The sequence below is a fragment of the Lepisma saccharinum genome, chromosome 1 (genome assembly GCF_977018435.1).
Source record: "Lepisma saccharinum chromosome 1, izLepSacc3.1, whole genome shotgun sequence".
In the NCBI taxonomy this organism is placed as follows: Eukaryota; Metazoa; Arthropoda; class Insecta; order Zygentoma; family Lepismatidae; genus Lepisma; species Lepisma saccharinum.
This window is the reverse complement of record NC_139229.1, coordinates 82,208,792-82,485,019: the sequence shown is the minus strand read 5'-3', so window position 1 is coordinate 82,485,019 and position 276,228 is coordinate 82,208,792. Positions and strand designations below refer to the sequence as shown.

The 276,228-nt window shown below is 38.2% G+C and overlaps 3 protein-coding genes across 7 annotated transcripts; 2 read left to right on the top strand and 1 right to left on the bottom strand.

Annotated features, from left to right (window-relative positions):
- Positions 1-59,017: 59,017 nt before the first annotated feature.
- On the top strand, positions 59,018-70,105 carry LOC145997109 (cytochrome P450 4C1-like). The gene is made up of 10 exons (XM_083133736.1): positions 59,018-59,108; positions 61,001-61,186; positions 62,238-62,307; positions 62,896-63,022; positions 63,627-63,705; positions 64,112-64,218; positions 64,498-64,566; positions 66,127-66,295; positions 67,673-67,852; positions 69,517-70,105. Exons 2-10 carry the CDS (start codon positions 61,069-61,071, stop codon positions 69,708-69,710), a joined length of 1,113 nt encoding a protein of 370 aa, XP_082989862.1. The 5' UTR covers positions 59,018-59,108; positions 61,001-61,068; the 3' UTR covers positions 69,711-70,105.
- Positions 70,106-77,610: 7,505 nt separating this feature from the next.
- LOC145984037 (uncharacterized) lies at positions 77,611-182,619 on the bottom strand. The gene is made up of 25 exons (XM_083117378.1): positions 182,312-182,619; positions 180,204-180,418; positions 176,873-176,979; positions 176,477-176,567; positions 175,024-175,209; positions 166,462-166,531; positions 166,109-166,235; positions 164,974-165,043; positions 163,593-163,702; positions 160,552-160,620; positions 143,595-143,763; positions 140,641-140,820; positions 116,274-116,438; positions 112,303-112,560; positions 106,870-106,976; positions 103,917-104,007; positions 102,330-102,509; positions 101,285-101,357; positions 100,346-100,472; positions 99,916-99,988; positions 99,344-99,453; positions 82,362-82,430; positions 81,318-81,486; positions 79,661-79,840; positions 77,611-78,017 (listed from the first exon to the last, which is right to left on the bottom strand). The coding sequence occupies exons 1-25, from the start codon at positions 182,617-182,619 to the stop codon at positions 77,857-77,859; spliced, it is 3,465 nt and encodes a 1,154-aa protein (XP_082973504.1). The 3' UTR covers positions 77,611-77,856.
- LOC145997070 (cytochrome P450 4C1-like) lies at positions 117,993-273,090 on the top strand. 5 transcript variants are annotated; one of them, XM_083133705.1, is made up of 13 exons: positions 117,993-118,246; positions 234,777-234,970; positions 235,558-235,664; positions 236,943-237,033; positions 239,894-240,079; positions 244,892-244,961; positions 251,249-251,375; positions 254,189-254,267; positions 254,877-254,986; positions 261,454-261,522; positions 264,186-264,354; positions 267,081-267,260; positions 272,145-273,090. In XM_083133705.1, exons 2-13 carry the CDS (start codon positions 234,793-234,795, stop codon positions 272,315-272,317), a joined length of 1,539 nt encoding a protein of 512 aa, XP_082989831.1. In that variant the 5' UTR covers positions 117,993-118,246; positions 234,777-234,792; the 3' UTR covers positions 272,318-273,090. The 5 variants fall into 5 exon arrangements, with proteins under 5 accessions (XP_082989831.1, XP_082989846.1, XP_082989824.1 ...); XM_083133720.1 differs by lacking the exon at positions 117,993-118,246 and adding an exon at positions 123,862-124,000; XM_083133698.1 differs by lacking the exon at positions 117,993-118,246 and adding an exon at positions 200,461-200,748.
- The last annotated feature ends 3,138 nt before the right edge of the window (positions 273,091-276,228 follow it).

Here is a 276,228-nt window from a genome sequence, read left to right as displayed (position 1 = left end):
CCTAGAAACCCCCCTCTAAATACGGCCATGAATAAGACCCAATAATTTTTTTTTTCAGAATGACTTATTTATCATGATTTTTGCTCTTTTTAGAAGACACTCATATCATAGAGTACCCTTTTCACGCAACACGCCCTGGAACCTTTATTGTTGCACGGTATCGAGACTGGCGCCTGGGTATAGCTGCGCCGCATATTAACCCATCTGGTATATATAGAAAAATGTATAAACATAATAAAAATGGTAATAAAATAATAATTTATTAAAGTTTTTATAATTATTATTTTATTTTTATAACTTCCTTTCAACTTTATATCAACGTCTAATTCATAGTTATTTTGTTCGAGTAAGTGAATAATAATTTGTCATGACTTTCGTGACTGTGGGGATAAAGGAACTGAAGAGGACATTTTCAGGGATTTGAACCCACGAGTCTCTAGTTTCTTCCGCTATCTAGGCCATTAAAGAAAATCTGCGAGGGGTCCGGAGATCAATTCTTGACGGGGGAGCATAACTTTGAATTGTAAGCCATGTAACATCTTCCGTGCATAAAGTGAATTTAGAATAAACTTTAAACAGAAACGCATCAACCGAAATATTATGTACAGGGAGGTTATTTCAGTCGTTCACCGCCAGCGTGATGGCCGGTCGGCGGACTCTTCATGCAACAGGTCCCGGCAAATTGCGTTCAGGAAGTCCGTAACAGAAACCGCTTGTTTTGTAATGTTTCCACTTTTCACAATTACAGTTACAATTACAATTGAAATAAGCACGTACCTTGTCGCAAGGATGCTGTGTGTGTGTGTGTGGAAAAGGTGTCCTCCCAAATACAAATATTTCTGGCACCTTATTTCTGACAGAAAATCTTAGATTAGTCATCGCTACTTTATCCTCAGTTGTCGCGACAGCGCCGGCAGCTTATCGGGGGTTGGGTGAGTTGTCTGTCAGCCGCGAGAGGGCGCTTCATACTGCACGTGTCGGCAGTGATGCCAACCCTAGGGACATGTCCCTAAGCATAGGGACTTTTCACTAAATTTCGCCCGCGTAGGAACGCAGGGACAGATTTTGCCAAATGAGGGAAAACGTAGGTACTTTTTTCAATCTTGGTAAATGACATTTTATGAATTAGTTTATCTGGATACTTTAGCGAAGAGGAGAAAAAAGAACTAACTAACAAATCTCCATGAGAATTTTGGAACATGTTATCGGTTACCAAAAACTTTCAAGGCAAGTTCCTTTTTGAAAACATTTCCACTCTCGCGAAAATAGTGCTAACATTGCCACATTCTAAAGCGGAAACGGAAAGAATATTTTCAATGTTAAGTGATACAAAAACAAAAAAGGGAAATAAAATGGGACCAGAATTGTTAAAGACTGCAGGAAATACAGCATCACCAACCAACATCTATCTCTGCACAGCAGCAGCATGTATGACTTCAAATAACATAATCAACAGTAAACGACTCAACGTTATTCATTAGGGGTGTGCGGGATCCTTTACTTTAAAAAGTCGTTAATTCTCGACGTTTTCTGCCTTGTAAGTTTCTGGAACTTATCGAAAATTGTAAGTTTTTATTCTAGAAATGCAAAAACAATCACTTAAAGTGAAAATGACTTGTAAAATTCGAGATTTCCAGTGCTTCGGGAAATTTCGAACATTTCCCGTCCCGAAAATTTTCCGACTTGGTCGGGAAATTGCAAATTTTTCAGTCCCGAATGTCGGGATTTAAAAAAATTACCGTCCCGATCCCGTCCCCACCCAAAACATTCTGTCCCGCACACCCCTATTATTCATTAAGGCAAGAATTTACAATACCGGACCCTTCTGTAATTTCTATGCTACGTCTTATACTCACGAAATAATTAGTCGTGATAATTTATCTCAAGTTAACATGTTGGGGTGAGGGGGAAAAAATGTTAATTAACGTGTAAAAGTTGTAAAATAAGCATTTCAATTCTCGCAATGATTCTCCGTATACAAGTATGGTAGCCATATTTGTTGATATGAACAAATTACAATTAGTTACGCTGTCTACAGCGTTGCCACACTGTTGATTTCATACTTGGAGAGCATGGATTGTGTAAGAATAGCGGAAGAGAACAGTAAAAAAGTTGTTAATGTTATACAGATTGTTAGGTGGAGTGTGCAGGAGGGCTAATTAATAAACTTATTCATTTCAGTATATTGCCCAAAGAACATGCTTACATGTGACAGCGACAATCACGATGTAGAAGAACTGATTTGATTACAGGTAAATTTGGCAACATTACATCAATCATAAAATTGCAGGATACGAAAATGGCGTCTTCGATGATGTTAAAGTGCTACGAAAAAAATATTTTTTATCGGTTCGTAATCACAATTACCGCAAAACCATTCAGGAATAGCCCCACTGAGCATTCTCCGTAAGGTTAGGTTAAGTTAGGTTAGGCAAGGCAAACATAGTTAAAATTTGGGCTCGAAAAACGGGTAGCCCAACAAACCATTGACGGATAGCCCCACGAACCATTCAGGTACAAAAAAGGTAAAGTGTTCCCCTGTGCATAGCACCACGCCATGAAGGCGTATAGGGGGTGTGAGGGTAACGCCCCACACTTTCTTGATCCGGTCGTGAGTGGGGGTGATGTGATCAGCATCACGCCCCTGACCGCCTTTACCCCCCAGGGTTTCCCCCAGGTACCCATGTTATTCGACGCTGGGTAGGCGCCGGGGCCGCTTCCAGGTACGGTTAGGTCAAGTTAGGATAGGCAAATGTAAATTCGCTCCTTCATTAATTGTGGAAGCACCGAGCAGAAAGATTTGGTAAGTAAATGTGTATATTTTATCTTCTGTTTTGCATGCTCATGAGGTGATAATTTTTTTAGTCGCTTTACTTGGCGTAGGGACATTTGGTCAGTTGTAGGGACATTGCCGAAAAATGGTTAGCAACACTGTCGTCTACCAGACGTAGTGAGTGTACCGTACCCTCATGTTCACTTCTGTTTGCGTTTATCAGTTACGCGTGTTTTTTTATACTGTGTTATTGCTAGTGCTAGTGCTTTATTGTGTGTTAATTGTTATTCATTCATTAGTTATGTCGTTAAACAAATATAGTCTTGAACAGAGAGTTTTTATGTACGATAATTACGTGAAAACGAATTCTTGCAGAAAAGTGGTCAGGGAATTACGATAGACAGGATCTCTTGAACCTAAGAAACGTGTTGTATTGCTGTTAAAGGAGGTCATTTTCAACATCTCTTATAACACAGGAGGTTAGTGATCATCATTATTATTACTTTTAAATATCATTTTACGCTTTCGGTTTGCTTTATGCGCCGGGATGCTGTCTTCCCTTTCTGACAACTGACGATAAAGTAGCGATGTCTAATCTAAGATTTTCTGTCAGAAATAAGGTGCCAGAAATATTTGTATTTGGGAGGACACCTTTTCCACACACACACACACAGCATCCTTGCGACAAGGTACGTGCTTATTTCAATTGTAATTGTAACTGTAATTGTGAAAAGTGGAAACATTACAAAACAAGCGGTTTCTGTTACGGACTTCCTGAACGCAATTTGCCGGGACCTGTTGCATGAAGAGTCCGCCGACCGGCCGTCACGCTGGCGGTGAACGACTGAAATAACCTCCCTGTACATAATATTTCGGTTGATGCGTTTCTGTTTAAAGTTTATTCTAAATTCACTTTATGCACGGAAGATGTTACATGGCTTACAATTCAAAGTTATGCTCCCCCGTCAAGAATCCTCACTCTGAATTCTGCATTCTGATGTTCTGATTGAACTCTGTGATTTGAGACAATTTTTATAATCCTCAAATTCAAGATCTTTTTCCACAGTTACTTTGCCAATACCCTTGGCTTTTTTGGCAACAGCGCCACTACATGTTTCAAAAGTGTACATCTTGGCCCTTAACCCAGCAAATTTCACAATAACATCACCAAGTGTCTCATCTTTTAACTTGCCAGGCACCTTTTTGTTGTGGTGGTGTTGAATTATTGTATGTTCACTGGTATCAAAGTATTGAAACAATGCAGGCTGTGCAATATCTTGATAAACATCTTCTGTTTGAATATCAAGAATAAAACTATCTGTGTCCATGTACATCAGTTTTACACGATCACCATAAAAAGGTTTCAGCACATCATAATACAATATTAACATATGTAATTTGGCCAATTCCAATATCGCAGCCCCTACATAAATAGGTTTATCAAACTTAATCTTTGTTTTTTTCATGTTGAAAAGTGCCATATTCTCATCATAAATTCTTCTATAATTGAAGTTTGGCTTTGCAACCAATTTTTTGCTCAGGCTGGGGTCAGTAATTAATTTAACATCGGTATGTTTTCTGACATTTTCAATAGTTTTGCCATACACTGAATTCACCATCAATTTAAACAAGCCCTTATCAAATTGGCTCTTTGCAGATGTTCGAAGCTCTGTGTTTGTATCAATGTATGGTTTCAACCATTCTGAGTGCCTGAACCTTAAGACTTTGCCAACTTTGGTCACTTGAACACCATGTTTCATCAGGAACTGGAGGTTTTTGTAATATATGACATAATCCTGTTTCGGCTCCAGGGTCATCATGAGCTTCTTCTGTTTGGAGCCAGGTGAGCACTGAACCTCGGGAATTGGGGGCAGATCAGAAAATTTATTGTGCAAATCATCAGGAATTGTCAGATCAACCTCTAAGAAGAGGCCATAGTCACTGTCATCAAAATCCTGAAGATCTTCAATATTGAAATCTTCAACCCATTCAAGCCCTGCATATGGCAGTTTTTGCATCATGGCATGACCATAGAGGCTGTTGGCATCTACATACACTATATAATTTGATGGCCGTGCTGGATCATAATTGGGAATATGCTTGTTATTTGCTCTGGCATATCTCTGGGGACATTGCACCATCCCTCCTCTTATACCTTTCTCCATAAACAGATACTTATTTTGATCTTGGATCAGATTCAATAGCTTTTTGGTGTTGAAAAACATTGCGGCCCATGCTAGGCCCGGGGCACTGAAAAAATATATTGGATCCAGTCTATAATTTTGCATGGAAGATTTTCTGAATGCCTGCAGTATATCAGCTAAGAGGGTCACATCAAGTTTCAAATATGCCTTGTGATAATCACCAAATGTCTGGCATTTTAAATTGTTCCACATCAATTGGGCATGGCGATAATCTTCATCAGTGATTCCAGATCCTCTGATTTTGCTGTAAAACTCTTGTTGTGGTGGCAGAGAACACTCATCAAATTTAGAAAAATCTGTAACATAGTCATATGGATATACACCCTTCCGCCTAATTAATTTCAGGTCCTGATTTGGAAACAAGGCACTTGTGATTTTGAATTGATCATCAGATAATTGATTTGCCAGTGTAGGCAGGCCAGCAGATAAAATTCTGTAGGAATCAAGACATCTTATGTGAATAGGAACACCATTAACTTTAATTATTTTGCTAATAGATATATATTTCTCATCATTTTCAGCTAAAATATTTAAATTCTGCTTGTCAAACCCCTCGTACCTGATCAGATGATGGAAATCATAATTGGATGCTCCATGGCAAAATATAGGGACAAATCTTGGTCTCTTGATCTGAATATTGCAGCTATTACACAGGGCCATTAAGAATTTTCCATCTGTATGAGAATGGTGTTTCACCTTGATATTTGTATCTGAAAATTCAGAATCACATACCGGGCATTTTTCTGCATTGTTGAAATCTTCAATCTGTTTCTCTGTTAAAGGCAACATAGGTTTTGATTTTAATAAGATGTTAGATGCTATGTCACGGCACTCATTTTCTATTCTATGTGCAAATATTTTGATGGCATCTGGTCCCATGTATGAGCGCGGCTCACTAGCTACACCATCCTGTACAATCACATAACAAAAACTGGAAGGTTCATGTAGCTGGTATGGTGTACTTGAAGATTCTTCAGGATCTGGATTGCAGAATGCAAAAGGTTTGAGGTTCGATTCAAAATCACAGACAATATATGCTGGGTATTCCAACAAGGCTTCAAACTTTTTGAATTTGCAATTTTCACTTGGATTGGGCATCACCATATGAACAGGTTTATGATTGCCACAGTATTTCAGATGCTCAATTAACTTGTTTTTGGCAATTTCTGCACTCTCTTCCCGAACCCCCTTCACCATTTTTTGACCATCAAATACAGTTAAACATCTTCTGCACAACTTGAATATTTTTTTATATTTGTCTAGTTGTGTTCTCACTAAAGCTTGAAGATTATGTATCAGAGTGTAATGATATGTGTCATCCCCTTCAATTAAGAGCAAATCAATCGGAACAGCAGATTCATCATCAAGTGTACTGATTCTGAGAGGTTCTATCAAGCAATTGCCAGTGGAACAAATAAATACATTAATAGATAATTGTTTACCGTTGATATCCCTGGCTTTTTTTTCAAATTTATCAATATTCTGAACAGACATTGGATATTCTAAACCCTCCATTGCATCGTCAAAATCGTGCTCATGTTGTTTGTAATAAGTTATTCTCTCAGGATGCCTTGAAACTGGAAACAAAACAGCTAATATACACCACAAAAAGCATTTCTGGTCGGTATTTTCTATATTAACCACGGCTCTTCTGTTTTTAATATTATCAGGTAATGGCAAATATGTAGATCCTTGTAATGGGCTGAATTCAGAAATATTAACATATAACTTGTGTGGAGAGCCACATAGGCTCCATCCAGACTCTTTTGCCGCAAATTCAGAGTGTTTAATATTCAATTGATCCATCAACCTGCTTATTATTTTATCTAAATTTGCATTTGAATATACCGGTACAGTTTCTGTTATGTGGGGCTGTGTAAATTTTGTGCCATTTGGTTTCTTATATTGTGCAAACAATTTGAGGGACAGCTTATAAGAGCCATTTTGTGCATTAAAAATTGCCTGCAGATCAGAATTTATACTGTTCAAAAAATTCTGAATACCACATCTTGGCTCTGATACAAACCGATAATCCCTAAGTTGGGCATTAAAACTGCTATGGATAGGTGCATAGCGTGGCTGCTTTGCTGCTCTGGCATTAAGAGGTGCTTCGTGCTTTCTTTTCAGACCAGATGTGGATGGTTGTGCTGATAACTGTACAGAGCAAGTATCTTTGTGTTTATATGTGAAATATTCCATGCTATATTTTCTATTGCATTTGGGGCAAATTTTTGTGGGAGTTCTGTATTTGTCTGGATTACAAATCTTTTGGTGTCTGGCCCAATTAGAGCTAAATATATTTTTATTGCACTGATTGCAATATTTTTGATTCGGCATTTTTGTTGTTGTTTATTATATACAATTTCCTGGGTTTCAATTCAAAACTTTATACTGAATCAGTTGGGTTCAGCACTGTGCTTTGTGTGTGTGTGTGTGTGTGTGTGTGTGTGTGTGTGTGTGTGTGTGTGTGTGTGTATGTGTGTTAATATTTTTGGCTTTGGTATTTATATAAAATTTCCTGGGTTTTAAATCTAATGTCTATGCTTATTATGACAGGTTGTAAAGCCAATAGCTTACAAGTGGAAAAAGAGAATAAATATTCATTCACACTGACTCTAAATATGAGTGGATTACAACAAATATCAGATTTTATATTGTTCAATATGAATATTTAAACCGTAAGTATGAGAAACACTGTATCAACACATCTATTCTCCTCAGTCACTCTTACAATACTGGCTGATGCAATACTCGGGAATTTCTGTAAGTACTGGCGCTGAGGAGAAACATGCAAAGCAAAAATCAATACTACCGTCTCGGGAATTGCACACACTGACACAGAGGTGAAACATGCAAACATATAATATAAGAAATGAGAGTGTCACGGAGCAATTCTAGAAGAATTGCATTGTTTTAATATTGGATAAACAATTGAACCTGGTTTCCAACCAGAAGTAAATATGTGTGTGTGGGTATGGGTTTTTGGCTTAATTTCAGGTATAGCCAAAAAATATCAATTTTTGACAAGTTTATAGACAAAAATCTGGCTGATGCAATTTTTGTAAGTATAAACAAATCAATCTGAGGGGAGCTCTTCCTTTCACAGAAAATTCCCGAGGGCATTTTTACAAAAATCTTGGATTAGGCGGGGTTCCACACTAGAGCAAAAAGCTCATATGATCATGTTGAGCCTGTTTTAAGTATAGCCAAACCTGCTTGAGGGGAGCTCTTCCTTTCTCGGGTTTATCCCACCGTAAATACAACTACTCCGTACTTGAAGCGTTACGAAAGCAGACGGGACTTAGTTTGAACCAGAAGAAATCTAAAATCCTACCCCTAGGGTGTAACCCCACTCTGTGGACTGAATCTGTATCTATACCCATTGTTGATAAAGTGACAATTTTGGGAATAAACTTCACTACGACCATCACAGAGACTGTCTCCAGAACTTTTACAACTATTCTCCCAAAAATCCAGGCAGTGTTGAACATGAATCGTTATAGACAATTATCCTTACGCTCTAGAATACAGTATGTGAACATGTTTGCATTATCGAAGTTGTGGTAGGCTGCGCAAGTTTTGCCTGTTACTGCGAAAGACGCGACGCAAGTACGAAAGATGATAACGCGCTTCATATGGCATGCACATTTGTTTCATGTCGCACATGAAACGTTATGCCTCCCAGCAAGTAAAGGAGGACTGAACTTGCGCCAAGTGGAGAGACAAGCCTCAGCCTTGTTTCTACAACGGAACATTGAGTTGCTACTGCAATACCCTGATAGTTTAACAGCAAGATTACTACATACTCTGATAGATGAAGTGGAACTGCGAACACCCATTTATCCAGGGAAGATCCCTTCCCACTACAACTATTTGAGGACAACTCTTGTCGAGTTTTGCTATCTCCTCATCGGTTCACCTCATATGGATGTCGATGGCATGACAGTGAAATTTTTCTATAACCAATTGACTTGCAGGTTACACCACCAGCCACGAATTGTGCTTCTCCGAACTAATGTAGTGTGGTCAAACGTATGGAGAAATATATCTGCCTCTGATCTTTCTAACCGCGTTCGATCTTTGTGGTACCTAGTAGTTCACGATTCCATTGCGACTGGTGCTCGAAAGTGGCGATACCAAATGACTGACAGTGCTGTATGTTCCAATTGTCATCAAGCTGAAGACACTTTACGACATCGCCTCGTAACATGTCCCGCAACGGTAGATCAATGGAAGTATTTGTGTAAATGCCTTGGTACTATATGTAGAACATCGCCCGATACATTTACTGTAGATCATTTACTGTTACCAGACTTTGTGTTCTTCCCTCTTACTAAAGTAAGAGCGGTCCAGTTTTTAGTAGCTCAATATATTTATTATATTTTAGGACATAATTCAGTGTCAATGCAAATTTCGCTGCAATATCACTACAGTGAGCATTATTACCAGATGGACCAAGCCAACCGCAAAACACTCTATGCAAATTTTTTGCAGGCCCTTTTCTTGTAAATACACCTAATTATGTAATATAGATCTGATATATGTGTAATGTTATCATAGGATCATGTAAGTAGTCCCTACTGCATAAAATAAAGAATATTAAAAAAGAAAAAAAAAGTCGATAACGCGTCTGACTAATTAAAAAAAAAAAAAAGCGGGTTAAGGCGTTCACTCGTCTTGAGATCAGGGACCTGTAACGTAACGCAATTCATTGGTATTTGTCACCGTTCCGCGTTATTTCCGTACCGGGTACCGCGTACCGGCCCAAGTGCTGTGGACCGTTCCAAGGAAAATACCAGAACCTCTTGGTAAGGCGAACAGTAACGCTTCTGCTATACCGTTCCGTTCGTACCCAAGAGTGCTTCGGGGACGACAGCTTTGGGTACACAGAGTGGAACGTTAAAATACCCGTACCAGAAAGCATGGAACTTGTTCCTTATCTGAATGCCGGTTCCGTTACGGTACGTACCTCTCCTTAGAATCATACCGGTACAAATTCATGATGGGTATATCTGAACTTTAGGATCGGGTACAATTGTAACAAAACCTATTTTCAGCAAATCAAATGGGTATTGAATGGATCAGAAAATATATGTCACGTAACTCTTCATTTTAAAACTTTCATTGTTGAATTCTTGAAAAATCGATAAGAACTAATATTAATTGAGGTTGTAGGCAATAAAATATGAATTGTATATATATAAATAAATATGGAATCGTGAGATTTGTTATTAATAATGTTACTTTTATATAACCAATACACGTAATATTGGGTGCAAGGTGAACATATTTAAAAAAAATATTTTCAAGCAAGATATTGAAAGTTCGACATGATGATAGTTTATGTAATTAGAATATTACCAACTAATAATACATGTGGAAAAAAGGGAAAGTTAATGTACGCCATATTGAGTAATGTTACCATCTAAGTTACAGATCTGAAATTCGGGTTGACCTGCCATTGCCAATCAAAATTATTTTGGTAAAACTGGAAATTAGACGCCATATTGAAAAATGTCACTTCTTAAGATAGAGAAGTGAAATTCGGTTTGGTGGTAGATCTTGCTAATTAGTGCATGTTAAATCAACATGATTGTGGAAAACCAGAAGTTGATGGACGCCATATTGAAAAATGTTACTTCTTAAGATATAGAAGTGAAATTCGGTTTGACGGTAGCTTATGTGAATTAGAGCATGGCAAATTGACATGATTGTGGAAAACCGGAAGTTCATGGACGCCATATTGAAAAACGTTACTTCTTAAGATATAGAAGAGACATTCGATTTGGTGGTAGATCTTCCTAATTAGTGCATGTTAAATCAACATGAATGTGGAAAACCGGAAGTTGATGGACGCCATATTGAAATATGTTACTTCTTAAGAAAGAGACATGAAATTCGGTTTGACGGTAGCATATGCTAATTCGTGTATGGCAAATCAACATGATTGTGGAAAACCGGAAGTTGGTGGACGCCATATTGAAAAATGTTACTTCTTATGATAGAGAAGTGAAATTCGGTTTGGTGGTAGATCTTGCTAATTAGTGCATGTTAAATCAACATGATTGTGGAAAACCGGAAGTTGATGGACGCCATATTGAAAAATGTTACTTCTTAAGATATAGAAGTGAAATTCGGTTTGACGGTAGCTTATGTGAATTAGAGCATGGCAAATTGACATGATTGTGGACAACCGGAAGTTGATGGATGCCATATTGAAAAATGTTGCTTCTTAAGATAGAGAAGTGAAATTCGGTTTGAGGGTAGCATATGCTAATTAGAGTATGACAATTCAACATGATTGTGGAAAACCGGAAGTTGGTGGACGCCATATTGAAAAACGTTACTTCCTAAGATAGAGAAGTGAAACTCGGTTTGACGGTAGCTTATGCTAATTAGAGTATGGCAAATCAAAATGATTCTGGAGAACCAAAAATTTGATGGACGCCATATTGAAAAATGTTATTTCTTAAGATAGAGAAGTGAAATTCGGTTTGATGGTAGCTTATGCTAATTCGAGCATGAAAAATCAACATGATTGTGGAAAACCGGAAGTTGATGGACGCCATATTGAAAAGTGTTACTTTTTAAGATAGAGAAGTGAAACTCGGCTTGGTGGTAGCTTATGGTAATTAGAACATGGCAAATCAACATGATTGTGGAAAACCGGAAATTGATGGACGCCATATTGAAAAGTGTTACTTTTTAAGATAGAGAAGCGAAACTCGGTTTGAGGGTAGCACATGCTAATTAAAGCATGGCAAATCAACATGATTGTGGAAAACCGGAAGTTGGTGGACGCCATATTGAAACATGTTATTTCTTAAGATTTACGAGTGAAATTCGGCTTGACGGTAGCTTATGCTAATTAGAGTATGGCAAATCAACATGATTCCGGAAAACCTGAAGTTGATGGACGCCATATTGAAAAGTGTTACTTTTTAAGATAGAAAATTGAAACTCGGGTTGGTGGTAACTTATGGGATTTAGAGCATGACAAATCAACATGATTGTGGAAAACCGGAAGGTGGTGGACGCTATATTGAAAAATGTTATTTCTTAAGATTTACGAGTGAAATTCGGTTTAATGGTAACTTATGGGAATTAGAGCATGATAAATCAACATGATTGTGGAAAACCGGAAGTTGGTGGACGCCATATTGAAAAATGTTACTTTTTAAGATAGAGAAGTGATATTCGGTTTGACGGTAGCTTATGGAAATTAGAGCATGTCAAATCAACATGATTGTTGAAAACCTGAGGTTGGTGGATGCCATATTTAAAAATGTTATTTCGTCAGATAGAGAACTGAAATTCGGTTTGGTGATATTATGGATATTACTGCATTGGAAATCAACATGATTATGGAAAATCGGAAGTTATCGGAAAATTTTACTTTAATATTCCTCTTTTCCTTTGGTCATTGCTTATTATAATTAGAACATTGTAAAATTTATATGATATTATAAAACCGGAAATCGATGGAGGGCATAATGAAAAATGCATTTTATTTAGATGAAGAAGTGAAATTCGGTTAGTTTATTGAGCTTGGTAATTCGAACGTGGACAATGCATATGCTGTTTTAAAACTGGAAGTTGATGGACGCCATCTTGAAAAGGAAATACTTTTGAGTGTCTATTTAGTCTTTATTTATTAAAAATTAAATATGAATGAAATTAATTATACATTTCTTCAACTTTTAACAATCGCGTCGACGATGATGAGTGATGATTAGATGAAATTCATGAATGTGAATTGACACTCACATAGAACACCTATGTCAAACCTGGGACTCTAACCCGGCACTTCGTCAACTATAGCACTTTTACATTGATTGATAATAGTAGCCCTACATGTACAAATTGACATTTATATTTTACATCTAATCTCACACTTTTACTCGTTCCAATCGAGAAGTTCAAGTTACAATTCAATGCTTTGTGACGTGTTAAAAATTTGGTGCTTACTTGTGTGTCACAAAGTGAGCATTATTATAAGTTAATTATTGGAGTTACAACAAAAAATAAATAATTTTCTATACTACTGGTGATATTTGTTCCAATGAATTTACGACACTAGTTTTGACTATTTGAAGTGCGAATATGTAAATCACTTGCAAGAACACGTGACTGATTATTTTATGTAATTAGGAAGGCTGATGATTACATGAAATTGAAGAAGGGATATGTTAAGTGAGATCGTTATCCGGCGGCTTAACGAGCACTTTCTTTCACATTTATAAAGCATATGTTAGCATGATGCTTACGCTAATTGAAGACTTATTACAGAAAATAATGAATAAACTTAGAGTTTGCCCTTGCACATGCATTCCACATTTGCACATGTATGACTTGACGATCCACTTCGTACGGTTGTCTCTTTGCACACTCCGAGGTTTCTTTGTTTAAATCCGAACACTGCCGATATGGGACGTTAAGAACAAATCATACGTCCTGTACAGGACAGATAGCTTAACAGAGTTGTCACTTGTCTGAGGAATGTCAGTTGTGCTGCTGTAGTGAAAATGGAACAGCCTTATACTAACGAGGGGTACGTACATATGGATTTCATATATGGTAAGGCTAAAGGCAATGCAAGGTAGGCTGCACGCTTGTACCAAGAAGCTTACCCTAATCGACCTTTTCATATCTGTCAATAATTGAATAAGACGTTAAATCTTCTACCAGGGTTTAAATCTTTTAAAAAATATAAAGTTATAGCTCTTCTCGGTAGATGAGTTAGTAGATTAATGCTATGGTGTGTTTGAGACCTGGTGGACCATGCGTTTTTCACTAAAATTTCCACACAGTACACACACACACACACACATACACACACATAATATTGGAATGTTAAAGATGACACAGAAGTAATAATTAAGATTCTTTCATCAGGTGGGTTTATTCGAATGATGTATATATATTTTTTGACTAAAATTCGCATTCAAATATTTTAAAAATAACACATGTTCATTTCAAAATAAAGAGCCACACATGAAGAGAAATGACATAGATTTATTGCATTGGTTTGTATGTACACATGTGCATTTCACAAACATAAATAAACTTATATCTAAGATTAAGGAATAATCCCGAACGGAGTTATGTGAAGTAAAAATAAATTACACAAATACATAGTATTCAAACACAACTATAGTTTAATATTGGAAATACCATTTTCAGACATTACAGATGCTACTTATGTTGTCCATATGGGAAGTTTAGCAGGAATCATCTGCTGACAGAATGGACGAACTCTCTGACATGGCCAGAAACAAATCATCTGGGGCAATTTCACACTTCTTAAGGTACTCTGCATTATTACGTATAACAAGCACATCGTCGACCATGTCTGGAGCCATATTATATCTTAATGGTGACAAAACATATCTTAGTGATGAAAACAGACGTTCCACACTTGCCAGAACGACAGTTGCCATGGCAGTCAACTCAGGTTGTAGATAACGTTGGCTCTCCCAGTATTGCAGTACATTACATTTTCTACTCATCCGTTTCGTTTGATGATAATATTGTTGCAACAAAGACAATATCCTGTTGTTCTTAGGTTCAACAAGTCTCTCAGCATCTCTTGCTTTCAAATATTCCGACACTGCGTCGTCATCATCATTGTCATCATTTTCATCATTGGTGTTTGTTTGATTTCCATCAATTGAACTCTGTAAAATTTCTTTGGGGTACGTTCGTAACTTTAATGCCTCCAGACGAGCCCACACCTTCACGAGGTATTCTTTGGCGCACTGCTGCTGCTCGGTTGAGAGAACTGAGAAATACCTAGGATCTAAATAAATAGCTCCAAGAAATCCAGGGTACTGAAGAAGGGGTGGTAGTTTCTCCTCGCCTTTTCTATTGACGCGCCTATTTTCTCTTTCTTCCATATTCTCCTTTAGGTTCTTAGCTAACTCTGAATCAAGTGAAGCAATTTTCAACTTACATTCAAGCCATATTCCATATATGTCGCTCAAAACCATTTTCTCTTCCTGGAGACATTTGGTGGCAACTTTAGCTGGCTCGAGAGCAGCATTGCACTATCAAGAGCATCCCACTGCTCACTGGTCAGGGCTAGTTCTTTCCGCCTACCAACCTCATTCTCCTTGTCGCTTCCCTCCTGCTCATTCTCATTCTCGTAATCTACGATGAAATCCTTCAAGCGACGTATGGACTGCATCATATCATATGTAGAACTCCATCGAGTAACTACATCAAGTACGGGAAGAGTTAAAGAATTTTTCTTTAATCTTCTATGGATACTTGGTGTTCTGAAGTTACGAGCCACCGTCCGTACCTCATCCAGTAGCTCTTTCAAGCCAGGTGTATTCTTAATTGCGTGATCAACTGCGAGCTGTAAGGTATGTGCTGCGCATCGAATACTTTGAAGCCTGAAATCCCCACAATCAATTTCAAAATATGGAAACCACTCTTCAATTAGGTTTTCTGCAGCCACTTCCTGGACGTCCTGAAGTAATTCAGCAGCTTTAAGCATATTTGCTCCTGTGTCAGATGTAAGGGTTAGTACATTCTCCACATGGATGTTGTATTCTTGTAGGATATCCATAAGTTCTGTCTTTATATTTTTGCCCGTATGTCTTGTAGTCATCTCCTTCACAGCAAGAGTGCAAAGTTCTAACATACCCCTGTTGATATATTGAACATTTACACCAAGAAAAGTTCGGCTACCCTTCGTTGTGGCATCTATCTTCACAGAAATTAGCCTCCCTTGTAGATCTTTGGATATGGCACTCCGAACCTTTTTACTATATGAAGGTATTAAGTTGGTGATGCTGGCTGAGCTCACAACAAACCTGAAAGTATAAGGAAGTCATTATTCAATCTAATAAAGATGTTATAAGAAATTTTTTAACAATAATTTCACTTGACCATTATTACAAAATAAAGGGCTCGTTAGTACACCCCAAGATTTATTAAATTGTTTCCTCATATACACTATAAAAAGTTGACTGGAAAAATTATGGTCTAAAACCGTCAACTTCTGCTACCAAATACCATACAAATAAACCTAACTATTTTTAAAGTAGGAACTTTTATTACAAAATTAATGCAAATAAGGGGATTTTAGTAGTCCAGTTTTTAGAATATATATTGACACTGTACACAACGGCAATTAATAATCAATATCTATCTTTATGCAAGATCTAATGTTAAAACTTGAACTTGAAAGTGTTTCTTATATGTCTCAATGCTATATACAAAAAGTGTTTGTATGTTTAATATTCCAGGCGGTTACCGACACCGTCTATACTTCTCATTTTAGCCATAGTACAGAGAAGTGATAACACGAATGTGCATGCGCTCAAGAAAAACAAGTTGTGTTTTGTAAGTATTACGGTAACTTCCAACAGTGTATCCAAATATAATAGTCGGGAAATCAGATGTGAAATGAAGAAAGAAAAAAAAATTAAACACAATGGTGACAATAGTACCATCAGAATAATTTTTTGTTGTTATATTATGTAATTGATGATATACTACATCTTTGTATCTTAAGGTAACTTGACATGCCATATTGAGTGGGCAGGATTTGATATTATATTATATTGAATATAGCAAGTTGAACATTTGATCAATACCTAATGGTGTTATCACAGCTTCTTGAACACTATGGGCACTTAAGATTTGTGCATCTTTTGAAAATTTGGTAAATGCACAAGGTAAAGTTAGTCAATATTATAACCGAATTATCTAACGAAGTCCCCTACACCATCTCTCTTATATGCTTACCCTGCTTACAATGGTCTCTGATAGGTTGTGAGCTGTTGCTCTTAATTTATTGCAATCTCGTATGTAGTTCGAGATGAAACCTATAATATGTATACTTTTCGTCAAAGGTCTACAAATAATCAACTTTTAGTACTTCTATAGTACGAAGATCAGTGCAGGTTCTTAGTATTCTCGCCTGTCTTTAACCTTTGCTTTCAGGCTACCATCTTCTATTCAAAAACCTTTTTTAAGTTTAAAGCATCTACAATAATCACCACTGGAAGTACAGTTTCACATGAGATTTTAATTACTAGACGCTGTCAATTACAAGGCAGCTACTTTGATGTGCATTAAATAGTCGGTTATAAACATTTTGAAATTACGAAACTTGAAGCTGGTCTCTGATTGCCTACAATTCTTTCCATGCATTTGTGCCATTTTCTAAAAAAGCCATCTGTACGTCAGCAAGTATATTATACAAGTTGGCCGATACACGATAAATCGAACATCCAAATGATGTTAGTAGAAATTTACACAGAATATTTTCAAATAATTTGATGATGACTTATCATTGAATCTACTTTTGTGCACATGTAAGATATATCAAAAATAATATTATGATATTAAACCACTAAAACAGTTGTTATTAAAAATAATATTGCTAAGATAAATCCCTATCATGGCACTACGTATGTACTACAAGGACATTAAAGTAAGTTTTAATGGTCTTCCTTTTCTTCCCTTTCCAGTTATTTTTTTTATCTTGGATCAATCTCGACGATGCGGATGGTACCGGACTGATGAAATGGACAATTTCAGAAACGCTATGTTATCCCTATACCTTACCAATGGTTCGAATCTGAGATCTGGTTTCTGGCTTCGTAGCATGCTACGTTGCCCGACCACTCCACCCCGGAAGATAGCAATAATAATCTGGCTGACATTCACATTCACTACATTTGTCATTTTTCTACTTCATTGTATTCATGTTAACTACTTTTTAACCAAATATATATGTAACATGATATAACAAAATTTAAATTTTAAATGGTCAATTACTTCTCAATGTTCCCCAGAGCCAAGTGCATTCATTATTCCACTGATCAAACAGAGCAAGGAACAAAATTCATGGAAATGAGAGTAATTAACAAATACTTAGATACCATGGAAATTAGACAGTAATTATTAGGTATAAAGTAATCGAATCTGAATTTTATGATAGAAATATAGGCAAATGTAATAAACAGCTGTCTGTCAGGAAACAAAATGTGAATTTTTACGATATCAAAAGACATGTGTGAAAATTTACTAACCTATCTCTTGCTGGCATGGCCTGGATGTAGGGATTAACAATTTCCTGAAATGCCTCATCATCCATCAAGGCAAAGGGTCTTCCATGTTCAGTCACCATTCGAACACAGAGGTTCTTTAGTTTTCCTCCGGTCATCTGTACATCATTCAACCCAATTTTCCTTTTTCTCATCTTCTCGTATGTGTTGAATGTTTCCTTTTCCTTTTCAATTACATCTAGCTTATCTTTGTGGTGACGTTTAATGTGTTTCAGTAAGTTGCCACTGTGCTTCCCCTAAATCAATACATAAATTTACGGACAAATTAGTTTCAAAACAATTCGAGATTTTGCTTTAAATTATTGCATACATCAGGACATGTAGGAAATTGTATTTTCTTATTATTCACTTATTACGTTTCTTATTGTTCAAATTATCTCCTTAACTACTCGCTAAGGAAAAATCGCAGCTATTGCTGACGATATTAAAGGGGCTCAGGTCCGATTACTTCGAATCACGCTTTCATGTCCAATTAGCCCTTTAGAGCATAAAGTAGACTTAAATCAAATTTTACAGAAAAATATTAAATGTCTCATATCGTTAACAATAAAGAGGTAAAATACATACGTTAAATAACCAGAAATACAGATAAATAATTTACGAATCATTCATAAGTTATGAATCATAACATCTCACATCTATTGAATTGAATCCCGGATACTATAAAACGTGTTTGTAATTTACTATCTTTTCGATACAATTTAATCTTAATTTAATATGCCACATTTTTCTATTTATTTTACAATAGATTCCTTTCAGCCCATAGGCGACACCAGAATCTGAAGTCTAGGGGTGTGGATTGGGTCAGAAACTTCCAATGGTTATTAATAACATTATTAGTAGCTTGTTTGCAGTATGGTTACTCTTATGATTACAAGATTGTCTTTTGCATCTTTCATACTATGTGTGTGTGTATTTTCTTGCCAAACACACATAAAATGGCTAATGTTAAAACTTAATGATGATAGTGTACATTCAAAATATAGATTATGAGAGGAGGTGATAACAGAGCAGGAAATAGTTTAACATACACGTAAAAATAAAGCACAAAAGATGAAATTGATCATTACTGCTCTAAAATGAATTGTTTATGGATGGTAGATAATGATTACAGTTTCTTTCTTTAACAAAGGACTGCATTCCACTTTGGACACGTCTACCTCCACCGAAAATAGACAAGTAGATCAGTATTGCAATATGTATTATAATGTACTTGATATTATGTGTTGTTAATTAATAATGATAATAATATTGAGATGGAAATTAGAGATGCTGAAGGAGGTGTGAACAAGCATTTCATGCACCACTCTGGTACCGCCTTCCTTCTTTCCTTCTGCGATACCTGGTTTTCCACCAAACCTTTACTTTTTCTGACTTATCTACATTTACACTGGAGACACCTGGGTTACAAATTAAGCTAATAATGTATACGGGCAGTGAATTAGCACAGTATAATAATATGAAACTGTGCAATAACCTAACAGTAAATTTACAAATACATTTATGCTCGTACACAGTAACGTAGAGTATTGAAAGTATACTAACCGGTATTCGTCTTCTACACTCAAGTATCAAGCATGTTGATTCATCATCAATACTATTGTAATTAAAATACAAATTAACTGGATTCATCATCCTCCTCGCAGAAGGCTTTTCATCAACGCTTTTGGGAGTAGATACGGTAGACATTGTTACACAATTTGCTCCAATTCTACAATATTCTAGTACACTGGCTTCATATTCCAGTCTAACTAATACCAAGGTATATTAATATATTAAGCAGAGGGAGCTAGCCACTCCGGAACTTCCAGCTGATTGGCTAGCATTTTGACGTCATTAGGTGGACGGAAGCAAAATAAATGCAATGCACCATACTTGTGGTGACGTCATCAGCCGACAACTGAGCACGATTGAGTCGAAACAAAATAGTCGCTTGGTTTTGACTTATTCGGTAACATTGCACTTTCCACCGCAAGGGGTAGCTTTTGTGATTGTGTCAGCGGTTATGAAACAAAATTAAAACGTGTATAGTACATTTATGTAAAGATGACACTTAGGAGAATAAGTCTATATATCATACATACCCTACAGAGAATGAGGTAAAGCATAACTGGAGTAAGAAAAACATTCATTTTCAAGGTAAATGTAGATATTCCAGTTCCGAGCACAGCCGAAACCGGTCAGAAGCTCAGCCAATCTCAATTGCAGTCACGCTGACGCTATGGGTGATGGGAAACCATAAGCCTCGCGTGACTGCAGCTGTGATTCCGATTCCGTGTGGGAAACGACCCAAAAACTGGTTCCAGAGGCGGATAACAAAATAAATGGCAGTGCAATCAGTGCGGCAACTAATTTTCTTATTGAAGTGAAGCAGCTTAGTTAGTTTTTGGAATACATTGCGTAAAATTGTTTGTCTTCATAGGCAGTAGGTGAATTGATGGAAACATTTATATGAATTTGTGGAGTGATTTTGTGACTGTTTTCAAATTGTAAAATGCATAATCACTCCTTGTGTAAAAGAAAAAGAAATAAATGTTATAGCATACTGTTTTGTTGCGTAGCAACCAGTTGTAAGAAACGCGTGAAAAGAGATAACAAGAAAGTTTGTGAGTAGTTCGAATCACTTCAAATCAAGCATAAACTAATGTATTCATTTAGTGCAAATAAGTTATTTGAAATAACAAGTATGTTCACCAGAGAACGGTGTTGTGATTTTGAACTATTTATATTACTCTTTATTTCATAATTTGCTGTGAAGTAGAATATTGATTTCCTGAACATAAAGTAAAATGCTCAAGCCTCTACGACACTAGCAATTTGCAGTCACGAAATGGTATTAATTTGGAAAGAAAAGTTAAATAAAATAAATAAATAAATAACATGCATAACACAAGAAGAAACATCGCAATGTGATTCTGGACGTCAATTGTTGAATTGTGTTCTAGAGTTTATTTTTCTATGTTATTAGAATATTAATAGAGAGAGATATTTCGTATCGTGGTGCTTGGAAGCGAGCAGTAGGTAATCAATGCAGCCTTTCGAACCGTAGGGACACAAGCTCGGACTGGACCGTTTTCTCAGGGATATTTTAGACACGAGACAAACGACACAGGATTTCACACCAAAGCAACAAGGATCCCTCGGCCCAAGGCAGCTTTCAGACCGAAGCGACATGCGACACATGTCGCTTGGGAACGGGCCAATCAAGAGCAACCTTTCACACCGTAGGGGCATGACGCGCCACACAGGCCAGCATTCGGTTGGTGAAATCCTCAAGCGATAAGTGTCGCGTGGCGCTTCTCGCTTCGGTGCTAAATCTCCCTAAAGCAAAACACTCATCGCGCATGCGCGAAAAACAAACCGCGGCAACACGTTGCAAGCTATTGAAGTAATGGCCCATTTTGAAGGACATGCAAGTGACAAAGCGACACGTGCAGCTTATCGTGTCGCCTAGATTCGCACAATAGCAGTAAACGCTTGCTAATAGACTGAAGACACCATGTCGCTTGTCACTTCGTTCTGAACTGCCCCTGCGGCGCTTTGCTTCTGAGTACCATTCCTTTAAGGAGCTTTACGACCGACGTAACATGCGGCACGAGAATACGACACATTGAATGGGTACTGAACGTGTCGCTTGCTGAACGGTTTGCTGGACCGTCATGCTCAATGAATGATATTTTACAGTCTGGCAGTGTTACTAGTCACATCAGTCTGAACGTCCCGTGTAGCTTGTCTCATTGGCCTGTATGTTTCCTTACACTCATCTCGATGACACTAAGTGAGTTATCATAATAATAATAATAATAATAATAAACCTTTTTGTGTAATTCATACACAAATATTCAGAGTTACCCAGGGCATTCCATGCGTATATTTTCTCCCGTATTATTAATGAAAGTCACGATAACTGGACGTGGTTGACTGTCCAGAATATCTGTTAGTATCTTCACGACCACTGTACCAAATATTGTAGAAATTATCACAATCATAGAAATGATCCAAGTAAAAGAATCAGACGTTGCAACGAAAACTCCATTTACTTACATTATAAGCTGACGAATTTCTCGTAGACGTGCAGACACCAACGCCTCTAGTGGATATCATAATGCACAGGAACAGCCAGAGAGCGCAGAACAATGCCATTTTCCACACTACCTATTTAAGGCGCTGTACCAGGAGCATTCGCTCTACTCGGAGTGCGTCTAGTATCTGAGCGATGCTCGCCGAGTAAAATTTTCGCTCGTTCAGCAGATAGTTCATTTACTTGACGGTGTGTGCTCATTGATAAAAATATCACAATTGTAGACGTAAAGGTACAGTTGCGCACTAGACAAGAGAATGGTTCTAGTGTAGTGCGAATCTAATATAATTATTACTATTGCTTCTCAAAACAATATCCAGGCTCTTATGAATGAGAACTAAACCGAACATTTTTCACAAAACGTTATTCGAAAATTTATTTTTCACACACTTGCACAACTTTCCAAAACTACGGTGTATTTGAAACAAACAACACTTTCATTTTAAAGGAATCACAAACAGTGGGAAAATGTATTACCTTCTGTTACTTGTACTTTTTCTTAATTACACTATATCGCACCGTTGATCACAAACACTCGAGACAAAAAAACTATATATTCTATGGCTTAAATATCTTAGATGAGCAAGGTTCAAGTTCGCTCAGCGAGCAAGTGAGCAGCGCTCGCCAAGCAACGATTATTTGGCCGTCAAGTAGTTGAGCGATCCCTCGCTGAGGTTAAGATACTTGACGCGTCCTCGATTTCCTACTCTATGAATTCTTTACATATTCCTCTCTCCTCTGTAAGGTATGTGTTATATATAGGAACGCGAAGTTTTCGTTTAAACGATAACACCGAAAAGTTGAGGAAAGCAAAATTAAGTGTATAAAATAGATTTGGGTAGGCAAAGGAGTAAAAATTTCGATGTTTCGAGATCGCGAAATAACTGGAATTATGCCATTTTTCAGAAAAATACAGAATTTTATACTTTAACGCAAAATATGCTATATTAACTGGCGATAACACTTCTTCTGTTCAAAAAGAACTATATATCTAAAGCGCAATTCTGTCATTTGTAGTCTAGCTGGTGATAGTTCGATTCAAAAAAGATTGTCACGCATTATTTATTGCAGTTTGGCGCAGACATATTGACAATATTTAACCTCGTCCTGAAATAGAATTTGCTGGGGGGGGGTTCTACCCAGAAGGGAAATTTTGTAGGAACGGGAAAATTTCCAATAGAAGCACATGTTGTGTTTCGGATGGGGAAGAGGAAGGCATATATGTGTGTTTTCGGTTTTCCAGAATCATGTTGATTTGCCATGCTCTAATTAGCATAAGATACCGTCAAACCGAGTTTCACTTCTCTATCTTAAGAAGTAACGTTTTTCAATATGGCGTCCACCAACTTCCGGTTTTCCACAATCATGTTGAATTGTCATACTCTAATTTCCATAAGCTACGATCAAGCCGAATTTCACTCGTATATCTTAAGAAATAACATTTTTCAATATGGCGTCCATCAACTTTCGGTTTTCCAGAATCATGTTGATTTGCCATTCTCTAATTCCCATAAACTACCATCAAACCGAGTTTCAGTTCTATATCTTAAGAAGTAACATTTTTCAATATGGCGTTCACCAACTTCCGGTTTTCCACAATCATGTTGATTTGCCATGCTTTAATTAGCATAAGCTACCCTCAAACCGAGTTTCACTTCTCTATCTTAAAAAGTAAAACTTTTCAATATGGCGTCCATCAACTTCCGGTTTTCCAGAATCATGTTGATTTGCCATGTTCTAATTACCATAAGCTACCACCAAGCCGAGTTTCACTCCTCTATCTTCAAAAGTAACATTTTTCAATATGGCGTCCATCAACTTCCGGTTTTCCACAATCATGTTGATTTATCGTGCTCTAATTAGCATAAGCTACCGTTGAACCGAGTTTCACTTCTCTATCTTAAAAAGTAACACTTTTCAATATGGCGTCCATCAACTTCCGGTTTTCCAGAATCATGTTGATTTGTCATGCTCTAATTCCCATAAGTTACCATTAAACCGAATTTCACTCTTATATCTTAAGAAATAACATTTTTCAATATGGCGTCCACCAACTTCCGGTTTTCCAGAATCATGTTGATTTGCTATGATCTAATTCCCATAAACTACCATCAAGCCGAATTTCACTCGTATATCTTAAGAAATAACATTTTTCAATATGGCGTCCATCAATTTTTAGACAGTAAACTTAGTTCGGATACGCTCAGTATGTTATGATAGGTACTGTAAGTTTCTGTTACAAATGTTACTCTAATTAGCATAAGCTACCGTCAAGCCGAATTTCACTCGTATATCTTAAGAAATAACGTTTTTCAATATGGCGTCCATCAACTTTCGGTTTTCCAGAATCATGTTGATTTGCCATTCTCTAATTCCCATAAACTACCATCAAACCGAGTTTCAGTTCTATATCTTAAGAAGTAACATTTTTCAATATGGCGTTCACCAACTTCCGGTTTTCCACAATCATGTTGATTTGCCATGCTTTAATTAGCATAAGCTACCCTCAAACCGAGTTTCACTTCTCTATCTTAAAAAGTAAAACTTTTCAATATGGCGTCCATCAACTTCCAGTTTTCCAGAATCATGTTGATTTGCCATGTTCTAATTACCATAAGCTACCACCAAGCCGAGTTTCACTCTATCTTAAAAAGTAACATTTTTCAATATGGCGTCCATCAACTTCCGGTTTTCCACAATCATGTTGATTTTTCATGCTCGAATTAGCATCAGCTACCATCAAACCGAATTTCACTTCTATATCTTAAAAGGTAAAATTTTTCAATATGGCGTCCATCAACTTCCGGTTTTCCAGAATCATGTTGATTTGCCATGCTCTAATTAGCATATGGTACCCTCAAACCGAATTTCACTTCTCTATCTTCAAAAGTAACACTTTTCAATATGGCGTCCATCAACTTCCGGTTTTCCACAATCATGTTGATTTATCGTGCTCTAATTAGCATAAGCTACCGTTGAACCGAGTTTCACTTCTCTATCTTAAAAAGTAACACTTTTCAATATGGCGTCCATCAACTTCCGGTTTTCCAGAATCATGTTGATTTGTCATGCTCTAATTCCCATAAGTTAGCATTAAACCGAATTTCACTCTTATATCTTAAGAAATAACATTTTTCAATATGGCGTCCACCAACTTCCGGTTTTCCAGAATCATGTTGATTTGCTATGATCTAATTCCCATAAACTACCATCAAGCCGAATTTCACTCGTATATCTTAAGAAATAACATTTTTCAATATGGCGTCCATCAATTTTTAGACAGTAAACTTAGTTCGGATACGCTCAGTATGTTATGATAGGTACTGTAAGTTTCTGTTACAAATGTTACTCTAATTAGCATAAGCTACCGTCAAGCCGAATTTCACTCGTATATCTTAAGAAATAACGTTTTTCAATATGGCGTCCATCAACTTTCGGTTTTCCAGAATCATGTTGATTTGCCATTCTCTAATTCCCATAAACTACCATCAAACCGAGTTTCAGTTCTATATCTTAAGAAGTAACATTTTTCAATATGGCGTTCACCAACTTCCGGTTTTCCACAATCATGTTGATTTGCCATGCTTTAATTAGCATAAGCTACCCTCAAACCGAGTTTCACTTCTCTATCTTAAAAAGTAAAACTTTTCAATATGGCGTCCATCAACTTCCGGTTTTCCAGAATCATGTTGATTTGCCATGTTCTAATTACCATAAGCTACCACCAAGCCGAGTTTCACTCCTCTATCTTAAAAAGTAACATTTTTCAATATGGCGTCCATCAACTTCCGGTTTTCCACAATCATGTTGATTTTTCATGCTCGAATTAGCATCAGCTACCATCAAACCGAATTTCACTTCTATATCTTAAAAGGTAAAATTTTTCAATATGGCGTCCATCAACTTCCGGTTTTCCAGAATCATGTTGATTTGCCATGCTCTAATTAGCATATGGTACCCTCAAACCGAATTTCACTTCTCTATCTTCAAAAGTAACACTTTTCAATATGGCGTCCATCAACTTCCGGTTTTCCACAATCATGTTGATTTATCGTGCTCTAATTAGCATAAGCTACCGTTGAACCGAGTTTCACTTCTCTATCTTAAAAAGTAACACTTTTCAATATGGCGTCCATCAACTTCCGGTTTTCCAGAATCATGTTGATTTGTCATGCTCTAATTCCCATAAGTTACCATTAAACCGAATTTCACTCTTATATCTTAAGAAATAACATTTTTCAATATGGCGTCCACCAACTTCCGGTTTTCCAGAATCATGTTGATTTGCTATGATCTAATTCCCATAAACTACCATCAAGCCGAATTTCACTCGTATATCTTAAGAAATAACATTTTTCAATATGGCGTCCATCAATTTTTAGACAGTAAACTTAGTTCGGATACGCTCAGTATGTTATGATAGGTACTGTAAGTTTCTGTTACAAATGTTACCCGCTTCACCCATTTCTATCCACGTACCGGTATTTTAATAACAAGCGCTGGTCATTGTGCTTCAGTACCGGTTACCAACTTGTGGTTCCATTTCGTACCCGGTAGCCACCGTTCAGGTACAGTATGTACGGGTACGATCGTACCCGTTCCATCCGAGACCCGTTCCACTCAGTACCTGAAGCGAATGGGTCGTTGAGTAACGGTACGCCTAATTTACCCAGGTTGTAGGTAGGTCCAATCTGTCCGGTACTGTGTGGAACGCCAATGCCATTGTAACGCATATCGATAGTTCCGTTCGTAACTTGACAGCGTTACAAGTTGGGTTACGTTACAGGTCCCTGCTTGAGATCGTTCGCTGCGGGTCGGCGTAGGTTCGAATCCGGCTCTGGTCGGAATTTATTCGGCCTACGTATAGATCTCCACGCTATAACAGGTGACGGAGGAACAGTGTGGGAGGGAAACCAGCAGTCGGTAGGTAAGCCAAGGCCCTTCAAGGGCTGTAGCGCTGTGGGTTATGTTATATGTTTATGTTAAAAAAGGATATACAGTTATGTTAAGTAGTGATGTAGTGCAGTGTAACGAAGGTGAGCGTTTAATGAGTTCAAATTGCTAAGATTGGTAATTTTATGTCCGTTCCTTCGTAATGACTGTTTTCAATCCCCTCTTACCATGCGTCTAAAACCAATAGTAAATCGCTTATTAACATAAATAAATTGTTATTGCGACGAAGGCCGATTCGATAAGAAACTACTATTTATATAGTGAGTGACAAACAAAAAATTCAAAACCTCATAATGATCGTTAATTCCTCACTGCTTTGTATCTAAAATGTTTGTCTTCTTTGAACAGAAAGTACGAATATCAGATATAACAAACTTTCCGTACTAACTTTGCAATAGGCTACTCGAAACCATCATTACAGACTTAGCTCTATGTAACTTGATTCTGCGCATTCCACATGGCAAGTGACTTCCTCCTATCATCGAAATAACTTCCTCTTACTATTTCCTTTCCTCTCGTGAAATGCTAACTTCTTAGCACGGTGGATAAACTTTACATCCAACGATAAACTCCTGAAAAATTCCTGCCTAGGTGGAGAATCGAACCTACGACCTCCTTCGTGAATATCAAGCACGCTACCTCTTCTCCAGATAGCTCACGCTAAAATTTGCTACCAGTTTGAAGAAACCAATTCACACATAATGTCATATCTATAATTTCCTCATGGCAATTTTCATGAGGAAACGAATTCAGATAAAATCGAGAATCGCTGAAAGGGAAAAATGATGAACATATCTATTGGCGTTTTGTCATATTTTGTAAATTGTGTAAAAATTCCGTGTTTTGAACAAGCAGTCGTTTAGTTACGAAGTATGTTGTTGTTTGTTTAAAGTAGGAACGGGAGAACGAAAAAGAGTAATTTGAACCAGACCCCGTTTGACAAGAAACTTCAGCTTTTTCCAAAGACTGTATGAAAAGAGAGAGGAAATGGATATTGAACGTATGGAATATAAAATATGTTTGAAATTAAAACAATGGAAACCTTGAAAGATAATACTAACGAACTTCAAACTATGAAAAACATATTTTCGTGGTGGAAAACTCCAAGTCATTTTCGAAATATGAACTTGACTTTTTTCTGTATTATAAAGTGGAGTTATGGGACGATACGATTCCTCAGCAAGAGAATTTTAAGTAAGCTACCTCCAACTTTTTCAATGGTCCGGATGTTCATGAAAAATCAACTTTTTTTCTGACCCTTAAAAACAATGCTAAACCTGATATCATGTCCGTTTCCCTTCAGTTAGAGCCGGAAAACACTTTCTATTTTACATTTTGTTTTTTGCATTTTTCGGCCTTTTTTGGTTTTTAGTTTATTTGTCAGTATTTTTAAAAGTTTTTGTTGCATTTTTACTTATTTTTGAGGTTTATTTTTCTCCTCCTCTGTTGTTTCGTGCATTTGAAATGCATTTACTACTAAAACTTACATATTTAGATGTCTTGACATGGTCCTTTAAGCAAATTCACCATGAATCGAAAATACGGTCAATGGAAAAGCATAATATTATTCTTAACTGAAATGTTTGGCAATGGATTAAAATACTTTGTGTGAAGATCTACTTTGAGGTTCTTTATCTGGACACTATTATCGCTTTAATCTGTAGTTTTAAAGTGATATTAGTCACAATATTAAATGCAATTACACTCTGGTGTACGCGAAGCAGAACTGTATTTTCGGATGCTGGCCGACTACAGTATCATAGAAGGCCCACTCTGAAAGGAGATGAATTGGTTGATTTGGTGTTTTAAGTCAACTTTATGCATAGTAAGGCTAATTGGGACTGGACCTACAGTTTAAAGTGGAATCCGAACCGAGTGTATAAAATAACGTGAACCGTGTGGTGTAGGGGGATCGTTTGCTTATGGAATGGAAGGTCATGGGTTCAAACTTACTTCTTTGCAAAATCTTTTTCGGGAAGTAAACGGCTTTGGACGAGAATGCTTATCTACGTTTCTTGGATATTTCCGTTGATATTTATGCGATTTATCTCCAGCATTTCCGGATGCAGAAAGTTGACATGTAAGTTCTTAATATGTGTTAACTTATAACAGCTGAATGAAAGGAAAAGTATTTTCTAAAATCCTGCCAATCACTGAAAGATTAAAAACATTAGTAGAAGCATTACTTGAGGCATGCACAGTGGCGACGATTATGGAGTGTGGAGGGGCAGATGACCCCGCACTATGCTAAACATTATCTACCAAGGAAAGAAACTGTCCTTGCCCTCCCCCCTCCCCCACCTTGCCCCACCAGTTTTGAAACTCAATCGCCACCACTGAACATGCATCGCATAAATATTTACAGTAATATCATATAATATTATATTACGTTATTAGAACACGTCGTACTCGGTAAATAAAAAGGAAAATATAATAAGGAAAGTGTGGGATTTGAACCTACGATGTTTCGATCTTGTCGAAACAGTAAGAAAACGAAAGTGCTGTCATCTAACCAACTACTCCAGGAGACTGCTAACAGAAAGCTCAGTAAAACACGTTAATCTCAGTTGAAGCAACATCGTGCCTGAGTTTCGAACCATTTTTCGCCAAGAAGCAAGGAAAAGACTATTGTTGCCCACGGGACGAGACGGGACAGGCTTTTAAAAATTCGAGACGAGACGAGATTGACCATGTGTCATAAGACAAACGAATATTTTCGAGACGAGACAGCATTTCCAAGAGACTTTGGCCAACACTAGAAAAGACACACTTTGCAGAATCGTGTGGTGTTGTGCAAGGTATATTTACTAAACATTTCGCATGAAATCATCATAAATTTGCCTTCTTGCATTCAAATGTGACCGCAATTCTTTCCAGGTGGATGAGAACCTGTTCAGTGTTTCACAATGCACCCAAATTTCCGTATTTTCAAATTCAGAACGAAGAATCTTGAAATATTTTCAACATTCGTATTTCCACTTAACAATATTTGTCTACTCATATATTTTATTACTGCTTTAGGGTATCTTTAACATAACCCCACAGCTCTACAGCACCTTGGCGGGCCTTGGCTTACCTACCGACTGCTGGTCTCCCTCCCACACTGTTCCGCCGTCAGCTGATATAGCGTGGAGGTCTCAGACCAGTGTTGGGGTGACGGGTGATCAGCCCGACGAACCCCCAGCCGTTGTTGTAGGTCTTCTCGACCGGGTTACGCTCACTCACTCGGAGCTTCCCAATTTCCTCACGATGGTGGGTTGCCGACCAGAGCCGGATTCGAACCTACGCCGTTTCGCAGCGAACGATCTCAAGACGAGTGAACGCCTTAACCCGCTCGACTACGGAGGAGGACTTAGGGTATCTTTACGTTATGGAATGTGAAGGAATGAAAACAATCACAAGAGCGTTTTCATTCAGGAAGAAGAAATGTTGCAAAGTTGGCTACTTTTAGTTGGCTCTGAAGCGCTATGCTGCCAAATTTACGAATTCCGGACTTTGGCATTTTTCAGGGCGGTCAAATAAGATGTTGCGAACTGTACATGCATTAACTGAGGAAGCAGAAGAAAAGGACAAAGACCCCTTTTATGAGCAGCTGGGAAGCATATATATTAAACAGCCAAAACATGATGTTACTCGTATAATATTTCTTGGAGACTTCAACGCCAAGATAGGAAGAGAGGATGTATATAAACCAACTATTGAGAAGCATAGCTTACACGTAAACTGTAATGAAAATGGAGAAAAACTAGTAGATTTTGCTACCAGTAAAAATATGATTGTGTAAAATTTAGCCTCAAAATTTCCCCAATGTGCAACCGATTTAGACGAAATGGGATTCAGCAAAACGGGATATCCCATTTCGCCTAAAATGACGGACAGCTGTCGGATCTGATTGACGAGTACTGATAAGCCATTAGGCGCAATGGAATGCGATCGTCTCCAGTGCAGTGACGCAACCACAGGGGAAGCAGGGGGGCATTGCCCCCCAACTTTGTACGGAAGTCAATACAAGGGGGAGCAAACATGGAAGTAAAAGAAACAAGACTAGCAGAATCTAAGAGTAGCAGGACAATGGGATACTCAAGATGGAATTAGTTTTCACGTATTTATTGCATTTTTCTTCCAGACGGCTAAGGGCACATGCAGGGGGGCACAGAGGGGCAATTGCCCCCTCGATTTCAAATTTTAAACAAATAAAAATACATTTCGTAAAATGTTCTTGCCCGTTTCGCTCACCCTTTTCTTACAGTCTTGTCAAGTTCAGAGCCGTAGCTAGAGGGCGGCGTGAGTGTGTGTGTATGTATACATATAGATATAACGTCTTTGATATTATTATTATTATTATTATTATTATTATTATTATTATTATTAGCACGTTTATCCTGGTACTTGCCCCTCCAAGACAAATATTAGCTGTTGCGTCTCTGCTCGCGTGACTTGATCTCCTTCTCGTTTTCGCGAAGTAAAATAAACTAAATCAATCAATTAATCAATCAATCCTTCTCGTTTCGATTTTTCAAGGCCGTCTCGCAACAAACTCTAACCTTCAACAAACACAGTCTTTCCGAGGAATCACAGCATCGTCACGTGACACTGACAACTTCCACTGCAAGAAGTTTGCTGGTATCAAAGAGGGGTCATAAGGTTAGCTATTATGCACACTGTTCTGTCGGATCAAAATGGCCGTGTGGGTTTACGTTGCAGTTGCGCTGTTCCTGGCCCTTATTCTGGCCCTACGGCCTGCGGTTAGGGCTATTAAGCTGCTTTTCAACGTCGTCCGTTTCCCGGGACCGCCAGCCGCCCCTTTTATTGGACATTTTCTGGATTTTCTGCGCCCTGGAGAAGGTACGTAGTCTGTCCGATTGTCAATTGTTCGACAACAGTGAACGGTGATACATTCACCCTCGACCTTCGATGCGATAATAGAGAATATGTTACAGCATTAGTTATGGCCAGTCTTTCGAAATGTAACGTCACACGTACAAGACGCTAAGAACACGAAACTTGACCCACTGAACCTTCTCACATATGTGTTGTTCGTATGGCAACACGTGGCCTCCTCGATTGCGTAGTGGCAACGTCGTCGGCTTGTAATCAAGGGATCCCGGTTCGATCCCCAGTGCAGGCACATGGTGGTTCGGATCCCACTTTAAAACTGTAGGTCCAGTCCCGCTTAGCCTATATGTGCATAAAGTTGACTTAAACAGCAGCATTCATGTGACAATAATGTTGTCAATATATACTATATATTATTATTATTATTATTATTATTATTATTCTATTTTTCTAAAACTTGACTTCGTTTCAAAATGTTTTTTTGAGGTTTTTATAAAATATTTAAGTGCTGATGTATTTTTTCTGAAATCCTCATTATTTGATCATTTATTAAGGAGAAAAAAATTAAATGTAAGCAAGGATGTCTTGTGCGAAAGGCCTCAAGAGTGACAGACAACACAGATTTAATGAAATTTCAAAGAACTGTAAAATTTAAACCGTTTGAGATACAGTGAAAAAAAATCAGTGGGTTTCTTACAACAATAAGGAAAGGGTGTACACCAACTTTCATCAACATCAGAGACGGAAGGTGACATGACGTCGTTGAAATGACGTGGAATGAGCCTTTAGTTATTTTATTATTTCATTATTTTCCTTATTTAATTTTAATACTTAGTAAGTCTTTCGGGGGACTCCGGACCCCCTGGATCCCCTTTCCCCCAAATACGTCCTTGCAATGTATGTAAACCTTTCTCATTTATCTTAGGCAAAACGTTCCTGGATGTCCTGAGCAGGTTTAGCCAGCAATACCCATTCGTCTTCAGGGTGTGGTTCTCCGTTCAACCTGCCATCATCACCGTGTCACCAGAAGCAGTGGAGGTGAGGGTTCTCTTTTACGAAATCTATCGGTCATTTCCTGTAAGTATACAGCTACGGACAAAGTTAAATAAAAAGTTGAATCTTATCTTCCTTCACAAACTTGATGAGGCGTGTGTCCACCACGTGTCCCTTCGAAGTTGCCAAAGCATTCGAAGTTCAAAGTCATTTTAACCCTATTAGCTTACCCATGCCGTAATCATAATTACCTGGGAGGGGGGGGGTCGTCATTAGAATTCAAGAAACCATTTCTTTCTATAAAATCACTGCTTCCTTTCTTGTTTACATAAATTTCAATATTGATTAATTATAACAATTACAAAAGTCACCATAATTAATAAAAATTAATATCCAATTATTGAATGAGTGTTACACTCAGTTTTAACATTCACTAAAACTCGCAAAAGTTAATTAAATTATTTCGTCAGTGATTATTGTTTCTACAGGTGCAGTTACATATTAATTATAATAATTACAAAAATTGCCTCGCATGACACACATTCAAAGATGGCGCCTGATAGGCTCACCAAGTGCATTTGGCCTCCTATTTACATTACATTTATATCTTTATGAACAAAAGTAACACAGAAATATTGGGAACACCCTAGGAAACAATGTAATTTATTCTCAGTTTCTTATAAAAATTTTCACAGTTGAAACAATTGAAAATCTAGAGGTAATGGGCCTAACTCGGGTCTTGTCCTTGATACCTTGAACGTGTCAACAAATTCTACAGGCAATGCATATTATGATTTTCTCATAAACATTGCCGTTGTTTGTATTCTTTTTGTATATTTTGTCTGGTATTGAACTGATTGTTGTCGTGTTATTTCAAGATATGATTATGTGTACCTCAGCTGACAAACGGTCAGTGGTTATCACTGGTAGCGTGTCTATTCGAGATTCCAGAAACCCTTTGCCCTGTGTCGAATATAACCCTTTGCCCTGTGTCGACTATTTGGTAAGATATGACGTTTTGTAAATAAACTTTGAACTTTAATTTCCCCTAATAATTATATCAATGCTTCATATATTTTCTTTGGGTCATTAACCTGAGAATATTATTATGTACTTTGAACTTATCACAACATTGGTGCACATAAGTAACATAACATAGACCTATCGTATCATTATTCTAACATTTCTCCAGCAATCTCGGTGGCCGAGAGCGTTGGAAGGTAGATTAACGATCTTTGTACCGAAGGTTTCGAGTTAGAATCCCTACCTGGGCATTGATGTTCCTTTCAAAGTGCAAACACTTAAACTTCATCGTTCATATTTATACAGGGTGTATCATAAGTAACAGCGCAAACGGACACAGTTGAAAGTACACGATAATAGAAGCAAAAAAGTCTCAGTTAACATGGGTCTGCAAACGAACCGTTATCGAGATAATTGCGAATGTATGGTTACAAGCCGCCACTGACTTCATTGTTTGTAAACGTCGTCCTAGTTGGTAAAATGCTAATAACGTGTGCGAATGTGTTGTTAGAAGCCGTCATTGATTGCATTTTGTAAACACCATGTGCTTTAGTCCTTGCGCGTTCCGAGGTGTGCTCTTTGTTTACAAAACAGAACATGTCTGAGAGGCAGGGAGTCGTAACGTACCCAATTTGCGTTACACGGTACGTTCCATTTTGTAGGAGGAAGAGTATGGTTCAGCTGCTGGTACCCATGGAACGTAACGAAATGCAATATGTTACAGACTGACGTTACAGAGAACGTAACAAAATGTATTATGGTAGATATTAACGTTATAAAGGAACGGAACGAAATGAGCACATTGGAACATAACGTAATATGCAATATGGTATATACTACCGTTACAAGGATACAAGGAACGTAGTAACGAAATGCATTGTGGTATATACTAGCGTTACAAAAAAACGTAACGAAATGCAACATGGTAGTAAATAACGGTACATAGGAACGTAATGAATGCAATCCTCCGTAACGGAACGAAGTGAAAGGCAATATGGTTAATTAACGTTACATAGGAATGTAACAAAATGTAAACCACTGTAGCGGAACGGAACAAAATGCAGTTGGGTACATACCATCTGCATAAGGAACGTAAATAAATTCAGTATGGTAGATGTTAACGTTACAAGGAAAGAACAATTCACAAATGTTTGCTAGTAACGTTATAGGTGCGTGACAAATATAATCTATTAAACATCAAGGAAGAAAAAGGAATAGCCCAAATCTCTTGCCATTCATTGGAACATTGCGAAAAATAACTCAGTATATTGTGTGGGATTAATGTTTCGTTAAAAATATGGTTGTTTGTAAATTAATGAATTTCCACCAGGGTTGTTAAAGGATCAGGAATTTTAAATCAATTCAATTCAGGTTCAGCAGGGAATATTAGCAAGCATAAATGGATCTGGACCGTAAAGAGCCTTTTTATGTTTAAGGTATTTAAATAAGTTCCAGGAACCTTTTTTCTGGATCAATTGAAATACGGCACAGGGTCCTTCGTTCCGGATCAATTTAAAGACGGTCTAAGTTCCATATTTGAAATGAAACAATACGCAACTTGGACCGAATTTACACTGTGATAGAACAGGTTCCGGTATTGTTGCGGAACCCAATAGAACCCATTAGTTGATGGGTTCGTGGACGTTTAAAAACCCTGATTTGAAAATTACATTTTTGGCTCGAAATTGAATAAACCTTCCATGTAGTGTAGAAATGAGTAGCCATAGGCGTGCGCACGAAGTCCAAAGGGGGGGTTAATGCCCCGCCCTAATCATGGACGTCTGCAGATATTTTCGACGGAGGGAGAAGCGAGGTATTTTTTCATGGGGCATATTACCCCGATAATAGTGTTGCCCCCTCAAGAAACACCACTTGAATTCGAAATTATCGCATTCCTGCATACCCATTATAATAATTAATGTAAATTACTATGACTGGAATCAAATTATACGTGTGAAATATATACTTTTAGCTGACATTCGTTTTCTAAAGGAGAGAGGTGGCCATCCGCACCCCCCTTTCAGATTTCCATGCCCCTATATTATTATACTTTAATCCAGAAATTTAGGGGAGAGGAATTTTATCGCCGGTTATTAAACTATATTATGCTCTTGAAGAAAATGAAGTATTTTTAAGCCAATGAAAGTTCACAAAACAACTACGGCTAAAGAAGGTGCAGTGGCGCAACCACAGGGGGGGGGGGGAGATTGGGCCTCAACCTTGGACGGAAATCAATTCTAAGGGGTAAGGTTGCAAACATTGAACTATGGAAAGAAAGGTTGCAGAATCTAAGAGTTGCAGGACAAAACGATACTAAAGACGGATTTAGTTTTCACGTCTTTCGTGCATTATTTCTTCCAGACGGTCAAGAGCATCTGCAAGGAGGCACAGAAGGGCAATTGCCCCCTTTCGATTTATATCTTTATACAAATGTAAATAAAGTTATATAAAATTGTCTAGCTCGTTTCGCTCGCAATATCTGCTTTTCTTACAGTCTTGTCAATTTCAAACCCTTAGCTATAGTGGAACCATGAGCAAAACAACCTGCGCAGACCCACGACTCCTGTACACCATACTCCCGCTTGTAGGGGAGGGGGAGAGTGGACCATGCTTCCTTATGGCCCGAGGTGGAGGGAAGAAGGGAAAGCTGCGCGGGGACTTTTCGTCCCAAGGTTTTTTTCCTTGTGGTCGATGTATAGGGGACGGCGGCAGTCAGCCCTGGACGCCGAACGATGTAAATAGAAAAAAAAATGTAAAAGAGAATGTCATGGGCCTCCATGATTTTTTTGCGCCATATTAAATCAATATTGTTTTCAGTTTGCAAAAATTTGGATCTAAAAGTTTTCTTGATCGCTTCGCTAGCAATTTATTTTCTGTAATGCATTGTAAATTACCAGAGGGAGAAGTAACAAGAAGTAAGTACGTCAGACTATTACAAACAGTTGAGTCTTAAATGTATGAACAATTGTTTGGGGGAGAAGAAGCGCACACATTTCAGAGGCATATTTTTTGTTGTTTGTTGTGGGGGCGAATGAATTCATTATGTAATGTATTAATATAGGCTATATAAATTGTGTACGTATAATAATAGTGCCATTATTACTACTATTATTAATAGTTTATCCAAGTACTCCCCCCGCAGACAAGAATTTGTGGTTACTCCTCTGAGGGGGTGCATCATTTTCTATGTAATTGAAAACTATCGCGCTTCGTTCTCTGGCAAATTTCTTAAAAATAAAAGTAAGGACATTTTGAACAGGACACTTAATAACATAATGGCGATGTCTTCCATTCCTAACTCCCAGGTGTGGGCAGACGTTGTAACATGCACTTTTAGTGACCATTGATTTCTACCATAAATTGCTACTACTAGATAGTGAACATAGAAGTGCATGTTTGGACACACGCCAGAGATTGTGCTTATGGCAATGGTCATCGTTAGTGCTCGAAAGTTGATGTGTGTGTGTGTGTTCAGTAGACTTTCAGCTATGCAATTGCGGGCGCGCACTTATGTGTGTGTAACAAATTTACTTTGTTTTTATATAGTCTTGTGCAACGTACGCATACTGTACTTTAGCGAGGACAAGAATTTACATGACCCCAACTCAGCCATGCAAAAATTAAACTTTGATAGTTATTGGAGCCCATTTTAATATTACAATTGTGGGTTCAGTATTTTTGAGGTATCGATAAGACATGTGGAACGACTGATTCTAACAAAATGAGTCAAGTTCAAAAGATATGTGGATGCTATTTGTCATCTCCATTTACATTCCATGCTGTTACACGGGATGATTTGGTAGTAGAGTGATTGACTATTCGGTTTCCATTCTTCAAAAACTCATTGTCCAGAACATTAGAAAGTAACATGCTGATTTGGATACACACACAGGCAGACACGTGCGTCCATCAAGGTAATTAATGTACATTAATTTGCATTTGCGTGCGTCTTTTGATAATTTATCAGATGCCATGCAATAATTACTTAGACAAGATAATGACAATGATGTTGCCATTTTTTGATATTTTATTAAGATAATTTTATAACAAGAGAACTAAACTTAACCTTAGGAAGTAGCGTGTTTGAAAAACAAGAATTGATTTTAGGTTACATATTAGGAAGCTAACAGTAACGTCTGTTATTGAGTGGTGTTCCTGAGTAATTTGCTCTAAATGTTACATTTTGAGGTACATTCTAAAATGGCTGTCAAATTTATCATAAAAAATCTAAAAATTTACACTAATCTCTCACAAAGAAATCGATATCATGGGAATTAATACAATAAAAAAAAATTAGGATTTGTTCACCAACCAAGGAATAACAATATTTGCCATATATTCAACTCCCTACAACATCGAAGCTCAATTTTTTTTAAAAAAATGTAAATATACATATATTTAAAGTATGCATTCGTACTGTATAAGCATAAGAATAGAACGGAGGTTCTGAAAAGTATATATTGAAACAGTTTTTAAAATTTTGTTGAATATCTTTATTATTCTCTTAATCATTCCAAGGTAAATTCTAAAACAAGGAAAAAAAAAGACCTTATTACTTAAAAAACTAGAGAAATTTTGTATCTTTCAAAACAAAGCAAATACACTGTCATTTCCTTCAGGTGTCAATTTAAAACTAAACAGAATTCCACAAATTTGACATGAATAAAAATATATTTCATACTCTTGTATAACATCAGTATATCTGTGCAATTTTGTGAACAGGTAAGACAGCTACTCAAAACTAAATGTATTAATTACTAGGAAACATTAAACAAGTACGAGCAAAATTGTTCTTTTAATTAAATTACTTCTTATGGAACCTCTGAAAAGATTTTCTTTGGTTACAGCTACTTATGTATAATGAACTATAAGATCACAAAAAAAATCAAGTAATTATATACATTATTAATCTAGACAGTAATATTCCCCACATTTTCAACATGTTGTACAAGATCTTTCTGTGGTGTATCATTGGATTCCACAAAGTTTGCTACAATGTTTGTAGTCAATTCTGTGCTGCTATTTCTGAGATTGCTTTTTAATGAAGATTTAGTTAGATTTTTTTTCATGAAAATATAATTATTTCTAATAACAAGTATGTCATCAATAATTTCGGTTGCCATATTACACCTGAGTGGGTTTAGTATGAATTTCAGAGATGAAAAGAGTCTCTCGACACTAACTTGTGTTGCAGGAGTAGAGAGAACAATACAAGCCAAAATGTACAATTCGGGACAACTTGATTTTCTAATTTCCCAGAAATTTAGAACATTTTCAGTCCTTTTCAGTCTTCGAGTTGAAACAAAGTAAGTGTCCAATAATGACGCAATATTAAACTTTGGTGCAGATATGGTATTCCGCCGCAATAAATCTTGTTTCTTTAAGTAGTTTGTGACATGGTCACTGTCATCATCTTCAGTGCTGGAATCTTCTTGTTTCTTTACCTCTCCACACACTGATAAGGATTTCATGTGTTCAAGTCTTAACCACAACTTCTGGAGATACACCTTCGCCACATGGATGTTTTCTTCACTTAAAACAGAAAAGTACCTGGGATCCATGTAAATAGAAGCAAGAAATCCTGGATACTCAAATAATGATGGAAGTCTCTCTTCGTTATTGACATATAATGCTTGTTTTTCTCGTTTGTCCATGCCCTCTACTATGTGGCGTGCAAGGTCTGTGTTGATTGTTGATGTTTTAAGGCGACACTCCAGCCATATCCCGTAGAAGTCGCCAAGTAGAAGCTGTTCTTCTTGCAGCCTCTTTGTGGCTACTTTGGCTGGTTCCAGTGACGTCAAAATAGCCTCAATGTATATCCAGTCTTCTTGCTTTATTTTAACTTGCTCTTGATAGTAATCCCCTATGAACTTTTTAAGTGTAAAAAGTGACTGGAGCATATCATTTGTGCTGTTCCATCTTGTCGGGACATCAAGGGATGGTACCGGCAGTGATTCTGCATTCAATTGACGCCGTGCTGTAGGCGATCGTAAGACACGGCATGCTGCTTGACATGTCACAATAATATCCTTAACTTCAGGAATGGAATTGAGAGCATCATTCACGACTAAATGAAGAGTATGCGACGCGCAACGAACGGATTGGAGACGATAATCTTTACTCGTCAATTCCATTTCAATATCTTCATCTTCATAAGTGTCTTGAGAAATATTAGACATCTTTGTTTCTTGATCTTCCCCAATAAGTTTCCCGGCTTTAATCATGTTTGCTCCAGTGTCTGTAGTTAAACTATATATATTCTCCACGGGCACATTATACTTATCCAGAATGTTCAACAATTCGTAACGCAAATTGCTACCTGTTTGAGACACAAATAACTCTTGAACTGACAAAGTACGCAATTGGAGAGCCCCATTTACAACAAACTGGACGTTGACACCAAAGAATGATCGTCCATTTTTCGAAGTAGAATCAACTTTTAGATGTATCAATTTTCCCTCCATTTCGCCGCGTATTGTTTCTCTGATCTGCTGGGCCTGACTGAATAGCATGTTCCGTACACCTTCCTTGTTCACGATAAACCTGCAGAGAATAAAATTTGCTTTAATCCTTAATTGATAAGTTGTTTCTTGATTTTTGAAATTTTCAAGACATTTGTTTCAAACCCAAAATAGAATTAAAATTCTTAAAAATATTTTTCAAATAGTATGAATTAATTATATTATCAAGCTTTCATCAACTAGGCAAATGCTACAAATATGAGAAAGCAGAACACTTTTTTGGTGAAAGTGAAAAAGATTGTTATTTAAAACCATAATAGGTTAACCTCTATCAGTGTGTCTAGAAACTAACGCAGCTTGCATGCAATAAACAGTGTTATTTGATGCAATCAACGCTCTTTAGTAAAGTTTGAACTAATGAGGAAGTTATAACACCACCCTCCCTGGTCACAGCACTGGGCTTTGGCAATAGGTCTTTTTGCTTCATTCAGATATACCTAAGGCTGTGAAAAGGATATATGTGACACCTATATTTTTTTTATTTTCTAAAATATATTAACAATAGTATATAGGGGATATCTAAATAAGTTGTACTGCATGCTCAGTTCCATCCAGCACTGGAAAGCTACAGAATGTTAGCATAACCTGTCTCTAGGCATATGGAGTACAGTGAGTTTGTTTTGTCTCTGCGCAGAGTTAGCACGTGATATGGGACAGATGCCGGCATTTTCGTCCCGTAACGTCTAGCATGCAGACAATTATACAGTATTTATATTACATATTCCGACCTAACCTGTGTTATAAGAGTTTAAAACGAACGCACTGTATATGTAACAACTTTGTAAAATTGAGGAAAATTTGACATAATATTTGAAAACTTTATATTAATTAGTTTTGTTTGAGTGTACAAAAGTGTGTTAAATATCATTTGATGAAAAAATGTGTCTCATACATATCAGTCTTCAGAAAATTACTTTTCCAGACAGTTATACTTAGTTTACTTATTCAAAGAGTAACTGTTGCAGTTGAAATTACTCATGATTATGTCAGTGAGTAACTAGTTTTACAGTTATTTGAAAAACTAACTTAACGTAATTGCATTCCTTCTAAACATTGTAAGGATATACAGAACTCTCTACCTTCATTACATGAGGCTGGATCAATAAAATCAATGTATTTGAAGTAACCTGAAATGAATTTCTAAGGAATTCTAACTAAAGAAGGTAGCTGTAACCGTAGCAGAGTTTCATTTTTGCAATAGATGTAACTTTATGACGTTACTTTTACTATTCTTTAAGACAAATTTTTAACTTTAAAATTTGTAGCGTTGGGGGAAAAAGTTAAATTTGGCAACACTGTTTCAACTATGGGCTCCCGCGTAGCCAAATTATTAGTGATTTAACATTTGGCGCTAGCGGTCCAGGGTTAAATTCCTGGTGGGAGCCCTCCAAAATTTCAGTCCTGCCCAGCTACGCGAGGACAGTAGTTGAGCTAGTTAAGGAGTGGGTTCTGTCTTGAAAGCCAGAAATAGCTGCGATGGACTATGCGCGGACCAAGCGTCATCCTTTGAAAAATCAGCTTAGAGTTGTTGGCATTTGAATAATTAGTCTTGTTTGTATACGTCAAATTGATTTAAGGGCCTTTCTCTTAGAGGGGTAGTTTAGCTTCCAACTATTTCTTTTCTGGACGCTTTTGTTTCCTTTTTTTTTTCGGAATCTCCTACTAAGGCAAGAAAGCTGGGCTTCGTTCCATTTTGAATTTAGGACATCCACGCTTTGTTGCAATTCGTCATTTCTAGTTGCTCATTAAAACTTCAGTGTTTGGTTTAATCTTGATTGTTGTCATAATATTACAATGCGATGACATACCACAGACATAAAATCCAAAATAAAATTTCTTAAATATTTATTTTCTTGTAATTAATGATCATTGGGTGTGTTCAATTTTTCGCAATAAAATATCCAACAGAAAGTAACTGCAAAAGTAAGTTATTCTTTAAATTGAGTAGCTGCACCGAACCTACTTTTTGAACCAAGCAACTGACTCGAGTAACTTTCCGAACACTGATTAAGACTGTCCGTTACTAACAATGAAAATAATTTCATTCGTATACAATGTGAACATACTAAGGAATACATGTAAAGGACAATCTGACGACATTGATGAAAATACGCACCTGTCAGAAGCTGGCATCGCTTCCAAAAGAGGATTCACTATATCTTGAAATGCTTGGTCATTCATCAGTGAAAAAGGACGTCCGTGCTCCGAGATGAGTCGGATGCAAGACTGCCTGAGGATGTCTGCGGTCATCTTTACATTTAGGAGAATATTGGCTTTCGGATTACTAGAGATAGCATTTCTCATTTTCTTCTTCTGCAGAAATGACAGCTTATCTTGATGCCTCCGCTTGATATGTTTCTCTAGGTTACCACTATGATCTCCCTATAAAGAAAATAGTTTTATTCATACTGAAAGAATTAATATCAAAGTAAAATCTATGTGCGAGTTTGTGTATTCGTACAATATACCCATATACGTAAATATATGGAGACCACTAACTGTCATTATATAACAATATGCTTAATGTATGGAGATTAGTCACAAATTGGAATCCCAGCACTTTTTACGCCTGATTAAAATACTATAGAATACCCTACACATAGTGGACCTTCCCCAATATAAAATACGTCGAAATTCTTGAACATGGGGAAAGCTAGACTACAATGCGTGTGGAGAATTTACAGGACAACGAGCTGGAGGCAACTATAGAGGGGGGCGTGGTGATAAGTGACAGAACATGACTAATTTGCGGTATAAGCTCGCCTAACTTCTAGATAAACTCTACAGGTTATAGGGAGAAAGTTGTGCTTATGGATTTTGAGATTTTGGGAAAAATTGAAAGTCAATGATTGGGATATGCATTTGAGTTGATTTAGTATATTTTACTTCGCTTTTCTGCCAATTTTGTCTAATTGCGAAGTTGGGGATGAGTGATATGATGAATGGGCACACTTTTGCTCTTTTTACTATAATAATAGAACAAGTAATTTGATTTTGAATTTTAAAAAAAGGATGCAAAGATTGCTCCAATGCAAGAACAATGTGCGTAAAAACTTTGTTCAGTAAAGCCAATTTGTTCAGGCAAATTTGCTTTGAATTTTTAATGCTTAAGTAATGATAAGTAACTTTTGTCAATTCTAGGTAATTTTGAACATTTATAGTAGTTTTCTGAAGATTTTTTGTAGAGTTTGACATTTTATTAATTGAATATCTTTTACCCTTATTTTTCAAATTTTGTCATGTGATAATGTCCTCTTGCTGACTGAAGTAAACCTAGGACACACTGCTTTCAGTATCTTTCAGTTCTTTCAATGAGAGTATAGAGGAGCTTTTCCATGCTGATTTCGATGCATAAGTATTAATTACTAAGCAAATTATCCACCATCGCGTTTGTTCTGTTTTACCCAATGAGAGTTGCGAATTTGAACAAAGCGCCAGACAAGCAACTGAATCTCTACACAAGCATTTATTTCTCAAACACACGCACGATGCAAGAAAAAAAATTAACAAAAGTAATCTTTGTCAATTTCCCACACGATACTTGTGTATCGTACTGTACACGTCTTTACTAGCAGACAATCATTTTTATTTTAGAATCTCCGTCAAGTGTTTATTGATCATATTACTTCAGCTTTATTCTGAAAAGCCATTGCAACTTTTGTCTTCTGTAACAATACAACATAAAATTATTTTTTAAAAAAAATGATTTTAAATCTCACGTATTTGCCAATTCTGCATTAATCTCACTGCTGCTAACAGTGTGTATTACTCCATTTTCCGAACAAGTTGTAGTAAATTTAAACATTTTACACTTATCCATTAAATTTATCAAAAATTAACTCATCAACTGTTAAGGAATTAATAACAAATGATATATTTTTAAAATTTTATTTTTAGGTCATTAATTGCTTCGCCCTGTTATAAACGCTATTTCCTTGATATTAACCAATTACTGCAATTCAATCCTGGACATATTGGACACCCATTCAGAGGTGTGTGTTTTATAAACTACAACCCACGGAAATCTTTCCTGAACCTGATATTTTGTCTTTCCAGTAAAGTCACAATTTGATCTGAAATATTTTCTTACGTTCAGTTTTGGCCCGCAACGCCATCAATAAAGCATTTGGTTTCTGACGAAATATAATGTATGTACCAAACGTAAAATTTAACTTACCACTCCATCAAATTGATCAATTTAGTCCAATTTTGCATATACGAATTAAAATAATAAATTTTACTAAACAATTCAAGTGATGGAATAAAGGTCCTACTTGGAATGTTAGAATGTAACCATCCTCCGCAATTTTATATGGATATACTAGCTAATGGATAGTAGGAATTTCCCACGATTGCTCTCTCCACGAAAACAGTCCAGTCAAAGTCTGAGCTTCCCCTTGTCTCCTCCACACCCCTGGTCCTACAGGGTTGCCACACATCTTAGCTGCTCAGTCGACACTTCGCGCGTTGTACAGTGGGATCCATGAGTATTACCGTGCAAATTGTCCATCACCATGTTAGTGCATTTTATTTGACCCAATAAGAGCTTCAAGAATTAAAAGAAAACTCAAAACAAGCTGTTGACAACTTCTGCACCAGTATACATAAAAATCCATCGCTTAAAACACATAGGATGTACGAGAAAAATAACGAAAATAGTCGGACAATTTGCCGAGCAATATTAGTGCATCGCACTGTACGTATGCGGTTGATTGCGTCAGCTGAAATTGTTGCTTATTGGTAGAAGAGGCATATATTTTTGGTAAATAATACAAAATTTCGGTACAATTTTCGGGTTCAAATGCGCTAAATAAAATAAAAATTCGTTGTTATAGCGGTGAAAAATCTGATCAAAAGTGGTGTATAAAATGACAAATTGAATATAATCCTAAATTTGATTAAAAAACTGCACTTATTACACAAAATAAGTATATCCCTTATAGTACATTCGTAGCATATCAGTTCTGTTGGAACGCTACGCATTTATGTAGTTACGAGAGTATTAAGTCTATTCTGTATAAAGGGGTCAATTTATGCTTCTCAAATATTTACAGCAGAATTAATCATTTCTCCGTGAATTACCTAACTCAGGATATTTCAAACTTCAGAAAGTATCGCATCGGTAAATAAACTAATTTTGTGTTTAGGAGTATTTCTTATTTTGCAGATCATTTCGTTACGAAACAGGGTAGGAAAATGCACCTCACCTTTCAGAAACATGAAAAATTAACATTACAGCATGTCATTTCACATTTCGTGTTTTCGTCAAAAACGAAATATGGATGTGTCTACTTACTGGCAAGACTAGGTGAGCGGCGTGACCTTGACTGAACTCTTTTCGTGACTTTAGATTTATAAATTAGCAGTTTGCACCTTTTCATTAAGTAGCCTCCTTCCTTTTTTGTCTTATTTCTACAGAGACTAGTTGAATATCTAGTAAAATGACGCGCTGTATTACAATTACTAATAGTATTACAAATTGTACACAAACATCAAAGAATGAAATACATTAGACACGAGTTTTCTGAAAATTTCTTCTTTTTCAAACTTTATACAGACGAAAATCGTGAATGGTAGTGAGCTCGCCCTGTTGAATAGGATGGGATTTCTGAGTGGAATGTTCAATGCAGCATATTGATCAAGATACAACAACTGAATTACGGCGAAGTAGGTTAGAAACCCTGCGTGCTCAAGAGCAGCTTCGATAAGGCACCTGAATTGTCTAGAGCTGAACAAGGAAATGGGCGATCTTTATTTCCCAAGGCCATTCCGCAAAACTAATGCCACAAGAAGTTTCCTGTGTGGATTTGTGAGCATGAAATTGTAGGTTGATGATAGTACTACAAGACGTCAAGTGGATTTTTTCCGTTTCGTTATTTTATATCGCTTTGCTACCTATAGAGTTTGAATAACTAATTAATCATTTGATGAGCAGACAAACACAAAGTAGCCGATCCCGTGGCAAATTAATTAGCGTAATACAATGCGAAGTCTAAAGTCTGATTAGAACCTGGACTAGAAGATATTGTCTTTATACCACTTCCATCATCTATCGCATCCTTTATCATCGCGATTAACAGTGGTAGACGCGAAATAAAAATAGAACCTTTGCAAGGACGTCCGAAAGAGGGGCAAGGGGTGGACGACCCCCCTGGAAAATGAAAGTCAACCAAAAATTATATATATATATATATATATATATATATATATATATATATATATATATATATATATATATATATATATATATATATATATATATATATCACATATAATGTCATTTCAGCTACAATAATATATGTTAATTATTGCATGAACATAACTTCAAATTAAAGTAATGTTTTTTTTTAAAAGACAACACTTATGGTGTAGGACATGCACCTTGTTTCCCCCCCTGGAAAAAACTACCTTGCTTGCCCTTCCCTGAAAAAAAATGCGGGCGTCCATGAACCATTGGTATCTACTTCGGAGTATAAAGCGTTGTTTCTTCAATGTATAGCGCGGAAGTAGACCGCAACAGCCTCTTATTTGACAGGAAATAGCAACACGAGAATAGGGATTCCTCGTATTTTAGATTTTCTCAAACTAATTTCAAGTATGTGGTGGAAATTCCTTCTATATAGTATGCAAATCGAGGTTTGCAGTTTGAATGGGCGTATTCCTTTTCTCGGTTTTTCCTGGAGACGATATTTTCAATTACTTTGAAGCATTTTGTACCATTTTTTATTTTTATAAGCAATTTCATTAATTATACATATGATAGAATGATCTAAACATGAAACTCATTGTCTCTTCCAATGATTAACAGTTTTCCTTGCCTTTCATTACGCTAGGCCTCTCAGTCGCTATCTTTGTTGTGAACCTAGATTAAGTGTGGGGCTTATCCTCTATGCTTTCATCATACAGCATGGCTGTGGGCTACATGCTTGACATCTTAACACAACTCCTTTCAAATATTTCTCGGGAAACGTATTTCACCTATCGTCCTACGGGAATCAGACGAACGTAACTACAAAAATGCGGTTTTCAGTTTTGTTAAAAAAAAAATCCTCTGAAGGGTATTTGAAGTAAATCGACATTTTTCCACTTCTAATTCTTATCTGTAAGACTGAGTCACGTTTAAGAGTCAGACTTTATGCACAGTAAGGCTAATCGGAACTGAACCTACAGTTTATAAAATTGGATCCGAACCACTGTGTGCCTCCACCGGGTATCGAACCCGGGACCCCTGGAATACAAGGCGACGACGCTACCACTGCGACATCGGGGAAGCCGACCTCCACTTCAAGTATCGCTATCACTTTTTAGTAGTCAAGGAGTATTGCATTCATTTCAATTTGGAGTAAGAGTTCAGCATTCACGTAAATCAGCAAACTTTGAGTTTTAGATACAATGTTCAATAACAACTTATATCGTCACGGCCAACAAAATAATGGCCATGAAAAAATTAGTATCAAGACACCATACTAAAATTGCTGCTTGAAGAACACCGTAAAGACTAAAGTCGTTGCCTGCTCCGTGACTGATCAGCTAAGCTGCTATTTGAAACCCTGGCTAAGGTATGGACGTACCATTGAGTTTGTCCCAATATCTATTCAACCTCAACATAGTAAATAACTGAAGAGGTAGGAAAGCTACGTAAAATTGCCGAAATAGGAAATAAAATACTCCTCTACCCCCCACACATGCATATGGAGCCGAGTTTTGAAATGCCGAAGCAACTATTGCCCACGGTCAGACTATATCAGTTGCTTTCAAACGTTAACATGATGAAATGAACGTTTCTATATGCACCTCCATGCAAATAATTTCATAGAATCCCAAATAAAGTTAAATTAATTAATGTATTGAAACTAGGCATTTGAATTTTCCCAAGGCAAACCTGCAGACATGAAAAGATCTGCCCATAGTCTTCAAGCACCTTTAAATACGCTGGCTCATAGCAGAATGTGATGTGTGAGCAAGAGTGCACTCGTGCACAATCCTACGTGTAATTTACAAACGTTAATTATTTTCCATTTCCTTTCGCCTGCATCCTAACATTTTTTTAATCCACGACAATCAGAGCAAAAAGTTTAGTTAGTTTTTTATGATAAGATTGAATTCCTGCAGAAATGAACAGAAAATACTGTGGGACCACAAGGATATAAACCTGAGCAGATTCGCGGCTCGCGTGCACCGTACTCTCGCGTGGAGGAGAGGGGCACAGTAAAGCATGCTTTCTTATGGCCAGAGCTGAATGGAAGAAGGAAAATCTGTGCGTACACTTTTCGGCGTTGTGGTCGCTCTATACGACGTATAACCCCATTGCACTCTAAACTAAGGCTCTCCGACATTTAGACGAGCTGTTTTCAGTTTCCTTTTTCGAGACCACGTTCTCTACGTTGACCCTCACTGGCAGAACAATTGAGAGGAAGAATGTAACTTATAAGATAGAAAACACTTATGATGTTTAAATAGTAATAACACGATCAAGGTGGCTTCGGTCTAGGACGGCTATGAGATTCGACAAGTTAAGATAAGTCCCATCCTGAAATCCTAAATAACGGAATTTACGGCGAGAACTGAAACATTTCAACCTGCCCGAAGATTGCACTTACCGCAACTTTCTTTCCGCAGCCCGGAATAAGACAGTGAGATTCTCGTCGTATGTAATCAAAGGAGAAAAACATGCGAACGGGATTTTTTCTCTTTCTTCCCTTGGATAGCGAAGAACCTTCTCCTTCCATTGTAACCAATCGTAAAAGACCGAGATTCCCATTCACGCTAGTTTTAAGGATCCCAATTTCTTCATCTACCTCCGCTGTAAAATGTAGTTCTAACCTCCTACCCCTCCCTTAAATCGAACCCTGCGAATCTGATTGGCTCCATGTAGAAGCAGCTTGTGGCGTATTTGTACACTGCTGAAAAATGCAGAAGCAGAAATAGTTATTTCCGTGGGTTAAAGCAAGATATATATATATATATATATATATATATATATATATATATATATATATATATATATATATCTTGCTTTAGTATATATATATACTAAAATGACAAAAAGGTAAGTAAAATAACCTAATTCAATTAATCATATACATATACACACCTGAACGATTATCGCCTGCACCATATTACTGAACAAATCCAAAATAAAACTTTATAATCACTCATTCCACTAAATGCCCTTGAGAACTGGAGATAGGTTGTCGTCGTCTTCTTTGTTTGGCACACACCGCCTATTAGCGATTTCTTGCCAGAGGTCCTATTTGGTAGTATTACACTTCTCTTAAGAAAAACACTTGAGGTGTTTTATCAAACTTTCTAGGGTGCACGCAGTGATTCTAATCCATTTCACCAAAAATATACTTTTGTCCCTATGGATTCATGTCTCACCATATGTACGCTTAGATTTATTTATTGATTTATTTATTTCAGATGTTACCCCTAATGAAGTTAAGGAGTTTTCATTTAATGCCCTTGCATTTTCTTTCTTGTGTCCCTCTGCTTTGATACCGAAATGCTCTTTTGTTGTAAAACACACCTACAAATACTTAAAAAAATAATAATTCTAAAACGTATTAGCTAAAAAATACATTTTTCTTGGACTTCTTTATTAGGCACAAATGTGTACACTAAATACATATTCAACAAATACAAAGTGAGATCACTTACCTTTAAGAAGCCGGGTTCGCATCCAGGATAAAACGTTCAATAAATGTTAGTATTAATATCTCCATTTCCTCTCTTCTTTTTCACTTAGAATTCCATCAAATAAACAGGCGTAATCCTGCAATTCCCCATCATTTGACATTTACAATCAGTGAATATGATAACAAAAGTGCTCACATGTCTACAAATGTCTTTATACTTCACTACCTTCGAGACGTTACGTTGTTCACGTCGCAAACAACAGAAAAACGCTTCGCTAAATAGGTAGACTCTCGAATATTTGGCCAGATAAGACGTTTTCATTTTAAGGCATGTCAGACACATTTTAAATGAAGGAACGTTAGAATTTTTTTTAAAAAAATATCTTCGGTATCGTAGATGTGTGATACAAAGTGGAACAATTTTGAAAAAATACAATTTAGTCAGATATTAAATTATGAACGTTGGACTTTACATAGCAGCAACATTAATATTCGGATACACTTAATAAAATAAGGAACAAAGGAAGTAGCTAAAAATGAGTACATAAAAAATATTACGTGGTAGAGTGGCACAGCACGCTACGACGCCAGGGGTTCCGGTTTCGAATCCCGACCTGTGCAGGAGTGTTCTTTGTGATTGTCCCTTCATCAGTTTCACCATTTCGTCGCTCATACTCATCGTTGCTTTCTTAACCGCCAGATTACCATTTCGGATGTACAGACGGGATCAAATGAAATGTACTTCCGTTTTCCTACCAACTCAGAAGCGAGTTGGAAACTCTTCATTGCTCCTGTATAGATAAGAAAGTGGGGGAGGGCAATAGCAGACAAGGCCAGCACGCAAACTTGTTTCCGGCAAAGCGTCTTGTTGGAGTCTTGGCAGTTTGTGGAAGGATTTTGTGTTCCTCCCCCACCCCAACCCCGCCTTTCTCTCTCTCCTTGAGTTTGTGTTTGTGTGTGTGTGTGTGTGTGTGCGCGCGCCGACACCTGTTTCATTTTAAGTTTGACGTATTTTTATTGCATCGACTAATTGCTGTCATGACTGGAAATGAAACAGGTTAGCAATGGAGACATAATGAGGGATCAAAAATACAAAAATTCCGGGCATGAGTACTTAGTAGTAGTAAAGGTAAGGTAAAGTTCGTCGTGCGTATAGAACCGTGCCATGAAGGCACATTTAAGGGTTTGTGGCAGTAGGGTGTCGCATATTCTCGAGTTCGGACATTTTGGAGGTCATATGACCAGCACCACGCTCCAGCCGTCTTTACTCCCCAAGGATGTAGAAGAAACGAGAAAATAAAAATGTTTTACATTCTGCGTATGTGACAAGTAATTTTTTGGATATTGTCTTTGAAGTATCTGTTAACATCCTAACCCGCAATTTTGTTTAAGGATAAAACTGGTTGAAGGCCGCGAGTGTTCCTGAGAAGTAATGAACATATCACAGAACGCGCAATAGTTTAGCTCGCGTTTTTCTGAAAAAAAGAAAGAATGATATACAAATCAATTCTACGAATGCTTACGTCATTGTGACCATGGAGTGCATTTTGCACACTAACGAGGATCTGGCGTCATGACATAAGGTCAGTATAATGGTCTGTGGGGTTTGGACTGTGTCCTATCCATTTACGTTTGTAGTTGTCCTTTCACAAATTTCATCTTAACACACCTTTCATACTTATCTTTGTGATTACCCAAAAGTGGAAGAAAAGCGAAATAAAATAAATAAACACATCGATTATTGTGTCCCTGCGTTTTTCAATCTTTCTTCATGACCGAAAATTTATGTTTCACTGATGTAATGCATCACTTTAATCATGTGAATTATTTTCCGTCATCGTTGTGTGCTTAATCATTCCTTAAAGCATAGACTCTAATGCTGTTGTCCTTAGTGTAATTGATCTTATTGTGTGGAAGTTTTGATGTGGACAAAATAATGGTGAAGAATAAATCTCAATTGATTGTTCGAAATTTAAAATATAATAACTCCGAGGTGACGCATATTAACTGTTCTTAGTTCGATGTCAAAGAACGATTTCTCCTATACATTAAGAAGGATTCCGGCCTCCGTGGTAGAGTGGTTAGCACAGCTTGCTTAAACACCGGCTTTGGCATTGTGTTCATTCGGTGTTCATTGTGAGTGTCCCTTCATTAATTTCATCATTTCATCGACCATCCTCATCGTCGCGTTTAGCCAAAAGTGGCACAAGAAGCGAATTAAAATAAAGCAAATCAATCAATCAATCGATCATAGGGTCTCCGGTTTCATAGAGCAGTATGCAAAGCACTTCGTCATGGATGCCCTCAAAATTCAAATAATAATTTGCAACAGAAAACCTGATATTAGAGTATTTTAATAGTTTAGGCATATTAACAATTCACGTCAACCAACAATAAACAATTTATTGATTGATTTTCTTTTATTATACTTCGCTTTTTGTGCCACTTTTGGCTAATTTGCAAAGATCAAACATTCATGGCCAGGCCAGGATTCGAACCCGGAACCCCTGGTTCTGAGATTTCGGCCTGTGTATGGGGTTGGTGGCCATCCACCGTCGTGAGGAAATTGAGGAGCTACAAATTAGTAGCGTGACGCGGCCATGGAAACCTGCAAAGACTGAAGACCACAGATTAGCTGAAGACTTGTCTTGTTAACCACGCGTCACCCCATAATTCCAACCTCGGCAGGTGGAAGTGAAGCCGGCAGTCGGTAGGTAGGACGTGGCCCTCACGGACCGTTGCGTCACGGGTTATTATTATTATTATTATTATTATCATCATCTTCAATCAAATAAAGCTTTATCGTTATATATTACCGTATTTCATCGCATAATCGTCGCACCCTGTTTTTCAATCCAAAGAGAGAGAGGAGGGGGGGAAGGCAGAACACAAAATCCTTCCACAAACTGCCAAGACTCCAACATAAAGCTTGCTGGAAACAAGTTTCCGTGGTGGCCTTGTCTGCTACTGCCCTCCCCCACTTTCTTATCTATACAGGAGCAATGAAGAGTTTCCAACTCGCTTCTGAGTTGGTAGGAAAACGGAAGTACATTTCATTTTATCCCGTCTGTAAAGCAGTTCCAATGTCTGCTCCAAGTTGCACAGCTGCTTTCAGAGCCCTTGGTTTGAGAAGGGGGTGGGGGTGAGGAAAGGGTCTTGATTTTTCATACCGAAGCTCCTTCATTTCTTTCTCCCATTTATCTTGGTTGAATTTTCTGAGATACGGAATTTACCTCATTTTGCTTTTCATTACGTTTTATTGCGTTACCCACGGTACGCTTACATGTACTTAACATTTTCAATTTCCTTGCACGTACCGACACCCTTTGGTTAGATACGGCAAATATAAAAAGCTGTCGTTCGTCAAATGTTGTTTTTTTGTTTTGTTACCCATTTTTCTCGTACTTCAGTCAGGGATCAATGCAGTTACTCATAACAGATGTAGTCAGGAAGTAGCATGAATTGTTCTTTCCCCGCATTGTAGTTGACCGGTAAAAAACTATGTAACAGTAACAGAAGGCTTTCAAGATTTGTCTGAATATTAAAGTGATCTTTTTTTTCACACCCAAATATAAATAACTAATTTCAGATTTGAAAACGTAACAGGGGTGTAAGGGGTGACCTTCCACGCAGTACATACACCCAATCGTCAAAATCAGTTCCACGTAGTACACCCTGGGCTGCCTTTTGCTGACTAACAAGTCTCTGGCGACTGGCCAGTATAATTCTGTATGTTCTCCTGCTTTTTGTCATGTGTGCTGAGTGCCCCTTTACAGCCTCAGCTTTTAACCTAAGTCAGAATATTTTCATATTTCAGTTATGCGACCTTACAGTTATGTTATTTGTTGTGGTAAGGGGCTGGACCCAGTATAACGTGGCGGGTGCAAAATAGCCTAAGTGCTGAAACACCCAAAATTAAAAAAAAAAAGAAAAACGTAACAGGGAATATAGCTTTAATAAATGCGTATAAATATTTCACAATGGATTATATTTATGTACATGTTGTTAATTGTGAAATATTGTGAAGAAATGAAACAAAATGCTACGTTTCGGTTACTAATGTGAGCCACTGTATATGTAATGTTTTTATTTCATTAACAATGTACAATGGTCAAATACAACTTTGCAGACCTCCGTGGCGGAGCGGTTAGCACATCGCAATACGACGCCACAGGTCCCGAGTTCGTATCCCAGCCTATGCATCATTTTCATTTTTCTTTGTGATGTCCTTTCGTCAATTTTGTAATTTCATCACCCATCCTCGTCTTCGCGATTAGCCAAAAGTGGCAGAAAACCAAAGTTAAATATAACAAATCAAAATCAAACATTACTTGGCATGACAAGAATGGATAGGTTATTTTGAAGCTGCTGTTATTAAAAGCAAATTTTATGTAGCTTTCCTAGACAGAAGTTTCAAACACAGAAACTGATTGATTGGATAACGCCTGTGGATTCCTACTCGAGCAGAAAATGTATATGTTTCCATTTATTACTTACAACAATAGCAGACTGATTTCCCGCTAAATCAAAGAAAACTTGCATTCACAGTTACAAATTGACGTGTTGAATGATTTCTCTCACTCCAATTCTGCTTAATCGAACAGCACACCACAACGTGGGTCATTAAATATTTGCAACTTACTCTCGAGTTCCTCAACTAAAAATAAATTGACTGCGAAACAAGACCTCGTCTGCGATAACTATATACCACGTTATATGAAGAGTATACGCAAGTTGAAATTCCATCATAATAATTTGAATTCTTCTAGTAGCTACAAACATATTTTTTCATACATATTTTCTTAGCAAAATATGAAGTTCCTCACTTCAACAAGGATAACATATACACAGTATTCCACAAGAGTTTTTAGTTCGAGCTAGTCGTAATATGAATATACACGTCACTTCATTACTTAGTTTAAAAAAAGTGCCAGGCAATGTGAATTCGACGGCATGCCTGAAATTATTTGCAGTATCTCATGTATCAAGGGGGCTTTTTAAGTAAAATGAAGGACACATACCACATGCTTGGGTCAATTGAGAGTAGTAGAAACGTAATTATACTGCATGTTGCAACTGAAACAGTATCCTCGAAGCCGAAGTCGTTGAGTGATCCACTCATAAACTCTCTACCAAACATTTCAAGTTCGAGTAGACACCTGGGCATGAGCGTTTTCTTTGGTAACCATCCCTTCATAGATTTAATATGATCATCATTAATGTTCATAGTCGCGATTATCTACAAGTGGCAGAAAAGCGATACAAGAACAATACAAAAGTAGAAGAAACAAAAGAGGATAAAAGGATGAACTTAGTTAATGATAGGAAGTTTTATAAAATTACTGTTTCTTGAAGAATCTTGTCCTTTGTTCCGATTGTATTTCTCAGTCACACGTTGCTCAATGTCCATGTCGACTGTCGTTCTTACATTCTTGAAAATTACTTTAATGTCTGCCTATGCTCTTCTTTCAAACGTGGTAGGCGCTCTGTCTGTTTCTACACCAAAAAGTTTAATTCATCTCCTGTCCAAAAAGGCACGAATTACTGAAAGTAATTTTCAAAATTGTAAGCAGATGAGGGCCCTTGTAAAATACGTGTACTGTCCTTTTATTCGCTTAGTTTTGAGAATCACTCTCCATACAATTGTTGCCTACTTCAGAGTCCAAAGGCCCTGTCTAGCTACAGACCAGTTGCGCAAACGCGGTTTCATTTGTTTCGTACACAAATTCCATCCTTTATACGTATTTTCTACTTGCTAAAAGCAGCGGCGGCTCAAGGGGGAGAGCCGCCGTGCCATGGCACTACCCTCAGAAGAAATGCATACCTAGCCCCTAGCCCAAGTATTGTTAAATTAATACATTGATAGTTTACAGACAATGAGATTCGAATCTTTCAATCGGTCAAGCTGACGTGACGACCGCCCCAACCACAGACTAGATATGAACCGCCCCAACCTCCTCACTGCATCGCCAGCTGTTTCGTATCCTCGGCGAGGCAGCGGTCGGCGCCACCCAAGAGCTGGCCTAACCAAGTTGAAACGCGTGCAGAGGGTTGGTGAAGTCTCAGCGAGTAACCTTTGCACCATAAGCCGGGAAGAAGGTGGCAGGGGGTGGTGTTAGCCAATGGGGTTAGCCCATAAGACACCAGCCGTGCCCGTTTAGCACAGCGAGGGAACTTTCTCAGTGTTGACACCGTTGCCATCTTCAGAGATAAGTCGCTAAATACGACGGATTTGTACGACCCGTTGGGGAAGTAATTCGTGAAAAAGGTACTATCTACTTTTCTGCCAACATTTGGAGAAACGAACCTAGTATTTTTCCGAAGTTAAATGAACATTTTGATAATAGATAGATGCGCCTAGAGGGCCATCCAGACTTTTTAAAAATATAAAAGTAAAAATTCCTTTGGCATTTCGACAATTTCTTTTTACATCAAATGTAGAATATTTTCAACGTCCAGTTGGAATACGTGTGCATGGGGGAGGAGAAGGTGAGAAGATTTGCTTTCCCTTCCTCTTGTAATTGTGTTTTTAGTGAAGTGTCCTGTAGTGTTTAAAGATAGGTTAGTGAGTGAAGATGAATCGTATTAGTGTGTTATTACTTAAACACACTGTTTTCCACGTTACCAAACAAGGATATACATCTTGGCCAGTGGGGCAACCTCAAGGAGGGGGGCCAAGGCATTGCGGAGGTTTTTTTTCTTCGATTTCTTGATCACGTTGACAGTACCCGCCGGCCGCCACTGGCTAAAAGTGCCTTTCATATCGCCTCAGGGCGTTGTCTACTCGGATGCTTCGTGATCGAAGGTCACGTGTACAAAGTTTCAGATTTTCCGATTTGCGTGGTGCTGCTGCTATCAGTTCGGTTCGCCTTCTCAAGGTCGCGCAGCAAGCAATTATTTTTCGTCTTCCGATAGGAAAAAGCTTGCCTCTCGCTTATGTGGACGAACGCGTGGCACGGATGACTTTTTGGCTCGACCATGGTTGGTCCTTTATGTTTCGTCCTTCAGCATTTTAATCTAAGAACGAATCATTCTCATCGAAAAACATGATGTATTTTTTTTTAATTGATGTAACACATGTAAACCGAGAGCGAGAGATAGATAGATAGATAGAAACGTTTTCCTTCAACAAACGTTTGTTTTCCTATTGTATAAAGTGAACGCACATGTTAAAATTCATCTTGCATAGATATTCAAATTAGAACAAATTCACGTAAAGTGATTAAGTATGCAGAAAAGAAATATATTTGTGATAAATACATAGTTAGTCAGTAAATTCCGATAACCAGAATTCTGTCACGCCGAATGAAACGTTTTGTTTTACAATTTAATGTTTTCACTGACATCCAAAACGAAAATACGTATTATAACTTAATGACTTTCAAGGTGTCAAAATATTGTAATGTTACTATGCTGCCGATCACAATTATGAGAACGCTACGGGTCCCGGGTCCGAATCCCGGCCTGGGCGTGGATGTTTGTGAGTGTGCATTCATCAATTTCATATTGTTATCACCAATCTCCATCTTCGAGAATTAGCCAAAAGTGGCAAAAAAAAAGCGAAGTCAAATAAAGCAAATCAAAATCAAACAATTATGAGACTTCTTCGAAAACGCCTTCGATAACGGTATTTGCTATTCGTAACGGATATGTGTATCACTTTTTCGAAACAGACTTTTGTGGAGGAAAAGAACTGTAACGTTACAAAAGTAACGAGCACAATTATACGAGAGACCTATGTTATTCTCTCCGGAACACGGCATCGGACACGGTATTGCACATCGGAACGTCTGTATGATACCAGCTATAAATAACGTTGTTGCTTTGAAAAAAGGAGTGTAACGTTTTTTCAGTAGTGACCTCAATTAAGTTACTGGTTAATTGTAACGTTACTATCACTTTCCACACACACTAAAGTTACTAGTCAATACGTGACGAACCTCTTTCTTACCCTGTAACGTTACTGGTTGCCGGCAATGGATGTAACGTTAAAGTGTCACGTGAAGACCTACTTCTTTAAAGATCAGTTATGGTTCGGTACCGTTATGCACACCTGTAACGTAATGTTCATATACCTGAGGTAACGTTTCTGTTCACGAAAAAAGTTATTCTGTTTCTGGTTGTAACGTAACGGAAACCGTAATTGAAAATACCGTTCCATTTCGTTACGTTACGACTCCCTGCTGAGAGGTGGCGTTGTAATCAAACAGGATGGATACAATCAGTACACAGTCTAATCGTACTGCGGGAGTAACGTCAGTTGTGCTGTACTGCGTAGTGAAAATGGAGCCGTACAGCAACGAAGAGTATGAACACTTTGAACATCTCCTTTAACAGGTACGAGTGTACAGTAATTGTACGATACTAACGTAGTGCTGTATTCCTTGTTAAAGTAAGTACAATGTTCAATAAAAGCAGAGATCTCCAATGACTTTTCTTACTGTATTATTAGCATTTTACCAACTAGGACGACGTTTACAAACAATGAAGTCAGTGGCGGCTTGTAATCACACATTCGCGATTATCTCGAAAACGGCTCGTTTGCAGACCCATGTTTACTGAGACTTTTTTGCTACTATTATCGTGTACTTTCAACTGTGTCAGTATGCGCTATTAATTATGATACACCCTGTAGTAGCGACTCCCACACTTACAAAACACAAATCTTCATGGTTGCGAGTAGCTTCCCCCCGAAAAAAAAAGACTCAAAATAAGAAAACAAATTTAATATTTTTCATCTTTTGGTTCACTTTAAAGACAAATTAGACTTCAATGAAGATATTTTTATGAGATATCGACCAGCCATATTGTCAATAGGTTTCTAAAGATCTCGTATCATTTGTCACGAAGAAAGTCTCAAGATACCCTAATGATAATTATTTTAGCAAAGCATTACTTTCGTAGGTCATCCTGAGCAGCAGCGACCCTGCGCACCTTCCCAAGAGTTTCGCCTACGAGTATTTACAGGACTGGTTGGGTAAAGGGCTCCTCACAAGCACAGGTGAGGGACGTCAGGTAGAAAAACTTCGTTTAGGAAAGCTGTGAAAGTTGGTGAGGTAACACACTATATATACATATTGGAAGACTCTTCCCAGAAAACTTAGAACACTTACCAGAGGTTATGTACAGTCAGGGACTGGATATTACTCGTACAATTAATATAACAGCAGTTCGTTGCAATATTTGAAGATGAAAATCAAAATAAGTGCAAAATACAGTAGTACTGCTTTGACTAAGGTATTGCAAGTAATATAAAACATCAATTATAATTTTAATTTCGAATTTTTAAGAAGGTTGTACTGTACATCTTCTCTATATATGAAAATGTATGTATGTATGTATGTTTGTTGCAGCATAACTCTCGAACGCCTGGAGCAATTTCAACCAAACTTGGTACATATATGACTTACAATCTGGAAAGAAATACTGTGGGGGGTAAGACACCCCGGTACCCTAGGGGTGGGGGTATGAAGGGGTGACATGTAAAAATAATCGAAAACGACCGATATTAGTGTGGAATCCATAGATTTCGGGGTCGCTAAGATGAATAGTGACACTCCCAATGCCGTTCAATTTATTTATTCTTGCTTCTGGAGGTGAAACTAAAATTTTTGTTTATAATCAAGTTTTGAGTTAAATTAATATTATAGTGAATTTGTAAAAGATTTTACTTTATAATTTGTATACTATACTTATACTTTTAAATACCTGTAAATAAAATTAACACTATAGTTAGAATTCATTATTTTCCTGTCTAATAGAAGATTGGGATAAATAAATAACCGGGCAACGCCGGGTAATATCTAGCTAGTTGTAGATAAAATAATAACCCACAGCCCTTGAGAGGGCCTTGGCTTACCTACCGACTGCTGGTCTCCCTCCCACACTGTTCCTCCGTCACCTGTTATAGCGTGGAGATCTTAGACCAGTATTGGGGTGTCGGGTGGTCAGCCCGACAAACCCCCAGCCGTTGTAGGTTTTCTCGACCGGGTTACCGCTCACTCTGTCGGAGCTCCCCAATTTCCTCACGATGGTGGGTTGCCACCGACCGGCCCTATACGTAGGCCGAATAAATTCCGACCAGAGCCGGATTCGAACTTACGCCGTCCCGCAGCGAACGATCTCAAGACGAGTGAACGCCTTAACCCGCTCGACTACGGAGGAGGACTGTAGATAAAATAGCGGAAGTATATTGTCAAAAGTTTGAGAAACTTATATTCATTGCGTACATAAATTAAGTTACAAAAAGATGTGTATATATTATATATAATAAAAATAATACATTTTCTTTGTTAAAGTAGGTGTATTTCGATCTCTAAGGCCGCTGTTACAACATGATGCAAAATAAAGTGTTGTTACAAATACAAAAAATAATATAAAATATAGAAACACTTAAATGTAAACTTAAGCAAAAAAATGTATAATGTTTAATGTGTTAATTTTTAGTAGGCCTACATATATAATTTATATCAGGTATGTATGTAAGAGAGTGTATAGAACAAAAGTAATTCAATGATAATAATAAATATTTTGCAGGTTATTCCAAAATTATATTCTTCATTTAGACCTAATTGGACAGATATCTTACGCAAAATTTGCTCCGGAATACCTATACTAATTTACTGTAACTAATGTTAATTACTCAAGATTACCACTCTAGGCTAGTGCATTAGAAATAAATAAATCTTCTGTTGATGGCGTTGAAGCTATCCCACTCGGTATAAGAAGTTGTTACTCAAGGTTTTCAAGTCTACAGTGGCTTCTTGCGTAGCTCAAATACAACGTTGAACTTCTTAAAAATGTAGTTTTCCAATAATTTATGGAAACTTCGATTTGAATTCTTGTATTCCATTGTTCAAAGGGATTTGCATTTCCTTGCTCCATTATTCCCAGGGTCCAAATGGCACCTCCACAGGAAGATCCTGACGCCGGCTTTCCACTTCAAAATCCTTCACGACTTCATGAGAACCATGGTCAGAAACAGCGACATTCTGGTGGAGAAACTGAGGACCAAAGCGGGGTCGGAAGCTTTCAACATTTCCCCCTTCCTTTCACACTGCGCACTAGACATAATGTGTGGTGGGTATCGGACACAAGCAGTCATCTCGGTGTAACAGTAAAGTTAGATAATTTAGAAAAGCTAGCGAGTTCTTTCTTCACACAGCACATATGAAATTCGGTTGTTATGACGTGTTAATGGCTCAAATCAACCAATTAAAAAATACAATTAAGATTTTTTTTGTCTATTCATTGTACCTATATAGAAGACAAAATCTGCCAAACTTCAGATTTTGGGGGCAGATATTGACTTTCAAAAAAGCAAAAATCCTAAAATTTTGCAACATTTTGAAATCTTTAAACAGCTGTAGATCAAAATCTATATGACCTAAAGAGCTTAAATTGGTGTCATTCTCCTCTGTTTTTAATGAACTTTAATTTGAAATGCAACATGACCGTGGTATTAGAATTTTGTGATTTTTAAACAACTAAAAAAAAGATTGAAAATTTCAAAAACACCACTTTTAATTTATTTTAGTGTATGTTTTAAAGACATCAATTCACCATTTGCTTGCAAAATTTCAGAATGAAACCGCAATAGGTTCCTATAAAAATTATTTTTTTTTATTATAATGTGTTTAAAATTGAGTTTTATGTATTATAAATTTCCTTTATAACTTATTACGGTGATGAATAGAGGTTTTATTTTTTATTGTTCCCTCTGCCTTGCTGGATGAGCACTTTGAACGTTTGACCCAAGACTTTTCCGAACTGTCCGAATTCAAGAACTGTCACGGCTGCAGCAACACAAGTTTTCCATCTGTCCCTATCCTGGGCAAGGTCAATCCAATCTTTTCCATCCTTACCGATTTCCTTTAGGTCCATCTCAACGTTATCTCTTATTTTCGTCTTGACCTTCCTACAGGTCTCTTACCATCAGGTTTTCCAATAATAATCCTGTAAACTCTTCTTTCCTCTCCCATTCGTGCCACGTGGTCTGTCCACCTAAGTCTTCTTCATTTAATTGTCTTCGCGATTACCCTACATGTAGAAAAGCGTCGTTAGCGACGTTAGGTAAAATTAGAAGATGATAACGATTGTTTGATTGACTAGTCTTTCGCTGTGCTTTCAGAAAGTGCCATGGGGACATCCGTGAGTGCTCAGACAGACGGAGAATCCGAGTATGTCTCTGCAGTGTATGAGTAAGTACTTCTCTTAGAACTTGACAACTTTAACTTGGATCAACACATATAGATTATGGCATATTGAATGTAATAAGAATTTGGAACTGACCTGCACTTGTTACTGAACTAAGCACAAGAACCATTGATTAAAATTCCACACTGTTTGTAAATCAAGTTCATTCCTAAAATGTATTATGGTTTTACTTTGATTTTGATTTAAATTGATATCGTTATTAGGCGTCGTTTTTCCGTCACTTTTGGCTAATCGCGATACTGAGGATGAATGGTTGTTTATTGATTCGGTTTATTTCACTTTGCATTTCTGCTACTTTTGGCTAATCGCGAAGATGAGGATGAGTGATATGATGAAATTTATGAAGGGACACTCACAAAGAATATCCATGCCCAGGCCGGGATTCCAGCCCGAGACCCTTGGCGTCGTAGTGCGCTGTGCTAACCACTACGCCACGAAGGTCAGCAATAATGGATTTGCAAATGTAAAACGTTTCAACATTCTATTTTTAGTTCTCCTATATCGCTTACTTTTTCGAGCGTATTTATTGGAATGGATTATTTATTTGCATTTTTATGAAATTACTTTTCCAGGATGAGCAACATTGTCCAGGACCGGATTTTCCAGCCATGGCTATTCTTCTCCTGGATATTCTACCGAAGCTCCCTGGGGAAGAGACAGGGGAAATGCCTGGAAATTCTCCACGGCTTCTCCAAGCAGGTAAGGCAATCAGAGTTCTTACCAACAAGGAAAGGGTAGCAGAAACCGCACGACGAAACGTGACAGAAAAGCTGAGATTAATAAATTTCCTCTCCTTCTACTTTCAGAGTTACAACTACAAAGTTGAATCATAAAAGTGTTCATTTAAAATCATTGACAATATTTGTCTTGCAGAATATATTGAGATTATTGTTAAGGTATTAATTTTGGACATTGAACAATACCATACGTAAAACATTGTAATTCACTCATAGTACTTTGCACAGGAGTAAGAATTGCAAAATGTATTCAGTTGAAACAGAAAACTTTGGCGTAAGACAATTATATTAAAATTCTTGAACGTTATAGCCTATGCTTGAATGAAGGAAAAATAGCTTGAATCATTAAAACACAAAATATAATTTTTATAATTTATGATACTTTTTGGCAGACAATACAGGTAACATAATAGTAAAAATCAAGAGGCAGTGCTCTTCACGAAAACGGTTTATTTTCAGGATAAATTGCAAGTTTTTAACAACGGCGAGTTTCTCCTTACTGTAGCAATGCGTTTCTCTTAGTCATGGTTCATTGACATAAAGTATAGCGTTTCGTTTCATTATAGGTAATAAAGGAAAGGAGGCGGAATATGAAGATTGTTGCGGAACAAAAACAAGAAGCAAGTGACAACGATGTGTCAGGAGGTACGTGCGCCTAACATGCTTGTTTGCTTCCATAACCACGTATATTCAATATGTTATGATGACATTAACTACAAAACCTTTCATAGAGAGCACACATTCGGCCAACTCATAAGAATGACAACAATATGTACACATATGCACATCTCTTTCTCTAAACTGGGTGTACATGCGCTCTCAAATGTCACGCAGTACCACCCTGGACTGCTTTCTTGCCGACTAACGAGGCTCTGGTGCCTGAACCCACAACCAGAATAATCCTCTGTGGTGCATGTCTTGTGGCATGTCCATGTGTGTTCATCTCATCACCTTACATCATCGGCCAAAAACAGCCGAAGTATTTTTTTTTTTAAATACTCATTTAATCAAGAAGATCAATATTCCTCTGTGAACCATTGTCTTTTTCCAGGTAAAAAGCGCTTGGCTTTCCTGGACCTTCTGTTGGATGCCTCTGAGGACGGGGCCCTGCTTTCAGAGGAAGAGATACGGGAGGAGGTCGATACGTTCATGTTTGAGGTACGAAGTGATATTGTATCTAGATACACGATATGATATTTGTTTGTAGGAAAATAATCTTCATTTTCATCACTCATATATGTAGCTCGTCGGACATATAATGGGTGGATAACGATTGACAGAGCAAGGGAAATGAACGAGATTAGTAAACTGAAAACTGATCATTCTAATAACTCTAATAAATAATAAACCTTAACAAAGGGCTAATAGTAATTTATGTAAAACTTGGAGAAGATAAGTATTCTACAATACATTATAATAATACACTCTTCGTTTCAGGGTCACGACACAACCACGTCAGCCATCAACTGGTGCCTCCTTATGCTGGGATGCCACCACGAGATTCAAGTAAGCCAGTTTTAAATAGAGAGCTTTCAGACCGAAGCGACAGTCGACAGGGGACAAGCGACACGGGGGTTTCGCACCGAAGTTACAAGCGACAATGCTGTAAACAAGGATTCACCGCACATATACGCCGCTACCAACAGACCGAGGCAACACGCCATTGAGAAGACGGCCCTCTTTGAGATACACGAAAGCGACACGTGACACGTTGCATTGATTACTAAGGGTTCGCTTCCAAGCGGAACATGTAGGTTTTCGCTTGTCCCGTGTCGCTTTGGTCTGAAAGCTTCCTTACAAAGGTAAGTTTGTATCCTCGCATCGAAGTTAATGAGTCGTATTGATTCTGTTGCTTTTTCCAGGCCGAAATTTATTAAATAGGATTACAAAGTACCACTATGTAATGTAGAAAAATTAGTCCTTCGGAAACACACCAGTTTGTACAGGAAGTGCAAGCAATATTAATATGTAGGCTACTATAGCAGGAGAGGTTCAATCGAGAGTGGAACGGTAACTGCACCTCTGTTGTAAGAAAAAAAAATCTTACTTAAGACATATTTTTTTTGTTTTTTGTTGTTTTGCTTTTCAAGTACAGTATTTTCACTATCATCTGCCAACACCGGCGACATTATTGTAGTTGATAATAACAGATCAAGCAAGCATAGGCGTACGCAGACCCTTCGATTAGGGGGGAGGGGCGGGGGGCAAAAACCTTGATGAAAGTTCAGTCGGAAAAGATAACTCTCATTTCATCTCATTGTTTTAGTTTTATTGTATTGATATATATATATATATATATATATATATATATATATATATATATATATATATATATATATATATATTAAATGCAGCAACATAGAAGTGGCATAACTGACGAATAAAGCATGTGAGACTGTTAATAACAAGAAATTTGCCAGAGAACGAAGTTCAATTACATGTGAAATAATGCACCCCCCAGTTGTTTTAAACTTTCATCGGCTTGAAATTTAATTTTCTTTAAGAGTATAATATCGTTTAATAACGACGATAAGATTCCACTACCCTAAATTCCTAGGTGAAAGTATAATAAATAATATAGGGACATGGACGTCTGGAAGGTTGTCAAGAATGGCCACACCTCGCCCTTAGAAAACGAATGTCAACCTAAAGTATATATTTCACACGTATAATTTCATTTCAGTCACACTCATTTACATTAATTATTATAATGGAGATGCATGAATGTGATAATTTCAAATTCAAAGTGGTGTTCTTTGAGCGGGCAACACTATTATCAGGATAATTTGCCCTATGGAAAAATATCTTTCTTTCCCCTCCGTGGGAAAAAAAATTACCGACGTCCATGATTAGGAGGGCAATTGCCCCCTCCCTATCCCCCGTGCGCACGCCTATGCAAGCAAGTACATTTCGTGGAAAGTAACCGTTACTGAGGTATTGGCAGATGATTAAGTTCAGAAATGGTACTTGGGGCAGCAATTATTACATTCCCGGTCTTTGTACGAATTAACTTGCTTACGTATGTATGTTTGACTACCTGAAGGATAGAGCCTTGCGTCATTACAGGAAAAAGTTGCGGAGGAGTTGTGCAACATTTTTGAGGGTTCCGATCGCCAGACGACGTTCGCAGATCTCTCGAAGATGAAGTACTTGGAGCAGTGCATCAAGGAGACCCTGAGGCTGTACCCCAGCGTCCCTACGATCGCCAGGAAGATACGAGGGGACATCGCGTTTGGTAAGCAGCTTCACTCTCGCAATAAGAGGAGGTTAAATATCCAAATAAATATTTTAAATTGTTCATGTAACTTTGATGTTATTAGGTTGTATAGGAAAGAGGTTCGTGATTGTATTAGAAAGGGGCAGTAATTAATAGTAGTCCTAAGTAAGTTCTCAATTCAGTTTGTAATTGATGATGTTGGATCAAATGATGAAAATAGGCTTGTGATCATTATCAGGTTTTACTCTTTGTAATATTAGATTTTATTGTGTTATAAAAATGTAATGTTTTATTAAATAATAAAAATATATAATAACCCGTGGCGCAACAGCCCGTGAGGGCAAGGACCTACCTACCGAGTGCTGGCCTCACTCCCACGAAAAGTTTTGCTATAAATGTAATAATTAATAATTATAAATAATAAGTAGGTTAATAAAAATGTTAAAAAGAGGATAATTCAATTTAATGGGCATATTTGTGGAATTTAAAAGGATTTTTATAATAGTTTAGGACTGACATTCCTATGTTATAGATAACTTTTTCATCAGAACTAGTTGTTAAATTACTATTTGTTCATTATTTCTTGCACAGGAGTTCAAAGTATTAACTAACTAACTAACTCTCTAGCCTTCCTAAACCCGAAGTTTCTTGCCTATCTTGAGCAAGATCTATATACTCTTTTCCATCCCTACCGATTTCCTTTAGGTCCATCTCAACGTTGTCCCTCCATCTTCGTCTTAGCCTTCCTACAGGTCTCTTACCATCAGGTTTCCCTGTGTACTCCTCTTTCCTCTCCCATTCGTGCCACATGGCCTGCCCACCTAAGTCTTCTTGATTTAATCATTCTAATAATATCTGGACATGAATACAAATGATGCAGTTCTAAATTATGTAACCTTCTCCACTCACCTGTCTCCTCATCCCATTTAGGTCCAAATATTTTCCTAAGGATCTTATTTTCAAATACTCTCAATTTATGTTCCTCTTTCAATGTAAGGTACCAAGTTTCACACCTATAATACTACACGCAAAATTACTGTTTTGTATATTTTAACTTTTAGTTTTTTTAGTTATTAGACGAGAAGACAAAAGTTTATGAAGAGAGAAGTAACATGCATTTCCTGAATTAAGCCTATTTTTTATTTCCACTTTAATATAATTTTAATTTGTAATGAAGTAATAACAAAATATATTTTTTGTATCTAAATTCTCATGTGCTTCATCGCATCGTCTCGTCGTTATAACGTCCGAAGGTAGGAAAGTAATGTAAAAAGATCGAAAATCATTGAAAATAATAATAATAATCGTCTTCATAATTTTTTTCTCAATTTTTGCTCAACAATCTACATCAACCGAGTATCTTGTATAGCACTTTCTCGTTTTCTTTTATTGCAGGGCCATACACTGTTTCCGCCGGAGGGATAATCGCCATTCCGATATTCTGCGTCCATCGTAACTCAGATATCTTTCCAAACCCGGAGGAATTCAACCCTGATCACTTTCTACCCGAGCGGGTCCAAGGTCGACACCCGTATTCCTACATTCCCTTCAGCGCTGGACCAAGGAACTGCATAGGTACAGTCAGATCCATAAATACATTTACACTATTGTCACGAAATTTCACAAATGAGTAAGTCTTAAATCACGCAATTTTCAGTTGATAATGAAGTTTTCGTGTCGGTGATATGTTCAACACATCACTAATATTTAAATCCAAGCCACATCCGTGGTAGCAAATATTGACTTAAGATTTTCCAGTATTTATAATTTACTTCTTCATTCAGATGGAAAATTCTGATGTTGGAGTAACGCAAAAACTGAAGGCCATGTTTTGTAACTTCTGAAGTCACAACAACCAAACAAGAATCCCATGCAATTGAAACACATTTTCACTCAGACACCTTCGAATTTCCGTCACCAGGGAATTTCCTTTGGGTGAACAAAATATCTTCAGATGGATGTTGATTCTGTGGACGCGGGATTCCTCCTCTTTTTCTGACCGTTTTTTTATCTCTCCTATAGCTCTCTTTGTTTCTTTCACTCTCTCTTTCTGTTTTCCCTTTTCTCTCTTTCTTTTCTCATTTACCTCTTTTCCTTTCTCTCTCTCGTTTATCTTTTTTCCGTTTCCTTCCCCCTTTCCTCTCTTTCGCCTTTCCTTTTCTCTCTCGTTTATCTCATTTTCTTTCTTCTTCAGTTATCTTTTTCTATGCTTCCCTCTTTTCTCTCTTTCGCGCTTTCATTTCTTCTTTCTATTTTCTCTTCTACTCTCTTCTCTCGCTCTGTTTGCATTTGTTATTTCTCTTTTCTTCCCCTCTCTTTCTGTGTATTTTGTATTTTATCCCTTTCGCTCTGTATGTGCGTGTACAAACTAACCGTCGTATTAAAATGCTTATTGCCGCTCTTTGAAAACTTCTCTTGCAGACTATTTAAGTGAGTAGAAAGGGGTGGCCTAACATTAGCCTTGTCTACTTCGTTGATTTGGTGCCAAGGAGTATATTTAGTGTCCACACAGTTTGTACTACAATGTGGTGTGTGGTGTATGATCACGTGGTGCGTGCTAACTATACCGCGTTTGTTACAACCTGTCCCGGTTCCCGCGCTAGGCGATCGCTGGCTTCTCTCCGTGCTGGGGAAAGTCAAAGCCAGGCAGCCAATTAAAATACGCAACGTCGGAACAGCGCCTACGTAAGCGCCTCTCTTCTGGCTTCCATTCGCTCCTCGCTGCTCAGCAGACGATTTTTTCCTCGTTTCTCATTGGCACCGAAACTGTCGAGCGATCCTTAGCGCGGGAAACGGGACAGGTTCTACCAAACGCGGTATAATCAAGAACGTTTAAAGCAGCAGACAGACATTTGTTGAATCTTCTGAACTTGAACACCTCTTAACGTCTACTTGGTTGAACGTTATTTCCTTGCACCAGCCTGACACCGGGATACACTTGCACTACACCTATGGTCAAAAAGTGTAGCGAACTAGACGGGGCTACTATTTTACGACGGGCTACAGCCCGCTCGGTGTGGTAATTAAATACTTTATGCGGATTATGCCATGATCTGAAGGAGACGTGCCATTGGGGGATGGACACTCCTGTTAGCCCCGGTGGTAGGTTGTCCTTCCCACTTTTAACGTTTACTTCTTTCTTTAACGAGCTCTTGAAGGGTAACAACCGATTCAAAGTTTACAGCAAGGGTGAACAAAGTGTTTCACGGTGACATATACATTTCCATGCTTCTCTGCAGGTCAAAAGTTCGCCATGATGGAGCTGAAGACCGTGATCTCGAGCGTCCTGAGGAACTTCCGCATGGAGTCTGCGCAGGAGAAGAACCACGTCCAGCTGAACCCGGAACTGGTTCTCCGACCGAAAGGCGGAATTCTCGTCAAGTTGTCGGCAAGAAAGTGGGATCGACTGCATCTTTCTGGTACGGATGAATAATACAATTACGCGACTAAAAATGGTAAAGTGCACACGCTTTCGCGTGAGGGACAAAAGGCAATTTTGAGTTTTTGCGTTCATATATCTATCCCACCGGTTTCTGTGCCGTTGCCAATTTTATGATCATTTTCAGTTAAGTTCTCGTTAGTTAAAATTGTTTCACTTCTACATAAATGCAATTCAAATAATTTTTACGTTAGTTGCTAATTTGCACGAGCCTTCCATGTATTTTGAGTCAAGGGGAAATTCCATAAACACTATTTCCTATAGAATTGCCACTCAATGAGGTTCAAAAAAATTGTATTTCATAAAAGTGTGTTACCTTGGCAAACGTAACAAGAAAAACAGGTGAGTGTTTGAAGTATGATTTTCAGAACTGTACGCACTCTGAAATTTAAAAAAGTTACCAGAAGAAATATCTGTTTTTTTTGTTGTTTTTTTAGTTGTTTTTTTTAGATTTATTTATTGAGCTCAGCAGGTACATATCTAATATAGAGTTCATAAATATAGTGGGCCTCTCCCATGGGGCAGTGGTAGCGTCATTGCCTTGTAATCAATGGTTCCCGGGTTCGATACCCGGTGGAGGCACAAGTGGTTCGGATCCCACTTTAAACTGTAGGTCCAGTCCCGATTAGCCTTACTGTGCATAAAGTCGACTTAAAACAGCAACTCATAAATATAGTAAAGCCTCCCCGATGGCGCAGTGGTAGCGTCGTCGCCTTGTAATCAAGGGGTCCCGGGTTCGATACCCGGTGGAGGCACAAGTGGTTCGGATCCCACTTTAAACTGTAGGTCCAGTCCCGATTAGCCTTACTGTGCATAAAGTGGACTTAAAACAGCAACTCATAAATATAGTAAATATATTTTCCTGTATTTTTCTATGATGTTTCTGTGCCTGCAGCTTCAGCATACGATTTCATCAACGTATTGCATGTTTATAGGTAAGTGTTACGTTCATAGACAAGATATCAATGGTTGATCGAATTAGATTATTTTACGTCACATTTCTTCCTTCTTTGGCTAATCGCGACGATGTGGATGAGTGATGATGTGATAAAATTGATGCAGTTATACTTATAATGAGCACCCGTGCCCGGACCGGTGTTGGAGTGGTAACCACTCCACCACGGGGGTCAAAGCTACATGTCAGTGGTCTAAGGTAAAATGGATTTGTAATACATAGGGCGACATTTTGTCCGATCCTCCTGATTTATTAGGTTTTAGGTTTTCATTTGCATTTTTATGCCAGAAATTCCTGTTTATACAATATTAAGAATGCCTAAAGCTTCATGTTGTTTATGCGTCGGCAGTATTTGTATTTCATATTTAGGGGGATTCTTTTATACACCGACTGAATTTAAGTCTGACAACACTTTATCTTTGAACTTGCTGTTCTTCATTGTTTTATTTGTAACAAAAACCAAAACTGGATGCTGCACGAATTATTTCCTTTTCTAACTACCGTATTTGCCGGGGTATAAGACGCACTTTTACCTTTAAAAATAGGTCTGAAAAACAGGGTGCGTCTTATAAATCGATAGTCAGTTTCCGAAAATTTTGACGTTTTCTTTCTTGCTTCCTTGGCCTTGCAGTGTGTGACGAGGAAGATTAAAATGTTTTCTTTCCTAGTTATATTAGGTAAGTAATTTGTTGAAGTAGACATTCATATTACTTTATATTTGAAATATTGTACATTAATTATAAATTCAGTGATAAAACTTTTTCCTAAAAATGTGTACAAAATAGGAATGCATCCTATACGTCGGCAAATACGGTGATTTATGATGCCATCAGTGGCATCGAATGTATCTTCCCTGTCATTTCCACTTCTTGTATAAACTGAGAAGTATTGTGGGCCACTAAGCGGTCGAATTACGATCTCGCGACTTAAGGATCCCGGGTTCGATTCCTAACTTAAGCATGAGTATTTGATTATGAATGTCCCTTCATCTATTTGATCTAAATGTCATAAATCCTCATTGTTGCGATTAGGCCAGAGAAGAAGGACAAATAAATGTCAAAGAATGCCAAGGTTGAATTAGTTCCACGTAAACAAACATTCCTGTCGGCAAGCGTAACGAATATATACGAATATATATCTACCGAGTCAGTAGGCAAGCAAGCTTATACACTCAACCTTACGCCTTACGAAGAGAGGGGGGGGGGGGGTGCAAGCGTTACGTATCTCACGACCAGAAACTGACTGCTTGTGGCTCTGCGAGATGCAACACCAAATCTGCCATCCCTACACGAAGTTAACTTGAATTGCACTTCTTTATACTTTACAGTAGTAGAAACAACGAATTCAAAATCATAGGTACGACAGCAAATTGGCTACTATATACAGTATATCCTTTGAAAGGTGATTTGCTTTATTTTACTTCGCTTTTTGTACCACTTTTGGCGAATTTGCGAAGATGGGAATGAGTGATGACTTGATTAAATTGATGAATGGACACTAACAAATATCCATATCCGACCGAGCCGGGATTCGAACCCGGAACCCTTGGCGTCGTAGAGCGATGTGCTAACCACTCCGCCACGGGGACCGGTATGTTTCCTTTTCAAAGGTAGTACAGAGATAAACTCATAAGGAACAAAAGAGAAACCAAATACTATATCTAAGTCCCCATACCTAAGTTTAAAACCGTTAATTTCCGCTGCGATCCAACTGCCGTAAAAAAAAATGTCCTGGCCTTTTTAAAAGTAGTAACGGCCATAATATAGCTGCAATAATTATTGTAATTTGAATGATTTAGTCTTAAATAATATATTTATGGCATAACTATTGTGTACCGCTTTTATAAATTGACAGGTAGGCCGTTAAATTTTTAACTGTAAAATATTGCAAATTTTACGGTAACTTCTAACACTGTGCTGTAAAAAACGACCAGGACCGTTTTTAATGGATTAACGTACATTACATAGTTACCCTAATTAATGTAATTTTAATACTTCCGTTTTTTTTAAATAGCTATATATTTATAGTTATTATCTATTTTAATGCATGAAAAACTATTCAGATCTAAATAAAAAAACGGTAGCGTCGCGTTTTTGTAAATTAACAGGCAAATTGTTAACGGCAGGTAAACACAAAACCTCACCCGCCAAGACCTCGTTAGCCTGAAGGAATGTTGATTCCAGGTTGTACTGGGTGGAGATAAGGTACAATTTTGAATGCCGAAAGGCTCAGCGACTACACAGTGTTTCCTTTTCTCCCAAGATAATTCGTCACTTATATATACGTATATAAAAAAGATCAACCCTGGGAAATAGCGTGCAACAGTTGTTGCCAAAGTGTGAGTGAGACATGTAAAATCTCTCTGTATTTGAAATATGCGTTTATTTTTTAACTTTAGGCAAGCAACCTAAGCACACTAACTGAGCGTTGCAAGTATTAGATAGCCGGCACCCGTGGCACATCGCGCTGCAACGCCAGGGGTCCCGGGTTCGAATCCTGGCTTGGGCATGGACGATTGCGTTTAATTTCATCATATCATCACTTATCCCCCATCTTTGCAAATTAGCCAAAAGTGGCACAAGAAGCGAACTAAAATATATCAAAGCAAAGCAAAAGCAAGTGTTAGATAGGCCTACATTCTGACTTGCGCGCCGCGGAAAAATCTTGAAACTAGTGTTGCCCACGGGACGAGACGGGACAGGCTTTTAAAAATTCGAGACGAGACGAGATTGATCATGTGTCCCGAGACAAACGAATATTTTCGAGACGAGACAGCATTTCACAGCATTTCCACGAGACGAGACAGACCAAAGTCTCGTCTCGTGGGCAACACTACTTGAAACACTAAGGGCGTCATGAAATGAAAAGGTTTGGGAACCCCTGGCGTACACAATGAAGTTTTCCCTCCTCCCAATGGTCACAGGCTGCATACAATCGTGCAGGCGCATATGTAATCCAAAGAGCCAGTTCTGATCGAAATTTCATTGCCAAATTGTTGCGTAACGGAACCTGCTACGCATTTTCATCGGCCTAAGGACGAGGGAAAATGCGGAAAAGTAGAAGCAAGGCCAACCAGTTCCCAGTGGCCACAGAAAAGTTTTTTTTAAGAATAATCTCGCCCACCTTCACTTCGTCAGAAGTGTTCAGCACGTCTACAAGCGCCTGGAGAGGTTTACGAACGTTATGCGTGTTGAACACGGTCCTAAAAGCGCCTAAATGTTAGTTATGCATATATTTTGCAACTGTCCCCAGAGGAAGGCAGTTTTGTTGCAATAATTAAAGCAAATCGACATGTTTTGAGTTTTTGTTTTAAGTCCACTTTTATGCGCAGATGGGCTAATCGGAACTGGACTTACAGATTAAAGTGGGATCCGAACCATTATGCCTCCACCGGGTATTCGACCCGGGACCCTTCATTGCAGTCTATGTGTTAACATACAAAAACTCCCTGTGGAGGATCATGGCTCTTATTTGTGTGCTTGTTATTTCGCGTCGCTTCCTCCCACTTTTGGCTAATAACGACGATGATGAAGTTGATGAAAGGATGGATACTCACAAAGAACACCCACGGCACGTTTGGAACCCGTGAACTTCGGTAGCGAGATCGAAAGTCCACCACAGTGGTTCAGATCGCACTTTAAACTGTAGATCTGTTTTTAAAATTACACACCTATTTCTGGTTTTCGTGAAACTATAGCGAAAACTGTCTTATATAAGATGAACATGATTAGAATCTTTCTTAAAGAGAATTGTATTAACTTTAAAATGACACTAACAGAATTAAAATCCGATTAACAGTTTCGGAGTTACTCAACAGTAGAGAAATTAAGGTAGTGTTTTATGGTGGTTATGACAAGCGAAATGGGAGTCTGTGAGGTGTTGGTTTTCAAAGATAAATAAGCTGCATAAAAATTGGGTGTTGGTATCCGGAAGTAAAATACGCGCATTTTTTTTAGTAATTACGTAAAATCAACGGCAAAAATCCTGGAAAAATTATCCAGAAGCCAGAAAAAGGCCAGAATTGAAAATCAAAACAATATTTCCTGGTTTTAAGCGAAGGGAAACTGATTTTTGTCTTGTTTAGCTCTCCCCCTACTCTCTCCTCCCCCAAAACCTTACGTCTCAGCTTTCATTCCTGCTGGCGTTCAGAGACAAGCTACAATAGGCTCTAGCATGAAGAACGAAACAGCTGAGGAGCCTCCCCGATGGCGCAGTTTTAGCGTTGTCGCCTTGTTATCAAGGGGTCCCGGGTTCGATACCCGGTGGAGGCACATAGTGATTCGGGTCCCACTTTAGATTATAGGTCAAGTTCCGATTATCCTATCTGTGCATAAAGTGAACTTGTACTTCGTTACCTATCCTTATAAACTGCGATTTTGATATGTAACCAACATGTTTAAGACTTTAATTTTAGAAATTTGTTTAACCACAACACTTATGCCAAACTTCTTTTCTTTGAGTCACCCTTTTGTCAGGTTTAATAATAAGAAAATAGCGAGGTTCACCTTCCCCGTCACTGTTAACCGAACAGTACATATGAGCGACTGAAAAGGAAAAGACCTTCTGTACTCCCACTAGAAAGGGAAACTTTTGCATGGCTTGTGAATATTAAGTTATTTATAAACATTTTCTGTATTTAGCTCGCAGAGAAATGTTATGATGAAATAATGTCTGGTTTGATGTGGTACTATTGGAAGCAAATATCTGTTATTTGTGATTTCAAGTTCTGAAACAAAATTTTTGTTACACAAAACATCGAAATCTATTATTGTTGTTATTATTTTGGACGTTTTTGCTTTTTTGAGTGTGCATGCAACCGGTTCTTACAAATAAAAATTATGAAAGTAGTACGTATTTCGTGTGCCACTTGCATTTCAACGTAAATACCATGGACGTCCGCAGGATTTTTTCCAGGGAGGGGCAAGAAAGGTATTTTTTCCCAGGTCCAGGTGGAGCAAACAAGGCACATTTTCTCCAAAAAATAGTGTTGTTCCCTAAAAAAACATTGCTTAAATTTGAATTTATGATGTTCATGCAATAATTAACACATATTATTGTGGCTAAAATGAAATTATATGTGTGAAATACATAATTTTTGGTTGACTTTCGTATTCCAGGGGGGCCACGGCCCCCCTTGCCCCCCCTTCCGGACGCCCATGGTAACCACATAACGTAAAATGCATATGCACATTCAACGGCAAAGATAATGATAGGCAAATTATCCACCGCTATTTTCATTACTTTCTTATTCTACATCCTGTGTTGTTTTAAGGAATGAAACTATGTTGCTTCCAAGCAGGCATTGATCTCTGCTTATTGGAATCATTATTTCAATTCATTGTCATCATGTTGTGTAATTCAGACCGAAAGAAAATAGTGGTGGACAATTCGTCTACTGTTTCTTTCGCAGTTGGGTGTACGTATGTACATTTTCCTTATGGCTTTATTTTTTGTGTGATCGACTTTATTTCGTTAGGAGTGATAGATTAAATAGTGTTAATAATTTTACGTTGTTGGGTATAATGCTGATAGTTATTTTCGACTTTTTTGATCTGATTGTTATGGTTCCACGTTCTGTTAAGAGTGCCATGTTTTATGCGTTAACATCTGAGTGTTGTTTTTCTCGCATTTTAATGTGCACACAACGAGTTTTTACAAATTAAAACTATTTTGGTACGAGATAGGTTTTTACTGATCAAATATCTCGGTTATTTTTAGTTTCCACGCACTGAAACAAATTTTGTTACATAAAACTTTGAAATCTAGATTAAAAATTGACGTGATTCTCGAGGAGGTACAACCGGTCAAGGACCTTGATCTTTTAGTTCTGATATATGTAATGTCCAAGGACGTATTTGGGGGGTGCAGGGGGTCCGGATCCTCCCGAAAGAATTACCAAATACTAAAATAAAATCATGAAAATGTTCTTCTCAGCATATCTGTACTCGATTGTACTATAATCGATGATTATTTATTTCCTATGAACTCAGACCGAAAAATAGTATTATACTTGGATCATACTGCTTTGAAGGACAGTACAGAAGAAGATTTATGCACACTACTACTAATGATAGTCCTCCTCCGTAGTCGAGCGGGTTAAGGCGTTTACTCGTCTTGAGATCGTTCGCTGCGGGACGGCGTAGGTTCGAATCCGGCTCTGGTCGGAATTTATTCGGCCTACGTATAGGGCCGGTGGCAACCCACCATCGTGAGGAAATTGGGGAGCTCCGACTGAGTGAGCGTAACCCGGTCGAGAAGACCTACAACAACGGCTGGGGGTTCGTCGGGCTGATCACCCGTCACCCCAATACTGGTCTAAGACCTCCACGCTATAACAGGTGACGGAGGAACTGTGTGGGAGGGAGACCAGCAGTCGGTAGGTAAGCCAAGGCCGTTCAAGGGCTGTAGGTTTAGTTTAGTTTTACTACTAATTATAATTTGCATAAGATATTTATGAGGAACTTCACTTTTCGTCAATTGGATCTAACATTATTTTTTTATTATTTTATAAATATTCAATTCTTTATCTATTTGACATTAATTTCCTTGCATTTATTCAAATTTTGGCGATCTTAAGTACACGGAAGCTAGATAATAAATATATGATGTTATATCTATATTCTTATACCATTATTTACGTATTCGTGTAATAAAAAACAATATTGATAAATTTACATATTTAATTAATATTTAATTTAGTTATAATTTATTTTAATTTAAACATTATTATTATTATTTTGACACTTGGCTCGGATACCCAGAAATATATTTCTAGATACGTGCCTGGTAATGTCATGGAAAAAATACCTCCCCAAAACAGCCTAAATACTAATAGTCCTGTGGGGGAAGTATTTTTATCCATGACTGTACATTTACATATCGCCTTTGTACCTTTCTAAGTTTATCGGGACTTATAGGGAGAAAATAAACACAAAGATGTATTCTTGGATTAAGCTCTTTACATATAAACACTATTTATTAAGATTATTTTTTATTCAAAATTATAACATACAAAATTAGATTAGTGTTAACATAGATTCAGCTACTATCCGCGGTAGCAACGTCAAATACATACAACACCCTTTCCGCTCAAGGGTTACGAAGATACAAAAGGTGAACGAATACACGCACAAATATATTCTGTGGAAAAATACGTACTTATAGAAAATCTTCTGCCATCTCACTTCACTTCCTCTCCTCCACTCGCAGCCGGATGCCATCGTTCGATCTCAGAATCATCTCCGAGACCAGCGTGAGGTCTTCCAGTTTGTCCGAGGCCGACAGCTTGAACCGACGCAGTATGGCCGAAAGGAGGGCCTTTTCCTCCAACATGGCGAACTTCTGGCCTGAAAGAGGATCCCAAACAATATTTAGAAACATGGACGTCCGGAAGGGGGTCTAGGGGGTGCCTACGCGCCCCTGGAAAATGAATGTCCACCTAAAAAGGACACCTTGTCCCAAAAGGTGACAACTTTGACATCATTCAGCACACATTGTAATTGACATAGAGGAATATACTTTGTTGTGGGTGATACACAACCACATAAAGTTTTTCTTCTGAGGTACTGAATAAGATGGCGCACCACCGTACTGGGCCTTAGGCGTGAGAGATATCCTGAACAGGACATTCCCAGCACGTTGGATTGGAAGAGATGGTCCAATTGCCTGGCCTCCTAGATACCCCGACATTACACCCCTGGACTTCATTTTGTGGGGCTATGTCAAAGACACAGTGTACAGAACTCCTGTCACTGATCTCGTTGATTTGTAGGCCAGAATAAGAGCTGTCATTGGCACAGTTGACAGAGCTACAATAGAGAGGGTATGAACAGAGTTGGAATTTAGATTAGATGTTGTATGCGTCGCCAGAGGTGCACATGTTAAAGTGGATTAATACACAATAAAACTCCATGCTTTGGTAAATCAAATGGGGCATGGCATATTTCTTCATGTCAATTGTAAGTTCTGCTGTATGACATCAAAGTTGTAAAGTACCTTTAGGGACACCCTGTAGCATATTTCACATATAATTTCATCTCAGTCTCAGTAATTTATGTTAATTATTATAAGGACATTGAAGGAACATGATAATTTCAGACTGAAGCAGTGTTTTTTGAGCGGTATCACTATTATGGGGGAAAATATGCCTCCTTTGTCCCCCCTGGAAAAAATACCTTGCTTGCTCCTGCCTGGAAAAAATAATGCGAACGTACATTCTTCGAAATCACATTCAGTATTGAATGTCAACGCGTGTTGATGGTATATTTTCTCAGTACTTAAAGGCCTCGGTGATGAGCTTGTGAACCTTACGGAATTTGGACCGTATTTAAATTGGTCCGGAAAAAACGTTCCTGGCCCATGTTTAAAATGATCCGGAAAAAAGGTTCCTGGACCGAATTGAAATAATTTAAACATAAAAAAAGGTTCTTTTAGGTCCAGGACCCATTTAAGCTTGCTGATTTTCTCTCCTGGTCCTGAATTAAATTTATTTAAAATTCCTGGACCTTTAACAACCCTAAAAGAGGCAGAAAAGTGACCCAAAAAAACTGTAACCAGTAAGAAATTATTATTTTGGAATATACTGGAGGAATTTGATACTCAACGCTAAGTGCTTTGGGAGAAGATGACTGGTACAGTGGGATCCATGAGTATTACCGTGCAAATTGTCCATGACGATTTTCGTTAATTTTTCTCTTACATCCTATGTGTTTTTAAGCGATGGATTTTTATGTATGCTGGTGCAGAAGTTGTCAACAGCTTGTTTTGAGTTTTCTTTTAATTCGTGAAGCTCTTATTGGGTCAAATAAAGTGCATGAACATGGTGATGGACAATTTGCACGGTAATACTTTCGCATCCCACTGTACATATCTTAATAATGCTTAACTCTAGTCATCGTTAGTAATTTATCTGTTCCATTTTGAGAACTGATTTCCTAGCATCCGGACGAAGTAAAAACTATTATTTCGCATACGCTATTAAATTCCATACCTATGCAGTTCCTTGGCCCAGCGCTGAAGGGGATGTAGGCGTAAGGGTGGCGCCCCTTCACCCTCTCGGGGAGGAAGTTGTCGGGGTTGAAGTTGTCAGGGTTGGGGTAGATGTCCGGATTCCGGTGAACGTGGTAGATGTGCACTGCCAGGGTCGTTCCAGCAGGTATTGTGTAGTCGCCTGCGAAAGAGGAAAATGAGATTTTTAACTTCAAGAAACATTCTAAAAAATAACTTACTCCATCACTTCGTTGGAAACTTTATTGCCAAGATCATTTCTTGTTGCAAAAGAGAATATTTTGTTTTATCCTTGGTATAGCGAAGTGTCCAATTATACATTGTGTAATGTAAATATTCCTTTGTTTTTTGAGAGCTTCACACACCCCCTGTGTGAACTTCCTGTCTGGCATAATCTGAATATCGGATATCCGTATAAACCAAATATCGAACATCCGGATAATCCAGACAATTCGGATATCCAGATAATTCTGATAATTCAGTTATCAGAAGATCCGATATCCGGATATTTGAAATTCGGATAGAAAATTATCCGTTATCCGGTTATTTGAAATCCCGTTAGACTTACGTCTTTCCATCTGACATTTTTTCATAGGAGTTACTTGACGGGGGCAAGGGAGGGGCACTTGCCCTCCCCAAAATGCAGGTTTATTACAATCTATTGTAAGTTAATGGTACTTTTGTTACCTCCTCGGACCGAAGATGCAAAGTAATATTTATGATTTTACTCAAATTTAACAGTTATTTAGCTATATATATATTCCATTCTCCCTAAAGTTAAGCGTCAAGGTGGATTCTGCCTCCCAAAATATAGGTCTCAAGTTACGTCCATGGATTATGTGGCTGGTTTTCATGTTTCTATACATGAATTTATCACTCCCAAATCATAAGGTAATCCCACGTAATGTTTTATGCTTTCCCAAGCTTACGTTTAAACAGCTGATTGTCGCTGTATCACGCAGCAATATTGGAATTCCCCCCCCCCCCCCCTTGAGAGGAGCTTCGCCAAGACCCAAGGCCAAGACCAATCTGAGCTATGAATAACTGATCGTGGGCCAACTGGCGGCTGACCTGCATAGCTCCATCTGTCCACCAATCGTCTTCGGGGGTGTCCGCCTCGATGAGTGTCAATAATCTCAGTTGAGAAGTAAAAGCTGTAGGGTTAACATCGCTCTTGTGTTACAACGTTGCCAAGTGTACGTCTGTTTTTTTGTGAGTTGTTTATATTAGCTTGTTTGTACAGTGTTTGGGTGTTTTGTGCACTAGTTTTCAGTGCTTTGTGTACTATTTTACAACTTTTGTTCAGTAACGGCGCTGATCAACTCTCTCTCTCTCCCCCGTTTTACAGTACGTTTGGAAGGCACATGGTTCGGATTCCACTTTAAACTGTAGGTCCAGTCCCGATTAGCCTTACTGTGCATAAAGTGGACCTAAAACAGCAAAATCAATTAAACAATCAATTACAGTACGTTTGGCAACATGCTGCGTATCCGACGCTCATTTGTTTCTTCCCGCCAGCAACTTTCGGTGCCATGTGACACGAACATGCCCGATGTCAGTCGAAGAGAAATCAACTGATCGTTGATTGGTTGTTTCCCAGCCGCCAGCTAAAAATGCGAGCAGTATAGCGAGGTGCTTACCGATCTTAAACTCCTCTGTGGCCGTCCTTCCGATGAACGGGACACTGGGGAACATGCGGAGGGTCTCCTTGACGCATCGCTCGAGGTAAGGCATGTTGTTCAAGTCCTGCATCGAGGCTGGTCGGTCGGAATCTCCGAAGATCTCCTTCACTTCTTGGTAGGCTTTCTCCTGAAATCCACCCAGCAAAGAAGAATAAGCTCACGACATAAAGAATATACAAGAATTCATTATATTAAATCAGTATTAATAATAATTTTGTAAATAAACTTGCGTAACGCTCTTGAAAGATCAGAGCCTGCAAAACTGTCTATCATTGGGCAAAGCTTGGCCAGTAATCTATGACAATTTTCACTGTTAGTTAACTCGCAAGACCAGAGTTAGCCACTGTATTATTTCAAACAACCCCACTTTCGCTCGCGATACTGAACTAAAACTGACATTTAAAGCAGTGCTCGAAGTGAGGGGGATTCAGGGGGATGGTATCCTCCAGCTAGCAAAATTCTCACAAAGTATTCCCCAGCTGGCTCATTGCTACCATATTAACCCTCAGCTAACTCCAAAGCGTGTCAAAACATCCTTCCATCTAACACTTTACACTGATTTAAAGTAAGACGATGCCTTAAGTAGAAGTATGCTTCTAGATCTAGTACTGTAGTAGGATTTTTAAAAATTAATATAAAAAAGTTAAAGTTGTGCCCTGTGTCATAAAGACACATAAGCATTGTGGAGGTATGTTATGTTCGTACACATTCTCAATCTTGACCATAATGGAGGTGATGTGGTCAACCTGGGATCAGCCACGCCGGGAATCGAACCCGGGCTCCATTGTTTCTTTGAATATATTTCTTCATTCCATGGCTCACAAATGTACTGCTATTTGAAATGTACGATTGGCATTTTATATCCCAAAGCCTGAAAATTGCATTACAAATATTCGCAATCCATTATTTTTTGGGATATTAATAAAAATTATAGAGGGTTAATTTTACCTAGTAAAATCTCGGAAAACAAGACGAGAGTTCCCAGACTAACAAATGTCTTACCTGAACATCCGGGTTTCTGCCCAGAATATAGAGGGCCCAGCAGAGGGCGGTGGCTGTCGTGTCGTGGCCCTGGAAAGAGGAAGAGAAACACTATACTTGAAGGATGGCGCTTTGTTAACTACTTTCTGGCTCTGTCCGAGAGGTCCATAAAGCAGTCTTGAAGTATGTGGTCTTGTCGGAAGTAACGTCACCTAGTGCAGTTCGAAAGCGCCAAGTAAACGAGCAATCGAGCCCATAGCACGCAGCACGCGAGATTGCAGTCTTCTTTACTAGAGTTCTGCACTCGCTGTTCATTTGTTTGCAATCGTAGAAGACGAAAGCCAACCAAATGTTGGTTGTAGTTTTTCTAATGTGTAAAAATGTAATAATATGAACTCCTTAAAATGCTATGTGATTTCTAGGGTGAAAAACAAGTGTTTAAATTGAGGAAAACCATGTGCTCTTAGTTTTATCTACCGATCGTATTTGGCGCTGCAGTCGAAGTGCAATTCGAAAGATTTCCGCTTCCAGTCCAAGGCTTCACGACTGAACTGCGATAATGTTCTCGAAAAGTGTTCGCTTCAAATACAGTCTTGCACCTTTTGGACATTCATTACTTGAATGAGTGTGACCAAGAATTAGCCTCGATTTATTCAACGCAGTAAAGTAACGCAACAATTGGGATATTGCGATTTGTGCTGCATACTAAACTATCTGAATTAATATTAATACTTTGATTAAGACACTCACTTTAGATGGATATGGTATTGAAATTTTATCAGACAATCTTAACATATCTGCTTAAATTGTTCAATAAAAGAATGAGTTATGAATAAACAAGTATAATTCATAAATTCTGTCAAAGATATTTACGTAAAGAAATACGTATATAGCATTTCAGACTGCACAATGAATGAAAACTTACGCAGGGTGCATCCAAACTCAAGATTAATGTTCTAATCTACATCAAGCATGGTACAAATTCGTGAATATTACTCCATATGAGTTTACATAAGTAGGTGAAACAGGCGATCCTAGAACGGTCCCTCCCCTCTCTCCCCTCCCCCCTTTTTTTCGCGCGCAGTGTTGCCAGCTCCTCACTCGAAAAAATCAGCAAGGTTTTTGTTTTTGGGTATAAGCTAACCTAAAGCAAGGAGGTGGCAATCTTGCTTGAGGTATTTTCTTGCAGTGTTGCCAACTCCTCACTCGAAAAAATCACCAAGGTTTTTGTTTTTGGTCTAAAGTAACCTAAAGCAAGGAGGTGGCAATTTTGCTTGAGGCTTGCGTTACAGTGCATAAAGCAAGGTTGCCAACCCACTGGTACTTTTGCCATAGCCTTTTACAAGAAAAAAAAGAGAGAGGGAAGAGTTAAACAACCGACAGCTTACCCACAGCCTTTTTTGGTGTAACCTAACCTAAAGCAAGGAGCTGGCAACTTTGCTTGTGCAATCAACCCGGTTGACCGCCCTCAAGTAAAAATCAGCGTTGCCAACTCCTCACTCGAAAAAAAATCACCAAGGTTTTTGTTTTTGGGTATAACCTAACCTAAAGCAAGGAGGTGGCAACTTTGCTTGTGCAATCAACCCGGTTGACCGCCCCTCAAGTAAAAAACAGTGTTGCCAACTCCTCACTCGAAAAAAAAATCACCAAGGTTTTTTTTGGTCTAAAGTAACCTAAAGCAAGGAGCTGGCAATTTTGCTTGTGCAATCAACCCGGTTGACCGCCCTCAAGTAAAAATCAGCGTTGCCAACCTGCACATACTAACCAAGGAGAGCCGGCACTGCTGTAAAAGAGAGAGAGAGAGATGGGTGGATGGCAACGCAGTATGTGTGTGCGCGTGTGTGTGTATAATATGTAGCATTATTAACTAGAGTGTGTTGGCAATTTACTTACAACTAAAAAAAAAAAATAGAGATGCCAACGTTGGTGTAAGATGAAGAGAGAGAGAGAGAGAGAGATTTATGGCTGGCAACAGTAACGAGCGAATGCGCCATATCGTAATTTTCCAACTCCGTACATCGTGACCTTTGTAAACCTCTCTCGGGGGAACGATGTGCCACACACACGCGCGCGCGCGCGCCTGTATTGTGGCGCAAACAAACAAATAATAATTGTTGTTTTTTTTTTAGGATACCTGGCTGGCTGGCTGGCTGTCTCGTGCTATAGTGATGAAAAAGATATTGTAACTGATAACTAATGAAATTGACATTGTAACTGATCTGAACTAGTGAAATTCGTATTGTGGCATTGTAACTGATTGTGCTAGTACAAAAAATTTCTTATTTGTGCAAGAAAAGATGTTAAAAACTTGTTAAAACTGCTCTGTGACCCTCTCGCTCTTCACGTCGTAGGCGAAGGACTTCTCTGCAATCAGGATGACACTGCATAGGGTGTCCTCGGGCAAGGCATCGTGGAACTCGCAGACGATCTTGATGTTGGTACGATCGTTGACCACAACCTTCTTCCTCTTAGATGTATTGATGACGAACATCGGCCTGCGGATTTTGAATTCGCTGGGCGTGTAGTACATGTCCACGCTTCCCTCGGTTACGCGTTTGTAAGAGGTGTAAGCTTCGTAAAGTTTTAGATAATCATCTTTGGTCAAGTCGAGGTTGTAATTCTCGCGCGGGAACACTTCGTTGCGTCCATTCTTCAGATAAACATTCTTGATCTTGCAGTCGTCGAACTTGCTGGAATCTTTTTCCTGATTCTTGTCCCTCCCAGTCTGAAAGAGCACCACGACGAAATCTGGCATGTCGAACTGTATGTTGTTGAACTGCGTCGTCACGTCGAATTCCATGTGACTTCCTGCCGCCATCTTCTGCACGCACTGGTAGCCGTGAAAGTGAATTGCCACCTGCGGACTTTTCAAGATCTCCGCTTTGTACTTGAGGGCGTAGTTTGTTTCGTATTCCACCACAGGTATTCTCAATTCCATGCTTTGGATGACGCATTTCGCCGCTTCGGGTAAAGTGTTGGCTATCGGCGTGCCGTCGGCGTTCAAGTTGGTGTATCGCATCAGTGCGTCGTTGTCGTTGGCAGCTCTTCGAAACGTGACGCGCAGTCCTCCCTTCCACATGATCTCCTTGTAGTCGGAGAAGAAACCGGGCAGCAGACGCATGGGAAAGAGCACCGTGTGACTTGTCGTCGATATTTTCGTCCCTGCTTCGAATCCTCCTGCTTGATAGTATGCTGCGTCCGTTTTGGATAATTTCAACGTTCCCACTGCCGTCGACGTGATGCCTGGATAATCGATTCTGTCGATGACGGTGTTGTGTTTCCTAACCTCCACCTGTGAGAACAGGTGAGGCACGAAGTTGTCCACAAGTTTCAAATTTGCAGTGGGCGGAAAGGCTTCTCCGCTTTCCTTCTTCACCACGTCGAATTGAAGGTAGAGGTCTGCTCTGTGAGGATGAATAAACCCATCGCCTACGTCCACGTCGTATTCGATCTCCCTGTTCGCTTCGTTGAGATTGGCGAACGTGCGACGGTTGGGAGGGAAAGATTGCAATTCGTAACTTTCGATTTGCTCCATTTTCACTATGCGTGTTATTTATTATACATTGATCTCCACGATGGCAGTGGTTGTTGCACCTGCGAAATCCACCACGTCTCCTTTCTCGTTCGTCACCACCAACTCTATGTCGTCTATGCGGTTGCGACATACTGGAAAATAGATCGGCGAAGAGGGCGTGTAGATGATCGGTTCCATGAACTCGGAACTTGGTTTGAAAGTGGCTATGATTCCCGTCTGCTTGTGACTTCCTAACAATCCGTCCGAAGATTTCGTGATCATACCTTCGGCCACGTTACAGTGCACGTTCAGAGTCTCTATGGCCAAGAATTTAGGAATGTTGGTTGCCACGTGCTTGATGCCAGCTTCGAGTTTGGTGTCGTTCTCGAAACCTAAAAGTTCTCCTATGGTGCCCAGGTCCACGGTCTCCGTCGCGGATAGGATTTCCACTCTGTGCGTGACCGAATTTTGAGAAAGGTATGTGCCTTTGGGTAATTGAGCTTGCAAAGTGGAAAGATTGTATTGTCCTGGCGTGACGACAATGTGTTCGCTTCCGACGCTAATTTTGTTGTTGTGCTGCGTAACGTTAGGTATAAGGTACATGCTGTAGAATGCACGCAGAGCTATGGATTTAGGATAGACGATGTCGTCGTGCAGCGTGAGTTTCAAGATTGAAGATTCGCTCGTGAGATGGAACACGCCCATCGTGTTTAAGATTCCACAATGCTTTCTGAAAATGTTCCACCGACGGGTTATTTATTTTAGACATGTATGCGAGAACGGAAAGGCATAGGTGGCCGCAGTTAACATCGGTGAAACCCTGGATGCGTTTGTCATTGTAGTAGAGGTTGGCAACACTGAGATACTTCACCAACCCGGCAGGTGGTGTGCCACCGAACGAATCGAAAACAAATGCATTGTTATCGTCAATTTTGAGGTAGCATATCCAATGTGTACCAGGATTTTTGTAACTGTCCAGGTTGACCACGCCATACTCCTTTTTCTTCACAGCAGAGGGTAGAGAATCGGACATGAAAACACCTCTGAAGTTTTTTATTCCCAACGGTTCGATCAGAGATTCAATATCGAAGTTGGACAGGGCTTCTTCTTTTTTTTATATTTCTTCAAAGCATCGAGGTTGCTTTTTTGTTTTTTGGTTATACCTTTCCCCTTCTTCTCCATGGCCAGGTTGTGACGTTTCTGTTCTTCCAATTCCGCCTTGTTCTTCTTCGAGTCGATGACAGTTTTTGCGATGGCGGCACTTCCGCCGGCCAAACTTCCAACGGCTCCCAATGCTGCCAGGATGGCCGGGATGCTGAATATGAAACCTCCGATCTTTTGCTGTTTCCGCGAATGCTGCAATCTTTTCAATTGAGGTGTGCTGAGTAGCAATTTCATTCCGTGTCCTTTCGACAAGCAAGAACGTTTCTTCTCGCGTTGTTTCTTGGTGAGTAACCCATCGAGGGTACCTAGATTTTTTAGATTCGAATATGGTATCTGGTACACGACACCCTTGGGCTTCATGTTGATGCTCTATGTGTTATTTTCACGGTATGTTATTTATATATATATTCTGAGATTTTTTCTTGTGTAGTTTTTTACGGTATGTTATTTATATATTTTCAAGGCCTCGCAGTCGTTACACAAATTCTATTATGTGCATCGTTTTCTTGCCAAGAAGTTCCTTTGTCCCCTTGTACACGATTCGAGTTTTGTTCTCGATTAAAATAGATAGCTTCTCGTCGCATAACATGTTAGCGTATCGATCTGGTAAAAATAGGCTGTATTGTGCGTTGAGCAACAGGCGTACCTTGGGACCATACTGGGTAGAAACGATTGAACCGGAAGTTATCGTGTAAGGTTTGTCGACTTCCAATTCCTGAATTTTTACATACTCGACTGACAAATTTAGCATTTGTTTTAATGCTTGGAGGTCACTTATTTTTTCAGTCGTCATATCGAAGAAGAGAAATTTTCAGTGTGTGTGTTAGAGAAATTTAATTGTTTTTTACGATGTGTGTTATTTATATATACCGAAGATTATTTTTTTTCACGATGTGTGTTATTTATATATCAAGTTTTTTTGACACGTATATATATTATTATTTTTTAACACAGGAAGAAAGTCCGTGCTTCGGAAAACGCGATGATGTGCGTAATGATATCTTCCGTCTCCTGCATAGACTTGTACCAATCATCAGTATACCATCTTCTTCCCTGCCTTGCCTCGTGCAATTCATCTAACCTATCGTTTAATTTCTCCCCTGCAGCCGAAAGCAGAATGTTGAGATCACTGCACCTCAGGCCGCTGATCTCCCGAAGATGGTCCTTGAGAACCATTTCACAAGGGGTGCGAAATTCCGGCGTTGTTCTTGCCATGATTAGAAGTTTATTAACATCTCCGTTTACTACTTTCTTGAATATTTTAGATAGTAGCTCGGGTGGCAAATGAGTTATACGAGACATGTTGTTATTATTATTATTTTTTACTGTATGTTATTTATATACCCCACCCCAATTTTTGTTTCGTGTTCATGGCGATGGTGGTACCCAGTGCGGCGACCCGTTCACCCAGCGATGCGTCTCTGCTCACGAACCTTTCGAAAGCTGCGTGCTCTAACTTTCTGTCTGCTTCGTGACGTGCATCCAGATCCGTCTGCGTGGTGTTGTAGGCAATGTCGTGATCTTTGCATGCTGCGTCCAACGGATTCACACCCTTGTCTCCTCTCTCCAATCTTTTCTCGAGTTTGGTACCCGGTCCGCAGTACTGGTAGCCAGGTAGATGCATCTCGAAAGGTAACTTGTTGATGATGTCGTTCACGAGTCCCTTTCCTTCGGCCACGTTCCAAAATTTCGGAGGCAGCGTGTTGATGATTTTGATCAGGTAACCTATGCCCTTGTCGTCGTTCACGATGAAGTTGGAAAGTTTCGTGCTGATCATGTCCACGATGCCAACCTTCTCGTTGTAGAAATTACGGTTGCCTGCATTCTCTTCGCCGGCTATCACCAACAATCGGTCCACGAGTTTCCTAACGTCGTCCACCCAAACGAATTCTTTGGGTAACGTGTTGTAGCGTTTGACGCCGCTGCCTGTTTTGACCTGGTTCCAAATCGGTTTGATGAGATTCCTGTACTTCTCGCCGCTGCTTGATTTCACCCTATTCTGCGAGGCGTCGTTGTTCTGGTACAAGGCATCCGTCATGATCAGAATTTCCTTGTAACTTTGGTAATCTTCGTCGGTGTAATCTTTCGGCTGCTTTTTGGCGACGAGTTCCCACAGTCCCACCGTACCCGGATACCTGTTCCAACTATCCTTGTCGCCTAAATTGACTTTAATGTCGTTGCCTTCGAAGGTCACCTTCGATTTCCCAATCTTCCACACCACACCGCCGCCTTCGCTGGTTTCCATGCTGGGATACAATCCGAAAACTTCATCCTTGTCGAATTTCCCCGTGCTCAGGTAGTCTCGTGCCAAAGGCCCCAACTCGATTTTATCCGAAGACGACGACGTGCTGCCTATGGCTCGAGGTCGTGTCGGTACTTCCTTCAGTTCGACCGGTGGCGAAGGAATGCTCGAAATGGGCGTGGGTACAGCATAACTTTTAGCTGCGAGCGGTACGAGTTCATTAATCAAATTTTTATTTTGTTCCGTGACACTTTTAATTTCTTTACCTAGACCGCTGATGGCATCGATCACAGGTTGATCCTGACGTTTCTTCTCTTCGTAGAATCCGCGATTCTCGGATTTCCAACCTTTGAAGCGTTTCGCGAGGTAATCGCGAAGCTTGAGATTTTCGTCTTCAATTTTTCGTTTCGTCATGATGTTATTTATACACGTCCTTTCTCACAACGTTGCAACGTTTAGAAAGTCGTTGATTTTGTTTCTGTATTTTCCATCGTTGGGTTTTCTCGTCATGTCGATCGTCACGAATCCGAAATCGTCATCGTTCCAGCAAGTAGAGCAGCCTTCCGAAAATTGATTGTAGTTCATGTCTCCGCCTACGTAGTCATCGTACGCGTGCTTGAGGTTGGTGTGATCTTGACGAAACAAACATATAAAATTAGCGTTGTCGCGTACTAACTGTTTTGGAATTTTGGAAAACGTTTGAGCTAGGTAAAAACAATCCATTCCTTTGTGACGACCTTGCGTGAAAAAGTTGCGAATTTCATTTTGATTTTCCAGGATGGCGTCGTCGAACACAACGACTGAATTTTCACGACAATCGTCGAGTGGTTTTATTTCCGAGGCGAACGTTGCAATGTCCAGACCATCGTACAGTTTCATCAGTTGCTGGTATTTGGATTGCTCCAAACTTTTCGAGAACACGTACAGGTGCCTGTTCTTCCAATCTAACCAATTCGGTGCGAGGAGAAAATTGTCCACGAGCAGTGTCGTTTTCCCACACCCCGAAGGACCTACGATCAGACAGCGGATGCTGTCGGGAAGCAACTTGCCGTTCTTTTTCTTCGTTTGACTTTCCGGATCTGGTAGACGCTTCACCACGTTCCACGTACTCACAAGATCACTTCGTTCGCGTCGATCCAACTTTTTTCCGGAAGTCCCAGCCATTTGACAAACAGTTTGTCACCTTTCCTACGCAATACTTTCTCGATGAGGTACGTGTCGGGGTGTTTTGTTTTAGAGAGTTCCTCTTCGTAAAATCTTCCTTTCAAAATCTCGCCGCTACTATCTTTTATTATATACGTGTGTCGGTTTCCAGGTAAAACTCGAACCACGGTAAAAAGTTCCGTGCTCCAATTTTTTGTGAACCCCTTCTCGAAGGTGCGTTTGAATTTGCTGATCCTCACCCGGTCTCCAATTTTGTATTTAGCTTTTTTTGTCGTGGGAGTGTACTTTGGACAGTAAACTGTAGAAATTAAACGCTGCTCGTCAGACTTGGTAACGTCGGCTGGCTTCATGCCTATCGTTCTGTGTGCCGTGTGATTATAGGTGTCGACGAGTTCCGGCAGGATGTCGACCCATTTGTAATTTCCCCGAAGCGTGAATCGTTTCCACATGTGTGTTTTCAAGGTTCGATTGAATCTTTCCACGATGCTGGCTTTGATGTGACTGAAGCTCGAATAATGTCGAATCTTGTGTTTTTGAATAAATTTTTGGAATACGGCGTTGTAAAATTCTTTACCGTTGTCCGTTTGCAGAAACCGTGGTCGTCTGCCGCCGCTTTCGCGAAAAATTAATTTGAATGCTTCCGTGACGCACGTTCCCGTTTTCGCCTTCAAAGGTAGAGCCCATGCGAATTTCGAAAACGTGTCTATGACGGTGAGGAGGTACTTGTTGCCCTTGTTCAATTTATGTACGTTTTTCAAATTGCCGCTACTCATCTCCACGAGGTCGCTTTGCCAGAGGTCGTCGATGCCCTTGGTTACCACAGCCAAACGTTCGTAGTTACGGCGCGCAGGTTTATGCAATTCTTCGACGATGGCTTGCCTAGACATTTTTTTCTTAGAGATTACGTTTCAAGAGAAGCACAAGCGTGATGGGATTCAAAGAGGGTGGCACTTCGCTCGTGTTTTGAATGATCAGCTTATCGCCGGCACTCACGTCGAAAACGGTGAGATCTTCGTCTTCGTGTATTTCATATATGTTGCGCGTTTCGTTCCAACGTGCCAGAGGAATGTTTCCTGCTTTCTGGACACCACGATTCGATATCAAAGTCATGGTGGGAACGCTAGCTTTTCTACCGTGAGACCAGTACGAAAATTCGTTTATCTGAATCGTGCCATCGAGGAGAAACTTGTAGTATGGATGATAAGGATGCAACATGTACAGTTTGTTACCTTCGACGAACGTGGAGATTCTCTGTTGATTGGGAACGCTGTTGATTTCGATGGCTTGCAGAGAATGCAGTTTAGCGAATTTAGTATCGACGCTAACGAGGTTGCTGTGAAGCTGACCCAGTGTGTTTTGTACGGGCAGCAAATGCTCGACTATGGTATCCGTTACGGTAGAAAACGACGGTTTGATTTTCACTTCCACGTTCAACTGCTTGTAGCTTTCGTTGAGTTCTTGCAACTTGGCACCGAAAGAGGCCAGCGTCGATTCCTGCGTTGATTCCAGCACTCCAACTTGATCTCTGACGTTGACGACGATGTTCTGAAGGTTCTCGACTTGATTCAATTTCGAGCTCTTCTCGGTAAGATCGTTCACGATGCTTCGCATCTCTGTAAACTGCATGTGAAGGTCGGCGACGCTCTGCGAAGTGGGCAGCGTCGACACCAGACTACTAATTTCGTCTCGAATCTCTTCCACGTTCGCCGTTTCCGTTTCCAGTCGTTTCAGCATTCGAGATATGTTTCTTTTCAAAGCGTGCAATTCTTTGGAGGTGGGGAGATTGGCCACTTTACTCTCGAGATCGCTCAACGAGCTTTTGATGTCGTTCGAATCAGATAGTGCCGTCACCGCCGTTTTCAATTTTTCCAAATCTTCGCTCGAAGGTACGCTCGTCCGTAACGATTCCAAGTCACCCTGTATGTTGTCCAGTACGTGATGAAAATGAGCGAGATTGGATTCGACGTTCAAATTTTCTAAATATTCGATCTTCTGCTGAACCGTGCTCAACGTGTCTTGAATGCTCGTCAACGCTCTCGCTTCAGCGTGAATATTTTTAATTTCTTCGTTGATCAATTCCAAGGACGCCTGAAGCGTAGCGATGGTGGTTTGAATATGTTCGAAATCTTGATAGGCCTCCAATTGAATTTTTATGTTCGCGACGCTTTTACCGATGACCTGCAGTTCGTCCGACGATGGTAGGTTCGTCATTGTATCTTCCAAAGTCTGCAACTTGGATTTAATTTCTTCCAACGTGCTGGTGAATTCTTCTTGTAATTTAGAAACAACGACGTGCAAGCGTTCTACATCAATATCGTTCACCACGGTTTGAAGTTCGGAGAAATTCTTTTCTATTGCGGAAGTTCGTTCTTCGATTTCGAGTTTCAATTTTTCCAAATCTTCATTTTTCGATTGAAATTGTTGTAATTTGGCCAAATCATTTTGAAGCGAATCCACGTTCAACTGTATATTTTGAACGCTGTCGTAAGAAGGTACGTCGACATAATTTTTTATCAGCGTTTTCAGTTCGGAATCGATTTTCAGAATGGGGTCGAGACATTGCGTTTGGAGCGTAGCGATTTCCGACTCTAAACTTTTGTTTAAGGTTTCCTGCAAAGCGATCAAATCGGTCCTCAACTTCTTAACACGAACGTCCAACATGAGAATCTCTTCTGCGTGATCTACACGCTTGGTGTTGCCGAAAATGTCGTTAGGCATTTTTGGTTAACGGTTATTTATAATAGGATAGACGATTCGTAATTCTACAAAAAGAGGAATAAGTTTGTCGTAATCTCCGAGGAGTTCCACGTACAGGTAATCTCCTGCGGACACATCGTACGTAATGTTAGAAAGCATCTTGTCGTGCTTGATTCGAAAAATGTTCTTGCCTTTAGAAATTTTGATTTCGCCTGCGTTTTCCGGATTCACGGTGATTTGAAGTTTCCCGTCGATCGGAATTTCGTAAAAATGTAAATTGTTATTAAAAACATAAAACATCTTGCCCACATCATCATCCAATTTCGTCCAAATACTATTAAGATGAACAATCAGTAGACCATTGAGTTTAGTTAACATGGAAGGTAGATCTGTCGTCGTGCGGTGTACAGCCTCCATGTTGGTTTGTTTTCGAAAACCAAAGAGATTCATGCTGGTTATTTAAGAAAAAAAATTGAGAACATATCTAATATAAACAGCACCACAAATAGTAACTTCATCTATGGTAGATCATTTATGGTTTTGGGGTCTAATATAAATAACACCACAAATAGTAACTTCATCCATGGTAGATTATTTATGCTTGGGGGTCTAATATAAATAATTACTACAAATAGTAACTTCATCTATGGTAGATCATTTATGGGTTTCGGGGTCTAATATAAATAACACCACAAAAAAAAAATGTGTGCAATTTAGTAACTTCATTTTTTTTCTTAGCAAAAGAATGGAGAAGAAGGAAGCGAAACGTGCGTGCAACCAATGTGGGATATATATATCTATTTCTAACTTGAGAAGACATCGGAAGGATGTGCATGGCGAAGGATCAAGTAAGAGAGAGCTCGATGTTGACGATCAAGTGCCACGAAAAAAGCAGAAAAGTGCCGGCGAAAGTATTCGTAATATTTTAACCGAGGAGACTTTCCGATCTGAAGAAACAACTGATCTAAACAACTTTTTTCGCTCGGTCAAAAACAAGTTAATTTCATCTATCACCGAAGCTTTGTTGCAATGCTCGTTGAAAATCCACCTCATCGTTTCCGTCATGTATGAAAACGTAAAAAAAGAGCGAGAAACTTTCCATCATTACACTGGTGTAAAGAGCCTCCACGCCGCCGACGTCGATGAGGTGGATGCCATTTGCAACCAGATGTTTGACGCTTTGTTGAACAAGCACGAGACTTTCGAACAACGTGGATCGGGTTGGACACTTTGCGGTTTGCCTCACACTTTAACTTTGAAGGTGGCACGATATAACCCGATGGGAGCATCCAGCTACATCGATTTGCCTCGGGAAATAGCCGCTAAGAAAGCCATCATCAACATTCAAAATGAAGATAACAGATGCTTTTTGTGGTGCATCATTGCCGATCATCACCCAGCCAATAATAACAAACATCGTTTATACCACTACAACAAGCCAGAATATCTCTCAGAATTTGAAAAACCTATGGCTGGTATTAATTACCCCGTAAATCTACGAGACATTAGTAAATTTGAGACACAGTACAAGACAGATAAAAACGAAAGTATAGCAGTACACATCTTCGGATTAGACAAAAACAACACCATCTACGTTCTCAGACATAGCAGCATTAAAAGTAATCGTGTCATCAGATTACTTCTGATCGAAAATGATGATAATTATCATTATTGTCTAATTCAGAATCTTCCAAAATTAACAAGAAGTCAAATTACCACACATCAACATAAAATTCAAGTATGCGACAGATGCTTGAGTATATTCTACGGTCAAGGGAAAAAAAATGCCGATGAAGAACTCCGAGATCATCATGAAATGTGTAGTAAACATCCGGCTACGGCTATCAAAATGCCTTCTCGAGACATGACATTTTCCAACTACAAGGCATTACTCTGGCATCCCGTGGTGATATGCGCCGACTTTGAAAGTTTCCAACTTCCACTCGCCACATGCGAACCGAATCCCAGCATATCGAGCACCACCGAAATTCTACATCACGAAGCCTGCGCTTTTGGATTGATAGTCAACAACACAGACAATCTTATTTTACATCGTGGCAATGATGCTCCACAAATATTCGTTCAAACCTTGAAACGGATGGCCATACAATTCGCTCCTCTACTAAGAAAAGACAAAGCAATAGAGCCTCTTACCCAGGAAGAGAAGGAAGCATACGACCTTGCCTCTCAGTGTGGTGTGTGCGAAAGTAACTTCACCCTCGAAAATATCAAAGTTCGCCACCATAACCATCACACGGGAAAATATGTGGCCGCCCTGTGTAACAACTGTAATCTACAAATCAAGAAACCAAATTTTATTCCAGTATTCATTCACAATTTGGAGGGCTACGACGCCAAAATCTTCATAAAGGAGATGGGATGCGACGCTCAACCCATTAGCGTCATAGCTCGCACCAATGAGAAATTCATTTCATTCAGCAAGAAGGTGGACGTTGGAAATGGCAATCACGTAGAAATTCGCTTCTTGGACTCCTACAACTTTCTGTCTTCCAGTTTGGCGACACTCGCGTCTCAACTCACCGACGATGATTTGATCGCCACCAGGAAATGTTTCGAGGACCAACATTTACCACTGTTGAGACGCAAGGGTGTTTACCCGTACGAATACATGACGGATGCTTCCAAATTCTCAGATACATCGTTACCACCGAGAGAAGTATTCTACAGTCGTCTTAGCGACACCTGTTGCAGCGAAGAGGACTACCGTCATGCTCAGCTCGTGTGGTCTACATTCTCTTGTCAAACCATGGGTGACTATCACGATCTGTATCTGAAGCTGGATGTTACGCTATTGAGCGATCGTTTTCATCTCCATCGCTCGAGAGGAATGGCAGCATATGGTTTGGACCCCGCTTTCAGCTACACCACACCGGGTTATTCTTGGCAGGCGATGTTAAAATCCACGAAGGTGAAGATAGAACTCATCAAGGACGTCAATCAACTTTTGTTTGTCGAAGAGGCAAAACGTGGTGGAATCGTCCAGTGTCCCCTTCGATACGTCAAAGCCAACAATCCATATGTTGCCGATTTCGATGCGGGGAAACCGACAAACTTCTTGGCATACTGGGACATGAACAACCTGTATGGTTATGCCATGTCCGAGCCTCTGCCCATCGGGGAATACGAATGGATGAGCGAGCAGGAACTTCAAGATTGTTTGGAATGGAGCGAAGATCATGAAAATGGATGTTTCCTGAAAGTAGATTTGGAATATCCTGCATCGCTTCATCGAGAACACCATGGATTTGCGATGGCACCTGTGATGGAAACGGCTCGGGAGAAGAAGCTGATGCTCACCTTCAAGAGCAAGGAGAATTATGTGGTGCATTATCGTCTCCTACAATTCTACCTCCAGCATGGATTGGTTTTGAAGCGCGTGCACTCGGGGTTGAAGTTTAGACAGACCAGGTGGCTAGCACCCTATATCGACGGCAACACTCAACGTCGAGCATCAGCTTCTTCTTCCGCAGACAAAGACCTATACAAATTAATGAACAACAGCATCTACGGCAAGAGCATGGAAGATGCGAGGAAAAGAAGAAATATCAACTTGGTCTCCGACCCGAAGAAAATAAACAAGCTCGTCGCTCAGCCCACGTACAAGAACTTCACGATACTGAGCGACACGTTGGTATTGATCGAACGTGCTCTCAGAAACATAACATTCGACAAACCAATCGCCGCGGGAGTCGCAATCCTCGAGTTGTCGAAGCTGGCCATGTACAAGTTTCACTACGACATCATGAAACCACGCTATGGAGAGGCGATCGAGGTGGCGTACACCGACACAGACAGCTTCGTGTACAACATCCACACCGACGATCTATACGAAGATCTGAAAAACATGAGCCAGCATTTCGACTTCTCTAACTATCCGAAAGATCACACTCTCTTCGACGACAGTCAAAAAATGACAATCGGGAAGATGAAGGATGAAGTCAACGGCCGCATCATCACAGAGTTTGCTGGTCTTCGAGCGAAAATGTACGCCATCAAAATTCAGGATGAGAGCGAAATAAAGAAGGCAAAGGGGGTGGGGCGTTCAAGCACAAAAAAACTGACCGTAGAAGATTACAAGTCGTGCTTGTTCGACAAAAAAATCAAACGCATGACCGAACATCGCATCACGAGCACCATCGACCAGTTGCATACATCCGCGATCAACAAAGTGGGGCTTGATCCCCACGACACCAAATTGAGGTTGCTGGACTGCAACATCCATACCCGAGAATGGGGATGGCATGACGAGGAAGAAACCTGCTCGCACCATTAGACTTTCGCATCAAAAAAGTACGTATTATTTCTTGTACCACTTTTTTTTTTAAAAAAAACAATTATTCACACTTATTTTTGCATTCACATTTTTTTTATATTTTTCTATTATTTTTTTTTAAAAAAAAACAATCATTCACACTAATTTTTGCATTCACACTTTTTTTATATTTTTCTATCATATTATGTACACTATTTTGAGGATATTTTTTTTTTATTTCTTTCAGATGCTGCACCCCCTACGGAAACTTTTTCAGTTCTTACACATTCCATTCTTAACCAAAAATTTTTCTTCTCTTCAATCATAAAACACACACATTACACACGGAGGTCCTCTGTAGGGAGTCATGGGGGGGTTTAAAAAAAAACACGTGAAACTCTACAGAGGCACGACTTTGTTAGCCGTGGCCATTAGAACTGCGTTGGGCACCACGCACCCTCGCGAGGTTATAGGGGCCAGGTATCCTAAAAAAAAACAACAATTATTATTTGTTTGTTTGCGCCACAATACAGGCGCGCGCGCGCGCGTGTGTGTGGCACATCGTTCCCCCGAGAGAGGTTTACAAAGGTCACGATGTACGGAGTTGGAAAATTACGATATGGCGCATTCGCTCGTTACTGTTGCCAGCCATAAATCTCTCTCTCTCTCTCTCTCTTCATCTTACACCAACGTTGGCATCTCTATTTTTTTTTTTTTAGTTGTAAGTAAATTGCCAACACACTCTAGTTAATAATGCTACATATTATACACACACACGCGCACACACATACTGCGTTGCCATCCACCCATCTCTCTCTCTCTCTTTTACAGCAGTGCCGGCTCTCCTTGGTTAGTATGTGCAGGTTGGCAACGCTGATTTTTACTTGAGGGCGGTCAACCGGGTTGATTGCACAAGCAAAATTGCCAGCTCCTTGCTTTAGGTTACTTTAGACCAAAAAAAACCTTGGTGATTTTTTTTTCGAGTGAGGAGTTGGCAACACTGTTTTTTACTTGAGGGGCGGTCAACCGGGTTGATTGCACAAGCAAAGTTGCCACCTCCTTGCTTTAGGTTAGGTTATACCCAAAAACAAAAACCTTGGTGATTTTTTTTCGAGTGAGGAGTTGGCAACGCTGATTTTTACTTGAGGGCGGTCAACCGGGTTGATTGCACAAGCAAAGTTGCCAGCTCCTTGCTTTAGGTTAGGTTACACCAAAAAAGGCTGTGGGTAAGCTGTCGGTTGTTTAACTCTTCCCTCTCTCTTTTTTTTCTTGTAAAAGGCTATGGCAAAAGTACCAGTGGGTTGGCAACCTTGCTTTATGCACTGTAACGCAAGCCTCAAGCAAAATTGCCACCTCCTTGCTTTAGGTTACTTTAGACCAAAAACAAAAACCTTGGTGATTTTTTCGAGTGAGGAGTTGGCAACACTGCAAGAAAATACCTCAAGCAAGATTGCCACCTCCTTGCTTTAGGTTAGCTTATACCCAAAAACAAAAACCTTGCTGATTTTTTCGAGTGAGGAGCTGGCAACACTGCGCGCGAAAAAAAGGGGGAGGGGAGAGAGGGGAGGGACCGTTCTAGGATCGCCTGTTTCACCTACTTACATATGTCAGTGGACGATATGAAAGTGACGTAATCAGTATACAACAATCAATACCAAAAATCAGATTTTCTGGATGTCAAAGTTCAACGTAGTAATATCACTTTCAATTAAATTACAAAATCTGTGTTATGCTTTTCATAATCTGTATGTTTAGTAGTGATACACCAATTCACGAACATTGACGCTAGTAATGCATGTAACATCAATATTGTTGCACTTCCTCATCTTCCAAAGTCAACCGGACACGACATTCCTAATTCCTGTCTTCAAATGTGCAGATCAGGTTTTCAATCGTTTTACGAAGCGGTCATCTTTGAATTCCCAAGCAATTTCCAATTGAGCACGTACCTCGAACATGAACGTGTCCACTTCTTCTCTGATGTCCTGGTCAGTGATTCGTTCGTCACCCTCCGACACTTCCAGGAGCAGATCTAGGAACGCCTGTTTCTTCTTCAGCCCTGACAAATCGAATCAAATTATTTGGTAATAGTTACCAAGTCTCAACGAAGTTTCAAAACACATTGACTTGCATATTGACAAAAGAAACTTCAAGCTAATATATCTTATTGGCTTATTTACAATAAGTTTTGATCATGTGCGAACCTTTTTTATACAAATTATATTTCATGTAATTTATCACTTGTTATGCTTTCGTGTACACATTTACTCTAGAAAGGAGGAAGGAGTGTCAAAGAATAGGAACGATAGGTTACATTGTGTTTAATGCTTCGTTTGTGCGAATGTGCGAATGTGTCTAAACTGACAGACACTATACATTTTTGTGTCCAAATAGGCGGTGCCTCCAGGCTAAACATAAATCATATTAGTGTCAGATCTCTCGTGTTGGATCGTAAATATTATAGGTTAAGAATTTTAAATGAATTATGATAAGTTTTACACCAACGAACAAGTGAACATACCTAATAAATCGTCGTTTTCTTCTTCTGGTTTTTGTTTCGTGTTTCTTCTTTCTTCTCTTCTTTCTTGGATTACCTGTAAGAAATGAAACCATTCAATTATGCCTTTCTTTATGCAACATTGGCATGAATTCAAAAGATTTTAATGTTGAGTATAAGGAAGACAATATGAACTAGCTTTATGCTCAATCACAGGCCATCTTTTTTATAAAACATATTTCGTTATTCACATCGTCATTATAATAATTGGAAACCATCCATTTCTGGTGCTTTTAACTATAATTATTTTAACACTACGTTTCGAGGGAGTTTCTTGTCTTAGATGAACAAATTATTTTTTGCCGATGGTGGGGATCGAACTTACGACGGATCTGTGATTTTACTACAAGTTCAAGTCCGTGGAGTAGTGGGTTAGAGAAAAAGAGGGACTTGCCTTGTTTGTGAAGCCATGCAGAGTTTTGAGGTACCTGGCCATTCTCCTGCCAGCAGGCGTGAACTGGAAAATCCAGTCGTTGTGGTACCATGGAGCTCTAAACCTATCGAATACCAAGTGGCCCATCCTGTAATACGAGATTTCAGTTAGAGATACTCGGAATATTTGGAAACATTTTGAATCTCGAACAAACTTAAGAAATAGCTGCCTATCACGTCACGGTTATCATCACTCTTCACTTCCCTCAAGAAGATTCTCCTCAAATTTTTAATTCTGCGCCCACAATCACTTTGCTAGATGCAATCATTTATGACCATTCTTTCTCTTCTCAACGTGCTGCCATTTCAAAGATCTTCCTTCGTGAATTTAGTGCATTTGTTAGTAATAGTATTGTTCTATAATGCTCTTCTAATGTTACCTTGCGACAGAAATTTAGTATTTAGGATGTCATCATGTAGACTGCGGGGGTGTAAAGGGGGTGACCCTTTCCCAAGACACCCAAAGGTCAACCTCCCTTCCATGTAATACATTTTGCGGACTAGCGATGCTCTGGCGTCAGACTAACATCCAGTATAATCTTCTGTGGGGCTCGTGTTGTGTCGTTCCTATGTATTTGTGATTGTCCCCTCATCTACCTGCAGGAACACCACATCCATTAATACAAATATTTACCCATCACGTCCAAGAAACTTCATCACCCACTAGAACTTTCCACAAATTCAATTTGAAATCTAAATTTGCCTTTGCACGTGATTGTTTGCTTGTAAGTCCACTTTGTACACATAAAGGCTAACCAGGAAGGACTGTCCCCTTGAATATAAGGCGACGACGTTACCACTACGCCATCGGAAAGGCCTTACCTTTCCATCCCTGCCTCGTAAAACCTATTTACATCTATCAGATTGAAAATTCCGTTTACTCCTCTGTCTGGGTACTTACTGGAAGATGGCTTCCACATACTCTGAGTTCGTGGAGGACAGCTGAGCGTTGACTTTTGTTCCCATGGCAGTCTCTGCAACACAAAGAATACAAATGAGTGGAATTCAAGAGCTCTGAAGTTTATTAAGCCAACCCGTTAATTCATGTGCGCAATAAAACACTAATAAGATATAAGTTTATTTAACATTAAACATTACTAATAATTTGTTGTTACAAAGATGTGGTTGCAATTAGAATTCCTTTATTTGTAAAATAGTATATTAATGTTTCTCCTTGTATTTCCTTAATATTGTTTTCATTTCGTTGTATTTGGCTTTATTTACATTATTTTTAATTTTGTTAAGTTCTGTTGTCAATATGGTTATTTATATATCTTCGTACGTCGATTACGTTGAGAAATATGTTTAACTTGTATGCTGAGAAGAGTTAGGTGGCAAAACAGCATGTGATGAAGCTTGCTTTATGATCAGATAGAATAATCGGAACAGAACCTAGTGTTTCAGATTCGAATTCCTGCCTGGGTATGGTGTTGTTTGTGAGTGCCCCTTCATCATATCATCACTCATCCTCATCTTCGCGATTAGTCAAAAGTGGCAGAAAAGCTATGTAAAATAACTAAATCAATCAATCAAGAACCTAGAGTTTAAAGTGACATCCGACACATTATGAAATATACTATATTAAAAGGTGACTACGTTAGACACTATCCCGGACGTCCAATTTTATTAATATTATTACATTCTATTTTCTGCAAATTCTTGTATTTTACCAGAACAATTGGAACATTGAAAGTGATACTAAATTAGTGGACAAAAATAATGCTCATATATTCAATTAAATTTTCGCTTTCTGTAGTGGAAATGCTCTCATCCAATAATATTCTCTTGACGAAACGTCTGTTTAAATCCCACACAAATCTTTCATTTAATTCCGGATTAACTTCTTTGCATGCATTTGAACGTGAAGAATGTTTTATATTGCAATTGCAGTTTTGTTTGTCGTGCAAAATGTTGATGACTATACACGAATAAAACCTGTCACTCACCACATATGATGTCCAACGTGCAGGCGCAGACGTAAGGGTAGATGTCGAAGTAGCCTTTGGTCTTCTGGAACCTCTCCACCATGATCTCGGCGTTGGAGTTGTACACGCTCATGAAGTTGTCCAGCATCTTGAAGTGGAAGGTCGGAGTTATCATCTTCCTGCGCAAGTGCCACTTGGATCCTGCAACACACGTTCCAAGTTAAATACCCGTGAAAATCTTTCAGAAAAAAACAACAGACAATTGAGCCTCCCCCCTACTACCCTTTCTTAAATTGTCTGTTAAATTGGCGAAATCCACATGTTACCACTAGGAAAACACAGTGTACATTTTTAATATTCCTGTTTCTAAAAATATATTTTCTAAAATACATTTTAACTAAATATTTGCATCCATGGGACAATTTTTTCAGATAATACATACAGTGTGAATCGATGGCCTGGTGGGGTACCGCACCTCCTTTAAAATTTGAGTGGTTACACTATACCCTTGTACCTCCTCCCCTTGTTTGTGCTTCACTGTACCCAGACAAAACATTGTATTTACATTTCATACCGGGTGGTCCAAAAGTCCCGGAACGGTGACATATCGTGAGAAATACACATCGAATCGGAAATCGAAAAAAATACGTGTTTAATAAGTGAAAGAAAGTTATTCAATGATATCACACTTGATTCCCCATCCCCGCCCCCTCGGGGTTCGGGGGGGGGGGGGCAACTGTGAAATTTTAAATGGAAACCCCCATTTTGTATTGTAGAATCGGAAAGAGGACTTCATTCCGAGTCCAACGAGCTATCAACTATCCTCCTAGCTCAATTAGGAACGGAGAATTGGCGATTAAAAGAAGAAAAAAAGAAAGAAAAAAGTGAAATTTCATGAAACCCCCAAAAAAATTCAAAGGGACGCTCTGCTCCTAATTGAGCTAGAGTGAAAGCGATTGCAGATTCGGAATCTGCAAGTGAAGACCTTTCAATAGAGTATATGGAAGGGGGGGGGCATAAAATCGCCATATCTCCGTTCCTAATTGAGCTAGGAGGATGGTTGATAGCTCGTTGGACTCGGAATGAAGTCCTCTTTTCGATTCTATAATACAAAATGGGGGTTTCCATTTAAAATTTCACAGTTGCCCCCGCCCCCTCCCGCCCCACCCCCAGGGGGCGGAGGTGGGGAATCAAGTGTGATATCATTGAATAGCTTTCTTTCACTTATTAAATACGTATTTTTTCTTTTTTCGATTCGATGTGTATTTCTCACGATATGTGACCGTTCCGGGACTTTTGGACCACATATGCCTACGATATATGAAGTGTCAATTTCAGCCCCCCAAAATTAAGTCCTAGATACGCCGTTAATCTTAATGAATACCATAAGAGCCGACTCGCGTGGCGGAGTGGTTATCGCAACGCCGCCAGGGGTACCGGGTTCGAGTGCCGGCCTGGGCATGGCTGTGACTGTTCCTTTATCAATTCCATCACTCATCCTCATCGTCGCCATTAACCAAAAGTGGCAGAAAAGGGACGGTAAATAACAAAAACCAAATGAAATCAAATACGATATGAATTAAAAGTACGTAAGTAAATAAGCCTCACCTGTGCTTGTTAGAAGACCCGTACCTAGCCATGGATGAAGAAACTTGTAAAGGACTGCTTTGTCCATGTGCTTTGTGCTGTTAAGGACAACCTAACAGGAGAAAAATATGCTTACTTTCTGTACAAAGATGTAACAGACTTATATTCAAGAACTGAAAATGGTATAAATATAGAAACAAATGTATCTTTTTCAAATATTCTTACCGACTTATACTACTGCAGTATAGTAAAATCAACTTTGTCCATCTATTTCCACAGATTATATGTTTTTAACTATTTATTTATTTAGAAGATTTCAGAAAAAATACGTTGAAATTATATCATCCAGAAAAGCAACCAAAAAGAGTTATAAAATGAATCACTGATCATAATAATCTATTAAATCTCAACGGGTTTAAAAAAAAATAAGATAGCCTATATATTTTAGCATTTTAACATTACAAATAAATTTGAAATGAAATATATATATTTAAATGTTTTGAATAGATTTACACCTTTGTACAACACTGTATATTTACTATACATGCATAAAACTGTTGTACAGAGTTAGTTAGCTCCATAGAAGGGACTTAGAATAATATACGCGTAGACTCAATACATAAGTGATAAAATTAGAATAAAATGTAAAAGAATATTTATAAAATTTGCCTACATAATTGTCATGTTTCATTCCTATTTTAAATAACACTGGGGAACAGTGAAATTGAAGCACATTGTTTGAGAGCTAATTTAGGGCAATTTCATGCTGTTGGATAATGATATAATAATATATTTCCTGAATTGGCTCTAATTTATTAAATAAATGCAACTAAACCAAAATGGCGGAAACATAAGACATACATATAAATGAACTTCCAACAACAATTTAATATTTCTTTTTGTGATTACAATCATTATTATAAAAATAAATTTATATAGGCATATGATCATAATAATTCAGAAAATATGTACACAATGAAGTAACAAACTATGTGAAACGTTTTCTATACGATTTCCTGCTGTATTGATTTTTAGGTCAATCCCTCTGTAAGCTCCAATAGTAGTCGGCCATCATGTGTCGATCCCACCGTCCCTGGTACCTTTCTTCCATTAACCTTATATCCTGATGGAACCTTTCTCCCTGTTCTTCACTAAAATCACCAAGGTTCTCAGGGAATCTGTCAATGTGGCTATGTAGAAAATGTATCTTCACACTCATATTAGCTCCCAATTTCTCAAAATTTTTCAACATAATTCCAACTTTATCGCGGTAGTTTTCTGCTCTGTCATTCCCAAAAGGTTTTTGACGACGGACACAAAGCTCAGCCATGCCTCAGATTCGATGTAAGACATGTAAGTTGTAAAATTGGCATCATTTATAAGTGTACGAATTTGTGGTGGTCCGTCAAAGATTCCTGCCTTCAATTTTTCAATCCTTAGTCCTGGAAAAATGTGGCATATATATTTGAAACAATCACCACTTGTATTTAAGGCCTTGACAAACTGTTTTATCAACCCAAGTTTAATATGCAGTGGCGGAAGGATGATTTTGTCCCTATCTATCAGCGGTTCGTGAATGATATTAGCTTTTCCCACTAATATTTTCCCTTGGGGGGGCAAACTTTTATCGTCCAGTGCTTTTCTCTAGCACGACTATGCCATAAACATAGGAAACAGGGATATTTTGTGTACCCACTTTGCTGTCCTAGAAAAAATTCACCATCTTCAAATACACACACGAGCCACTTATGTTGAGCATATTCAATTTTTTTCCAAAACCATTTTTATGTTTTGGTATTCTTCCTTAAGCTTTGTTGAGTGTCCGAAATACTGCCTAGCAATGCTTCATAAGTTGCCTAGCAACATTTTACAAATAAATAAATAAGTTTCTTAATGGGAATTTCAGCCCATTATCAAATTTTGATATTACCGAGAAAAGCGTAGAGTAATTTTACCTCCTACATTTTCCATGGTGTGTTTATTTTTAAAACTGGAGTCAATTCAACTGAACCAATCATAGAATTGGCAATCACAGCTGGTTTGTGTGCTGAAACTGTTATTAAACTTTATGCCACAAAATAAAATCTTTGTTTTTGTTCCCCAGTGTAATCATTACCATGTGTTCAAACTTAAGAACGAAAGCCAAAGAAGGAGATACTAAATAAAAATAAACCTCCTGCAGAAACGTGCAGAAATCAAAACGCCAAAGCCAAAAAGAGGGGTTGGATGGGCCACGGCCCCCAACTTTCAATGAAAAAATCATAAAAATGGGTAGTTTGCCCCTTTTCCCCTGCTATTTTGAGAAGTGGACGCAAACTTTAGTCTTATTTTCAAAGAATGGTCCTTTCCCAACCGAATGAAAGTCATTTCATGTTCCTGGGTGCATTATATTATCGAATATGTGAAACAAACTCCCCATTTTTATGATTTTTTTTTCATTTAAAGTTGGGGGCCGCGGCCCACCCAACCCCTCTGATTAGATTTGGCGATTAGATTTTTGCACGGTTGCATGCCCTGATGTTTTAGCTGAAAAACAACAGTTACCCGAAGTAGATTAGTCAAATAGCCTACGAGTTATAACATTTCTTGTCAAATAAGTGTACGAATTTAAAATTCGCGCCAAAGGCATCGGCGAAACCGGGGTTACTTTTTGACGACCCCTCGGCAGAGTAAAGGTTAAGTTATTTTGTACGTTGAAACAAAAGAGTAGTTATCATATTTCAAAGAAACTGAATCTAAAATGTCAGCTCATAAAATTTGTTGGTTCCATTTCACCTAAAAATCTCTGGGCTTTGCAGAAAGCCTAGCTAGCCTACAATATACGCCCCTGGTATACATGTAGACCTATAGATTTATATGTGTATACATATATGGCAATAAACTCCAGCAGATATAAATCTTAGTTTCATAAAAGTTCAGAATTGTATTTTTTCGTAAGAATGCAGTTAAAGTAAAGCGGTCACGTGAAACTTACCTCCACCGTGTTGGGGTCGAACATGTGGACATGTGCCTCGCTTCCGATCCAGAGTCTGAACACGGGACCAAATTTTTTAGCATACTTGTCAGCGATGCTAAACAACTCTGAAAGAGAAAGAAATTTTTAGGACACGAAACGTAATTTCTAGGTCGCATTCGCAAACAACTGAAGGGTTAATCTATACCAAACGGTAAAAAAAAAAAAAAAAAAATGGTTGCTCGACTATTTTTTTAAAAATTTCATTTCAAACCAGGCATTACTTTTCTAAAACTTTACTTCGTTCGTTTAAAAATGGCGACCATTTTTGGCCTTTGCAGAAGGTTGTGATAATTATGATAACTCAGCTAAGAAAATTGACATAAAGCTGGGGTTAAAAATCTTGTTTAAAGTACATTTCAAGCTACATTTTATGTTCTGTGCAAATGGCTGAAATTTAGGGCCAAGAATGATATTTGTTAGAAGAAAAATCAAGAAGCGCCAGGGTCCCGGGTTCGAATCCCGGCATGGGCATGGATGTTTGCGAATGTCCATTCATCAATTTCATCATATCATCACTCATTCCCATCTTCGCAAATTAGCGAAAAGTGGCACAAAATGCAAAGTAAAATAAAGTAAATCAATCAATCAGAAAAAATCTAGTAGGGAAGTATTGTAATATTAAGAGCTATATATATTTTTAGAGGAAATATATAGCCTACGAAGATCCAAAGTTTTAGCAGAAAATATTTGAGTTCTTTTACTGATTTCGTCTTTGACTAATAGCTCTTTGAAAATGCTCATTTTTCATTTTTTTAAATTTAGGTGGATCTAATAAAAAATTGATATTTACGGCATAAAGAGTACCACGAGAGGTACCTGTAAAAAAATTAAAAATCGATATTTCATGAACAGGCAAAACGTTATTAGTTGCAAACAAATATTTACTTTTAATGAACTATCATGCAATTAAAATTATTTAATTTAATAATTACATCATACGAATGGGATAGTAAGCCTGTGAGAAGCTTATGAATGAAAAGGTGCTACGTTCTAGATATGTCGTTACTACCATTTCTAACCTTCATTTTAAAAGTTGTTAATTTAAGGGGAATTTAATAGGTTAGTCAAAAAGTAAATGCAATGTTTTTATTTTCTTCCGTAGGTTGGCTGTACAGCTTTCTGCGCTCGGAAGCCGTTGCCTTCGCCTGTGGCAGGTTACAGCGTCATCACTTCAGTTCGCTCTGCAGTGTTGCCAAGTAAACATGGCTGCGCCACTGTCCGTGTGCACCACAGAAGAACAGCGTTCTGTAATCCGTTTTTTGTGGTCTGAAGGTGTACCAGGAGCTGAAATCCATAGAAGACTTTCAGCACAATACGGTGATAATGTTTTACCGCTGCGAAGTGTTTACCAGTGGATTGAAACGTTCAAAAGCGGTGAGAACAAGTGTGAAGGACGAGGAAAGAGCAGGTCCTCCAGCCACATCCACTACTGATGACAACATTGAGTAAGTCCGTGAGCTGGTTCTGAATAACCGACGGGTGACTGTTGATGAAGTGGCAAACCATATGCACGTTAGTCATGGTTCTGCATATGAAATTATCGGAGATGAAACATGGATCCATCACTTCGAACCTGAGAGCAAACGCCAGAGCATGGAATGGAAACACCCTGAATCTTCAGTGAAAAAGAAATTCAAGCGTCAACACTCTGCAGGAAAAGTGATGCTCACACTTTTTTGGGACTCAGAAAAGGTAATTATGGAACATTGTGTGGAAAAGGGACAACAATAAACAGTGAACGATACAGTGATATGCTTTCGAACAAGTTGAAGCCTGCAATTCGAAGCAAACGACGAGGTCGATTGTCGGAAGGCATTCTTTTGTTGCATGACAACACGCGTCCCCATACCGCCGCCAACACCGCTCAAACTCTTCAGAATCTGGGCTTCGAGGTGTTAGAGCATCCTGCATACAGTTTTGATCTCGCCCCGTCGGATTACCATCTGTTCGGTCCACTTAAAGATGCTTTAAGAGGCCGTCGATTCGACACAGATCAACAGGTGAAGGAAGCGGTGCATACGTGGCTTGCTGCTCAACCGAAAACCTTTTTTTCTCAGGGTATCGGAAAGCTTGTGGAACGTTGGACCAAGTGCATTGAAGTGCAGGGGGACTATGTTGGAAAATGATATCATTGTAAGTTTTCTATTGTTGCTGTGAAAAATAAAAAAAAATGATTGCATTTACTTTTTGACTGACCTAATACATTCGAACTTTGGTTTTACTCAAGTTATTTTCTGCTTTCATTTGAAAAATTCTGATTTTTTTCTCTAAAGTTAAGGACGGGCTATAGCTCCATCAGCTCGCCACTGCGTACGCCAGTGCCTGCGATCCCTTAACTACAAGGCGACGACGTCAAATAATTAGAAGAGAAAGAGAAAGAATGAGACGAATACTGAAACATAGAAGGAAAGAAATATTATTGTAAAAGATATAATAATAATAATAATAACCCATAGCTCTACAGCCCGATGAGGGCCTTGGCTTAAATACCGACTGCTGGTCTCCCTCCCACACTGTTCCTTCGTCACCTGTTATAGCGTGGAGATCTTAGACCAGTATTGGAGTGTCGGGGGATCAGCCCAACGAGCCCCCAGCCGTTGCAGGTCTTCTCGATCGGGTTACGCTCACTCACTCACTCGGAGCTTCCCAATTTCCTCACGATGGTGGGTTGCCACCGGCCATATACGTAGGCCAAATAAATTCCGACCAGAGCCGGATTCGAACCTACGCGAGAACGCCTTAACCCGCTCGACTACGGAGGAGGACTATTCTAAAAGATAGAGGATAGAAATACAGTTACTCACAATGTTGTTCGTACAGTTGAAGTTTGAGAAGTAAAAAAAAAATACAGTAACCCTTAGTGCATTAGGTATTCTCCCTACAAGTAATTATAAGACACATGGTGATTTACGTATTTACAACCATTTGTTCCCCCACAAACTTAGCAAATCTGAAACTGTCGTTTTTTTTTCTGCTTGTGAATGGCCTTTTCCCTGCTATTCTGCCATGGAATCCATATTTATACAAAACCCGTCGTATGGTCTCGTTGCACATTTGTTTCCATGTTTCTTCATCAATTACTGGACGTAGTTTTGGCACACTCAATCTAGGGTTGTATCTAATATTGTGAATTACTAAACGTTCTTCTCTGGAATTTAGTTTCCTTTCTCTACTTTCGTTGTACATTTTGTGTTGAACCACTGTATCGGAATTTGTTAATGGTATACTGAACTGTGAAGTGCGTTCTGTTCACTAACTGGCCTATTTTCCTCATGGAAAATCCTCTTAAAGCCAGATTTACTATCGCCTCTTTCAAGTCTGCACTCGTTTCCTTTCTCTTCCCCATTTTGGCTCGAAACGACAGACGGAGTGACGAAACATAACAACGAAGCTCTTGTATGGTAACAGTTAAATCTGACCTCGCGTGCACACCTGCTGGGCACACACACACACACCTTCCTGACACTGCAGTGTAGGAACAGAAAAGTGGCGTGACTGTGGCAAGTCTTTGTAACACCTTTGTTGATCGAATGCTATTGATTTTAATGCGCCTCGGCACTCTCTCACATGCTTATGTGTATTAATTACCAACAATAATGACAATATGTTCCACACCATGTGGTAAATTACGGTTAACACTATGATATTTGCCCTGTACTGTAAAGGTAGAGAAAGAGCGGAAGAATTGAGAAAGAAAAAACGAAGGAGAGAGAGAAGGGTAGAGAAAAAGGAAGAAGAAGAAGAAAGAAGAGGGAAAGAAAACCAGAAGAATGCGTGACGTAGAAGGAGAAGAAGAGCAATGGAGAGAGGTAGAAGTAGGAAAGAGAGAGAGAGGTAAAGCGAGTGTAAAGCCTGGTCTACACGTAATATTTTAATCGTTATTCTTGCATGATCATGCCAGACGGGTGAAACAAAACATTACGTGTGCACGGTATGTTTGACGTTTTGCATGAACTGAACGAGGTTTGACGACCGCTCGAAAGACTGATGGCTGGGGCTTTGTTTTCAAACAAAACGGAAGACAAGTCGTTGCATGTAGACACATCTGCCTGATTGGTCAAACTTCGCTTAATTTGCGCCTGGTCTCGTTAATGTTGGATGTGTAACGTCTTGTTTTTTGGTTGTTTTTTTCAATTTGTGGGGTTACTAGCTTTAATAATTTGCAGTACGCAGTGGCGGCGATTAGGCGGGGCGAGGGGGGGCAGTTATCCCCTCAGTTTTTGCATCTTTCATCCTCGCTCTATGCTAAACCTTATCTACGAGGGAAAGTAAACTGTTTTTGTCCCCCCAGTTTTGGCACCTTTCCCCCCTCGTTTTGGAACCCAATCGCCTCCACTTGCAGTAGGTGTCCAGAACCATACGTAAATAATTGACAATCCTCATTCCTGCCGTAATTCACGGAGCAAATTAAATTGTGAGAATTTACCCCAGGCTCGGCTGGACCTGTGACCGACGCGAAGGCAGCTTTCTTCGAATTTCCGTTTCCTTTCGAAAAACCGCTATGATATTCCAAAATAAAATAATTAAAAAATAATCTGCTTAGAATTCCTTCCAGAGCATTCACGTGAAATTTCGTGTGTTCTGCCTTCGCTATTGTCTAGATATTCTCAATAGTTACGTAATCACGAAACCACCATGAGCGATGTAATTATTTTTTTTCCAATCTCACCGCATACACTGAAATTCTATTTATCCATTTTGTATTTCGAACGACTGAAGAAAAGACCAACAGAAAGCATGAATAGTGTAGCCGCGTGTTTTGCATCACTCTTCTCTGTCAAACTTACCTTATCATGCAAGACGACGGCAAAACATTACGTGTGGACCAGCCTTAAGAGCAGCCAAGCCACGAAGCAGAACGATCTCTGGTCACGTAACGGGGAAGGACATATTCAGAAAGGATCAACCAATTGAAAGCAAAAGGGATTACTTCTAATTGTAGTACTTCTGTATTAAATATAATTTAACAAACATTAAAGTTAATTTGATGAGGACTCGCTTGCAATGCACGCATGAAACTGATTATCTAGAATAAAATTGCTGTAAAATAACTTAGTTATTTTTTAAGTAACGATAACTGAGTACCTTTCTCAAATAAGTTACTATAAGAGGAGCTGAGTTACTTTCTCAAATGAGTAACTGTAGCTGAGTTACTTACTCAAATGAGTAACTGTAGCTGAGTTACTTTCTCAAATGAGTAACTTAAACTGAGTTACTTTCTCAAATAACTAACTGTAACGGCAACTTAGTTACTTCCTCAAATTAATAACTATAACTGTAGCTGAGTTACTTTCTCAAATGAGTAACTTTAACTGCAGCTGAGTTACTCTTGGGGGAAAATAACTGTATCTCAGTTCCTTTGGAAAGCTAGCTCCCCACATCCAACCTTACCTTCCCTGTTGGCCAGGAGTAGAGGCAGAGCGTTCCCCAGCAGGGGGAGCGCCCTGGGCCCCGGCAACTGCTCCAGGAAGTACAACACCCGCAGCCTGCTCTTGCCGTTGTGCAGCAATAGCAGCAGCAGCAGCAGCATCAGGGCGCCGAACAACCACGCGAAGGTAACGTCCATCGTGAATGAGCCTGAAATTTCCCGGCCAACTCTAATATTGCCCTTATCTTCGGGGGTTAAAGACACCGCGGCGACCTTCCACACTTTGGAAGAAGAGGCTGATAAACATGCTGTGTCACCCTTTTCCCCGTCTATCCGATTTTAGTGGGAGATAGTCACGTTTCATGACGTGTTATTTCCAGACATCTCTCTCTCTCTCTCTCTCTTTCTCTACGAACCTGGGCGTGGTGATAACACTGTCACATTGTAATCTAGTGATCCTGTGTTCAATCCCCGCATAGTGGTTCGGACACGACTCTAACTGTGCGTCCAGTCCCGATTAGCCTACCTGCGTCCTTGTTTACGCTGCGGATCAGGGTCGTATGGAGTGTGGTCATGATAACTCTTAGAATCTAAAGTTGGATTGATTGATTGATTGAATTGGTGTTTTAAGTCCAGTATATGCACAGTAAGGCTAATTTGGATTGGACCTACAGTTTAAAGCAGGATCCGAACCACTATGTGTCTCTATCGGGTATCGAACACGCGACCCCTTGATTACAAGGCGAAGACGCTACCACTGCACCATTGGTGAGGCCCACGAGGTTGGATATCATAGCACTGAAAGCAACGTCCAATTTGGCATCACAGTTTTTTTTTGTTTTTTTTTGCCGAATCTGCGGAATTAGTTTTGTGTATTTTCATCGGATTTGGTAATACATGCCACATAGAATTTTCAGTAGACACCTGTCAACGAAGCGTGAATTATTACGTTCAGTTCCTTGGAAAAAAAGTAATAACAATCAACTAAGTTTGAAACGGAGCTACTAGAAGCAAGGTCAAGGTTAGTTATATAAAACCCTCACGTGACCATGAGAAAGAAAGTTGTCGGTGTTATGAGTTGCTCCTCATGTGACTGCGACCTGTGACCCAATCTCGTGACTGAACAAGATATGGTTTCCGATTCTGTTCTGTTTCACATATCCAAACGAACCAAAAAGCGACAACAACAACGTATTATCTATCAGCTCTTCATTATCTTGGTTTACGTCACGGCTTATCACACGCTTTTTATTTCATAAGAGTATACAATATTTTCTTCCACTACGTCGCTGGGAGGGTAGGAACAGACGTGTGAACGGATAAGGGAAGGGGTGTGATATTTCAGAAGCATCAATGTTTCACATGTTAAATTATGAAAAATATAGTCCCTACAAAGTAAAATATACAACATTTTCTCAACCTCATTATAAATAGTATTCGTCACATTAACACACGTTTAAATTATATACAGAAAGTCGATAACTAAACCTTTTATGCTGCACCCCATTTAAACCACTCCACATAAAGGTGGTGAAAGTAAAATTGCTCAACGTATTTTCAATATACACCCCTCACAAAAAGTTTGGAATATTATTATATTATGCATTAAGTGATAGGCGCAGCCTTGGAATGCAACAACACATGGTATCTGTCTGCTGAACTTTCATGTGTTTTCGCCGACATATGCCACCGTGCCTATCACCTATTGCCTAATATAACAATGTTCCAAACGTCTTGTGAGGAGTGTAGTTACATTTACTTTCTAATTTAGATGTGTAAATTATTTTTTGGGCCATAATGGCAAATGTACTTGGAAGGAAGCATACCTCAGGGATATTTTGATTTGCTCCTTTGAATTCGATGTTATAGGTTATTCAGCACATATTTTTGTCCATTGCATAATACGGGAATACACCCTTTAACTGAAACATAATTGAGAACAAACTCCTAGCAAAGAAAATCAAATATGTTTGTCAAAAATTTCCTCGCTCAATTTTTAAAACTAATTCATTCATTCACTACTTAAGAAGAACTGAAACTATGCTGTTTCGGAAAATAAAATCTCCTTACTTATTAAAATCTAAGGATGTAAAGGGGAACTAACACACACAAGAAGAAACGCAGGACAACACGACTCCACAGAGGATTATTCTGGCCATGTATCCAGGCACCAGAGCCTCGTTTGCAAAGAGAATGGGGATCTCTTTACTCGTTTGCCTGCAAGAAGCAGTTACTGGAAACTGAGGGTATCTTACCAGAAGGTCGCCTCTTGTCAGAGATAATTTGATGAACAAGATCCAGACGTTTTCATCTATGCATAGGTTGAATTAAGTGATGTTATCCCTCTGTCACATAATTATTGTCCGGTACACTTTTGTTTGTTGTCCCATAATAATTGTCAGATATGCAAACTGTGACATTGGTGTATAGAGAAGAAGAAAATGAAACACGGGAATGAGTCATACAACGTTATTACTCAAGGATCAGTACAAATTGGCTGATCAAGTATCCAAAAGAACATAAATAAAAAGTCACCATTTTGGCATACCGGACTATAATTATGGGACAGAGGGAGTATTTTTTTCTGATACGGAGGTTAGAAAAACCAAACAGTTGACTGACGAAAACCTCCCCCACATCTTCATACTTGGTCAATTTCAACAACTGTTCTTATCACGGCCGAAGATGACAAAGGCGTCACACAACAGGCACTGAATTAAGCTTCATTTCCTGTTGTGACACACAATATTATTTTTACGTTAATCGGCCACTTATGTTTGGCGTATTAATAAATAGAATACATCTTACCTTTGCCTTCATTGTAGCACAGCTTGAAATACCGATTCTGCTAGCAAGCATACGTTTTCGTTGAACACTAAGATATCTTTTACTGTGAACCTTCAAATTCTTTACGAAGTAAAACCAGACAAAACTTTATCACACACCAAACCGTGTGACAGAGAAAGTCACCGGACGGTGATTCCTCCCGGTCCAAGGTTATTCCGCGATTATCGACGTAACACGGACGACCAGGAAAAAACTTAAATATCTTCCCTTTAAAGTTGAATTGCATCACCCACGCATTGGCAAGTATCTAGAAACATTTCGGCGGGGTCCGAAGTGTCTCAGAAATTATAATAATTATGTTTAAATTAAAATAATTAAATTATACTTAAATATTAATTAAAATATGTAAATTTATTAATATTGTAATGTTATTATTACGAATAGGTTTTTCATCTATTTGAGACGGTGTAAGAATAAATATGTAACAGCACGTAGCCTATTTATCACCTAACTAAGATCGTCAAAATTTGTATAAAAACAATGAAATTAATGTCAACTAGATGAATAATTGTATGTACATTGAAAAAGAAAAAAAGATGTTAGATTGTTTACGAAAAGTAAAGTTCCTGATTAATATTTTATGAATTTTATCATAAGGAGTAGAGTAGTGTGCATAATCCTATTTGGTACTGTCCTTCAAACCAGTATGATTCCAACATAATAATCCTTGCCTTCCATTTCAAAGGAAATAAATAACACCGATTATAGTACAACAAATGGTGAACAAGTACTTTTTTAATATTTTATTTAGTACATGGTAAGTCTTTCGGCGGGGAGACGGACCCACTGGATACCTCCCATAAATACGTCCTTGCCCACGCAACTTCCGCTCACTTATGACTGAAAATTCGCCAAGGGTCCCGGGTTCGAATCCCGGCCTGCGCATGGATGTTTGTGAGTGTCCAATCATCAATTTCATCATACGTTGAACTTCATCATCGTATCATCACTCATCTCCATCTTCGCAAATTAGCCAAAAGTGGCACAAAAAGCGAAGTAAAATAAAGCAAATCACTCAATCAATGATTGAAAATCGACGACTATGTCAGAGGATTTTCTTTCTTCTTGGTCCCTCTGTAGATGGTTGTTTCACTGAGAATTCATTTGGGTCAACTTACTTACATACAAAGCAAAGTGTGGCTGATTTAATCGTAGAGTCGGGGTTGGATTTTCAGGTTGATGCCATCGAAAGGTCTGAGAACGAGTTCCCCGACCAGCGGGACGTCCTCAATCTTGTCAACCGCTGTTACTTTGAAGCGCCGCAAGATGGCGGAAAGAACAGCCTTCTCCTCCAGCATTGCAAACTTCTGACCTGCGTAAAGATAAATGAAACATCGTTATAAAAGAGAAAGTCTTGACCCGGATATTTATCTAATAATAATATCATCCTTCGTGCTGAGTACAGCTACAAATCCTAATTTAAAACTACGTCAATTAATACATTATCAGGGCCTCCCCCATGGCGCAGTGGTAGCGTCATTGCCTTGTAATCAAGGGGTCCCGGGATCGATACCCGGTGGAGGCACAAGTGGTTCGGATCCCACTTTAAACTGTAGGTCCAGTCCCGATTAGCCTTACTGTGCATAAAGTGGACTTAAAACACCAACTCAAACCAAACCAATACATTATCAGTTTTAGCCTGTAATTATCGTAGTTCTGGTGCAGATGGTCCCTGGATAGATGTCAAAGATTTTGATGAATTTTTCAAAGAAAAATAAATGCGTATGTTCATTCAGGGGTCCCGGGTTCGAATTCCGACCTGGGTATGAATTTCTTGTGAGTGTCCGTCATCAATTGCATCACATCATTGCTCATCCTCATCTTTGCGATTAGCAGGAAGTGGCAGAAAAGCGTAATGAAATTAACCAAATCAATCAATCACATTTTCATATCGTGATCCAAACAAGGGAGGTTCTTAATTTTATTTTTATCACCAAATATTTAGGCAATTACCTTTCGACAGGGTGGGCCATCGCAATTAATGAATATCATGATAATAATAGCTTAGAATGTTTCGGAATGACGGTTGCTGTAGCCTCTCCCATAGTGTAGTAGCTAAGACTAAGACTGTCGCCTTGCAATCGAGAGTTCCGGGTTCGATTCCTTTGGATTCACATTCGAACTCAGTCCTGTAGATCCTGTGGAGGCACGTGGTGGTTCGGATCCCACTTTAAACTGTAGGTTGAGTGCCGATTAACCTTTCTGTGCATATAGTGGACTTAAAACTAAAGCCCAAACAAGCAAGCACATTTAAATCGCCCATTGAACTGTACGTTCAGTCCGAGTGAGACCATCTGAGCATAAAGTGGACTTGAAAACAACCTACAATGCTCTGAAAATAAAACTGAACTGTCATTCTTTCATTTAGAAGACTAATTCCACCGTTTTTTGTTAACAATATTTTCGATAAACTTTTTTTCTATCAAACTAGAATGTCTTCATACTGTTTTCAGCTTCCTTTAGGAAGTGAGTTGCCTTGTCTGAATCGTGTACCTATATTCTCAACCACGTTTGTCTAATCGCTCGATGAAGGTGATTAAACGGAACTGTCGAAGCAGTCACAAGCATTCCCAGGCCGGGACGTAGACTTGCAACCTTTCTCTGCTGGAAACAAAGTGCTTATTTATTTATTTGCGACTTTGTTCTCATGGCGAAGTTAATGCTCTAATTGCTGGTGTAATTGAAGATTATTCCCCCATGTTTTCCTCCTGTGTTTGTCGCAACGTGAAAATGTATCTAGGGCTTGTAATGTGGGCGTGGTCACTGCTTTGCTGATGTGAGAAGTTCCGTACTTGTAAGCCTTGCGCGTTTGACCTCCAGAGCCCTCTGCTGGTGAGGGTGGAAACTCCAGTCGCTGTTCTGCTTCCACCTACAAAGTTACGACTAGTAGCTCGTGTTGAAGATAAGTACGTTTGATTTAACTTCAATTGCCTTTAAAGTCTCAAAGTTTTATAATGTGTTTGTTTCAACCTGTGTGGCTAATTTTCGAGATGGCATCGTTCCTAACAGATTGTTTAGGTAGACATTTTCTCCCTTATATTTGAACTGTGAAGAAGGAAGATACAGCGCAGCCATTAGAATGGAGTTGAAATGAGCGTTTGAAGTTGCAGAGCTGCTAAGGTAATTATGCTTTTATATAGCCCATATGTGTTTTATTTTCGATCGTACATATAATTGTTATTGGTATGAATGAAGAATATAGATAATGTCTCTAATTACGTTAATATTTGGTATACTAACTAAATTTGGCCTTCTAATCACGAATCTGTTGTTAAAATGCCGCGGGCGCGTGTAAAAATTCACGGGTAGCCCCACGAACTATGCACGGGTAGCCCCACAAACCATTGACGGATAGCCCCAAAAACCATTCACGGATAGCTCCACGAACCATTTCCGGCAAGGCTAGGTTAGGTTAGGCAAGCATAGTTAACATTTTGTTCGTAAAAAAATGCGAAAAAGCTTCTTTTTTTTTAAAAAAAATCAACTTACATCAGCTTTTTTCACAATTTACATACGTGTCCGCGGCATTTTAACAACAGATTCGTGATTAGATGGCCAAATTTAGTTAGTATACCAACTATTAACGAAATTCGAGACATTCTCTATATTCTACATTCGCTCCTTGTTATTATTACTATTTAAATAATGTTCATTTTTCAGAAAGTTTAACGCTCTTACGTAGCATGTGTCTACAAATACAGTATGTTTGGCGAGGTGCCCTCCCAGACTAAGCAAGTGATTCACATATAACACTAATTTGTCATTGATAACTGAAGTGAATATATGGCATAATAATATAAAGTGGGTGCGTGTGTGTTGACCTTCGATCGAAGACAAATATTAAAATGTCGCAGACTTTAGACGAATGGTCATTAAATGTTAAGGTGTCTTACATTATAATAATCGGAACTTGAGCCAACTTCTTTAATTATTAAGTTCCGATTGTTTAATTCCCAACAAATCATGGTACACATGCATTTTTGTTCTCACCAGTGTATAGGGAAAAGATGGAAAATACTTGCAACTACAGTTTGATTTAATGGATCTTTTTGTGAAATCTATTGGGAGTTGTGCTTGAATGAGTGGATTTCATACGTGAGCGTGATTGCAGTATTGATAGCGCTTTTGTTTGCACGTTTTTGTAAGATTTATAAGACCCAAACCTGACCCACCTAACAACGAAAGCATTTACTGACGTAATTTACCGCAACCCACACACGGGAATTAATGGTAGCAGTAGTCCGTATTCAAGACGACAGTAAACAAATCATGTAGAAGTATGGGTAAAAATTTACTATCCTTCGGACACCTATAACTTCTTAGTTCCGTCAATTATTGACATTCGTACTTACGAGTACCTATCTGCTTCGCGGAACATTCCTTAAGGTGTATTGACGTTTTTTTCATCAAAGTAATTGCAGTTTTTCACATTACGAATACTTCTTTCTTGTGGTCTTTTTACTTGCCTGAGACGCAATATGGCGCGTACACCTTCCCACATAATCGCGCGTCGTGCTTGTGTTTTGTCGATTTTCATTCGTTATGCAGTGTTACAACCTTCGGAACCCAAGAAATACCCGTGAACAAAGCTCACCTGATCCAATTATATATATATATATATATATATATATATATATATATATATATGTTTTTCGCATTGTCTTACGAAGACAATTGTAATGTTTTGTGGCGCTATCCGTGAATGGTTTTGGGGGCTATCCGTCCTGGAATCGGTGGGAAATTTAAACTAAAAAATTATTTTCGTTAGAAATTTTTGAGTCCAAATTTCCCACCGATTCCGGGCTCCGCCCCTGGGGTAATTGACCTACCGCCCACAACCGCTAACGCGGCCCCGCCTCCACTCCGGCTCCCCGACTTTCTCTATAGTCTCCCTGTTAAAGGCATGTTAGAAATTGGCCGGAGTCCCCTGCCCCCAAATGAGCCCCAAACTTTTAAATTTGAAGAAATCCGTTTCCAGGATACGGAAAACTTACCTGAATTTCACCACGCATCCACGACACGTCATATTAGGCATATACCCACAGCCCATTCCTTCTAACTAGTAGCTTACATTCACTGCCACATTTTCGACATTCCTTTCTTCACGATCCCGTGTTCAATTAAATTTAAAAAATCCACTGGATCTTCCACACCCGGTACGAATTTCACCACGCATCCACGACACGTCATGTTTCTAACTTTCGTTGCAAACACAGGCAGTTCGAAACACTGGATACCCGATGAACATGAACAAAACACAATCACGACGCGTGATGATGTACGAAGGTGTACGCGCCAAAGGCTATTGTCCGTCGGAGAATTAATTTTCAACAATGAACATGAATTTCCCCTATCATACAATCCCACATCACACAAAACACCTTCCCAATGTTAGACAATACTACAGGAACTTATTACGGTAAGTAGTTTCCTCTGTAGAAATCTGTCCGAACAATAGTAAACAAGTACCCTGCCCCCTCTATCTATAACTTACTACGAGATCCAATTGCAATTTTCAAGTATCAGAACTTTTGAAACAATCTTGCGTCAGAACATTTTTCTGTTCTTTTGGGATTATCTTTATATATTGATTGTCACTAAATTGTTCCTGGTTTCACACAACTTTACTTTACTTTACTTTTTTAAATCACATTTAATGTGATTTAACCGTCCAAAACCGTTTACATCCCGAAAAAGATTTTGCAAAGAAGTAGGTTTGAACCCATAACCTTCCATTCCATAAGGAAACAATCCCTCTACACCACACGGTTCACGTATATTATGCACTCGTTTCGGATCTCACTTTAAACTGTAGGTCCAGTCCCGATTAGCCTTACTATGCATAAAGTTGACTTAAAACACCAAATCAACCAATTCATCTCCTTTCAAAGTGGGCCTTCTATGATACTGTAGTCGGCCAGCATCCGAAAATACAGTTCTGCTTCGCGTATACCAGAGTGTAATTGCATTTAATATTGTGACTAATTTTACTTTAAAACTACAGATTAAAGCAATAATAGTGTCCAGAAAAAGAACCTCAAAGTAGATCTTCACACAAAGTATTTTAATCCATTGCCAAACATTTCAGTTAAGAATAATATTATGCTTTTCCATTGACCGTATTTTCGATTCATGGTGAATTTGCTAAAAGGACCATGTCAAGAAATCTAAAAATGTAAGTTTTACTAGTAAATACATTTAAAATGCACGAAACAACAGGGGAGGAGAAAAATAAACCTCAAAAATAAGTAAAAATGCAACAAAAACTGTTAAAAATATTGACAAATAAACTAAAAGCCAAAAAAGGCCGAAAAATGAAAAATAAAATTTAAAATAGAAAGTGTTTTCCGGCTCTAACTGGAGGGAAACGGACATGATATCAGGTTTAGCATTGTTTCTAAGGGTCAGAAAAAAAGTTGATTTTTCATCAACTTCCGGACCCTAATTAGTAATTATGACCATTGAAAAAGTTGGAGGTAGCTTACTTAAAATTTTCTTGCTGAGGGATCGTATCGTCCCATATCTCCACTTCATAATAAAGAAAAATATCAAGTTCATATTTCGAAAATGACTTTGAGTTTTACACCACGAAAATATGTTTTTCATAGTTTGAAGTTCGTTAGTAATATCTTTCAAGGTTCCATTGTTTTAATTTCACACATATTTTATATTTCATACGTTCCTCTCTCTTTTCATACAGTCTTTGGAAAAAGCTGAAGTTTTTTGTCAAACGGGGTCTGGTTCAAATGACTCCTTTTCGCTCTCCTGTTCCTACTTTAAACAAACAACAAAAGACTTCGTAACTAAACGATTGCTTGTTCAAAACACGGAATTTTTACACAATTTACAAAATATGACAAAACGCCAATAGACATGTTCATCATTTTTCCCTTTCAGCGTTTCTCGATTTCTCGATTTTATCTGAATTAGTTTCCTCGTGAAAATTGCCATGAGGAAATTATAGATATGACATTATGTGTGAATTGGTTTCTTCAAACTGGTAACAAATTTTAATATGAGCTACATGGAGAAGAGGTAGCGTGCTTGATTCTTACGAGGGAGGTCGTAGGTTCGATTCTCCACCTAGGCAGGATTTTTTTCAGGAGTATATCGTTGGGTGTAAAGTTTATCCACCGCGCTAAGAAGTTAACATTGGTCTCTGTATTTCACGAGAGAAAAGGAAATAGTAAGAGAAAGTTACTTCAATGATAGGAGGAAGTCACATGCCACGTGGAATGCGCAGAATCAAGTTACGTAGAGCTAATTCTGTAATGGTGGTTTCATATATTGCAAAGTTAGTGTGGAAAGTTTGTTATATCTGATACTCGTACTTTCTCTTCAAAGAAGACAAACATTTTAGATACGAAGCAGTGAGGAATTAACGATCATTATGAGGTTTTGAATTTTTTGTTTGTCACTCACTATATAAATACTTATTCGTAGTGTCTTATCGAATCGGCCTTCGTCGCAATAACAATTTTTTATGTTAATTAGCGATTTACTATTATTTTTAGACGCATGGTAAGATTGTGGTGAGGGGATTGACAACAGTCATTACGAAGGAACGGACATAAAATTACCAATCTTAGCAATTTGAACTCATTAAACGCTCTCCTTCGTTACAGTACTGCACTACATCACTACTTAACATAACTGTATATATTTTTTAGTATATCGAAATCAAATAATCAATATTATACATGTCAATGAAGAACAAACAATACATAACTTAAATAACATTACATTTTGCATCCTGGATACATATATGTGATTTGTGAATTAATCATGATGTGTGTGTTAACACACAAATCAGCAAACAAGAAAAAAGAAAGAAAGAGAAGAGGGCGGGATTTGAACCCGCGACCTTTCACGCTTGACGAAAAATAAGGATAGCAGCGCCTAACCAATTGCTCTACGTTAACTTAATGACGTTATACTCTTAAAAACATGTTGACTTTTATGAAAACTCCCACCTTCCTGTGTTTCAAGCACATTTTCTCGACAAGTCATGTAAAATATATTTTTGAGAACTCTTCGATATTATGCAAGGTATTGTAAATAAAATGTCGCATAAACTCCTCACAAATTTGCTTCTTTCTGCACAAACTTGATGGCAATTTCCTCCAGGTGGAGAAAAACTCTATTCAGTGTTCCAAACCCCCTAAATTTCAAGTCGAGCAAGCAGAATCGTAAATATCCTTCAAGGTTCTTTTTCGAATTTATTATTTCTGTTTGACTGTGTATTATAATAGCGGTTTATAGTTTCTAAGTTCATTGAAAGTGTTAAATTGAAAACCTATCAACGCAGCGTTTTTCGTCTACTCAAAGTTGGCTACTCTCACCTGGAGCAGAAGTGCAATGTTGCTAAGTTTACGATTTCGGGACTTAGAATTCTTTCGGGGCGGTCAAATAAGATGTTGCGAAGTGTACAAGGTAGAAATGGGCGAAACGCAAACGCTTAAGTCACGTTACCCCTCTCCATGTAGTCCCATTCTATCGCGCGCGTTCCTTCCCTAGGTTGTAGCAACACTTTCCGTCCCTGTTGTGATATCTGCTGGGAACACAGCAGCCTCACGTTACCTCATCGACGGCTCCTATTGGCTGCGGTTCCTGGATCGGATGCCGGAGCAACACGTGACGGGTTTGTTTGAACTCAATGTGACGCCATACTAATATAGTCCATTGCGTTATGTACAGTAACTCTTCGACAAGGCACAAGGGAGTATTTGAACGTGGCCCACGAGAGAAAAACAGCGTTATGATTTATTTCCTGCGATACGGTTTCTACAACCGCAGTGTGACATTCCAGTGTAAACATACTCACGGACATTTTTAGAAGGAAACTTTCAATCGGTTAACCCTGGTCTACGAATTGTAAGTAAATTCAATCCCTGACTGGAATCAGCAAACGTAAATTAGTTCTAGACAGTGTCCTAATCTTTTCATATTTAAAGCATTTCAATTCGGTCCAGGAACCTTTTTCCGCATCAATTTAAATACGCTCCAGGAACCTTTTTTCCGGATGAATTTAAATAGGGTCCAGGAACTTTTCTTCCAGAATGAATTTCAATTCGGTCCAGGAATCTTTTTTTCCGGAAGAATTTAAATTCGGTCCAGGAACGTTTTTTCCCTCATGAATTTAAATACGGTCCAGGAACCTTTTTTCAAGAACAATTAAAATGCGGTCCAGGAACTTTATTCAATGAAACAATATGCAACTTGGACCGAATTTAAATTGTGCGAGAAAAAATGTTCCGGTCCTGCAGCAGAACCCATTAGAATTTATGGGTTCCTGGACCTTGAACAACCCTGCTCTAAACAGATAACTAAGAGTCTTTCCTATTTTGGAGCTTTGTTGACACAGGGAACACAATTGCGCCTCAAGAAAAACGGGCTCCTTATTTTTTGTTAAAAAAAACAACAAAAAAAAACAACATTTTATGTACTTGCTAAAAACTTGTTTCCATGTCGTAAAACTATAGAATGTTCGCCAATGTCATACTAGCAGCTGCAAGACTTAAATGACAGGACATTGGGTAGCAAACAGCACTATGAACCTGACTGTTTCTACTTTAGACTTAGTTCAAATCACGGTGCTGGTGACCGACCCTCTGACCGACCCGTGAGATAGTGGAAAATTTTTGAATTTTATGAGTATGATTCACATGAAATTTTTTTAGGTCGCGGAGTTATGTTGCAGCGAAGTAATAGTTGGTTTGTGTGTTAGCATTTACCGTCATGACACTTACTGTAATTTTAAGTTTTTGTTAGGATTATTAGGCTCAATGCTAAAAAGGAAGTGTGGAAATGCTCCAAGATATGACAAATTCAACCAACGCTTTGTGAGTCACCCAAATTAATTTGAATTGAAGTCCACTTTACGCACATAGGTTAATCGGGATTGGACCTACAGTTTAAAGTGAAATCCAAACCACTGTGCAATGTGCCTCCATAAGATATCGAACCCGAGACCCTTTAACACCCAAATTAAGTTTTGGTCCACCTGCTGGGACTCCATGTAAAATCAAAGAAATTAATTTCGCGGTTAAAGATAAAATGAAAGTGTACAGATAAATATTGTTTAGCCTTTTTCTGATCAGTACTCTTTTAGTGTTTTCCATATTTCCTATTAACATTCTACCCTTAATTATTTTATATTTTTTAATTATTGCTGTCATGCATTTTTTTTTACTGTAATATACAGTATAAACTTCTTTGATTTTAAATCCTTGTTCGCATCACGCAAATACAATGTCAATTTAAAATATAGCAATACAGAAAGTCTGGCGTCGCCACTTCCGACTCTCTCATAATTTATTGAAGATTGTCTTTTATATGTGATAGGTCCCTTAACGGACTCTACTCCGCCAGAATTATGTATTTTTTTTTTAAATCTATAGATTTCGATGTTTTATATAATATAAAAACGTGTTTTCAGTTCTTCGCGTTTGATTGACTTTTTTAAAAAAGTATAAAACATTTCCTTGTAAAATAAATAATTATTGTAAATTTATTGACTTCTGTCATTAATATTTGTGTTTATGAAGCTGTAGGCAACGTCCCGTGTGGTGTTTCTGATTGTTGTGATGCGTGCTATATTAACTTGGGTTGGGTTTCTTCATAAGGTAACAGAGGTACTTTACTTCACCATAACACATTTCCGCGAGCTAAAAACAAGGGAAAACATTCATAAGGAACATAATATTCATAAGCATGCAAAATGTTTCACTTTCTAGCGGGCTACAGAGGATCAAAGGTACGGGATTAGGTTTAATAATGGTTAGAATTTCCACGCAATTTTTTTATTTCTTTGTACATATAACGATATTTAGTTTATTAATAAAATGGTACTTTTCTGTGATACTAGGAATTTGGCGAACACTGATAAAATTTACCGGTAATTTAAGATATCTTCATCTTGAAATATGTTAAACACTAAAAACTGCTGATTAAATCAGGGTGGCTACTCACCGGGAATTCTGCGTGAATTTTTCTCCGTAGACGTGAAAAATTGTAAATCAGTTCTTGTGGAATTTATACATACGCGTACTTAAAAACACCCTGAAACAAGTTTTTCACAGTTAAGCTTTTATTTTTATCAAGGAAGGAAAAGAAAGATGCGTGGAAAATAGAATTCTTTCAATCCGTTTACTTTGTTAGTGTCCTTGTCAGAACAATCTGACAGATTGCAAGATTTGAGTGTCAAATTCCTTTGCAATTAAGTTTTTCGTCGATTAGTATATCCCGTAACGTTGTGACTTGTGTTGGTATATGTATTTCGAGGCTGAGTATGTGAAATTTCAAATGTAAACTCCGCACCTTATTTTTTTTTAAAAAAAATATACCGTTGAATTGAATGAGAATTTTTGGATACATTGAAATCACACGGACCATTTATATTGTTAATATATTTGTGGGGGTTTTGAGAGGCGGTAATATGTAAGGTTGAATAGGGAAATCATCTGCTTGTACCCTTGAATTTTTTGATAGTTTGCCTTGAAAACCGGGAATTATACGTACTTCAATTTTATCATGATTCTAGAGTAGTTAAATAAAAAAAGTCTGAATGTGAGTAGTATGAAAGTATATAATATAAGGACAAAAATTGTACAAAAGAAGAGGTTATTTGATTAAACAGCCCGATTTGCCTACACTTAAAACTATGCCAAGATGCTCTTATTCCCTATTTCTTCAAGTGTGATATGCTCTCAATCCCAAGAATCTTGAATCCTAGTGTAGAAAAGAAGAACCCTCAATAGACAGATTTGCCCACACTTAAAACTATGTCAAGAGGGGGCATATAGCCCAATCGGCCATGTGTGTACATATTTAAATCTAAAGAATTTTGAATTCTACTGTAGAAAAGAAGAACCCCCCTCAGACAGATTTGCCCATGTGTGTAAAAGCTACATCTCTCAGTTTGTTGTCCATAAACTTGTCAAAAATATGCCCCCCTTGATATTGTTTTGACTATACTTAAAACTAGGGCAAAAATGCTTATAAGAGCTTTTGCTTACACAATAATATAATGTAATATATGCTTAAATACTTGTTGCTGTTATGTTAATATGTTACCTGGAATATGCTCAATATTTTAATTGGACACCAGCCTCAACTCATATATCTAGTACTAAGACAATGTAATATGCAGAAATCTTCTAGAATTGCTCTGTGACTCTCTCATTTCTTACATCATAAACATATGATTTTTCACCTATAAGAATAACACTACATATGGTGTCATCAGGAAGTGTATCATGGAATTCACAGATAATTTTAATGTTTGTCCTGTCATTAACCACAACTTGTTTCCTTTTTGAAGTGTTGATGACAAACATGGGTCTCTGTGCTTTGAATTCATCTGTGTGTAATACATGTCAGTATTGCCAGTAGTGACCCTTTTGTATGCTGTAAATGCTTCATATAATTTAAGGAAATCATCCTTGGATATGTCTAAATTATAATTTTCTCTAGGAAACACCTCATTTCTGCCATTTTTAAGATATATGTTCTTGATGTTGCAGTTATCAAATTTACTTGAATTTTTTTCCTGATTATTGTGTCTTCCAGTCTGAAACAGTACCACCACAAAATCTGGCATGTCATATTGTATACTGGAGAATGAATTTGTAGCATCAAACTCATAATAGATACCAGTGGCAGGCTTCTGTACACATTGATAAGTATAAAATTGTAAAGGCACCTGTGGATTTTTTAGGATATCAGCTTTGTATTTAAGAGCATAATTGGCTTCATATTCAACAACTGGAATTCTTAGCTCCATAGTCTGAATAATGCACTTGCCTTCATCAGGTAGGGTATTAGGCAGAGCTTCCCCTGTAGGGTTTAATGTACTGTACCTCATCAAAGCATTATTATCATTGGCAGCTCTTCTAAATGTAATTCTTAAACCACCCTTCCACATAATATCTTTGTAATCTGAGAAGAATCCTGGCAACAGGCGCATGGGGAACAGCACTGTGTGGCTTTTAGATATAATTTTATCACCAGCCTGAAATCCACTTATTTTGTAGTAAGAAGCCTCTGTTTTGGATAATTTTAGTGTGGCCAAAGCTGTGGAGGTAATTCCGGGGTAATCTACTCTGTTTATAACAACACCATGTTTTCTGATCTCAATTTCAGAGAACAGATGTGGCACAAAATTGTCTACCAATCTTAAATTTGAATTTGCCGGATAATCTGTACCATCGAGCTTTACAACATCAAATTTGATGTATAGATCTGCTCTGTGGGGGTGTATAAAGCCATCCCCTACATCAAGATCAACCTCAATCTCTGTGTTGGGTTGATTTAAATTTGCAAATGTCCTCCTGTTTGGGGGGAAGGATTGTAGCTCATAACTCTCAATATTTTCCATTTTTTTGTATGTATTTTTATTTAAATATTAAGTTCTATGATAGCAGTTGTTGTGGCTCCAGCAAAATCAACTAATTCTTCTTTTTCATTAGTGACCATCAACTCAATATAATCTATTCTATTATGGCACACAGGAAAATATAATGTTGGTGATGGAGTGTAGATGATCGGTTCCATAAATTCAGAGTTAGGTTTGAATGTTGCAATGATGCCAGTTTGTTTGTGAGAGCCTATGCCATTTGATTTGGTGATCATATCCTCGGCCACATTACAGTGAATATTTAGTCTCTCTATGGCTAAGAATTTAGGTATATTAATAGCAGTGTGTTTGATGGCTGGTTCAAGTTTTGTGTTGTTCTCAAAGCCTAACAGCTCTCCTATAGTACCCAGATCTACTGTCTCTGTAGCAGATACAATCTCTACTCTGTGACAGAATTTTGAGTTAAAACTATACCTCTGGGTAATTGAGCATTTAGAGTAGATAGATTATATTGCCCTGGAGTGATGACAATTTTTTGATCACCAACTGCAATCTTGTTGTTGTGGTGTGTAATATTAGGGATCAAGTACATGCCATAAAATGCTCTGAGAGCTATTGTTTTGGGATACACTATATCATCATGTAATCTAAGTTTCAATATTGAATTTTGGCTGGTGAGATGGAATACCCCCATGATGTTTTAAATACCACAAGGCCTTTTGAAAATCTTCAATTGATGGTTTATTTATTTGAGACAGATATCTAAGAACAGATAAACACAGATGTCCACAATTAACATCTTTGAAATTTTGGACACGGGCATTATTGTAATAAAGATTAGTTGATTTTAGATATTTTACTAAATTTTCAGGTGGAACACCTCCAAATGAATCAAACACAAATGCCTCATTTTTTAAATATTTAAGATAACAGATCCAGTGTGTGCCCTGATTTTTGTACTTATCCAAATTAACTATGCCACACTCTTTGTTGAGTGGTTGTTCTGGTAAAGAATCAGACATGTACACACCTCTAAAATTTTTGATGCCCAGTGACTTGATTAAAGCTTCAATATCTTGGTTTGTAAGCGGCTCTTGTTTTTTTAAACTTATTCATGGCTCTCTTAACACCTTTGCCTTTTTTCTCCATGGCCAGGTTATGGCGCTTTATTTAATCTAATTCTGCCTTATTTTTCTTGGTATCTATTACTGTTTTTGCTATGGCAGCTGATCCCCCAGCCAAGCTCCCAACAGCCCCCAAAGCTGCTAAGATGGCCGGGATAGTAAATATAAATCCACCCACATGTGATTTTTTTCTAGATTGCTGTAATTTTTTTAATTGGGGGGTGCTAAGCAACAATTTCATACCATTGCCCTTGGCAATACAAGAATTTTTTTTCTTGCGCTGCTTTTTGGTTAAAAGACTATCAATAGTTTTAAGAGATTTAAGACCTGCATAAGGTATCTGATACATAACACCCTTGGTCTTCATCCTAGGTTTATTATATACATATTCACAAACCCCACCCCAGTTTTTGTTTGGTGCTCATAGCTATGGTGGTCCCCAATGCTGCTATTTTTTCACTTAAAGAAGCATCTTTGCTTACAAATCTACCAAATGCAGCCTCTTCTAATTTCTTGTCTGCAACATGTCTCTTGTGAAGATCAGAATGTGTGTTGTATGCTATGTCATGGTCTCTACAAGCAGCATCTAGGGGATTAACACCAGGATCACCTCTGTTTAATCTATGGTCTAGTTTTGTGCCTGGACCACAATACTGATAGCCTGGAATGTGTAGTTCAAATGGCAGCTTGTTTATAATGTCATTAACCAACCCCCGACCCTCAGAGATATTCCAAAATTTAGGTGGTAGAGTATTAATAATTTTTATAAGATATCCAATCCCCTTAGTGTCATTCACTATAAAATTAGACAATTTAGTGCTTATCATGTCCATAATTCCAACCTTTTCATTGTAAAAATTGTGGTTGCCAGCATTTTCCTCCCCAGCTATCACCAGCAACCTATCTACAAGTTTCCTTACATCATCAACCCACACAAATTCTTTAGGCAGGGTTTTGTATTGTTTGATTCCACTACCTGTCTTGATTTGTGACCATATGGGCTTGATTAAGTTGTTGTATTTTGCTCCACTGCTAGATTTAACTCTTTTTGTGTGGGATCATTGTTCTGGTATAGAGCATCTGATTTTATTAATATTTCTTTGTAGTGCTCATAATCTTGATCTGTATAGTTGCCAGGCCTTTTCCTAGTCATCAGTTCCCACAACCCAGGTGTGCCGGGATATTTAACAAAACCACCTTTTTCTCCAAGATGAGATTCTGAATATACAATGAGATCATCTCCCATAAATGTTACTCTGAAATTGCCAATTCTATGTATGATGCTACCATCACGCTCTGTGTCAGCATATAAGCCAAAGACCTCATCTTTGTTGTCTTTAGGTGTGCTTAAATATTTTTGAGCAAGAAGACCCAATTCAATAGGATCCTGAGTAGCTTCAATTCTTCGAGGAGCAACAGGACTAGGTGTATGAATACTAGAAAGTGGGGTGATTGGATAATCTAATATGTTCCTAGCAGCTACAGTTACAAGCTCTGTGATCAAATTTTGATTTTGCTCTGTAACAGTTTTGATATTTTTACCTAATTCACTAATAGCATCAATAATAGGCTGTTCTGTTTGCTTGTGTTGTTCATAGATTCCTCGGTTCTCTGATTTCCATCCCTTAAATCTTTTTACAAGATAATCTCTTAATTTAAGATCATCAATGATTGGCCTTTTCATGGTTATTTATATATGTTTCAATGTCTAGAAAATTGTTGATTTTATTTCTGTATTTGCCACTATTGGGTTTCCTTGTCATATCAATTGTGACAAACCCATAACTGTCCTGGTTCCAGCACCTACTGCAAAACTTAGAAAAATCATTGTAGCTCAAGTCCCCACCTACATATTCATCATGTATGTGTTTGAGGTTGGTATGATCTTGATGAAACACACATATAAAATTGCTGTTGTCTCGGATCAGCTGCTTCGGTATTTTTGAAAAAGTTTGTGCCAGGTAGAAACAATCAATGTTTTTGTGTCGGCCCTGTGTAAAGAAATTTCTAACCTTGTTTTGATATCCAGTATAATGTCATCAAACACAACATCAGAGTTATCAAGACAATCATGGAGTGGCTTAACATCTGATTCAAAAGTGGCTATATCCAGTCCATCATATAGCTTCATCAGCTGTTGATATTTTAATTGTTCTAAGCTCGTAGAGAAAACATACAAGTGCTTGTTTTTCCAGTCTAACCAGTTGGGTGCCAATAAAAAATTATCAATCATTAGTGTAGTTTTACCACAAGCCGATGGCCCAATAATAAGACATCTAATATTATCAGGCAGCAACTTGCCATTTCTCTTAGTCTGCTGTTCAGGTTCTGGCAGCCTTTTTATAACATCCCAGGTGTTTATAGTATCACTTTGTCTGCATCGATCCAGCTGTGTTCTGGGAGTCCTAGCCATTTGACAAGTAACTTGTTGCCTTTTCTGCGGATGATATTTTCTGTGAGATATGTGTCTCGCTGTTTAGTTTTGCTGAGTTCTTCATAGAATCTGCCTTTGAGAATTTCTCCTCGGTGATCTTTTATTATATATGTGTTAAGGGTCCCAGGTTTAACTTGAACCACTGTAAATAATTCAGTGCTCCAGTTTCTTGTAAAGCCTCTTTTGAATAAGTGCTTATATTTGCTGATTCTTACTTGATCACCCACCTTGTATTTGGCTTTTCTTGTTGTTGGCTGGTATCTAGGATAATAAACAGTTCTGATCAATTTTTGCTCATCAGATGAAGTTACTTCAGAGGGTTTCATGTTGATTGTGGAATGGACAGAGTTGTTATATTTATGTAGAAGTTCTGGAAGAATATTAAGCCATTTATAATTACCTTGAAGTGTGAATTGTTTATACATATGATTTTTTAGGGTTTTGTTGAATCTCTCTACAATTGAGGCCTTGAGATCACTGTAACTCGAGTAATGTTGTATTGACTGGCTTTTAATAAATTGTTGGAACACAGAATTATAGAATTCTTTGCCATTATCTGTTTGCAAATAGCGCGGTGATCTTCCACTCTGATTGATGATTGTCCTGAAGGCTTCTGTAACACATGCTCCAGTCTTGGATTTGAGTGGCACAGCCCAGGCAAATTTTGAAAATGTATCTATGACAGTGAGTAGATACTTGTAGCCCTTGTTGATTTTGTCTAAGTTTTTCAGCTGTCCACTTGCCATTTCCACCAAGTCGCACTGCCGTAAATCATTTATGTCTTTTGTAACCACTGGCAGTCTCTTATAATTATGTCTGGCTTGTCTGTGTAATTCATCAACAATAATTTGTCTAGACATAATATGTAAACAAGAATATTGCAACTATGGGGTGTTCAGCAGCTGATACTACAGGATTTTCTAAATACAGTTTGTCTCCTATTTGTATATAAAATTCCAGAGAGCCATCATCTTCAGCATAAGATGTTTCTAATGTATTGGGATCTGTAAAATCCTCTAACTCTACACTGGTGATTTTTTGTTTGTTGTCAGCATTTGTTATTGATAAGGTAGGGTAGTGGTGTGCCTGTGGTTGTAACCAATATTTGATCTTGATTGGTCTAAGTGTGCCCCCAACAAAAAACTGGTAATAAAATTGTGCAGGGGACAGCATATATATTTTGCCTCCTGGTGTAAATGGTGAATCATATTCTTTGTTGGGGATACTGTACAATTCAAGAATTACTGTATGTTTAGGATTCTCGATTATGCCAGTTATTTCTTTTTCTGCTGTAAGCAATCTGCTTATTACAGATTCAAGGTGCTCATTGATAGTCCTAACAACATCATCATGGCCTGGCTTGATCTTTATGTCCACAACAAGTTTCTTGTATTGTTGCACAATTTCTTGTAGCTGGGTATCAAAAACAGACAGAGCATTTGCTTGATTGGATTCCATGGTCCCTAGCTGTTGCTTGATATTAGCTACAATTTGCTGTAAATTTTCAACAACTGCCAATTTTGAATTTTGAGCAGTAAGATCATGGACTTGTCTTCTGATATCCTCAAACAGGGCATGCAGTTCATTAATATGTTGATTAGTTGGTAGAGTGGCTACTGTCTGAGTAAGTTGTTTGATCTCTGTTTGGATATTCTTGATATCTTCTGATTTCAATATGCGATTCACAGCTCTCTTAATATTTTTAAGTTCCTGTGATGTAGGCAGATTTGATAACAGTATTTTGCAAAGATTCAAGTGCCAATTTCACATCATTTAATTCAGAAGCATCAACCACACCACGCATAGCATCTTGGAGCAGGGCTATATCTGCCTGAGTAGGTGTTGATTGTTGTAAAATTTCAAGTTTTGTTTGGATATCATCGATCAAGTGATGAAAATGAGATAGCTCAGATTCAGTGTTGAGGTTTTCAAGTTTTGTGATCTGTTGCTGGACACTGACAAGGGTGTCTACAATACCAGGCAAGCGGGATTCCAGAGATTCTTGTACATTTGTCAAATCACTTTGCACTGCTGCTATTGTACCCTCAAGATGGGTTATGGTACTTTGAATTTTTCCAAAATCTTCATATGTTTCAAGTTGCAGCTTAATGTTGGCAACACTCCGAGTTATTGCACTCAAAGCATCAGAAGATGGCAAGTTGTTCATAAAATTTTCAAGTGTCTCAATTTTTTCTTTAACCTCGGCTATGGCTTTGTTCAGAGGGTCCAGATTAGGTATCTCCAGTGATTGAATCTGTTCTTTTAGAGTGGAAATCACTAGATCAAAATCTTCTTGTGACTTTATGCTTTTGACAATTGTTTGGAGCTGTGTCTGGACATTATTTATCTGCTCTTCCAATTGTTGTTTCAATTGCTCAGAGTTGGTGGCCTGGGTCTTAAATTTGGCTTGAAGAGCTGCTACAGCTTCTTCTAAACTTTGAAAATTATCCAATGTGGCCAAATCAGTATATTTCTGAAGCAATAATTTGAGTTCAGAATCAATTTTAAGGAGAGGGTCCATGCATTGTGATTGCAAATTTGTAATTTCTAGTTGAAGACTGGCATTAAGTGTGGTTTGTAAAGCTTGTAAATCACTTCTTAATTTCTTGACTCTGACATCAAGCATAAGAATCTCATCACTGTGATCTTCATGCCTTGTATGGCCAAATATATCATTAGGCATTTTGTTTTAGTGGTTTTTTATTATTGAATATCTAATTCTTAATTCTATAAAAAAAGGTATAAGCTTGTCATAGGATCCCGGGACCTCAATATATAAGCAGTCACCAGCAGAAACAGTATAAACAGTGCCAGAAATCATGTTTGAGTGCTTAATTCTATAAATATTTTTCCCTATTGAAATCTTGACATTACCCTCGGGGGTTGTAATAAATTGTAATTGACCACCTACAGGTAATTGGTAATGATTTAAATTATTGTTAAATATGTACAATGTTTTACCTGTTTCATCATCAACATGTGTAAGTATGCTGTTCAGATGAATAATTAACAAAGCACTTAGTTTAGATATTATATCAGAAGAGGGTTGTGGTGTTGGCAGGTCCATAATAGCCTGTTTTTTGAACCCAAATAAGTTCATAGGCATGTTTATTTATTTCAAATCATGCTCTGTAATTGGGCATTGATTGCCATTTTTCAAATCACAATGACCCCATGGTAGAGTATGTATGCCACATGACAAAATGCATCTCTTATTATCATGTGGGTCCAGAGCCACTTTTCTTACAATATTTGTAGTCAACAAGTGATCCACACTCTGAATTCTATTTTCTGATGTTCTGATTGTGCTACATGATTTGAGGCAATTTTTGTAATCTTCAAATTCAAGTTCTTTGTCAACAGTTACTCTGCCAATGCCCTTGGCTTTTTTTGCAACAGCACCACTACATGTTTCAAAGCTGTACATCTTGGCCCTTAACCCAGCAAATGCCACAATAACATCACCAAGTGTCTCATCTTTTAACTTGCCAGGCACCTTTTTGTTGTGGGGTTGAATCTTTGTATGTTCACTGGTATCAAAATATTCAAGCAATGCAGGCTGTGACATATCTTTATAAACATCTTCTGTTTGAATATCAAGAATAAAACTATCTGTGTCCATGTACATCAGTTTTACACAATCACCATAAAAAGGCTTCAACACATTATAATAGAGCTCCAGCATGTGTAATTTGGCCAATTCCAATATTACAGCCCCTACATAAATAGGCTTATCAAACTTAATCTTTGTTTTTTCATATTAAAAAGTGCCATATTTTCATCATAAATTCTTCTGTAGTTGAAATTAGGCTTTGCAGTCAATTTTTTGCTCCGGCTGGGGTCAGTAATTATTTTAACATCAATATGTTTTCTGACATTTTCTATTGTTTTACCATACACAGAATTGACCATCAATTTAAACAAAGTTTTATCAAATTGACTCATTGCAGATGTTCGAAGCTCTGTGTTTGTATCAATATATGGTTTCAACCATCTTGAGTGCCTGAACCTCAAAACTTTGCCAATTTTGGTCACTTGAATACCATGTTTCATCAGGAACTGGAGGTTTATGTAATATATGACATAATCCTGTTTTGGCTCTAGAGTCATCATCAATTTCTTCTGTTTAGAGCCAGGTGAGCACTCAACCTCAGGAATTGGGGCAGATCAGAAAATGTGTTGTGTAAATTATCAGGAATTGTCAGATCAACCTCTAAGAACAGGCCATAGTTACTGTCATCAAAATCCTTAAGATCTTCAATATTGAAATCTTCAACCCACTCAAGCCCTGCATATGGCAGGTTATCCATCATAGCATAACCATAGAGGCTGTTGGCATCTACATACAGTATATAATTTGATGGCAGTGCTGGATCATAATCGGGAATATATTTGTTATTTGCTCTGGCATATCTCTCAGAACATTGCACCATGCCCCCTCTTATACATTGTTCCATAAACAGATACATGTCTTGATCTTGGATCAGATCCAATTGCATTTTAGTGTTTAAAAACATTGCAGACCATGCTAGGCCTGGTGCACTGTAAAAATACATTGGATCCAGTTTATAATTTTGCATGGAAGATTTTCTGAATGCCTGCAGTATATCAGCTAAGAGAGCCACATCAAGTTTTAAATAAGCCTTGTGATAATCACCAAATGTCTGGCATTTTAAATTGTTCCACATCAACTGGGCATGGTGATAATCATCATCAGTGATTCCAGATGCTCTGATTTTGCTGTAAAACTCTTGTTGTGGTGGCAAAGAACACTCATCAAATTTAGAAAAACCTGTAACATAATCATATGGATATACACCCTTCCGCCTAATTAATTTCAGGTCCTGATTTGGAAACAAAGCACATGTGATTTTGAATTGATCATCAGATAATTGAGTGGCCATTGTAGCCAGGCTAGCAGACAGAATTCTGTAGGAATCAAGAAATCTTAAGTGAATAGAAACACCATTAACTTTAATTATTTTGCTAATAGCAATATATTTTTCATTATTTTCTGCTAAAATATTTAAATTCTGCTTGTTAAACCCCTCGTACCTGATCAGATGATGGAAATCATAATTGGATGCACCATGGCAAAATATAGGGACAAATTTTGGTCTCTGGATCTTAATATTACAGCTATTACACAGGGCCATTTTGAATTTACCATCTGTATGAGAATGGTGTTTCACCTTGATATTTATATCTGAAAATTCAGAATCATATACCGGGCATTTTTCTGCATTGTTGAAATCTTCAATCTGTTCCTCTGTTAAAGGCAACATGGGTTTTGATTTTAATAAGACATTAGATGCTATGTCATGGCACTCATTTTCTATTCTATGTGCAAATTCTTTGATGGCATCTGCTCCCATGTATGAATATTCTTTATTAACAACACCTTCCTGTACAATCACATAATAAAAACTAGAAGGTTCATGTAATTGATATGATGTAATTGAAGATTCCTCAGGATCTGGGCTACAGAATGCAAGGGGTTTGAGGTTTGATTCAAAATCACAGACTATATATGCTGGGTGTTACAACAAGGCTTCAAATTTTTTAAAATTGGGTTTTTCACTTGGATTAGGCATCACCATATGAACAGGTTTATGGTTGCCACAGTATTTCAGATGCTCAATTAACTTGTTTTTAGCAATTTCTGTATTCACTTTACAAACCCCATTTATTATTTTTTTACCATCAAATACAGTCACACATCTTCTGCACAACTTGAATATTGTCTTAGATTTGTCTAATTGTTTTCTTATTAAAGCTTCAAGACTGTGTATCAGAGTGTAATGGTGTGTATCATCCCCTTCAATTAAGAGCAGATCAATCGGAACAGCAGAATCATCATCAAGTGTACTGATTCAGAGAGGTGCTATCAAGCAATTGCCACGGCCAGTAGAACAAATAAAAACATTAATAGATAATTGTTTACCATTGATATCCCTGGCCTTTTTTTCAAATTTATCAATATTCTGAACTGACATTGGATATTCTAAGCCCTCCATTGCTTCATCAAAATTGTGTTCATATTGTTTATAATAAGTTATTCTCTCAGGATGATCTAAGACTGGATACAAAGCAGCTAAAATACACCACAGAAAACATTTCTCATCATTATTTTTTATGTTAACCACGGTTCTTTTGTTTTTAATATTGGCAGGTAATGGCAGATATGTAGATCCTTGTAATGGGCTGAATTCAGAAATATTAACATATAACTTGTGTGGAGATCCGCATAGGCTCCATCCTGACTCTTTGCCAGCAAATTCAGAGTGTTTAATATTCAATTGCTCTATCAAATTGCTGATTATTTTGTCTAAATTTGCATTTGAATATACAGGTACAGTTTCTGTTATGTGGGGCTGTGTAAATTTTGTGCCATTTGGTTTCTTATATTGTGTAAACAATTTGAGAGACAGCTTATAAGAGGCATTTTGTGCATTTAGAATTGCCTGCACATCAGGATTTATACTGTTCAAAAAATTCTTAATGTCGCATCTTGGCTCTGATTTAAAACAGTGATCCCTTAATTGGCCAGCAAAACTGGTATGGATAGGTGGTGCATAGCGTGGCTGCTTTGCTGCTCTAGCATTAACAGGTGTTTCATGCTTCCTTTTCAGACCAGATGTAGATGGTTGTGAGGGCAATATTGATGACTGTACATAACAAGTACACTTATGCCTTTTGTAATATGCCTTGCTTAATATTTTATGGCATCTTGGACACATTTTTGTGGCCTTTCTGCATTTCTTAGGGTCACAGATATGCCGGTGCCTAGACCAATTAGAACTAGATATATTTTTATTACACTGATTGCAATATTTTTGATTTGGCATTTTTGTTGTTTATTTATATAAAATTTCTTGGTCCAAAAAAAAACAGAACTATGGACAATATGGCAAAACAATTATAACAGCAGTTAGTGGCTGAGCTGATGCTTTTATACCCAGACAACAGCAGAAACTAGGCTCTGGTTATCCCCAATATAAAATAATTTTGCTCTATTATGCTGTTGTATAACACACTTTACCAGGTTTCAGATCTGGGAGCTATCAGTTGTATATCAACTAGCAGTGAATATTCTCAAAATCTCACTTGTGGAGATATTATTTTGCCACATGTATTTCAATCTTACACATTTTATCAGGCCTCAAACCCAGAGCTCTTGTTTACAAGGCAATAATATTAACACTTTGCAATCAGGGGAGGCCTCACATTTTACCAGGACTCAAACCCAGAGCTCTTGTTTACAAGGCAACAATATTAACACTTTGCCATCAGGGGAGGCCTCACATTTTACCAGGACTCAAACCCAGAGCTCTTGTTTACAAAGCAATAAGCCATGGGACTATGTCCATATTCTATTGAGCATCAGAACCCAGGAGTTATGAGCTCTATATCAGCTAAATACAATTCAAAGTTGGACTTTGAACTGTGCAATGAATATTCTGTAAGTCTCACTCGGGTATATATTATCAGAACAAGGCAAAACCTGAATCCAATTCAGGCATATATGACAACATGCAAGAGGCCAATGTTCTTTTTACTAAGAATTTCCCTTGGAGTCAATAACATGATGGCATGTATGGGGAATTTTCCCTGAAAGAGCACAGTGTAGATTTTATCCCATGCATGCAAGCATATAAAATCTCCCAGGCGTGCATAATTTATTGCTGGCCGGGACATGAAACTGATCAAAGATTAGAAAAAACACGAAACCAATTTGCTTGCCTGCCCTTGTCCTATTGTATTGATCTGTAAGTTGTAGAGGATGAGAATATAAGCATTTTTGCCCTAGTTTTAAGTATAGTCAAAACAATATCAAGGGGGGCATATTTTTGACAAGTTTATGGACAACAAACTGAGAGATGTAGCTTTTACACACATGGGCAAATCTGTCTGAGGGGGGTTCTTCTTTTCTACAGTAGAATTCAAAATTCTTTAGATTTAAATATGTACACACATGGCCGATTGGGCTATATGCCCCCTCTTGACATAGTTTTAAGTGTGGGCAAATCTGTCTATTGAGGGTTCTTCTTTTCTACACTAGGATTCAAGATTCTTGGGATTGAGAGCATATCACACTTGAAGAAATAGGGAATAAGAGCATCTTGGCATAGTTTTAAGTGTAGGCAAATCGGGCTGTTTAATCAAATAACCTCTTCTTTTGTACAATTTTTGTCCTTATATTATATACTTTCATACTACTAATGTGTTCGGGCGTGTATGGTCTATCACCGGTCCCTTGTGCAACATGTAAGACTGAACTCAGAAAAGAATAATATAATAATTTAAATAATTAGTGTTGCCCACGAGACGAGACTTTGGCCTGTCTCGTCTCGTGGAAGTCTCGTGGAAATGCTGTCTCGTCTCGAAAATATTCGTTTGTCTCATGACACATGGTCAATCTCGTCTCGAATTTTTAAAAGCCTGTCTCGTCTCGTCCCGTGGACAACACTATAAGTAATAGAACCAATTTGATGTTTACGGTATGAAAAAGTTATGACGCATAACTGATGCCACAGTACTCAGTAATGATCGAGTAGGTCTAGTATAAGTGCAAGGGGGATATCATATGTCCTCTCACCTATGCAGTTCCTTGGCCCAGCACTGAAAGGGATGTAAGCGAAGGGGTGTCGTCCTTTCGCCCTCTCCGGGAGAAAGTTGTCCGGGTCGAACTCTTCGGGATTTCGGAAATATTCCGGATTTCTGTGAACGTGGTAGATGTGCACAAAGAGCTGCGTTCCTGACGGCACGGTGTATTCCCCTGAAACGAAAGAATGTTTTCAGTTGGAACTCTGAAGCGATTTTCATTTCCTTGCAAAACAGAAAACCAGTGTGTTCAAGACGTTGAGTACAGATTGCCATAGGCGTGACTTCAGTGTAATCAACACAAACAAAAATTGCTTTCTTTTTATTTTTCTAAGAAAAGTATTGGATAGGCACTCCCGGTGGTGTAGTGGTAACGTCGTCGCCTTGTATTCATGGGATCCTGGGTTCGATACCCGGTGGAGGCACATGTGACGAAGCGCCTAAAATAGTGAGAGACTACTGCACCTTCTCTATTGCTGAGGAGGTAAGCTCTGCCCTCTCTCTACAATGGGTTACAGAAAATTAGGCGCTTAGAAGAGAAATGCGCTGTTGCCAGATCTTTACGACAATGTCTAATCTCGTTTTTCATGTAATACACGTGATGCAAAGGTGACAGCAACGTTCCTTGTAACAATTAGAGATGACCACTATACCGGGTGGTTCATTTATAATGATAGTATGGAATATCGCATGCAGAATGCATCCAATCGAAAATTGCACAGAATAAAAGTTTGATACTATTGAGGGGGTAAGTCAATGCCGTAAAAATTTCGTCGCCGCCACCCACCCATTAGGGGTGGGGGGTGGGGGTAAATTTGAAATTTCAAATGGAACACCCCCATTCGTTTTACATATTTGGATTCCGTGTTGAAAAAGAAGAATTTTTTGTTTGAAAAACTTTGTAAAAAAAATTGCAAACCTCGAACATTTATAAACATTTGGTAGTTTCAGTTTCATTTTGTTCCCTTTATGTAATAACGGTTTTGGTTTCCGTTGAGAACATTGCATAAACGAATTTTATTAATTAAAAAAATGTGTGCAAAGAATTCGGCAAAAGAAAATTGTTTGAAATTTGTTTTTGTGTAACAATAATATTAATTTGTTCCAACTCTTTGGTTTCAAGGAACAATTTCATATAAACAACACTACTCACTACTCAATTCAGGCTCGAGCCATGTTGGACACAAAGTTTCCTGGTCGATGGATAGGACGTGGAGGAACCGTTTCTTGGCCAGCTCGTTCACCCGATCTCACGTCGCCTGATTTCTGCCTTTGGGGACTACTTAAAGAAAAGTGTTACCACCAAGTTCCAACAATGCCAGAAAACATGCGGCACGAATTATTGATGCTTGTGCCTCTATCACTCCTGACATTTTGGGACGAATTGTGGAGCTTCAGACACCGTGTTTTGAAATGCATTGAAGAGAACGGTCATCATTATGAACATTTACTCCTTTAAACATTTATTTGTGTACCTCAAATGATAACTAATTTGTAGTAACATACTTAATTTTGTTGTTCATATGAAATTGTTCCTTGAAACCAAAGAGTTGGAACAAATTAATATTATTGTTACACAAAAACATAAATTGCAAACAATTTTCTTTTCCGGAATTCTTTGCACACATTTTTTTAATAAAATTCGATTATGCAATGTTCTCAACGGATACCAAAACCGTTATTACATAAGGGGAACAAAATTAATCTGAAACTACCAAATGTTTATAAATTTTCGAAGTTTGCAATTTTTTTACAAAGTTTTTCAAACAAAAAATTATTATTTTTCAACACGGAATCCAAATATGTAAAACGAATGGGGGTGTTCCATTTGAAATTTCAAATTTACGCCCCCCCCCCTAAGGGCTGGGTGGCGGCGACGAATTTTTTGAAGCATTGACTTAACCCCTCAATAATATCAAACTTTTATTCTGTGCAATTTTTCGATTGGATTCATTTTGCATGCGATATTCCATACTATCATTATAAATGGACCACCCGGTATATATTCATGACGGAGTGGTGACTTCGTCGCCTTTGTAATCAAGGCATTTTTGGTGCGATACCCGGTGGGGGCACACACTCGTCCCTATTAGCCTATATGTGCATAAAAGTGGACCGTACACAATTTAGTGATCTGTTTCACTTTGGAGGAAGGGTTGACACTTTGACTAAGCAACGTTGCCACATCGTATGAGGGAATAGCATTTCTTGGCCTTTGCCCTATCAAGGTGGCTGCTCACTGGGAATTCCGGGAATTATGCGTGAATTATTGGTTCCGGGAATGTTGCTTGAATTCTGCGTGAATTTTTCTCCGTATACGTGAAAAATTGCAACTTTTATAAATCCAAATCCCTTTGAATTTGTACATATTTATAAATGCCCTGAGGCAAGTGTTCACAGTTTAGCTTTTATATTTATCGAGGAACGAAAAGAAAGCTGCGTGGAAAGTAAAACAAAAACTCTCTGAATCCGTTTATTTAGTGTACTTTGCACAACAATCGATCTGACAGACGGAAGAATATTATAAATTAAGATATCTTGAAGTTCATTAGTTAAATTTGAGTTTGAAATTATTTACAACTGAATTAACAATTTTTCGTCGATTAGTATATCCCATAACATTTGTGACTTGTGTTTGTAGATTAATTTTGAGTCTTGAGTATGTGAAATGACAAATTTAAATTCCGCATCTTAAATATTTACACCGTTGAATTGAAGTTTCTGGATACATTGGAATCATATGGACCCTTTATGTTAATATATTTGTCTGTGGGGGGGAGGGAGTAAGAGGTTGTAATACATAAAGCTGAAATAGAGAGAGCATCTGCTTTTACCCTTTAATTTTTTGAAAGTTCGCCTTGAAATCCGGGAATTATACTTGAATTTTATCATGGTCAAACCTGCCTGTGTGGCACCAATGCATTTCTGGCCAACCGAGGAAGAGCTTACCGAGCTTTAGGTCTTCCGTGGCAGTCCTCCCGATGAACGGAACGCTTGGGTACAGTCTCAGGGTTTCTCTGATGCAGCGCTCCAAATAGCCCATCCTGCTCAGGTCCTGCAGTGTAGCCGGGCGCCCAGAGTTGCCAAATATCCCCTTCAGTTCGGCAAATACTTTGTCCTGAAAGAAGGCAAAACTGCTACAAAGTACTGTAAGCTTCAGTTCGGAGCAATGCATTTGGTTAAAGCAGATAAATTTGAGACGAGAGAAAATAAAGTTGAAGTCCTGATTCGAACGCCACTTTATATCCAAGAAAGTTCCCAAAGACTAGTTTCCCTCTGACAACCAAAGTCCACGTGGAGCCCAGTATATCCCCCCCTCAAACATTTCCCACCAATTGCGTCAGTTTTAGAAACTGACTGCTTGTAAAGTCCGCGTGGAGTAAATGAGATGTTACCAATTCAGTTTCTTTAGAGATTTCATAACGAGAGGTTGCGGTTGTCTGTGCTACGTTGTGTTATGCTATTTTTGTATATGAAATGTGGAGACCTTGGGAGTGTAAAATCGTCACAGTTCGTGTTGGATGTCTAAACACTGCAAGTAAAAGTGACAACAAAGCTTCTTAGGAAAACAGGAGCTGGCTCGAGACCAGATACGCATCTGGTCGACCTCCTCTCGATCTATGACAAAGATACCGAACTGGCGTTCGAATCAGGACTTTAACTATACCGTTATTATTGCGAACATGCATTTATCTTCGTTATCTGAACATGTATTAGCAATCTTATGATCCTTCGGTAACCTTCAAAATACTAGGGGATGCTAAAGTCACCAGCCCTCAACCAGCCCACTTCATTTGACACCCCTTCCTTGCAAACGAGTAACACTAGACAAATGAATTATATTTAATCCAAGTGCAAATTTTCGTATTGTGTATTATACTCCGCAATTCGCCTCCCCACTCATTTTCTGATTTGTTACTGGTCGGATGCAAACTTTCTCAGTGGTGTGCCCAAAGGGGGTTGTTGTGGGTCATAACCTTCCTTCCCTTTGGCCCATTATTCCTAAAGAAAGAAATCAATGCCTCGAAATGATGGCAAAATGAGGACTGGTTACTAAAAAGTACACACAAACCCCCTTTCGAAAAATTTGGGCACGCCACTGGCCTTTCTTTAAAAATAAAAGGAAGTCCTATCAGATATTCCAAATTCTGAATTTCTCATGGAGCATTATAGAACATTTTCATGAAAAATTCATACAGAACTTTGTTGATATTTGCAATACTTTACTACCGAAGGCCACACGAGTAAACCTACTTTTATTACAAAAATCTGAGCAATAGACATTCAAACCACACAAGTTTTTAAACTGTTCTATTAAAGAAAAGCATCCAATAAAGTTCAGAACCTCCATTATTGTCATTATTATTTTAATGTAGGTTTTTGTATCCTACGGCGACGAACCATAGGTGTGCGCAGACTCTCTGATTAGAGCCCTGATGAAAATTTTCGTCGGGGAGAGAAAAAACAGGGGCATATATAGTGTCATTATCCACCAAACATCTCGGAATTTTATCCAGAATGTTCCTCGGGGGGAGGGGGCCTAGGAGTAACTTGGCAGGGGAAAGAGGACACTTGCCCCCTAAAATTTTCAGGTTAGTTAATATTTAAAAGTTAAGGGCATTTTTGTTAACCTCCTGGGACCTGAGGAACAATGAAATTAAGAACGTTTTATGATTCCTCAAATGTAACGGTTCTTCAGCAAAATAGTCCTGGGCACCATCGTCATGGGATGAAAACTTTTCGATTCTGCACTCAGATTACACCAGTGGGGGTGTGAGTTCGTATTTAAGGGGTTGTAATTGTAAATTTACAGCCAAAAACAACCATAAATCGGGACTTTGTGAAAAAAAATGTAGGGCAATGTTGAGAACTTTGGGGAAGGGGTTTGAAGGTGTGCGGATAAATCACTGCACATTAATTTTTTCAGCAGTTTCGAAGCAGCTACACATAATTTATTCATATGAATTTATGTGATCAATTTATTTTGCAGCCACATAGAAGTAGCACAATTAACGAATATAGTACGCGGGAGTGTTCATAACAAGAAAGTTGCTAGAGAACGAAGTGAGATACTCCAATTACGTAGGAAATAAGTCATCATCCTCCTCTCCCGTAGTTTCTTGGAACTTCCATCGTCTTGAAAATACTTTTTTTCTTTAGAATATATTATTGTTTAATAACGGTGATAAGATTTCTCTACACTAAGTTTGTAAGTGAGAACATTAGGAGGGGCAACTGCCTACCCTTGCCCCCCGTCGTGCGCACACCTATGCGACAAACGGAAGTCGAAATGCATCAGATCAAATTTGATGCATTTTTGTTGCATCGATTGACACAGTTAAACGTACAATTTTGTTTTCTTTGAGATTGCCGTGTGCCTGGTCTGGTCAATTGGTGCACTTTATCACATGGAACAGCAACTTATAAAAGCACCCTTTGATGCATTTTTGCATCAAAAGTGCATCATTAGCTCTTTATGCACTCTATAAGTTAAAGGAGTAAACATATTTCTGCCAAGTAGTAGTAAATTTAAATTTCCTGGTTTTCTTATGACTTAAAAAATCCGATGTATCCCTTTAAGGGCTTTTCAGAACGTTATTGGAAAGGTCTAATTATTTTCCTAATAATCCATGTATAATGACATTAATTTAAATATAATTGTTTTATTACTTGTTTCGTGGATTACCGTGAATACTACAAACACCTTCCTGGTTCCAAATTCAAGGCCTGAAAATGCATGCTAATATCCTAATGCTTCGAAAGAAATTACTGGAATTCTGCCTCCCCCACGGGAAACTATTGAAAATACACACTGGACGTTCTTGTATTTATAATGTACTCGTATTAACAGTCTTTGTAGCTGGTTATTACAAATGTAATGAATGATGCAAGTAAGAACGAAATAATCAGTGTAGTAAAGTCACAGAAATGTTTCGAAGTCCATACGTTACAAAATAATGAGTTTCGAAAATATAAATACAAATCACGGCTATCAGTGTTACCAGGTTAACGTCTGACCTCAAATAAGAAAAAGATGACGCCCTCAACTTCGTTCTGTGGGATGATGAACACAAACAAAGAATATGTAAAGCGCAGTGGCGTTTCGTCCCTTGGGGCTTCCGGGGCTTAGCCCCTAAAGAAAAACGGATGTATTGACGTAATTTTCAATCACCATAATACATAACTATCACACAATCTTTTAAAAGGCGATTTTTTTTAAAAAAAAAGTTCATCATCAGCAGCAATGGATACGACAGCGCTCCTAGCGGCATTGATGTCAGTTATCATCTCGGGGCTCGTCGCAGAGGAAGGCGTAGTCTACGCTACAGTGAAGGTCACGTGCTAGCAGAGGGGTGGGTGCAATGGGTTTGGATGTTGATTTGGGGCTACTTCCTTGGCGTCGCGTTCGTTCGATCCCCCGTGTTGTAGTGTAGCGTTGTGGTGGCTTTTATTCGCTATGAACAAAGTGGATTTCTTGTTGGCCACACCATTTCAGACATTGAGTGACCAAGATAAACTTGTTGTTAAACAATTAGGTCCTGACCATCCGAGTGTTACATTAATACAAAAACACAAATCACAATCACGCCCATTCAATCCAGACTCGTACAATAGAAAACCGTGGTTGACAGCTAGCGAGATCAAGAAAACTCTTTTGTTTTAATTGCCTTTTGTTTGGTGGTGATGCTTCATGGACAGTTCATGGTATAAGTGATCTCAAACATCTTTCTGAAAGAATTAAGTCACATGAAACTAGTTCTTCGCACATTGGAAACTCGTTAAAATTGAGTTTGTTTGGAAAGGTTGATGTTCGAACATAAATCGATGAGGCAATTACAAGGCACAATGAATTAGTCCGGAAAAATAGGCATATATCGTAACGAACTTTAAAGTTCGTGGGATCTTAAGAGTATCTAGCAGGTTAACCAGTTAATTGATGGGGTGATGTAAACTACTCATCATTCATCCTCTTGATGAGACCACTCGTCATTGACATGACGAGTTATCGCTTGAAATGCGAAAGGTACAAATTACACAAAGGAATTAAACTACTGAAAAGACAATGGTTACTCGTTGGGTTTTGCGAACCGTTGAACCTGTATCATGGCTGGGTGTAGGATAATTACCTGTCTATCTGAAGACTTTAGCTGAATGAAAATAACGAAGTCCTCTGTAAGCTTCTCTCCTATTTGTCGACCAGAGCGTTGTTCTACTCCTCACCTACTGCCTTGCTGACCACCTTCTCTCTCTCCACTCAATCTCCAAAGTCAGTCACCTCCCAGCTTGTCTCACCTCTATATTCCCTGGCCATCGAGCTCTTCCTCGATGCCGAATCGCCGAATCGTGTGTTTAATATAATTGCTACCATGCAAACCGCTGACACCATAACCAGAAGTATTACCTGTTTCCTGAATGCTCAGGAGGTTTGCATGGCACAACACAATGCATTGTAAACATGCCTAAGAGGCTTGAGACAGCTGAGAAAAACAAGTGAATGCCCTGGTCAACATGAAGCGTTCAGAGAGACTTAATAAAATAAACATACAATCTTAGGGATTGATACGATATTAAATAGAATTATCGATTGCTTAAAATTCTGTGGTCGACATGAACTTGCTCTACGAGAACATAACGAAAGAGAACAATCTTTAAACAGAGGCATCTTCCTAGATTTAGTAAGTGAGATTGCTAAGCTAGATAACAGTTTGCATGAACATTTAGAGGAATCCAAAGTAAATAAATACACATCAGCCGTGATACAAAATGAGTTGTGTTAACAAAACAGCATGCGCTATTGAGTGCTGCGATATAATTATTCATCAAGCCGAAGAGAGATTTGGGGCAACTGAACATTTGGAGTGTTTCAATTTAGTTGACCCTGCAAAATTCAATGACTGGAGGAAGTCTGATTTTCTCGATGATTCGTGTAAGAATTGTGCCAAATATTATCCCTTCATAGAAAAGGGAAAACTAAAGAGTGAACTTCGTGTTCTTTATTGTAGTGAAGAGTTTAAAAACATAAACTATATCAGTACATTGTATTAGTTTTTAATTGAAAATGATTTAGAGGATACCTTTTCAGAAACAGTAAAAATGACAAACATAGTTTTAACAACTCCAGTGGAAACAGCTGAATCTGAACGATGTTTCAGCACATTGAAGCGTATTAAAACCTGCTTAAGAAATGCAATGGGACGTACAGAAACATTTTCTCCTTTGAAAATTTAAAAGTCAAATCGCAAAGCTTGACATGACTCAGGTTCGCCAATTCCATATATTTTCTTAAAAAACCAAATATACAAAAGAAATCCACCATAACTGTCTGTTGTTTGCCGCATCCCGAAAAAAAGAAAATTTTCATTCCCTAAACATTATAACGAATAATACCATTAATACTAACAAATTCGTATGTTTATACGATGTAAAAAACAATAATATGTACTATTATAAGACTAGAAATCACAAAAGTTCGTGTCGTTAAGCGATAAAACTCTTAATATACCACATTTGTGCGTACGTAATGTTTATTATGTAGAATTGCTCATCCGCCAGCGCTTAGTCAATAGTCTGTGATGCCTCGCCAAGCGGTTTCTACTCTGTGTCGCCAGCGAGGCAAATGGCTGGAGCGTCTTCGCAAAACAGAACATAGCTCCCACTGTTTCTTAAGATTGGAGCCCGTAAATACGCTCCAAACCCTGACAAGGGTACACACGTAAGTCTATAAAATGTGAATAGTCACATTCGTCCTAAATAGGCATGTAAAATATTGACACAATATATATATCTCAATGTTTGTCTTGTGTTAAAGCCTGTGTAATACGTTGAGCTAACTACGTAGCCAGTTCACTCCTAACATCGTTGAATATATGAACTTGCACGGCTATGTTGCACATTCCAATGTATTATAATACAATATTCAATGCATATAATTGGTTACACTGATAACTGTCGCTGGTAAAACATAACTATAGCGTTCAATTTTCTTTTCTACGTTAATCTGTACACTGTATACATATATATGGCTTGGTGAATACCTTTGTATGACTGCACACACACAAAAAAAATAATCTTGCAGTATTTTACCAACTGTCTACTCTGATTGAAAATATCAGAAAATGTCCAATGTGCAATTGTATTTTTAACTATGTACCATGTTAGTGAAACACAATTAACTGTTTGGGAGAAACATTTGCATAAAACTAAAGCATACTGTCTGCAATGTTTGAAAGTGCTTTAGTTAAGCTTGTTATAGCTTGCATGTGCAATTGGATATCCATTGTAAAAGCTTCTTATTAAAAAAAATATGCACTAATTGATACACTGGTTAATTGACACCACTGGCGCTTGTCGCTTCCTTGTAGTATAATGTAAACTTGAATGCATATAAAACTGGTTCTCATGCATGGCACAAAACTGAAAATGTTTATAAGGGCTATGGAAAAGTATTGTTTCCCATAATGCATGTTAAATGACCAAATAAATACACATGATAGGAGCTCGCATGTCTATGTGTAGAAACACTGTAGCACAATTCTGTAATTATTGTTTGTGACCGGAACTGCTGTTTGTAGAATGTATGTTTTCTATGCTTCTTCTTCTTTCTGGATTGCTTGTCGTCTTGACTGCATTGGGGTAATGTAAAAAATGTGGTAAATTACCCGTAGAACTTGGGAGATGGGGAAAAGTTGTTGTTTGAACTGCAAACAGTGTGGAGGGAAATTTTATCTAGCTCCATCACTAGGTGTCGTTGATAGTGTATAGTCCGCTATACTGGGAAATGTATGGTTGACTACATCCTTCCTGTAAAAGGTAGTCTCCGTGTAGTAATAATTAGAAATGTCTGCATGTCTCCCTCAAATTGGTGGTGACGAGTCTCTCCTTGAAATAGTACTTAAAATGTCTGCATGTCTCCCTCGTACAATGGTAATAATTCTTTCTGCCTGGTAATAGTAGACTGCCTGCGGATGTCCGTCATGAAAAATGCCCATGGATGGTGTAGGCATTGCTTGTCCATGGCGTTCCGTATAAACAGGTTAGGTTGAATAAAGGGAAAATTATGACAAAGAAAGGAAATAATGAAGGATAGGAAATGTATAATTCATGTTCATGCAAGTACCCAATACCAACTTATTTCCATTGCCTTTTCTTTAAAATCAAATTAAATTGTCTCATCAAAAATAAAATAAATTAAATAAATAGATAAAATAATTGCCATAACTCTTTGAAAATAAATAAGGAAAATTTAAATAAAATATCCAACCGTAATTAAAATATTAATGTCCATGATTAATGTGTTGCCTTAAACTATTAATTATTACCGTGATGCTCTGAGTGAACCTGTTTAGAAAGCTGATAATGTTTATACAAATAATATCCTAGGGTTGCGGTTAATAACACATTCCAAATAACAAAAACTAATATAGACATGGGCAAAGGGTTTAAAACTAATTCCTGAAATGAGATGCTCTTACTAATTGATTGATTAAGTTGCTTTAAAGCAAGTTCAAGCGGAGTCCATTGGGGAATAGTGAAATCAGATAAATTCTTGGGGATATTAAGTAATAATTCAATTTCCTTCATTTTTACTTGTTCGAAAGCTAAAATTCTTGTATGTAAAATTTGTTGATCCACAATAATCTGCGAAAAATCCTGATAATTAAAAAATAGAGATTGCCCTTCGTTAAGCTGAATTGATCTGTGCGTGTTCAAATTATTATTCAAATTCTGAATAACAATAAATTGACCTGAACCTGATATTAAAATACCATTGCGTGTTCTGATAAACTGAAATAATTTGTCAGTAATAGACTTCACTTCAAAATTACAAAATGTAGAATTAATAAACAAAGGTAAGTGTTGCAAGCATGTTCTAAATTCTGTTTAAATTTAAAAAAAATTATTATGTTGTGAACCCTTAAAATAAATATATAAAATTTGTGTTGCGCAAAGCAAGCTATTAGTGTCCTAAGAGGTTGCTTTGACAAGCCTCTAATGGCCTCCTAATAAACAATAGGCCGGTGCAAATTGCCGTAGTTGAATATAATGCAATATAAAACAAAATTTCAGTAAATGCTACTTCTGAGTTTCGTCGAAACTCCAGGTGGTAACAAAATATAGCATTAGGGAATTAAAAAAGGTGATATTCAAATTTTAAACACAATAAAAATAATAAAAACTTTCTCAATTTCAAATTTTCTTTAAACAAAAGAAATGTAACCACTCAAAACTTCTTGAGTCCGCGGTATACCTCAAATCACTTTGTCGTGTAAACAGACCCGCCGCGGAAAGGTATACTTGACTCATATAAGAATGGTGTGTCAATTCCTTAGGTATGTCCAAAAAAAATAGATAGAGAATAGTTATGCAATATATTAGAATATAAATACAAATTACTAGTTATTACCTACTGTACTAAAATTAACATGAAGTTAATCAGTAAGAAGTAATGAATTTATTGCTGCATGGTCGAATAAGGTGCAAATTGGGTAAGTGAGCTAAATTTCCTAATAATAAATAATAATAATAATAATAATTTCTCAAATTATAACATTTGTGGTAAACCACGCTGTTTAAATTTGGAAAGGCTAACTATGCCGTGGCGACTTTTGCTGCACATGCCTATGCCAATCACCGAGGCTTAGCCTTGGCATGTTGCTGACAAATTTTGATTACTCTAAGTGCATAAAGTGCTAAAATTGCCCTTTTGTAAAATTTCCCTGATTTTATCGAAATTTCGTTTGACTTTATCCTGATTTAAACCAAATGTACGTCGATTTCCCAAAAAATTTACTTACTATAAATATCCCTATGAAAAACGGTAAATTTTGCGAGAAAAACGCAAAAAAATTCGTCTTGTTGTTCCTTTGTAAAATTATTGGTCGTGATTAGTCTGAAGTGCATAAATGCGACGTTTTATGGCAAAAGTTATTTATGTAACAACAAATATCCCTAACATTGTTGACATAAAGTTCTATCGTGAAAATCAAATTCTGATAGCTATATGCGTAACTAAACTGTTCCCATAAAATTTTAATGAACGAACGCCACTGTTTCGAGAAAATCTATGCTAAGTGTTTTCTGACCTTCCAGCGTGTTCAAAGTACTCGGGAGAGAGCTTGTGCGGAAAAAGAATTTGCAAATTCAGCTACGATGTATTTCTGCTTATCGTTGCATTCCGACGTTGCTTGTACTTAACTGAGCTGAGTTCTCTACAGCGACAGGCGTGATCGGCGACTTCGGGGAAGTTCGGGTTCCGTTCGGGATAGGTGGAGGGGGAAAATCGCTGCAGCGGGCAAAGGAACGGAGGAAGAAAATGCAACGCGATGATTCGCTGACCACCAGCATGAGGCTTTAAAGTTTACAAAACTTTAAATTACTACGAACAAGGTCTAGTAAGCGCTGCGGGAGTTCGAAATAAAGTCAAGGACTTTTGAAAATTACATCATAGGCGGGATGGAAAGGAAAAAATATCGTCGTGCTTGCGACAGTGTGTTTACTTGAACACTTCCGTGCTCGTACAATAACAAAACTTGGAAAGGCTGCTTAGCAAAATAAATTACTAATAAACCTTGCATAAAGTACAATCAAACGTAAAAAATGAATTATACTTAAAATTTGAATCGTAATTAATATAAAAATTCTAGGCGAACTTGAAGTCGTAAAAAATATGGTCTGTGAACGATACAACAGGTTCGGGAACCTGAAAATTTGACTCATATAAGAATGGTGTGTCAATTCCTTAGGTATGTCCAAAAAAAATAGATAGAGAATAGTTATGCAATATATTAGAATATAAATACAAATTACTAGTTATTACCTACTGTACTAAAATTAACATGAAGTTAATCAGTAAGAAGTAATGAATTTATTGCTGCATGGTCGAATAAGGTGCAAATTGGGTAAGTGAGCTAAATTTCCTAATAATAAATAATAATAATAATAATAATTTCTCAAATTATAACATTTGTGGTAAACCACGCTGTTTAAATTTGGAAAGGCTAACTATGCCGTGGCGACTTTTGCTGCACATGCCTATGCCAATCACCGAGGCTTAGCCTTGGCATGTTGCTGACAAATTTTGATTACTCTAAGTGCATAAAGTGCTAAAATTGCCCTTTTGTAAAATTTCCCTGATTTTATCGAAATTTCGTTTGACTTTATCCTGATTTAAACCAAATGTACGTCGATTTCCCAAAAAATTTACTTACTATAAATATCCCTATGAAAAACGGTAAATTTTGCGAGAAAAACGCAAAAAAATTCGTCTTGTTGTTCCTTTGTAAAATTATTGGTCGTGATTAGTCTGAAGTGCATAAATGCGACGTTTTATGGCAAAAGTTATTTATGTAACAACAAATATCCCTAACATTGTTGACATAAAGTTCTATCGTGAAAATCAAATTCTGATAGCTATATGCGTAACTAAACTGTTCCCATAAAATTTTAATGAACGAACGCCACTGTTTCGAGAAAATCTATGCTAAGTGTTTTCTGACCTTCCAGCGTGTTCAAAGTACTCGGGAGAGAGCTTGTGCGGAAAAAGAATTTGCAAATTCAGCTACGATGTATTTCTGCTTATCGTTGCATTCCGACGTTGCTTGTACTTAACTGAGCTGAGTTCTCTACAGCGACAGGCGTGATCGGCGACTTCGGGGAAGTTCGGGTTCCGTTCGGGATAGGTGGAGGGGGAAAATCGCTGCAGCGGGCAAAGGAACGGAGGAAGAAAATGCAACGCGATGATTCGCTGACCACCAGCATGAGGCTTTAAAGTTTACAAAACTTTAAATTACTACGAACAAGGTCTAGTAAGCGCTGCGGGAGTTCGAAATAAAGTCAAGGACTTTTGAAAATTACATCATAGGCGGGATGGAAAGGAAAAAATATCGTCGTGCTTGCGACAGTGTGTTTACTTGAACACTTCCGTGCTCGTACAATAACAAAACTTGGAAAGGCTGCTTAGCAAAATAAATTACTAATAAACCTTGCATAAAGTACAATCAAACGTAAAAAATGAATTATACTTAAAATTTGAATCGTAATTAATATAAAAATTCTAGGCGAACTTGAAGTCGTAAAAAATATGGTCTGTGAACGATACAACAGGTTCGGGAACCTGAAAATTTGGCTTACTTTCTGCTTTTAAAGTAACACTTGAAACTTTCTCGACTTTTACTGGTGACTGATTCGCAAATAACTCTTTAAATTTTACAACTGGCTGAACACAGTGTGAAATAGGCAATTCACTTTCCATTTTGCGACTGTTTTGAACAAAATTAGGACCCTTGCTTACGGCAAATTTCTGAACTCTATCTTTAACGGATAAAATATTCTTCGGTAAATCCATACTGTCGTCTTTAGTGACTAAAATATTTCTGGATACATCCTGAACTTCATGTTGTACCCTAGGTTGAATAATAATGGACTGAGGCAGGGGTGGGGGAATTGGCGGGTGACTCGTTTTTAATGGTACCACTTCAACAATCGGTGCAACATCGTCGTAAATCTGATCAATGGACGGTGAATCATTATTAAGTTTGCTTAACGGTAATTCGTTGGTACACTCATGGTCATAAGTAATAGATTTCTTGCGTTGACATTGAAAATAACAGATTATGAAAATTATAAAAATACTAATAATAAATGTTGTTAATAATAAAATTGTAATTATATTATAAGGATAGTCAAAGGACTTGTTCAACAGATAAATAAAATTAGAAGCTTTTACGTATGGAAGAAATCCGTTTAAAATAACTAAAATCGCAATGATTTTCATGTTGCTTAGGCAAACAAAACAAACAGTTCTTCAAAGCTAATACGTACTTTAAGCCTACCTAGTCTAATTAGTTAATATTTTAACTCAACTTTTAATTATTTCTGACTCTAGGCTCAATTTATCTGCGTAATTTATTTATTTAATATAATTTATTTATTCTCTAAATTTATTAGCACTGTTTAACTTATCTTATTTTGAATTTTACTGCAAACTTATCTTATTTAATTTCAGGTGTTAACTTTATGTTTAAATTCTTTGAAATCAATCGAACCGTACTGAGGTACAAGGTAAGGAAAAAAATTGAGACTGATTTACTCCTGACTACCTGAAATAAAATAATAATTATTATTTATGCGATCTTTAAATGCATTAAAATACTAACATCACTAAAACTTGAAGAATCTTTAATTCTCTCTACTCATTCTAAAATATGCTTAGCATATTATTGTGGCAAAGTTAGAAACTAAAACCGTTGTGGTTTAACCATTATCATTCTGCGATGGCAGAATGGATTTCCAGGATTATCGGTAGCTATCCAATATCCGAAGGAAAATACTTGTTATTGGAGCGCAATAAAATCTTGACGTCGACGTCTACATATTCATATAATATAAATATTCTCATAACTGGCGCTTAAAAATAAACTTTGCTAATATAATCATATACCTTCTTCTGAAGAGTAACTATAAAATTCTAGTGATGTATTCGCTGAGCTAGTATTATTACATACTGCAAAAAAACTTTTGTGCCTAAAGCACATTATTAAATAATAAGTCTGCTTTTAATCTTTAATATTATTAGTGCTATTTTATTATAAATTATTATTATGTTACGCGAGTGGATTTAAAATATTAGACCTGTTTCACTTTAATAAATGCCGTAACTTGGAGCAAACTTGTAATATTTATAGTTAAAATTTTAAAACAATCTGCATTTTAAAGTTTTTAACGTTCGAAGCTACAACGTGCTAAGGATAAATATTCAACTGTCAAACGAAACAATTTTTCGGACAGGAAAAAAAAATATAAATATATACTAACAAAAATATCTCGTTAATATGTGAGAAACGTCCACGCCGTGTGATGCTCTCCTAATTCTCTTCTAGTTATTCAAAATAAGTTGGCTGTGCCTAACTTTGCTTAAAGCATATAAGTATATGTATATCTGTGTACGGATTCATTCTCGTCACAACTGCTTACCTGTGTACGGACATCTCTCGTCACTGCAGCCTATTTATACATCTATTACTTCTCAACTAGAACTTTTAATTAGTCGGGCGGTTTATACCCTAAATCACGGTACGCCACTCTAACTATATACGCCTGGCGTAATAGCGGACATAATTGTACAGCGTGTCGAGGAATATAATTAGCGTTTCGTTTCTTTACATATTAACATGGATTAAAATTTTCAGGCAATGTATGCGGAAGTTAAGGTAACATAAGGCAAGTGACTATCTCGTATAAACTTGACTATCTCCTTAATCCAAGCTCCCTTCAAGAGGTGCTAGGAGACTTCAGTCATTAAGAATATAAATGAGTGGTCCTCGGGGCCTTATTCGTTCCCAAAACTATATATGTATAAAATGTAATATCCTCTTTGCAATAGTCTTAGCAGTTATAGTTCAAACATTCTAAATCCTTTACAAGTTACGGTCAGTTTTAAACAAAATTTAAATTAAACTTTTAAGAAATCTCAATTAATAATAATAACAATAACAAAATATTGACTCAAACAAGCATACTCTGTGCCATGACTCGTTAAAATGCACCATAGTGCCGATTGACTGTGACTCGGTGGCACTAATTTATTTTCCTCATTCATAATATAACTTTAAAATCCACTTGTAATCCACGTTATTAATTAATTAAAATGTTAAGGATAAAAATTCGTTTACTGTAGCTTACTGCATCCTCATAACCAACGTTGTAATAATTTTCGTATTCAAGATCATATAACAAAAATGTTCCTACCTTTTACGTTCTAAAATCACTGTCAATGCAAGAAATCATCAAATCTAAATGCCTTTCCCTTCTTCCTTATTTAAAATTCTGGATGGTAAAAAATTTCCCAGGTGGGAATTTGTCGTAGCCATGGTGCTACCAGGAGCGGATTGATAGGGAATCGTCCACGGACGTCCCTGGGCCGGCCACATTTTTGATGAAATGGGCCTCCCTAAAATCCGACATCGAACCTTCCGCCAGGCGGAATGCCGGACGCTCCTGATACCATAGCGCCAGCCCGACGCGGGTAGCCGCGACGGAGCTAGGGCGCAGGTTCCTTCGCATTCTACATTTCGCTGATTACCGACCCAAACTTGAAGTCGATAAATTTAATCAAATTCATCCTCATGTTAGACTAAACATCTATCATGGCATATATAAATTCTTCTCCCCCCATTAATGCAAAAACTTTAAGCCCTATGTATTTTCAAAATAAAATATGGCAAGGACATACCAAAAACTAAACAAGTGAAGAAAATTTTGGGGTGGGATTAAATTTAAAACTGATTGTTGAAACCTCTACTAGATAACATTTTATTTTCTCATGGCATTTCCGAGGAAATGGATGAGAAGCCCAAATCTCCACCACGTAACGAGCTTTGGGGTGGGGTTAATTTAAACTGGCTAACAAACTCTTTTCTCATCGCATTTCCGAAAAAATGGATGAGAAGCCCAAATCTCCACCACGTAACGAAATTTGGGGTGGGGTTGAATTTTAAACTGGCTAACAAACTCTTTTCTCATCGCATTTTCGAAAAAAAATGCATGAGAAGCCCCAGCAAATCCACCACGTAACGAACCTTAAAGTTCGTGGGATCTTAAGAGTATCTAGCAGGTTAACCAGTTAATTGATGGGGTGATGTAAACTACTCATCATTCATCCTCTTGATGAGACCACTCGTCATTGACATGACGAGTTATCGCTTGAAATGCGAAAGGTACAAATTACACAAAGGAATTAAACTACTGAAAAGACAATGGTCACTCGTTGGGTTTTGCGAACCGTTGAACCTGTATCATGGCTGGGTGTAGGATAATTACCTGTCTATCTGAAGTCTTTAGCTGAATGAAAATAACGAAGTCCTCTGTAAGCTTCTCTCCTATTTGTCGACCAGAGCGTTGTTCTACTCCTCACCTACTGCCTTGCTGACCACCTTCTCTCTCTCCACTCAATCTCCAAAGTCAGTCACCTCCCAGCTTGTCTCACCTCTATATTCCCTGGCCATCGAGCTCTTCCTCGATGCCGAATCGCCGAATCGTGTGTTTAATATAATTGCTACCATGCAAACCGCTGACACCATAACCAGAAGTATTACCTGTTTCCTGAATGCTCAGGAGGTTTGCATGGCACAACACAATGCATTGTAAACATGCCTAAGAGGCTTGAGACAGCTGAGAAAAACAAGTGAATGCCCTGGTCAACATGAAGCGTTCAGAGAGACTTAATAAAATAAACATACAATCTTAGGGATTGATACGATATTAAATAGAATTATCGATTGCTTAAAATTCTGTGGTCGACATGAACTTGCTCTACGAGAACATAACGAAAGAGAACAATCTTTAAACAGAGGCATCTTCCTAGATTTAGTAAGTGAGATTGCTAAGCTAGATAACAGTTTGCATGAACATTTAGAGGAATCCAAAGTAAATAAATACACATCAGCCGTGATACAAAATGAGTTGTGTTAACAAAACAGCATGCGCTATTGAGTGCTGCGATATAATTATTCATCAAGCCGAAGAGAGATTTGGGGCAACTGAACATTTGGAGTGTTTCAATTTAGTTGACCCTGCAAAATTCAATGACTGGAGGAAGTCTGATTTTCTCGATGATTCGTGTAAGAATTGTGCCAAATATTATCCCTTCATAGAAAAGGGAAAACTAAAGAGTGAACTTCGTGTTCTTTATTGTAGTGAAGAGTTTAAAAACATAAACTATATCAGTACATTGTATTAGTTTTTAATTGAAAATGATTTAGAGGATACCTTTTCAGAAACAGTAAAAATGACAAACATAGTTTTAACAACTCCAGTGGAAACAGCTGAATCTGAACGATGTTTCAGCACATTGAAGCGTATTAAAACCTGCTTAAGAAATGCAATGGGACGTACAGACTCAATGCCTTGGCAGTGCTTACAATAGAGAAAGAATACATTGCAAACATAGAGGGCTTCAATGAAAAAATAATTACAAAATTTGCTGAGCAGAAGAACAGGAGAGCACAGTTCTTGTTTAAATGAGAACCAACGTTCGTAGAAAGGTACGTTTCACAGCAATACCTGTTTCTTTTGTAATTCATGTGAATGGTCATTAGCAATATTTTAAATTCTTTGAAAAAATAAGTCCAATTTTGTAGTTTAGAGGAAGATAATACCTGTTTTTTTTTGTAATTCATATGAATTGTTATAACCTTTTAAATACTTTTTTTAAAAAAATATGTCCAGTTTTGTAGTCTAGAAGAAGAAAAATAGCTATTTTTTTGTAATTCATGGGAATTGTCATTATATTTTAAATTCTTTAAAAAATAAGCCCCGGCCAAATTTGAGGCCACAAGACGCCACTGGTAAAGCGTAAACTATGAGTTTTCAATAAATGACCGCGAAAGCAACCACCAAGTTTTTCGCTCTTATTCTTATTCAGGGTGTCTGCAACTCAAGAAATTATGCTTGTGGTCAAGAATTTTTGCTATCTTTTTTTTACAGTATAGTTAATTTACATTGTTAGGTATTGGATTTGATAAAATTGAATATCTGGAAATCTAAAATTGTATTGAGTTGTGGTTAAGATTTATTCACTTTGTTTCTTAAGAATTACATTCTTGTTTGCGTAAAGTTTTGTAATAATATTAAAGTAATGTGGCCATTTCCCATCCAGAATAAAGTCTGAAGCATTAATTTTTACATGCATTAATAATTAAAGCAAGTCTAAATCTCTTGTTAAAGTACACTTTAGTTTTCATATTAACCAGTCTTGTGGTAGGGATTTTTCATTGAATAAAAATATCTAGTTTCTTAATTTCCAACTACCTAAGTAGGGACAATTATATAAATGTTTAGAAAAAGCGGAAAAAAAGGTCAAGAATTTTGGATTTGTTACTTCGGTAGACATCCCGTTAATATTACTTACCTGGATTTTCGGGTGTGATCCAAGAGTGAACAATACCCAGCTCATGCTTGTTGCTGTAGTGTCGTGACCCTGAAAGAAATATGTTTCATCGCATGCTATCATTGTCCTACCATTACAATGCATGTAATCAGGGGTAGAAAAAACTTAAACGAATTAATGTTCAGTACAAACATGGTCTAAGAAGGACATTAATCCAACTAAGATAAGCCACACGTTTTGAAACATGATCTTAAAACATTTAATTTATTAATTAATACATGATTTGATTAAAATAAATTAATTCTTGCGCCAGAGTGGTCCTTCCTAAAGAAGTATCAACCGGTAGCAGCATGATTAACTATGCCATACATTCTAATGTATGGCCTACTCTACCATATCGCCACAGATTTTAAAATTAGGATAGCAACAGTGAAAAAAAATAGTGAATTAATGATACACATGATCCAGAAAACACAAATTAAAAAACACGTGCGGTACTTGTTATTTTTTTAAAAAAAAGGCAATGGAAATTTCTAGAAGCAAACTCAAAATGTTAAAAAATATATATCTGAAAATTCAGGCGCCCTGTATATTTTTCTATCTGTTTTTAATGTACAATATTGCTGTAAAATGTCTGACAAGGGGATTTTTCATTGGGCTACGTGTGGTCTCCGCATGCACCGAAATATCCCCCACCAGGAATCGAACCCAGAGACCGCTCGAGCCCAAGGTAACCCTGCTATTTGCGTACGTGAGAACTCTGGTTATTTAAAATGTACTAAGAGAAAATTTGTGTGAAAATTCAACCAGCAATTTTTCAATCAATTAGTAGCATATGTTTGTATATAGTGTGTAATTGGCTGTAGAATTTTGATGTTTCGTCTGTCTGGATAGGAAAATTTAACATTCAAATTTTGTATTTTTTCTGGCTCCTTTTGGCTGATCGCGACGACGATGATAAACAGAGTTAAGAAGAAAGGATTTTCATGTCGAGAATAGGCTGAAAAAGGGCAGCGATTTCATTCGGTGATGGCTTAATGTTGTTCCAGCTCAGTCTTAGGATTTCACTTTATACCTTTAGCATACTTCATCCTGGTTACTCGATTATTTTAACAGAAACCTTACTACTTCATATATCACTCATTAGTTAATGCATTATTACTTCTTATTACTTGGTTCTTTTGTTTATTTTTAAATGCTTTACCTTTATTACGGCAGTCGGTAGGTGTGCCTAGGCCCTTCATGGGCTGTTGCGCGACGGATTATTACTATTATTACCTTTATTAAGAATAATTTCTAGTTTCTTGAAATTAAGTTTTTTTGTCGAACTTTCCCATCGTATGTTCTTTAATGTGTTGGTGCTGCCATCTGTGTTCGTTTACTTGAACTGGTTGTGGCTCCTGACAACACACTCAAGGAAACTCAGATTCGAGCTACTGAAGTGCCGTCCGGGAGAGGGACGGACGCGTACCGGTTAAATTTTTGTAAATTTTCTAAAAAAAAAAAGTACTTCTTTCTCCTTGTTAACTGTATTAAATAGATAAATTAAATGTTCAGGTTCTCCAGAAAAAATCGCAATTGTAAAAATGTAATTTCATATCGAGTTAATAAAATAAATAAATACACTGTCAGCTACCGATAAGTTTTGGGTTATATCGGTATCTGTATCAAGTTCATATATGTCTAACATCCCTCTGACGCGTGTAGATGACCCTGCTCTCTCTCTATAGCCTTCTTAAACCCGAAGGTTTATGGCTGCAGCGACACAGGCCTTCCATATGTCTCTATCCTGGACAAGATCAATCCAATCTTTTAAATCCTTACAGATTTCCTTTAGGTCCAACTCAACGTTATCCCTCCATCTTCATCTCAGCCTTCCTAGTGGTCTCTTACCATCAGGTTCCCAAAGAAGAATCCTATGAACACTTCTTTCCTCTCCCACTCGTACCACATGTCCTGCCCACCTAAGTCGTCTTGATTTAACCATTCTAGTAATATCTGATGTCCCTGATTAGAGGTAATTTGCCTATTAGATAACAAGAACCACCATAACACAAATCTATCAATATTGTCTACAATGGTCTGAATAAGCCAGAGAGTGTTGACATGTCAAACGTGGTAATATTTGGGATAGTTTGTTTCCTGGCCGATAAATATACCCAAAATCTTTCGGGTGACCGAAAATCGAGTTATTGAAAAGATTCAAAACTTTGAGATAACCTCCATTCTCATAAAATGATTTACGAGTATCGCTATTGACGGAAAGCTTAAGTTAGAACTAGAGAAAAACTATTTTTCCAACTGAATTGGTGAATTTTGAGGATAAAACAGCGAGATTAGCACATGTAAGGTACAAAAAATCCAATCTTACGGAAATAGTCTTGTTATGAAGTTCAAGTAACAACAATGAACAAATATTATCAAATAAGTTTATCTTTTTCTCTGTCTAAACTGGCCTTAAGATAAAGGACAAGGTTATCAGGAACAAAGAAAATAAGATTCCATAATTGAAATCTTTTTGAATGGCACAGAACAGTTAGTACTCTGTTTACAGCAAACTTTTGAAGAAACTGCGGTGTGAACCGAAGAATTTTTGGCTGTCTCGTCTCGTGTGTGAGGAAGAGTATCGTTCTTCTATGAGTTGTTTAGGCCAGTCTTGTTCTCTGTTTAGTCTCAATGTGTTAAAACATCTCTTTCACGTGTCAGTTTTGGCCGACCTCCGTGGTGAAATGGTTAGTGCGCCGCGTTACAACGCCAGGAGTACAGGGTTCGAATATTCCTTGAGTGCCTCTTCAATTCCATCACATCATCACTCATCCTCATTTCCGCGATTAGCTAAAAGTGGCAGGAAAGCAAAGTGGGTAGAAATATAACACAGCGAGACTAGACTGTTTGCAGCGTGTAATGTCATTACGACAAACAGGTTTTCTTATCAAGTTTTTCTGTTTTTTTTATCCGAATCCTTGAAAATTTTGAACTTTATCCTGTATGGATGCCATCACTAGGCAGGTTAGCAGTTGCCAGCCGCATGGCGTGGTGGAGGCGGGAGACGACAAAATTACCTCGAACATGAATGTGTCCACTTCTTCTCGAAGTTCCTTGTCAGTTAGCTCTTTCCCGTCTCCGGACGCTTTCAGCAAAAGATCTAGAAATGCTGGTTTCTTCTTCCTGCCTGAAATAATAAACACAAGCTATTGCTCACAACAATATCTTCCTATTTTGGTTATTAATGCTGCTTTTCTATACCTTGGGTTAATTACGTTTAGAATCTAGGATTAAGTGATGAAGTGGACAAAAGAGATGTCTGAATCAAGGTTCGAACGTAGGAAATCTAGCTTCGTAGCATGTTAACACTGACACCTGTGCAGTTTTTACACTTAACATCTTAACCCAAATCTCCTATAAGAGCGGGAACATTATAGTATATTCGGATTTAAAAATTAAGTTATTGAATAAATTAGGTTATTTGACGAAATATAGGTTCTTATTAGAGAATATTACTTTACCTTAGACTATACTCTCATACACTATTGCATGTGTGTATTTCTATGCCAACCTCTGTAGCAAAGTGGTCAGCGTAACGCGCTACGAGGTCAGAAGTCCCAAGTTCGAACCCTCGTCAGGCATGCCCCCTTATCTGTTTCATCTATTCATAATACATCTTCGCCGTGGCGATTAAACCAAGAGGTATAAAATGTAGACGCAAAGTGACCAAAATAAAAATAGAACCTATCTTTTTACGAAAGAGCATTGTATAAATGGATTAAAATCATGTATACTGTGGCGGCTGCTAATATTTTTGCAATGATGCACAACCAAATATTTCCGGAGCAAAACTTTTATCGTAAAGTTATATATTTTTCTAACTTTTCCTCACATGTGCAGAGAAACATATTTTGTAGATCAAAAATGTGGGAAATCTGATGCAGTCGCGATATACTTAGAAGAAACGAGAAAGATTTCTCAGAAAGAAAAAAAATGGCTGACGAGGTGGTTGTTCAATGACTCCAAGTGTTTATCCATAACGTGTAGTTTCCTTTAATACCCAATTATTCTAACACCACGGTCATGAAAATAGGCGGCTGGGCAGAATTGCGCTGGTGTCACATACGGGAAAAACAAAGCGAGAGTGGGACAAAAGTCACTGGTTCCCGCGCACTGTGTGGCAACGTCAACCGGGCTGCGTTGGCTAGCTCGAGCGTCAGACCGACCTCTCTCCGGGGGCACTTTCGAGTCCCATTCAATACAGAGCCGGTGTTCATGTGAATTGAAAGTTGGTTACAGCCCCCAGAAATGGAGTCCCATATCTACACATCAGAGTGCTCATAAACCTCCGAACACACGGGGCTGTGCCCCGACATGGCAACAGCGCGAACTTCTGCCACCCGACTAATTTCATGGCCGTGCGTTTATTTCTTGCATGGATTTTAGCTTGTTTCTTACCCGGGGCACTGCATTCATCTTCCTTGTATTCCTCCATGTTTCTTCGTTCTTCTTTTCTATCTCTTATGACCTAAGAATAGTAAAATTTATTTATTAACTTAAACTTAACATAAATTATCTTTAATCACATGAAAACTAATAATGTATGCGTTAACTATTTGTGAAAGAGTAACTTTTGTAATAGTGTAATCATTATTAATTGAAGAAGAGTGAAGTATCACAGCAAGAAGAGGAGTTTTGTGGAAAAAGAATTACAATGTCGTTCTAAGCTTTAATGATGAAATCACCACCTAGAGTGTAAGTGGTGGGTGTTATTGTTAGAGGTCCTGAAGGTGTCAGCTCTCTTCCTTATAGTAGTACTCTGGTGCTTCACCATCACAGGCAAATTATTCTGGTACCTAGAACCACATGTGTAAAGTGTCCCACTTCTGCTTAGTACCTTATCAGTAGAGTTGATATTCATGAAACTAGTTATAGTTGCCAGACATCTCGGTTTCTGGGACATCTGTTTCCATGAATTAACTGTCCCAAATATTAGGAACGCCTATTTGTCATTTTCTATTTTTTCTATTCAAGTGAGAGATATTTTCAATTCTCTGTTCTTCATACGATTCAATGTTGGTAGAACTGCTTCTTTATTGGAACTTAAAATTACATCGATGATAACATCTATCGAAATATTTTCATCAGCTGTTTTACAATATAAGCGAGTGTTTATTTTCGGCGCGGCGGAGGAGGATGGGAGGAGTGGGCGGAGCCAGCGTGCTGAAAGCGTGATATTGATTAATATTAGTGAGTTTTTCACTGCAAATACGCAAGCATCAATTAACGAAAATTTGCTTTAAAATATTCCAAAATTACATCAGAATATTGAAATACCTCTTATGGAATCCCAAAAATTTGTTTCACATAATATTAGTGCAAAATTAATGTGTTTTTTTCCAGGATAATTAGTCTCCGTGAGAGCGTCGCGTGGAATTTTTGCGACCCCGCGATCGATCAAAACGATCGGCTCGGCCCCAATACCAAACCATTGTGTGCGCCCGTTTATACGTACGCACATACATGCATGCTTATAAATATATTTATCGGCCCCGTGTTGATCCGAATAGTGCGAGTAGTACTTGGTACTTACTTTCTCTGTGAAGCTGTGCAGGATCTTAAGGCACTTGGCGCAGTCCTTCCCCGTGGGACTCAGCTGGAAGAGGACGTCAGGGTGAAGCCACGGGCGCCCCATTCTGCAGGTCAGCAGCTCGCTCAGCCTGCAGTAAATAATATAAACCCTTATCTTGCAGTTGGATATATATACATGATTGTGGGAAATGGAAATTTAATCCATGAATTTTTGCATGGGAAAGCTCCTAATTAAACGCATCTTCAATGATTCCAAAATGTATATTTTAAAATTGAACACATCGAATAGCTTCAGTATTTATTACGCACGAAACTCCCCCTACAAGATTCCTGGACGCCACTGAAGAGACTTACGTGTACACGGCTGTCACATATTCGGAGTCTGAGGAAGCTTGGGCGTTCACAGAGGTTCCCATCGCTGTCTCTGCAAAGATATCAAGAGTTTAAATGAACAAATTGGTAGGAAAAACTTAATGCCATGATGAATTACAATTACGTACAAGGGCTTTCGACGTGGAACATTTTGTTCTTTTGAAGGAGAAACGTCTTTTAGAAAATGTGAATATTGAGATTTTTTTACTTGGCGTGTGTACACATTTTCTTAGATACATCTGTTACTAGATGGCACATAGGAAATACGATGTATAGTACATTTTGGGAAGATATAATTGCAACGAACATCACATAGGTTCTAGTCTATTGTTGTCGAGTTTATATTGTTATTTGTTGACAATGCTTCAACAATAGGTACAAATTGGGGACTTTGACCACTATCTATATCTCTGAGCCCCGCCTCCTAGAAACATGATCTAATCGGCATTTTCCTATTGTCATTACTAACAGCAGTGGCGGCGATCAGGGGAGCGTGAGTTGGCAGAAGGCTCTGCACTATGGCCTCTTAATTCTATGCCCTGTTTACCAAGAGCAAGTAAACTGCTCTCATCCAATCGCCGCTACTGTCTACCAGTGTGCCAATTTTGGTTATTCCATCTATTACAGTTTTTTTCTTTTGGACCCTGTGGCTGAGTGGTTAGCACATCGCGCTGCGAAGCCAAGGGTCCCGGGTTCGAATCCCGCTCGGGCTTGATTGTTTGTGAATGTCCATTCATCAATTTCATCATTTCGTCATTCATCCCCATCTTCGCAAATTAGCCAAGAGTCACAAAACACGAAGTAAAATAAACAAAATCAATCAATATTACAGTTTTTCTAGATTCGCGCCGAATTGTCTTTAAACTAATAAAAAACGATTTTAAGTGTTGTACACTTCGCAACATCTTATTTGACCGCCCTGAAAAATTTCAAAGTCCGGAATTCGTAAATTTGGCAGCATAGCGCTTCAGAGCCAACTAAGAGTAGCCAACTTTGCAACATTTCTTCTTCCTGAATGAAAGCGCTCGTGATTTTCTTCATTCTTTCACATTCCATAAAGTAAAGATACCCTAAAGCAGTAATAAAATATGAGTAGACAAAAAAATGTTAAGTAGAAATACGAATGTTGAAAATAGGAAAATGTAAGTGCATTGTGAAACACTGAACAGGTTCCCATCCACCTGGAAAGAATTGCGGTCACATTTGAATGCAAGAAGGCAAATTTATGATGATTTTATGCGAAATATTTAGTAAAGATACCTTGCACAACACCAAACGATTCTGCAAAGTGTGTCTTTTCCTTGGTTCTTGGCGAAAAATGGTTCGAAACTCCGGCACAATGTTGCTTCAACTGAGATTAACGTGTTTTACTGAGCTTTCTGTTAGCAATCTCCTGGAGTAGTTGGTTAGATAACAGCACTTTCGTTTTTTTACTGTTTTCGTCAAGATCGAAACATCGTAGGTTCAAATCCCACCCTTTCCTTATTATTTTTTCCTTTTTATTTACCGAGTACGACGTGTTCTAATAACGTAATATAATATTATATGATATTACTGTAAATATTGCGATGCATGCTCAGTGGCGGCGATTCGGTTTCAAAACTGATGGGGCAAGGTGGGGGAGGGGGGGCAAGGACAGTTTCTTTCCCTTGGAAGATAATGTTAATCATAGTGCGGGGTTATCTGCCCCTCCACACTCCATAATCGTCGCCACTGTGCATGCCTCAAGTAATGCTTCTACTAATGTTTTTAATCTTTCAGTGATTGGCAGGATTTTAGGAAATACTTTTCCTTTCATTCAGCTGTTATAAGTTAACACATATTAAAACTTACATGTCAACTTTCTGCATCCGGAAATGCTGGACATAAATCGCATAAATATCAACGGAAATATCCAAGAAACGTAGATAAGCATTCTCGTCCAAAGCCGTTTACTTCCCGAAAAAGATTTTGCAAAAAAGTAGGTTTGAACTCATGACCTATTCCATAAGCAAACGATCCCCCTACACCACACGGTTCACGTTATTTTATACACTCGGTTCGGATCCCACTATAAACTGTAGGTCCAGTCCCGATTAGCCTTACTATGCATAACGTTGACTTAAAACACCAAATCAACCAATTCATCTCCTTTCAGAGTGGGCCTTCTATGATACTGTAGTCGGCCAGCATCCGAAAATACAGTTCTGCTTCGCGTATACCAGAGCGTAATTGCATTTAATATTGTGACTAATATCACTTTAAAACTACAGATTAAAGCGATAATAGTGTCCAGATAAAGAACCTCAAAGTAGATCTTCACACAAAGTATTTTAATCCATTGCCAAACATTTCAGTTAAGAATAATATTATCATTTTCCATTGACCGTATTTTCGATTCATGGTGAAATTGCTAAAACGACCATGTCAAGAAATCTAAATATGTAAGTTTTACTAGTAAATGCATTTAAAATGCACGAAACAACAGGGGAGGTGAAAAATAAACCTCAAAATTAAGTAAAAATGCAACAAAAACTGTTAAAAATACTGACAAATAAACTAAAACCCAAAAAAAGGCCGAAAAATGCAAAAATAAATGTAAAATAGAAAGTGTTTTCCGGCTCTAACTGAAGGGAAACGGACATGATATCAGGTTTAGCATTGTTTTTAAGGGTCAGAAAAAAAGTTGATTTTTCATCAACTTCCGGACCCTAATTAGTAATTATGACCATTGAAAAAGTTGGAGGTAGCTTACTTAAAATTTTCTTGCTGAGGGATCGTATCGTCCCATATCTCCACTTCATAATAAAGAAAAATATCCCTTTCAGCGTTTCTCGATTTTATCTGAATTCGTTTCCTCATGAAAATTGCCATGAGGAAATTATAGATATGACATTATGTGTGAATTGGTTTCTTCAAACTGGTAGCAAATTTTAACATGAGTTACCTGCAGAAGAGGTAGCGTGCTTGATTCTTACGAGGGAGGTCGTAGGTTCTATTCTCCACCTAGGCCGATTTTTTTCAGGAGTATATCGTTGTGTGTCTGGTCTGAGACCTCCACGCTATAACAGGTGACGGCTGAACAGTGTGGGAGGGAGACCAGCAGTCGGTAGGTAAGCCAAGGCCCGCCAAGGTGCTGTAGAGCTGTGGGGTTATGTTATATCGTTGCGTGTAAAGTTTATCCACCGTGCTAAGAAGTTAACATTGGTCTCTGTATTTCACGAGAGGAAAGGAAATAGTAAGAGAAAGTTATTTCGATGATAGGAGGAAGTCACATGCCACGTGGAATGCGCAGAATTAAGTTACATAGAGCAAAGTCTGTAATGGTGGTTTCGAATATTGCAAAGTTAGTGCAGGAAGTTTGTTATATCTGATACTCGTACTTTCTGTTCAAAGACAAACATTTTAGATACAAAGCAGTGAGGAATTAACGATCATTATGAGGTTTTGAATTTTTTGTTTTTACTCACTATATAAATACTTATTAGTAGTTTCTTATCGAATCGGCCTTCGTCGCAATAACAATTTATTTATGTTAATTAGCAATTTACTATTAGTTTTAGACGCGTGGTAAGATGGTGGTGAGGGTATTGACAACAGTCATTACGAAGGAACGGACATAAAATTACCAATCTTAGCAATTTGAACTCATTAAACGCACTCCTTCGTTACAGTACTGCACTACATCACTACTTAACGTAACTGTATATCTTTTTTTAGTATATGGAAATCAAATAATCAATATTTTAGGTGTCAGTGAAGAACAAACAATACATAACTTAAATAACATTACATTTTGCTGTTTAGCAAACAAAAAAGGAGGAGGAGAGGGTGGGATTTGAACCCGCGACCTTTCACGCTTCATGAAAAATAAGGATAGCAGCGCCTAACCAACAGCTCTACGTTAACGTAATGACGTTATACCCTTAAAAACATGTTGACGTTTATGAAGACTCCCACCTTCCTGTGTTTCAAGCACATTTTCTCGACAAGTCGTGTAAAATATATGTTTTTGAGAACTGTTCGATACAATGCAATCCATTGTAAATAAACTGTCGCATAAACTCCTCACAAATTTGCTTCTTTCTGCGCAAACTTGATGGCAATTTCCTCCAGCTGGAGAAAAACTCTATTCAGTATTTCAAACCCCCCAAATTTCAAGTCGAGCAAGCAGAATCGTAAATGTCCTTCAAGGTTCTTTTTACAATTTATTAATTCTGTTTGACTGTGTATTATAATAGCTGTTTATAGTTTCTAAGTTCATGGAAAGTGTTAAATTGAAAACCTATCACCGCAGCGTTTTTCGTCTAGTGGAAGGACCTACTCAAAGTTGGCTACTCTCACCTGGAGCTGAAGTGCAATGTTGCTAAGTTTACGATTTCGGGACTTAGAATTCTTTCGAGGCGGTCAAATAAGATGTTGCGAAGTGTACAATTAGATTTTGGCCCAGAAAACAGTGCATACCTGAATTCTCAATGCTAATAGAATGTCATCTACAAGATAAAATATTACGCACGAGACACCACTCGCTCTTGCAGAGACGTCGTTAGGGGGGGGGCACCCGGGGGCACTGGCCCCGGCAAACGTCCACGTGGGCCCGGGAAACTGGTCTGTATTTGCTGGAAATTTTACTTTGATGACAAATATTGCAAACTAATTCTTCAGTAAATTTTGTTTGCAGTTTGAAACACTTCTTCAATTTTCAGTAGCACGAACCAAAGCAAGGCATTTCTTTCTTATTTCCCTCTTTCTTGCTTGTTGAACACAAACAGATGTATTGGAAGAGGATGCAGTTCATGGTTTTGTGGTCCGCCCCGGTCAGGGAAGTCTTGAGACCTATTGAAAATGCACCTTTCCTCCCTGCTGCACACCAGATCTAGGATCCCCCCAAAACCCGAACTTTTTCTTCATCTGGCCCTGCACTGGCACCATGGGCGCCGAAAGGACGACACAAACAGCAAAATTTAGCTACGGGTGGCTAGAACTTTCTGGATTAATTATTTTATGGTTCAGAAAAGATATCTCCATGCGTTTCAAATTCCAAGAACAGAATTCTATTGCTTGTCCCTTTTTCGGAGCGGGAATGAATGACATAGCGGTTCTTCTCACATGCACTCAACCCTCCTGCTAATGACCTGCCCTGCAAAGGAGGGGAAATGCCACTTTCTGAAAATTCGAAGAAACATCGAAGCGGTCGGTTCATCTGTTGATTTGGTGGACAATTGATATCTTTCAGATAGTTTGAAGTAGGATTTGTGGTACGAGCGGTGGTAATCTCCTGTAAACGCGAGAAGATAGCATCACGAAGTGTTTGTGATCTCGTTTTCCTACATCGCGAGTAAAATGTCGAATGAGAAGCTGCCAGATTGTCTTCCTCTGGAAACAATGGATCAGGATCGACTGATCGACCAAATATCCAACTTATTGGCACTCTAAAAGAGAGTCTGACTACCACACAAGATCCTGGGTTCGATTCCCTGGGTGGTTGATCTCATGTATAATGAAGGAAAACCCACGTTTCAATTAAGGAAGGAAACTAGGTATGTATCAAATTGTTTTTACAGCCGTCTGCATGCTCTATAAGTTTTATGTTACAAAATTTGTTTGTTTCTGACATTCTGTTATTTCCCTTCATTTAGCCTCCACCTGCAAATGCGGAAGCTGCTGCTGCTTAGGTGGCTAGGTTGGCTAGACATACAAATATAATTAATCCCTAGTCATACAGCGAATAATACTTATGATCATGAGTTATGGAGAAGCAAATAACGTATCAAGCATTTTCTGTTTCTATTTGTTGTGCAGTGGTTAACAAGGTGCATTATAATGCCAGGGGTCCTGGGTTCGAATCCCGGACTGGGCGTTTGTGTTCTTTATGATGGTCCTCTCATCAATTTCACATCACTCATTTTCATCTTCATCTTCACGATTGGCCAAAAAATGTCAGAAAAGCGAAGTGAAATGAACCAAATCAATCATTTATATATTTCTATATTACGCCGCTTTTCTACCTCTTGGGTTAAATGCGACGATGAGGATGAATGATGAGCCGAAGGAATGGCGATGGGACAGACATGATACAACCATACCTGTCCAATGTCCGAACCTTGGACCTCTGGTTTCGTAGCGTGTTATACTCAGTGGACTTCTTAGGAAGAAAAACTGTAAAAGTAGGGTGAACAGAAGCAAAGTTGTACGATGCATAAGAAGCCATGTTTAGTTCTTCTAAAACCTTCCAATTATCGAGTTCGTGTTTTAAGTCCACTTATGTATAGTAAGGCTAATCGGGGATCCGAACCACTATGCGACTTCACCGGGAATCGAACCTGGGACTCCTTGATTACAAGGCGGCGATGCTACCACTGCGTCATCGAGGAGGCCGAGAAAAACTTACAATTAGTCAGTAAAATTAATATTGAGGGACAAGGCCTGCAAAGAGTTCTTTCATTCGGTTGCGCGTGGTCATCACATCGATTCCAATATAGTTTCGAGAGCAGAATTTGCTTCCATATCGCTTTCAAGTACTTCCCAAATTGTCCTCACGATGTTGGAACAGCATAGAAATTTTGGAACTAATACAAGCAGGCACATACCTAGGGAAGGGGCTCGGGGGCTGCAGTCCTTTCCCGAAATCCTACAAATATCTGATTTTTATAATGTGTAGTAGTAATTAAATTTACTTCATTAACAGAATTAAACATCTTGTATATGGTAAGTTGCAATATACAAAGAAATTCATCTTCAGCGCATTTACCCCTCCCCCAAACTTTTCGTCTTTAGATGGCGGCTGCTGCCGATAAGGGATAATCCCCTTCCGAAATCAAATTCTGGCTACAGGCGTGACCACCAGCGATCGAACCTTGAACCTTTCGATTGATTGATTAATTGAAGGTTGTTGAACCTGCCAAAACCAAAGACGAGAGCGTAATCATTTGAGCGTGTGCAAACTTTGTTTTATCCAGTACCATCATATATTCAGTTGTCCACACACAAATAAGATTAATTTTAAGAAATTAGACGAGTGCATATAATTTCTTATCGTCATCATTTCCCAAGTGAACAATCAGATGCCATAGAAGACTTGGGCCAGCCCTTTAGAATAGTGCTTAACGCGGTCGCTTTGAACTAAGAGATACCTGATTCGATTCCGGTATGAACTGTATACATGAGTTGCCTAATCGGGACTGGTTCTACAGTGTTAAGTGGGATCCGAACCACTATGAGCATCCACCGGGTATCCAACCCGGAACCCCTTGCTCCTTTTCTTTCCAAGAATATATATATATATATATATATATATACACACACACACACAGTGGCGTAGCAAGGAGTGGGCGAACGCCCGGGGCCTCGCGCCTAAAGGGCCCTTGCGTCCCAAACGGTTGATACGAAAAATATAGCCTAAATGAGAGAGAAAATATGGAAATTTTTTGTGCGTAATAAAATTAAAATATTCTGCTTTTCTCTGGTTATAAATTCCAGTTAAACGTTATAATTTGAATGAATACGTCAAATCATGGACGTAACATGAATGGACTGTTCCGACTAAATGGGGATGTCTTTTACCCTAGCATCAATGGTTATAAAACAAAAATTACTCAATGTTGTAGACTGCAAACTTCTGGAGCCTGACTCTCTCTCTCTTCAGACAACCCATTCCTACATGCAAGGACGAAATCGAAATTCTTGCACAATCTGAGTCAATGTTATTTTCGTACGTTTTTATATCTCCACATTATAATATTTCATAGTTCGAGGGGGGTGTGTGTCATGGCCCCCATGACGCTTCCGTTGAGTACAGGCATGCCCTACAGCTTCAGATTTTATCTTCCTCAAATACACTTTCCGGGTGACTGATATTATTAAATATAATTTTCGTCAGCAATTTATTATTATTTAAATATGGTAAATTGCTGACGTATCCATGAACATTTAGTATCGATTTACATTGAGATTTCAAATTTAAAGAACGGATGGCGGCCTCGCGATCTGTTGCTACGCCACTGCATGATGTATTTGTATGTATGTGTGTGTGTGTGTGTATATATATATATATATATATATATATATATATATATATATATATATATAATGTATGTATACAATATAGGCCTATGTGGTGTATAAATAGTTTAAGTTATAATAGTTTGATAGAAAAAAAATTACGTTTGGGCCCCCCCAAACTGATCAACCTATCTACGTTCCTGCTTTCTTGTAATGTTGGGTGTAAGGGGGTGGCAGTGTACCATGGCCTATAGCAAATGCATTACTCAATGACAAACTTCTGTTTTTTTGTATGTGCCATATGTCTTGTATTGCCTAAAAAGTGAATGAATGGATGGTTACGTTAAAAACTGAGGTTAGCCTTTAATTGCTACACCCAAACATCACTAATGTCTTGAAAGAAACCTCTTTTGTTCAGAGATTGTTATGTAAAGAAAGTAAATTATGAATAACTTTATTACAAAGATGAAACCTTAATCAAAATTATTTCAATGACCATGTACACTAGCAGAAACACGAATTCTCATCACAATTTTAAAAATATTAGAGTTGCAACTTTCTTACCACATATGATGTCCAATGCGCAAGCTGTTATGTAGGGGTAAGCGTTGAACGTCTTTCCTTCTGCTTCAGTTTCGAGTTTCTTCACCAAGATGGCGGCCTTGTCGTTGAAGACATTCACGAAGTTCTCGAGAATCTTGAAATGAAACGTCGGTGTTATCAGTTTCCTGCGAGTGTGCCACTTCAACCCTGGAAAAAGACTTGTTTCAGCAATCTACTTACCTACATAGTACCAATACATGTACTTGCATTTGGCAACAGCCAGTCGGTAATTGTCCATATCTTTCAAATAGGTCTACCTTAAGTTTTCTTGAACTTTTTGGCAGGCTGAAGAATGGACAATGGTCGTAGCTGCTAAAGTTCGTTACTTTTAAATCGGTGGGTGCTTCCCAGTTTATCGATACATTCTCGCTCAGCATTCACAATCTATTGTTTTTCTACCATCTGTCTAGAAACTGATCAGAGCCGATGAACGGAATTGCAATGTTAGAAAAAAAGGATTCGTGACTGTGAGCACATTCAATTGTAATATAAAATTAGTAATTTTATTGTGTGTATACAATTAGACAAAATGCGGACAGTTAGATCTAGTGAGAATCGCTTCTGTGCTACTGGCAACATTGCAGCCAGGCCACTGTGTTTGGAGGAGAAGTGCAAAGAAGGGAGATATTAATCAGTGTGAGAGTTACAAGCTTGACTTTGAGCATCCTCGCCTAGCCTAACACATTATGTTTGTAGTATTTTTCTATAAACAATCAACCAAATTGTTAAAATACTAATGTCGGAATAGATTCTATTGCTTGCGGGTAAACTTTCAAAACTCCCGACAACTAGCGTGTGGTTCCCGAAGGTGAGTAGCGCCAAGTTCTCAAAAACTTCTGAACTTATCCAGAATTCAAAGTTTCGATAACCTGAGAAAATATCTTGATTTGTTAGCCGGATAGGTTCAATACGCACTCTATTTGAATTATCTGAAAATTAATCACTGAGTTTTGGGGTGAGCTAGTTCTATCCCTATTCTCCAAGGAGTGATGCAGTTACATTCCAATGAGAATCTGTATAAACAGAATGATCCTCATAAATTCAAACACTGAATTTTACTGGCTGAGAGTTCAGACGTCAGAGCCTCGCTAGTCTGCAAAATGCAGTTCAGGGTGTACTACGTGGAAGGGAGGTTGACATTTGGGTAGGCCCACACCCCCTTTACCTTAACATTTTCCCGTTTAATATATCTTCTGACTGTTCTACATTTGTAGGAGAGGGTCATCATAACTCCAGAACGGACGTCATCTCACATCAGCACCCACTGCTAACTCTTATTCACGTTCGATGTTGTTGGTAGGCTCGCTATTTCAACTGCTGCGGCCATCTGGACGTGTCCCGACTCGACTGCAGCTAAGTCCAACTTCACCGTGGGTGTCTGTTCACTCAGTCGAATGTAACGTCGAAAATTTACCTGTACTAGTCAGAAGTCCTGTGCCCAGCCAACAGTGGAGAAACTCATAAAACAGTGCCTTGTCCATGTGTTTTGTACTGTTCAACACAACCTGTAACGAAAGAGAAGAATTACCAACAGTTTTAATAATGTACACATACGATACGAATTCATAATATAATTTTATATATATATTCTGATTTGAATTTTTATTTGGCGCCACTTTTTGCCAGTGTTGTCTAATCGCGACGATGAGAATGAGTGATATGAAATTGGTGAAGGGGCACTCACCAAGAACACGCATGACCAGGCCAGGGTTCGAACCCGGAACTCCTAACGTCGTAGCGCGCTGTTACAAACACTCTAAATGTATTAATCTACAATAGCATAACAACAGAGCCTGCTGAGAAAACTCACCTCCACATCCCGAGGATCAATCACGTGGACACTGGGCACTGGTCCCGTCCATATCCTGAACAAAGGAGCATATGTTCTCGCCACCGCGTCTAGCTTCTTGAAAAGTCCTGCGAGAGAAAATTCCATAATTTTGTATTACACCGGTGTTACGGAAGCTAAACCTGTCTCTGCGAAACAACATGGACAGTAATAGATGAATGGAGCGATTTGGAATCTGAGCAACTTCTTTCCCTCCGCTCCCAAGGACCAAAACTTTGAAACCAGGTGGGATGCAGTGCCTCTTTCGAATACCACCCTGGATGGATTTTAATATTTATTACCCGAGAACTGATTTAAATGTAAATTCATATTTATGTATGAAGCTGAAATCAGTTATATTTTGTATTCTTTGCGTATCATGACATGTAGACTCGAAAATTCAGTTTGATTTCCACATTTGTACAAGTACATACATATTAGGTTTTGGCTAATATTTTACATAGTTTTTACATATTATTTCCATATTTCAGAACATTTCTCAACATATACTCCATATTTAAGCAATAACTGTCACCGTGTGACCGAAAGAGTTGGGTGAATTTCTTGCGAAAAACTGACAAATTTGAAATACATTCCCACCACTTCTTGCGATATTGAACGCAGTTTGTCAATATAAATCGATAAGAGACAACAGAATGAAATTCATATTTGAACACTTAACAACAAAATTTTGTTATTTACTGTTTTGAAAACCGAAAATGAAAACTCATCTTGTGTTGTTTTACAATTATTCAATGTAAGCGTACTGTATTTTATGTAGTTTTTGTAGTATCTTATATTATTAAAAATGTAATTTTCTCCATATTTTGGTGAAAATAACTAAATGTGTATTTACATATAAATCCGTTCCCTGGTTTTTACTAAGGCTAGGATTTTTATGCATTTTGTGGGTGGGGGCAATACATTGCTCAGTTAGATGTTCATTGGTTTCATAAAAGGAGCGAAACAAAACATCTTGATGAGGCATTTTTTTTTTGTTTGCAAAATATATTCTTGGCATTTTAGTGCATTTTTAGCAATTTTCTTAACATTACCTTGTTTTTTTAAGTTTTCACGAGAGAAGGTCCATTTCGTAGTGTTTTTATTCTCTTTAAAAGCAGCTCACTTGTTTCTTGCCAGTACGAAAGTTTCAGAACAACAGGAAACCTGTTAAATCTTTCCTTCTGAAACAGAGACCTAGTGAAAAAAAATGATAAGTGGCTTAGAAAAAGTTCATGGGAAAGTGAAAAAGGAAGTAGCCAAGAAAATAATTCTGGGGTTATTAATACATGTTGGAGGTCAACTGTATCATCCAATACTTGCAACTCGGGCAGTGCGAGAAATAAGGGGAGTTGAGGGCAAGGACCTTCAGATGAGTGTCACAAAAGTCGAGACATGAATTGACGGGAGGGGGGGCAGTGTAGCTGAGAACAGCAATACATCTCAATGCGCCGGTATGACCCTTCACCCTTCGGAATTTTTGTTTAGGTATTGTTTTCTGTATTTCATTAAATTATAATTTTCTATATCTCATGTTTTGAGAAATCATGTTGCTGGGAAAATAAAAAGATTCGAATATCACTGTTATCTGTACAGGTCACAAATTGTATTGCTTGAAGCCACAATCACGTGTTTGGTGAACGTGATTCAGCATTTTCACAACAAAAATGTAAATAATTTTGATCAAATTCAAATGTTTAGTATACATTTCAAATGGTTAATTCAGAGCATGTAAGGAAAATAAAAAGAATGTCCCAACAAGAACGCCGTATTTGAATTGCGCCATGGTCTTGTTGTTGGGTTGGCGGCACTGTTCTTATATATTTATGTTGCTTTATTTGAATGGTGTGGATATTAAACACTTTTGGTTTCAGCTGGATGGCGCTACCTGCCACACCTCACACGAGACAATTGCTTTGCTGCACGACAAATCAGAGTTCTTTCGACCAGAACTGACCTGCGAATTCATGTGACCTGACACCCTGCGACTTCTTCCTTTGGGAGTATACCAGGCCCGTAGCCAGGTAGGGGCCAGGGGGGCCTGAGCCCCCGTCAGCCCCTTTGGCATTAGGTAAAACTATTTTGTATAATTTGTCTGCAGTGAAGAGTGAAAATGTAGACAGCAGATATAATTTTGCTCACAACTTTGGTGAAGGATAAATTCACAGAAAATGAACAAGCAGCTATTACATTCGTGTTATTTATAAGTAAAAGTCTAAGTAGCGGCAAGTATTTCTTTAGACTTTAGAAAGTTCTATCACATGGGAGCTTCCTTATCTGTACCTTCGCTGCCCCTGTTGTGGACTCCGGTTAGACAGGAAATCCGTGAATTTGACGTCATCATCCATATGCCTTCCACATCTACGTCAAAGGTCAACAGCTCCCAAGTTTTGGGAACTAGGGAGTTTCTTTGCTTTGGCCGGTGGTTGAATGTACTATAGGCACTATGCTTGAATGTATGATATAAGTATCTGTGTCATCAAAAGTAGTATGGAGTGTGTAGTAAGAGATTATTTCAGTAGCAGTCAATTAACAATTCAACTGATGTTTTAAAAGATATAGAAAAATGTAGTATTTGTATCATATTTCTAAATTATATGTAACTTAATGCCCCCCCCCCCCCGTCACACTCAATTTACCTTAATTTAATACTGATATACTTTTGAAAAAGGGACTTATTTTACAAAGCCCCCCCTGATAACCCGTGAGCCCCCTCTGGAGATCAATTCTAGCTACGGGCCTGGAGTATATGAAATCGCAGGTTTATGAAAACAATCCCCGAACCCTATCAGAACTCGACATGACTCGAGGAAATTCGACATGTCATCGGCCAGACCGAGGAGCAAGTTTGTGTGCCATCACTAATTTCTTCGATAGTGACTACATGCAGAGCAAGTCGTGGGGCATATGTGTGACAGATATTGTTTTACATACTCACTGGCAATATGTACCCTTTGTAATAATGTAGAAATATATGCCATTTCATGAAAACAAAATACTTTTTTTCACGTTATTAAATCCGGCGTTCTTGTTAGGACACCCTTTATAATGTAGCTGTTTTTACATCAATTTCGTTCGCAATGTTTGTGAACAGATTCAGTAGAGGGTGGGAGATTAACGGATTCCATTTTCTGAACAAATAATGAACGCTGGATAAGTTGTTTTTTTTTTAGTTTTTTTTTTAAATACTCTCGAACTAAAATCCTGAGCTAGATAATGAATAAATTTCACATTTGGTTAGAATCCTAATATTCTTCCGGTGGACTTTCTGGAACAGAGTTCACAATGCATTACAACCTGCAGTCGAACTTACCCTCTCGAGGAAGGAAAAGAAATGGTCCAGCATTTCCAATGAGGGGCAGAGTCGGGGGTCCTGGGATCTTGGACATCAGGTAGAGAACTCTGGCTCTCTTCTTCAAGTAGACCGACAGAAGGACGACAACCGCGAGGGCGACCAGAATGCACTTGAGAAGGTATCCAGACATTGAGATCTGAACGGCCACCTCCCCCGCCCTTCCCACGTAGCTGCTAACAAGAAAGAACAGATGCATTAGCCCCTCTGCCAAATTACACGAACCCACAACCTCGCCTACTGAAAGACCTTAGGACAAGGATCATCTATATTAAACCTCTTATCTCGTGATAATCTGGCATTACCTATCAGGTGGATGACCACAAAGGATAATAGTTATCCAGCAAAACAATACTATCTCAAATTCGGACAACGTCTGAATTTCTGGGCTAATATCTGTAAGGATAAAGTGCTAGTGTCGTAACACCACAGCCCTGTTAATTCTATTTGTGCAATACTGTTTACAATCTGTGAGGTGTAACATCAATACATATCGAATTTGCTTCATCACGTGTACAAAAAACGTAGTGAAAGAATGATTCCGAAATGTAATCAATTTTCTTTATTTGCGGAAGAAAGATACCGGAAATTGTTGTTGAATGGGGTTTCTTTCTCCTTTTGCTCCTTGGAAAATACATTGAAATTTTCTTCTTTGGAATACGTATATTGTACGTCACGAGCAAACTATGTTCAACTAGCTTTAGAAAGTTATATCTTGATCTCGTACTTTGTGGTTAGAAACTCGTCTCATCCACAGTTCAACATACTTGAATCAATATCACTATAATCAATAAGTCTGGCAACACAAAGGTAATTTTGTACCTAACGTCCAATCAAATTCTACTGTGCAATAAAATCAGATTAGACTAAAATGTGTGGAAAAGAAAAGAGTGCATTGGCTTGGATATCCATATGTGGGATTGAGAGAAAGAAGCGAACTAAAAACTCAAAATTAAGGGGAAAGGTGAGAACCTATTTTTTTCCTTTGCAGGTAAGTAAGAAATAACAAATTATATAAAATACAAGTTTCATAAAAAACTAAACAACTGACTAAGATTTATAGTGCCTAAAATAACCTATTTTGCTTGTTACAACCTATTTTAGGTTTATGTGCCTAAATGAAATATTTTTTAGGTTTTATAGGATTTTTATATATCAGAGGTATTTACTAGGTTTGGTGGCGAAATAATTCAATGACTGGCGTTTTTGAAACATGTTTTCTGTCGAGTTCCCTCCCTCCAAGTGTATGATGTTTATCAAAGCTTTAAACAAAACAAAAATGTCTGACGTCACTGTTACCTGCAGACAGTAGCAGCGAAAGGGGACAAGTCCCCTTACTTTTTACCCCTGCACTGTAGTGTCTTAATGCTAAGCCTTGCCTACTAAGATAAAGTAAACTGTCTTTGCCCCTCCCCCTCACCTCCTCATTCTCAGTTTTGGCACCCAAGTACAAACTTCTGATCTGTGTGGCCTTGCTCACTTTCGCGTCAGTTTGGTCCTTTTGGTATTCACGCCTTGCGAAGTAATATTTCAGCATTCAAATTAGCACTACTGACTATGTTTCTGTTGAAAGATAATTTTCAGCACATGAAATGATCCTCACAGACAAAAGGTGAAGTTTGAGTGTGGATATCGCAAAAAGATTCATGGTGGTCACTAGGGCCATGATAAAATTCAAGTACAATTCATGGTTTTCAAGGTGAACTTTCCAAAAATTCAAGGATACAAGCAGATGTTTTCTCTATTCCAACCATACGTATTATCGTCTCTCACCCTCCCTTCCATACACAAAAATATTGACAATATAAAGGGTTTGTACGATTCCAATGTAACAAAAAATTTACCTAATCAACTTCAAGATATACGAGGGCAATTCGGAAAAAAACCTCCGTTTGGTTATCAATGACATACATTCGTAGATACAGAACTTGTATTATATACATTTGAAACTTAGAACATGACATTACTTTTCAACATAATCACCATTCAAATTGAGGCACTTGTCATAACGTTTTACAAGGTTTGAAATTCCTTCTGCAAAAAAATCTGCCGCCTGGGAATGAAGCCACCTGCTAACAGCATCGTGAAGCACATTGTCATTGTCGAAGCGGTGCGATGCAAGCCACTGTTTCATGTGCCTGAAGAGGTGGTAGTCGCTCGGTGCCAAATCTGGGCTATAGGGAGGATGACCAAAAACATCCCAGTGGAACTGCTCCAAAAGTTCTTGAGTACGTCCAGCAGTGTGCGGGCGAGCGTTATCGTGAACCAACACTACACCGGAAGTCAGCATGCCCCGACGCTTGTTCTGGATGGCTCGTCTGAGTTGTCGTAATGTTTCACAGTAGACTTCTGAAGTGATGGTCGATCCACGCTCCATGAACTAGGGGTGGCCAGATCCGGATCCTGGCGGATCCGAAATCCGGATCCGGTTGGTTCCGGATCCTTAGTATCCGGATCCTAAAATTTTTCGGACCCGGATCTGTGGATCCGGATCCGGATCCGCGGATCCGGAATTTTCAGATCCGGATCCGGATCCGCAATTTTCAGATCCGGATCCGGATCCAGAACTTTCGGATCCGGATCCGGATCCGGATCCGCGGATCCGGAATTTTCAGATCCGGATCCGGATCCAGAACTTTCGGATCCGGATCCGGATCCGCGGATCCGGAATTTTCAGATCCGGATCCGGATCCAGAACTTTCAGATCCGGATCCGGATCCAGAACTTTCGGATCCGGATTCAGAACTTTCGGATCCGGATCCAGAATTTTCGGATCCGGATCCAAAACTTTCGGATCCGGTACTTTTGGATCCGGATCCGGAATTTTCGGATCCGGATCCGTTTTGCCATCCCACATGCGCTTCTTTGGAAAGTAAGAATGTGCTTATAACATATTGTTACCTGCTAATATACATATATATATAATATACATACACACACATATATATATATATATAGTGTGTGTGCTCGCGTGCGCGGTTTGTAATTAATACACTTACTTACTAGGGAGGTCTAAGTCTCCCCCTCCGATTTCCATGAAACTTGGCAGGTGTATAGAGCCCCCCCTCAAATGTCAAGATGAGGAGAAATTGAAGTCCCCGAAACCACGTAAATATGGCATAGGAAGAAACAGGGGGCATACGGCCTCTCTATACACCTGTCAAATTTCATGGGAATCGGAGGGGGACACAGGGGTCAGATGATTCCCACGGCAATTTGTCCTAATCTTGACATTTGAGGCGGGTTTTGCCCCCTAAAACAGTATTTTAGCCGAAAAAAAAAACACGTATTTCTTCCTTTGGGCCCCTCTATACACCTGCGAAGTTTCATGAAAATCGGAGGGGAACACAGGGGTCAGATCCTTACTTCAATTTGTCCTCATCTTGACATTTGAGGGGATTTTGCCCCCTGAAACAGTTTTTAGCTCAAACAAAAAAACACGTAATTCTTCCTTCGGGCCCCTCTATACACCTGCCACGTTTCATGGAAATCGGAGGGGAACTCAGGGGTCAGATCCCCACTTCAATTTGTCCTCATCTTGACATTTGAGAGGAGGTTGCCCTCTAGAACAAATTTTTTTCCGAAACAAAAAAACACGTATTTCTTCTGCCAAGTTTCATGGAAATCTGAGGGGGACACAGGGGTCAGATCCCCACTTCAATTTGTCCTCATCTTGACAATTCAGTGGGTTTCGCCCTGTAAAACCGTTTTTTAGCTGAAACAAAAAAAAAAAACATGTATTTCTTCCTTTGGGCCCCACTATACACCTGCCAAGTTTCATGGAAATCGGAGGGGGACACACAAATCAAATGCCCACTTAAATTTGTCCTCATATTGACATTTGAGGGGGGTTGCCCCCTAAAATCGTTTTTTAGCCGAAACAAAAAAAACACGTATTTCTTCATTTGGGCCCGTTTATACACACACCTACCAAGTATCATGGAAATCGGAGGGGGACACAGGGGTCCGATCCTCACTTCAATTTGTCCTCATCTTGACATTTGAAGGGGTTGTGCCCCCTAAAACCGTTTTTTAGCTGAAACAAAAAAAGCACTTATTTCTTCCATTGGGCCCCACTATACACCTGCCAAGTTTTATGGAAATGGGAGGGACACAGGGGTCAGATCCTCACTTCAATTTGTCCTCATCTTGACATTTGAGGGGGTTTTGCCCCCTAAAACCGTTTTTTATCTGAAACAAAAAAACACGTATTTCTTCCATTGGGCCCCACTATACAGTATACACCTGCCAAGTTTCATGGAAATCGGAAAGACACAGGGGTCAGATCCTCACTTCAATTTGTCCTCATCTTGACATTTGAGGGGGTTTTGCCCCCTAAAACCGTTTTTTTATCTGAAACAAAAAAACACGTATTTCTTCCATTGGGCCCCACTATACACCTGCCAAGTTTCATGGAAATCGGAAAGACACAGGGGTCAGATCCTCACTTCAATTTGTCCTCATCTTGACATTTGAGGGGGTTTTGCCCCCTAAAACCGTTTTTTATCTGAAACAAAAAAACACGTATTTCTTCCATTGGGCCCCACTATACAGTATACACCTGCCAAGTTTCATGGAAATCGGAAAGACACAGGGGTCAGATCCTCACTTCAATTTGTCCTCATCTTGACATTTGAGGGGGTTTTGCCCCCTAAAACCGTTTTTTAGCTGAAACAAAAAAAACACGTATTTCTTCATTTGGGCCCGTTTATACACACACCTGCCAAGTATCATGGAAATCGGAGGGGGACACAGGGTCAGATCCTCACTTCAATTTGTCCTCATCTTGACATTTGAGGGGGTTTTGCCCCCTAAAACCGTTTTTTTTATCTGAAACAAAAAAACACGTATTTCTTCCATTGGGCCCCACTATACACCTGCCAAGTTTCATGGAAATCGGAAAGACACAGGGGTCAGATCCTCACTTCAATTTGTCCTCATCTTGACATTTGAGGGGGTTTTGCCCCCTAAAACCGTTTTTTAGCTGAAAAAAAAAACACATAATTCTTCCTTTGGGCCCCACTATACTGCCAAGTTTCATGGAAATCGGAGGGGGACCTTTAGATAACCTCCCTTGTTAGTCTTACACTTTGTAATTATTTAACACTACATATATTATAATGTTTTATTTTAATTTGTAAAACTGTAACTGTAGAACAATTGTATAATTTTTCTATAACATTTCTATCTTGTTATATGTGTTAAAGGTTTCATCCTGGAATGGAATGTCTCACATTTATGTGTTTTCATTTCCAATACATTCGAATGAATACATATTCGTTTCAATGGCATTTACAAAATCACTTCGGACATTTGTGCACGAGTGTGTTAGCCGATGCGTAGCAAAGTATTTTAGGAACAACACTTGAAAAAAATTCTTGTAGGACTAAGGTGTGGTAATATTATAATGGGATTGAGATACGAAACTCTTGGATCCGGATCCGGATTTTCGGATCCGGATCCAGATCCGAAACTTTCAGACCCGGATCCGGATCCGCGGATCCGGAGCTCTCGGATCCGGATCCAGATCCGGAAATTTCGGATCCGGAACTCTCGGATCCGGATCCAGATCCGGAACTTTCGGATCCGGATCCAGATCCGGAACTTTCAGATCCGAATGGATCCGGATTTTTCGGATCCGGATCCGTTTGGCCATCCTCAGATCCCACTTTAAACTGTAGGCCCAGTCCCGATTAGCCTTCTGTTCATAAAGTAGACTTTAAACAACAAATCAAACAATCAAACAAACAACGCTATTGCCAATGCTGTAGTTTTGAGTTTCTTGACATCATAAACGTCTAGAATCCTCTTCGAACTTCATTTTACCGTAAAAAAAATTGCACGAAATTCCACCACTGGTGACAGTTCTGTAAACAGAGCATTATTCTTCCATTTGGTTCTTAAATGGTCAAATAAAGTGTAAATGTAAAGAGTTTTAACAGTACCAGATTCAACGAAATCATTTAAGTGGAAGAAATAGCCATTACGCAATTTTTAAACGCAATGAAAAATATAACAATATCGCCGGAGTTATATTCCATTTTGATCTACTTCTGAAAGCTCAAAAATAACGCTACTCGAAGTTCCAAGTTCAGTTCCGAATATCCCATCTGAGCATGTGAATTATGCATACTTGTACAATTTGTACATACGCCAATATTGTAGTTTGTAAGTACTGACAAAACCCGTTTACATGCGTCAAACGTTTAAGTGCATTTTATGCTCAGAGGGTTAATTGTGGGCGTATTACACTGAATATTACTATTATTACACTGAATATTATTATTCTGAATATTACTTTTATTTTATACTATTTCAGTAGAAACAATTTATGATATACTTGAAAAGAACCGTAACAAAGTTTCACGTTCCTGTTTAGAATGTTCAAGTCAGGCTCAATGTTGCAAAGTAAAGTACAATATGCGACTTGTGACCCTTACCATGAATTTTCATGTGGTGGTGTTGTATGTTTGTAACATTTATTTTCTATACTGATATGTTATGTTATTGTAATATTTTATTAATGATAGACATAGGTAGTGATAAGGTAATTACGCATTATATTTTATATATATATACGTATATATACAATTTATTATTTCGTCTTCCTATCCATATCAAAGTTAAGACAATGGAGAAAGTTTTTATATAACCATTAATATTTGGGACACATGAGCGCTTCTATGTAAAGTAAGAATGTGTTTGTAACATATTGTTACCTGCTAATATATATATATATATATATATATATATATATAGTGTCTGTGTGCGCGATTTGTAATTAATACACTTAGTCTTACACTTTGTAATTATATAACACTGCATATATTATAATGTTTTATTTTAATTTTTAAAACTAACTGTAGAACAATTGTATAATTTTTGTATAACATTTCTATCTTGTTAAATGTGTTAAAGGTTTCATCCTGGAATGGGATGTTTCACATTTATGTGTGTTTCCATTTCCAATACATTCAATGAAGACATACGTTCGTTTCAATGGCATTTACAAAATCTCGTCTGACATTTTATGTTTAACATAAACAGGTAAGATTATTTTTGTGCACGACTGTGTTAGCCGATGCGTAGCAAAGTATTTTAGGAACAACACTTGAAAAAAAATCTTGTAGGACTAACTAATGAAAAATTTATTTGTAATCGAAGATCATAATACCTTTTAAGGTGTGGTAATATTATAATGGGATTGAGGTACGAAACTCTCGGATCCGGATCCGGAACTTTCGGACCCGGATCCGGAACTTTCGGACCCGGATCCGGATCCCGAATTTTCGGACCCGGATCCGGAATTTTCGGATCCGGATCCGGGATTTTCGGATCCGGATCCGGGATTTTCGGATCCAGATCCGGGATTTTCGGATCCAGATCCGGGATTTTCGGATCCAGATCCGGGATTTTCGGATCCAGATCCGGGATTTTCGGATCCAGATCCGGGATTTTCGGATCCAGATCCGGGATTTTCGGATCCGGATCCGAATTTCTCGGATCCGGATCCGGAATTTACGGATCCGGATCCAAGTAGATCCGGATTTCTCGGATCCGGATCCAAGCAGATCCGGATCCGGATCCAAACGGATCCGGATTTTTCGGATCCGGATCCGTTTCGCCATCCCTACCATGAACTTCACTAACAGTACACCTTTCACATCCCAGAAGACTGTTGCCATAACCTTTCTGGCAGACAATGTTCGCCGAGCCTTTTTGGGTTTCTTTGGTGAGTGCGTATGTCCCCACTCCATTGATTGCTGTTTGGTTTCAGAGTTCACGTACGACACCCAGGTCTCATCGCCAGTCACAATTCTGTTAAGGAATTGTTCTCCTTCTTCGGCATAACGCGACAGAAAGTCCAAAGCAGAGCCCATTCTGTTTTTTTTTTTTTTTTTTTTTTTTTGTGCTCCTCCGAAAGGAGTTTTGGAACCCAACGAGCACAGAACTTGTGGTACCCCAACTTTTCTGTCACCACCTCGTACAAAACAGTCCGAGAAAGTTGGGGAAAGCGCAGAGAAAGTTCCGATATCGTGAACCGACGGGTTTCACGGTCAATTTCCTGCATGAGTTCGTTGCTGACTACAGATGGGCGCCCACTTCTTGCCGCATCGTGCACGTCGGTTCGTCCATCTTTAAACATGCGACACCATTCACGTACGACACTGTCACTCATCACGTTTGGTTCGTAAACATCACACAGTTCGCGATGAATCGCAGCGGCCGAAAGATTTTTCGCACACAAAAATCGAATTACGGCACGCACTTCACATTTGGCGGGCTTTGCTATTGGAACGTTCATTTTCAATTGTTGTAACGGACGAGTGAACTGCAACACAAGCTTCTCCTTCCACTGCTCACTGTCTACTGGCAAGGAATATAGAAGTATTTTAGGAAGAGCATTCCGAGACACGGAGCTCTCCCATTGGCCAGAAGCCGCAACGAGATCTGACGTGACCAAGGGGATCTGTCAAGGGGCGAGGCTCGCGTAGCAATGGAAGCTTACGGGAAATATTTTCATTTTTAATTGTTCATATCTTGGTTCTATTAACCATTTGCAGCAGAATAATAAGCAAAACGCAAGGAATAAGACCTAGGCAATAATATGAAGAAGTTTACAGCACGCAATTACAATAAATGGCGTTATACAAATCAAACAAAAAGTAATCACGGCTATCCTCTTATATCGCCCCTACATTGAAATCTGAAGTTCCGTATGGGTAAATAAATACAATTTTACGTATTAAATATTTCGCTACCACACCAATACTTATTATCCTTCATACCTTCAAATTTTCACAGATGATTGTTATTAATAATTTGTTCATTATAATTTATATTATATAGTATACATAGGATGTCGCTGTCGCTGTTGTTATATGACGTCGCTTTTCTACGTATTTAGAGTAACCGCAACAATAAAAATGAATGATCAAATGATAAATTTGATGGGCTAGATGAGTGTGGCAAGCACTGGTGTGCGCAGGGGGGGCTTAAGGGGCTGCAGCCCGCCGAAATTCTTAGAAAATCAAAAAATCAAATGAAGACAGTAATGAAGTAAAAAAAAACAACTTTAAAATGACCTCCAATAACTATTTTCGTGTTTGAATAACTTTTAAAACGAAGGATTAAAATGGTAATTGGAGCTCGTATCTAATGAAAATAGAACAGCGACAACGGGATATCAGCGAAATTGATTTTCGGCGATACATTCTATGAACCAATCTCATTCTGTTCAGCAAAGGTTAGATTCATGGCACTGAACCGTCGTACAATTTGAATTGAAATAACATAATCCTTGAGTGAGGTGGAAATGGGTTTTGGATATTTTTTTTTGTAGATGTGAAAATCTTTAACTAGTGATGCAAACATGCTTTCGCTTACATTAAAGTTTACACTATGGTAAAATTGCAGAAATATTCTAGCTAAACTGATTTGTGTTTAAAAAACCGTAACATCAAAATGTTTTTTAGAAATTAATAAATAAATAATAAATGGATAAAATGCAATGTCGTGGGAAAGCGTAATCGCTTAATAAATTCAAGGAAACTCGTGCCAGCTCGATGGCGAATCTGGTCAACCGCGTGTTCGACTTTGAATCCCATCACTGAAGTTCCCGACTTGGAGTCACGTCGTGGGCATTGATGTTTTTTGTGCATGCCCTTTCATCAATTTTATGTGATCAACACTCATCGCCGCGATTAACCAAAAGTGGTAAAAAAGCGACGTCAAATAACAAATACATGAACAATAGGCCTGGCCTCTGTCTTGGTTTAGCAATGTGATTTGTTAATCACTATACGGTGGAGGCCGAGGCGGAAATAAATATCAGTAAGAATAAAAATTCATTACAACTTACCCTTCCTGGAGACTTATGATTTTGAAGACGATGCTACCCACTGTCGTCTTTTCACGCTGCACTTGCTTTCATGGATTTGAGTTTCATTAGTTTATTCAAATGTCGAATTCTAATAAAAGTTCTTGTTCTGACATACAGGTAAATAATCTTTTCGTTAACTTCAGGAAATTTTGACTGAAGTACTGTCTTTAGAGTGTCCATAACTTTATGTTGCTTGGAAACAGTTGACCCATGGAAGGATGAAAACACAATCTCAAATTGAATAACTTTTTCCATATCCGAACCACTACGTGCCTCCACCGGGTACCGAACCGAAATCCCTCGATTATAAGGCGGTGACGCCATCGGGGAGCCCCTCAAAATAGAAATAGATGTGGTGCCAGATTCCTTAAAGCCCCAATTGGTACACTCTTCAACAGCACAAGAATGTTTACCTTTTGCACGCTTATTCATGGTACAGACACCGAATAAACGTAATACGACCTAAAATTACTCGCTTTAATATTCAAGACAAACAGCACAAGCACTTCTGTAAACGAATACCTGATCGCTACTACTGGACCTGCAGATTTTTCTGATACCTGGGAGAAATCTGTGCCTCGAAGTTGGCTTATACCGAACAATGAAAGCCATGTCGCTTTCGGAAACTGGAAGCAATTACTTTCCATTTGAATGTTCCCAACTGCAGGTATGAACCCCCTCGGTGTACGTCAAATCGTCTATCGTATATCCCTTACCTGGAGGAATCGCTAGCGTAACGCTCTATGAACTCGGAAGCGAACCTTGGTTGAGGCATGGGTGTGTATCATTGTGTGTCTTATCTATTTCATCTTTCATTTTCATTTCATTGCCCTAGTTTGCTCTATATGTCAAAAAGCGACGTGAAATAATAAAACAGATTGATTGAATTGGCGTTTTAAGTCCAGTTTATGCACATTGAGGCTAATTGGGACTGTATCTACAGTTTAAAGTGGGATCCGAACCACTACGTGCCTCCACCGGGTACCGAACCCGGGATCCCTCTATTATAAGGCGATGACGCCACCACTACACCATCCGGGAGGCCCTCAAAATAGAAATAGATGAGAACGTTAATTGGTTCAGTAACGATCTCGCTACCCAGCGAAGGTTTAAGGCTCGAGTCCCGCCTGGACATTGTGTCCCTTTGCGGGTGTCCATCTATTTCATCTATTCATTACTCATCCTCGCCTTCCAATTAGGTAAAATTTACAGGAAAGCAACCCAAAAATAAGAAAAAAATATTTGCCTCGTAATGACGCAATTTGACAAGGACGACCGCAAGATTTTTTCACAGGAGAGGCAGCAGTGCTCAAAGAGGGAAAGGTTTTGGAATGTTATCTCTCTAGTTAAGAATATCCTCTTAAAGAAAATTCCCCCACTAGGATAAATTGCATAGACATCCTCCACCTACTGCATTTTCTCTATGATTTTGCAATATACTCGTACTTATTATGTTATGCAGCAGTAACTTCAATTATTTCTTGTCAACAATAAGTCGCCCCTGCAAAGAAGTTGCTGAAATTCTACTGCTGGAAATTTTTAAAATACAACACTACCTGAATGTATGTACAATATATTGACATAATTTGATGCATGTTTCTTCCGTATATAAAAAAAAACACTACGTGTTAAATAAAAATTAAATAAGAAGGATACTGTTATAGACATTCGTATTATTGAAACTGATGGGTTTTCTACTGGGTTGATCTCTACTATGAGGACGAATGATGAACTAATGAATGGAGAATGAGACAAACATTGCTATATGCCTTACTATGGTTCAAACTGGGGCCTCTGGCTTCCTAAAGCGTTATGCTGTCATGGAGACCCGTTGTATACATGTAGAGGGACTTACTTAATCCTTTCGTTCAATCTTACTCTCTCGATCCTGTTGTAGTTATGTCCACGCTATAATTAATTAAGTTAGTAAACTATTTGCATGAGACTCTACTCCCACCCCCCTCCAGCACACACAGGCATTTCAAATTGTTTCACTTTACGATTTTTCTGGTGTTCTCTATTGTGCTCGTCTCAAGATGAGACTCTCATCTAATAATCATTTAAATTCATTGCTGTGTCTCGTAATCAAGGGGTCCCGGGGTCGATACCCGGTGAAGGCACATGGAGGTTCGGATTCCACTTTAACCTGTAGGTCCAGTCCGGATTAGCCTTACTGTGCATAAAGTGGACTTAAAACACCAAATCAACCAACCAACCAACTTTATTGCTGCGTGTAGAAGTGTAGACAAATAGTGTTAAAGAACCAAAAACATGTATTCCCTTTTTGCTGAATTCAGCAAGAATTTGTTCGTTTGCCATCCTCAGTTAACTTGAGAAGGTACGGGAAAGCAGTGAAGAAGAACTACATGTTATAAACATTGCTTCCCAAGAGTTACAATCGCCTCTATGAGGCGATAAACTTGTATGATTTTACATGTTATTAAGCGGCCCGCAGCTGAGGGATCCCCTTTTTGACGTCACTCTAGCAGAAGACCTTCACGTGCCGCCGTAGCGCGGGAAGCCGGAATAGCACCCCCTGTACTGGACTACTGCACATACTGCCACAGGACTGACGTCGCTCTTCCCGGACATTTCTTGCGCATGCGCAAACGGAGTTTTTTTTTCCGAATTGCCCTCGTATTATTTTGTAATAATCTTCCGTTTGTCAGATAGATTGTTTTGTAAAAGACACTAACAAAGTAAACGGATTGAGAAAATTTTCTTTTATTTTCTGTGTAGCTTTCTTTTTCATCCTCAAAAAAATGAATTAAGTAAAAGCTAAACTGAGAGAAACTTGCCTCAGGGCATTAATAAACATGTATAAATTTAATGGGATATGGATTAATAAAAGTTGCAATTTTTCACGTCTACGGAGAAAAAATGGAATAGAGAAAACATCCGCTTCTACCTTATTTCATGTCTTGCCAAAATTCATGAATAATTTCCAGAGCCAATAATTTCCGGTGCCAATAATTCACGTGTAATTCCCGGAATTCAAGGAATTCCAAGTGAGTAGCCACCCTGATATTGTGCAGCAAATTATACATACGTAATTCATTTTTCATATCAACATGTAACTTTTTCTAACAGCACAAGTGCAGTATTATAATATTTTGTAGATAATTTTGAAAATGATATAAAGAAATGAAAATTTGTTTAGAAAATTAATATTTGGTTGTTACGGTTTTTGTGAAATTTTGTTCTTAACGATTGTATCTAATCAGTATTTTTCAAGAATTTTGTACCAAATTAAGTCTTTATGCAACGTATTTCAGGATTTCGAGCCTAATTTAAGGTTTTTAGAACCTAATTTAAGGTTTTTGGAACCTATTTTAGGATTTTTAGAACCTATTTTAGGAATCTAAAAGCACACATTTTAGAACCTAAAAATCAGAGGTCTAAAATTCTTCCGCCCAAAGTTTGGACTTGGAAATTCTATTTTTGTCTTTTCTGTCGAAAGTTAGGGAGGGTCACGTGAACCGCTTAACCAATCTGCTTTGACCAGTTGCCGTGGTGAGTGGGACTTGTTGTGGTATTCTGCGTTGCCAAGTGTATGCCTGACAGCAAAAGTTCGGCGTTATTGTGCGGTTTGTTTGTGCTTTTTTTTTTTTTTTTTCGTATATGTGATTTTTATACTGAAAGATGATGAGCCTAACGCAAATACACTGGCGAAATCGGAAGAAAAAGAAAAGTTGTCGGGCGTGGTATTCCTCTGCGTGGCCAGACTCCTGAATTAGTATGTGCAGTGCGAGTTCATTTTGAAAATGAAAGAGATAATAATGGGTCCTTGATTCCGTTTAAAAAAAGTGATTGGGAGAACAGCAGCTGCTCTGCGAATTATCAGAACGTCCGTGATGTCCATCGGGAAGGAAAAATCCCGCTTAATGGAGACAGACGCATCATAACATGCTATAGTACCACTGGAGTAAGCAGGATTTTATTTCGGACGGTTGGAATTGTAAATGTGGATGTTACAAAGCTGCATTTTTTCCCGTGGGGCGGAATAAGTAATAAAACATTTCATAATTATTAGAGTTGAACGGATATCCACACCCATGCTGATTCTCTTACCTATCTCACCGAAATGACGCGTATTAATTAAAAGCTGTTCAAAATATTGACTAATATTAGTGTGTAAGTAAATACTTCCAATTGTGTGTATCAATTTATTAGGGTTGTGCTTTAAACGTAAGAATTACATCAAATTCTGAAAATACTATTACGTAATCACAAAATACATTTTTCCATACAACATTGGTTCAAAATAACGGAAACTTGGAATTATGCATAAACTCAAGGACACCCTGAAAGTGCTTGCTGCATATTTGCAAGCCTCGCAAAAGATTAAAATGTTGGAAAAGTATCGGCCGGTGTCGGTAAATATAATCCAACCGATATCTTCCGATACTGATACCACGGTTAAAAGTGGTTTAAAGACAAAAATGATATTTGGGAGGTTGATTTAAGAGGTTATCCAGTTACCAATTTGGTTTTCCTGATTTTTTAAAAATACTTTTAGTTGAAACTTTTGAATTTCTCAAAATTTCGGGAGGGAACTGCAGCCCCATGAGTCCCCCCTCGACCCAACCACCCATTCTATATCGCATAAATTCTGAATTCAACCTAAATTTCAGGATCTTACTGAACATGCTGTAGATACTCTTGTGAGGATATCAGTAAAACACATATGCCCGGTTCGCTCAACCATCTTTAAAACGTTTTTAACGAGTTGATAGTTAACGCATGACTAAAATCTTAGCAGCCTGTAAAACTTTTAATGTTCGCTCAAGCGATTTTATAGGCCCGTTAACTAACGACATGTTAGAGACGTTTTGCTTTGATGCCTTGCTATTCTCGTTCTTTGATACGAGAAATGCAACGTTTTCATTGGTTGCACCGTGGACAGTAGACTGTGCGTAAGCGGATTTGGGCTTTTTTGTATGAAATCCCAGGAACAAAAATAAATAAAGTAATGTGTAACACCTAAATATATGTTTCAGAAATGAATGTTAGTTAGGTATTTACGTCCGCACACCGAAAATGTTAAGTATTAGGATAAACAGTTACATTGTAATTTCATAAGTTAATTTAAATGAGTGCCTACCGACTGCCAATACAAGATCATAAATATATAAATAAAAACTACTGTTCTAGGTTAGGGTAATCTGTTTGAAGTTTGATAAATTTAATTATATTAAAATGGCATTGCAAAAGAGGCCTAAAGGTGGAAATGAACGTGTGTTTACTATAATAATTTTCCTCAACAAAAAAGAACATTTCACGAAATGTACACCATGCATAACTTAACTTACTGTGCCATGGCAATTAAATAATATGTAGATATTGCAAGTCACTTCTATTGGCATTGATGTGAATGGGGCATTGCAAACAAGAAATCTACTGTTTCCAAATAATCACTGACAAAAAAAGAAGGCACGTAAAATGTTTACCAGTATGATTACCGTTCATGCATATGTACAAGGGACGTTTCTAAATGGTTGTGTTTTTGTTTCGTACAAATATTTTTCAAAGAAAAAATATATATAATACAATACGATATTTTATATTTGATTTATCATAAATGGTAAAAAGGATTAGATACTGTTAGACAGTATCCTCACCACTTGTACGAACGTACCGTGCAAATAATAATTTCCGAATGCGTGGTAGTGTGTTTTACAAACAAATATGCATACTTTTACAATGTTCATGCACGAAACTACATTACCAGAAACAGCTTAGGATTAAGCTTTTTTCTTAATAAAACATACATGTGTAGTACGGGACTTTACATTATGTTTGGTTATTCATTATGTGATGAAATTGTAGTCATTCAGAATATGTACCTTGTACATGGAACGGTTGATTAATATGATATTTGACATTTGATTTATCATAACTGGTAAAAAAAAAAAACCAAGTGCACTTCCAATCAATTTACAATTCACTATTTGATATCGCTGTGTAGACAACAATGAAATTAATATAAACTAGAAAGGATGGATAATATTGAGTAATCGGAACTCGACGTGCCATTTTAACTGGCGAGCAAAACGAAATATGCCACGAGAAGTAACTGGACCCTAAACCTTGATTGCAGTGCAGATGTTCATACGAACAGTCTCCACAATACCCTAGATAGAATTCTAACCCTCCGCAATAATTCCGAGATTTCGGCTCATCGCCTCCCACCCTCGAGAGAGTCCACCCCCAAAAAGGCCAAGCACGGCGAAGTCGGTTGCCGCGGTGTAGCAAGCGAATGCGTGGGTCTCCGCCTCCCTGCCTCTGCCTGAAATGCTAGCGAGCGAAGGGTGCATGTTGACAAGAAAAGATGTCCTCTACGACTGGACAAAAAAAAGACGTTTGGCAACACCGCTTTCCCCCCTTTCACACTAGCACAAGTGGAGACGAAAAGTCTGGGGTTCCTCAAGTCCAAACTCTAGCCGGAGCGACTTTTTTAGCTATAATCTAAAGGTCATCGTTTTTTTTTCTAAAGCCAAAAACAGGTTGTATGAAAAGTCACCCTTAAAAGAAAAATGCCATCGTACAGATGAAAACTAAAATACTTAACCTCATATGTAGTACCTGCAATGACTTTTAAAAACAGTCCGCGGGTATATTGGGGGGGGGGGAGAGGCAGAAAGACACAGGATTTTTATTTTTCGACCTCCAAATGTCCCCTCACCTATCCAACATTGTCCGAATAATAGTCACACACCCTTCTACATACAATTATTTCCGTTGAAGAACATCTGGTAAAATCGAGATACAGCTACAGAAATTGCCATTGTTGAGGAATCTCTACAAAAACAACCCTTAAATTCCTATAATGTAAGAAACTAGAGTTCGGGTCCGGACCGAGCTTTAATTTTTTGCTGAAAATTATACATAGTAGTGTCAAATTATAATGTACACTAAGCAAAGGAATGATAAAAATCAAGAGACAATGCAATGTTTTTAGAACGGGCATCAGTAGTGGGGGACAAGGGGAAGCGTCACCGCAGTGTTCAGAAAAGTGTATTATGTATACACAGCATGCCCCCTCCCATTTCAAAGTTAAGGACGCTTGCTTTTTTTAACTATAGTGTGAGTAGCAGTAATTTCAACATGTTGAATAAGCCCCTTACAGCAGAAATTTTATCAGGACTGAACTACAGGTATAACTGGCGGAGGGTGTGATCGGAGCTTAATTCAGCAAAACCCCGGCGGGGGGTTCATTTTCCATTTGCAGGTTTTGGAATATTTCAATTGATATACGCGTAAATAATTTGTACACAAGAACCTATGTGAAGTTGGTTCTCCCGACTAGGGATGGCCAAACGGATCCGGATCCGAAAAATCCGGATCCACTCGGATCCGGATCCGGGTTTGAAAATTTCGGATCTGGATCCGGATCCGAAAGTTCCGTATCTGGATCCGGATCCGAGAGCTCCGGATCCGAAAATTCCGGATCTGGATGCGGATCCGAAAATTCCGGATCTGGATGCGGATCCGAGAGTTTCGGATCTGGATGCGGATCCGAGAGTTTCGGATCTGGATGCGGATCCGAGAGTTTCGTATCTCAATCCCATTATAATATTACAACACCTTAAAAGGTATTATGATCTTCGATTACAAAGAAATTTTTCATTAGTTAGTCCTACAAGAATTTTTTTCAAGTGTTGTTCCTAAAATACTTTGCTACGCATCGACTAACACACTCGTGCACAAAAATAATCTTACTTGTTTAACATAAAATGTCAGAGGTGATTTTGTAAATGCCATTGAAACGAATATGTAGGGCAAGCGGGGGCTAGTTGAAACACTTTTAAAATTTTCAACTTCAAAAAATTGTATAAATTTTGCTTTTCAACATACGTTCACGATACTTTGTAGTTGAAAGGCAGAATACATTTCACTTGCACAGAAAATTTGAGAACCTCGACACTCATGTACTCTTAATGGAAATTTAAAATTTCCAAACACCTAACTTTTGTTGCAACTTGCCCCGTATGCGGGTCAAGTTGCAACAGTGGATGGGACATATTGCAACACTTGGAAACATAAATGAAAGTAAGAAGGAAATCTTAATTTATTTAACAAATGATACAAAAAACGACATGAATATTATGTTAGAAACTGTTCAACATATGCTGACATTGTAACAATATTTTAAACTTCAAGTAGGCCTTAACCTAAATTTAGCATATTTGTGGTTTATAAATGTACGCTAGATAAAGAAGTATACAACAAGAAACACTTTCTTTAATCTGAGAAACAATGATGACAGACATAAAACGCATCGTCTTTCGCATATTTCTTGAAATGTACCCAGCCTTCACACTCTATACACTGTACCCACTCCCTTCCATCATCTTCATATGCCTGTTGCAACTTACCCCTCTCCACTTTACTTAACAAAAGGACGAAAATGTCTTCAACATGAATCTCATTGTAAACATGGTTGTTATTCTTTTACAGGTGAAAGTACATGTGTATCATTAATAGCAACATAGTCAACGGCAGTTACTTGTCCTAGTCGCCAGTCACTTCAAAATAAATTATTCAAAATTTACTCACCTAGTCTGAAAACAACAATTCTTATTTCCTGTAACTGTTATCAGCTGGCGTGCACCAACAATTTGAACGTTTCTTCCTCCACAAAATGTGCATGCTTGAAGGCAAGTTCGTTCTCGTAACTCTTAACGTTGAGAAGATATTAACAGTGTTGCAACCTACCCCTGTTGCAACTAGCCCCCGCTTCCCCTATTCATTCGAATGTATTGGAAATGAAAACACACATAAATGTGAGACATTCCATTCCAGGATGAAACCTTTAACACACATAACAAGATAGAAATGTTATACAAAAATTATACAATTGTTCTACAGTTAGTTTTACAAATTAAAATAAAACATTATAATATATGCAGTGTTATATAATTACAAAGTGTAAGACTAACAAGGGAGGTTATCTCAGTGTCCCCCTCCGATTTCCATGAAACTTGGCAGCCGGATAGTGGGGCCCAAAGGAAGAAATACGTGTTTTTTTTGTTTCAGCTAAAAAAAACTGTTTTAGGGGGCAAAACCCCCTCAAATGTCAGTATGAGGACAAATTTAAGTGAGCATTTGACCTGTGTGTCCCCCTCCGATTTCCATGAAACTTGGCAGGTGTATAGTGGGGCCCAATGGAAGAAATACTTTTTTTTTTGGTTTCAGCTAAAAAACTGTTTTACAGGGCAAAACCCACTCAATTGTCAAGATGAGGACAAATTGAAGTGGGCATCTGACCCCTGTGTCCCCCTCCGATTTCCATGAAACTTGGCAGGTGTGTGTATAAACGGGTCCAAATGAAGAAATACGTGTTTTTTTTTGTTTCAGCTAAAAATCTGTTCTAGGGGGAACCTCCACTCAAATGTCAAGATGAGGACAGATTGAAGTGGAGATCTGACCCCTGTGTTCCCCTCCGATTTCCATGAAACGTGGTACGTGTATAGAGGGGCCAAAAGGAAGAAATGCGTGTTTTTTTGTTTCAGCTAAAAACTGTTTTAGGAGGCAAAACCCCCTCAAATGTCAATATGAGGACAAATTGAAGTAAGGATCTGACCCCTGTGTTCCCCTCCGATTTTCATGAAACTTCGCAGTTGTATAGAGGGGTCCAAAGGAAGAAATACGTGTTTTTTTTCGGCTAAAAAACTGTTTTAGGAGGCAAAACCCGTCTCAAATGTCAAGATGAGGACAAATTGACGTGGGGATCATCTGACCCCTGTGTCTCCCTCCGATTTCCATGAAATTTGACAGGTGTATAGAGAGGCCCTATGCCCCCTGTTTCTTCCTATGCCATATTTACGTGGTTTCGGGGTCAGATCCCCACTTCAATTTCTCCTCATCTTGACATTTGAGGGGGGGGCTCTATACACCTGCCAAGTTTCATGGAAATCGGAGGGAGAGACTTAGACCTCCCTTGTAAGTGTATTAATTAATTACAAATCGCGCACGCGCGTACACACACACTATATATATATGTATATTAGCAGGTAACAATATGTTATAAGCACATTATTACTTTCCAAAGAAGCGCATGTGGGATGGCAAAACGGATCCGGATCCGAAAAATTTTAGGATCCGGATCTGGCCATCCCTACTCCCGACAATAAATTTTGTGACCCCTATCACTGTTCCGTGAACGTCTATGTTTATGCATGACTATGAATTTGTGTAATGAATCAACAAGTTCTATTTCATTTGAAGTTAAGGTTTATCATCTGTTAAATGCAAAGGCACCATGACTTGGCGGAAACGCGAATAGAATCCAGACTCGCCGTGTTCGGCAGTTACCATAAAAACGGATTCGACCGCTGGTAGCACCAGGCGAAGCCAGTACACAGTTTCTTCATTCTGTAACACGTGTTGAATATTGAGGTATCATTTAGCTAACAAGAGTGCCGCTACGATCTGGCCAAACCATTTGAGCTTCGAAAGGGATGTTGTGATTAGTGCTTTGACCTCTCTAGAGAGTGCATTACACGGACTGCAAGCTTCTTACAGCTTTTCCTGCGATAAGCCTCAAGGGGTCAGCTAACCTTGACAGGCAGAAAGGCTTTTGTTTTCGGCACTACAGGACGTTCAACACGCTGCGCAGTGGTAAGTTGTCAGTGTTTTTAAAGCCACTTGTTTCATTTTAAGGCATGTTAGCGAATTTGAATTTTAGATTTTAATCCCGTCTTACATCAGTGTCAGTTTCAGGCGCCGGTCAAAATCTTGTTTTTAGTCGAATAGTGTATGCCATGTCCTGAGGCAAATAGCAAACAACGCTGCCTCATGTCTACAAGGACAAAACAAGTAGTGTATCTTTCTAGCCACTCCAGGTCCTCTCCGATAGCGTAGTGGTTAATGATGTCCAGTGACGGTGCCAGTGTGTGTCAGAGGGTGGACGCCCCTCTAGTCTACCCACCAGCGAACGCGAAATACTAGACAAATAAGTCATGTTTTTTTTTTTAGCCAAAATATGCAGATATTCGAAAGGAATCTGGCGAAGTGGTTAGCAGCTACAGTGAGTGTAAAAAGTGTTAGGACACCATTGATGGTACATAAATAAGGGATCCGCTCAGGGTAATAACGAAAATATCACATATTTTGAACACAAAAAGTCTTTGGACACTTGCCATTCTTGACCATATTTTCTGCAAAAAACACAAGCATTTAATATTTTGTTGGATTTTCTTTGGCACGAATCACTGCCTGGAGCCTGCCTGCTACAGATTTTACCAGATCTGTAGTAATCTGAGGCGAAATAGCGTTCCATTCTTCCTGCAATACTAATTTTAGGTCGGATTTGTTGGATATGTTCCTTTTTTTTATGTTTCTCTAATACACTCCATAAATTTTCTATGGGGTTCAGATCTGGGGACTGAGGGGGGCGGGGTGAAGTTGTTTTGGTGTGTTATATAACAGCCACAATTTTGTATTAAGGGCGGTATGCTTAATCGTTGTCCTGTTGAAGCAAGTAATCATTACCAAAGTTTATTTGAGACGCATTAGCGCTCAAATTATTCTTCAATATATCAATGTACATGTACTGATCAATCGTCCCCTCTATGAAATGCAACTTGCCGACCCCAGCAGCACTCAAACAACCCCATACTAAGAGTGAACCGCCACCGTGTTTGACAGTTGGGATTAAGTTTCGCGGCTCCAACTCTGTATTTCTTTGCCGCCATACCATATGCCTACCATCCTACCCAAATAAGTTGAATTTGCTTTCGTCCGAAAAAATGACCTTGTTCCAGAAGTCTGCATCGTAATTGTGGTGATATAGGGCAAATTCGAGGCGCTTGTTTCTGTTTATTGCACTAACCCAAAATTTCTTCCTTGCCACTCGTCATGGTAGGCATTTCGTCGGCATACATTACGAACCGTCTAATCTGTGTTACGAACTGTACTGGAGGAAACTTGCTTACCTCGGTCTTGAAGGCTTGCAGCCAACGTCGGAGCACTAGTTTTGGAGTATTTTTTGATAGTTCGCAAAATAAACCGTTCGTCTTTCACAGAAAGCACTCTTGGTCGTCCACTCCTCGGCTTATTTTCTACTGTTTTTCTTTCGCCAAAGCGATCTATGATCACGTGCATTGTTGATTTAGGAATTCCGGAAAAGCGTGATATTTCCCTTAATGATTTGCACTGATTGTGAAGCCGGCTAACTTTCTGACGTTCAGAAACTGTGAACTCCTCCTTCCGGGACCCATATTGCACTATCGTGTTCAATGAGGCGGCGCTACTCTGCCGGTACTGAGACTTGCGAACTGACAGCTGCGAGCCCAGAGGTTGAAGGGGTCAGTGGTATGTGTTAGGGGGATGGCCAAACGGATCCGGATCCAAAAGTTACGGATCGGGATCCGGATCCGAAAATTCCGGATCCGGATCCGAAAGTTCCGGATCCGAATCCGAGAGTTCCGGATCTGGATCCGGATCCGAGAGTTCCGGATCCGGGTCTGAAAGTTTCGGATCTGGATTCGGATCCGGATCCGAGAGTTTCGTATCTCAATCCCATTATAATTTTACCACACCTTAAAAGGTATTATGATCTTCGATTACAAAGAAATTTTTCGTTAGTCCTACAAGATTTTTTTTCAAGTGTTGTTCCTAAAATACTTTGCTACGCATCGGCTAACATACTCGTGCACAAATGTCAGAGGTGATTTTGTAAATGCCATTGAAACGAATATGTATTCATTCGAATGTATTGGAAATGAAAACACACATAAATGTGAGACATTCCATTCCAGGATGAAACCTTTAACACATATAACAAGATAGAAATTTTATACAAAATTTGTACAATTGTTCTACAGTTACAGTTTTACAAATTAAAATAAAACATTATAATATATGCAGTTTTAAATAATTACAAAGTGTAAGACTAACAAGGGAGGTTATCTAAGTGTCCCCCTCCGATTTCCATGAAACTTGGCAGTATACTGGGGCCCAAAGGAAGAATTACGTGTTTTTTTCTTTCAGCTAAAAAACGGTTTTAGGAGGCAAAACCCCCTCAAATGTCAAGATGAGGACAAATTTAAGTGGGCATTTGACTTATGTGTCCCCCTCCGATTTCCATGAAACTTGGCAGGTGTATAGTGGGGCCCAAAGGAAGAAATATGTGTTTTCTTGTTTCAGCTAAAAAACGGTTTTACATGGCGAAACCCACTCAATTGTCAAGATGAGGACAAATTGAAGTGAGGATCTGACCCCTGTGTCCCCCTCCGATTTCCATGATACTTGGCAGGTGTGTGTATAAACGGGCCAAAATGAAGAAATACGTGTTTTTTTTGTTTCAGCTAAAAAACGGTTTTAGGGGGCAACCCCCCCCCCCCCAAATGTCAAGATGAGGACAAATTTAAGTGGGCATTTGACTTGTCCCCCTCCGATTTCCATGAAACTTGGCAGGTGTATAGTGGGGCCAAAGGAAGAAATACGTGTTTTCTTGTTTCAGCTAAAAAACTGTTTTACATGGCGAAACCCACTCAATTGTCAAGATGAGAACAAATTGAAGTGGGGATCTGACCCCTGTGTCCCCCTCCGATTTCCATGAAACTTGGCAGGTGTATAGAGGGGCCCAAAGGAAGAAATAAGTGTTTTTTGTTTGTTTCGGATAAAAAACTGTTTTAGGGGGCAAAACCAGCCTCAAATGTCAAGATGAGGACAAATTGACGTGGGGATCATCTGACCCCTGTGTCCCCTCCGATTCTCATGAAATTTGACAGGTGTATAGAGAGGCCCTATACCCCCTGTTTCTTCCTATGCCATATTTACGTGGTTTCGGGGTCAGATCCCCACTTCAATTTCTCTTCATCTTGACATTTGAGGGGGGGCCTCTATACACCTGCCAAGTTTCATGGAAATCGGAGGGGGAGACTTAGACCTCCCTTGTAAGTGTATTAATTAATTACAAATCGCGCACGCGCGCACACACACTATATATATTTATGTGTGTGTATATTATTTATATATATGTATATTAGCAGGTAACAATATGTTATAAGCACATTCTTACTTTCCAAAGAAGCGCATGTGGGATGGCAAAACGGATCCGGATCAGAAAATTCTGGATCCGGATCCGAAAGTACCGGATCCGGATCTGAAAATTCCGGATCCGCGGATCCGGATCCGAAAAAATTTAGGATCCGGAACCAACTGGATCCGGATTCCGGATCCGCCAGGATCCGGATCTGGCCATCCCTAGTATGTGTATGGCAGTCCAGGTTTATTGATCGTGTTTCACAGAGGATCTTTTTAATGTTTTTTACTAAGTGTCCAAAGACTTTCTGTGCTCATAATTTGTTGCATTTTTGTTATAATTGTTCATGGATTGTTTGTTTTAATAATTTTATTTCGTTGTTGTGCCAAGAAAGAAAAAAATTGAGGTAGAACCATTAAACTTTTATCCCGCTCACCTACCATCATCCAGAACGCCAAGAGAATCCATTATTAACGTAACTACTGTAGTGTCCAAACACGTTTTACACTCACTGTATGACGCTAGGGGTCCCTGGTTCGAATCCTGATGGAGGCGCATTATCGTCCGGGTCCCACTTTAAGCAACAGTGTCTGTTTGCGCACAGAGTAATTTAAAATATATTTTCCAAAGTTCGTTCAAGCCTCTCTCTGTACATGGCAGCCGACCTACAATAGGGTTGTTTTCTGTGGAGCCATAATTAACCCTTAGACGACCGTTTGTCCGCTATAGGGGACAGCATGTATTTACGCCAAAGACCGTTTGTCCCCTATAGGGGACAAGATGCTTTTGCTTGTAGTATCTGACTTTTGGGACATACTATGACTATGATTTTGTGCGGATATACATGTTTTTAGTTCTGCCTGAGTCTTGAGGTATGTCATAAACAATCTGTAAGGTTTAATTCCATTCGGGTAAAAAAAAACAAGCTTTCCTTTTCTTCTACCCGATAACGGAAAATTTGGTTTCTATGTCATAGGCTTAGACACATCTGTACTAAACAAATCGAGGTATAACTTGTAACTCCAGTGTTCTTAGTTTCAGGGTAAAAAAAAATAATGTACGTGCGCCGAATTTCAAATTTCTCACCCAAAAATACTCAGGTGCTTCACATTGAAAAATATTTTTGTCCCGAAAAGTATCTCGAATATGTGCGTGATTTTTTGTACGATAATGTAAAACATATTAAGATATGTGCTGGTACAATTTTGCACATTTACGTCGGCGTCGCCGCGTGGGGCCCGCCGATTTTCATATTTCGTAAAAAAAACACAAAAAACCAAGTTTTTAATTTCTACCCGATAACGGAAAATTTGGTTTTTATGTCATAGGCTTATAGCCACATCTGTACTGAACAAAACGAGGTATTTGTTACTCCAGCCTTCTTAGTTCCAGAGATATAACATTTTATATAAAAGCATAAGGAAATTTAAAATTCCCGCTGAAAACGCCTCAGTCGTTCGATTACCGGGAAAACACGCTCGGTCGTCTAAGGGTTAAGACAATGCAGTAAAGAAAGCTTATACTCTGTCCCAGGAATCTATGGAACGAGCGAATGAAAGCAAGTCTTGGGCAAGTAGTCACTCGAGATGGCTCGAACAAGGAGCACGTGAGAGGGAACGGGATTGCGTAGAGGGGAGAAGCGACTGCTGTTATAGCTCGACCACAAAGGAAAAAAACCTTCCGTCCAAAGCGTTCGCGCAACTTCCCTGCCGTTATCGGTGTTCGGGGCAGTGTTGCCAGGTCAGATTTGAAAAATTCGGGAGATTGTTCCTTGGGAAACCAGAAGATCTGCTACAAAATCCGATGATCTAATAGTAGCGGATGAACGACGTTCTTGGGGGCGGAGGGGCGGCATAGGAGTGCGCACGGGGGGGGGGGGGGGCAAGGGGAGTGGCGCGCATTGTTTACGGTGTAAACGTCAAAGATACTTTTGTAACAATGGTGCTAAACCCAGAACCCTGTGTTTGACGAAAATAAACCGATCTCCATTTCAGGAGTGGACATATTTCAAACAAAAGAAGTAAACCGCCCGAGGGAACCGACCAACATCTTTCATCTCTTCCTCATTTTCCGGTTAGAGGGTGCGTGGAAAACACCCTCAAATTTGCCCTTTCTCAGCACCGACACAAGGGGTTTGCTATGCCTCTATTATCGCGAGGAATTTTTATGACAGGAAATGGTAGAAAGTTGTGTTCACAGATGAAGCTAACGTGCCGCCTTTCGTTGTCGGCGATTTTCCACAATCTTTCAAGTCGAATGCTAACAATAACAAATCAATTTGCCTTCTGCTGGTATTCGGTGTACAGCTATCGATAGGGGTGGGCACGCGTCCTGCACCATAATGAGAAAATGCATTACGTATGTGAAATATATTTGGTGAATTAGACAGCATGTCTTCCTCAATAATTCAAGATAGCAACGCTTATGCTAGGGTGCCACCCATCGTCCCCATCTGCTAGAAATACACACACACACACACACAAACAGATACATGTATAACATAATTTGCCCACGCTACGAAGTCAGTGTTTCTACCTCGTAAGGCAAGGACGTTTCACTGTGTTTGTGTCACATCATCCATTTCGTCAGTTTTTCATTCATCCATATTGTCGTACTTACCCGTAGAGGCACAAAAGCGACGTAAAATAACTAAAATAGAAATAGAATTTAGGATGGGATAAAATACAGCCATCTAAAAATAGTAATGTAGTAAAAGTAATAAAATAATGTCCTAGCACAATTGAGTAGCGTTTGACATAATTTCACAGTTCAAACAGCACTTTTCACGGCTGAGTGGAGTTCCACTCCACATCTCCCCTCCATGTTCAAGTAAAATGAGCAGGAAACTTGTTTTTAAGCTGGCCGTTGGAGGTTCCATAGCAATAGTTTATTAAGGAATTCTCCCGAGAAATCAATAGGCCTGGCAACGCTGACGTGAGCCAGCGCGAATGTTGCTTCCCCCTGCCCTCTCTGGCACCTGCCGGCGCGATGTGCTTCTGCGCAGGTTTTTTTGCTTGTGGTTCCACTATACTAGCCTTTACAGCAGCGTGTAGTGCTTCTCTCCTTATGCGCGGCCTTGCTTCAGATTCCCGAAAGGAAGAAAGGCGTCATTTGGTCTGTCTCCCCAGTGAACAAGTGATATCAGTATTGGCAACCTGTGCTGATTTTCCACCTCTAGGGAATTGAAACTTGGCATTTGATATTGAACTTTTGTTTTAAACAATTTGCATGTTAAAAGATACATTTTAATTTCTTACGTAATTCGGCAATTGATTTCGTCAATCCATCATTTTTGTTTTTTTAAGTTCACTTTACCAGGCACTAATTGGCAGGAAATGCCGTTCATGCGATAGCAAACGGTCCAGGTTGAGTTCGGGTTCTGGACGGTACTGGTACTCTTTCAATGCCGTGGCGGGGGTATAATACCTTGAAATATATCCCCTTAATTTTACCTGACACCTGTCGGCACACAAAATAATAACAAATAGCATTGTACCTGACACCACTGGTACCTGTAAACCAGGGGCGTGCCGTGACCTTTCGTGATAGGCAAGCGATGGGTTAATTTTTCGTTTCGGTTAATTATAACAATTTCAAATATAATATAGGCCTACACACATCCCTACTTACAATAATGTGCATAATGGTGAAGTATCGGGCTTGAGTGTGTGAAGTGCATACATACCGTAAAATCAAATCTTCGCAGCACGGTTTATAAAGAAGAAAAACAGCCTCTCGGTATAAACTTGTAAATTTCAACCATGAAGAAAATAATGATTTACTTGATATTTGAGGGCAACTGTAAATTAAATTACGTTCTTTTTTAACCCTGAAAATAATAAACATCCTATTAGCATAAAGTTTCGATCTTAAATAAACGGATGGGTTTCGGTTTCTTACTTGGCTAGAATTATGAATCATGACTTGTCATCAGTTGGATGCAAGCGCAGATGCGATTCTGGGAACGTTCATGTCTTTGCACTGCATTGTAAAAATTGCTCAAGAGACTGTAGCTTGTATAGTTCCATGTTCCTAAATTTGTATAACAAAACACATGGCCAACAAAATAATTTATTAAGATCATTGCTGCCACATAACCACATAATATTGTTGTACTGAGATGTTTTAAACCAAGGTACATAGGTTTTAAACGGTTTGTTTGGTATTGAGAGCTGGAGGAACACGCGTCACGGTGTTGCCATATCATGCGATACGGTACGGTACGCAGGGCAGCCGTCTGACGCTGTGTCGAGGAAAACGTGTTATGAAAAGAAACAACAATGATGAAATGTGTTATTGTTTTTCAAGAAAAACGGGATAACAACGGTGACAACAACAATGATGAAATGTGTTAGTTATTGTTTTCTCTCTTCATTTCAATTTCCCTTACAACATGAACGAATTAACGAAACGAGCATTGTTTACAGGTTACCTTTTCAATCCATTCTAAAAATATTGAATATATACACTTTCAATAATTATTGATTATAATCATTTCCTTCCGAAGTCGCCGTTAAAGTCTGCCTATCTTTCAATTATACCGCAACTGAATTGCACAAATTCCAGTTGGTGGGGCGTCTGACTTTCAAGCGAGAGATCTGCGGTGGTTTGTGTAACTTCAAATATCCCGAGCGACTCTGGGGTCGACTCAGCCCAAGTGAGTACCTGGGGCAAACCTGGGGTAAAGGCGGTTGGTGAACCGCATCACCTCCAAAATATGGCCTAGGTCGAGGTCAAGAATGTGTGGAGACCTACCTCCAAATCCCCATTTGCCTCCATACTTTACTTTATTTTGCGCCCATTAATTTTTTTGTATGAGAATCCCACAGATTTTATGACTGTCCTTAAAGATGTTTTCCCACCTTGTAAAAGTCCCGAATCTTTCAACGAAACGCGCAGTTTCCCAACAGTGGGATGATACTTCCTCTTATAAGAGAAAATATGGCGACGAATAGCGTCTTGCTGAAAGGTACGTATGTAAATTTGTCACGCGTTTACTGATATTCCTCTTCTTTCCTGGGGTTTCCAGTTTTGAAGACTCGCATTTATTTATTTATTTCTACCATATTATATTTTTCTTTCCCTACGGCTGTTGTTAGACACGCCGACAGCAGGAGCAGTCCTGTCCAGAACTTTATTTACAGAAATGATTGGACCCCCATTGTTTTTCTCTTGCTCAAATTATTTGCGCTCAGAACAAACCATCTACCGCGTTTGGCCTTTGAGAGGAATTCCTTTTTCTTTTAGTGCATGGCCTCTTTGGTACATTGTCATCTCGAGTATTGTCTCCTGTGCTTGATATTCTTCACACAAGCACACGACATACTCAAGCAGAACACAGAAAATGTTGTACAAAAAAATAACACACTAAAACAACACGCTATATACAACAAACAATACTCTAAATTCAATAAACACTAAACAAACGGACCGGTTAAAATATCACAGCAACGCAAGGCAACAAACAAACAACACCAAGGTACATAGAGATTAGGTAAAGCCATCCGAAGATTGCAGATCTTGCACGAACACGTGACGTCACCGGAGAAGCAGTGAGCTCGGCTGAAGCAGACGGCCCCTAGCATTTATATGGGAGCTCCCATAGATTCAGAGAGCGAAAGTATATTATTACTTTTAGGAGGGGGAAAATAATAATTGTCATCCTCCAAGATGGTATTGAGGCATCCTTTTAATGATTAGTAACATAATTGAAAACGCGCTACTTTTAAAAGGGGGCAAAGTACATGTGAAAAAATGTATTTTGAAAATCCATATTCCTGAAACTTTCTGACCGATGCGCTACAAAGAAAGTTGCGTGTTCTCCTTTAGAATTTCGTCATTTTACAAATCGTAATATAATTTTAATAAAAAACGTGGCATGCTAAAGAAGAATTAAAGAGTTTTAAAAAATAATTGATTAATAGACTTAGTTTATTTTACTTCGCTTATCTGTCACATATGGCTAATCGCAAAGATGAGGATGCGTGATGATATGATGAAATTGAAGAAAGGAAAGTAGACCCATTCCCGGGCGGGGATTCAAACCTGGGGGCCCTTGGCATCGTAAAGCGTTGTGCTAACCACTTCGCCACGGAGGTCAGCATTACAAGGAAATACGGTGGCTTAGGAAGGCTATAGCCTCGGATCTCGATCTGCAAAGGGGCTTCCAGTGAGAAAACATTGCTATGAAATAGTCCAGAAGAAGGGGCGAAATGATTTTTTTTAAAATGTCTCAAGAATACAAAGATATAAGTGAAAATTTGACAAGCTTAGTCTAAAACTTACAATTGAAATCGTAAGTGTGTGTGGGGTGGGGGGTGTCTACGTGAGGTAACATAGTGGAATATGATTCACAATACTAAAATTAAAATAAATATGTGGGAACAATAGAAATCAAAATATGTTGTAGCTAGTGACGGCGCAATAGTAAATATGGAGGGGTAAATCATATTTTCCCGGGGCAATCATGTTTATTATTCAGTTACATACGACACAAAAATGCATATTTTGGCTAAAATTGATGGTAATGATTCATTCATTTATCTATTTTTGTCGTTTTACTGGGGGCAGATGAGAGAGAGAGAGAGAGAGAGAGAAATTGTCGAACGAGAATAGGGGGCGTTCCTCCCCCCTGTAGTGTGGTCACTGCCTATAGCTATGCTGGAGAAGATTGCACCAATTAATACGTTATTAAATAAAACAGATACTTTTAAAACTTTTAATCAAATTATTTGTGAACTATGATTTAAATTTAGAGAGAGCACATACTTGTTTTAATTTAATTTGGATGAGTTAACTTCTAAAGCCTGCCATTTCCGAGCCTTCTTCCGGTGTAACTGCACTGCCCTTTGAACCCTAGCTGCTGCGTTCAGGTGGCGGAACGAGCAGAATTCTAATTAAAACAAATATGTGACAATGTGACAATATATTATATATATATAACAACGTGTTGAAGCTATTGACGGCGCCAAAGAAAATACAGAAGAGAAACGTGGAGAGTGCAGTGATATTTTACGGGAAGCAGCAGGCACGTATCCAGGAATTCCTTTCGGGGGGAGGGGGCTGAACACCATTTTTTAAAGGGGTATCACAATTGTATGTTTAAGGCCAGTGGTGGGAATTGGGTTCCAAAATGTGGGGGGATAAGCATTAAGAGGCCATAGTGTGATAGTGTGGAGGCAAAAGAATGGGGAACAACTATCTCCTAAATCGTCGCCACTGTTTAAGGCTGTCATTTTAATCAGAACGTGAAATCGGGACATTTTCTACCACTCAACTCCTGTTTCCATGCATTAATATTGTGTGCCGGATCCATCTCAGTATGTGTGTTTGTCCATTTCTTCTCATCAGGCATCAAAACATCTATGTACCAGAAGTGTTTTTACGAAGGTGTTACACATGCACGGAATGCACAATCCACTCGACAACGAGAGATTCAAACGGTGTGCTGGGAACTGGACGCAGACAGTTCACGAATAGTTCTCTCTCATTCTGGAACTAGTAGTAGACTTCGTTACTTTACGGTATTTAGTTCATTTCATTTTCGAATCACTAGATCTTATAAATCAACCAATGGATACTGACTGATCACTAATCGACCGTATGAATTGTCATACTTACCTCTGAAGTCTCCACCTATTCTGTTGTACAGATCAACCGGGAAATTGAAGCCGCGTATTAATATCCTCATTAATTCTGGAACGTTCCGCAGATAAAACGATTCGTAAATATTGCCAGCAGTTCGACTCCTCTTTTTTAAGAACGTTCCCTCTCGCTCTTTCCAGAGATTAAAAAATTACAATGAATCCGAATCGCCCTACGTGTGGCGCTACCTTTGTTGTGCAGCTTCCAAATGCTGACAAGTCTCTACATAGTGTTCAAGTTCGCTCCGACAACACCGAAAGCGTAAGAAAAGTTTACGTGCAATATTATCAACAACAGGGTTATAGAACATTCTCCGTCTTGCCTTGATAAGTATTTCTCTCCTAAAATTATCGTCACATTATTCAAGAAGACAAAAACCTAATTTTATCTAGTGTAAACAAAACAATTTCCTAAAGGGCTCGAACACCTGATCCCCACCTTGGATACGTGCTATTAACAATAATAGGGTTATAGAACATTCTCCGTCTTGTCTCGATAATTATTCCTCTCCTTAAATTATCGTCACATTTTTTCAAGAAGTCAAAAACCTAATTTTATCAGTGTAAACTGAAAAATTTCCTTGGGGAGCGGGGGGGCTTCGAGCCACTTGATCCCTACCTTGGATACGCAATATTAACAATAGAACATTCTCCATCTTGCCTAGATAATTATCTCTCTCAAATTATCATCATATTATTCAAAAAGCCAAAAACCTATTTTTATCTAGCTTAAACTGAAAATTTTCTGAAGGAGGGCTTGAGCCCCCTGATTCCCACCTTGGATACGAGCTGTTACCAATAACAGAGTTATAGAATATTCTCCGTCTTGCCTCGATAATTATTTATCTCCTTAAATTAACGTCACATTATTTTATTTGACATCACAAGAAACAAAAAATCTCAATTTATCTTGTGTAAACCGAAAACTTTGGGGAGGGGGGCGCGAGCCCCCTAAGCCGCCCCCCCTTGGATAGGTGCCTGGGAAGCAGTCACGTTTATTACACCCTTACATTTACATACAATATTAAAATGTTCTGCTTTTAGATCTCGCACAATGCCTTTTTCACAAAAATGGGCAATCCCACATTTTTTATATCATAGATTTCTTCCGTTAGTTTTCTGATAATAGTTTTCACAGCTTTCCATAGCATTTAGGCATGATTTCAGTTGACAAGAACAAAATAATCTTATTTCAAAACATAGAGCAAAAATAAATCCAACGCGCTTAAGTTAAAACTCCCTTACATTGGAAGCCTGGAGAGAACAAAACAGGGGTTCCTTCGTAATACGATTTCTTGATTTTACACATTTGAATCAACTTTGTGATAAATTAATTAGGAAGGATGAATCTTAACAGTAAAAGTTGTAACTTTTCCCCTGCTACTATATTTTAGAAGATATTCGTTGTCAAATATCTCTATTTGCATAAGGAACCAGCCTTTTCCGTGCCGAACGTTTCGACGGTGACGTCATGCATCCACGGACAACTGCGCATACGATCTGCGCCGCCGAACGAGCACATCCTGAAACAACACATCCTCTCCAACATGAAAACTGATCGCAGGAAGAATCGCCCGGTAAGCGGCAACACCGAGATAAACGTTTTCTGTTGCTAGGTAACCAGAGCTTGGGTGAAGCACTGGGAAGATTTTGATTGGCTCGCATGCCAGCAACTCACCTCCAGCAGTGAAGCAGACCCGCTTTCTACACGTGCTTCACAAGCGTCAATACCAAACTAATTTTGCGGCAGGTATAATGAAAACTTTACCATCTTTCTTAGTTGGTTTGGTTATGCACAGTTCAGGACACGGTCGCTCATGATTCACAATCACAAGCTCGAACTTTACATCATATGTTCTCCAACTGAAAGGTTTTGAAAGAAGGTCCCTAATCAAGACCTTACCTGCAGCACTGCAAATCGATGGGTCTTCTGGTATGTCAACCATGGCGGAAACTTTCAATGTAGAATCATACTTTTACACCAGGTACAAAAACACGACACAAAGAACAGAAAAAAAACAGCACAATATCACAGCAAAAACAACACACATCCGCAGCACCCACGCTTCTAAATTAACCTTCCTTTTCACCCTACCTGCAGTGTTACATACCCTCCATATTTCCGAGTAACTGACCACATGACGAATATGTTCAAGTACCGGCTGTGATTTAATTTCTTATAAATAGCATACGACTGGTGATCACTGGCTAACTTCATAATGTAATTTGTTGATTACTATAGACTTTCAAACATGAAATCGTACCGCGTTAGGTGGTGCTAGGGATGCACAGTAAATTCTGGAAGTTAGCAACACTTGTGGCCAGTGTGGACGAATTCTTTCCAACACCCTTGCCAAAGACATGCGGTCTTGGTGTTGCTTGCCCTCGGCCTTTTTTCTTCGTAAACGGGGATGGACAGTGTCCATGCAAGAACTGCAAAAGTCACTCGAAAAGCGGGGAGAAAGGCGAGCAGTCCTCTTCTTCTAACGCGGTCAGTCGTGCCGGTGCCTCATCGCCCAGCGTCGTCAAGGGTGTAGCCGGTTTATGTTTCAAGCCAAAAGAACAGAAAATAGAGAAAATTAAAATTCTGTAATGTAAATATCTTATAGTAAATAAATGTCATTCTAATGTGTATAAAGGCATTGAAAAACACGAACTTAAGATATCAAAAGTGTTTTAAAAAAACAAAACAAGCGGCGCTTGCCCCGCCTTTCCTTTCCGCACGCTTCTGCTGTAAACATCAAATGATAACTCGTACAAGAATCTGACTTATACAAAACAACACAGTACAACTCCCCCTGAAGCACTCGTCCATTCACTCACTCACTTATTCATTCCCATGGGATTATCAACATAAAATTATACATGCACGGCTTGTATATAATCGATGCACCTTTTCTTTCTTTTAACAAGAACTCTTTGAATTAGGTCGTTAATCTCTGCTCCTGCGCTCCTTACAATTAAATAGTTGCCTGCACTCAATAAAAACAATTATCAAAATTAACGGTCGGCATGATTGATCCTCTCGTTCCACAAGAACATTCGCGTCTAGGCAGCAAGCATAGGCTTGGGGGGCTCGAGCCCCCCCCCCCAATGTTAACGATGTGGGGGCAGAGCCCCCAAACAATTTTGCTTAAGAGGATGTAATGTATTATTTTGCTTCTCTTCTAAAGTTTACTCTGGATTAGTGTTGCCCACGAGACGAGACGAGACTTTGGTCTGTCCCGTCCCGTCTCGTGAAAATGCTGTCTCGTCTCGAAAATATTCGTTTGTCCCGTCTCGTGTCCCGTCTCGAAGGGTTCTGTCTCGTCTCGTTTTGTCTCGTCTCGAAAAAGTGATCCGGGATATCATGCCAACAAAAGTCAAAAGAAGCAGAAACACGAAATATTTTTCCGGAAAGTGGGATAAAGCTCCAAATATTTTACCCATTGCGTGGTGAGAATAAATAAGGTTCGTTAATAATGAGGACATTAATATTAAAAATGCAGTTTGTTGGTTACTGATTGCTAGGTATCTTATAAAATCTACCTTGTGGTTTTTCTGGCTTCCATACAAGAGTTTGGTTTGGTTTGAGTTGGTGTTTTAAGTTCACTTTATGCACAGTAAGGCTAATCGGGACTGGACCTACAGTTTAAAGTGGGATCCGAGCCACTTGTGCCTCCACCGGGTATCGAACCCGGGACCCCTCGATTACAAGGTAATGACGCTACCACTGCGCCATGGGGGAGGCCCCCATACAAGAGTGCTCTTTTCATTACTGCTATACCTTTTGGAAGTTTTGAAATGTTTTCCACTAGACCTTCTTTCATTCTGAATGCCAAACTTCCGTGCACTATGAAAATGTACATTTCTTCTTTAAATTCTAAGCTTGGCACTCGGGAGCAACAAAAAAGTTTTTAAATGTGTAGTACGAACACAAAAGACTGTTTAAAATTTCAATACTTAGTATATTACATTTATTGTTCTTAACATTGTTAAACATCTTCTATGACATAAGTTTCAAAAAGTGTTTCTTTGTGATATTGTGCTGTTTCTTATGCTCAGCTTATGACGCACATACTTATTTGTTTTCTCTTTAGCCTCTAAGTCGGGTACCACCACCGCTTGATCTAATTTATCATTCGGCAGACACGCATCTAGAAATATATGTCGGGGGAGGGTGTCCGAGCCAAGTGTTTCAGAAAAAATGATGATAATAACATTAACGACAACAATTAAGCAAATGAGTAAATTAATACATTAATATAATTCATAGGTCTATTCATTTGAATATGTAAATTAATCAATTCTATTATTATTATTACATGAAATGTTACAAAGATTGTAGAAGAAAAGTAATATAACAGCACGAATATTAGCTAATATCTAGCTTACGTGTAGTTAAGATCGCCAAAATTTGCATAAAAACAGCTGTCCTGGCAAGAAGTTTAATGTCAAAAAAGGTGATGAATTGAATATTTGCTGAATAACAAAAAAAGGATGTTACATCCAGTTGACGAAAAATAAAGTTCCTGATTAATATTTTATGCTCATTATTATAAGTAGTAGTGTACATAAATCTTCATTGATACTGTCATTCAAAGCCGTATGATCGCAATAAAATCCTTGTTCGGCAGGAAAAAGTAACCCTCGATTACAGTGGCGTATCCTGGTTTTAACTAGTGGGTAATCTCCGACACTTGATTCATCCACCCACTCCTCAAGTCTCCCTGCAAATTTACCTCAACATCCATACAGGATTTATGAATATATGTGATAAAAATGTTACCTTATTGTTGCGACCACTGTCGAATAATTGTTGTGATTGCACTTGCAGTTAATCTACGTTTAGAATTTCAAATAATAAAACAAGAAAATATAATAAATCTATAAGAAAAAACCTGTAACAAAGAATATGAAAGGAATGCGGTAGTGAAATAAAAACCGTCAATATTAATTGAAGTCTAAAATTCAAGTTACCCCAGTGTCCAGTTACTCGTGCATTCCCGATTTTTGTTTGTATACATGGAAGTTTAAGTTCAAGACCTGTGTACAAGAGATGTTACTGGCCTACCTACATTAACTATTTCCAATTTCTCCGGAAAAGATCCCGTTCCAAATATTTTCACACGCAAAAATATTGTATTATATCCATTGCTTTTAACTTCAGTAAACACAGCACTAGCATGAATACTAAACCACTAACAGCTAAACAAATATTACATTTTCGAATCGCTAATAGGAAGAACAGCACAAAGCCACCTACAACACGCATTCAATTCCCTGCGCCAATCTTCTATTGTGGTTCCTTACTTCTTGACTCAGAATTAAATTCCCTATGGATGCTGAAAAATTCCCTTTCCCAGCTTTAAATTCCCTGCGATGCGCAAGGTTTTATAAGTTGGAATCATTGCTTTTTTTGTTTATATATTTTATTCATACATCTTTTATCTTTATGATCATTATTAATCTAAAGCGGGGGAAAAACAACTTAAATTAACTAAATTATGTGTACGTATATAGGGTAAAGACCCCGAATATGAGGATAGGCACCTAAAATGAGACCCCCATGTATCTCGTAAACAAAGAGCTGCACCCTAGTGGAAAGAAGCTGAAACACAAGGAGGAATCGCGCCATAGCACTGGAAGTCACGTGAGCTCCTTGTGCGTAGAGTTGGTGACGCAGCGAATGTGAAAAAGAATGCGTGCTCATGCAAATTTTGCTGCAGTTTGGAAATTAGCTGCTGAAAATGGATAAGGTAAGTTCTTACTGATCCCCTTTTTACTGTGTTTCGTAGTGGTGAGTGTGTGTGTTGTACCATGTAATTAGTTGCTAGTTTTCGTCCACTTGTAAGAGAGATAGCGTTGTTCATTTGTTTACCCTGCGAAGGTCCTATTATGAGACCTGGAAGAGGTTCAATATATGAGACCGGTCTCATAATAGGACTACCATAATAATGAAGGGTCTCATATTAGGAGTCACAAAATATATCTAATATTTTACTTTTGATTTTCATCATTGCTTTTCCTAATTTGGGAGTTACGTTGCAATTATGTTACCAAGAACCTGTGCTTCTGGTTTTAGACGGTCACTACTCCCACGTAAGAAATATAGCAGTGATTGAAAAAGCGAAAGAACACAATGTTTCTATTATCTGTTACCGCCACACTCGACGCATAAAATGCAGCCTCTAGACGTAGGTTTCATGTTTTCCTTCAAAACATTTTTTCGCGCAAGAAGTTGAAACATGGTTGCGTCAGAATCCAGGAAAACCACTAAAAATAACTAAAATTGCCAGAATATTGTCAAGTGCATACAACAGAACAGCTACTATGGAAACATCTGTTAATGCATTTCGAAAGACTGGTTTATTCCCTTGTAATATATACATTTTTCGCGATGAAGATTTTTCAATACACTCTGTCAGCTCTAAAAAAAAGAGAGGAATGTGACAGGTCAGTCAGTTGAACTACCCAAAGGTTACGTGGATCCCCAACCAAGCTGCAGCAGGTTAGGCCAACTTGAACAGGAACAGGAGCCTGAAAGCAGTCTTATTCAGGCTACGCAGTCTTCAACAGTTACACCCCCTGATGACGATGCCATTGTAATGCCAGAAGACATTGAGCCACTGCTCACACTGGACAGCCCATCTCTTACCAACTCCGGGAAATCTCGCGTAGTGAATCAACCAGTAGTTATAACAACAACACCATACAAAAAAAGACTTGCAGATAATTCGAAGAAATGTAAGAAGGAAGTGAAGAATAACCTGTTTGGTAGGGGTGTTACAGGCACTCGCAGTAGGAAGCCTACTGAGGTCCAGAAAAAGCAGCAATCAGATTACTCGCGTTCTACTTCACGTAAGATGAGGAGGGTTGTATCAAAGAAATGTGAAGAATCCACAGATGAGTTGGAAGAATCTTTCTCATTAGCAGAATCGTCTGACAGTTTAGATTTAGATGAAGATGAATATGATACAGAATGTGTATTTTGTGGTTCATCGTATTCCAAAGATCAATGTGGTGAAGAGTGGGTAAAGTGCACACGTTGTTACAAATGGGCTCATGCTCATTGTGGTGCAGATGACACATTTGTGTGTTCGATGTGCAAAAATCAAAAGTAAACGCATTATGAACTTCGTTTCTACCAGGTAGCTACTTCATGTGTAACACAATATAGGTCTTTTCACAGTTTCATTTCAAGTTAACCAATTTTGATGACAACAGGACAGCTACTAGGATATCAAAGAAGGAACATTTTGTTTTGTATTTTTAGCATGGTAAAAATAGTCAGTTTCTTTTTTAGAATAGCATAATCTTTTTAAACATGGTGTAAAAATAATATCGTTTCACTTATAGTTGGGTAAGAAAATAATTTAGATCATTTAGTTCAAAAATAATTTAGTTCCGAGACTCAAATTATTTATATAACCCAAACAAGGTCGGGGTCTCTTATTCGGTACCCCCTATAAAAATAGCTCAGTAGCACTTGTGTTCATTTTTTTGTTTATAATTTATGATTGTTACTTTTTTTTATATTCCAATACCTTGTATCGTGAAATAGACTCCCTACAAAATATATTTTTTAAAAAAGATAAATCGTTTATGCTTTAATTAACAAGTAAATCGAATTCTACCAAAAGGGTCTCATATTCGGGGTCTTTACCCTATATATAATTTATTTCTGATAGCTTTCCCTTTTAAAAATTATTCATTTCTGTGAAAGAAATACTGGTTTTGAAGGCTAAAAAGAAAGTAATCACGCATCTTAAAATACAAAAATGAAAAAAAAGTAAGCATATAGTTTAATTACTTCATTAATCGATTGATTAAATTGTTATTTGACGTCGCTTTTCTGCCACTTTTGGTTAATCACTACGAGTGATGATATGACATTGATGAAGGGACATTTACCAAGAACACCCAGGCCTGTATTCGAACCCTGTAGCTCTGGCGTCGTAGGGAGCTGTGCTAACACTCCGCAACGGAGGTCGGTGTAATTTCTTGAATTTCTAGTTCAAATTTTAATTTATTTAATTACCTTCATTTTCAATATTAAAGTTTTTTTTCCTTTTGCAATATCTGTTGAAATAGCAGAGATCAGTAAGACAGAAGCAAATGTAAAATGAGAATTAACATAGAATTGGTTCGCAAATGTTGTTCAGATTTCCCTGTTTCTCGCGCATTTTCAGATGTATTTTCTCTACTTTCTTTTTCAGTACGCAATTTGTGAACCCAGAATTCTGTTTTTTTTTTTCCCGAGAAATTTCCCTGTCGTAAACAACACAGCTCCTACGATACAAAGGCCATCGGGGAAGAATGGCAGAAGAGGGCGCCACTGCCAGCCGAGAGAACGGCAAAGGCTCTGGGGTGGAGAGTGCGACCGATGGACTCTCTCCAGAAGGAGCTTACCCTTGCCACGGAATAACCGCGCCTGAGAAGCAGTGTTTCCTACCCCTCCCGTAAGGGATTTAAAGGGAGCCGGTGGAATCTCACCATGACGTCACCAGATTCCACCAGCTGGAGAAAAAGCCTCACGGACATTCCGCGGCAAACGGTTGAAAACATTTTCGCGCTGGAAGCAAAGAAATATGTGACAAAGATTGGTTCGGAAGAATATTGTGAAGAAATAAAAAAACAACTTTTTAAAAAATTATAGCCGGGTCATCTCCGATTACCTAGGTGACCCAGAGTATACGCCGCTGCTCGATTATGCTAAACAAATATATATCTTTTGTTTAGCTAGAGCAAGGCCCCAGGAGGATGCAAGAAGCCGTTCCTGCAAAAGTGTAAGTTGTACGAAGCGAAGAAACGTGACAAAACCACCACGTATGGAAGGCAAACCTGCATATATTTTATATCGCACATTTACAGAGCCGTGCCTCCTGAAGTTATAAAAATCCCAACTTCAATGATTCTTTTAGGCATGCTATAGTTGAAAAAAATATGTTTAGATGCACCAAAAGTGCATCATTATCAGATTATGCATATAACGTGTTATTGAAATCAAAAAATTGTGTAAATGGATGCCTCCCCGATGGCGTTGTAATAAAGTCGAGGTCTTGTAATCAAGGGTCCCCGCGTTCGATACCCAATGGAGGCACAAAGTGGATCGGATCGCACTTTAAACTGTAGGTAGGTTCGCGATTTAGCCTATTTGTGAATCAAGTGGACTTAAATAAACAATATCAACCTTAAGAATATTAGAATCCACTAATTCACCTGCACCTAAGTCAAATTTCACATATCCCTTTTCATCCTCGTTCATAGACTTCCTGCAATACTCTTGTGCATGTATGTTGCATCCCACCAGGTGCGAGAAATGTGAAGTTATTCTTTCCCTGTACTGCGTTATTTCATTTATAACAGTAAGGCTAAATTCTCGTTTTATCTGAACTTTTAAAAAATGTGCAAAATACGTCTCTATCTTTAAACAACCACCCTTTCTCATGCATGTGTAAAATAATCCCACTCTGTCTCAGAAAACCTCTTCCTACGATCAAATGAAGGAAACAACTCTCAAGTCTCAACAATTATAATTTTTTGCTTAAATTTCCTATAATTTATACAAACAGTAGCACATATCACGTCCTTTGGTGCAACACTGTCAACAGCTAATGTTACTTTCCTCATCCTAATAAATTTACTTACAACCAGTGACTGTGCCAGGGAAATGTGACGGGGGGCGGAAGGGGGGCAACAAAATATTTTAAGGGAGCAGTCACATTAAAACGCCCGAAAACACTACACATATGTATATATACATATATAATAATACTTATAATAATAATAATAATGATAATAATAATAATAATTATTATTATTATTATTATATTATTGTTATATTCATGTATGGTGTTTTGTGTTTGTCTTTTATTTAGAGTGGACGTTTACTGCCTTAATTTACTTCTTGATTACGAGTTTATCTCCACATGATTCGTTTTAATAAAGACATTAATTCTTTTTTACTGGTAAGTTGCGTTGTCTCTAGTGGCCTATTTCAGTATTGGAAGACATTCATAATTTTATAATTCATCGTCTTTCTTGAGATGAAACTACTGATATAAATATTTAAGTTATAAGATAATAATATAAATGACGAAAAAATGCTTCGAAGAGTTTAATTTTCTTGCAAAATAAAAGTGACGTTGGAAGAAATGAATCTTCTTGAGTATTAGAAACAATGTGAGGCACTTCTCCTGTAGCAGAATTCTGCTCTATGTGCATTGGAGAACACATTGCCCACCTTTGGTACGTCCAGGACTTGACATTTCTTCTCAATGGCAAGAACAGCCAAATGAGGCAGTTTGCATCCAGCATCCTGTTTCGAGCAAGCTTTTTCAAAGATTTTAAGAACAACCATCTTCGTAATGCTGAAGAGTTTTGGGCAAAATTTGTGTTTCACCTTTCAGGGAAATGTTATCACAGGATAAAAAAATCAGACAAAGGTTACAGTTATCTCATAATTTAAGAAATATTCTGACCCTGGCAATACTTACTCTTACTCTATCACTCCAACGTATGTCTGTGCTACACAATTACAGGCAGCTATGGAGTTCGTGGGAAGTTGTTCTTCGATTTTGAGATGTACGAGAAAGAGCGAACCTGCATCCAATGATTGAAGAGTGGCAAATCCTAATAAGCGTTCTTTTACCTGCCCGCGATATGTTTTGAATCGAATTTTAAGTGTAATTTGCATTTTAAGGTTCACGTTCAATACATTTCCCCTCATTAACTTCAAGAGTATCGAAGAAATTCACTTTGTTAAGGTTTCCTCAGACTCATCATCTCGAAATTCAAGTCCCTGAATAGTAAGAAACCGCGATGAATCCACAACAATTGACATGTAGTGACGGGTTTTCTTCGATCACCTTTTCTCAACAAAGACATATCCGAAATTTCCATAACATTCTAATATTTTCGCAACCCGTGCAAATAATAATGTGGTAAAATCTTGTCGTGGTTCCCTGTAAACACTAAAATCACCAAATTACTTCTTTCCATATTTCCCGTATTTTCTCCTCCTCTTAGCTCTCAGCTGTTCGGAGTGGGATAATGCAAGATTATTTGTTCCTAATTATCTCCTTCTCTTAGTCTTGCTAATATCTTCGACTCCTTAATAACTTTCCCAACAACTCCTTATCAATTTGTACTGCCATGTTTCCCACAATGTTTTTCCTACTTCCTAATAACATTCACTTCTGTACACCCTTTGATGTAAAAATTAAATAATAATAATAAATCCTATCCGTCGGTCCGTTTATCTTTCCAACCTATAGAGCTGAGACTATTTTTGCAAGATAAACCACGGACGCAGACATTCCACGACGTTTTGATCCCTCCTTCCACCATCTCTACCTGCCCTTTTACTTGATGTTATTCAGAATTGTATTAGTATCTGGAGTACTATCGTTACATAAAGTTATTAACCTGGAATAAATTGAAAAACAAAAATGGGGAGTAATTCTGTGTTTCGAAAGAGTATTGAAAATGAGTGTAAGTATTCATTCATTCCTCTCTCTAGAATAGTCTTCTTTTGTCTTAATACACGTTTATCAACGTTTCTAATTGAAATACTTTATTCCAAGCAAACAAGTATTTGCAACTGATTAAATATTTTGCTTTTATTTTTTTCGAGACATTCGAGACGAGACGAGACTTTTCAAAAGCCGTCCCGTCCCGTCTCGGAAACGAGACGAGAAAGGCATTCCGTCTCGTCCCGTCTCGAATTTCAAAAGGCTTGTCCCGTCTCGTGTCTCGTCTCGAAAACGAGACGAGACACGAGACGAGACGGGACATGTCCCGTCCCGTGAGCAACACTACTCTGGATTGTGCCACATGAACTTAACTTTAAATACACATTTGTTGAAATGTTCTAGACCATCAACTTTGGGGGGCTATGACCAGACACAGCAAAACACATGACTTATTACTATATACTAAGTATGTAATTATGAGTATTGTTAAAATTTTTACTACGGTAAAAAGTTGCAAAAGACGATGTGCATGAACAAGGTAGTGGATGGGCTACAAATGGCTCTCGCATGACATTCAGACCGAGATCGTTGATATATTAGGGAGATCTGTTTTGCGCTCCGTGGTAGCAGATATTAAAAGTTGGGAATATTTTGCTATTATGGTTGACGAAACTCGTGACATATCCATCCGGGAACAATTTACATTCTGTATTCGAACTGTGAATGAAAATTTTTGAGGAATTCATTGGCTTTTACGAGATTCCGAACACTGAGGCCAAAACTTAAAAAAGGGAGGGAGTGAGTCATTAATTTATTTCAGTGATCAGAACCCCCCCCCCCAATAATTTTGACAAGTCGGCGCCCCCAATTCTTTCGGACAGGGGTAATTACACAGCCCTCTCCCGTCCTTTCAAACAATTACAACTCTGCTGCGTGACGCAATACACAACTAAACTCCAGCTGCAGGGATATATCAATTAACCTACGGCGCGAGCAAAAATTACATTACAACTCTATAAGAAAGAAAATATCACCTGCACGACCTGGGCAATTTTACACACACATTACTCAACAAACAAAAGAATAAACAGTCAACCCTCGATTAGTTATTCAAACGACTGGGTGGCGAATTACATTACAATGGAGCGCACTTTGACAAGTTACAATGGAATCGAACGCAACACAGGAGCTTCATATTTAAATGCGGACATTAAAAAGGGATTAAACACAAATCAAAACCTATTTTATAACAGTACTCAATTTCAAGTCACGGAGGTTAGGTTTGGCGTTCTGAGTCACCTCGAAAAAGAACCGCGAATCGAAATGGTTTTAGTTTTGGTGGTAGGGTTTTGAGAGAGAACAATACCTTCGTACGTGGATATGAATCGATAGATGAATACTATACCAGACTCTATGTCATCGACTGGTCCATCTATCCTAGGTACAGGAAATCATACGTGGTTCCATAGTGACGAAAAATGTTTCTTCGGTTAAACAACCACGACGAAGGACGGCAATGGAGACACTTGGCACTTCCACTTCCTCTCGGCGTCGCGTATCTCTCCTTCGCTCTGACGTCGGCCTCCGACGGCTAGCGTTTTCGGGCTCGTCGCTTTCATCTGGCGGGTATCCCTCAAGCGTTGGCTTGGTGTCCTTCCTATCAAGCTTCGGGCATTTCTACGTCGTTACTACTGGACATTCCTCGTCTCAGACGTCGGCTGGGCATCCTTCATCTCAAGCGTCCAGAGTCTCTTCATCGTTACTGCTGGGCGTTGGCTGGTTTCCATGGCATGGTACGTTGTTGTTGTTGGGTCCGGCTGGTTTGGCGGTAGCGTCGCGGCGGAAGGTAGTGGCGGCGTCGCTAGGGACTTGGAAACCCGACGTCCCCCTATTCTCTTATCCTCCTAGCCGGCCATGGTTTTTGATGTTCCTCGTTTCACAAAACTATTAACTGCGTAAGATTATAACAGAACCACAGTCTCGCTTAGACTTCCACCAGCGATTGATGTAAGCACACCTGTATCAACACACTGGCAGTCACACGCTGATGTTCGCAAAATAAAAAAAAAATAAAAAATACTAAGTTCACGGCATACAGATGTTTATTACAGAGGTGCCCTCATTACGAAAATCGCGGCAAACTGTGTCGATGTTTCGGGTTCCCATGGTTTTATACCTCTTTTGAAAATTTCTGTTGGGACAACGTTAAACAAGCGTCGCTTCCCTCCCAGCAAGGTTTGTTTGCCCCGGTTGCATTGCATTCTCGCGCGGGCCAGCTCGTCTCCAGCTAGGTACAGAGCAGGCACGTATCCAAGGGGGGCTTAGGGGACTCGAGACCCCCCAAAAGTTTTCGGTTTACACTAGATAAAATGAGGTTTTTGGTTTCTTTTGGCGTGAAATAAAATAATTTGACACTAATTTACGGAGATAAATAATTATCAAGGCAAGACGGAGAACGTTCTGTAACCCTCTTATTGATAATAGCACGTATCCAAGGTGGAGTACGGGGGGGATCGAGCCTTGTACCTCCAAGAAATTTTTCAATTTACACTAGATTAAATTAGTTTTTTTTTTTTGCTTCTTGAATAATGTGACAATAATTTAAGGAGAAGTAATTATCGAGGCAAAATGGGAATGTCCTATAACCCTTTTATTGTTAATAGCACATATCCAAGGTGGGAATCAGGGGCTCGAGGCCCCCCCGTTCAGGATTTTTTTTCTGTTTACACTAGATACATTTAGAATTTTGGCTTCTTGAAAAATGTGGCGATAATTTAAGGAGATAATTATCGAGACAAGACGAAGGATGTTCTATAACCCTGTTATTGTTAATAGGCGTATCCAAGGTATGGGAGGTGGTTCGAGACCGCTTCCCCCCCCCAGAAAAGTTTTCAGTTTACACTAGATAAAATTAGGGTTTTGGCTACTTGAATAATGTGATGATAATTTAAGGAGAGAAATAATTATAGAGACAAGACTGAGAATGTTCTAAAACCCTGTTATTGTTAATAGGGCGTATCCAAGGTGGGGATGAGGTGCTTCGAGCCCCCCCCCCCAACCGCCAGGAAATTTTTCAGTTTACACTACATAAAATTAGGTTTTTGGCTTCTTGAATAATGTGACAATAATTTAAGGACAAAAATAATTATCGATGCAAAACGGAGAATGTTCTGTAACCCTGTTGTTGATAATACTGCAAGTAAACTTTTCTTGCGCTTTCGGTGTTGTCGCAACACACTATGTAGAGACTTGCCAGCATTTGGAAGCTGCACAACAAAGGTAGCGCCACACGTAGGGCGATTCGTTGTAATTTTTAATCTCTGGAAAGCATGAGAGGGAACGTTCTTGAATAAGAGAAGAAGTCGAACAGCTGGCAATAGTTACGAATCGTTTTATCTGCGGAACATTCTAGAATATAATGAGGATATAAATACGCGGCTAACAGAATCTGTTAATGGGACTTCAGTTCATACAGTCGATTAGTGATCAGTCAGTGTCTATGTGTCACCAAGCCACCCTTGACGTCGACTGATTTTTCGTTAAAATGTCTACATAGTACATGTCCTGTGTATAATATGTCAAATCGTAAGATTGAGTGATTTAGTTTATTTTACTTTGCGTTTTGTGCCTCTTAGCTAATTTACGAAGATGAGGATGAGTGATGAAATTGATGAATGGACATTCACAAACAACCAAGCCCGAGCGGGATTCGAATCCGGGACCCTTGGCGTCGCAGCGCTATGTGCTAACCACTCGGCCACAGGGTCCGGGTCAAATCTTAAGATGTTGCCTGTATAGTGAAAAAGCACAGATAATAAAGGAGAAAGAAAACTGTGGAGCATTCTCACCGGTTGAGGATATTTTTTTCTTCTGTGGTCAACAAGAGTACCACTTCTAGGTGACGATGACAGTGGCCTACTAAGGGAGATTACACACACCGTGTCGCCTGAGGATTTCACAAGTCGAAAGTACGATTGTGCGGCCCTTTGTGTCGCTACGGTGTGAAACGTTGCTGTTGATTGGCTCCATTCAAACAACATGTATCGCGTGTCCCTTCAGTCTGAAATCTTCCTAAGTCTTGAAGATTTCCAAGGATGGAATATTAAGGCTTTCCTAAGGTTAGGTGCGAAGGCAGGCGGCAGCACCCTAAAGGATAATGTCCAAACCTGCAGAAAGAAAGCATCTTACTTCAGTCTCCAATACGAAATGATAAAAACTTCTGGTGAATTGATTTTAAAAAATGTGTCCGAAATAGAGAGGCGTGCCCAGGATTTTCTGAGGGGAGAGGGGTTACACATACTATTTTTGGTGGTCAGTCCTCATTTTGCCATTTTTTCCTGTCTTTGACGCTCTTTTTTAAGGAATACTGGGTCAAATGGGGTTATGAACCAACCAACCCTCCTTGGGCACATAACTGGATATAAACAACTAAGCATGTGATCATATCGGGAGACAAAACATTAGATGTGTGGGAACGGAAGGGTTTACGCTGTGCATTAGTTTCGTGATCCAGCTCTATTCTACAGAGCATTCCCTGACATTCGCTACGAGACTCGGCGGCCAGTGGCCCGGCGTCAGCGCTTGGCTTTCCCGGTGAACGGGTCCGTGACAGTCGCACGCTAGTCTGTTTTTTTCGCTCTCCCTGCCTTCGCTCTCTTTCCCTTTCTGTTGATGTTGCAGACTGACGCCAGTATAATCCTCCCTCGGAAGTTGTGTTGTGCCCGTGTGTTGAAGATTGTGGCTTAATATGGCACCACAAAAGTTTACATTACAATAAAGGATTTATCTTGTCGAGTGTTACTTCGGAAAGAGGAATTGTGGAGAAGTGCGACGACGTTTTGCAACTAAATTTCCTGCTGTTCCCGTTCCACATAGGACCACTATATTAAACCTCGCAAAAAAGTTTAGAGTAACAGAGTCAGTTCTGAATAAAAGTGGAAAGAAAATGGGGAAATCTAAAAATAAAGTATACAAAGACAATCCGCACACCATCCGTGAGTTAAAAGAGAGTATTGTACGAGAAATCGGAAAAATTACAGTAGACGAACTTGCACGTGTAAATGTCAATTTCCTTCGGAGATGCCAGGAATGCGTTGCAGCAGAGGGACATCATTTTCAACACCTTCTGTAGTCAAGGTTAGTACACAATATGAAAACTATAATTTTAATAGCCTACTCTAGCGACTGTGGCGACGATTTAGGGGATAGTTGCTTCCCATATTTTTGCCTCCCTGCTATCACTATGGCCTCTTAATCAGTGACGTGCGGTGACGTCGACACTTGGGGTAGCAGTCAGTGGCGTGCTCAAGGGGGTAGTCACACCCCTCCCCCCTTTAGGGCCCAGTATTTCTAAAAAAAGAAGAATGTCAATAACAGGAAAAGATTGCAAAATGATGAATGAGTACTAAAAAAAATACACAACCCCCACCCACATTCGAAAATAAAAAACGATTTGATTTGACTACTAAGCCAGAGATCCTGCGTTCGAATCTCGGCTTGGCCATGAGTATTCTTTGTGTGTGTCCCTTCATCAATTTTATCGTATCATCTTCGCGATTAGCCAAAAGTGGCGGAACAGCGAAGTAAAATAAACCAAATGAGCAATCAATCAATGATTTGAATTCATTTTTGTTACTTAGCGTCGCTTTTTTGTCACATTTGGTTAATTGCGAAGATGCTGCGATAAAATTAATAAAGTGACAAACACAAAGAACACCCACGCCCAGGTAGGGGTTCGAACCCGGAACTCCTGGTGTCGTAGCGCGCTGTGATAACCACTCTCCCACGGTTGGTTGATTTGGTGTTTTAAGTACACTTTGTGCACAGAAACGAAACGGATAACAAAACACAATACATTTTTTGTAGTTTCTTCAATGATATTCATTTGGCTTTTTAGTTCAGAGATACATTTTTCATTCCAAATTATTTCATTACGTATTCATTGCAACACATATGACAAGAATACGCACTCATCACGGGTTCGAATCCTGGCCTGGATTGTTCATATGAGGTCACTTCATCAATTTCATCATATCATCACTCATCCTCATTTTCGCGATAACCAAATGTGGCAGAAAAGCGAAGTAAAATAAACCAAACCAACAACAATATGAACGCGCGTTCTCTTGCCCAAATAAATACATCCGTATTTATGACTGTTAGAGGCCAAGAGTAGTATATTTAAATAAAACACTACTAAAACGAGAGTGAAAGAGAACCTGAGCACATATTTGTAATTTAATCATTATATATTCCATATTAAAAAAAAAGCATTACATTATTGTCTCCACATAACACGTTCCCATTTCATAAATAATAAAAGTACAGCCCATATTATACATAGCTACATATTGTACAACGTTTAAAAGGTTGTGTAAATACAGAGAACATAAGTACTGCAGAAAATTTTACCCTGAGTTCTTCAGAGGATTTACAAAAAAATCTATGAGAAACCAATCCCCTATCTGTCCTATAGGAGATAGACTGGGCGACCTGAAAGCCTGGGCTTTCAACCATTGCAGCGGGGGGCGAGGGGGCAAGGGAGGTAGAGGTAGAAATATTCCTTTTCCTTCGGCTGGCCGTTTCTATCTGCAAACTTGTCAGGCGGAGAAAGAGCGAGCTAGGGTATACAGCCAGCTTTGCCCGCGGATCACATCGATGGACGAGAAGAGCGTGGAAAAGAAACTGTGGCTTTAACAAGACAATAAATATTGTGATTTGAAAATAATTCGATGTGAGATTGATTGATCTATCTCTGCTAGACTAGCTACTCCTCAGTGCAGTCCCTGCTCTTAATGCTAAGCCTCGTCTACCAAGATAAAGTAAACTTTCCTTGCATCCCCCCCCCCCCGGTTTTGGAACTCAATTGCAACCACTGCCTTAAACATACAATTGATAGGTTCTATCTATACCCCATTAAAAAATGGTGTTCAGCCCCGCCCCCCCCTCCCCGAAAGGAATTCCTGGATACGTGCCTGGTACAGAGGGATTACAGATTCGTAGATGGGCCATGATTTGCCCTTTTACAACCGATTCGATCTATCGTCCATGATATTCGGTTGACCATCTTAAATTCAGGTGTCTTTTATAACATGCCGCTTCGGTTATCCAAATTTCATATATATCCGCCGACTGGATTTGCACTGGTGGGCTGTAAAGAGTGAATCTTCGTGATAATCGTCGCCGTGACTCAGAACCTTACACCCAACTCCGGTTGTCTCGCCAGAATTTCATTTTGCCGACTGATATCTATGAACTTTCCAAATGTCAAAACCAAATCTCACGCAATACATCTGTATTGATTAATTATAGCTACATAATTAAAATAAAATATTATAGATTTACATGTCTAAAGAATACCGTGACAACTTTATGCACAGTTAGGCTAATCGGGACCCACAGTTGACTGTGCTTTCACCGCGTATCGAACCTGGGACCCGTAGAATTAAGAAACACAAGATACGCTATCGAATATTAACGAAACTCATTTTATGTTGTGGTTATGTAATTAATTAGGATAGAATTTCACGGTGAACATAACGATGTAAAAGAAATTTACGGAAATAAATTATAATAATTGCAATGTGTTAGTAATATTTACTAAATGGAAATCGAGAAATTGTATGTACGTATAATGTAATGAGCTGAAAATGGTAAATATATAGCATTCCACTCTAAACTGATGCACAGTACACAAGATACAACTGGATTGTCTGGCGTCATGACAATCTTATCTCGCCCAGGCATATCAGTTGATAAGAAGAGCCAGGCCTGATATGTGCAAATTTTTAACTTCTCGTGCTGGAGTAAGTATGGCAATATAATAATTTGAGTTTATCAATAGTTTGGAGCCTTGAATTGCGTTCAGCGCAGTTACTTTTGAGCAGACCTCTGTGTTAATGGAAATAAATTTTGCTTTTACAGTTATATGGTTTTCGTGCTCAGTGCATATTTATTTATTGAACTCAACAGGTACATACCTAATTAATATATCTATCTATCTATATATATATATATATATATATATATATATATATATATATATATATATATATATATACACATATATAAAATATATTTAAAATTATTATTTATATATACACACACTTTATCACATCATTAGGAAATTGTGATTAAGCTCAGGCCATTATGTTAATAGTGGATTTACTGAGGTCCCTTAGGTTCATAGAAAAGATGTCAATGGTATTATTCTTGATTGGCTATTTATTGTAACTGGTGCACATTCTCCACAATGGAGATTTCTTTCTAATTTCCGATCTAGCCTTCTTTATAAGAAAACTTCATTCTTAAGTCTAGTTTTCGACGACGGGATTCGAAAATTAATCTGGCAGAGTAGATGTTCAGCATGTACTTCATGATTTAACAACTTCCACAAGAATACTATTTCCTGTAACGTTCTTCTGTGACACAGCTTTGTAAACCGACTTTCATATATTAGGCTGTCGTAGTGTTCAAATGTGGGGTTTAGTGGGAGCATGGGCGTAACTTGGGACTTAACTTTGGGGGGTCAGGTACCAACTTGAGGCTAAACTTTTGGGGGGCAGAGTCAAAAAAAAAATTCATCCCATAAAAATAGTGTCCAGGATTATTTGCTAAATAACTGTTACATTTTCGAAATCATAAATATTATTATTTATTACTTAGCTCCTCAGGTCTTAGAATGTTATCAAACCTATCCTTAACTTGTAAATTTTAAGAAACCTAATTTTGGGCAAGTGGCCCCCCTTTCCCCCGCCAAGTTACGCCTATGAGTGGGAGGGTGCCATCGCCTTCCCTTCGAGAATTCCAAAGGTAACTCTGTCGCCAAACAGAGTAATTTGTGATCACTCTGCCACCTATGACGTCTAAAAGTAAGTGATCGCCAGAGGCAATTAAATATAAATCGTGGCATAATTGGATAGCGATTGCCCCCCCCCTTTTAACATCTAAAATTAAGCAACCATCCCACCAAAACATCTAAAACTAATTCTAAATTATCAATTAACCTGAGAGTAAATAGTGATCGACCGTTTAGTCTAAAAAGGTGATTTTTTTCTCCTTATAAAGGCGATCGCTCACCGTGACATTCAAAATTAAGTAAATACCTTTTCGATCCAGCGATTTATCCACAAACCTTAACATACAGTAGCGGCGATGCAAGGTGGAAGTAGCCAATATAAGGGGCAAGGGCAGTTTACTTCCCTTGGTAGATAAGGTTTAGCATAATGCGGGAGTAAAAGTTGCAAGAAGTTGGCGGGGGGGGGGCGGCAACTGCCCCTGCCCCCACACATCCAAAATTTCCTCAACACAACCTAAAATATTTCACAAAGGCCAAATATTCTCGTATGTTCATTTTTGCTCGAAAATTAACCATAATATCCCCCTTACGTTTGTACTTACACCCTCCCCAAATGGAAAATTATGGATAAACCCCTGTTTACAATCTACTTCTGAAACTAGCAATGAATCTAGTGGATGGATATTAGAAAAAGAAGAAGAAGAAACAGTGCCCCTCGGGAGTCAAATTTGGTAAGCTGCTACTCGGGACCCAGGATAATCTCAATCTCCGTGGAAAGAAGGAGCTCAGTCAGTGTCATCTTTTCTCAGGGCTCGAAATGGAATATCTGGAACTTTTCCTTTCAGTCTCATCAATGTTGTAATCAGACAAAGACATGTTAATGAAAGTAGAGAGCTCAGTTTTGTGAAAATTCCAATTTTGAGCCCTGTCTCTACTGCATGTGGATAATGGTGTTTACCACACCAAACATTATTCTTTCATAATTGGATAAACAAATGAAAATTTGTCCAGAACTGTTTAATATTTTTATTTCAATTCACAAAATGATATGTTTGAAGATAATTCTCAAGTTTTTTCTCTTAATGTTGTGTTTCAGCCTCATATGTTAATGAGATTAGGATGAATAATGAATCTATGAAATGGATGATGGACAGTGGAGAGGGATGCAAGGTGAATTTATGCAATGTATCCTCTCAAATGTCAATTTTTCTCACTTTAAACTACAGGAGCATTCACCTACCCAGTCCCAAGGCCGAAGCTAACATCCACCTAGCTAACCATTTCCACTTGGAGCACTGGTGATACATCCATGTCTTAACAAGAGTTCGAAGCCAGAACACTTGGCTTTGTAGCACATTGTGTTGAGCACTCCCCCAGAGAATCTGGCGATTTCTAAGATATTGATAACTCATGGGAGTGGTTATTACATGCTATGAGCCAGGGTTCCCAGGCTCATATTCTGGACTGGGCAAGGGGCTTTCCTTGTGAGTGTTCCTTCATAAATTTCATCATATCATCACACATCCTCAAGTTCGCAATTAAAGTGGCAGAAAAGTGAAGTAAAATGAACCAAATCAATCAATCAATAACTCGCAGAATTATCAATATTTGCTTGCAGGTGTAGCTTGACCATTTTTTTAATGTCAGTAAAGTTTGAAATACATCAAGTTGTTGGAACTTTTGCTCTGATTCTTGACTCAATTTTATCAATCTTGAACAGGACTGCAAATAATGCACTTTCACAAATTTACATATTTCCATGCCTCTGTATTTAGAACAACAGGTATATAATTATACTATTACTTTTAAACAGTGCTTGACATGGAGAATGTTAGCCAGGGTAATGTATGGTCAAGCCTTGGGAATAGCTGGGGGATGCTCCTATCGTTTAACATGGTGAGAATGTAGGGTGACCATACGTCCCGTCTTGACCAGGACAGTCCAGGTTCGTCCCATCCTTATTATTAAAAAGCCATGCTATAATGTCCTGTTTTATAAAAGTCTAAGAGTTATTTTGAAAACCAAGTATAAGTTTGAGACACATTTCATGCTAAAAAGATGCATTGTTTTGAATGTGTTCAGTTATTTGTAGAGGAAAATAAGCATACGGAATTGCAAGAAGAATTTAAAGTTCCTGCGTCTTGACACAAACTCAAAAGAAAAATCTAGAGTTGTGTGTTTTACGTGGGCTAAGGTTTTCGGGGAGATTTAGAAACGATTGATGAAGAAAATAAATCTAACTCAAGATGATTTGGTTCTTTTGCTAAATACTTCTGGCATTACTCAACTTCAGCATAGGACTAACATCAAAGGGTGATCAGAAAGGACGAGAAATGCTATGTAAATCATACCAAGATTATAACAATTAATACCTATTGACAACAGAAGATCATATTTCATTTATTGTCTGTGATGCATCATTTATGCGATCCATCCTTTAATAAATAACATTTGTTATTAACAATACATTAATAATAATTTATAATTAGGCCTAACCGATTTTTCAGGAAAGGGGGAGGGTAAACTGATCTCCTTGGGATGTCCCGTTTTTTGGTCAAAATATTATGGTCACCCTATGACAATGAGACAGCTGGTGGGATGCTTTTCTACCATCTCCACTTTGAGCACACTGCTTTTATATAAAGGGGCAACAAAAATAGAAAAATTGAAAAAGGTTGAAACTTTAGGGAAACTGTGAAACTACATTTTGCAACTGAAGTTACATTATTTCTTCAACTAAAATGTATTTCAATATTCTGTAGACAGACTTACATAAATATGGAACTCAACACTTTCGTCTGGTACCTGCTTCTGTTGGTGGCATCCATTTTGGCTCTCCTAATGAGGGTCAGGATGAAGCGTAGAAGACTTACGCAGCTCATTGAGAAAATTCCCGGACCACCAATCAATCCGTTGATGGGAAATCTCCTGCAGTTCATAGGACTTTCCAGGGAAGGTAACACAAGCAACATTCATTTGTTTATTCATCAGAGTGGAAAGGTATTTTATTTGAGCTAGCACTTGAAGGTGGGAGACATTTGTTTAAATCTTGAGACGAGCTGTGGGATGGTACTCTTTCTGCATTCCCCTCACTTTGAGCAGTGAATTGAGCAATTATGTTTCAGTATCTCGAGTCACTCTTACAACCAATTCTCATCACAGAACAGATTCGACAATAGTTATCTAATATGAAAATAACAAAAGAAGTTTACTATGTAAAAGGAATTTATGCTGCCTTATTAGTTTTAGTGCAAAATATATAATATTAAATTATTAACATGCAGTTCTCCTGAAAACCTGAATACAGATTAAATTCTTAATTAGTTTGAATGAACTATGAAAGAACGTTAATATTTTGTTAAGTGTGAATAGATTTGTGCCATTACCAGGAAAAATATTGCCAACAAGATTGCTCATATTTCTGCATAAAATTAATTATTGAATTTTTTTACAAACCTTTGAAAGTTTAAACTGAACTAGTTAAATATTAAGAAATGTTTAGCATTTAAAACTTACTAATAGCGCTATACCTTTCATTTGCAGGGATTTTCTTAAAGATAAGTCAGTATTGCACAGACTATTGGCCTATTTTTAGAACTTGGAGTGCTACATATGCGATAGTCCATCCACTACATCCGAATGATATTGAGGTAAAATATATCAAATACTAAGAGCATTCCCTGACTCGGCGGCAAGCGGCCCGGCGTCAGCACTTGTCTTTCCCGGTGAACAGGGTCTGTGACAGTCTCACACTACAGTCGGTTTTTTTCACTCTCCCTGCCTTCGCTCTTTCTCTTTCTGTTGACGTTGCAGACTGACGCCAGTATAATCCTCCCGCGGAAGTTGTGTTGTGTCGTGTCCATGTGTTGAAGATTGTGGCTTAATATGGCATCACAAAAGTTTACATTACAACAAAGGATTTATCTTGTTGAGCGTTACTTCAGAAAGAGGAATTGTGGAGAAGTGCGATGACATTTTGCAACCAAATTTCCTGCTGTTCCCGTTCCACATAGGACCACTATATTAAACCTCATAAAAAGGTTTAGAGTAACAGGGTCAGTTCTGAATAAAAGTGGAAAGAAAAATGGGTAAATCTAAAAAATAAAGTATACAAAGACAATCCGCACACCATCCGTGAGTTAAAAGAGAGTATTGTATGAGAAATCGGGAGAATTACTGTAGACAAACTTGCATGTGTAAATGCCAATTTTGTTCGGAGATGCCAGGAATGTTATGCAACAGAGACATCATTTTCAACACCTTCTGTAGTCAAGGTTAGTACACAATATGGAAACTGTAATTTTAATAGCAGACTCTAGCGACTGTTGCTGACCCGTTCACCAGAAAAGACAAGCCCTGATGTCGGTCCGCTTGCCGCCGAGTCTCGTAGGGAATGTCAGGAAATGCTCTGTAGATGCAGTTATTTATTTTGAAAGATTAACACAAAATTTTAAACTAATATTTCAATGGAATTGGGTCATTTTTGTTTGAGATATAATTATCACAAGATTTCAAAGTAACTACTATACTCTGTTCCAGGAATCTTGGGAGCATGAGAATGAAAACAAGTGTCTGTGCAAGAGATTACTTGTCCAACGAATGAATGAGAGAGAACAGGATTGCATGAAGAAAAAAAGCGACTGCAGGTACCAGTTATTTGCAGAAGCATGTCCTGCTTCCTTCCGCCCACTTGCTTTCCCCCTTCTTTGCCATTATATGCATGACCTTGCTACAGAGATTTCTGGGATAGAGTGCAATTTTCTCTTATTTTCTGTGAAATAAAATGTCTCTCTTGAATGTAATATAGTTTAAAAAATATATAATTCATGAATTTAATTCATCTCGTGTATTATTTAGAAAAACAATTTCTCTGAGTTATATTACAATAAACATTTGTAAGAGTACTTTGAATAATCTTTGTCTTTCAGGCATTATTAAACAACAGCAAACACATAGAGAAAAGCACAGTCTACAAATTTTTACATCCATGGCTTGGAACAGGTTTGCTTACAAGTACAGGTGAGCAAAGTAGTGATATTCTGTATGTACTGTTCACATATTTGGATTTATTTCTGTTCATATGATCCCAGTGATTTGAAGGTGTACTGTCTGAATCTGCAAGCACATACGTTGTGTCATTTTCCTGTGCCATTGAAGTTATCCAAATCAAAAGGCTCCCCTCCCCTCTTCACACAGTTGGCCACCTACTCTATAGGTATCAAATGAGCTTTATCACCTACCATTCTCTGGGGTACAGGCACACAAAATGGAAGCAGAAAGCAGATGCCAACCTACATCAAATACAGCGTGTCCCAAAATTATTATCAGGGTTTCATAGTCATTTAATTTACCTTATGTATGGGGTACAAGGACAAAGCTTATGTGGGAGTAAACAACAACTCAACAAGTTTACATAGTGTACCTTGTAACTGTTCAATGTCAGCACCTTTCATGACACGCCACACATCCATTCGGTAATCCAATGCTTCTCTACGCTTTCATTCGACACACTTGGACGTCCAGATCTCTTCCCTTTGCCAACACATCCAGTTGTTTCAAACTTATTAAACCACTGACGAATATTGTTATCGGATGGAGGATCACATCCAAATCACCGTTGAAAAGCTTGCTGAACTGAAACAGCAGAACCACATCTTGCAAATTAAATGACACAAAAGGACTTGCACGGGAGTCACCATACACTGCTATGACTGATGGGAAACAAATGTTAAGCAAGCTTCCACAGCTGTTTTTATCGTACATGTACAATATAAATATTTACTTTCTTCTGTTGCAATATACCAACTACTTAACTCCAATAATCATTTTGGGACACTATGTATATTCCACCCATTTACTAAATTTCACACACCAGGAGATGTACTATGTAGAAATTTCAGTGAAGCGGTTGCAGTAGACCTGACAGACAATTTCACGCAGGTAAATCAGCGAGAGTGAAAATTCAGGCAAAACTAGGGCTGGCTTTGGAGAGCAATGGCATGGTATGCCAGAGACCAAGTTCGAGTTCTGGTTGAGCCTGCATTTCTAGCTGAAATTTCTACATGTGATTTGTTATTTTAGTGTTATAGATAAAATGTACAAGTAGCACTGGCATTTAGGTTGTTATAAATTCAATAAACAAGCCATTACAAAGTGAAAGTTGCACTATGGATGCAGAGTAAATCAGCACAGCAAGTTGAAATGCCTTCCACCTCTCTCCTTCAACTCCACCTATGCTGTAGATTTGGACGATAATGGTGCATGGATTCCACAGGTGGAATGCTGTTTTAGGCCACACAGGCTGCCGATTCACATGCATCCCAGATATCATATTCGAATGGATAACATTAAATTTTACTTCATTACGCAATGCACTTTGGAAAGAAACAGCATGAATTCAGGATAACAGATTTGCACATGTTAAGGAAAGCATATGAGGAGCCTTCTTACAGCAAAAAAAAATCTAATATTTTTTACGTACACATTCCTCTTGCATTCGTGATAATCATACCTTGAATTAATTCTGCAAAGATCATACACAATACTTACCCGGAATGTTTGCAATACAGAATCTGATCCGTTTGCCTGAAATATGGTGCAATGAATTGTGGGGGAAGTTGTTCGTTGAATATCAACCATTAAAAATAATATTTATTGAATCAAGCCTACATTATCAACCTCAGTATCTTTCAATTATTTTTCTCATAAAAATAGTTTATTATTTGTTAAATCTGGATGAGTGTGATTATGTATAATCCAATCCTGAGTGAACAGAGGAATAAAATGGTTTCTCTTGTGTGATTTTCATTACAATTCAAAGCCAGGCATGTACGTTATGTGCCAAATTTAAAAATCTTAGCATTAAAATGCATCCCATTGTAAGCTATAATAAAATAGAGGACTTGACTAATTCAAATATATCACTGAGAATTCAGAACACCACATGTGAGAGACATCTTGCATTCTTAATATCCATCTCATGTGTGATTAATAATTCATGTTATTTACATTTGCAGAATCGGTGGATTTTTAAAAATTTTACTTGTGGTTTAATTTTAAGCAACAGTCTTGATAATGTCCTGCACAGTTTAATTCATCAGGCTTTCAGCTGGGGCTACAGGGTGCACACTGGTTTGAGTCTCCTGGGGGGGAAGTGTAATAGCTTTTCTCCTGAGATTTTGGACAGTGTATGGGACTGATGGCCACCCACTATTGTGAGCAGATTAAGGAGCTACGAATGAATAGCATAACCCAGGCATGGAAACCTACAATGATGGGGGGTTCGTCATGCTGACTACACGTTACCCCATAGCTGGTTGGATGATGGCCCACCTCTGCTGAGGCATGTGGGAAAGAGGCCAGCTTTTGGTAGGTGGTCCTGGCCCTCACGAGCTGTTTGCACCACAGGTTACTATTATTATTAAATCCTTATTTGTGCAGTACAGACTTAAGAACACTTGTATTTAAAACATCAGTGCAGTACATTATCAGGCCTCCCGGATGGTGCAGTGGTTGCATTGTCACCTTGTAATCAAGGGGCCTCAGGTTCGATACCCGGTGGAGGCACATAGTGGTTTGGATCCCACTTTAAAGTGTAGGTCTAGTCTCGATTAGCCTTACTGTGCACAAAGTGGACTTAAAACACCAAATCAATACATTATCAGCTATAAAATTCTGCAAGTTTTAAGAAATGAATTAAATTTGATTAAAGGTAGCAATAATTTTCTCAGAATTTTTGAGGATCTACATGCCACTTTATAGAATTGCTCCAACACACCCGATGTAAGATAAAGCTAATTAAAAAATACGATGTTTAGCTTATGCTAAAAATAAGTATTATAATGTATTTTAATACTTTCGTTTGCTACTTTCATTTTAGGGAAAAAATGGCATGTACACAGAAAGATAATTACTCCAGCTTTCCACTTCAAAGTCTTAGAGGATTTTATTGGGATTTTTGTGGAGAAGAGCGACATTTTAGTGAAAAAGTTACAACAGGAAATTGGGAAAGAATCATTCGATTTCACTCCATACATCACCCGTTGCACATTGGACATTATTTGTGGTAAGCTAATACAATACATGTACACATCTGAGTGAATGTAAATGTATGTAGATAAAACTTGTCAATGTACTTTTGGAATAGAATATTTAAGGAATTGTTGCTCTTAATAATGTGTTTCATCACTGTCCTGTTTCTTTTATTATATGCTTATTTGAAGTCCTCATGGTTTCATTAGATATTTAATCTCAACAAAAATGTAAGTTTTGAAGTAGTCTAATGTTCCATGTCTAAAAAGTTCCTCTGCAAGAATCCACTGTATAGTTTTCAGGAGAATCTTTGTATGGCTTTAACCTAGAGTGACCAGATTTTCTGAAATGAAAAGCAGGACATCTATGGATGCATCCGGGGGCATTGCACCTATCACTAAAAAGGCACAAGGTCAAGTGCACTCCTCCACCCCCCCCCCCCTTCTTTGGCAAAGAAAACTTCATGCTGCTTACATGTCTCCTGAAATATTTCACAATTCTCTTTAATCTATATTTCTTAATTTCATTTTTGTTGTTTGTCGCTTTTGTCACTTTTGGCTAATTGCAACAATGAATATGAATAATGATATGATTAAATTCATAAAAATGAAGAACATCAATGTCCAGGCTGAGATTCAATCCCAGGACCCCTGGTGTCGTAGCATTCAGCCACTCCAGCACAGAGCCTTTAATATATTTCCCTTTTTTTCATTCCTTCTTTTGCTTATCTTTTTTAATTACAGAATTACCCTTCTTATCTCTCTTACTGTTTTTCCATTCTTTCTTACCATACATTGTGAAATAATATTAAACTATTAATCAATACTGAAAATATATTTTTTCTCATGCTGCAGCTGTAGTAATCAACTCATCGATGCATCAAACATACAAATCCCCAGATTGGTTTATTTTCAATTTTCAAAGCACCCCTCCATATACTTTGTCATTACTTGGTATCTTGCACATCATATCATGAACAGACTGCATGCAATATCTTCACAGTAAAACTAAGGTTGTGACTGAAGTGAGGATGAAAATTTTTAGATCCACAAGTATTTCTATGCAAGCTAACAATGCTATTAATCAGTGGCATCTCGTGGCCTCAAATTTGAGAATATAATTTAAAATATAATGACAATTCACGTGAATTACAAAAAATAGGAATTTTTCTTCTTCTAGACTACAAAACTGGACGTATTTTTTTAAAAAAGTATTTAAAAGGTAATAATTCATATGAATTACAAAAAACAGGTATTTATCTTCCTCTAAACTACAAAATTGGACTTATTTCTTTTAAAGAATTTAAAATATAATGACCATTCACATGAATTACAAAAGAAACAGGTATTGCTGTGAAACGTACCTTTCTACGAATGTTGGTTCTCATTTAAACAAGAACTGTGCTCTCCTGTTCTTCTGCTCAGCAAATTTTGTAATTATTTTTTCATTGAAGCCCTCTATGTTTGCAATGTATTCTTTCTCTATTGTAAGCACTGCCAAGGCATTGAGTCTATCTTGTCCCATTGCATTTCTTAAGCAGGTTTTAATATGCTTCAATGTGCTGAAACATCATTCAGATTCAGCTGTTGCCACCAGAACGCTACACTACAACATGCGGGATCGAACGAACGTGACGCGACGGAACTAGCCCCGAATCAACACCCAAACCCATTGCATTCCCCCCCTTCACTCTCTCTGCTAGCACGTGACCTTCACTGTAGCATAGACCACGCCTTCCTCTGCGACGAGCCCCGAGACCGATAACTGACATCAATGCCGCTAGGAGCGCTGTCGTATCCATTGCATCAGACGATGAACTTAGGTGGGTAAAAATCGCCATTTAAAAGATTGTGTGATAGTTATGTATTATGTTGATTGAAAATTACGTCAATACGTCCATTTTTCTTTAGGGGCTAAGCCCCGGAAGCCCCAAGGGACGAGACGCCACTGCTATTAATTTGAGAGGCACTAATAATTTTACAGAGGTAAACACTTTCTCTGGGTATTTTGCAAGACATTTTGAAGGATGCTGTTGAAAAATAGGACATATTTGTTTTCTTGGTGTGTCATCGCAAACTGCAGGACCTAACCCTCAAAAAAAAAAAAAAAAAAAAAAAAAGGCCTGTCCTGTGAAAATCAGAGAACATCTAGTCACCCTACTCTAATCCAATGTAGAGCCCAACACATATATTTCTGCCGTGTGATGCGTGACACAACTCAAGAAGCAGTGTTGCTAATGGAGCAGATAGAAAAATTGCTGCAGTGCGCCGATGCACAGCTGTTACGTACAACAATAAAATTAGAGAATTCAGGTCTATCTAACGTTGAGTTTTAAAAGTCATGCATTATACCAGGACTAGGATTAATATGTTCTAACAAGTGGCTTTGTATGTAGCTACATACATATGGACTAAAAATTTGCAAAATATGGACTAACACATACGTAAAATTATCAAAAATGCTGTAAAGAAGACTTCTTCATAGTGATTCCTTATTTGAGTGATTTCAAACACAATAAATAATTTATTATTTTCCATTGCATGAATGCACTGGTGGCATTCTAACTGTTCACTCCCAAAACCCGTCTACACTAGTACGGAACTGCAACGAGAAATAATACATGACCGACACTACCATTGCTTTGAGAACTAATAACATGCGAACGTGTTAAAGCTTGACAATTTAACCACAACACTCTTCCTCAAGCCGTATTATTGCCTCTCTGTGATTGGCGACTGTCGGTTGCCTTTTTTGTACATTTACAAATGATGCTGGCTTCCACAACAATAACAAGTACATATACTGCCACTAGACAATAAGTTGCGTGGCTTTTTGTTTTTGCTATGAACTCGTCACCCATCAAAGCATGGCAATTTTAACACAGAAAACAATATGAATCGCATTAAGCAGAAAAAATGACAGCCTCCTATGCAATTTCTACAAGAACACGTGCCGGAGGCAAGAGTTGAAATGCTCATGGAGCCACATAATTTATTTCTTTTGAACAATTCCAAAATTATGAAATATGAACAATTTGTGAAATAAACCTGTTGAAATATGTAAAATTAAGTATAATTTCCTTAAATATGTAAAAGTAAGTATGTATTAAAGTTAGAAATATGAAAAAATATTGACAATAAAATGTCGCAGTCGCTTGCTCTCTTGCCAAAATTCTTTGGGATGAACTTGTCACTCATCAAAGCATGGCAATTTTAACACAGAAAACAATATGAATCGCATTAAGCAGCAAAAATGACAGCCTCCTATGCAATTTCTACAAGAACACGTGCCGGAGGCAAGAGTTGAAATGCTCATGGAGCCACATAATTTATTTCTTTTGAACAATTCCAAAATTATGAAATATGAACAATTTGTGAAAAAAACCTGTTGAAATATGTACAATTAAGTATATTTTCCTTAAATATGTAAAAGTAAGTATGTATTAAAGTTAGAAATATGAAAAAATATTGACAATAAAATGTCGCAGCCGCTTGCTCTCTTGCCAAAATTCTTTATTGGGATGCTAACACTTTGACTGGCTTCCTCCTTCATGAACTCGTGCACGTTGCTTAGAATTTCCCGAGCTTGGCTATGCAGGTTTTTTGATTTCAACTTCGACAGAACTGGAGGCATTATGGAATTTAACGTTCATTAACAAACACACACTTTCACATACACACACGCAATACACGCACACAACGTCAAACCGGTCAAATACTAAGTATAAAATAAAAATATGATGCTTCCAATCCAACAAAACTCAGTCACTTTACCTGCCTTTCTCCTTCCATGACAGAAATAGGGCTTCATTATTACACTTGGCAACACTAGTTACTGGCTAGCCAATGAATATGCACCGCATAAAAGAAGCAACCACTTCGTCATGCTATATGGCCACATTATCATCCCTGCCAAACGGTGTGAACCGCGAGCTGGAGCACTATTCAATTGTTTTCAATGATGTTTGCGTGAGTGTGTCCAGGAATGGAATGACAATATGGCAACAATAGCGAGGGTTGGCGAGCAGCACAGTACACGTGATGCTGAGAGAGAGGGAGACTAAACAAAAATTGGTATCTGCGCAACAGCAAAGATATGTGTGTTGCATTCTAACCCATGTAAAAGTCCTTATTATTAAGTAATGTAGTTTTTGAGAATATGTATTTCCAACATGGATCTCTGAAAAATGCTGTATGTATTTCTTTAAAAAAAAATACTGTAATAAAGTTGTCAAGCCTTCAATGACAATATTAATTTAATATACACATCAAATGTGCTTAAGTATCCACATACCTGTTTACTTTGCTTTGTTTTACTTATTCAAGTAGTGGTATCCAATGTGTCATTATCAATCAATAAATCATATTGATATTAGTTGATATATTTCACTCCCACTACTTGAACAGGTAAAACCAAACAGTAGCACACATATCAGCCAATTCAGTGACAGCAGCGCACCTAGCACCCATTGGCAAGACAAGGCAGACCTTGTTTTGTTACCTTGCTAAGCAGGTAACAAAAAGTTCTGATTTGGATGGTGGCCATGGTCACTGAAATCAATGAAGCAAAATAAACAGGTATGCGGATACTTAAGCAAGTTTCATATGCATATTAATATCTTAGTGTCTGAAGTACCATAACGTGATTAATTACTCTCATTGAAATTAGAAAAAATGAAAGTTATTCCAGTTTCAAATATTACTCAGACGGAAAACATTAAAAAACTTATAGTATTGTACTTCAATTTGCTCCCCTTTTGTTTCCTCTCATTTTATAATATATTTTCACAGACCAATCACAATACCAATGTGAAAAATGATTGTATCAATGTGATTTTTGATTCCAGAATCTGCAATGGGCACAGAAATTAAGGCCCAGGAAGAACTAGATTCACAATATGTTTCTGCAATTTACCAGTGAGTATGATATTGTGTGCATGCAATGTATGAAAAGTTTAATTTTTCTATATAATGTTTCTGGGCACATGCGTTGCATGCGTCAATTGTGGGAAAAGAATTATTACTTTCTTTCACTTCAAATCCAAGAAATGTAATATAACCTTAGTTGAGCACACTCGTGTAAAATAAATTCTTCTCTTATATGAAGAAATTAGAATGTAGAAATGCTCATTAATGTAGTCTCAGAGCAAGCTGTCTGATATACCACATCAGTGAAGGAAGATTTTAACGTGGGCAAGCGCTGCTCCCCTGTTTCTTCCCTCCCCCTTTCCACTTCTTCCCCTTCACAATGCGTGGATATCCTGTTGGCTGCATGCTGTGAGGTGACAGTTACAGAGAAGAGTATGCTTGTTGTTTCATTGAACAAAGAGGTGGCAGCGATTGATTTTTTTCCTTGGAGGTACAGTGCAATGCACATTTAGTTTAAAGTTTGATTTATTTTTATTTCTGGGCCTCTTTCAAAGTTCCACATGGCTTAGTGCAGTATTTTCCTGAAATATTTTTAAAAAATGACAGAAAATGAAACAAGGGTGTGATACAGGATTATTATTATTATTTGACTTTGTAAAGCTAAAGAATGAGTTCATTGCTCTCTATTCTTCCCCAGAGTTTGAAAATAAACCTGTACATGAACTAGTACCCCAGTCAACAAGGTAATGTTACCACAACGTTGTGGCAACGTTAGCCCCTAACATACCTAACGTTGTTACAACATTGAATGTATGTTGATACAACGTTGTGAAAACGTTGTGTCAACGTTTAAGGGTCATTTTTTTCAACGTTGCTGCAACGTTGGTTGACAACGTTGTCACAACATATACTGAACATTATGTAGCAACGTTAGGTATGTCAGGGGTTAACGTTACCACAACTTTTTTGCAACATTACCTTGCTGCCTGTGTAATTTATGAATGTAACAATGCATATTTAAAATATGGTTATTTCGCATGGTAAGCTATTAGCAATCTTGCCAAGCCATTTTTGTATATAATACATATGCGTAACAGGAAAAACTCATGTTTGTAATGTCACAGTTTCTCTTTACATATTATAAAAACTTTTCCTGCTCCACCAAAATAGGCAATTGTTAGTCTGGAGATTGTGATGAATTGACCAATCTCTAACTACACCTAGTAATCAGTTTATTTTTCCAGTACTTAGCTCCTGATTATATAGTCTGGAATAAAAATATTTATCATGGGAGTTTCACTTGTATGTAACACATTTCATTTTCTGATCTTCCTTACAACTTCAATATTCACACATCTTTCGAAGCATAATAAAACACATTTTTTCACTAATTACAATGGAAAGTATCCTTATTTGTGTTACTAAAAGTTATTTGTTTTGCATTTGAGTCGCACTGCCATCTAGTGTACGATCTGACGCTAGTGGCGCTCATGGTGGTGATCATCCAAACTAAAGCGTATTCAGCGGAATGTTTTTTGCAACGTTCATTGTATATATTATGCCCTTTTTGTGTATCTTGTTACTTTTGTACTTGATACAGAGTCTGATGAAGACCTTGCTAGAAGGTTGAAACGTTACGTTTAGTTTATGTTTTTAATAAAATAAATTACTGCCTTGGTCAGTATATTTATATTTTTTCACAACATTCATCATAAATACAACGTTGTGGCAACGTTATCACAACGTTGTTCCCCTACATACAACATTCATCATAAATACAACATTCATACAACGTTGTGGCAACGTTAGACTGGACCATATATGAACACGAACAATATTCATAACATTATGAGTGAAACTTACAAGTTGGCTACACTCATTTTGTCAATACCAGCTTCAACTGCATCAGTGTAAAGATATTTTTCAGATTTAAGAAGAATTAATAATTATATTAAAGCAACCCAATTGCAAGAAAGATTAAGTGTGCTTGGTATATTATCCATTGAAAGAGCTGCTTCTGAAAATTAAAGCATTGCCCTGATTTTACGAAGATGTTATAAAGGAATTTACCACTAAAAACAGAAGAGCAGAATTTACATTTAAATTATTTGAATTAAGTCTGGTCTTTTGTTCCTGAATATCTGATTGTAATTTAGGCCTCTACTATAATGTTATTTGCATAAGCCAAACAAACCTAAATTGTGAATCTCCAATGTAAATCTAAACTGTTTATAAATATCAAGTGATTTTATAATTTTATGAAGACTTCCACATCAGACATCAAACCTGGTGAGTTTTGAACTTTATTATTGATATTTCATTACTTCATACATTATGCAATATTTAGTAATGTTAATGTGCAAATCGTCAACTATTGAATATGTATAATGCTATCACACATTCCATAATATATGTGTTTTAAAAAAAATTGTGTACAACATGCCCTTTATGAAAATCCAGGATATGCTGCTGCTAAAGAGACATTTTCAAAATTAATTTTGCTGGTCTCCATGGTAGTGATTAGTACAGTGTGCTACAATGCCCAGGTTCAAATCCTGTCATAGACATTGGTGTTCTTTTGTAAATTTCTCTCCATCAATGTTGTCATATCATCAATCATCCTTAGATTTATGATTAACAAAAATGGCAGGAATGTGAAATAAAACAACAAATCAATCAATCAAAATTAAATATACGTTCCTTAAAGTTACCTTACACTGAACTATATATATATATATATATATATATATATATATATAAATAATAGTCTATTAATCATTATTTTCTGTAATTGATCCTTACATAAGAGAAGTTTCAAATTTTTATTAGCTGTCTTAAATATGTCAATTATTAGTACAGTATATTATTTTTAATTTGAACTCGAAGGGGTCACTGAAAATGTCACATGGAATTATTCAAAATTGGAATTAACGAAAACATCACATCATTAAAGATGATTTCTGTTCGAATTACTTAGTAATTCGAATTATTCAAGTTTAGAGAATTTCCTGTATTAGTTAATTTATTAATAATTTTTACTAGAAATGGGACAGATTTGTAGGTATGTGATTGGTATCAGCTGATAATCATACAGGTTTATTGGTGAATTATCAATAATATTGTTGATCCAATAATTATATAAATTGACTAGGTAGTTGTCACCTAATGTTACAGTTGATGGAAGTTCACAGCTACCCTTGTTTTACAACTATTATTTCTTGATATGCAGTTTCAATTTTCAAGGTATCCGATTTCATACATTGAGGTGAGTAGCATTGGATTTGAGGGAATGTTTGGCATTTAATATTGGATAGTACATTGTAAGAGCCTTACATCATTGTAGAATTAATATACAGGGTTAGTTAAAAGTACTGGGACAGGCCAGTAATAACGAGACCCGTGGACGGAGGAAAATCACATGTTGCAAGTGGGTATTGGTGCGGAAACTGCATTGAATGGGGGTGTGAATATCATGGCAGTCATCTTGCATTCCGCCATATTGGATATCACATAATATTTTCAAATGAAAAGGGGTATGTATGACACATGAATTTAGGCTAGAATCATCCCACAAATGACAATCCGAACTCATTTTGGACCTATCGCCATTCGTGGAAGAGATAGTGTACTACGTTAGACTGCAAAAAATGAGATTTGTCTGAAAGAATTGTTTACTGTATTCTTGTGGGTAACTGTACACTGCAAATTAGAGAGAGCATGAACAAGAAAACATGACATTGACTTACAGAAGTCAAGCAAGTGCTCACACTGCTTCCCGTCGACTGTCTGACAATACTATGTCAACCGATCGTAAAAACTGCAAGGTGCACGTTGTAGCATATCCCGAGAAAGTCCTCTTGTTTCGTCCACAATGCGATTCTATAGATCATTCTGGTAGTGTGGTTTGGTGCGATTCACTTTGTCCTTCATGTGCCCCCATAGGAAGTAATCCAGGGGTGATAGATAGGGAGATCTTGCAGGCCATTCGATCATACGTCGTCTTCCAATCCATCATTGTGGAAAGGTTGCATGTAAGTATTGTCGAACACCCCGTCCATAGTGTGGCGGTGCTCCGTCCAGTTGGAACTAAGCACGATTAAAATCCCGTGTCGACACTTGGATGGCAGGGACAAACTGCTCACAAAGCATTGTCAAATACTTCTCACCTGTCAGATTGCCGTCAATAAAGAAAAGGCCAAGAATGATGCCTCTTATCATTCCTACCCAAACATTCAGTTTCTGTGGATACTGGGTATGATGTACCATCATCCAATGCGGGTTTTCATTGCTCCAATAGTGGCATGTCGCTTCATCAGAGAATGCAATGTCATTGAGGTGAATACTATCGTTATCGATATTTCGCATCATTACTTCGCAAAATTTAATACGGCGATCAAAGTCATCTTTCGTCAGTGCATGCCTAAACTCACTTTGTAGGGTTTAAACTTACTGCGCACTTAAATTCGTTGCACTGAACTCTGGGAAATGTCCAACATGTTGGCAATGCTGGTTGTCCATGTATGCGGATTTTCCACAGAAGATTGTAACACATCCAAAGAAACTGCCTGGTCGCTACATGATTTCGGCCTTCCTGATCGCACACGGTCTTTAACACTTCCACTTGCTGCAAAACGTCAAATGGTTCTTTCAACGGTTGATTTCGAAATTGGGTTATGTTCATGGAATGTAGCATTAAATAACTGTCGCACCTTGGTATACAATCACTTGCGATCTCCATAGCTACGCATCATTAATAACGTAATACATTCTCGTTCACTGAGCTCCATTTTGACCACTGACACTCACAAATCTTCTTCCTTTGGCACAACACTCACCAACATGAGCGACATGCAGAACGTTCGCAAGGATGATAACAAATGCAACTGACCTTCGAGGAAGTTGACTACAATCTACAAGGGATGTGTACAGGTAGAGTCCATATCCAGACGAATACTGTTATTGCTGTCCGTAGAAGGGAAAGTAAAACAAATACCTACCTGATGCTCTTAATTCGTCAAATAGGATTGTTAGCTACAAAAGAGTATGTTACTCTGTTGTAAGGAAGGATTGTTTAGACTGGCATTCTTTAATTCGGTAATTTGCGATATGTTGTTTTCAACAAACTATCAAAGCAACCTGGGGAAAGGAATAAAGGTAGGAAAGGAAGAAACGAAGATAAGTAGAAGTCACAGCCTTGAAGTAAGGTACCATCCCGGGAATTCGCCTGGGGGAACTGAGGAAAACCGATCTCGTGATCTATTACCCCTGGATTACTTTATGGGGGCACATAAAGGACAAAGTGTATTGCACCAAACCACACTCCCTGAATGTTCTACAGAATCGCATTGTGGACGAAACAAGAGGACTTTCTCGGGATATGCTACAACGTGCACCTTGCAGTTTTTACGATCGGTTGACATAGTATTGTCAGACAGTCGACGGGAAGCAGTGTGAGCATTTGCTTTGAGGCATTCTGTAAGTCAATATCATGTTTTCCTGTTCATGCTCTCTGTTTAGTTGCAGTGTACAGTTACCCACAAGAATACAGTAAACAATTCTTTGACAAATAACATTTTTTGCAGTCTAACGTAGTACACTATCTCTTCCACGAATGGCGATAGTTCCAAAATGTGTTCGGATTGTCATTTGTGGGACGATTCTAGCCTAAATTGATGTGTCATACATACCCCTTTCCATTTGAAAATATTGTGTGATATCCAATATGGCGAAATGCAAGATGACTGCCATGATGGCCACACCCCCATTCAATGCAGTTTCCGCACCAATACCAAGTTGCAACATGTGATTTTCCTCCGTCCACGGGTCTCGTTATTACTGGCCTGTCCCAATACTTTTGACTAACCCTGTATATTAAGGATTGGCCAATATGAAATTTTGACTGATACCGATCAAGTTCCAATATAAAATTTACCGATAAACAATATTCTACCAATCAGATATAAAATTCCAAATGGTCCTTGAAGATCTGAATGGTTCATTGACCTCCTTAATAAGTGTATTTTGAGGTGATTGCAGTGCAAAAGAAGTTGCACATATAGACTTATTTTTTTGAAGTATGGCATTGAAATTATCCATAAAAAATATAACAAAAGGGAAGAATTTTGCACTAAATTATAAGATATTTATAGATATATCAAATCTGCAAAATAATCTAAGTTTACTGATAAACTGATACACCAATATGCCTATATTGGCAGATACTGGTAGAGTACCAATCAATCTGACCCATCCCTAATGCATATTATGCTAGTATATATTGCCTTGTAATATTTCATACTGGACCATTCCTAATGTTAACATGATTTGATCCTTAGGGTTGGAGAGATTCTCTTATACCGTATTCTCCGTCCATGGTTGCACAATCCAACAATATTTAGCCTTACACCTACAGGAAGGCAACAAGCAAAATGCCTTCAAATTCTGCATGGATTCTCTACAAAGGTATTTGATTTTTTAATATGACTGTGAGCACCAAAATTCAGAAGGTGCTAAGATGAAAATAACTTTTCACACCCTATTCTCCATATCTCCCATCTCTCTCTCTCACACTTACATATGATGCATGGAGGTCTATGATACATGTTGACACATTTGAAAAATGTTTTATATTCACACATATATCCATGATATGTCAGAGTATGTACAGATTTTGAGCTTTTTTACTATTGCATATAAGCACCAACCTTCTAAATGCAGTGCAAGTGAGGCAAAAACTCAGTTATAATCTGACTAAGTTATAATCTAAGACTGCAAGTTTTAACTTAAGACTGCATCACAAAGTTAGTCGTGACATAAAGCTGAATGACCAGATAGCATGAAAGAATCTTTCTATGGATATCAAAATATAAATGCCTATTTTTGGATAATTGATTGATTGATTGATTTGCTTTATTTTACTTCGCTTTTTGTGCCACTTTTGGCTAATTTGCGAAGATGGTGATTGGGATGAAGTTGGACACTCACAAACATCCATGCCAGGATTTGAGCCCGGGACCCCTGGCATCAATTTTTGAATAAGATACATACATATAATGGAGATCCTATGAATGCCCAGGACTGGAAATTGCATGGATATGCAATGGATAACCATGGATCTGATCTTTGGATATGCCTTGGAGATTTGTGCTGTATTGGTTACGTTTCATTCAGTGAAAGATCTAATTCCTTATGTTTTATAACTTTCCAAGTTTGTATGAAATAATTTAAACCAAGGTGGAGATTTAAATCAAGATTTAAATAAATAATTTATAGAATAATGTGCATAAGTATTTTGTAGATATTACAATCACTTTTGGTGAAAATACATTAATCCCGTAATCCTTTAATGGTGTTTATCAGGCTCTAAGGAAGGAAAATAAAGGAAATAAAATATATGTAATGATGGCGTGAAGCTCATACAAAGGAAAATGTAAACACACACATCTCTTGATTTAAAATGTAATAATTTTTATAGGCAAAAACAGCAAACATTTTGTGTATAAAAGTAGACAAAATACTAATCATGTTAAACTATATATAGTGTCATTATCATTAAACTAAATAAACATGGCAACTGATATTTTTGAAACTACCATTAAAAAATTCTCCAAAATTCAGCTACAAAGACTACAAAAATATTTAAGTTAATACTTGTCACTTGTAAATATCTGTCTATGTATAAAACGAGGAGAGTGACACGTGAATGACGGAACATCTTAAAATACATCTGCTGATATTCCTCACAACTTACTCATTTAATTTCAGTGGTTTTCTTCTTGAGAATATTAACAGTGTGTTTTATCACACAACAATTTTCAATTTTAGCACTTGTTGTAAATATCGAGGCTTAGCAGCAAATAAAAAATCTCAATTTCAAATATTTTGGAGACTAGGGGATTCGAACCTAGGATTTCAGCTTAGAAAGCTGGCCTTTAACCGACATGGCCACAAGCCACAGTGAAGAGACCAAGCTATTCAAGTAATTTATCTATAAGATTGCATCTTTTCCTGTCCAGCTCAAAACTTTTTATGTCGCTTCTCGCTAATTACATTAATTTGAAAGCAATACGCTTCATCAGATAGTGTTTGTGTGCTGCGCACATTGCTGACAGAATACAAGTCAAGCGTGCATGAAAATGAAGGAAAAACTTTGCGAAGTCGTGCTTTTGTGGAAGGTAAGTGTTTCTAACCCTAAATGATAAGTGTTCTAGCTTCCATCAACATAACGGCACACATATATTATTTTTAAACTATTTATTTAAAAAAGAAGTCATTATTCTGGAATCTACAGAGAAATTTATTCAGTCTGGTAGTGATTTTACGAGTCTCAATTCAATTTTTTTTTTTTTTTTTTTGCTCCATTACGAAACCAACGTGCACGTGTAAGAAAGGAAAGCCCAACAATTTTCATTATATAAAATTCAATTTACTGTTCAAGTTAAATGAGAGGACAACCATTGACTTATTGTTAATAGCCTGGATGACTGATGTTTTTTTTTTGGTGGGGGGAGGGGTACCTCCTCTCATGTGCCTTCCTGGTTGTGACATTTACTCTTCTTGTTTCGGATTTCTATTATTTTTCCCATCGCATATTCAGTGCCAACTTTGCGATTATGTTTGCCAAAGTGGATGGGAAAGGAGTTTATATATTCTTCAAGCCTTCTCCCGGGCTAGGATAACACTTTTTCCTAAAGAAAACATAATTTATTTTTTTTCATCATTTTCAGGAATTACAGCAGCATTATTTCTGCCTCGCTTATTCAAATTGCATTTTTTTTTTTCGTTATTTAGTGTTGCTTTTCTTCCATTTTTGGCTACTCGCAACGATGAAGAAAGACTCAAAAAGAACACCCATGCTCAGGTCAAATTCGAACCACGGGCCCTCGCATTCTAACGCATTGTGATAACCACTTCTTCACGAATGTCAAAAATGCATTTTTTGAAATATATTTTTCACGAATTTTTTGCATTTACATTACTTTCAATGTAGACGTGTACAGTCCAGTTAATTAATATTTACGCTGCAATCTTTCGGTTAGCTTTTTTCTTTGAATCTGAGACACACAAAATTTCCTGCATGTGGTTAAAATGTTTGATAGTAAGCAACACTGCTGGTTTCCGAACACTTACTTCGGCTGTACTGCCAGACCCGAAGCTGGACTTCAAGTCAAACAAGTGTGCCACTTTCTGTGAACAGATGTGTACAAATACATTACCCATGTATCCAATAATTGCTGTAGTATTTTAATAATATACTACCAAACAATTATTTACAGGTAATTAGAGAAAGGAAAGAACAAATTCAGAAGCTAGCCAAGCAGTCGCAAAGTGGTCAACAAGAACTGGAAGACCTAGGTAATAAACATTTTTTGCAAAAAAAAAATTTTGCGTACTTTGAAATTGCCTGCACAGTGAAAGTGTATTTTATTCCAGTAAGGGAGAATAGTACATTTAGTGTCGGTGAGAAGGAATTTGCACTCCTCACTTCAGCACTGAAAATTCTCTTTTACAAATTTATTCTTTAGGGAGTGAACTTGGCTGATAAAATCGATAACAGTACTTTAACATTTTGTAATCAATAGTTAGCAACAACTGAACATCTATTGTAATTTATTCTTGTTCTGTTGACTACATTGTTTGTAATACTATATATATATATATATATATATATCAAATTGATTTTGTATTAAGGTTGGTACAGAGAAAGTAGTTTTAGACATGCTGCAGAAATGCCTCTTTGATGTAGGGTGATGAATAATTGTATAATAAAGATCAATTATAAATTAAAATTCTCTCATTCAATTTTTGCTTAGTACCCCCACACCCCCTATATGCCTTCATGGTGTGGTGCTAAGCACAAGGGAGCACTTTACCTTTTTTTTATGTAGAACTAGAACCATTAAATACATAATTTATATTTCATATTTTGGCTGAACACACTTTAATAATACGATTTGTCTTTAGGAATAAAGAAGAAACAAGCTTTTCTTGACTTGCTGATCCAAACTTCAGAAGCTGATGGGAAACTAACAGATGAAGAAATTAGAGAGGAAGTGGATACATTTATGTTTGAAGCAAGTTCTTTAAAACAGATCAAGTAGTTTCATGTAGAAAATAAATTCAGTAAAACTAGTATTTTATACTACTTAGAAACAGTATAATTATCTTAACTGTAGAATAGGATGTATACCAGTCAAGAATGTAAGGGAAGTAGAGAAAAAGTCAAGAAATTAACAGGTAGGTCAAGAAATTATGCTTCTGGTCAAGAATTTATCCACTTTTTTTTTCAGTATAGTGAATTTACATTATTATGTATTGGGATTTAATAAAATTGAATATTTGGAAATCTAAAATTGTATTGAGTTGTGGTTAAGATTTGTTCACTTTGTTTCTTAAGAGTGGCCTGGAGGTTGGCATGAAAGTAGTTTCCTGTCCCGATGCGATACAGACACACCTAGCGACATATCAGAGGACTACGAAGAGAACCTTCCTCCCTTCACCACCCCCTCCCCTCCGCGTGACTCCCGCAGTGAGGTTTCCAGGAAAAGGACACCCACCTGTTTCTTTTAATTCTGGTTTCGGAGGCTAAAATTTCTCCACTGGCAAAGCAATTCGCATTTCACTGCTTGCTGGCTGACTCTTGCATGGAGCGAGACGAGTGGCAGGCTCTCGAAACGGAATCTACATCGCTGCAGTTTTGATTGAATAAATTTGGTTGATTACAGTGGCTACTATAATCATGTTGAATTTTCTTGTTGAGGTTAGAATTATCAATTGAGAGTAAAGAAGGAGGTAGAGAATATCAGTTGAAAGAAAGTATTTTTTTTGAAGGGGGTGTTTTTTATACAAAATCTATATATATATATATATAATAATAATGATAATAATAAGGCAAGAATTAGTAACAATTATTATTTCAACTATTAACGAATCGAGTCCCTATTAGAGATGGGCAGGAGCGAAACTACCTGGAATTTAAAAAGGAGAAACGTGGACATGCGTAATGACATATGGAAAACTGAAAAGGAGAAGACGGACAAAACAATGTAACAAAATGTACAGTAGTAACAAAGATGTCAGGAAACAATAGTATAATATTGAACTTACACTTTGATGAAGTAGTTTTCTTTGTTATGATCTGAATGAAGTCCCTTTGCACAGTTCTCATCGTTGGAGTTCACAGCAGCTTTAATCGGCCAAGATTGATTGATTTTGTTTATTTTACTTTGCCTTTCTGACACTCTTGGCTAATGATGATATGATGTAATCGATGAAGAGACACTCACGAAGGACACGTATGCCCAGACCGGATTCGAACCCGGGACCACTGGCGTTGTAGCGAAATGAGATAAATACTCCGCCACGGGGCAGACTAATCAGCCAAGGGTGGGGACAAACTCTCAGTGGTGATGGGAATCCCCTGTGGAAACATATGACCAGTTGCATTTAACAAGTTCCTGCATCACATTAGTTGCTTTCTCCTATTGTGATTTTTCCCAATGTTAATTGATTGCTTCCCAAGTGAAATTTCAGTCCAAATAATTATAGTATGATCTTCAAGATCAGCATTATACGTGTTACAAAGTACTCTTAAAAAAATCCCAGTGAATTGGTCAAAATAAAGTGACAGAATTTCGAGGAGAGGCCGAGCCTCTGTGAACCCACACATGGCTACGCCAATATACGTAAGTAAACCTGTGGTGCTACAGCCCCTGAGGGCCAGAGCCCACCTACCGACTGCCAGCCTCACTTCCAGTCCAACCAGTTATGTGCGGTCAGCACGATGAACCCCTAATCTTTGTTGTAGGTTTCCGTGACTCATTCATAGCTTCCCAATCTCCTCACGATGGTGGGTGGCAACCGGTCCTATACACAGGCCGAAATCTCAGGAGAAAAGTTGATACGTTTCTCCTAAGAGACTCGAACCTGCGCGCGTCCCGTAGACGGAGCTGATCTCTTATTCTGATTGGCGTTTTAAGAATAGAATATCCTTCAGAGCATCTCTAAGACATGGTCTTTTAAAAATCAATTCTAGAGAAGAAACCTTGTCCAATTCACGTTTTCAAGTTGTTTCCTTGTGTAGTTTTTAAAGCAGAGAAAAGTTATCACAATTGGTAATCTGGTGAACAAGATCGACGTCGAATATGTAATTGAAACAAAAATTTTAATGTTCGTACCACGATGGTTTTACTGACTGAAAAGTTTGTTTCACAATTTTGATTGAGCAGAGGGGGCTCTCTCACTGCACCAACCGCCGCCAACCCTATGTTAATCGTTTGAGTTTCTGTTTTAAGTCTACTTTATATACAGATAGACTAATCGGGACTGGATCTATATTCCAACTTCATCACGTAGTATTTTTACTCTGGACAAATATTCCTGTCATTCCTGGTATTCCTGAGAAGTTGAGAAGGACAAATTATAACTTTATTAAAAAGTTTTAATATAACGGAAGAATGTAACTTTGCAAAATGGCCTCCACTTCCTTCAAAATATCAACTCTTGTGTCACGGGGAGGAATCATTCAAGTAGTTTTACTGTCATATCGAGATAAGAATCGCATCCACGAATGAAGGGAGCTAACCGAGCTAGCTAACAGACGTCCGTAATTTCGCATATTGTGAGCGAAAAGGCAACAACACGAACAATTTTCGCTTTCAATTGTTCATTGACTAAGTCATAAATCCTCTCCTCAACTTTATTTCTGATTTTTTTATTAGCGTTGCTTTTCTGCCACGTTTGCCTAATGGCGGCGATGAGGATGAGTAATGATATGATGAAATTGATGAGGGAACACATACAAAGAAACCCATGCTCAGGCCAGGATTCGAACCCGCAACCTCTGGTGTCGCAACGTGTTGTGATAACCACTCCGCCACAGATTATGGCAAATTTATTTCGTGATAAAGAAATACTTCTGAATGAATTTACTTTATCAGGGTACACAATTTCTACGCTTTTCAGTATTCACTTCACAACAAAAGTAAGCATTTCACTTGAAAAATCTACATTCCTCTTCTATAGTCCTTTTCTTACTCCAACGAAGTTTGGGCAGCGATATGGTTCTCTGAAACATTTACAGAAACTGGCCTTTCTTCCAGGTAAATCCTTGAAAATCAAGAAACAGACTCATAGGCGACAGAAAGTATGCACGCTGCCCTCCCCCACCTGGCAAGATATTTTCGTACTTCAGAAGTAACCTGTCAATCAGCTTGCTTAGTTGACACAACACCTAGTCTATAATGGAATGTATACCTGTGTAGGGAAAATTGGTCCATGTGTTGAAGCTTGGATGAGATTGTTCTTGTATCACGAGAAAAGAGAAAACGGGATAACTACAAATGTATAGATACTTTCAAGCATGAGGTGTTAAGTGGGGCCAAGGCATTAACGGATGCTGGGGCCTACATGCGGCCCGCGGGCCGCGAGTTTGACTGGCCGAAATATCAGGAGAAAAGTTGTTACGCTTCATCCACGAGACTCGAACCTGCGTGCGTCCCGTAGCTGGAGCCCAAAGCATGAAGCCTTAGACCGTACGGTCACGATGCAGAATAGCATCTAATGGCGAAAAAGTGGGGAACACCTGAAGATGAGTTTTTGTTTCCTAATTTTGATTTGGCAAAGGGGGCTCTCTCACAGCACCAAGCGGCGTCAACCCTATGCCGGTCGTTTGAGTATCTTGAGTTTGAGTTTCTGTAAGTATACTTTATGTATAGATAGGCTAATCGGGACTGGACCTACATTTATAGTGGGATTGAACTATTGGGCGTCCACCAGGTACCAAACTCGGGACCTTTTGACATTATGAGGGTCATCTTTACCATTACGCTATAGGGGTGGCAAAATATATCCGAAACTAAGAAGACATTTTGAATGGACATGTAGAATGTAGGAGGCAGGGTTTGCGCTGAAGAGGAAGAAGACAGGGAATTCTCCCTCCCCTTTCCTAACCTGTACATCTCTAATGTAATTCTCAACCAAGCCACGAATCTTGTCCTTCTACATTTTATGTCGCTTTTGTTATTGTTAATGAAGAATTCAAACTAATAATTTCTTTAAATCTCAAGTTAGCAAGTCAGCCAAAATTATGTTTTTATACTAAATTTTACATTAATTGAAGATTTGCAAAGAAACAGTAGACCTTTTCATGATCTTTCCACTCCAAAAACAAATGTTTTGTAAGAGTCACATCAAGTTTATGATTGGAAGTAGTGAAGTTCTAGGAACCACACACACACACACATATATGTAAGCAACAACAATAGTAGGCTATTGTAATTTGGAGAGGATGTGATTTGTGAGCGGAACAAGCATGGGAATTTAACGAAGTTCCTTTGCGAATCATCAATTATGTGTGTGTGTGTACACGTATTTCCTATCTGCACCGTTGACTCACAAAGTACTACATGTGAGGTAAAACTATCGAAATGTAAAAAGAGGAAGCGCTACCACCCTCCCCGCCATTTCTACATTTTATTCAAATCGAACACGAGGCACGTATCTAGATATATATTTCGGAGGGGCGTCCTAACGTAATGTCTCAAAATAATAATATTAATAATGTTAAATTAAAATAAGTATAATTATATTAAATTAATTAATATTTTTATTACATAAATAGGTAAAGGCGGTATAACAACAGTGATACAGTATAACATCACGTATTCATTATCTAGCTTACGTGTAGTTAAGGTCGGCAAAATTTGTAAAAAATAGAAACTGCCCTGGCAAGGAAATTAATGTCAAATAGATAAAGAATATAATATTTATTGAGTATGAAAAAATGATGTTAGATCCAGTTGACGAAAGTAAAATTCGTGGTAATATTTTGCATGTTATTATAAGTAGTAATAATTCTTGCATAAATCTTCTTTGGTACTGTCATTCAAAGTCGTATTGCTTTTCAATATTTTTGCGGAAATAAACAAATTGCGATTAAACAACAACCTTATTTTCATTACTTAATTGAAGTTATTTTATGATCTCATTATTTTCATTATTTAATTTTTGTACTTGGTAAGTCTTTCGGGGGGAGGTTGGGACACCTGGACCCCCTAAATACGTCCTTCGTGGTAGGGGTCGAGATAAAGTTACTGTGTCACTAGTTCCAATTCATGGTAAATATGCTCTGCTTCTCTACACTCAAACATACACAAACTCATGGCCTTCCTGCTTTCTTGCCTGGGAAAGAGGCAATAAATCAAGCTGTGACAGCTACGGGACCTTCTGACGAGGGGATGGAACCCAGCTGTGCAGAGGATTCAAACACCCGCGAGAACTAGCCCTCACCGTCAGCCTGAGGCAATTCGAACAGAGACATCTAGTGGCCAAGTGGTGAACTATGCTCGCTGCCGCGGCCGTATCTTTCGCCATTGATAATACATGACATTTTTAAACAATCATTTTGGGCTGTGCAAGTGACTTTTGAAAGAAAAGCCCTCCCTAGCTTAGTCGTAAAAGGATTGAGCATTACGTTAGTATGCATCATAATGGCCATTTTCGTTGGTGCTACCCACAAATCGTATAACCATTCTGTGCTTATTTACGTATTTCCTTATGGGAAATTGAAAAAAAATAATGGAATTTGTGCACATTTATCGAACTGAAATTGCATAAATGTGTCATGTACTCAAAGTTTCATAAAGTAAGTTCACATCTACTGCGTGTTTTCCGGCAAATTTTTGTCCTAAAACGTTATATTCAACAAAATGCAAAAAAGCCCATGTTAAATTTAAGCACTTTCCACGGCGACCTTCGCCAAACTCCACCTCCCTCTTAAGAATTTCATTCTTGTATCTGTGAAGTTTTGTAAAAATATTAAATAAAGTAATATGGCCATTTCCCATCCAGGATAAACTCTGAAGCATTGATTTTTACATGCATTAATAATTAAAGCAAGTCTAAATCTCTTGTTAAAGTACAACTTCAGTTTTTATTTTAACCGGCCTTGTGGTAGGGATTTTTCGTGGAATAAAATTCTATATTTCCTTAATTTTCAGCTATACCTAAGTAGGGGTAGGGGGTTAAATAAATGTTCATGAAAAAGGAAACAAAAGCATTAAGATAAAGGAAAGAAAGGCCATGACAATATCAAGAATTTTGGATATTTTGGTAGACACCCTGTACAAGCTCTCTAGTTTTGAGTCTTGAGAAGGGTGTGTCCATTTTATTCTTAATGCAGCCCTGCTGGCTAAACATTTTGAGTGTTTGACTCAAATCTTGCTGCTGAAGGTTATAGGTTTGAGTCCTGACAAGAGCTTGGCTCTTCACTTCATAAAATTAATTTCAACATTTATCCTGATCAGTCCTAATAACCTTCAAAGATAGAAGTGTTGTAAAACAAAATATAAGGATACCATACCTATATTAAATTCAAGCCTATTAAGAAAAATATGTATGTTCTGTAATACATTTTGAAATATATTTATGCTTGTTTGCAACACTACTGAGCTCTTATCTAATGTTGTAATGTACCATAACATGAAACTTTTAAGGTGTCTATTTTTATGTTAAAATTCTCATGGAAGTTAATTCTTTTCAGGGTCACGATACCACATCTGTAGGAATCGCATGGACATTGTTCATGTTGGCAAGCTATCCTAACATCCAGGTAAATACAAATAGCAGTAGTAATTCAAATTTGCTTGTATTCGAATAATATTATGTAAATTGGGATTTAGAGGTAAAATTGATTGATTAAAATCTTAAATTGATTTGTTAAAGAGAATCTAAATATTTTGGCAGTGTGCATATATTGCATGTATAATAATAATAGCCCGTAAGGGCCTTGGCCTATCTCCTGACTAGCAGCCTCCCTCCCACAATCCTACCTAGAGGTGTGGAGATCACCAGTAATGGGGTGACGTGGGGTCAGCACTTCGAACCCTCAGCCGTTATAGGAGAGTTCCAAGACCAGGTTACACTACTCGTAGCTCTCCCAATTGCCTCAATGGTGGTGGGTTGCCATCGGTCCTATACACAGGCTGAGAACCCAGAGACTGAATGCAGGTGGACTCGAACCCATGAAGTACCACAGTTGCCAGCCCCCGTAGGAGAGTGGTTAGCGCATTGCACTGCATTGCCAGGCATCCTGGGTTTGAATCCTGGCCTGGATGTTTGAGTGTGTCCGTTCATCACTTTCATCATATCATCACTCATCCCCATCTTCGCAAATTAGACAAAAGTGGCACAATAAGTGAAGTAAAATAAAAGCAAATCAATCAACCGTTCCGCAATCGGGGTCTAAAGCACAGCACCTTAGACCGCGCAGCCATGGAGTAGGAGGCATATATCGCATAGTTGCTTTCAATAATTATGGGAGAGATGTTGCTATGGTTTGCTAGAAATATTTCTAAAATGCAAACGAATAGAAATATTTTACAGCCTTCCAATTCATTATGGAATAATTTCAATAATTTTCAAAATCACATTTCAAATTGGCCAAAATATTCACCATCAGTTATTTCTTTTTTAATTAGGGCCGATGTATTTCTTTCCAGATATCTTGCAGATAGGGACATGCCGAGGTTAAAATGCAATGAGAGAATTTTGGGAAGGTTCTTTGTAACCATCTTTCAAGAGAGTTTACTCCAATGCCCTTGCCTACAGGTTGCTCAAATGCTGACAAACTATTTTTTCTCCAGTGCAAATATCCTGTTATTACACCAATATTGTGAGGAAGTAATTGTTGCTAAATTATAGGTATTTTCTATTAACTCATATGTGATCCTCGAATATTAAGTGCCACTGCAGGTAATCCCACTTGGTGGCTGACAGTTACCGTATTGTCACTGAACTAGCTTATGAGGTAGTAGAGCCTGTCTACTTTAAAATAAAGATGGCTACTACTTCTGTTGAAAAAAGAAAGTTACTGGTGGTTATGACTTCATCTCCATGCATCAGTACAAAATAGAGGTCTGTTCAGGATGCGAAATCCTGGGTGGATGGGGGGATTTCCCCCCACCAGCAATTGTGGCCTCAATATTCCCCCCACCAAAAATTTCCGTGGGGAGATTTTTTGTTATAACAAACAAAAGATAAACAATTACCTTTAATTTCAAATATACTTTACTAAGAAAAATATCGAAAACTCGCACGAATTTGTGTAGTTGTGACTGTGAGTATTGAATGCTTTCTCTCTCAAGAGATCAATAACAAATCTACTTCAATACACACAATAAAAGTAAAACAAGAATGAAAAAAATAATAACTATGAAATCTAATTGATTTATATTAACATAAAGCACAAACTAAACAAAAACTTACAAAAATAAAACCACTTAAACTATTTCATAATTTATTAACATCTTTAACCAGTTAGTAAAGGAGTTAGTTAGCTGCTATACAATATCTGATATGTATAAAAGCAACAAATTAATTTGCTTTATGTAATTAATAATAATAATATATTTTTAATTGAGTAATCTATTTTTACTTTTAATAACATTACAATTATGCATATCGTAAAATACATATATCTTTGTGAGGGAGGGGGTGTTTGAAGATTAACAACTTTCTCCACCCCCACCAGTTTTCAATGATTTCGCACCCTGGGTCTGTTACATGGTGGAATGTGTAATTCAATGTGTATATGCCAGCATGGGCATCTAGAAGGGAAGGGGGGGGTGCTGTGGTCACCTGGAAAATTGTCAGCCAAAGAAATATATGTTTGGCACACATAATTTCATCTTGGTCACAATAATTTGTATTCATTATAATAACACTGATAATTACAAGTAAGACTGGTGCAGATCATAACAAGAAACTTACTTCAAAGTGAATCAGAGGTTTTGGGAAAATGCTTTACTTGCCCCTCCATCCTCACAAAATTGCCACATGTCGACTTGAATTTAGCAGGATTTGATAGTGATGTAGTATTATTGCGGTGAAATGAAATACTAACATTGAAAACAATTTGAACAACTTTAAATTTCTACAATGTACAAGGTGTGTGTGTCATCAGCATTTGAGAATCTGTTAGTGAGATTTCAGATAAAAGCAAGATGTGACACATGCCACTTGTCAATGAGCCGATCAACAGCAATGCTTCACACCATAGCTGCATGACAGGCTGCACAAGCCTGCATTTGATTGGTGAAATCCTCAAGTGATGAGTTGTGTATTGTTTTGGTTTGAAATCTGCCTTAGAGTATCATCACTAGTATGAGTGTGGCTGAAAATGTTGCATATTGTCATGAGAATTTGACAGTAACTGAATTAAATCAAATATGCATCTATTCCAATATTAGACAATAACATAGTTTGACATTTCAGGCATCTGTGATAGAGGAACTGGACAACATATTTGGAGACTCAGATCGACCAGCAACAATGCAGGACTTGAATAATATGAAGTATTTAGAGCGATGTATTAAGGAAACACTTAGGATATATCCAAGCGTTCCTCTGATTTCTAGGAAGCTAAATGAAGATCTGCAGCTTGGTATGTTCATTATTATTAATTTTCATTAGAACTTTAGTAGGTTGTTCATACAAAATAAATTTTATTATTTTCTAAGTTTTTGGTCAGTGGACAAGTAATGTATTGGCATGGTTGGCTCGTCTGCTTTTTAACCCTTGCTGAATAATTTTTGCAATTAGTGAGTTAATTTAATATATCGTATTTCACCACATAATCGTTGCACCCGGTTTTTACAATACAAAAATTGCTTTACTTCAGGTAATGGAACCAATGAGTGGTGCAGAATCTTCGTACACATAAGATTAAATTTGTAAGTCCATACTTTGCAACACTGTAGTAAATTTTCTCATGTGTAATATTTAGACTATAATGCACAAATCAATAACAACTAAAGTGTTAACTTTTTCATTCACACAAGAAAAATGTTCACTATTATGGAAAATCATTTGTCGATTTGGACTATCCAATCTTAATGTATATTCACTCAGTGTGTGGTGAATCGGGACTTGTTTATCCCGTTTCGCCACATTCTTCAGCCCACCCCGTATAAGAGGAATTAGACCCGATCCTTAGGATTGTTAGTTCGCTGAGAAATTTCGTGTCTCCCAGAAGCTCGCAGGGGATTGACGACAATGCCACCTAGCGAGCTTCTCGGGGCAGACGTTTTCCTTGTTGGGCGAGACAGTGTTCTCTCCCAGCTGCGACCGCGATAACATCAACTCCAGCAACGGTGCTCCATGAAGTGATAGCCACCTGAGCCAAGGTGTGCGTGACTCAGCCTTTATTTTCCCGTACACCTGGGACGTTCGACGAGAATGTGGAAGCTTTATGTGACATGGAGTTAAGTATTTTACCTAAAGGGTTTAATTTACCGTATTACTGTAATTGATAAATGTTGAATCTCTCACCTCCCTTTCTCCTTTTTTTTAAACTTAAAAGTCTAGAAAACATCGCGAGTCAAGTTGCAATAATTTCCTATCGCTGGGGCTAATTCCTGGAAATTATGAGAGTAGTTAAGAGAAGGAATGAATATGGACATAGTTTTTGTAAGGATAAGTGTTTGTAAGAGAGAGTGGGAATAAAAAAAAAGTAAATAAAAAGAATGGTTGACCTTGATCGTCGTAGTAAATTTTTGTGAAATCTGTCAAGGGGGGTAATTGTTAACAGATTCTTGTTTGAAGGGACTTATTTATAGAGAACACGTTGTTACGGATTGTTATTGTAAGGAATCAAAAAGTGCACTTGTTAAAGAAATAAAAAGTATATTGAGAAAATACACCTTTTTACTTGTTCAGGTAATGAAGGAGGGTGCTGGGCGTCGTTTAGGATAATTTCACTTTTCCCTGTATAATTTCTTGGGTAGTAGGAATTTTTTTTGGAAGGGGCAAAAAAGCAGTTGTATGTTTTCAGTCATATACACGTTAGTTCGTCGGGAGTGGGACTAGACGAGCCCGCTACAAAACTCCGGACCAGCTGGCGGTATATGCTAGAAGGAATTGGAGCGACGCACTATTTAATACCTTAAAAAACTGGGATTTAGTAGTTTGACCTTTGCCCATATTGATTTGTCTGTTCCTTGGTTTTCTTCCTAACAGCACGCGAACCACCCGTGATAGAACAACTAAATATATATATATATTTGAGCATATGTATTTTTGGGGGGTGTGTTATTTTATTTCTATTACAGGGAGATATCCAAGGGAACGCACGTACTTCCAAAATAATAAAAAAAAAATGGGTTGTGACGGATTGCCAAGAACAAGAACGAATTGGAACAAGACGTCACAAGTGTTCCATGCATCCTAATCTTACACCAAAAACAGTTTTCCTAAGAGTAAATGATTTTAGGTACTGGCAATACTAGCACATAAAACTTCACATAATGGTCACACCCTGCTTTTTTTTGCAAAAAGAAAAGAGAAAAAAAGCATTAAATCTGAGATTATCATGCAGTGAAATACAGTAATTCTTTCTTTAGATGATGTGTGGAGATAGATAAAAGAATATCCAGTATGTCCTAGAAATCACATTTTCTTGCACAAAATTAATTAAAATGAGCATAAAATGAGTTGTTTTTTTTAAAGGGTGTCCATTAATGGTCCACATTTGCACACAGGTTCATAAAAAATAGCACTGTCATTTTTGAAAGGCACAAACCAGGATCTCCTTGCAATTAAATGAAGCTAAATGCATTACAGTTCAGTCTTCTCAACATTTAACAAGGCTGTACACAAAGTCCATTTTGTGAGCATGCAGCAGCACTCTTTCTGCTTCTTTTGCTCAACTGTATAGTTTGAGCACATGTCAAATTCTTACAGTATTTTTCTAATTTTCAGCTGGAGGGACAAGTAAAGGAAAATGCCTCTTTGAAATGCAGGGGTTAGTCTCCAGATGAACGTCCTTTCCTTTTCTAAGTTAATATTTTCAATAAGAAAAAGTAGAGTATACACTATGTGGAATCCATAAATCTATGGGTTCAGCATTTCAGACAAATTTCATAGAACACATTGTTACGATATTGGCAAGTGAAAGGGTTCAAACAGATTAGAGAAGACAGATTTTACTTTAAGTTTTTCAAGTGGCCGAGATGAAAAACCTTAAAATGCAGGAAAATGTAAAAATCTGGAAAAAGAAATATAATATTTTGCATTATTGAGATCATGAAGATTGAATGAAAAATGTGGGAAAATGTCAAATCTGAGAATGTAAAATTGGGATTTCCCTGTACTCTTCTTTCTCTTCTCCAGAAAAGTATTTGTTGCCAGCAGACACAATAGTAACTCTACACATTTTTGATATTCATCGGAACCCAGAGATATTTCCAAACCCTTTGGAATTTAACCCAGACAACTTTCTGCCAGAAAAAGTTCAAGGCCGACATCCCTATGCTTACATCCCATTCAGTGCTGGGCCAAGGAACTGCATAGGTAAGTTTGAAGATTTGTATTGACAGAGTAATTATATAGAGTATTATAGTAAAATAATAGTGGATGTTTAAACAGGAATGTGGTGGGCTGTAATGCACTTCCCGCACGAACTAAACATCGATAGCAGGCAAGCACACCACACTTGGATTCCCCTACTACAGCAGTTATCCCCTGGAAATAGCAGACGACACACCAAGATGCACAGTGCACCTATCGGCTGCCAGAGAACTACGAACAAAAGACGCACGCCAAGCAACAGTTCAGGAAGTTCCAATGAGGATGGTGGCAGTGGCCACTGAAATTAATCGAAAAAGAAGAAAAAAGAGCTTCACGGATAAAAGTGAGTACTAGTTTCTCCGTATTTATATACTACCGCATCTCTCTTTTCCCAATTATGAAGAAAGAAATATTAGACAGGTAAAATTATCACTAAATTTACTTAAATCAATACATACTATATATGTTTGATTGGATGAAAATCTCTATCGGCTGATTAATTAGGACCATCTGCACTAAACTATTAAAAAAAATCCATTCATATTTCTTTAGAAACAAAAGACAAATTCGGTTTCCTTTATAAAGTAAACCTTATATTAGTCCCTCTTCTGGGTAAGATCAATTCTGCAATTATACTTTAAGTATGTACAACAGTTAAAAATTTTGCTGCCTAAATGTATGTTTTCCAAGAATGTGGCTGTGCCAAATGGCCTTGACACATCTCGTATTGTTTCAGTTGCATGCATTTTCCTAGCTGCATGTTTTTCACCAAACGAAACAGCCATTGCATTTGGCAAAAAAGATGCAGCTAAGAAAAAACACCACTTCGGCCACTGCATGTGAAACATTGACTGGGTTATGTAGGAAAGCAGTTTCATTCTTGCATTCCCTCCCTCCCCTTCTCCTTATTTTCATGTGCCTGAATCATCTATTCTATTCTGCAACTTCTATCTCCACACTAACAAATCTCCTTATTCTTTGTTCTATCTTTTCTAACTATCTCAAGTTTGCTTTTCTCTCTTTTCATTGTACATATGTACATACTTAAAGTATAATTGCAGAATTGATCTTACCCAGAAGAGGGACTAATATAAGGTTTACTTTATAAAGGAAACCGAATTTGTCTTTTGTTTCTAAAGAAATATGAATGGATTTTTTTTAATAGTTTAGTGCAGATGGTCCTAATTAATCAGCCGATAGAGATTTTCATCCAATCAAACATATATAGTATGTATTGATTTAAGTAAATTTAGTGATAATTTTACCTGTCTAATATTTCTTTCTTCATAATTGGGAAAAGAGAGATGCGGTAGTATATAAATACGGAGAAACTAGTACTCACTTTTATCCGTGAAGCTCTTTTTTCTTCTTTTTCGATTAATTTCAGTGGCCACTGCCACCATCCTCATTGGAACTTCTGAACTGTTGCTTGGCGTGCGTCTTTTGTTCGTAGTTCTCTGGCAGCCGATAGGTGCACTGTGCATCTTGGTGTGTCGTCTGCTATTTCCAGGGGATAACTGCTGTAGTAGGGGAATCCAAGTGTGGTGTGCTTGCCTGCTATCGATGTTTAGTTCGTGCGGGAAGTGCATTATGGCGTGCGTTTCCTTGATTTTGGTGTCTATGAGCGTGTGGGCAGTGTGTTTGACCCGAACTTTTTGAATTTTATGGCTATTGTATTTGATATGTTTAGCAAGACCGGTAGTGGATTGGGCTTTTTTCGCATCTGCTAGGTGCTGTTGGATTCTCTCATTGACAGATCTGATGGACCTGCCGATGTAATGAGCCTTGCATTCACACTCTGCATCGTATACACCTGGGTTGTCAAGTTGGGAGAGGAAGTACCATTTGTGCTTGTTCAGTTTATCAGTTATTTTGGAATTGGGTTTTTGCGCTACTTTGATGCCATATGGGAGAAGGGCTTTGGCTATGCGGTTGGAAGTGGTGGGATGGTAGGGGAAGGCAAACCATTTATATTGGTCGCTGGGGGGTTGATTGCGGCTGGGTTGCTAGTGGATGGGTTGATTGTGGTAGGTTAGGGTGTCTGACCTGTATTTCCGCTTTACTGCACCAAGTGGAAAGTTGTGATTCAGTGTAGCCATGTTTCAGGGCTATTTCAGTGATGGTGGCTATCTCCTCTCGTAGATCCTCTTCCTTGCCACAGTAGGAGAAGGCTCTTCGATAAAAGTTCAGCCACACATTGGCTTTTTACTTAGGGGGATGGCTAGAGAGAGCATGTATGTACTGGTTGCCTGCATCTGGTTTTCTGTAGACGGTGGTTGTGAATTTGTTAAGTGCACGGCTGATGGTGATGTCCAGGAAGTTGATTTTACTAAGTTTTTATTGTTCTGCAGTGAAGTTGAGCCTGGGGTGGATGTTATTTAGCTTGTTTACTAGAAGGTTGAATTCCTCTGTCTTTTTGTATACAACTATTGTGTCGTCCGCGTACCTTCCATATCGGATGCATTGTAGTTCTGGAGTGTGGAGTATCTCTTTTTCAGCCAGGCACATGCCCTGGTGCCCGCTATCAGCTCCTTTAGCCAACATCGTCATGCGCCTAGCTGAAAAAGAGAACTACAATGCATCCGATATGGAAGGTACGCGGACGACACAATAGTCGTATACAAAAAGACAGAGGAATTCAACCTTCTAGTAAACAAGCTAAATAACATCCACCCCAGGCTCAACTTCACTGCAGAACAATAAAAACTTGGTAAAATCAACTTCCTGGACATCACCATCAGCCGTGCACTTAACAAATTCACAACCACCGTCTACAGAAAACCAGATGCAGGCAACCAGTACATATATGCTCTCTCTAGCCATCCCCCTAAGTAAAAAGCCAATGTGTGGCTGAACTTTTATCGAAGAGCCTTCTCCTACTGTGGCAAGGAAGAGGATCTACGAGAGGAGATAGCCACCATCACTGAAATAGCCCTGAAACATGGCTACACTGAATCACAACTTTCCACTTGGTGCAGTAAAGCGGAAATACAGGTCAGACACCCTAACCTACCACAATCAACCCATCCACTAGCAACCCAGCCGCAATCAACCCCCCAGCGACCAATATAAATGGTTTGCTTTCCCCTACCATCCCACCACTTCCAACCGCATAGCCAAAGCCCTTCTCCCATATGGCATCAAAGTAGCGCAAAAACCCAATTCCAAAATAACTGATAAACTGAACAAGCACAAACGGTACTTCCTCTCCCAACTTGACAACCCAGGTGTATACGATGCAGAGTGTGAATGCAAGGCTCATTACATCGGCAGGTCCATCAGATCTGTCAATGAGAGAATCCAACAGCACCTAGCAGATGCGAAAAAAGCTCAACCCACTACCAGTCTTGCTAAACATATCAAATACAATAGCCATAAAATTCAAAAAGTTCGGGTCAAACACACTGCCCACACGCTCAGACACCAAAATCAAGGAAACGCACGCCATAATGCACTTCCCGCACGAACTAAACATCGATAGCAGGCAAGCACACCACACTTGGATTCCCCTACTACAGCAGTTATCGCCTGGAAATAGCAGACGACACACCAAGATGCACAGTGCACCTATCGACAGCCAGAGAACTACGAACAAAAGACGCACGCCAAGCAACAGTTCAGGAAGTTCCAACAAGGATGGTGGCAGTGGCCACTGAAATTAATCGAAAAAGAAGAAAAAAGAGCTTCGCGGATAAAAGTGAGTACTAGTTTCTCCGTATTTAATATTTATTATTCCACAATTGTACTTCAATTTGTTAGTCACAAATTAATAAAAGCCAAATATAAGAAAATACTGTTAAAGTTTTAAGTTTATTTTTGAATATGTAGTTTATTATTTTTTTCAGGAGAAAAGCTTCAGCTTATCAATAATTATATTATAGAGGAAGACAATAAATTTCTACATGTTTCATATCAGTATAATTTGCTCTGAATATCTTGAACATTGGCCATTTTTGTAATACTTATTAACCAATCCAAAAGTTCTATTACAAACGAATGTTTAAGAAGTAATTCCAAATCTCCATTTGACCAGTAAAAAAAAAAATAATTGAATATATTTTTCTACTGATGTTTTATGTGTTCACATTGCGAATTGGATTGTTCTTTCTGATTAATTTCGAAGGACCACTGGCTTCATTAACTGAGGTTATAGCAGGGGTAGTTCCATTTTATCTCTTCTGACAGCACCAGGGTGTTTCTTAGCTTGCATTTTCTGCTGTGCTTTATGCTGAGAGTTGTTCTGGTTTGTCGTCTGCTTTCATTCTAAGGTGGTGATTATATTGTCTGCTGCATCCTGTTGCTGGGTGGTGTCTGTCATTCATGCTTCTTGAGCAGGTGGAAGGAAGTTGTACAGAAAGTCCTCATTTTTTTTTTCTTGTGGTCTAGGCTTTTTGGGGTGCAGGGTGGCTGTGCTTGTCCATTCTCAAAGTTTAGCGCTGGTTTCTGTTGGATCATTGCATGTGTTGTGTTTCTTTGGTGTTTTCCATGAGGGATGTGGAAGATATGGAGTACAAGTCAATTCACAACTTTAAATATGAAATATCAGTAGTACAATACTAAAGCTCCCACCATGAATAATTGAATATAGATTTTGTTAAAACAAATACTTGATTTTTATGCCACATGTCAACATCATAACCTTAACTCTGACAATAGTCACAAAATGTATCTTTTTTTTGGTTCTTAAAATTTTCATAACTTCTATCTTTCCTCAGTTTCAAAAGTTATAGTGAGACATAAATGGTAATGGTTTAAAAGATAAATAACCAGTCTTGAGTAAGAACAATCAGTTTGAAAATTTGGACAATTGTTATAAACAACTATTATTTACTATCTCTGAGTAGCATTTTTATTACAGTAACAATAAATGATTGATGTATTTTTCAGGTCAGAAATTTGCCATTTTGGAGGAAAAGACGGTGGTATCAACTGTCCTCAGGCACTACACTTTGAAGGCAGTGGACAAAAGGGAAGATGTTAGCCTCCTGGGAGAGATGGTTCTTAGACCGAAAAATGGACTCAGAATTAAAATATTCCCTCGCAGAAAGACAGCAGAGTAACTTTGGGCCTAACTTTAGGAGTGGTAGAAGATGAAATTTGGGTCCTAGGTGGTTAACCAAAATACCCATAACTTGTAAATTTTAATAAACCTGAAATCTTGGAGGGAGCAAGTGCCTCCCCAAGTTATATCTGTAAACATACTATTTTTTTTGCAGCAAGTGTTCCTTGTTGCAGGTTTATAACAGGCAACTAAAAATAAATAAATTCAAAACCTGTAAATAGTACTATGGTGGCCTTCATATCTTTTTTTTTAAATTCAGGTGCATATTATTTGTATTTTTATTTAAAGGTATGGAATTTGAGTGAACTTTTGAATGAAAACTATGACAAGCATGGGCCTGTGTGCTATTATTTAAGGTGATATATTTAGTAGTATTTTGTTCATTAATCTTAACTTTCTCTTTATTCATTTTTGATACATTACGAGAATCTATAAGATGTTCCAAATATTTTTTGTATGGGAATTTTGAATTAAATTGCTTTTGTATATCAGACTTATTTTTTTCCTTTTTATGTACATCAATTGAATGTATAAAAAAAGGTTGCTAGTGTAAATAGAAATATTACAATTGCAAATGTGCCAAATTTCTGATGTAAGAAAAATTGATAACCTGAATGGCAGCAAATGAATTGCTAACTTAATACTAATAGCAATTGGACATGGCCCAGCTATTATGATTTGTAGAAAGTTCAGTGTATGCAATACAGATGTACTCCAAAGCCAAAGAAGTTTTAAATAAATTCCATATTTTACTTTTTTTATTTAAAATTTTGTGTTTGAGATACCTTGTAGATAAGATTAAAGTTCATTGAATTATTAACAATTTGTTCCTTGACTTCACCTTCTTTCCTACATCTGTTTCAAAGGATAGGATCTATGATGCAATAGTAAAATGCAGCGGTGAAGATATAGCACAAGCAATGCAAGCACTGCTTGCACTATTAAAATATTATTTAATGTACTTAAGGTTTTAGCCTTATTTAGATTCCATTGCAATCGATTTCACAAGATTTTATGGCCTCAAACTCCTTCAGCAGCCCGTTGCAAGCAGCAGACTCCTCTGCTTGCGTCGCTGACACGGGGAAGCAATGCACCCAAAGGATCATATGGAGAAGCGTGAAAGCTTCTTAGTGCTTCTCGGAAAGCAGAAGGAAACATTGCCAGCAGACGAATAACCAATATGTGTATTCATAAGCACATAAAGATCACAAGGATACTGATAATTAATAATCATAAAATAACTGAAAGAAACCATTATCATTACTCTAAATTCAATGTAGGTCACTTAAATTACAAATTATTTTGTATTTTGTGAATTTTAAAATGCATCAAAAATTTGACATTAGGGGTTGATTCAAAAGTTGGAAAGGGCGAGTGCTTGTGTTTTCGGGAAGAGGAATGTCGGGTCCAGCTCGAATTACATCACCAGTGTTGAGAGCTACAGTGTTGGCAACTGTCAAGTTATTTACATGGTAATTCAAGTGAAATGTTAACAAATTTTACAAGTTAATTCAATAAATTGATGGCTTTTCAATAGAAATTGGGGTGGAAAAAAAGTATCTGAAAAAGGGACCATCTTCTGATATTTGTAAACATCACAATCTAAATCATGTAGGTGTACACATTAAGAGCAAAGAAACATTCTGTATTATTATGGCACTTTATTACATACACATTGTACACATACTCTTTCTGTTGTAAACTATATAAATTAAGCTGTGGAATCAATCTCCAAACTAAAAAATCTCTCTCCCGTGAGTGATAAAATTAAGGAAATATGTTGGTATCACTTTCTGTTGTTTCAGAGCTTTTCAAAGTGATCTCGTTTGGATCCTTTGTAGTTGGGGAAGGAATCTGTGAGGAAGTGAGTGTTAGTTTTGATTAATTCAGTACACAAACACCAGCAACAAACATGAATTTGGGAGCGGTTGATACGGCAAAGTAGGGTGCTTGACTGTTTGAGTTGGGTTATTAAGTTCACTTTTGCACAGATAGGTTAATCAGGACTGGACCTACAGTTTAATGTGAGATTCGAACTACTGTTGAATGTGCCTCAACTGGGTATTGAACCCGGAACCCTAGAGTACAAGGTGACATTACCACTATGCCTGCCATCAGGGAACCCAATGAGGGGAGTGTATTATTTAGCAGTTTATATCTGCTTCGTTTAACTAGAGGGAGAAAAGTGTAGAAATGAAAATCGTGGAAGAGAGACGACCAACATCCGATTTACCGGACTTTAAAGAATTATCTCAAGGAGGCTTTGTGCGACACTTACAGGAGTTTGGAATTTATTGGGGTGATTATATCATCCATGCATGTGTTTTCTTGGATGGAGACTTTAATGTTTAGGACTCCTGAGTCTAAAGCACCACCTTAATATAAATTGGGGGGGGAGCAAAATTTGAATCCACAATTATGTAATTATATATATATACACACACACACACATAATCGCTTGCCTCCTTAGTCGGTGCACGCTTCGCTACTGCTAAAATGTGTTCCAAATATAGTTTCCTACTTTGCATTTAAGGCAAGGAAAACTATTAAACAAATTTAACGTTATGAAAGCTGCATAAAATATACAAAAAATGTATAAAACTGGTTTTTGTTCCAAGTACAGTGCATTTACAATAATTCGTTGTATGAGAACGAGAGGAACTAAAAAAAATGCAGCTTTGTTTAAATAAACTCCTCTGAAGAGCTCCACTTCTAATCCTTAGGAGTAAGGTGGAGTCGTGTATCACCAATTGACTATCCTCTAGTTTGATATGTTCCTAAGGATACATTATTTACATGCCTGTAAATTTGATATATTTGAGTTGCATCCCTCTGGTACTCGCTTGAGGAATTAATGTTAAAAATACAAAGCTGGTATATGCTAGCCATACTATATAATTCAGAGAACAACCAACATTGAAACCTTGAAATATGCTTGAAAGAATTTTTGAATTTAGAATCGACATCATACACAGAAGACTAAACTCTAGGTCCAGTCCCAATTAAAGTGGGATCTGAACCAGTGTGTGCTTGCAGATTATTGAACCATAGATCCTTTTATTACAAAACAATTACATTAAAATTGTCATCTGGGATTAAAAGCGTTGTGAATGCAAAATATATATATATATAAATTTTAAAGCTGGAAAATATCACATGTGCAGATTTTAAAAGTTAAAAATATAGTCATGGCTGCATGAAAGTTAAGATGTGTAGTCCCTGACAATCTAGATTTTACATATTTTTGAAAAATTTCATCTAGTACAAGGAAGATAATTTATTGATAATACCTGTGCCATCTATTAGCAAGTGTCTGAATTAACTTTCTGAAAAGTGAATGCCTATGCCATCTATTAGCAAGCATCTGAACTATCTATCTGAAAAGTGAATGCCTATGGCATCTAGTAGCAAAGGTTTGAACTAACATCAAATTGTTTTTGCAAAAACACCCCTGGTACCTCAAGTCAGTAAGGCCGCCGCCCCCAGGCCAATCCCTCAGAGGGACTGTTGCATTTAAGTGATGGGAAATGTATATTAAGGTAGTTGTGGACTCCTGCGAGCCCCGAGGGGTATTCTCGATAGGCTGGTAGGGCCCCTAAGACCTTACAGACTGATCCACCAGCAATGAATCAATTAATCTTCTTTCGAAACTTGTATTTATACTTCACATTCACAATGTAACCTGAAAAAATTTCCAAGTTTCCTGGATGAGATTTGAACTCGCTTCCTTGAGCCCATACCAACTGAGCTACAAAGCTTCTTGAAAGTTCCTCACCAAGAAGCTTCATAGCTCAGTTGGTATGAGTGTTGCTTCAAGATCTCAAGGAAGAGAGTTCAAATCTCAGCCAGGAAACTTACAATTTTTTTCAGGTTACATTACTAAACATTGCTAGAAATTCAAGTTCCAAA

Excerpts from the sequence above, each read along its gene's own strand:
- LOC145997109 (XM_083133736.1), top strand. The coding sequence starts at position 61,069 with ATGAGAACCATGGTCAGAAACAGCGACATTCTGGTGGAGAAACTGAGG. Across the intron at positions 64,567-66,126 it reads GATGCCACCACGAGATTCAA|GAAAAAGTTGCGGAGGAGTT; the intron begins GTAAGCCAGTTT and ends GCGTCATTACAG. Across the intron at positions 67,853-69,516 it reads TGGACCAAGGAACTGCATAG|GTCAAAAGTTCGCCATGATG; the intron begins GTACAGTCAGAT and ends GCTTCTCTGCAG.
- LOC145984037 (XM_083117378.1), bottom strand. The coding sequence starts at position 182,619 with ATGGAGCGTGGATCGACCATCACTTCAGAAGTCTACTGTGAAACATTA. Across the intron at positions 163,703-164,973 it reads AGATGAATGCAGTGCCCCGG|GCAGGAAGAAGAAACCAGCA; the intron begins GTAAGAAACAAG and ends TTATTATTTCAG. Across the intron at positions 101,358-102,329 it reads CACGTTGGACATCATATGTG|AGACTGCCATGGGAACAAAA; the intron begins GTGAGTGACAGG and ends TTTGTGTTGCAG.
- LOC145997070 (XM_083133691.1), top strand. The coding sequence starts at position 231,145 with ATGGTTTTCGTGCTCAGTGCATATTTATTTATTGAACTCAACAG. Across the intron at positions 261,523-264,185 it reads CAAGCTATCCTAACATCCAG|GCATCTGTGATAGAGGAACT; the intron begins GTAAATACAAAT and ends TTGACATTTCAG. Across the intron at positions 264,355-267,080 it reads AAATGAAGATCTGCAGCTTG|AAAAGTATTTGTTGCCAGCA; the intron begins GTATGTTCATTA and ends TCTCTTCTCCAG.